This window comes from Eurosta solidaginis, chromosome 2 (genome assembly GCF_040869045.1).
Source record: "Eurosta solidaginis isolate ZX-2024a chromosome 2, ASM4086904v1, whole genome shotgun sequence".
Classification (NCBI taxonomy): domain Eukaryota; kingdom Metazoa; phylum Arthropoda; class Insecta; order Diptera; family Tephritidae; genus Eurosta; species Eurosta solidaginis.
The window spans coordinates 258,622,984-258,911,341 of NC_090320.1; the positions used below are offsets into that span (position 1 = coordinate 258,622,984).

At 36.3% G+C, this 288,358-nt stretch overlaps 4 protein-coding genes across 4 annotated transcripts; all 4 read left to right on the forward strand.

Annotated features, from left to right (window-relative positions):
- The first annotated feature begins 8,650 nt into the window (after positions 1–8,650).
- LOC137240841 (ATP-binding cassette subfamily G member 4) lies at positions 8,651–240,946 on the forward strand. The gene is made up of 8 exons (XM_067767710.1): positions 8,651–9,057; positions 59,497–59,720; positions 108,321–108,438; positions 128,609–128,798; positions 223,325–224,185; positions 224,255–224,423; positions 232,941–233,041; positions 237,151–240,946. Exons 1-8 carry the CDS (start codon positions 9,011–9,013, stop codon positions 237,649–237,651), a joined length of 2,211 nt encoding a protein of 736 aa, XP_067623811.1. The 5' UTR covers positions 8,651–9,010; the 3' UTR covers positions 237,652–240,946.
- On the forward strand, positions 139,209–143,271 carry LOC137240842 (collagenase-like). The gene is made up of 2 exons (XM_067767711.1): positions 139,209–142,077; positions 142,210–143,271. Exons 1-2 carry the CDS (start codon positions 141,809–141,811, stop codon positions 142,778–142,780), a joined length of 840 nt encoding a protein of 279 aa, XP_067623812.1. The 5' UTR covers positions 139,209–141,808; the 3' UTR covers positions 142,781–143,271.
- LOC137240845 (brachyurin-like) lies at positions 181,051–183,806 on the forward strand. Its single transcript, XM_067767714.1, has 2 exons — positions 181,051–182,893; positions 183,026–183,806. Exons 1-2 carry the CDS (start codon positions 182,625–182,627, stop codon positions 183,591–183,593), a joined length of 837 nt encoding a protein of 278 aa, XP_067623815.1. The 5' UTR covers positions 181,051–182,624; the 3' UTR covers positions 183,594–183,806.
- On the forward strand, positions 207,349–211,922 carry LOC137240844 (brachyurin-like). The gene is made up of 2 exons (XM_067767713.1): positions 207,349–210,730; positions 210,862–211,922. Exons 1-2 carry the CDS (start codon positions 210,462–210,464, stop codon positions 211,427–211,429), a joined length of 837 nt encoding a protein of 278 aa, XP_067623814.1. The 5' UTR covers positions 207,349–210,461; the 3' UTR covers positions 211,430–211,922.
- Positions 240,947–288,358: the final 47,412 nt, after the last annotated feature.

Here is a 288,358-nt window from a genome sequence, read left to right on the forward strand (position 1 = left end):
AAATAACACATTTATTAAACTTCAGTTAGCATTTCTATTATATTTTTACCTTCCTTCTAGCATTTACAATTACAACCGTGTACATATGTAAAGGCAAATAACCCTGTTTTTCACGCAATCGCATCCTAATATTGACCTGTATGCACTTTACACAGATACATATTGTTGCGAATGTTAGCAACACTAAGGGGTATTGTCCTCTCTAAGCCGATGCTAAGCAGTGAATTTATGCACATCAATAATTCAATCCCCAGCAAAAAAAGAAGTAATCCAAGTAGTAATTAAGGAGCAATATTTTGAATAACAAGATCACTCCATATTGCTCCGATGCTCATGGAAATTTTACTCCATTTTAACATTGCATGTCATTGGAGAGGAGCACTCCTTAAAATTGTTCATAGAGTACTCCATGGAGAATTGAAGACAGCACTCCTCGGAGCATTGAATGAAGTACTCCATGGAGCATTGTGGGGAGCGCTCTTCGGAGTGTTGCACGGAGTACTCCTTGGAACATTGAAGGGAGCACTCCTTGGATTATTGAATGAAGTACTCCATGGAGCATTGTTGGGGCGCTCCTCGGAGTATTGAACGGAGTACTCCTCGGATTATTGAAAGAATTACTCCATGGAGTATTGGAAACGGAGTATACTTAATAAAGACTCCTACGTTTTTTTACAGATAAGTCCAAAAATGGGGGTTTAATGTATTTTATTATTAAAAAAATATAAATTTTCATAAGATTACATATTCACGAAAAAGTATAAAACAATGGGGCGTTCCATGGCTGGAAGAACTTTTGAATCTCAGATTTTGTTTATACAAGTACAAGTAATAAGATTAATAATTTCTTTGACCAAGTCTAATAAATAAGTCTAATAAAAAAAAGTAATTTCATTGTTTTAAGAGATTCATTGTTTAAGAAATTAAACTTTCAATTTTTCATTGTATTTTGTACGATATGAAGCTGCCTTTGCTTTTTATTGAAGGCTTTGGCAAGCAATTTCTTTAAGTTTATTGACATCAGCCGAGATTGAATAAATTGTGTCCTCCATTGTGTTTAAAATGATAGTTACATCACTTTGAGCTAAAAATTTAAAAGGAGTTAGTTAATTACAGAAATGTATGATATATGAGCTATTTCACAATTTGCATCTGCAGCGAAGGCAGAATTTGCAAATGGCGGCTCCTCAAGCGGTTCACCCGTCAAAGTGTCACCTTCATTATGCCTATTAATTTCTTTCTTTACAAGGCGCTTAAAATGACGCTTTGAATATAAAGTATACATTATTTAACTTAACTTTTTTAATTTTCCTTAATTTTATATTAGTTTCTTTTGAGTTTTAATACTTTTAAGTGTTTTCTTTGTTTTAAGACAATAAGACGTAAGCGTACGCTGTTACTTTACCAAAAACCGAACACAATGACAACGCGAGCGCAATCAGCAGTTTGGCGGCACAACGGAATGACACGAAAAGTAACGAACATACAAACATTTTTTCTTGCTCCTAATGGAGCAACAAATGAGTGCTCCTTTTTACAATTACTCCAAGCATTTTCGCTGGGGATCATTATGTCTACACATATGTACGTACATGCAGCGAAGAAGCAACGCACAAACACATGCAGATATCTTATCTGAGATATGCAATTATAATTGTGGAAGTGTCGCTCACAAATACACGCGCATATGAGAGCTATACACATACATCTGTAGTTATAATTATAGAAGATAACCAACTAGTAGATTCTAGAACAGAACCGCCCAGAAATGTCAGTAAACCAAACAGTCTAAAAGGCAGCAACAGTAGAGACGCGAGAATCAGTTGGATTGAAGATGCTATCTAGCGAGTAATAGCAGTATTATTTTGAAAATCAGTTTCATTTCAGCAAGCTATTGGTGTTATTGTGAATTACTTTAATGAAGGACATTTTGCATTATTAAATATTGGATTTATTTGTTCAACAGTTTAGTGATTCGAATTTAGCAGAAGGTTGCAAATAAGAGGATTTGCAGTAAATTCGTTACAATATAACCACGTTCACTGTATAACAAAAGGATAAAGGCACTCCAAATCACGAAACTTTCCCGACGACCATGCTATTTCTTAACAGAAAAAGACAAAAGCTCCAATGAGCTGGTAGCTATGAGGGAGGAGGGATTCAAGGGGTTGAAAAGCTTCAAAGCTTCCGCAACCCACTTGTCAACCTCACCTACGCGAGGGGAATGCTGTTACAAATATGAATGTATCATACACATGTTTAGCAGACGAGGCTCTGGCGACTCCAAGTTCCTCATGATACTAGGGGGTGGGAGATATGGCCTAGAAGGTTTATTGAAGTCATACTAATCGTTCCCGAGATGGTCGGGCTAGTACCTTTTTGCCGCCTTGTTACCGGAACGTACCGGATCTGTATCCAGCAAAGGGCCGTTAACATCGACAACACTCCCAAAACCTTCGGGGAGTGTCTTTATCGTTAATACACCAACAACAACAACCGCATGGGAGGGAGGAGGAAGACTTGGTCTCCCTTGGTTCTTGAAATTGGTGTCAGTTATCGTAAAACAGGGATGACTGGCGTAAATTGCCATGCAAGATCTTAAGTAAGTAGAATAAGCTTTTAAGCGACAACTAATGATATTGATAACTCCAACTGATAAGCTGTGCCTTAAGTCCACACTCAGAGCAAAACAGGGAGCGATACTCAAACAGGAACAAAATGTACACTAGATCGAAAAAGAAACTGGAAGGAAACTGAAATTGAAGCAAAAACAATACTGGAACAAATCCGGAACCGCGACTTGACCGACATTATAACTCGAATGGAACTAGAACGGAACCGAAACTAAGCCGTAACTGAAATGTGGCAAAAAGAGAAATGAAACGAAACCAACGCAAGAAACGGAATGAAAGCCGGAAACTGGAATAAAACCGTAGCTGGAGCAAATCCAGAAAGAAATAAAATTCGGATTGAAGCCAAAATGTAAACGCTACCAACTGGTTTGAAACAATAAAGAAATCTAGTTAGGGCATACCCCTGGCTGATACAAAAAATTTAAGCTGGAATAAAAACAAAACGGGAGCAGAAACGGAAGGAAACTGAAATAGATAAAAACCAAAGGTACTTTATTTCTTTCTCAATTTTGGTCTCGTTGCAGTTTCAGCCTTATGTATATTCAGTTTTAAAACAGAATCGAAACGAAATATAAACCAAGTTTGGGAAGAAACAGAAAGTCAAAAGTGGAACGAAAACAAAATTGGAATGCAATCAGAAAGGAACTGAAACTATAGATCAAAACCGAAATCGAAATCAAGTTTGAGAAGAAATAGAAAACCGGGAGTTGAACGAAACCAACACTGGAGCGAAAGGGAAAAAATTATATATAGATCAAAAGAAAAATTCGAGCGTAACGAAAAATAAGCCAAATATAGATCCCAACTGAGGCTGGAACTAAACCAAAATCTTAGCTGGGACGAAAGTGAAATTTATATTGAAAGGAAACTGGAACAAATCTGAAACAGGCCCGGAACGAACTTGAAACTTTAAAAAGTTTTAGGTTGACCGAAAGCGGAGCACAAAATGGAAATTGAAACGAAATGAAAACGAAGCTGTATGGTAAATAGTTGAATATAGATCAAAGCACGATAGCGAAATATTAACTGAAAAGAGACCGTAACTGGAACAAATCTAAAAAAGTCTCTTTAAAAAACTAAAGGTCAACATCAAGTGGAGCTAAAAACCGAAACTGAAACGAAACAAAAACTGGAGCGGAACTGGAAAGGAACTGGATATTTATCAAAACCGAAATCTTAATTGGAACGAATCTGAAATACAAATTGAAATGAGGCCGAAAATCTAACAAATCTGGAGTGGAACCAAGAAGAAACTGAGACCAAACCGAAACCAAATCGAAAGAAATACAATCGGTTCAAAATGGAGATAAAAACATAACAGCGAAAATCGAACGAAGCCAGAACTGGAGAGTAATTGAAAAGAAATATAATATATGTATTGTAACGAATTTGCTTGTAAATCCTCTTATTTGCAATCTTCGAATCACTAAACTGTTGAATAAATAACTCCAATATTGAATGATGGAAAAATGGCCTTTATTAAGTACTTCACAATAACACTCAAACTGTGCAACGAATAGCTTAATAACCAAACTGATATCTTAAAGGAAACTGACTTTCAAAATAATAGTGCTATTGCTCGCTAGATATCGTCTTACTCGTAACTGCTTGACAATTCAAATCAAACTGAATTCCAGTTTACTCGCTTGTGCCGCTTTTATAGTTTACGCTGCATACATCTAGGCTCTTCTATTTCCAGAACTTACCAACTATTTCGAGTGTTTATAGTTCTCATATAGTTTCTACTTGTTTACAATTTTCTACTTTTCAGCGTCTCTCAGATGTATGTGAGTTTGTAGTTTACAGTCTCTCGCACACACATAGGCGTATAAGTAAATGCATCTGTGTGTGACATCTCTCGGCTGCCTTATATATGTGTATACATGATTTGATTATTGACGTGAACATCGCTTAGCATCGCCTTAGTGATGGTATAGCTTAGGGATGCTAATATCCGTGACACTGCCCTCCACCTAAGTCTGATCGTCCCGATCAGACAAATCTCTCGATCTAAACGCTGCTAGCATCGCCAAATGTACCACTCTTCTACTCCGCGGTTTCTCAATGCTTTGTATGCGGTAGATGGTATCACTGATCTTCTTCACAACCTTGTACGGGCCTTCCCAACTGCACCGAAATTTGGATGGAACACCTTTCCGCCGGTGAGGGTTGTATAACAGTACCAAATCTCCACCTTCCGAATTATTTTCCCTGTCGTACCTGTGTTCCATCTTACTACTCATTATTCTGGATCGTTCCCTCGCAATCTGTTTCTTGGCCAATGAAGAATTACTTCGCAGAGCTTGCGCTGGACGGATTTCCTTTGCATAATCAGTATCGTTCCGACGCTTCACAACAGTAGTGTGCCTTGGCTTGAAACCACCATTGCATTCTTTCTTGGTTTTAGTACGTCCGTTAGGGCTTTTCAATGCCAGTGTTTCTCTCGCAGGTACTTTTGATTTTGATTTATTTGGCCCATTCGATCTATCAACCTTTACCTTTGAATTTCGTGGCCTTCGTTGAGTATTCTCCACCAGTACCCGATTACTGCTGAACCCTTTTTCCAAACTAAAGTTAAGTGGCACATCTTGGTTCTCATAACGCATCACCCTTCTCTGCATATCGATCTTCATGTCATGGTCAACCAAGAAATCCACTCCCAATATAACTTCATCAACAATCTCCGCCACAACAAATTTGTGTAGGACCATGACCTTCCCAATCAATACTTCACATATCACTTCTCCCTGAACTTGGTTATACTCGCCAGTGACCGTACGCAACTTTGCTCCAGGTAACGGTTTTACTCTCCTGTTGACCAAGTCAGATCGGATCAAGGAATGAGATGCGCCCGTATCTACAGTCAGTATTCGTTCTTTGCCATCCACATTCCCTCTGACGGTAAGACTGCTCGATTTTCTACCAATTTGCGACACAGATATCACAGGGCATTCAATAGCTGGATCTAGCTCTCTACCTCTTACTCGCTCTTGCTCATCTCCTCCAGCTTTGCGTTTACGGCCACCCACATTGTTGGAACTATTGGAATTGCTACTGCAATGACGTGCAATGTGACCTGGGTTACCGCACTTGAAACATTTCATAACTCCGGCATTTTTCTGTTGTGATCCCTTCAGAGCTTCCAAAATTGTATCTACCCACTCCGGCCTTTCTACTTCCACACGATGAGCTTTGTATGCTGGTTTACTCAATAATGACGCCGTTTCCTGGGTCAATGCATGGGATACCGTTTCAGAAAATGTTTGCTTTGGGTTCGCGTATGTGGCTCGCTTCGTTTCGACGTCCCGTATGCCATTTATAAAGCTCTGAATCTTCACTCTTTCCGTGTATTCCACGGGTGCATCCGCATTTGCAAGATGAGCCAATCTTTCAATGTCCGAAGCAAACTCCTGCAAAGTCTCGTTAGCTTTTTGGTAGCGGTTTTGCAATTCTATTTGAAATATCTGTTTCCTGTGTTCGCTTCCGTATCGCCGTTCTACAGCAGCCATCAATGCGTCATAACTGTTCCGTTCGTACTCTGGAATAGTCTGTAAGATTTCCGCGGCAGGCCCTTTCAGTGCCACGAACAGAGCTGCAACTTTATCTTCAGCATTCCATTGGTTCACTGCTGCGGTCTTCTCAAACTGTAGCTTAAAGACCTGAAAAGGAACAGAACCGTCAAAGGATGGTGTCTTTACCTTTGGATTACTCGTTGAAACTGCTGGGCGATTTAGTTGCAACTGCTCGATACGTCCTCTCAAAGCATCCACCTCGGCCTCGATTTTATCCTGTCGACCACTGAAGCCTTCATGAAACTGGGTTAGTTTTTCTTCCATATGCGCTTCCAGTTTAGATGATATACGGACTTCCTGCTCTTCTAGTTGTGTGGAGATCTGAGATGATATCTGTGCTGAAATTTGTGAAATACGCGTTTCTTGTGCTTCAATTTTCGATGTTATTTCTGACGACATTTCTGCAATACGTGTCTTCTGTTCTTCCATCATGGATGTTATATCTGTCTTTTGCGATTCCAGTTGAGAAGCCACTGTCGATGTTTGAGCAGATATTGCAGCCAAAATCATGTTCAAGTCTGTGCTCGTAACTGTCTGCGATGTTTCGTTTTTCTCTTCAATTTTTGTTACTTCCTCGCCATCAAGATGAAAGTCATACTCTTCCACATCAATTCCTTCCGCTTCCATTGCCTCTCGTAGCCGTGCCTGAAGTTCAAGTTTAACGCCGCTTGTATTCAATCCACGGCTCTCCAACTCCTTCTTTAGTTGCTGGATCTTCAATTCACTGAACTTTGCCATGTCCTAGTTGTATTCCCAATCTTCGGAATTTATTCAACAATTCCTCTTCTGACACCAATTGTAACGAATTTGCTTGTAAATCCTCTTATTTGCAATCCTCTGCTAAGTTCGAATCACTAAACTGTTGAATAAATAACTCCAATATTGAATGATGGAAAAATGGCCTTTATTAAGTACTTCACAATAACACTCAAACTGTGCAACGAATAGCTTAATAACCAAACTGATATCTTAAAGGAAACTGACTTTCAAAATAATAGTGCTATTGCTCGCTAGATATCGTCTTACTCGTAACTGCTTGACAATTCAAATCAAACTGAATTCCAGTTTACTCGCTTGTGCCGCTTTTATAGTTTACGCTGCATACATCTAGGCTCTTCTATTTCCAGAACTTACCAACTATTTCGAGTGTTTATAGTTCTCATATAGTTTCTACTTGTTTACAATTTTCTACTTTTCAGCGTCTCTCAGATGTATGTGAGTTTGTAGTTTACAGTCTCTCGCACACACATAGGCGTATAAGTAAATGCATCTGTGTGTGACATCTCTCGGCTGCCTTATATATGTGTATACATGATTTGATTATTGACGTGAACATCGCTTAGCATCGCCTTAGTGATGGTATAGCTTAGGGATGCTAATATCCGTGACAGTATATTATAACCGAAGTTGGAACAAAAACGAAGTTTAAACTGGAACGAAGCTAAAATGTGAATTGAAACGGAACTGTAAAGTTCATAGATCAAAATTTAATTGGAACTAAACTAGAATTTACGCGGAACAGTAAAGAAATGGAATATAGATCAATACGGAAACTGGAATGAGACCGAAATCTAAGGGGAAACGAAACCGGAATTAAAACATATCCCAAATAGTTAACCAAAAGCGGAGGCAGACCGCAAGTTTTGAAAGGAAAACCTAACTTAAAGAGCAACCGAAACGAAACAGAAACAAACCTTAATTTAGAACGAAACCGAACCAGTCAGATAAATCAAGCTAGATTTCTGAATCGCGAAAAATATGCACAACTACCATTAATGTGAAAAAATTTACGATTTTGGTAATGCTTCCTGATATCTCTTGCTCGCGAAAGAAATTTTTATTTGGCAACCATGGCTACGGCGTTTGTTAGAGAAAAGTGCAATGTGCGAAAATGCGCTGACTTAACGATACCAAACGAAATGCATTTTCAGTCGGTCATCAGCAGTTTACCCAGTCGGTGTAGTGTGCGAAGCAATTAAATTTAGAGTGCAAATTTTTTTGAGCACATTATTCATTCTTAGACAAAAATGTGCAAATAATTCAGAGAAAAAACAAGTGAAACTAAATATTGAAATAAAAATGTGAAAAACTCGCTGCGTATAAAAAAAGTTTATAATATTAATAAAATACAATTACGAGGAGTGTATTTATGCATTTAATAGATATTTTTTCTCTTTTCCGTTGACAATCAACGCACGTACTTGCCACTTGTTGCATGACCGCATACGATTAGTTAAATAATTTTTATCTAACAAACTCGTTATTCCCCATAATCAACGTCCCCCGTCGATTTTCTGTAAACTTAATAAGTAAACAGGAACAAATACATACAAATATTTCAAAAAGACCTGCAAAAATTCGTCTAATAAATAATTGTGTATGTATTCGCGTGTGCAATTTTATCTAAATTAAAAGTGAATTTTCTTTCCTAGTCACAGCTCGTCTCTCTCCATACATAAAGAAATACACACACACACACACTAGCAAATATCGTGTGATATTATCGTAAAATATTTCTAAGGACCTTGCTCTACGTCATCTATTCGTGGTGGGGCGTGTTGCTGACATCTACAAACTTGCATTTACTAACTACATTTATTCAATGTTGTTCTTCGGCTGAGTTATTGACCTTTTCGAAACTCGAAAATTTTCAAGTTCCTCACCAACAACTCGCGCACTCTCTCTTTTGCATAGTTTTCGAAATTTGATGTTTTCGAGTGCACAAACTTTTCATAATACAATTTTTTCGTTTTTGTTGTTGAAGTACTGGTTTTTCGTGATACTTGAACGTGTTGATTGTTTGAAATGGAACGCAATGATTATGCTATGACTCTCATTGAGAAAAATAACCGGTAAGTTGAGGTCTTGTGAGTGTGCAGTAGGAAATGTTTGTTCGTTCAATGCAAAGGTGAGCACTTTATTTTAATTGCGTATTAAAAGGTGTTTTTTTCTCTCTTTTACTCCTACAAAAATTGCATTGATTGTAGGCTGGTATAATATGTAGATATGGCTACCCAGCAAAAACTGGCATAAGTGCAGTAATGATGGTTTCAATCCTTATAGAAATAACTTAGAGAAAAAGAAGTAAGGAAGGCTAAGTTCGGGTGTAACCAAACAGTACATACTCAGCTGCCAAATTACAGCTTGCAAAACTTTTAAATTACCTTCTTTTAAAAGTGGGCGGTGCCACGGCCATTGTCCAAAATTTTGCTAATTTTCTATTCTGCTTCATAAGGTCAACCCAACCAAGCTTCATCGCTTTATGAATTATCACACTTGTTCGTTTTGTCGAAATTTTCGATATCGAAAAAATGGGCGTGGTTATAGTCCGATTTCGTTCATTTTAAATAGCGATCTCAGATGAGTGCCCAGGAATTGACATACCAGACGGACGGACGGACATGGCTAAATGAATTTTTTTTTTCGCCCAGATCATTTCGATATATAGAAGTCTATATCTATCTCGATTAGTTTATGCCGTTACTGGGTACCGTTATGCGAACAAAGATAATATACTCTTTGAGCTGTGCTCAGCTGAGTATAAAAAACATATTACATCGTACAGCTTATAATAACGTCTTATTTTAGACCTTATTTATGCTACAAATAAGCCTTATCTCTAAGGTTAAACAAAAAATAAAAATAAATATGGCCGTAGCTTAGAGGTTACATGATAAATAGAATCTAGCTCTAGTCGAGAAATTATCGTAATATTCCAGAGGAAACTGGTCCTAATATAGCAAGTAGTATCTTCCTATCTATCCTAATAGTTCCTTATCTAAGCCTTATTCTATGTGGGCTATAGGCTTTATGCATAACGTTATCTTTCAGATAACCTTTAGGGGTTTGATGACATAAGTACAGAAAAATAAACAGTACTACGTACTGGTACAGAAAGTTCTGCAAATTTAAAACTCGCCCTAAGTTTATTTGCTTTGAAAAACTACACTTTAAATGAACGGTGGCTGAATTGCTGTTTCATGACATTTTTAAAAACATTGTAACGAATTTACTGCAATTCCCCTTATTTGCAATCTTCTTCTGGAATCACTAAACTGTTGAATAAATAACTCCACTATTCAGTAATGCAAAATGGCCTTTATTAAAATTCTTCAAAATAACACTACTATTGTTCGCCAGATAGTGTCTTAAATCAAACTGATTGTCGCACCTCTACTGTTGCGGCCTTTTATACTCTGTGATTTCTCGTTTGCATACATCTAGGCTCTTCCAGAATTTACTTAGTTACTGCTATATAATTATAACTACAGATGCACGTGTATAACTTCTCATATGCGCGTGTATTTGTGATAATGTGATGCGTGTATAATTTCATACTTTTGGGAGCATCTCAGATAAGATATCTGCATGTGTTTGTGCGTCTCTTCTCCGCTGCGTATATATACATATGTGTAGACATAATGATTGATCTATGGATGTGCATACAGGTCGCTGCTTAGCATCGGCTTAGAGATGATAGAGTCCCTTAGTGTTGCTAATATTCATCACAATATATTAACTTTAGAAATGGATCTTCAACAAGTATGTGAACTGAGTTTAGTAAAGATATATCGATTTTTGCTCAAGTTATCGTGTTAACGGCCATGCGGAAGGACAGGCGGACGACTGTGTATAAAAACTGGGCGTGGCTTCAACCGATTTCGCCCATTTTCACAGAAAACAGTTAACGTCATAATATCTATTCCCCTACCAAATTTCAAAAGGATTGGTAAATTTTTGTGCGACTTATGGCATTAAAAGTATCCTAGACAAATTAAATGAAAAAGGGCGGAGCCACGCCCATTTTGAAATTTTCTTTTATTTTTGTATTTTGTTGCTCCATTACTGGAGTTGAATGTTGACATAATTTACTTATATACTGTAAAGATATTAAATTTTTTGTTAAAATTTTACTTTAAAAAAATTTTTTTTTTTAAAAGAGGGCGTGGTCCTTCTCCGATTTTGCTAAGTTTTGTTAAACGTATATACAGTAATAGGAGTAACGTTCCTGCCAAATTTCATCATGATATCTTCAACGACTGCCAAATTACAGATTGCAAAAGTTTTAAATTACCTTCTTTTAAAAGTGGGCGGTACCACGCCCATTGTCCAAAATTTTACTAGTTTTACATTTTGTGTCATAAGATCAACCCATCTACCAAGTTTCATCGTTTTAGCTTTCTTTGGTAATGAAAGTGGGCGTGGTTATGGTCCGATTTCGTTCATTTTAAATAGCGATCTGAGATGAGTGCTCGGGAACATACATACCAAATTTCATCAATTTACCTCAAAATTTACTCAAGTTATCGTGTTAACGGACGGACATGGCTCAATCAAATTTTTTTTCGATCCTGATTATTTTGATATATGGAAGTCTACATCTATCACGATTCCTTTATACCTATACAACCAACCGTTATCCAATCAAACTTAATATACTCTGTGAGCTCTGCTCAACTGAGTATAACAATCAAAGGAACGAGCTAAGTGTGCCAGTAGCCTTTTGTTTCGAGCTTATAAAAAATAATATTCTAAATAAAAATAAAATAAAAAATTTTAAGCACTTTCTTTATATAAATGGACAAAAATCAGCGATAAATGTCTCCTTATATAAGGACATATTCTTGCTAAACATTGAATTTTATATTTTGACATAGGATTGGAAAGTTGGTAGGAAAGGTAATATTATTAGTCAATCAATTGCTCTCCACCTTTATATTTGTACTTCTCATAAATACTTTTGCAATTTCTATGTCAAAATTTAAAAATCAAAATTTAGCAAGAATATGTCTTTATATAAGGAAACATTTTTCGCTAATTTTTGTCCAATTGCTTACAATTTTTTACTTTATTTTTATTATCTCCTTTTCTTACATTTTCTCGGTATGTTAACCTATCCGTTAAGTTTTACACTTGTAGCTCAATGAGAACTTACATAAAACTCAATCCCAAAATTCCCTCCGGTCCGTTTGATTTTTCTAAATATCTCAGTCCGTGCGCTCCCTAGCGAAACTTTTTGTATTGTGTCATCGGCTGTGATCGGCCTCATGTTTGTGTAAATGAATGTAGCCCGTAATATTTATTTTAATTGAAAACAAATCTAAGTGCAGTAAAATGCATTCCTGGCCTTAAATTTTCTGACTTAAGTAAATTCCAAAGTGTATTAAGAACACGTAAACAACTTAAGTACATTAAATTAAACTTAAATGTGCTACCTGTTCAACTTGACTTACTCACCTCCTCACAAAGTGGATAATTTGTTGCTTTCACAGCTTTTGTAAATATATAAAGGCCTGAACACATTCGACTCTTGCGTCGTTTGGGCGCTGGTGTCACTTTGAAGGAACGCACGTTGAAGGTTTTCCTGCCACAATGAAAGCAAAAAGTATTGATTTTTCTTCATTCAAAATTGTAAAACACAAATTTTTTAGAAAATATTTTTTTTAGTGGACACGATCATTGTGAATTCATACAAGTGGTGAATGTTTGAAAAAAACGCTCACAATAGTAAACAGCCGGGATCACCTGTTAAATCGCTCTTCGATTACTTAAATCATTTGGTCAATAATGTTTCTGCTCAGTAGTGTTTTTGAAGACATACCAGTCGTCATATTTACATTATTTACATATATTAAAATGTTTGCTCAATTGGCTGCTCATATTTTCTCTATTATCTAGATTTTAGAAATGAATATTAACATGTAGTCTGATTTTCTGTAGACACATTTAATAGAAAAGATGGTTTGAAACACAAATGGGTAATTCATGGCGCTTCAATTTATTTACCACGAGCGAAAACAAACCTTTCTTCTATTATCTGGCCATTTGCCTTTTTTCTCTCAGCTGTTATTTGACAGGTAAGTATGACCATGATGAAATGAATATTCAGGTGTTCTCATCCCGTTGACGTTTTCCCTTATTCTGACAAATTCGGCATGCATAATTTAGAGGGTTGTCTATCATACAAAACTGCCTTTGAGTTCTACTACGATCGTAGTAGATTTTACTGTACATTTAGAAATATTATAACTATATAAGCCGTTACTATAATTGTCTAGCCAAAAAGATTAACGTAACTTTGTATTCCCTAACAGAATATAAGGGCGAATTAATGGTGACTTATAACCATAAAGCCATAACCAGATAAAACAGCTGATCGAACCTACCTTATGGAAATAAATGTAGTCGAGTTAGCGTTATGATATGGCACCATTAATCGATTACATTGATTTCCATAAGGTTGGTTCGATCAGCTGTTTTATCTGGTTATGGCTTTATGGTTATAAGTCACCATTAATTCGCCCTATAGACAAAATTTTGCAGACAACTAAGTTATTTGAAGAATTTGTACGGAAAATTAAACAATCCAAATTTATTACTTTTGAAATACACGTAAATAATGGCATTTAGAGCTGCCGAAAAAGTGAGGTTATGTTGTTGATATCACCTTTATTATTACATCATGGGTATGGTATAGATCGTTTTTCACACCTCTTTCTTTCCTAACATGTTTCGTATTTTTTCTGTCGAAGGCAAGCACATTTCATTTATTTTAGTCGAAAACTAACCCTGAAATGAACTGTTCTTTAAGAAAAAAAACGGAAATGCTTTGCCTGCGATGCAAACACATACATACATCAGTGTGTCTTCGCTTTCAACAATCTCTGCTGTTTTTCTATGTGAACAGCGAATTGTGGTACTCCTCCAATTGTATTTGAAACTTCTTCCCCAAATAGTGAAACAGCTAAGAATTTCCTCTTAAGCATTGCATAATAAGCCAGCTTTGTTATTCTAAGAGTTACTCTAAAAGTTCTCTGCTACAAAATCGACTTTGACTTTGTCGCCGGTCCCATGAAATACTAGTTCGTTTCAAATTACCATGGAAGACTAACACAGCTCATGCTCAAACTAGCACAGTTTGTAATTTGCGCGAAAGATTTGGCTCGGAAAATACTACCAGAGCTGCTTCATCTGATGTTGCCATAAAAGTATAAAGTTTGTACAAAATGTGTTGCAACTTATAAATTATAAGATTAACATTAAATAAAAGTTAACCTATGCATTTAACCATGCAAAATGATTCAGAGAGAATATCAAACTGTAAAATATCTGGTCAAATTACGAAGTATTGGGCTATTTAACGCAGGACGCGAACATTGGATACATATACATTTATACAGGTCATTGTAGTGCACGCATCAAATCCCCAGAGGGTCAATTTTTGCAAATCTCGCCGATGACCAACTTATGTATGAACAACATCCCAAGTAGTATTCTACGGTTTTCTAGAGTAGGTAGATTGATGAGAAGAAGCCTACTTCTGTAAGGTGGAAGATGAATGTTAGAATCCCAATTAAGACCGCGAAGTGCAAATATTAAAAATTGTTTCTGCACAGACTCAATCCGTGTTATATGAGTTTTGTCTCCAGGACACCAGACACACGAGCAATATTCAAGTACTGGTTGAACCAAGGAAGTGTACAGGTTCTTCCTGAGATAAGGATCTTTAAACTCTTTGGCTCAACGTTTAACAAAGCCAAGTATACCCGTTGCTTTATTTATAATGGATGAAATATGCATATTAAAACATAGTTTTGGGTCCAAAAGTACACCTAAATCACTAACTGCAGATAACACAGCCCCACAGAAAAAAAAAGGTGGGATGTACAACGGAGGAGACCGGTCAATGCTTATGGCTTTTTGATCGCTGAACACGAATCCGTTGTCAGAATTCAAAAGTTAGCTCTTGGTTTTTATTCTAACCTCAAAAAACTCCCATTTTTTCTAGTTTTTGATACGAAAAACGGGAGTTTCTTAAAAAAACAAGAACTAACTTTCATTCAATTTCAGCGACCAAAAATCCATAAGAATTGACCTTTCTCCTCCGTTGTACATCCCACTTTTTTTCTGTGGGGCTGTGTAATTGCTCCAGAGGTGTTGCGTTTAGAGTATATAGAGTCAAATATGGCTTGACTCTGTGAAAAGTAATAAGCTTACATTTAAGAATTCATGAGCTTAACAACAAATACCAGCAGGATAGCCTAGTGGTTAAAGGCAACTGCAGTTTCACCATGTGATTCACGGTTCGAATCCCGGTGAAACCTTTGACAACATTACAAAATTGCCTGATGATGATTACGTTGGCGGTTTTCGAAATGGTTCCATCGCAATATGCCAGTAAATTTTTCTCTCTTTTCAGTTTCTCTTAGAAAACATAATAATTGTAATTCAATTATTATAAGCCGGTATTAAGCTTATGAATTCTTAAATATAAGTATAAACTGAACACACGATTAAACAAACATACGTAATAAGCTTACATTTGGAACAGTTTGAAACGAGTAGGTTCGGTGTGCACCAGCTCCGAAATGAATCCAAGTCAACCTGAAGGAGGTTCCGACTAACCAAGTCCGAGGGCAAGTACGTATGGCAAAGTTTTACATCATCCGCATACATAAGAGCCAGGGAATGTTTAAGTACTAGTGGTAAGTCATTTATGAAAAGGGTAAAAAGGTCCGGTACGATAAGTGAGCGCATGATTTTTGTTTACCCAGAGTGCACTTTACTTTAGTCCATAGTGGCATTTATTAGCAATGGTGACTCTTCGCTGGATTTCAGAGCTGATGGTGTTATTTCACACGAGAACTCTCGGGGTTGCTGTGACGCTATCCCTCAAGTTTGAATAAAATCTGCAGAGTGGTGTCGGAGCCAAAAAGCGGCATACAAGCATATATACTTCTTTATTTAAATTTATATATAGGGGCTTCAATTTCAAAAGATCTCTGTTCTCAACCCTGAAGTATTGACGTAATTCGTAATCAAACTCACAACATAAAGTGCTATTTTGTTAATCAACAATTTGTACCTGCACATGTTTAGCAATAAAACGGTGCCACGTTTATTCATTTAATGTGTAGAAATACTGCCAACTGTACAATTTTTCTCCTATGCTGTTGCTTAAGATTGCTTGAAAAATGTAATTGCTTAGAAGTCGTAATATATGCAATCAATATATAAATACATTCACATACATGTGAACATTTTATTTATCCAACTTTGCAACTTTGCAATATTTACATCGCTCAGAACATTGCTTCGAACTTTTTGCATTGTAAATAAAACTGGAAAATTTGCATATATCATTATAAAGAGTTGAAACCAAATTTTATGCGAAATAAAATTGCGGAAGAAGAATTACTTCATAGAGCTTCTTAAGCAATCAATATGTTTGTGGTATATTGAAGTATTGCCAAATGCGAATACATATATGCAATGGCAATATCTTTGTATTATTGTTTATTACAAGTACATAACTGGGAGTTTTGCTGTACTATAGTTTAATATGTATATTATACGTGAGCAGTAACAATGGCAACATTTCGCTGTTGATGATACAGGAATTTTCGGGATTTCATGTATCTAACCAAAAAACTTTATATAATGCCTTCCTTTTCCAGCTAATTTATGAACATTATGAAGACTCATTGGTAAGTAAGAAATATAACGAAAGGAAACAAGTAAGGAAGGCTAAGTTCGGGTGTAACCGAACATTACATACTCAGCTGAGAGCTTTGGAGACAAAATAAGGGAAAATCACCATTTAGCAAAATGAACCCAGGGTAACCCTGGAATGTGTTTGTATGACATGTGTATAAAATGAAAGGTGTTAATGATTATTTAAAACGGAGTGGGCCTTAGTTCTATAGGTGGGCGCCTTTTCGAGATATCGCAATAAAGGTGGACCAGGGGATCTCTAGAATGTGTTTGCACGATATGGGTATCAAATTAAAAGTATTAATGAGGGTTTTAAAAGGGGGTAGCCCTTAGTTGTATATGTGAAGGCATTTTCGAGATATAGACCAAAATGTGGACCAGGGTGACCCAGAACATCTTCTGTCGGGTACCGCTAATTTATTTATATATGTCATACCACGAACAGTATTCCTGCCAAGATTACAAGGGCTTTTGATTTCGCCCTGCAGAACTTTTTAGTTTTCTTCCACTTAATATGGTAGGTGTCACACCCATTTTACAAAGTTTTTTCTAAAGTTATATTTTGCGTCAATAAACCAATCCAATTACCATGTTTCATCTCTTTTTTCATATTTGGTACAGAATTTTGGATTTTTTTCATTTCGATATCGAAAAAGTGGGCGTGGTCATAGTCGGATTTTGGCCATATTTTATTCCAAGATAAAGTGACTTCAGATAAGTACGTAAACTAAGTTTAGTTAAGATATATCGTTTTTTGCGCAAGTTATCGTGTTAAATGCCGAGCTGAAGGACAGACGGTAGACTGTGTATAAAAACTGGGCGTGGCTTCAACCGATTTCGCCCATTTTCACAGAAAACAGTTATCGTCATAGAATCGATGTCCCTACCAAATTTCACAAAGATTGGTAAATTTTTGTTCGACTTATGACATTAAAAGTATTCTAGACGAATTAAATGAAAAAGGGCCGAGTTACGCCCATTTTGAAATTTTCTTTTATCTTTGTATTTTGTTGCACCATATCATTACTGGAGTCGAATGTTGACATAATTTACGTTTATACTGTAAAGATATTAAATGTTTTGTTAAAATTTTACTTATAAAAAATTTATTTTTAAAGTGGGCGTGTTCGTCATCCGGTTTAGCAAATTTTTATTTAGCACACATATAGTAATAGGAGTAACGTGCCTACCTAATTGCATTATGATATCTTCAACGACTGCCAAATTACAGCTTGCAAAACTTTTAAATTACCTTCTTTTAAAAGTCGGCGGTGCCACGCCCATTGTCCAAAATTTTTCCAACTTTCTATTTTGCGTCATAAGGTCAACGAACCTACCAAGTTTCATGGCTTTATCAGTCTTTGGTAATGAATTATCGCACTTTTTCGGTTTTTCGAAATTTTCGATATCGAAAAAGTGGGCGTAGTTGTAGTCCGATTTCGTTCATTTTAAATAGCGATCTAAGATGAGCGCCCAGGAAACTACGTACCAAATTTCATCAAGATACCTCAGAATTGACTCAAGTTATCGTGTTTACAGACGGACAGACGGACGGACGGACATGGCTAAATGAATTTCTTTTTTCACCCAGATCATTTTGATATATAGAAGTCTATATCTATCTCTATGTGAGCTCTGCTCAGCTGAGTATAATAATTAAACAAAAATATTAAGTATGTATAATAATCTGGGTCTATTTGTATGGACGAAAGTTAACCGATATCGCGCTATCGATTTTTCGATAGGATTTGGGCTCAAGAAAAAAAGTTCCGCTACGCATACGCAAAAGAATAATTTTCGAGCCTGCGAAAAAAAATGGCGAAAGGGTCAATTTTTCGACGAAGACACTCCCCAAAAACCCAAAAAAAATATTTTTTTTCAAAAAACTGTTGTAAAAACGTTGGCAATAACAGTTTTTTGAAAAAAAAAAATTGTTTGGGTTTTGGGGAGTGTTTTGGTAGAGAAATTTACCCTTTCGCCATTTTTTTTCGCAGGCTCCAAAATTATTTTTTTGCGTATGCGTAGTGGAACTTTTTTTTTTTGAGCCCAAACCCTATCGAAAAATCGATGACGCGATATCGGTTAATAAATCGGCCCAGTCTAATGTATAATCAAATATTATTTCAATGCATGAGTTTAATATACCCTATCTCGGATGACGTAGCGTGTTATACGACCTCGCATCGAAAAGCACTTCCACTCAAAAAATAAATATGAATTGGTCAAAAGATTGCGATTTAAAAAAAGTGATATCAATGACGAATCATATAACACGATACGGGCACAAAATTTGGTTCAAAAAACTCCGTTCTTAGAAAACATTTTAAAAACCCACTTTTCCAAATCCAGATTAGTGTGTATTAGATTGATTTAACGTCATTTCGAATAATGGTTTGCAGACAAATCAATTTCGGCGTTACCCCATCTTCTGCGCCATTTTTATACCCAGCTGAGCAGAGCTCACAGAGTATATTAATTTTGTTCGCATAAAGGTGCCCCGTAACGGCATAAACTAATCGATATAGATATTACTTACTTACTTAATTGGCGCTTAACCATTTAAACGGTTATGGCAGTCCAACAAGGCGCGCCAGTCGCTCCTTCTCTCTGCCAACCGAAGCCAATTGGTCACAAGGGAGTTTAAATCGTTTTCCACCTGGTCCTCCCAACAGAGTGGGGCCCGCGCTATACCTCTGCTTCAATAGGCGGGTTCCGATAGGCACGCGTCATCTTCCATTCGCATAACATGGCCTAGCCAGCGCAGCCTCTGCATTTTAATTCGCTGGACTATGTTTATGTCTGCGTACTGTCTCAGTACTCGCCATCGCCAACGCGTAGAGGTCAATAAATCTTTCGAAGAACTTTTCTCTCGAACACTCCCAGAGCCGCTTCATCTGTTGTTGACATGGTAAAGTCACTATATAGCAGGACCGGTACGATACGTGCCTTGTAGATTATGATTTTCGTTTGCATTTATTAGCAAGAGTGATTATTCGCTGGATTTCAGAGCTGCTGTTGTTGCTAGTATTGATGCTGGTTCCCAAATCAACGAAGTCTTTTACTATTACTCGAGATAGATATAGACTTTTATATATCAAAATGATCTGGGCGAGAAAAGAAATTCATTCAGCTGTGTCCGTCCGTCTGTCCGTAAACACGATAACTTGAATAAATGTTGAGCTATCTTAATGAATTTTGGTATGTAAGTTCCTGGGTACTCATCTCAGATCGCTATTTAAAATGAACGAAATCGGACTATAACCCCACCCACTTTTCCGGTATCCAAAATTTCGAAAAACCGAAAATGTGCGATAATTCATTACCATAGACGGATAAACGATGAAACTTATTAGGCGGGGTGACGTTATGACGCAGAATAGAAAATTTGTAAAATTTTGGACAATGGGCGTGGCACCGCGCACTTTTAATTTAATTAATTTAAAAGTTTTGCAAGCTGTAATTTGGCAGCTGAGTATGTAATGTTCGGTTATACCCGAACTTAGCGTTCCTTACTTGTTTGTTCTGCGTTCGTTCAAATTTTTTTCTACACGTTCTATTTCAAATAAAAACGCATTGATAGCATCAAGTACAATTACCATTACTATTAAAAATACTCAGTAATTGAAAACACCAATCAACAAATATAAGTACATTTTATTGGAACTTGATATTCAACACCCTTATTTTCAATACTTTTGCAATTATTTGAAATTTTTGAATTTTTTGTAAGTAAGTAGCAGGAATAATTCACCATATTACAAACTTAGTTTATTTTTGTTAAATAGCAGCCATGTTATTTTTTTAAATAAATAAGTACTTCGCACGATGTACTTCCGCGGAGATTTTGGCCGACCTTTTCTCCCAATTTGCGTCGCGCCTTCGGTGTGTGTGCATAATAAGAGGAAAAATAAAACTGTTTCAGATAGGCTAAACATTGACACAGACTGAGACCGCTGAATAGCGTGACATCGCAACCGGCAACTTTTTATAGGTCAAAAATGTGAAAAAATTTGTAAAAATCTCTTTTCTTCGCATTTGGTTGCATTTCTGTAATAGAAAATGTTTTAAAACACTCTACGAAATATGTACGTGTAATTGACCAATTACCATTACCAAGTACAATATTCATTACTGCACTGCTTTGATTAATATTTAGTGTTATGCAATAAACTTCTGAGTCCAGGCATTTTTAAAAAAAGAGTCTGAAGTAAAGCTTTCATCAAATAAAATCTGAATGTGTTGATTTTGAAAAATTCGCTAAGTCGATTATGATTAGTAGGAATTCCGAAAGTCCCTAGTATATTCATAGTAATGCGGGATGTCCATCTCTAATACATACGTACGTATGCAGGTGTTTCTGAGTATGCGAATATTGACAGCGGGAAAATATAGTGGTCGCCTGGACACGTACCTAAGTACTCGTATTACACAGAAGTGCCTATAGCATCTATGTATTTTGAAAAAACAAAAAAAAATTCCATAGTATGTACAAGCATTAATATTAACACAGAGTAATTCGTTGAAAAAAATTTACGTGAACGAAAACTTAAAATTCTTAGATATTAATACATATGTGTGTATACATATGTACTACTAATTGTGTTGAAAAAAAAGTATCGAGAATTTACCAGTAAGTTTTTTGTCTTACTTTAAATAAAATTTGAACCCTCAGTTTGGCTTGTAGTAGTTTGTTCAACAATTGTTCTCTAACGTCGTTATCGACGACAAACCGAGACCACTTCGATAAGTTTCGATAACTGTTAATGACATGTCAATGCATTTTTGATTGCAAATCGATATTTTATACAAAAATCGATAATTTTTGATTACAAATCGACAAATTTTCGGTAAAAAATCAACAGCATTTCGATAGCAAATCGGTAAATTTTCGGCAACTAATCTATAGTTTTCGATGGCAAATCGCTCATGCAGGTCATTGCTTTTTGTGCGATGAAAGTAAAGCGAAAAGTGACAAAAAGTGGAATACATAATTTTTCTTACGAGCCGGACCGTGCGCATCTTGCGCAACCAATATAAAAGTCTCTTATTAAATATCAACAGAAATCAGCTGTTCTATCAATCAATTAAAACTTACAGCTTGCGCTGCCATCTGGCGTATGGTAGCAACTGCCGGTAAGGCAGTGCAGATATTCACAATAGTTCCATAGTACAAATAGATTTCTTCGTGTGCTCACAATTCGGTACACGAGCTTACCCAGAATAGGTTGGTATTGAAAATGAGCGAAATTGGATGATAACCACGCCCACTTTTTATATATATAACATTTTGGAAAACACAAAAAACCTGATTATTTAGTAAATAATACACCTAGAATGTTGAAATTTGGCGCGTGGACTGATATTGAGACTCTTGATGAAAATTTGAAAACAATTTTTAAAACGGGCGTGGCACCACGCACTTCTTATAAAATCAATTTTTCAAATATTATTAATCATAAATTAAAAATCGGTAAACCTATCGGAACAAAATTCTGCAAAGAGGTTGCCTTTACTCTTATTTAAAAGATTTTTAAAAGGGTCGTGGACGAATAAAATAAGCTATATCTTTTCAAAAAAGAGCTTTATATCAATGGTATTTCATTTCCCCAGTGGATTTATACAATTAAATAGGAAAAACTTCAAATTTTAAAAAACGCACGTGGCAACGCCCCTTTTATGACTAAGCAATTTTTTATGTTTCGGGAGCCATAACTCGAAGAAAAATAAGTTCTGAATAGAACCATATCGCTCATTTGCTGCAACGTCGTCATAACTCAAAAAACAAAATTTTCCAGGAGAGCCATTCAAAGATTTTAACTGCCATATATTGCGCATATAAAGGCATATTTTCATTTTTATAACACGTGCTAAATTTTTAACTGATCACGAAGATTTTTTTATACAACATAGATCTTGATATTGGGTACGTTTACATATTATTAACTCAAAAGTCATGTTTTTTGAGTTATGACGACGTTGCAGCAAATGAGAGATATGTACATGTATTATTGCGCAGCCTTGTAACACTATTAAGCACACAAAACAAACAACAACAGAATTTCAAGTGTATAGGTGGGTATGTAATGTTCGGCTTCACCCGAGCTTAGACTTCCTAATTTGTTTTTAACAAATTATGTTAATAAAATATAGCCAAACAAAAGCACTACGACCAAAACGGCCCAAAGCTCGCTAATAGCGTGAATCTCCATTTTTACAACCAAAAATTTACCCGTACATAAAAACAGCAAATAATATACATATAAGAACCGAACTCGTGCACATCTTGCGCAACCAATTAAAAAATCTCTTATCAAATATCAACAGAAATCAGCTGTTCTATCAATCAGTTAAAACTTACGGCTTGCGCTGCCATCTAACGTATGGTCGCAACTGCCGGAAATGCAGTGTAAATATTCACAATAGTGCCATAGTATAAATAGATTTCTTTGTGTGCTCACAATCGTTTATTTTTAGCAAATTATTTTAATAAAATATAGCCAAAACAAAAGCACTACGACCAAAACTGCCCAAAGCTCGCTAATAGCCCGAATCTCCATCTTTACAACCAAAACTTTATTTATAGATTTGGATTCCAAATAAGAGCGAAAAAGGGACCCATACATAAAACCACTAATTAGAAATAATATATATGATGATTATTCTAATTGTCACAATAGTTTTTTCATATGTAGTTACAACACGACACGTAATACCAATGTTAAAACTAATGGCTATTAGTCATGATAACACCGCAAATATATGTACGTATGTATATGCATTCAAAAACACGCCCTCCAAAAAAAAAGCGTGAATATCAAGTGCTCGTGAACGTGTAGACATTCAAAATTTGTATGTTATCGATAACAAAACGATACATTTTTGATAACGCATCAACAGATTTTCGATAAATAGTCAATAGCTATTCGATAATAACCCGATCACTTCTTAATTGAAAATCGAATTTTTAATAAGAAATGTATAATTTTTTGATAACAAATCGATAACTTTTTGATACAATATTTCATAACCCTGCAAAAATTGTTGGATTACGTGTTCCATTTTCTTCATGTTGGAGTACTCTAACAATACTCCTTTGCAATGCGTTTGCGGACCACCATCAGCCGATCATTGCTCGTTTTTAACGACCGTGATCACGACACGATGACGATCGAACAGAGTTGCCAAAAGTAAAATATTGCATACAAATAACTGATAATAAAATTTTACTATGGAAACTCTGATAAAATGCAACCGCGCACTGGTTTTATGCAGGGATGCACCTTAACGTTAAGCAAATCGTTTATCAAAAAATTTCCACCGTTTCCGTTGAAACACTTCGAAATATTATCGATAAAGAAATTATCAAGATAAATTGTATCTCGTTTTTAACCGAAACGAAAAGCTTTCGTTAACGTTAAAAACGTTAACAAAAACGTGATACTTTATGTTTGAATTGTGCTGGCAATGCTATAGCCATGGTGAAGCCGTAAGGTGGTAACAACGAGCGCACATACACACACAAACACTATGTAATTTGTTTGTGTAATTCGTTGGTGGTAATGTCAAAAATACTCTGAGACATGTTCGTACTGTCAAAATTCATGAGAAAAGTTGCAATCAGCTTGGCTAATGCTTTCACCTTTAATGACTCCGCCATCAATCAGCTTTGCCAGCATAGTTTGAAATTAATAATCAACATAAACGATTTGATTTCGTTTTGATATGGCAGAAAACGAAACGAAATCATTTCGTTAATTTGACGATCTTAACGTTAATAAACGAAACGAAATGACTTCGTTTCGTTTATTAACGTTGATTATCGTAACGAAATGATATCGTTTCGTTGGTTAAGCATGCCTGGTTTTATGTATACATACTATAGTATAGATAATATTAGTTTCTTTATTCACGCAAATGCTAAATAACATAAGAATATTCGTAGTAAAAAATATAAAAGTTGTATTGCCCCTCTTCATTTACTTTCATTTTAAATTAAATTCACTCCGATAATTCTTTCCGACACAATTCCTCTTTAGTACTTTGGCATATGATCCTCTGTGGGTGCTCCATGGAGTACTACAGTGAAAGTACTTTGGAAAGTACTCTCACGTATGTACTCTATGGAATACTCACAAACAAAGCGAGAGTGGGATCTCCTACTCCTCTCCTAGGACATCGCAATGTTAATTGGAGCACATTGTTTGTATGAATACAGATTAGTTTTGGAATACTCCTATACTCCCAAAGGAGTATTCCTTACATTATTTATGGAGTACTCGCGTTTTTTGAAGGGAACGCGTCAATAACTTTTCGATTCATGATCAATAACTTTTCCAAAAAAACCCATATATTTCGATAAAAAACAAACAACTAGTCGATAAAAAATGGATAACGCGCCTATAGCCCGTTAATAATAAATCGATAATTTATCGATAACAAAACGTAAACATTTCGGTAACAAATGGATAACACACCGGCCGGCATCGGTTCCGTTTCTGGCTTTGGTGTTGACTCCCAATCTTTCCTTTCCGTTTTTCTTTTCCTATCTTTTCTTTTTCTTTCTTTAAATTGCCTTTACATGCGCTCTCATTTGGTTCATATCACCTCTACCATGTACATTGTTCCCACATTATGCTACAGTGTAGCGACTACACTTTTACGCTTCCATTATGCACTCACCCTTATACCATGCCTCTTCCAAGGACTATCTCTACGCGTTCCTTCATCTAACGCTTGATTTCCTTTTTAAGTGGGCTATTTCCTAGGCGATTTTATCCAATGCCCAGCAAATTACGTCAGTCGTTTTTGCTACGCGATAACTAATATCTATTAGAATCACTTAAATTTATAAAGCCTTTTTCTACTTGTTTCCTCAACTTAGAGAAGACCGCTCCTTTGATTTCTTGTATGTTTTCGGCTGGGAACAGGAACGAGATATATAAAACGACGTTAAAAACCTTTCGTCGTAGACTTTTCATCTCATGACAACGCAAAAAACAAAGATTAAGTATGAGGAATTCTGTAAGAAGTGGTATAAGCCTTAAATAAGGTATACAATTTTTTGGGCCGAAATATCTGCAAACAATTTTTGTAACATGCAAACCGTTAACCACATTTTGCTGAAAAATTTCGAATACTGATTTAATTTGACTATCATTTGGCTCTACCCATTATCCACGGTTGCCCCACCCTGCACTTACTTTTGTTTCCATTTATTGTTTTTTATATTTCCATATTTTCTAGGGCTTCAGTTTGCATGGCGGCCACCGTGGTGTGATGTTAGCGTGCTCCGCCTATCACACCTTATGCCCTGGGTTCACACCCCGGGCAAAGCAACATCAAAATTTTAGAAATATGGTTTTTCAATTAGAACAAAATTTTTCTAAGCGGGTTCGCCCCTCGGCAGTGTTTAACAACCGCTCCGAGTGTATTTCTGCCATGAAAAGCTCTCAGTGAAAACTCATCTGCCTTGCAGATGTCGTTCGGAGTCGGCATAAAAACATATAGGTCCCGTCCGACCAATTTGTAGGGAAAATCAAGAGGAGCACGACGCAAATTGGAAGAGAAGCTCGGTCCTAGATCTCTTCGGAGGTTATCGCGCCTTACATTTTTTTTTATTCAGTTTTGCATGTCTCCTATAAGATGTTTATGAATTAGTATTTCTTGTTAGAAAGATAATAAAGACATATTCGTATGCACATATTTTAAGAATGGATTTGCTATTAAGAGCTTTTTTGCTCTGTAAAAAAAATTGCAAATGTAAATGTATGTGTGGGTCTTTTTTTAGGTAAACAACCTCGTATCGTTGCAAGGAATACATTAATACATATATACTTTTATTTACACGCTGTTCTCGATGTGAATAATCAAACCCTCGGGGAGTGTCTTTATCGCTGCAACAACAACATCGTAAACCACCACTTCAGCTTCCGGCGCAGTACAATTCTGACATTAGTCCATCTTTTCACATATGTATATGGAATTTTTATTTATATTTGTATCAGCGTGCTGAATATCACCGTGCTGCCACCTTGTATGGTTCCGCCATGGGTGTGTCACAAAATACGCAGTCAGTACCAAGTCGTTCTACTCCTGATATGCTTAGTAAAATTTTGCGAAATTTAGTACATGTGTATAATATTTGTCTGTTCAAATAAAGAAATTATAAATAAGTCCTCCCCAATTCAGACTTTTCAACGAGCGGAATTGGAATGAAATTGACGCCAGTATATGGACTGTTCTTTGGAAACTGTTAATTTTTTTTTAATTTAAAGAATACGTTGTAACGAATTTGCTGCAAATCCTCTTATTTGCAACTTTCTGCTAAGTTCGAGTCACTAAACTGTTGAATAAATAACTCCAATATTTAATAACGCAAAATGGCCTTTATTCAAGTTCTTTACAATAACACTACAACTGATTTTCAAAATAATACTGCTATTGCTCGACAGATAGCGTGCTTAATCGAAACTGATTCTCGCGCCTCTACCGTTGGTGCTTTTATACTCTGTGATTTCCTCGTTGCATCTTCTAGGCGCTTCCAGAATTTACTGCCATATAATTATAACTACAGATGCACGCGTATAGCTTCTCATATGCGCGTGTATTTGTGAGCGACACTTCCACAATTACAATAGCATACTTTTGGGAGCATCTCAGATAAGATATCTGCATGTGCTTGTGCATCTCTTCTCCGCTGCGTGTACGTACATATGTGTAGACATAATGATTTATTCGTTTATGTAGATACATAATGATTGATTATGGATTTGCATACAAGTCACTCTTAGCATCGGCTTAGAGATGACAGTACCCTTTAGTGTTGCTAATACTCGTAACAATATTTTCATTTTATTGTACTTTTGTGGCGTGGTCCTGCCGAAAGTGGACCTGACATTTTTGACTAGTAATGAAGAATGTAAGTACCTTGAAAAAAAATGGGAGAAAGTCGAGGGTTTCGACGGTGCGCCATCATTAGTGTCATTTTTCGTTCTGATCTGTTGTTTTCGTTTCCCTTATTTGTTAGTATCCAAATGAAATTTGACAAGGTATGACGGAAAATCGTTCTAACAAACATTAATTATACACCCGGTCGGAAAATCAACAAAGCAAAACGAATCAGTTAAATAAAAAAAGAACAATGGGTTTGTGTGTTTTGCATATACATATATTTTTAAAACTTTTCGGATCTATTTAGGCATAGTGCAAAAAAAACTAATTATCCCGCCTTACAATTTCTAGAGAACAGGACATACATTGGCGACAATATCGCTCCAATTCCACTCACTCAAAGTCAAAGACTTTTTTGTAAGAACCCTGAAGAAAATATGGAAGACAGTCACAGGATTCGACGTTGCGTCATTGTCAGTGTCATTTTTCGTTCTGCTCTGTTGTTTTCGTTTGCATTATTTGTTTGTCTCGTTCAATATGCATCAGTTATCCACCCTGTCGGAAAAGCAACAAAGCAAAACGAATCAATTTAACAATAAAAACGATGGGTTTGGTTATTTTGCATTTGCATATAAATAAAGTTTTCGGATCTACATACTTACTTATTTGCACTATAAACTAATTATTTCACATTATAGCTCAACGTTTCGCCAAATTGTACATAAGCTTAAAATATATTTGAAAAAATAACCTTCAATTTTTGTGCCGTCTCCTGCCATTTTCGTTTCAACCCAGTCTAATATTCATCGGAGTATAAAAATAATCCATGTATTGTATCGAAATCAGACTTTTAGTAATTAAGAAGCAATTTCACTTCCAGGACTTGACACAAGAAATTTGTTGTGTGTGGTACTCATCACAAAGCAAATACTACACGAGAGATGAGAGTAGATGGATAGTTAAAAATTAGTTAGATATTTAAAAAAAAAATTAAAATCATGTTTTTTGTAGCATGTTCATTTGTCACTCGAATTCTTTTAAACGCCCATGTATTTGTGTAACCTAAAATTTTTCCTATTGATATTAGACACAAATTACTATGACATGTTTCCGAATTTCACTTCTTCATCAGCTAGCTTTTCGGGAGCTGAGTATTGAACTCGAAATCTCCAACATTCATACTTTATATTAGTGTAAAGGCCACTCAAAGTTTTACATACGGCGATGGTTACCAGGACATGTTTCTGAATTTCACTTCTTCGTCAGCTAGCTTTTCGGGAGCTGGGTATTGAACTCGAAATTTTCAACATTCATACTTTATACTAGTGTAAAGGCCATTATCCTCTCAGCCATATAAAAGCTCCGCTACTCGCTTTGCAATTGGTCTCTAAGTGTTGCCTGTTTGTTGCTATTCCTTTATTAACCATTTAGGTAGGTACATACTTATTATATATGCTTTTTAATCCTATTTGTGTAGAATGTTTATAGGAGCGCTCCAAGAACGTGTAACATTGGGTTTATAGCATTGTTTTCATAAGCAGTATTTCCGCTGTTCAGCAACATGTCCTTCTAACCATCGCCGTTTGTTAAACCTTGCAATTTTTCTCTAAAATCAATAACAAAAACAATTGTATAAAGCAATATGATCATGCCTCGCTAATTAAATACAGTTACACTTTTACCCTGTATAAAATGGCGGTGTGGCAGTGTAACTCTGTGAAACTCTCAATTCGCTCTTGAGTTCCACATATACTCTGTTAATATGAGTCCACAAATCATCTACCCAGATTGCGCATTCACGAGTTCAAAATTGCTTCGTTCTGCGCATCTACGTCACAGTTGACTGCTTGAGTGAATGAAAGAAAGAGAGAAAAATCAAGAGCTAAAGGATAATGACGTAAGAATTGGCCATAAAAAAGAGCTGATCTAATGTTTACATGCGCAATCCGCAATCTTCTTGTGTACTTTGTGATATGAGTGAATATGGTGAGTTGAATTATTCTTTGTATGCACTATAAATGTTGACAATTTTCTGGGGTAGGAGTAACTCTATTAAGGCTTTACCATTTACTTAGGCAAAAATTTATTTCAGAAAAGAAAACGCTATAAGCTAAAAAAATTTTAAAAAGATATTGCAGAGAAAACAAAACAAATATTTGTGCAGATACAGCAAAACTTTCTCGCATAATAGGGTTAAGGAATGAACTTAGCTTTATTAATGCTTCAACAACATTTATTCATACAACTAACTCTTTTTTATAAGACAAATAAAATTTAGTTAAATACCCTGTAGGGAAAATTTTTCGTCAAAACTAGTTCATTCGGAACCACTACTGGATCGCTATATATCTCTTTTACATGCTTTTAACTGGCAAATTTAACATGGCGATATCCTAAGCGGTTCCCATTGTCCCCGCTCCATTACCTTTTCTTTTACATTTCGTAATAGTTGAAAAACTAACAGTTAAAATCTAAATACTTTTTTTCTTTGTAAAATTCGTAGGCTCTCCTAACCGGACAGCAATTCATACAAGGCAAATTCATAGTCTAGGCTCCTTAAACTGGTAGCAGTTTTTTGTTGGTGGCCTATTTCTCAAATATATTTTAAATACGACATATAAAACTCCAAACTATCCATTACATAACTAGATAAAGTCTACTAGAACTAGTACTTATATGGCACTTTAGCTGTAGTTCCGATTCACAAATATGTTTCACTAGCTACTGGCTTCCCTACAGGGTAGGTATGTTATTAAACTCTTCTCTTTTAATGTTTTATCATAAGAACATTGAGCTAAGCATATGATGACGCATACTTTAGGGTGGGCAAATAAAAATCGATGTACTTTTTTCATAAAAATTTAAGAGAAGCATACTTTAGGTCATCTTTCACCATCGCTGGATTAGTTAGAATTTAGCTAGAGGATAGATAGCATTGACATTTTTGTTTTGACCAGCACAAATTTTCAAAACCCAGTTAAATCGATAATTATGAATATTTTGTAGAAGAAATCAAATCAAAACAGCTGACCTTTGTTTACACCTTTTCCTTGCACTTAGCTCATAGTTAGAATCACGAAAACGAGAATTTCGATTTCTTATGTTTTCGGGCTCAAATAAAGACTTTTAGAGCTCAAATGAATATCATAGCACATATAATATATAACGATAGAGCTTCCCAAAGCCAAAATTATCATAACATTTTAGAAAACCGGAGGCTAAATAACCATCATATCCCACACCTAGATCAAAACAATGATCACCTAAAAAAATCGCAATGTTCAGAAAATGCGCAAAACTGAATGCCTCTCCAATATGCGCCTATTCAATTCTGAATTTTTACAGGGTATATTCTCGTTGATAAGTGTAGGTACTATTAAGTCGAGTATACAGTTCGGTAGGTATTGAATTGGGAAGTCCGGGGATTCTCATAGCTCGAAATTTCAGTTTATTTGTGTTCCATAGGCATTGTAGGAAAAGCAACAGCAGCTTCGATCATTTGCGTGCGTATTAGATTTTCTAATTCTTTATGTATGCTTAGAACTTTTGGTTTGATTAGATTCTACTACAGCAGCAACACGTCAGTATTCGTCTATAGACCTATTAATACTTTTAGATACTTTTATGAAATTCTAAAAATGGCGCAGCAATTACCTACACTAATTGGTTTAATTCATACATAAGCCTATTAAGGTAGGCTAGTAACAATTATAAATATTTTTATACTCATTCAGATGTCTTGGGAGTAGAACGTTTCATAAAGGCAGTCAGTATTTTTATTCTCAGCGTGCCTTGCACACAGAGTATATTAACTTTGATTGGATAACGGTTGGTTGTACAGATATAAAGGAATCGAGATAGATATAGACTTCCATATATCAAAATCATCAGTATCGAAAAAAAATTTGATTGAGCCTTGTCCGTCCGTCGAAAAAACTCTGGAAATTTTGCGATCGATTTTTAAGTAACTTCGCGGTGAGCTAGAGACTTGAAACTTGGGCCGTGAGTCAGAACCCGGTGACAATGCAATATTTGATCAAACAAAATCTGCTAGGTGGCGCACAGATCGAGATATTAGGAACATTTATTTTAATTTGGGAATCTTTCAATCCATTTTTAACTAAATTCCCGGCTACCTAGAGATTGTAACTTAGCGCATTGTTCTAGACCCGGTCACAATACTATTCATAGAAAACAAAGTTCCGCCAGGTGGCGTGCTAATTGAGATAACTACAAATCCCTGAAAAACGAGGGGTATCTTGCGATCGATTTTTGAGTAACTTGCCGGTGAGCTAGATTTGAGACTTGGGCCGTGGGTCAGAACCCGGTGACAAGGCAACATTTGATCAAAAAAAACTCGCTAGGTGGCACGCGGATCGAGATAGTAAGAAAACAAATTTTAATTTGGGAATCTTTCGATCCATTTTTAACTAACTTCCAGGTTACCTAGAGACTTGAAACTTGGCACTTAGTTAGAGGCCTGGTGACAATAAAACTTATAGAAAACAAAGTTCCGCTAGGTGGCGCGCTAGTCAAGATAACTGCAAATCCTTTAAAAACGAGGGGTATCTTGCGATCGATTTTCGAGTAACTTTCCGATGAGCTAGAGACATGAAACTTGGGCCGTAAGTTAGAAACCGGCGGCAATTCAATATTTTATCAAAAAAGTTCCGCTAGGTGGCGCATGGGTCGAGATATTGGGAAAACTAATTTTAAATTGGGAATCTTCCAATCGATTTTTAACTAACTTCCTGGATATCTCGAGACTTGAAACCTGAAATATAGTTTAAAACTTTGTGACAGTGCAATGTTTGGCAACAAATTTAAACTACGTAACGCACAAGTCGAACTATTTAGAAGATTAGGCCATACCTTCATGGCTAGCTTCCTGAGTGTTGCAGGCGTTGTAGAATTCCACCTCGTTGAAGGCTCAACTCAGTGCACGTCCTTGCATACTTTTAGGCGTACACGACTTTCACCACGACTTTCAGCTGTGCAAATTAAGTAGCTGACAAATGAGGAGGAGTTCTCTTGTTATGATGCACATTCACCAGCAATAAAAATTCACCACATCATCAATTGTGTTGAACTTACTTCCTCAACAATTGTGATCATATTCACAAACAACCATTGCTTCGCCAATTATGAGAATAATCGCCAACAAGAAGCATTCACCACATTCATCTTCTTTGCCCAACTCACCCGCTCCACCAATATTAAGAACATCAAACAGCTATAATAATTCACCGATTTATATGTAGCACACATACATCTTTCTTCAGTCATCTAAGCCGAATATAGATATAGACGTAGTACGTCCGAGCAACGACAAAGAACGGGTAGCTATTTTGAACAAATAAATAAAGATTAGAATTTTCACTTAGGAATTAGTTAAACTACTAATCAAAGTTGCAATTGCCTTTTTGTAGGCAGTACTAAAAAATTGAAAATAAAAAGGTGATAAAGAAATTTTAAGGACAACCTTTATATAAATGGAGCAAAAATAGAATTCAATTTTTCCTTTAATACAGACATAGTCTTGTTGAATTTTGACTAAAAAACTTTAACAATAGCTCTTGTAAAAGAATTTCAGATTGAAGCCGAAATATCGACAAATTAAAAACCAATGCAATTTTAAACATTGTGTTTTATTTTACCTACGGCCTTTAAGCTTATAAAATTAACGCAACATAAACATACATATAAGGTTATAAAAATTATAAAATTAAAAAAAAAAACCGAAATACCTATAAGGTGTACCAAACCATCAAACGCAAACATAATACATGGACCAACAAGTACATCAAACAATACCAGCAAAAAACACAGCAAATCATATGATAGAACATACTATTTCAACCTTATTGAAAAAGTGAAACCTACATTTTATCTTAAAAAAGAATAAAAGAAATTGAAAATTGTTTAAAGATTATATTTGTTTTTTTTTTATACATACTATCCCCAGCTTTATAAGATACATTTTTCTCGCACCAAACTTCAATTTCTCATGTAAACTCCCTTCAGTATTTTATTCCAAAACGCCCTACATCAGTTTAAATTCAATATATTTGAACGTGAATAAATCTGAAATGGAGCATTCAGCCGAGATAGAGTAATAATTTACTCAGCACTTATTTAAAAAAAACACCTTCCAGATTTTTATTAATCAATTAGAATATATATGAAATTCAGAATATCTGGATCAGTTACATTTATAAAAAGTTTCGGATTTTCTCGGGCCTCCGAATATATTCGCACCGCAAAGTTTTCCATCCACGACGCCCTGTGCTCCAGGAAAACCATACCACAAATATCCGTTAAATTTTGCACAATACATATTTTTTCCTACGGGGTAATTCGCACATTTACCTGGTGCTACTATATATGCGTCATATGTTACGAGTGTATATATTTGTTGTCCAACAATATTTTGAGGCACATCTCTAATTTCCATCTTTGTGCCCAACGGAAGTTTATTTTTGTAAAGTGATATTTGTTGCATACCATCAGCACTTGTAAAGGGTTCATCCAGTTCAATTGCAACTATATCATATATGTGGCTTCTGCTTTCTAAACAATTACTTGGATAAGATACATCACCCACTTTGCGAAATGGTTCGCATACACGTGTTGGATCACGTGCAACGGATATTAAATTTGTTTCTAAATCGTCCAGGCATACCGGAGCTGTGACCACTATTTGCATAGAGACTAATGAACCCACGCATAAATACGATATGTCAATATATAAATGTACCAAATAATCGCCACGTTGCGATCAAAAGACCGCTAAGTACGACAACCAAAATCGCGATATGATTGCGGAAATTCATTTTAGTTCCTGATGTTTTGCCCTGCTCGTTAAGTATAAAGTAACTAAAGCAAGAAAAGTTTTGTGGCGCTATTTATATACAGTGGTGAAGTTTAATTATTTTTTTTGAGTTTCCGGGTGCAAGTGCACGGTTAGAAATCTGAGCCTAAATTTTTAACCATTAATCGGTATAAACGCTTTTTGAAATATTTCGCTACTAAATTGGAAACCTCTCAATTTAATATTGTCTCTTTTAATTTTATTCAAATTCAATTTTAAACTTGTTTAAGCAATAAGTTTAAAATATTAAAATTGTTTTAAAACAAAGCCAAAAAAAGTTTCAAAAAATCTAAAAATACAAACTTGTAGTCACTTCTGGGTTTAAAACAAAACAGAAACTTCCAAAAATCTAAAAATAGAAACTGGAATATAAACGTCTGGTTTTAAAACTTATCCTTAGAGTTTAAATTTAGTGTTGAAAATTCAAAAATAACAAATTTTATAAGGTGTTATGAAATAATTTCTTACACAGCAGATAGAGAAACGCTGTAGGAAAAATGTCCAGTTCAAAACTTGTACGTTTCTAGTACATTCGGAACCTCTACTAGTTCGCCCTCTATATCTTTTACATGCTTCCAACTGGCGAATCCAACATGGGGATGTCCTACTTTGTTTGACTTGCTTTAACTTTTCAATAGTTCCGAACCAGATATTATATTTCCACTTTGCAACTAGTTGTTTTATTGGAACTATTTGGGTAGTTCCAAACTAGTATTACAATGACACCTTACTTGTTTTCTTGGTACTACTAGACGGTTATAATCTATATTTAAACAAAATTTGATTCATATGTCCAAAATGTTTCAAATTTAGGCTCAAACTTGTTACCGTGTGCTTGCCAAAATCTGAAACGACTTATTGATAAAAAGTGGCGGCCGTGGTGTGGTGTGAGCGTGCTTCGCATATCACACCGAAGGTCCTGAGTTCAAGTTCCGGCCAAAGCAACATCAAAAATTCAGATAAAGTTTTTCAATTGGAAACAAATATGTGTGGTCGCCCCTCGGCAGTGATTTGGCATACGAGTACACTCCAAGCGTATTTCTACTATGAAAAGTTTTTCAGTGAAAATGCATCTTCCTTGCATCAGCTTACGTTTGTAACACTGGTTTACAGCCAAAATGCATCAGAGACGACATTATGAAGTTCCTATGTAAAATCACTCCCTGATTCTGAAAATCAAGGTTATTTCTAATTCTATGATAACGTTTTTGAGATATTTACGAATTACCGTTATTTCAAAAAAATAAAAAATAGGGTCCAATAAATCATATATATCTCAAGAACGAATCGGGCAATTCCAAAACGGTTTCAAGCTTTTAAAACGTAATAAAATTTGCTAAAACTGTGCGTACAACACTTTTTGCTAGGTCCTGCAGATTCAAAGATAACGAACAATCAGTACGGATTTCTTCAATTTTTTTTGTAAAAATATAAAAAAATTTGTACTTTGCGAGGAAGATCTCGAAAAGTTTTCATTTTTTGCAGATTTTCTCTCTCTCTAAGCTCTGTTTTATTGCAAAAAAAACAAGCTTTCACTCAACAAAATTGATGGACTAACAAGCATTCAAGTAAATATTCCCATTTAATACTTAAGTACCCTACTGGTACATATTAATATTCGCTAACTCACTGATATACGAATACTAACTACCAGCAGGGTACTTAAGTATTAAATGGATATATTTACTTGAATGCTTATAACTTTTGTATTAGTCAACCGATTTTGTTGAATGAAAGCTTATTTTTTTTTTGTAATAAAACAGAGCTTGGAGAGGAAAAAACAAATCTGCAAAAAATAAAAAGTTTTCGAGATTCTTCCTCGCAAAATACAAATTTTTTATATTTTTACAAAAAAAATTTAAGAAATCCGTAATGATTGTTCGTTATCTTTGAATCCGCATGGTCTAGCAAAAAGTGTTGTATGCACAGTTTATAGAACATTTTATTTCGTTTTAAAAGCTTGAAACCGTTTTGGAATTGCTCAATTCTTTCTTGAGGTATATATGATTAAGTGGACCCAATTTTTTTTTATTGGAAAAACCCGTTATTCGTAAATATCTCAAAAACGTTACCATAGAATTAAAAATAACCTTGATTTTCGAAATCAGGGGGTGATTTTACATAGGAATTTCATAATAGCGTCTCTGGGGCATTTTGGCTGTAAACCAGTGTAATCATTAACACCTTTCATTTGATGCCCATATCAGAGAAACACATTCTAGAGTGAGCTCTGGTCCACCTTTATGGCGATATCCTGAAACGGCGTCCACCTATAGAACTATGGCCCACTCCCTTTTAAAATACTTTTTAATACCTTCCGGTTGATACCCATGTCATACAAACACATTCCAGGGTTACCCTAGGTTCATTTTTTTACCTGGTGATTTTCCCTTATTTTGCCTCCACAGCTCTCAGCTGAGTATGTAATGTTCGGTTACACCCGAACTTAGCCTTCCTTACTTGTTAGTTGTCCCCGGAACTGTATACCCAATTGAGACTTTCTTCGTCTGAGCTTGCAGCGTTATGGTTATCATCCTCTTTTTAACACGCTTATTAGGGCAGGTCGATTTAAAAATCGCTCATTGCTCTGTGAAAATCGTATTTTAGGGATCAAAATAAGAAACTTTGCCGAAGGAACCATACCTCTAAAATGAATTCTGATGTCCCCCAATTCGGGTCGAACTTTTGGTTAGGGGCAAATTTTGAAAAATCCCACTTTGACCCATTTAGAGTGCTCCAATCGAGTCCAAATGTATGACCGACCCCCACTAACTTTGGAGGCCCGACTCACCGATGCCAGTGACACACCCCCTGGAACCCCACTGGGTGTTCACCATACAAACATTTCAAAAAATCGCCGGTTTTGCACTTTACATGAAAAAATCAGCTAAATGGCTATGTTTTTTCTTTATTTTTATTTATTTATAATAATATTTATTATTTATTTATAATAATATCTATTTTTTCTCTTAAGAAATTTATTTAGTCAGAACATATGTAAATGAAAAAATTAATTTAAGTGAGTTATAGAAAATAAACTAAAAAAAATTATTGTTTGAAGTATTTTTTACTTTCAAGTCTGGGCAATTTCGCACGGCTCTCTAAAGTCGTCGCCATAACAGCCTCTATATTTTCCGGTATAACCCGTTTGGAAACGCTAGCTAGCAATTGAACATGTCATTCCGTTCCTTGTATGTGTGATGGAATTTTTGGATCATTAAACGGTGGATCATCTTGATTTAAATATTCTTTCCATGCATCGTACGGAATGCTTCGCGTGAATGGTGGTTCAAATACGATATTTATATCATTCAAATTGATCATTTCCGTATAAATTGTACAATTAAAGTTTATATCTGGTTTTTTATAAACTCTAAGTTCCATTGGCTCGTCAACATCGGTTCGATAGCGTAGAATTTTCTTGATGGCACAGTCGCGCTTTTCTTTGCTATCATCAAACAACATTGATAACAAGATATCTTCCGAATGCGCATAATATGAATTATCTTTAATTACTTGATTGACAGTTTTGCGTAAAAATCGTGACCAACCAATGAACTTAAAAAATAATGTACTGCCGTACACGACAGAGCTGTAATACTTGATATTGAAGTACATTGGCACATAACATTTAATTATAAATTCAACCAGAATTCTTAAATTTGCATCTGGATTTTTCGTTGTCACATATAATCGCAATAATCTAGCGGCCTGGTTTGATGTTAGCCAGATCCACCGGAACCACGCCGCTAGAAATTGCATGGGCCATGTCGTATAAGTACTTCGAATCGGTGGAAAATTCAATTTTTTCTGGGGCAGGGGGCATATTTTGCAACTCAATTTTCTGGAAGCAGTCCACCACCTCAAAATATATAATAATAAAATAATTAAAAATGTTTGACAATTATAATAAATGAGTGATAGCAATAACTTACCGGAAGAGTTTCACAAGTTTCGATTTGACGGCTCAGTTTTCCGGTTGCCGATCTTGGTCCAGTGCTGGTTGATTTATCCAAAGCTTCAAACAAATGCCAAAACGGAAGTTCTTTGAAGTGTAGAAGGCAAACGAACCAATGCAATGTTCGTATAATTCCACCGCGTGGGCCAGTGTTTGTTGGCTAACCGTCAGTGCATATTCCAATTAATGCATCCAGTGATATATTTTTGTCGTTGAAAAAACCGTTTAATTTGGTTGTTTTGTATTCAGCGGTTTCATGTTCCAGTCTTACGTAACCAATAAATTCAGAATTGGGTTCTCTCAAAATAACAAGATGAGGTTCTTTTACCATCCTAGTATGATACTTCTCATCAACTTTATCTATCGTTAAAGTATCATCTTTTCTGCCATCGAATGAAAACGCTAACAAATTGGTATCATCTAACCGTTTGCGAAGCACTTCTTGTCTGCATTTCTCTTTTTCTCTGCGAACTTTCGATTTATCCATGATGAGATGTTTCCCATGCTTATCTTTAATTTTAAAATCTTGCAAAAGAGCGGTTCCCAATGCTGATGCTACTCTGTCAGGCACACCAAATCTGTCACATACCAAGACAAAGTTAAAACAATCGTATCTCTCTGTGTATTGTGAACTTGTGCTTCTATCCATATCTTCTTGAACCGGTGGCGGTGCGTATGTTGAATCATCGGGATCTTGGTATGTTGGCATTAATGACATAGACGTTGCTCCTTGCTCTTCAGTTTCCATCATAAATGCACTGATTGTTAGTCTTCTCTGATTATTTTGATCGTGCGTGAACTCTTTGGGGCTTTCGGGAACCCAGCCGCATGCACCTGGAGCTGCCTTCAAATCGCATTTACATGTTCCAATGTAAAAAATTGTTTCCAGAGATTTTACATACTCTGTAAATTGTTGGGTGTTGTTTCTTCTTTTGATTTGCTCTTGATACTTGTCAAGCAATTTATTCAATTTATTTAATACACTTTTTCAGCATTATTTCCATACCAAGTTTTTCCCAAATTCCATCAACTTATCTTGTACTTGAATAGTGAATGACTTATGGGAAAACTTTTTTTGTTCTGTTTTAGAACGTTCGCTTAAGTAAAAATAATATCTCAAGATATCCAGATGGGTTGGTAAATTAAAATCAGTTAAATCAGTAGACAAACCAAAAACAGTAACATCATGCTTGGGTATATGACTCATTTGGTTTTCGATAGTTGTTGATGTAGTTGCTTCATCTTGCGGTGTAGAGGATGGTGGGTTCATTTTAAACTTTTTGATTTGGAATGGTCACTTCACTTATTATTTTTTTTTTTAATATTTTTTTATCTGAAATTAGCACTTCACACTTTGAGTTCTTCACAACGACTTAATGCATTCAATTTCAATTCTACCTGCTGTGTCTTGGGGTGGCTTAAAAAAACAACACAAGCAATTTTACGATCTGCAATTGTGTCACAGCGATACCTGCATTTTTTAAAACGGTTGAATAAAAAACCCACACAACTCTGTTTACGACATGCAAATGCATCACAGTGATGCCTTGGTTTTAAAAGGGTTGTAAAAACGCTAATTTCTAATAATTTTTTTTAATTTCTTTTCTATTACTAAGTTAAATACATTTTTTCATTTACATATGTTCTGACCGAATAAATTTCTAAAGAGAAAATAAACTCCAAAAAGAAAAAACATAGGAATTCCGCTGATTTTTTCATGTAAAGTGCAAAACCGGCGATTTTTTGAAATGTTTGTATGGTGAACCCCCAGGAGGCTCCAGGGGGTATGCCACTGGCATCGGTGGGTCGGGCCTCCAAAGTTAGTGGGGGTCGGTCATACATTTGGACTCGATTGGAGCACTCTAAATGGGTCAAAGTGGGATTTTTCAAAATTTGCCCCTACCCAAAAGTTCGACCCAAATTGGGGGACATCAGATTTCGTTTTAGAGGTATGGTTCCTTCGGCAAAGTTTCTTATTTTGATCCCTAGAATATGATTTTCACAGGTGTTGTGCTTAATAGCGAGAGGCACGAACCTCTGTGCTACGGTGCTATCAACATCAAATATCTAAGTGGATTGAAGGTACTAAAACGGAACCATATTTTTGCGTGTTTTTATTACCTTTATATTAAGTCCCTTTCATGTTTGTCCCCTCATTTCCATACGAACTTTTGACCCACGGAAAAGTTTTCTTTTAATTAATTTTATTAGTTTTAAAATGGAAATTTTGCGATCGACTTTTAACTAACTTCCCGGTGATCCAGAGACTTGAAACTTGGCCGTGAGTCAGAACCCGGTGACAATGCAATATTTTATCAAAAAAAAATTCGCTAGGTGGCGCTTGGATCGAGATATTAAGAAAATTTGTTTTGATTTGGGAATCTTTCAATCCATTTTTAACTAACTTTCCAGTTACCTAGAGACTTGTAGCTTAGCACATAGTACGAGTCCCGGTGACAATACAATTTACAGAAAACAAAATTCCGCTAGGTGGCGCGCTAAGTGAGATAACTACAAATCCTTGAAAAACGAGGGGAATCTTGCAATCGATTTTGAGTAACTTCGCGGTAATTGAGTAACTTCGTGAGTAATTTCGCTAGGTGGCGCATGGATCGAGATATTGAGAAAAGTAATTTTAATTTGGGAATCTTTCAATCCATTTTTAACTAACTTCCCGGTTACCTAGACTACGCCTACGCTGGATGGCGTGCTAATTGAAATAACTACAAGTCCCTGAAAAACGAGGGGAATTTTGCGATCGATTTTTGAGTAACTTCCCGGTGAGCTGGAGATATGAAACTTGAGCCGTAAGTCAGAACCCGGTGACAATGCAACATTTGATCAAAAGAATTCCACTAGGTGGCGCATGGATAAGATATTGGGAAAATTTATTTTAATTTGGTAATCATTCAATCCATTTTTAACTAACTTTCCAGTTACCTAGAGACTTGTAACTTAGCACATAGTTCGAGGCTCGGTGACATTACAATTTACAGAAAATAAAATTCCGCTAGGTGGCGCTAAATGAGATAACTACAAATCCTTGAAAAACGAGGGGAATCTTGCAATCGATTTTTGAGTAACTTCGCGGTAATTGAGTAACTTCGTGAGTAATTTCGCTAGGTGACGCATGGATCGAGATATTGAGAAAAGTAATTTTAATTTGGGAATCTTTCAATCCATTTTTAACTAACTTCCCGGTTACCTAGACTACGCCTACGCTGGATGGCGTGCTAATTGAAATAACTACAAGTCCCTGAAAAACGAGGGGAATTTTGCGATCGATTTTTGAGTAACTTCCCGGTGAGCTGGAGATATGAAACTTGAGCCGTAAGTCAGAACCCGGTGACAATGCAACATTTGATCAAAAGAATTCCACTAGGTGGCGCATGGATAAGATATTGGGAAAATTTATTTTAATTTGGTAATCTTTCAATCCATTTTAACTAACTTTCCAGTTACCTAGAGACTTGTAACTTAGCACATAGTTCGAGGCTCGGTGATATTACAATTTACAGAAAACAAAATTCCGCTAGGTGGCGCGCTAAGTGATATAACTACAAATCCTTGAAAACCGAGGGGAATCTTGCAATCGATTTTTGAGTAACTTCGCGGTGAGCTGGAGATATGAAACTTGAGCCGTAAGTCAGAACCCGGTGACAATGTAATATTTTATCACAAAAATTCCGCTAGGTGGCGCATGGATCGAGATATTGAGAAAAGTAATTTTAATTTGGGAGTCTTTCGATCCATTTTTAACTAACTTCCCGGTTACCTAGACTTGTAACTTAGCACATAGTTCGAGACCCGGCGACAATACAATTTATAGAAAACAAAGTTCCGCTAGGTGGCGTGCAAATTGAGTTAACTACAAATCTCTGAAAAACGAGGGGAATCTTGCGATCGATTTTTGAGTAACATGCCGGTGAGCTAGAGACTTGAAACCTGGGCCGTGGGTCAGAAGCCGGTGACAATGCAACATTTGATAAAAAAAAATCGCTAGAGACTTGAAACTTGGCTCTTAGTTAGAGGCCTGGTGACAATACAACTTATAGAAAACAAAGTTCCGCTAGGTGGCGCGCTAGTCAAGATAACTGCAAATCCTTTAAAAAGGGAGGGGGAGGGGGGAATATTGCCATCGATTTTCGAGTAACTTCCCAATGAGCTAGAGACATGAAACTTGGGCAGTAAGTCAGAACCCAGTGATAATGCAATATATTATCAAAAAAATTTCGAGATATAGAGAAAACTAATTTTAAATTGGGAATCTCGCAATCGATTTCTAACTAATTTCCTGGATATCTAGAGACTTGAAACTATGTTTTAAAACTCGGTGACAGTGCAATGTTTGATCAAAAAATTTGAGCTACGTAACGCGCAAGTCGAACTATTTAGAAGATTAGGTCATGCCTTCATGGCTAGCCTCCTGAGTGTTGCAGGAGTTGTAGAATTCCACCTCGTTGAAGGCCCAACTCAATGCACATCCATGCATACTTTTAGGCGTACGCGACTTTCACCACGATTCTTTTAGACTTTCAGGCGTATTCGAATTTCACCACCATTTTCAGCTGTGCAAATTAAGTAGCTGACAAACGAGGTGGAATTCTCTTGTTATGATGCGAGGTGGAATTCTGTTGTTTTCGCCAGTGTTGTCTGCGAAAATTCCATTAATTCTCTTAAATCTTGCTATTTTGAACAAATAAATAAGGATAAAAATTTTCATTTAGCAATTACTTCAATTACTAATCAAAGTTGCAATTGCCTTTTTGTAGGCAGTACTAAAATATTAAGGACTACCTTTATATAAATGGACCAAAAAATAGGACGCAATTTTTCCTTTAATACAGACATGGTCTTGTTGAATTTTGACTAAAAAACTTTAACAATAGCTTTGTAAAAGAATTTTGGGATTTCAAATTGTAAAGGTAGAGCGCGTGTTTAAATTTTAAATAATCAATTAGTTAATCCCAAGTACATGGTTTGCCTTAAATTGAAAGATTGCGCTCCACCCATATTGTTTTAAATGCCAAAATTCTTTTACAAGAACTATTGTTAAAGTTTTTTAGTCAAAATTCAACAAGACTATGTCGGTATTTAAGGAAAAATTGCCTCCTATTTTTGGTCCATTTATATAAAGGTAGTCCTTAAAATTTTTTTATCATTTTTTTTTTTCAGTTTTTTATTGCCTTTATATTAAGTCCCTTTCATGTTTGTCCCCTCATTTGCATAGGAATTTTAGGCCCACTGCAAAGTCTTCTTTTAATTAATTTAATTAATTTTAAAATGGAAGTTTTTCGATCGACTTTTAACTAACTTCTCGGTGATCCAGAGACATAGTTTGGGGGTCGATGGCACTACAAATCGTGGAGAACAAAATGCCGCCAGGTCACAGACGAATCCAGATAACGAAAATCCCTGAAAAGACGCAGGGATTCTTGCGATCGATTTTTGAGTAATTTCCCGGTGAGCTAGAGACTTGAAACTTGGGCCGTGAGTCGGAACCCGGTGGCAATGCAATATTTGATCAAAAAAATTCCGCTAGGTGGCACATGGATCGAGATATTAGGAAAATTAATTTTAACTTGGAAATCTTTCAATACATTTTTAACTAAGTTCACGGCTACCTAGATACTTGTAACTTAGCACATAGTTCGAGACCCGGTGACAATACAATTTATAGAAAACAAAATTCCGCTAGGTGGCGTGCTAAGTGAGATTACTACCAATACTTGAAAAACGAGGGGAATCTTGCAATCGTTTTTGAGTATCTTCCCGAGGAGCTGGAGATATGAAACTTGAGCCGTAAGTTAGAACCTGGTGAAAATGCAATATTTTTCAAAAAAATTCCGCTAGGTGGTGCATGGATCGAGATATTAGGAAAATTAATTTTAATTTGGGAATCTTTCAATCCATTTTTAACTAACTTCCTCGCTACCTAGATACTTGTAACTTAACACATAGTTCGAGACCCGGTGACAATATAATTTATAGAAAACAAAGTTCCGCTAGGTGGCGTGCTAATTGAAATAACTACAAATCCCTGAAAAACGAGGGGAATCTTGCGATCGATTTTTGAGTAACTTGCCGGTGAGCTAGAGACTTGAAACATGGGCCGTGGGTCAGAAGCCGGTGACAGTGCAGCATTTGATAAAAAAAAAATTCGCTAGAGACGCTTGGCACTTAGTTAGAGGCCTGGTGACAATACAAATTATAAATCAAATTATAATCAATTAGTTAATCCCAAGTACATGGTTTGCCTTAAATTTAAAGATTTCGCTCCACCTTTATTGTTTTAAATCCCAAAATTCTTTTACAAGAACTAATGTTAAAGTTTTTTAGTCAAAATGCAACAAGACTATGTATTTAAGGAAAAATTGCCTCCTATTTTTTGGTTCATTTATATGAAGGTAGTCCTTAAAATTTTTTTATCATTTTTTTTTTAGTTTTTTATTGCCTTTATATTAAGTCCCTCTCATGTTTGTCCCCTCATTTCCATACGAATTTTTGACCCACTGAAAAGTCTTTTTCGGTAACTTCCCGTTGAGCTAAACACTTGATACTTAGAACATAGTTCAGATCTCGGAGACATTACAATGCAAGTGAGAAAAAAATCCGTTAGGTGGCGCACGGATCGGGATATACAGAAAATTTATTTTAAAATGGAAATTTTGTGATCGACTTTTAGCTAACTTCTCGGTGATCCAGAGATTTGAAACTTAGCACATAGTTTGCGAGTCGATGGCACTACAATTCGTGGAAAACAAAATGCCGCCAGGTCGCAGACGAATCGAGATAAACGAAAATCCCTAAAAACACGCAGGGAATCTTGCGATCGGTTTTTGAGTAACTTCCCGGTGAGGTGGAGATATGTAACTTGCGCCATAAGTCAGAACCCGGTGAAAATGCAATATCTTATCAAAAAAAATCCGCTAGGTGGCGAGATATTGAGACAACTAATTTTAAATTGGGAATCTCGTATTCGATTTTTAACTAACTTCCTGGATATCTAGAGACTTGAAACATGAAATATAGTTTAAAACTCGGTGACAGTGCAATGTTTGATCAAAAAATTTGAGCTGTGCAACGCGCAAGTCGAACTATCTAGAAGATTAGGCCATACCTTCATGGCTAGCCTCCTGAGTGTTGCAGGCGTTGTAGGATTCCACCTCGTTGAAGGCCCAACTCAATGCACATCCATACATACTTTTAGGCGTACGCGACTTTTACCACGATTGTTTTAGACTTTCAGGCGTATTCGTAGCTGACAAACGAGGTGGAATTCTCTTGTTATGATGCGAGGTGGAATTCTGTTGTTTACGCCAGTGTTGTCAGCGAAAATTCCACTAATTCTCTTAAATCTTGCTATTTTGAAAAAATAAATAAAGATAAGAATTTTTACTAAGGAATTACTTAAATTACAGTACTAAAAAATTAAAAATTAAAAGATGATAAAAAAATTTATAGTTTTGAATCTCACAATTATTTTACAAGAGCTATTGTTAAAGTTTTTTAGTCAAAATTCAACAAGACTATGTCTGTATTTAAGGAAAACTTGCCTCCTATTTTAAAGAGTTATACATATTAAGGTTCCCATAAATAAAACTCAATGTCTGATGAACTCATTTTTGTGTCTGGAAGTAGAAAATCACAATAAGTAAATATTTAATATTTTTTATTCCATAAAAACCAAGGGAAAGATGATCTTTGTTTGGCAATGCGAATGTGCTTTTATTGTTGATAAGCAGCTCAAGGCTACTTTTGTGTTAAAATTTTACATATTTCAGTGGGAAAGCCTATATACAGATTTTTGTATACAATTTCAAAGTCTTTAAAATAGAACAAATATACTTAGGGCCGGTTTCACCAACTCGACTTAACTTAGTTAAGTCATATTTTTAAATTTTTCTGTTTCACCACCAATGCTTAGCTAAGTCACAAATTAGCCTACCTGGCTTATTCTCGACTTTGAACAGTGTTGCTGTAGTACAAATTTTGAGTCGAATTAAAAGGCAGTATTTACACTTATTTCATTATGCAAATATAGCAACCCGATCTTATAAGCAACTGACAACCGTAACTGACAATATTTCAAATTAACTGGGTGGCGTGTAATAAAACCGTAGCCAAAAATACTACAATGTATAAAACAGCTGATAGGGTTTTTGTATGTCAAATTAGTTTAGTAGCTAAGTTGGTGAAACCGAAAAAAAAACTTATCCTCAAATCTGGGCTAACTTAAGTAGCAAATAAGTTTTAGCCCTTAGTGTTCTAATTGCAACTACCAGTTTATGTAGCTCATTATAATTTAGTATATGTACTTTAAAAACAAATGTATATGGTTAACTTGGATCTCTATATTATTTATTGCACTAAACATGATAAGCTTCACACCCTACATTTAAATTTGGACTTTGCGCCCATAAGCAGTACAAGTATACAGAAAGCGATTACGAACAACTTATTACTTTAAATGTATATATTTTTGTTAAACGATTTGAATTTTTGTTTTGTATTATATCTTAGACAGACGCAACGTTAAACAAGAGTAACTAGCGAATTATGTGACAACTTGAAAGTGTCATAACAAGCCCTTAAGCCTTAAAATAATAGGAAAGGTTTCGTAGGCCACACTGTCGAAAATCCCTATTTCTTATTATTGTGTACATACCCACGAGAAAGTATGCTGGACTCCAGGTCGAAAAAATGGTTTTATTGTTTTAATTGTTTTTTAGTTTAAATGTTTTTTATTGTCTTCTCAAAAACACTGTCAGTTGGTAAAAAAAAGTTAACAAATAGTTTATACCGATTTCCGACAGACACTTAATGGGTAATGCAATAACAAAGGTTATGCCAAAAACGTAACCTCACTTTTTCGCAGCTCTATTTGCCAGTATTTACTTGTATTACAAAAATAATTAAATAATTTTTCAAAAAAATTTGTTTTCTGCAAATTGTTTCTATACTCTTTTGGGAAATACGAAGTTACGTTACTCTTTTTGTCTCAAATATTTTGGTAGCGGCTTATATAGTTACTATATTTCTAAACGTATGGTAATATCTTCTCCAATCGTAGTGGCATTCAAAGGCAGTTAAGTATGATAGACAACCCTCTAAAATATGAATGTCAATCTTGTCAGAATAAGGCAAAACGCCAACGGGATGTAAATATTAATTTCATCATCCTTAACGGTAGTGAGATAACGTACGTCTGTGAGACGTACGTCGTTTTAATTTCGCTCTCAGTCTCCCACAATCGTAAAGAGAGAACATTCTCATTCTCAGTTTTCTCAGCTACCATTACCAGCTTGTTAGTGGGGGGTGTTTTTCGCTAGTAACTTTTTTGTTTGCTGAAATATATACGATTGTTTTTTTAAAAATACGTCTAAGAGACGTATCGTTATCTTTTACGTGACATGACTAATTTTATATGTAATTTTTGCCGAAAATGGTAATTTTAGCTAATATTTTTTAAGTATAGTTTAAAACAGTTAATTTGTTCAATTGAAGTACAAAAAAAAAAGTTTTTTTTTAATTTTTTTGCTATAAACTGAGGTCCTTCGAAAAAGACTGATTTTTGTACGGACAAGTCCAAGAGAAGTCAAAATATTAAAAAAACAATATTTTTCTTTAAAAAAATTTAAAACAAGTGAATAAATATCAAATAAATTAAATAAAAAAAAAAAACAAACAAAAAATGTAAGTTTTTTTTATATCTTTAGGGTCCTTAAACTTGAACACGTCTCTCAGACGTACGTTAACTTTCTAGGGTAAAAAAATAACGTTATCTTTCTAGGGTTAACGGAATCACAATTTCGTTTAATAAAATAATTAACTTTTCCATTTCACACTTCATTAACGAAGATCTGTCAGCAGCCCCAAAAAATGTTATGCTTTTTACAGAAAATTGTTAGAATGGAAAGCAGCCTCTTCCTCTCTATTTTCCCTGAAGGGAAGTCAGTATATAGTGATAAAATTTCTGGTTCGGAGCTCGACCTACAGAATCCGAAACACCAAACAAAACCGATTAGATTTTCCATTCCATTAGGCATTCAATAAAGTAATAAATGTACAATTAATATTTTGAATGTTGTATGGAAGATTGAGTTCAATAAGAGCTTTAATGGAAAAAAATTAATTATTTCATTAAGCCTATGTCTGAAATTGATATTAAATATTTTACAAGATTCTAAAAAATACCTAAACTCCAGAAATCAAACCCATCTTTGTTACATCAAATGCTCGCTTTTTATGTACAAGGACCCCAGTTGCCGTCTGTCTATGATTTTATATTCATAAGCTCTTTTAATTCATGGTGGTACCAAACCGACGTCATAACTTTATCATACTAATCAATGATATGTCAATGAAATCTAATCACACATATGTTGTTTCTTGTCCTCAGTTCAAAGTTTGTAGATGTGCGCTATCGGTGGTTTTATTACATTGGAATATAATAAGTTAAAAATGTTCCTATCGCGTTTTAATTCAAATGTGGCAGTAAAGCCGTCTGAATTTGATTTTCCTCCTGGTTGTTGCTCAACACATTTGACAATTGATTTAAGTTATGTTAGCTTGGGTTGAAACTCACGTCGACTCAATGCGTACATAGTACTACCAGAAGTTTTCTCCGCGACCAAACTGAAAACTCCAACAAAACACATGATTTGTGTTATAACAAAACTCCGTTCCCTTGTCAAATACTAGAAGCTTGCGGCCAAAATCCGTTTTCAATAATTAAGATTTGCCTGTTTTTTATTGAAAATTCTTTCTTTTTTTTTCATATTATAATACGAGCTAGCATTATTTTCCAAAATATGAAAAATATTGGAAAAAAGCGCTCTTTTTTAACTTTGAAAATTAATTGGAAAACATAACTTAATATCTCATTTACACTTTTATATCTTATCGTAATAGGCAACTTATATTTGTAATCAAAATTTTTGCAACTTTTATTCCAAAGTTCGGTGGTGGTGTCCATAAGAAGTTCTGACATTAATTCGCATTTGCAAAGAGAATTTATGTCAATGTCGAAAAAAAATGTTTCTCACATTAGTTCTCTTTACAAAACGAAAGACGTTGATTCCAACATTCTGACATCAATTCTCTTTCGGCTTAGGAATTAATGCCATTGACATTAGTTCTCTTTCAAAAGCGATTTAATGTCAATTGATGATAGATGGCGTAACCTATATTTTGTGTTAATTCTGGTTCCCAAAAAGTATTTTACTATTTCGAATGGCGATTCCTTTCAGATAAACAACCTTCGATGAAAATACAAAAAAATATGACAATAGGCCCTTGATGGTTTAGCGTTCAATTTCCGGCAAAACAAGATCAGATATTTAGAAACAAATTTTTTAAATAGAAAAACCATTTTTAGTTAAGGGCAAGTATAAAAAAGTCCGCTGTTTTGTTGATCCTCCTGTATATACACAATTATCGATTTAACTGGAGATGGATCAACTTGTGTTGGTGAAAACGACAATGTCAGACATTGAGCAGGTACGGCGGTTTCAATGAATATCTACATAAGTGTAGAATAGAGGAGGATCCTTTCTGTCCGCACTGTCCCACCGAAATGGAAAACGCAGAACACGTCATGTTTCAATGCCCATCGTTTTTAATTTAATTTATTTGGAATTAAAGTCGACACAGACACAATGCGGTCGACTACTAAGATATATAAAACATAAAATTAATGTTATAATTAAAAATATTTAAATTCAACCATACATAGGAAAGAAAGTACAAAATATCAGGCCAGACGTGACAGTATTGAATTATGCAACTCGGAAAACGAACATTCAAAACTGATGCAGTTATACAAGTTGTTGTAGTGCGAACACCAACTTCGCAGTGGATTATTTTTGGCAAAATTTTGCCGGCAAAGTGGTAAATAAAAAGGCACAAAGTGCCTGGACGTTCTACCAGGAACAGCAAAATTTAGTCGACTAACAAGATCAGATGAGTCGATCTCGCCCATAATGAGCTTGTGAATGAACATTACCCCGAGTAAAGTTCTTCGATTTTCTAAAGTTGGCAGATTTATAAGGAGAAGCCTATTTCTATATGGTGGCAAATGCACACTAGAATCCCAGTTAAGACCACGTAGTGCAAACATAATAAATTGCTTCTGTACTGACTCAATACGCTTTATAAAGTTTTGATACCCTGGGCACCAGACACACGAACAATACTCTAAGATTGGTCGTACCAACGATGTGTAGAGGGTCTTAGTCAGATACGGATCATTAAACTCCTTAGCCCATCGCTTCACAAAACCGAGTATACCCGTTGCTTTGCTTACCATTGATGAGATATGCGTATTAAAAGTCAGTTTAGGATCAAAAAGAACGCCTAGATCACTTACGACAGATATACGCTCCAAAGGCGTGCTGTTTAACGTATACGATGTCAAACTTGGCTTCACTCGGTGAAATGTCATTAGTTTACACTTCGAGCAATTCAAAACTAGTAAATTTGCAGTACACCAACATTGAAATGAGTCCAAGTCTGCCTGAAGAAACTCCACACGGGAAGACTCCGAAGGCAAGTATGAGTAACAAAGTTTAACATCATCTGCATACATAAGAGTTCGGGAATGTATGAGAGTTTGTGGTAAGTCATTTATAAACAAGGTAAAAAGTAACGGACCCAAATGACTACCCTGAGGCACACCAGACGTTACATCAAACAACCTAGAAAAGCTGTTTTTAAGCAAAACTTGTTGAGTCCGATTCGCGAGATAGCTTTCGAGCCATGCAAGCAAATGCTTTGGAAATCCAAGTAAATCAAGTTTGTAAACTAAAAGCTCATGATTGACAGAGTCAAACGCTTTACTGAAGTCGGTATAGATCACATCCGTTTGCCTATTGTTTAAAAATCCATCCATTACAAAAGAAGTAAACTCTAGGAAGTTGGTAGTAGTTGATCTACGCGGCACAAACCCATGCTGGCAGGGCGATAATATGGAGCTACACATGTGTTGAAGTTGACATGTAATTATTCGCTCAAATGTTTTGGGAATAGCTGAAAGCTTAGCTATACCTCTATAGTTCTCGATACTAGACCTACTACCTTTTTTGTGTAAAGGTATAATAAATGATTTCTTCCAAATCAATGGAAAAGTGGCAGATTCCACAGATAATTGGAATAATTTATGTATCGGCTCAGATAAGTTAACTGCACAGTATTTGAGTACACAACTAGGAACGCCATCTGGACCCGGAGAAAAAATCGGTTTCAAACCGAGAAGGCTCTGAAGAACAGTATTCTTATCAATTACTGGATTAGGAATGCAATTAAAACTTTCCAAGTTGTAGGAGTGTTGACCGGGTTGAAAACGTTTAGATGAGTAGGTCGACCTGAAGAATTCTGCAAATAATTCCGCAATATCATTATCAGAACTAGCATTCTTGCAACCAAAAGAAAAAGTAGCTGGAAAACCAGATGTTTTCCTCTTGGAATTAACAAAACTGTAAAATCTTTTCGGATTGTTGAAAAATTGAAATTTACAACTGCTTAAGTACAATTTATAACATTGTTGGTTTAGACAATGAAAGTTGCAACGATCAACCGAATATTTAGAAAAATCGGCAGACGATCCTGATCTCTTGAAACGTTTATAAAGCCTAGATTTAACATTATTGAGTCTAATAAGTTGTCTTGTGAACCAAGGTGGTTTACTTGTTCCAGCACTAACACATCGAAGGGGGACACAGCTTTCAAAGAAGCCATCAAGAATACCGTAAAATAATGAAGTCGCTGAGTTGACGTCCTTACTCGAATAAAGATCTGACCAGTCATGAGTAGCAATCAATTCGTTGAGTTTTATGAAGTCCGCCTTATAAAAACATCTTGAGCGGGATCGAGATTTTAATTTTGTAAAGCACAGCTCCATAGGAGGCTGAATAATATCAATTTCTATTTCAAGCGTAGGATGTAAGGGATCTTCTGGAAAAGATAAAGGAGAAATACGATTGAGAGCAATACCCACTGATTCATCCACAAATACCAGGTCAAGAATCTTGTTTTTACAATTTAAAACATTGTTGATCTGTACGAGAGATGTATCTAAAATAGTCTTAACGAAATCATGCTGACAGGTGGGAGTCAAAGTGTTTGAGTCGCTCAAGCTAATCCAATTTACCGAGGGTAAGTTGAAATCACCAAGAACGACTAAGCGATCTTTGTCTCGCAACTGAGAGTACAAGTTTCGAATAGCTAAATTATGGCAATTGTAAACATAAATATCCGACCGGGGCGGAATATATGAGCAACAAATATATAAGTTAAAACATCGCATTGAAATCTTTACTGCTATAAACTCAATATCAAATGCGTTGTCCGACAACAGCAACTCGGATGAAAGACTTGAGTCCACAGCAATAAGAACACCGCCTGCTCTAGATATACGATCACGCCGGTAAACGACGTAGTTACTTGAAAAAAGCTCAGCGTTAAAATAGTCAGGTTTTAACCAGGTCTCGGTGAAAGCAACAACCTGCGCTGTAAAAGCGAAACTGTTAAGAAAAAAGGTATTTAATTTAGATCGTAAACCACGAACATTTTGGTAATGAACGACTACAGAGAGTGAGTCGGTGACTACATTTTTGCTGTACCCGCGGTGAAGGTAATAGAGTTTTTCACGGTGAAATACTCTCTGTACACAGAGTTTTTGGAGAGGAGCCTTCCATTAGGAATTTAGTTTCTCGAATGTGCAGTTAAAATCTAACTTAACAAAAAATATGGTGAAAACGGCCATAAGCGTGATATTCTTAATTATATGCGTTGGTATTTTAATTTAATTGGAATACCAAGTCTTATGCAAACTTGCAGGTTCGACAATACTGGTGCTGAGAATGTCAAATACATACCATCACTTTGAGGCCGTTTTCATCATCGTCAATCAGTTACTTATCTGCAAGTTATCAAAGTTATCGTCTTCTCAATGCTAACTGAAGCATCGACTGTCAATTAAGTGCGGGGCAAAAGTGGGAACAAAAGACAACTGTTTTTTTTTCTATTATCGTGTATTCACAATAGACTTTCGCGATTTGTACTACCAAAGATTCATATTTATCAACTTAAATTGGGGTGGGTCGCACCATGATAAAAGCGAAAATGTCAAATTAAGCTATGTGAAGTATTGCTATCCTCCAGATAAGTTCTAACTTAACTAGAGAAGACGAAACGGCCCTTAATGGAACAATTATCCAAGACAGCTTGAGTGTGAGTTAAGGAATCGATTTTTTCTTGAACTTTTCGATATCAAAATCGTGATCACTTAACTCAAATTCTAAAACCTTTTGATACAAAAAATACAATTTATTGCTACAATGTATCTTGCAATTCAATCTCTTATACGTAAGGCCTTGCACTATGCCTATATTATTACTGTTATTAAAATATTATGAAGCGATTTAAAACTTTGTTTAACTAAATCAACATGTTTCGCAATTTTGCAATGCTTTAACGCGTTCACATTACAAAAAAAAAGAAAAAACATATACATAAGCCTACAAACATAAAATAATTTCCATTGCATGAACTTTGTTCATACGGAAATGTCTCGGCGCTGACACAAATAAAAGCGATTACAATGGCAAATGTGTTACACTAAACAACTAAATACAGGGTGTGCTTTTTAAGTCAGGCTTAGTTATCATTTGCAAACATGTATGCGAGTCTGTATTGGAAATTGTGATCGAGAGATATAATCAATGTTTGTATCTAATTTTGAAAAGTTAGCAGAGGCACAGAATTTAATTACTAGTTTGAACAAGTGGGAAAGTTATAGTTCGGATCTGTATAGGTCTATTTATATAGGTGCTTCAAAATTCGTATTGATTTTTGACATTTTATTCCGTCTGAAGCACCCGACATTATTTTATACAAAAAATGTTTTCACAATTTGTATGGAGCAACCTCGGGGCTGCTTGAGTGCAGATCGTATGGCTATCGCAGTATAACGTCATCTAATGAGCTTCCAAAGAGATCTTGGGGCCACAATTGAGCCGGAGTGTTGGTGCTTGAGTGCAGAAAATGCATAACATAGAACATACTTTTTCACGTGTATACCGATGGTTTTAAGTCGGGTCTGCTGTTTACTGAGTCTATCCGGAAATAAGTAGATTCTACAGGAAATTGGAGCTGCGAACAAAGCAGCAGCAATTCTATCTACGGCATTAAAATTAAAATAAGATTCTTGTTTGAAACTTATCATCTGGACTAAGCGTACATTGGATCCAAATCCAGTAACTTGAATAATAAATTTTTCAATTAGTCGATTAGTATTTTAATCAAATTGTTATTTAAAAAAATCTAAAGTTACTTAAGTGATTTCAAAAGTGCTTAATAAAAACTTGGTCAGATGCTTGTTTGTAATTTTGGCAGTAAAAAAATTCAAAAATATATACATATAGGTATTTAACAAAAGATAGTTCAAAGAGTTTGCAAGAAATCTAATTCATCACTTTATTCAACTGAGACTAATCAAAAAGGTGATTTCTAAAGTAATTTTCATTTTGATAACTCAAAAAGCAGATACATTTAGGAAGCCTCGTTTTTGATTAATCAAGAAATAGAACAAATTGATTATTTTAAAGTATGATTAATTAAAATTTTTAGAAAACTATTAATTTCACAGCCCTACTTAATATTTAGAAAAACTGAAATAATCTCTTTTCAATGTTTGGTCCAGTATTGTAAATTATTCCATACCAAATAAAAGCAACCCTGAATATTTTTTTCGAATAACAAAAAACAAAACACAAAATGGGTTGCATCGTGGTCCACAACAAAAGAGAGCTAGAACTTGAGTAAATATAAAAGTTTGTATGTTTGTATAAAGCAAGGAATAGCGATAACAAAAACAGAAAATGATGAAAGAAAATCAAAAGAGCAAATATAGGAGGCAACACAAGCATGAATATTATAAATTAAATTAAAGTAAATTGCATTTAACATACATACCTATCATGCAAAAGCTAGAGTTGCCAACCCATAAAAAGGAGCAAATATTCTAGCAATGTTTGGTTAGACTTTTGACAATGTAGATTTAAATTTGTTATTTTTTTATTATTATTTACATTTAGTATTATAGTTTTTTTATGTTTATTGGCACTACATCCATAGAGCTTATAGCAACAGTCTACCCGCAGTACCATTTAGAACTTTGGTACCCATACGAAAATTTCATGCACATCAAACAACCCTTTTTGGTACAACAACTAGATACATTTGGGAGGGTTCATAACTGAGAGAACTGATTCTTTGAGTGTGCGCGTGCGATGACGAGAGTGAAGTCTTTGAGAGAGCGTGAGCAGCACACAGTGGGGTAGGAGCGGATAAATTGTCATCACAAACATTATAAATTGGGTTTTTGTGTATAACTATATATGCGGCTTCTCGGCGTAAACGAAAAAGTCACATACAGCTGTTTTGGCGACAACCAAGCTTAAAATTTTTAAAGTGTTCGTAAGCTTTAATGACTTTTCCTTTTCTAATATCATTGTTTGCGTTGCAAACTTTAAAATATACATTTTTTTTATGCCGAGAAAACTATGAGTTATTCGGTTATGCCGGAAAATGTGGGTATTTGGTTGCGAAATATTGTTATTATAAACTGAATGTTGAATAGAAAATTATATTAAATATATTAAAAGTATGTTATTAAGTTTTGGAAAATTGGGTTTCCCGGGAAGCCACAGCGATAATTCCAAACTAAAGGGCTAATTAATGATGACTTATAACCATAAAACCATAACCAGATAAAACAGCTGATCGAACCTACCTTTTGGAGCTCAATTTAATCGGCCTTAAAGCTTGGTGTGTTTTAGGCTGAAATGATTGACAACTAAAGCCGCATTACATGACCCATATATAAAAACTAGACTAGATAGATAGGTATCTATAGTTGGTTTGTTTTTGTGGGAAATTTTTTTTTTACTGAAATACGTTATTTATAATGAGGTCTGAAAAGTATGACAGATAAAAAAAATACCGTCTTAAAAATTAATTTAAACATCTTTTTTGGTTGATATGCCAAATTGGCATATCAAAATATAAAAAATTGTTATTTTAGTAATCAGCCTACCGTATTGGCATATGATGAGAATACAGATTGAATGCACACACATACACATTTACAAGTGCATATGCACGTAAATTGACTTCTCTTCTGATTACCCCTTATTGTTTCTTCTTGTTGTTTTTGTGGCGATACTAACCACTGCATTCTATCATCAGCCCAAGCTGAGTAAGTTAGCATTTGTTGCTGTGTTACTTTATATAGCATTTTTATTTTATTCAACAAAAATATACAGTCATGCATTGTTAATACATTAGGGTGCGCCAGACTTTTTTCATACCTATATATTTCTTGGCTTTTTTGAAGCTTATGGCTGAGGTGGACAATACATGTCTTCGTCAAGTTCTTCTGTAAACTATCTACATATGAAATCCTTAGATCTAAAATAAGAAATCCCAAAAACTGACTGATTCACCCATATTCGCTGATAGAGTTTTTAAGTTTTAACCTTTTTCTTTGGATTATGGAGGAAAAAATACTTAATGTTCAATTATTGTCGTACCAAGCGTACGTCTGTGCGCTTAAAACCTTCTTCCAATTTCGGTACCATAATCCACGGATAGGCCACTTTCACTGCTTCAGCATTGCACTTCCTTTTCCTCATGTTTATGAGAAATATGTTTCCACGGAGGGCAGTTAAGTTACAATATTGATGCTTTTTTCACGCACCCTAGAGCTGCTAAGCGTTTTTGCTACAAAATTTCGTCTGTGATTTCATCGACTTTTTGCTATAGAGCATTTGACGATCTTGGCTCCTTCATTTCTGGTTTAACATCGTATTTTTTCAATAAAAGCATTTTTCAACTTTTGCCATATCTTAAGAATTAAAATAAAAATTCCAAATTTAGATTGGTTCTGAGTGCTTACATACTTTGCAAGTGAGTGCTTTTTTCCAAAGCTTTTCACAATCAAGAACAGCATTCTAATAATAATAATTGGTAGTAGACAAAACTTGTTAGCGAACATTTTCTTGTATGGTGTGAATGTTTCTGAAATAATTAAATTAGTTATACCTACTAAGTCTAAAGTGCACCTGATATTTACATACTCAACATCTTCCGTGATTGTTCAAAACTCACGTACATACATGCGCTAATTTATTCTGAACCAAATCGCAGTTTGTCTACCTACTCTACGCTTGCGAAAAGAAGCTTGTGAATTTGGCTATTTTATTCGCAAAAAAATTAAGTGATGACCAAGGTAATATAAAATTCATAGCATCCGTCGGAGTTTAGACAACAGGAATTTCAATAATTTATAGATAAGAGGTTTAATAACGATGATAAAAACGGTACTAAATTTACTTTTATGTACAGTATGGTTCATTCTAAGTTACGTTTTAAAATAGCTAAGCCATGACGGAACTATACAAGGTGGCAGCACGGTGGCATAAGCTATGTTTTGTTTACATCTATAGACGTTTAAGCTTAAACTTTATATGGACTGCTAAGCGTCGAACTTTAAATACACATCTGAAATTGCTGCGCATAACATTTGTACTACTAAATTCCAATACGCATTATACTCAGATGTAACTGAAATATGTGTCTATGTTTCACCCTCTACAATATTTGTATGTATTCAATGCGTGTCCACTATTCATCGCAACTGATTCAGCTTTATATTATACATTATGGCCACCAGAGGTTTGAGTCTCCGATTTTAGGTACATCCTGTTCTGTAGCTAGTAATTTAACCACTGCCGCTAGATGGGTCTCCTAAGCACTATTTAAGCGAGGATAAGCGTTTTTTTACGCGCAAACGTAAACGTATACGCGTGTAAAAAAAAAAGACACCGCTATATACACAAATATAAATACAAATTCAATGTACTTTATTTTTGTAAATCTATGGACTGTCAAAATTGTACTGCGTCGGAAGTTGAAGTGTCAAATCATAATAAAAAGGTACCAATCCGCCATGAGTTAAACTTAGAAAAATTTTAAATGACACACGCTAATGTAGATATATTTTTCAAGCAATTACTTTTGTTATTCCATTCGCTTTCGTATAATGCTGAGTAACTGCTTGACTGCATGACTATATTGCCTTTGTCTATTGCTTTTTGTACCGGGTCCAACTGAGTTTTCGATTTAGTAGCGATCGCACCGCAAAAGTGGAAAAAACGTTTTGGAATATCTTTAGAATTACGGTACGGCGAAGACTCTTATGAAAATACTATCCGTCGTGTCTGTACAAATTTTAGTAAGCGCAGACAAGGGCGCTTTAGGGATGTGAAATTGCCGGCCAAAGAATAAAAAAAACACGAGTAAAAATATTTAGATATCAAAATTTGTGTTTTTATATTTTGGATAAATCAAAACGCGCAGTGGGGTAAAATCACGTGTAACGCAAATAGAAAACGAAATCGAGTGACCGTTTTGTGAATGTATAGAGGAAAAGATAAACGAAGCAAAATTTTAAGTGAAAATTGCACACAATTGAAAATACTTTTTTGTTTTTGTAAATTTTTTTATTTATTTTTTTTTTCTTCGTTATTTGTTGCCTTTAACAAAAGCGTAAACTCACTTACAACGTGAGTGATTGAACAAAAAATTAAAATAGTACAAATGAAAAGAAAAAGTTTACATCAACTTCAAATGATGCGTAAATAGAAGCTTTTCTAACACATCTTAAGAAAGATTAATAACTTGTATAGCAACTTGTAAGCATTCGAGAATTTATGTTTATGCATATGCGCGTGTGTGTGTTAATGAACGAAGTGAAGTTAAATGCTTTGACTTATACTTAAAATCTAGAAGCTGAACCATTAAGTAAAACCACTTTTAATGCACAATTTTAATGAAAAAAGAAAAGAACTTTTCCGTATTTAAAAATTCCAAACATTTCTCTATTCTTCGTTTGAGTAATACAAATACTTACTCTACATCCATCAACTTTGCATTGAACGACAGAACATAAAGATTGCTTAAAATCAAAATGGTTCAACAAGACAGTGTTACTAAAAATCTATTGCATGATAACAGGCATGGCGGTGCTAGTGGTGGTGTTGTTATTGTACCAGCAGGCGGTAGCGGTGCACATAGCAGCAGTGGCGGTAATGTGAGTGTCAGCGCTGCACCAGTAAGCATTCTTAAAACGCCACTTACTCCGGCCCAGCCCAAAACTCTGCAACATTTACCAAAACGTCCAGCGGTGGATTTGGCATTTCACGATCTCACATATCGCGTGAAGGAGGGCAGTAAAAACAGTAAGTAATTACTTGTCGATATATTTAAATTAAATTTTATTAATTTTACCACAGTACCTGGGCGACGGACTTATTAAAATTAAGTTATTTAAAATTAAGTCGAATCATGTGTAAGATTTTTTAGGAAGATTTTTAACTTTAATGTTCTCCTTTAAAGCTTTAATAGAATATGAGTAAGTAGAGTACTATTCCGTCTAACTACCACAACCCTAAATGGCAACCCTACTCAAAAATGTCCCTATTGTAATGCGGAGTGAAATACCTTTCGTTTTATACCCATATCGGCATATCTCATGCAATTTTTTTTTAAATTTCGAAAAGGTGGCAACCCTTAATGGCAATCCTACTCAAAAATGTGCCTATGTAATGCGGAGTGAAATACCTTTCGGTTGATACCCATATCGGCATATATCATTCAATTTTTTTTTTAATTTCGAAAAGGTGGCAACCCTTAATGGCAATCCTACTCAAAAATGTCCCTATTGTAATGCGGAGTGAAATACCTTTCGGTTGATACCCATATCGGCATATCTCATGCAATTTTTTTTTTAATTTCGAAAAGGTGGCAACCCTACTCAAAAATTTCCCTATTGCAATGTTGAGTGAAATACCTTCCGTTTGATACCCATATCGGCATATCTCATGCAATTTTTTTTTAATTTCTAATAGGTGGCAACTTTGTGAAACATTCTGAGTGGCAACGCCTAGGTAGAAAGTCTTAGAGGGTGAGGCATTATCTCTGTGCCAAATTTTATTTAAATCGGTTGAGCCGTTCCCGAGATCGTACGGCTATACAAACAAACAAGAATTGCTCGTTTAAAGTCATAAGATTAAATGAAAAATTCCACACCATTGAAAATAATAGTACATGGGGTGTGTAAGATAAGAGAGGACATTTGATAAAAAAAGTATGTGGCGTTGAATGTTCCTCACAACATAGGTATGCGATATAAAATACAAAAAATAAATATTTGGCGTGATTTATCTCCGAGGATATTAAGACCGAGCTTCTCTTCCAATTTTCGCGTAGCGCTCCTTCTTAATGTTGCTTACAAATCAGCAAGGTAGATGAGTATTTAAAGAATTATTGATGTTGCCTTGCCCAGGACTTGAACACATGACCTTCGGTGTGGTAGGCGGAACTCACTGATACCCGTCACCAAGGTGGAATTATCTTGGCAGTTTTCAAAACTTTTCAATCATTGAACTTCACCAGTATTTGTTTACTCACAACTATCCTTGTGACGGAGGTGTATATGAACAAGTGAACTTCGGTTTGGTAAACGGAACTCGATGCCATCTCCCACCATGGCGGAATTATCTCGGCAATTTTCAAACATCGAACCTCACGAGTACTTGGTGCTCACTACTTTATTTTTGTGAGAAGTACATCACAGTTGTAGAAAAGAGCAATCAGACTAAATAGCGTATATTATACTTGTTTCGTGTTTCTTTAAATATACATGTTGTAAATCGCCCTATACACGCATAGATGGGTATATTAGAGAGAGTTTTAAGTGTGAAACAGCTATAACGAAAGCCTCATATATGGTCCTATCGAAGGCGAAGCCGACGCACAGAAAATCAATCCTCAGCGAAGGATAAGACCTCAAGGCAACAAATATAGGCTGGTTGGTATCAAGGTACTTAAACAAAAGTAATGTATTTATACCAGTAGAGGTGATCACTCAGTAGCTTCGAAAGTTTTCTGCAGTGCAGTCGCCCAAATAATAGCAGCCGTCTACCCAATCCACCAATCATGAGCCCTCTATATTTCCCAGTTTTGGATTTGCGAAATATTCGACAAATTAATGTAACTTGTTGCGAAATCAGCCACCCCTCCGACACCTGCACGACAGCCAGAGTATAGTAGTTACACTTTAGAGTAAAAATTTACTCTGCTGAGCCTGCTTCGAAGTAGCAAGAGGGCTTATTTTGGCCTTAAGTGCAGCTTGGTTAACACTGTAGAGGAAAATTCCCCCTTTTCTCCACCATTTATCACGAATGTTGTACATGGTCTTGGGACTTCAGCTAAGAATATTGAATTATAATTACCAAGATAAAAGTGAAGCTTGTAACCATAGTATTACACAAAGAAACCAGCGCTTAGTCCCCATCTAATTTTTGCGTGCCGGTAAAGATTCTGTAACATGTGAAGCCAAGCTTAGTACTCCGATTACGGTCATTAAAGCCCGTTCTTTCAGTGCGAGTTAAAACCACAGCTAAGTTGACTAGAGTTTAATTCTGCCACTTTGGCCGCTTAAGCCGAGGTTAAGGTTAAACTCCAGTCAACTTTAACTGTAGTTGAAACTTGCACTGAAAAACCGGGCATAACAATCTCTAATACTCTCAAAAGGCAGCATTTATTTAATGTTATCTGCTTGTTACTTGTTTCTCAAAGAACGCGCGTCAGTGTCGAAATGCGTTGGAGAGTAAAGAAAAAATTCCAGTTTTGCCTTTCATCAACGGGAAAGCTCGAAACATAGCAAACATCATTTTCTCGAATAGCAATGGTGGCATAGAATCCAGTTTTGTTGAAAATACTCAACTCCGAACTGCATCTCTAGGGTTTTGCCTTCTCGTTGCCCTTGATGTTGCTGTTACCAGTTTCCCATATAGGGGTTATGTTTGCGAAGTTAGCTGCGCTTTGAAGCCACCTGTTGCAGCTGTTGGCGGCCTTAGATGAAGTTTTAGGGGAATTAAGTGAAATGAGCGGTACTTGGCTATCTGACTATGCATTAATTTACCTTGCGCCCCCACCGAGTCCTCCGACAGGAGCGTACACGCCCGCTCTATACCCAGAACTTCCGCTTGAAAGATATTAGCACAATTTAGTAGATGGAAACACAGCGATGCTTTAGGATGTTCATGCTGCAAATTCCCTGCAGCTAATCGCGAAATACACCTTATCATGGCACTAATGAGAAAACATAAGATTATAATAAAAGGAAAGAAATTTGTAGTGTAACGTTGTGCTTAAAGATTTTTAAAATAACAGTCTCATTACTAACTTACCTTTTCTCAATACTATTATACCCTTTCTCATATTAACTTTACGTTTGCTAAATAAAAAATTACCTGTTCTCATTATGTTTTATATTTTCTCAATATTATTAACGTTTTCTCATGGATGGGTTAAAAATATTTAGTTCCGAGCTAGCGCATAACTATTGCATTAGGAGACTGTACTGAGCTTTCAACTGACACTTTTAACTTTGGGATGTCCACCGAAACGACATTTGCCCCATTTGTAGACCTTTTGAATGCGTTCTTAACTGGTTCAGTCGAAGGTGGTTCTGATATACTCACTTCCTGTAATTGATTAATTTAAAGACATATCAAAGACTGCAGCGCTGTTGTATAAGAATGGCACCAAACTCTTTCGCTTTGCAGCCGATTACCCCTAGTTTGAAGGTAGTTCTTAAAGCTGTAGTGAGGAACTGTCGCGTTACTGCCTCCCATAACTGCAGTTTTCATGTTTCGCAGTTTCTATAGAGTTAGTAAAAAAAAAAACAAAAAAACAATGAGGCATTTTTAAAAACCACGTGAATTGTCTTATTGTTTCAGTATATAGCTAACAGTATGAACTCATTCAGTATATGTGAGGTCCTCATGAACCGGCCGGTTCAAACTATTATCTACAGCTTTTTAGCTTCACTCTCACGAAATTTTATGAAAATTCATTGACACACTTGGCGTGGTTTCATTCAATGTTTGCAATATGACATTTCCCTGAGCACCCATTAAATATGTCATAGAATTAATTAGATAGAATGCAATGATACGAGTAAATAATTCGCCTTTTCTATACAAATTAACCTGCGATTTGAGATAAGGTTCAAGCAGGCTATTGAATTTCCAAGGTATTAGCTTCATCATTTATTAATACTTTCAGTTAGTCGCAGCCATTTTGATCCATTACATTCCTAGAATAATGCTACTCGTAAATAATAAATAACACTGCACAACATCAATTTTTCAACAAAATTATCATGCTAGATACCTCGAAAGATAACTTTGCACAGATACATTTTTCTGAAGAAACTTATAGTCTTGCTCATTTAGTTTACGCTTGAATTGTACTTAAAATTTAAACTGGCTACAAACTGTCCTTCGGTCATGAGTGTGGAATCCGCAAATGTTTAGGGTATTGTTCTTAAGGAATATTGGGCCCAGTAAAATATGTAAGAGGTCATACTACCACTTGGAAACCCAATCATTTCTCATGCCACTACTTTTTAACATTTTTTCCGAAGACTTCACGAGGTGATGCATGTTGAAGCAACATGTTGCTAAAGATTTTGTCGGCATTTTCAATTCTGGAGCAAAAAAAAAAAAAACTAGAGAAAGACTTACGGTCAAGAGTTGAAGAGTTGGTAAAAGCTTTTTATAAGAAGAAATATAGCTGTTAAAATGGGATAGAAGTTACGAAAAGATTTTAATCCTAACAATCTATTGTATGGGATATATGGTATATATAGGACCGATCTTTACGTTTTTTTTTCAGACAATAATATATGCCATATACCGAAAGCATTTGATGAAATTTTACACTTCTAACTAATAATTTAAAGGAGGTTGAATGGGAGATATAGGCTTTAGTGGTCCGATCCGTTCGGTTCCGACAAACGTCTAATCCGACACCAAAATATACACGCTGACAAAATTTTATTATGATATTTCAAAAATTGAGAGGACTTATTTGCGTTCAAACAGATAGACGGAAAGGGAACTCAGTTCTTCATCCTATTCAATTCGGTATACTTATTGGTGGGTCTATCTCTTTTCTTTTAAGAACTTATAATTTTGAAATGCATGACAAACTTAATATACCACATAATTTTCATGAAAGTTATAAACAGACTTTCTCTAGGTGGCGCAAAAATGAAAATTAAAAACGACGTATAGTTATGTACCAAATACCAAAACTCTCAAGCGCAGCTGATCAGCCAGCCATAAAAGCCATTCTGAAGCTTCCGAATGCTGTTTACTAATTTCTGGTACATCTCTTAATAAAACTTGTCACTCAGCTATCCCCTTTACATAAGTTTTAAAGCTAACCCACTTCATCATTTTGGAAGTCCCGACTGCTGCATGAAATATTTAAAAAATAGTTTCATTTGAGCCATAATTTCATTTGAGCGTGCAATAAAACACTTAGCTACAAAGTAATACCGTAATACATTAAGTGTTTCTACTTTGAAAATATTTATACGCCCTACTTTGTCCATTATTTCTGTGCACTTTGTACCTTTTATAGCAAAACTTGCAGTAAAATTTTATTTTACCTATGTATTGTGTCTTTATCATGTATATATACATTTATACTATTCAAATAGACATGAACTAAATATAACACATTGATTTAGGGTGTATTCAACTCTTAGTTCAAATAATGTTCTTTCTTCTCTTTCAATTATGGAAATCTGGAATTATCTGTTTAGTATTAACATTTTTGACACTGCTTTATCACCTCTGTATACATATGTATATGCATTCTATAAACTTTTAATCGTGTTTGCATTATACACAGCACAAATATTATTGAAAAATACCTTCATTGAAAAATACCTTCCCTGCAACGGAACGCACAAGTTCCGAACTGGCCAGAAATATCGCATTGAGCCATCGTTGAATCGTTTGGAATTCAAGGGGTTGTGTAGCGCAATATATAGCTTCTCCAACCCAATTGTCAACCTCACCTTCGAGCGGCGAATCCCGTTTCACTAACAGACGAGGCTCTGGCGATCCCAAGCTCCTCATGGAACTTGGGGGTGGGGAGGGAGGGATGGCCTGAAGGTTCAATGTGGCCATATAAATCGTTCCCGAGATGGTCGGGCCAGCACCTTAATGGTGCTGTGTTACCGGAGCGTATCGGATCTGTATCCGACAAAGGACCATCACATCGATAACACTCCCCAAAGCCTTCGGGGAGTAACCTAATCGCTACAACAACAACAACAACATCGCATTGAGCGAAAGTAGTAGTTCTAACTATATCCCCTCCTAGTGCTTTCAACTGATTTTTTTTATCATCAATCACCCCCATTTGCATATATTTTGAATGCGTTCTTAACAGGTTCTCTCGTAGGTGATGCTGAAATAGTACCTGCCTTTAATTGGTTAATTAAATTACATACAGCTCACACTTAGAAGTTATTGGTACAAGTGCTGCTATCAACTGTTCCGTTTGGCTCCAATTACAACCAGAGTACAGAGGTAGTCATTAAACGAAACTATCGGGTTGCGTGACTATAAAATTTTGTCTGCAGGGTGTCATAATATATTTATTATTGTTGCAATAATGTACCAGGGAGTAGGTAGATTGGATTGGGACTTTGGGAACTGGACAAAATTTATTTTTGGCTCATATTCCTTGTTTTCATTTTAGAAGTGTAGTAATGAGCTCTGTAATAAATTTAGATAATCACAATTTTCGTTTGAGCTATTGATACCAATTCGGAGAACTAATTCTTTGTTATAAGAGGTTGAGACTTAACAAACTACCTATTTTTCTATCGAATTCGGTTTTATTTATTTTGAATCTCATGTGTATTTAATTGGCCAGACATACCCATATTGCTTTATACAATTGTTTTTGTTATTGATATTAGAGAAAAATTGCAAAATTTACAAATTCGTTGCTAATATCAATAATTTTGAATTTCTTTAAACGAAGTTGTAAGAAAGGCCTATCTTAACAAGCTTCATCTCCAAAGATTTTTTTGTATTTAACAATTGCCATGATCCAGTGAGTTTCCTAGCTCCATATCACGCTCAATTCTCACGAGAATGATTCATTGGGAGTCTTCAGAGGTAGATATCGCTAAACATCAGTTATGATAGACAGATGTCGCTATTTCATTTAACACATGCGACATGCGTTTAAAGGCCGAGCAGCGACATCTATCTTTGAAGTTAGTAAAGTAAAGGCAGTGTTCCCAAACTTAAGACAAGATATTAATTAACAAGATATCTGGCTCACAAATTAAATCAGACTTTTAACTGGATTTATCTGGCTCAAGTCGTTGTTGTTGCGTTTACATGGAAAATTATTTATCTAGTTCAGAATCTTTGCGACCAGATGATGCCTAGTATTCTTATTCATGAGAATCTTTTATTTCGTTGCATTTTTTTTGTATTACACAAGTGCTTGTAATTAGCAACCAGCTTCGGAACTTCGTGGGTGGCTCAATCTTTATCGAATAGCACAGAGCCATAAGTGCGCTTGTTACTCGCGACCGGCTTAAGAAAAATGTTAAAATGTTATCACAAAACAATGTTTTTTTTTTTAATTAGGATTCGCCCTTTATTAATCCCAAAATTTTACAATAACCAAGAGCCACATAAATGCAGCTTTTAGCATATGTGTTATTGTTTGTTGTGAAATGTTTCCCTTTGGACCATAATATTTTTTTTTTTTTTTAATTTATTGTACAAAAAGTGGCCAAGGCAAAAATTTTTAACAATTTTATTATGAATTAAATACATGTTTAAGTGTATATGTACTACCTATGATTCCCGAGATATTAAGAGCATTCCATTGACTTATCGAGCTCTGGCTCACGATCAAATCTCATTGGAACGATCTAGAACAACTTAATGAGAGCTGGTAGCACTAATACAAAACATCTGTTTCCTTGAAAATAAGAAGAAGAAACGTACACAAAAATTGAAGATACTGATAGAATTATTAACATTTAAATAGTTTCGCACTTACTCAAACTATTTATTTTCCTTTCATCTTCTTCAAGTTGTTTACTCTTTCCGTGTTTTTGCTTTTAAATATGGCGATATCTTTTATGTATACACATATGTACACATAATTATTTCAGTGCTACTATGGCTCAATTATATGGTTGGCTCATCTCATCAGCTGATTTAAATTTTTTTTTTCATTTCACTGGAGTAGGGATTGTCAAAAGATGGCACACAAAAGCTGCGAAGTTTTATGTTTCCATTCCATTATATTCGTCTAATGATTTTGACAATCTGAACAAAGGTATGTTGTTGCTGTGAAGATGAGCCAACCATATAGTTGAGCCATGAGTGCTACCAACTCAATAGTGGTTAGCTGCCAAAAAATCTACTACAGAAAACGAAACGAACGGAACTACTATACGGATCAAAAATTTAATCAGATATATATCAGGATCACAATGTTGCATTTGCATGTTAAATTTCTATCCGAATCTGGTTCACGCGTCATTGGAACGTAACAATTGATTTAAATAAAACCCTGCTAATATGGACTATACTTTTCTTAACGAACTTTGTAAATCTTCGGCAGAAAGAACTGGAAAGTGGTAGGCTTTCACGCGAACAACGAACTGTGCTAGACTTCGACGCGAAGAACAGAAAAGTGGAAGACTATCCATGGGACCGACGAAATAAATACTAGATTTATTTAAACTTATAATATTTTGTGCGACTGCGTGGGCTTGACTTCTTTTGTCTCAGTTGTCGCAACTATCTCTCAAAGCCTCTTAGTAATTTATTTCTTTATAGTATAAAGTATTTGTGAGCTCGAGCGAGAGTTTTAGTTACATAAGTTATCCTTGAATCTTTGATACTGTAATCGTATTCAGTGGGTACCGACATATTAAATCACGTACACTTTCGTATGCACTTTTTAGTTACAATAAACTTTATTTTTATTTTTCTTATAAAATTTTCAACTTGTCGCCGCTGACATACTTGCACTTTCGACTTTGCACTTGGTAATCTTTACAGAAAAAAGAGCAATAATAAATAAAATAATTACACTAACACCTTTTAACGGATAAGTGCAACAATTAAGTACTTTACTAAATAATCAATTGCAAGTCATTAAAAATTCTTAACATGCAATGCATAATATGTGAAAAGTGAAATATTTTCATTTCACAGAATTTCAGTATTGCTTAGCAAAATTGGACATTGATGTCTGTGATACATTGGTTTTGATGTAGAATTCCGTTGAACGCTGTTTGTCGGGCGAAGTATGCCGGTAGGGTATACAAAAATAATGTTCTTACTCATATGGATATATTTAAAGTAGATATAAAATAGGTAATCATTTGAATTGCAATTTTTTTCTTTCCACAATACTTAAGCAATAGTATTTAATAGAGCTTACAAGAACTTGGCTTCTCGCTAGATTTTCGAATCTCGAAATACTCGTAAATTTCGCAAGGTTCTCGACATTCAATTAAGTCGTTGTATTGATAGTAGTTATGTCCACTGTTGTTTGTTTTTTTTTACTCGTGGTTTTATATTGCCTTTCCAATGATACTTCACTCAAAACATATGTATTTATATAATTTTGTATATAATATTCTAATTTTTCACCGCCAAATCGAAAACTCGGCTTCTCGCAAGATTCTCGAATGTCGAAATACTCGTACAGCTTGCGAGCTTTTCGACATTCAACTAAGTCGCTGCATTCACTGTATTCCATGTATTCCGATGTTTTTCACTTGTGCTTTTGTGGAAACTTACGCTTGTGTTCCCAGAGAAATCTTAAGCTCTATATAAATCTGCCCGTGAAGAAATTAAATTGATTGCCGGAATGCTCGCGAGCTTTACGAGCATTTCGAGATTCGAGAATCTCGCGTGACACCGAGACTCGCGAGAAATTTTTTCTCGAACAAATTCAAAAATATATAAGCTCTAGTATTTAAAGTATATTGTTACGAATATTAGCAAAACTAAGGGAGGCTGCTATATCGAAGCCGATGCTAAACAGTGATATCATGCACATCCATAGATCAATCATTATGTATCTGCATAAACGAATCAATAATTGCGTCTACACATATGTACCATGTACGTATACGAGCAGCAGAGAATCAATGCACAAACACATGCATATATCTGAGATACTCCTGAAAGAATGCAATGAGGGAAGCTATAAAATCGTGCAATTGTAGTTACAGCTGAGAAATTTGAGAGCTGATGGCAACTAGTAGATTCTGGAAATGGAAGCACCTAGAAGATGCGAACGTTTAAATCAGAGAGCATAAAAGGCAGCAAATGTAGAGGCGCTGGAATTCAGTTTGATTTGAGCTATGAAGCAGTTATTGATTAAGCACGCAATCTGTAGGGCAATAGTAGAATTTCATTTGAGCTATCAATCAGTTTGGTTGTTAAGAAAGCTAGTTGCAAAGTATATGTGTTATTGTGAAGTACTTTAATAAAGGCCATTTTTCCATTATTCAATATTGGAGTTATTTATTCAACAGTTTAATGATTCGAACTTAGCAGAAGGGCAAATAAGAGGATTTGCAAGTAAATTCGTTACAATATTGATACGAAAAAATCTAACCATTTCGGGGAGTGTTCTCGATTTTGATGGTCGTTTGCCGGATGCAGATCCGGTACGTTTCGGTAACAAGCACAATTAAGGTACAAGCCCGACCATCTCGGGAACGATTTAGTATGACCATTTGAAAGATTCTAGGCCATTCCACCCCCCCCCCCCCCCCTCCACCAGATCCATAACGAAGTTGTGGTCGCCAGAGCCTTGGCTGCTAAAGAAACAGGATTCTCCATGGCTAGGAGAGGTTGACAATAGGGTTGGAGAATCTATAAATTGCGCTGGCAACCCTTTGAAAGCGTAGCGCTACACGACCCCTTGAACCAATTGGGTATTTCAGTCACCTCTTACGATAGGCATACCTGCCGCGGCTATATTCTATACCCCCTTAGCCGCTTCGAGGTTTGAGTCTGTGATTGGTTTTATTGGCAAGCGTTATTGCCAACGGGAAGCGGATTCCAGCACAGTCAGTCAGTCACAGCGATTCTTTCCACGCTGTCACTAACATTTAGTGTGAACATTCAGTCGCTGTTACAAAATCATTGATACGGCATTATTTGTCAGCTATTTATTCCACCATTACCTACATAATTTAAGACAGCACACCTAAAGAAGAGAAAGAGAAAAGGGAGAACTTTTGCAACTAAACCAAGCTACAATTTGAATCTTAACAAGACGTATTAAAGCACCACTTTGCATTAAAACAAGAACTTAACTACCATTTCAATTAACAGCCTAATTATGAATAAATTATAAATAAAATAAATACAAAATGATATCGCTATTGATTTAAGTTAAATAATGGCGTCATTAGTTTTTCTGCTCGAACGATATTATAATATATTTAATAACGGAATTTTAATATTAAAGTGGTAATACCAAAAGGTAAAACCAAAGCAATTAAATTCAATTTCAGTAAAACAATTTATTAATCTTACATTTAATCTCCAATTTTGCGCTATTATTTGACTCCAATAACTCTATAATTTAGTTTGATTTGAAATTCAAATTTTATAGTGTATCCGCCTTCGAGGGCCATTAATGCGCTATTGTAAGCTATTGCACTGTAAGCGTTCTGCGGTTACAATCAAACTATGCTCGCTTTGCCAATGATTCGTAGGAGACAATTACTGGTAGCTGTATTTTTTTACCATTTACAAACATATGCACCTATACTTAAAATTAGTACAGCTATATTTCAGTATGCATTGTACTCAGTTGCTATTGAACACTATTCTCCACTTCTGCGACCGAAAACTGTGTGTGTCCACGATTCATCACAACCGATTCAGTGTAGGCTATACACTATGAGCAGTGCACAGATTTTTAAAAAGAGAATGTTGGTAGACGAAAAATTAAAATAGTGGTAGAAGTTGGTAGATTTTTTTTTTTTTTTTCAAGAAAACAATAGCTACATTTTATATTTGTACAAAACAATTCATATTTTATTGTAGAACAAACAAAGCACATTTCACGGAAATAACACTTAAAAAAATGTAAACAAAACAAAAAAATTCAAGTAAATTTGTATATACATAGCTAATGGATATCCCTTCAAAAAACGCGAGTACTCCATAAATAGTGTAAGGAATACTCGTTTAGGAGTATAAGAGTGTTCCAAAACTAATTTGTATTCATACAAAAAATGTGCTCCAATTAACATTGCGAGGTCCTAGGAGAGGAGTAGGTGATCCCACTCTCGCTTTGTTTGTGAGTATTCCATAGAGTACATACGTGAGAGTACTTTCCAAAGTACTTTCACTGTAGTACTCCATGGAGCACCCACAGAGGATCATATGCCAAAGTACTAAAAAGGAATTGTGTCGGAAAGAATTATCGGAGTGAATTTAATTTAAAATGAAAATAAATGAAGAGGGGCAATACAACTTTTATATTTTATATTACGAATATTCTTAGGTTATTTAGCATTTGCGTGAATAAAGAAACTAATATTTCTCTATACTGTTGTATGTATACATAAAACCAGTGCGCGGTTGCATTTTATCAGAGTTGCCATAGTAAACTTTTATTATCAGTTATTTGTATGCAATATTTTACTTTTGGCAACTCTGTTCGATCGTCATCGTGTCGTGATCACGGTCGTTTAAAAACGAGCAATGATCGGCTGATGGTGGTCCGCAAACGCATTGCAAAGGAGTATTGTTAGAGTACTCCAACATGAAGAAAATGGAACACGTAATCCAACAATTTTTGCAGGGATATCATACTTGCTTTTTCCTGTATTTTGAGCTTGAAATACTGAGGAAAATTTACCGATACGTCTCATTACAACAACAATTTTCCAATGTACCAGAATTTTTCTGCCACAAAATAACCGTCTTTGGCATGTTATCGTTTACTTTAAACTTTTTTTATTTTCGTTCAAAATTATTCATAAAAAACGGATGAAAATATAGCAGGAAAATATTTGCGAACTCATTTACTACATTGCTTTCATAAACAAATTTATTTCTTGTTTGAATTTGTGCACACATTTTTCAAAATAAGAACCGAATTTCAACAAAAAAAAAAATTGTCAGAAAAAAACAAAAGAAAAATCGAGTTTCATATGGGTGTTATTAAATACAAGGAACAAAATCACTTTCTACAAAGTCAAATTTTTTATAAAATCTTATTAATTGGAGGCTGAAATAAAGTCCGTCCGATACAATACTCTTTTATTAATATTTGATTGGAAATGCTTGAAATTTTTAATCCATTACGCTTGGCGGTTTTTATGTCGTTCATTATAGAGAACTACCTTTCTGCGGCTGCACTACTGTGAGTAATATTGCTAAGGAGAACACTTATTCACTAAAATTTTCTTTTAGAAGACTCTTTCAGTCCCCAATTTTATCCATCCTTTCAGAATATCGTCGGCAAATATCTTTTTTATTATTTCCTTATCATATAACATTATTGATCGCCATTCGTTGTTAAGAATTTCCATGGAAGTCTTGCGAAATGGAAAAGCTTTAAGTTAGGGAACAATCATTGTCATTTGACTAGAATTAATATTTTTTTCATCAACATTTTCCAAAAGGTGTAACTTTTCGTCTTCGAAATTGAATCGCTTCTTAATTTCCTTACAAAGGCAAAAGTGGTAAAGTCCGTGCACTGACTATGAGCAAAAGAGATGCGTGTCTCCGCTATTAAGCACAACCCGTTTTCTAGCGAGTTATTTAACCACTGTCGCGAGTCTTCAATAATTGCTAGACGGATCTCCTAAACAATATCTATGTGATTATAAGCGCTTTTTTAACCCGCAAATGTAGATGTATATATATTAGAGCGGGTCAATTTTTTGTTTTTCATCAGGAGTATAGCAAATGCATTAAAATTATAAAAATTGTGTTTTTTTGCTTATTACTTGAAAATATAGTTTTTTTTTGAAAATTTGTTTCTACTAAAACGAATTTGTAAAAAGAAAAACTGTCTGAATGAAACTTTTTGGAAATGTTCTGAACTTATTTTAGCTGTAAAGAAAAAAAAAATGTCTATAAGAAATTTGTTAAAAACGCCAATATTGCAATTAAAAGTTCATTTTAGCCTAATTTCTCATAATTTAAGCCTGATATCTCTACTAATATCCAAAACCATTATAGATATTAATACAGATTCTGAAATGTACGTAAAATACCTTTAAAGTAAGCCAAATATGATATTTTTCCTATAATTATATCAGAAGCTATGAAGATTTGTTGGCCAAACCCTACATTCATATGGCAAAATATCTATTTTGCAAAAGTCGGGGACTCGAAATCGGACTTAGAGCTATGGTGTCTTCAGCAATTTTTCTTAGAATTATCTTTAGATTACGTTTTTGCTATACTCCTGATGAAAAAAATCCATCCATAAAATTTTACCCGCTCTATATATACATACTAGAAGACACGGCAGACGTTGTCCTGCCCTAAATTTGGCCTATCTGCATACATTTTAATAAGCTTTTTCCATCTGACTCTGCCCTCCCACCTCTTCACTTTTCCCCAATCCTTTTATTCACTCCTCTCTCCGTCTTTTTCGGTTCATCTATCTCCATCTTCGTCTCATTCTATCTCTTTCTCAATCTCCTTCTCTCTTTTCTCTTTTCTCAATTCCTTCTCATTCCTCTGCATCCTTATTGCCTGTTCCAGATGGTGGTATGTATTTTATTCCAGTCCCAGTCCCACTCCGAGTCTCGGTCCCAGTCCTAGTCCTAATCCCAGTCCCAGTCCGTCTCTGGATAATATATTACTCTGTACTAAAGCACTCATCAACAGCTTTCATTTGATATCCATATTGTATAAACACTGTCTAGGCATTCACTGGCCCACGTTTTGGCCTATATCTCGAGACCCTAGTCACCCCGGGGTATTAAAATTACACTCTATTTAAGCACTCATCAACAGCTTTCATTTGTTATGCATATTCTATAAACACATTCTAGGGGTACTCGGGTCCACGTTTCGGCCTATATCTCGAGACCCTGTACGTCGATCGCAACCAAACCTATGTAGTAACCACCGCATGAGGTTTACGCAACTTGTATGAAAGTTTGAACAAAATCAACCGACGCATCTCTTCAAACACCGGCGACCAACTAACACACATTTTAGCTTTTCTTTTTATATATATAGATTTTTATTTTTCACACTTCACTATAATATTAAAGAAATGCTGATTTTCGTTGCTTTTGAAATTCGCCTTAAAAATTGTACATGGAACAACTAAAGACTCTCCTGAATTAAAAAAAAATGTCATAGTACCTCTAAATCGCGGGCCCCCTCAGAAACGCCCCACCCTCTCGGCGGGCCTGATGATGTGCTATACTTGATATCATTCGCTATAATATTTTTTTTTGATAAGCACGATGTTTAATTAAACACCAACCAATTACACGGAAGTATATCCACACCCTTGAAAGTATGAGTGTCGGTGCGTATACATAACATTTTATTATTACGTATAAACATATAAAAAAAATTGCAATAAAATAATATTGCGACTATGAACTGAGATATAACCTATCCTATCAAGTTGGATCAAACTACACACGGGGTATAAAACAAATTCAATATCAGTTCAGTAGTTTAGGAGTCCATTTGCGCCAAACATAGTGACACGTGATTTTTATATATAAGGAAGATATAAAAAACACGTCTGGTATTTCTGACTAATGGCATACTTCTTAGTCCATGTATTGCAATTTTGGAGCACTCTGACAAATGTTCTTTCCAAAATATTTGAACTTTGAACCTAAGTTATTTGCCGTTGACCTGCTTTGGCCAGGTGATAAAGAGTCCGGCATAGGGGAAGCTTTGATACATAAAAAATTATCAACAAGTATTACAAACTATCTGTCACTCTGTCAAGTAACGGTTCATAGTTTAAGCTAAGAGTTTACAAATATGTATAAAGTTAGTATAATTTACATATATGTACTTACATCTCATTCCACATAATACCGCACTAAAAAATCAGTCTTTTCAAATGCAACCAAATTTCACAACTCTAGACATGAGAAATATGACCATGACTTGGACTTCGTTTAATAAATAACAAAAAAAAAAAAAAATACTTAACATCATATTAATGCTATACCGCCATACTTATATGTATACATATTTACATTCTTTAGTAAGCTTATATGTGACTGTAAGGTGTAAACCTCAATCGATGTTAATTGCCGCCAAAACATTGTTGATCACAATTCAACACAACAGTCTTAGAAAAAAAATATTTGTCGCGTTTTAGAGTTTATGCCACATAATTACAAATTTACAGCCAGTTTTTATCACTTACAAAATTATATACATATCATAATTTTTTTTTAATTTTCAAAGCAAAAATATGCGCACTAAGGTGGGCCAAAAATAATTGTATTTTTTTTATATTGGTACAGTGAAACTTTTGTGCTGGGCATCCAAAAAAAATTGCTTGTTACAGTTGTCTCAAAGCAACTTTACAATATTTTCACTATACCTAAAAAAAAATTTTTTTTTGCCGCACCCTAACGTATAGTGTTATTTCCTTTATTACTTTAAACTGATAAAACAAAAATAAATAAATATCTTCCTTGGTCCAGGTTCTAATGGTATAAATGGAGCTTTCAGGCTAATCTTTGAATTAAACAAAAGTTTATTTTCTTATACGCGTTTCGACGAAATTCAGCGCCTTCATCAGGAACATGGCTCAATTATATGGTTGGCTCATCTCATCAGCTGATTTAATTTTTTCATTTCACTAGTATAGGGATTGTCAAAAGGAGATGGCAAACGTAAAATGTAACCAACACATTGACAATAATTTACTGCCGTGGTGGTAAATTTGTTGTAAAAAAATAGTTTCACATCACTTTCAGTTATTTTTCATTAAATGCATCTAATTTAGTGCATCATTCTCCCACAACACACAATAATTGCAAAGTTTTATATTTTCTCTCCATTCCATTCGCCTAACACCAACACGCAGATTTTGAAAATCTGAACAATCGTATGTTGTTGCTGTTGAGATGAGCCAACTATATACTTGAACCATGATCAAGAAGTAGAGCTGGATTCGATTCGATTTTTAGGAGAATCGTTTTTTCTTTATATTTTAAATCGAGTCGAAAAAAGTTGAGTGCTGCTAAATTAATTACACAATTTTTACCATTTAAAAAAATACTCGCCAATTTCTTCCTTGTTTCGTCAAATGGGGCAAATCGGCAACATCAAGGGGATACCCTTAGTTCTTCATTAAGTTCTCCAATCGGAGGGGTATTCGATACTGAAATATCATACTTGGTGTTCCTTTGTCAAATTTATTTGTAGTAGAGAAACCGACTTCGGGTGCCAAGGAGCATAGACATTTTGTTTTTTAAGATATTCAAATTTTGTGCGCAGAAATTTTTTCAGTGGTTCTGCCTTCTCTGTATTGTTAGCTTAGAAATGAAAAGGAGAACAACTCATCATAGCTGACGTGTGGGTCGGAATCATGGACCATGTCGAAATTCAATGAGATGGCGCTTTGGAGTGTTCAGGAGAAAAGGCCTATGACCTCTAGGTTATGTTATGAGAATGCATGAATACGCCCCGGCACCGAAGATACTCCTATTGGCACCCTCATTTGCCACCAAAAGTCAAATTTACAAAAAAATAACAATAAATATATTTTCCGCCCATTCTATTCACTGTTACAGCAAAATGATCAAGGCTAAAAAATCGAACGATTCTAAAAAGAAAATCGATTCTTCATTCTTTAAAAAAGATCTATTGAATCGATTAAAAATTGAATGAATTTATCTTTTTTTATCACAAAACAAAGCAAGACACTATAAAAAATTTTAATTTCTTCTTTTCTTGTTGTGATAAATTTGAGGTTTAACTTTACTAAGCGAATCAGCTTGGCAAACAAATTTTCTGCAACTTATAAAAAAATAAAATTTTCTTTGAGAATATGCTAGTGATATATATACTAAGGATTAGAACTCTGGTACACTTTGTTGTATATAAACACTAAAGTCGTAATGAGGCACTTCTAAATTTACAAATAAACGATTCAAATGTTTAAAGGCTATTTTTTGGATGTCCTGAACAATATTTTCACTTTAACAAAAAGAAAAAAAGTTGTTTTTCCAACAAACAATAATCTTTTCTTGGCGATTTGAATAACCCAAAACTTAAGGACAAAGTATCAAGTAAGGCCCACTCTAATGTACTCAACTTGCCCAGCAATCACAAATGTATGAGCACCACTGACAAGCTCTAAAAAAGCACTCAACGCTTGATGTAGTATGCCACTTATCAGCAAAGCTATACGAAAATTGTAAGCATTTCGAAATTGGAACTTGAAAATTACCGCAGCAAATGAATAAAAACATACAACTTGGAAAAGCCAAAAAAACATGTACACACACACTGCCGACAACAAACAAAAATTGTATATAAACTAAGCGACCTTGACGTAGTCTATGTGCCAAAGTTGCAGATTTCCCAATAGAGCACGTAGAATGAATGAAATCTGTGTGTTGTGGCATAACAAATTGTAGGTTATATATTGGCAAGAGGGTAGTATTTTTGAACGTTACAGCAATAACAGCAACAGGTCTGAAAATGTGTAACAAATGCATAAGGCCACACATATGTATGTATGTATATCTTAAAATTACATGTGTGCGCAAGCGCATAGCTAAAATTTTAATCAAATGCACATTACCTTGCCTGTAATTATTATCTTGATTTTTAAAATGGTCAGCCTAGAACAGCGCATGCGTGCCTTGAAAATGAAAACGAATTTTGTGATTTTTTTGAGCGCGTGCTCTGAGAAAACAATGTATAACAAATTCGATGCCTATTTAGATTAACACATTGAACCCTAATGGTTTCAAATGAAGCAGAAAATCTGATGGAGCACTGATGATATTGAGTAAAAGCATTTTAATATTTAAAAAATTAATAACACTCCAATTCGATGACTCTTCCATAAATAATAAATAATTGCTCGATAAATAATAGATAAATTTTCAAAAATAAATCGATTACTATTCTAGAGCACACCGATACAAATGATAACAGCTCGATACTAAATCGATTAATTTTTGATAATATATCGATACATTTTCGATCATAAATCGATAATTTTTCGATAACAATCCGAGATTTCGTTGATAAAAAATCAATAGCGAACAATTCTGTTTCCCCATAACGCAAGCAAAAAAATTAAAAATTGGTAACTCCCCGATGAAAAAACGATAGCAAATCGATTACCTTTTAGTAACATATCGATACATTTTGGATAAATAATTAATAAATCTTCCATAATATTCCAAAATATTGGATAACAATCTGAGACTCCGTCGATAAAAATCAATAGCGCACCATTCTGTCTGTGTTTCTCCGTTCAGCAAGCAAAAAAAAAAACTGAGCAAAAATTATGCCTGCTTAAACAAATTAATCGTTATTTCTTCAAAAAAAAAATCTAGAACTTTTTGACAGTTCGATAAATTTGCCATAAATAATCTATAATCGTTCGATAAGTAATCGATAATTTTTCAAAAAAAAATCGATTTCTTTTCGATAACATGCCGATACAAATTGGTAACACCCCGATAAAATATCGATTACTTTTTGATAACATCGAATTTTCGATAAAAACTTTATAGGTTTTCGATAAGAAATCGATAAGTATTCGATAACAATCCGAGATTGTGTCGATAAAAAACCAATAGCGTACCAATTTGTATTTCCCCACCGCAAGCAAAAAAAATCTGAATACTAACGTAAAATATTATCCGCTCAAACAATGTAATCGTTATTAAATATTAAATTTTTCTGTTAGTTACGTTAGTTCTCCAATTAAAGTTATACAATTTTGAAATGGTACGAACAGGTTCTTTAACGCTTACAAAGTTATTAACATTGAATTTTTTTTTTAAATGCGCTAAAGTAGTTTACAGTAGTTTTTGAAGGCCTGTTGATAGCTGAAAAACATGCAAACGTACATACATATATACATATTTGTGAGCATTTATTTAATTGTGTTTTTCATTACGTTGATATTAAAAAATACATAAGTGCCTCAATTAAAATATGAAATTTTGTAGCATTTATTTTTAACAACTAAGTTACATATTTTACAGCAAACTTAACATTGAATTTTACCAAGCTCTTCAGCATGTTATCAGAGGTAATCTAGTATAGCATTGGAAGTTTCCTATATGTAGCTAAATATATTCACTCGAATTAAATATAGTTACCTTAAAGTGCAACTTTTGTGACACTCTTATATACAAAGAACCGAGAAATCAATCTGTTCAAAACCAAATCAGTATCTTCACTATAATCGAATGTGTTCCAGAGAGTAGGCAAAACGCAGAGTAACATCATGGAAACGATACATCACACTTAATGTAGTTCGTTAACTCTAACAGAGTAATAATAGAAACATTTCTTTTAGTGTTGTTGTTAACACTGAAATGTTAGAAACAAGAAACAAAATATAGTAAATAGTCTAATTATAAATTTGGTAAACGTTTCGATGGAGTTTATATCATCAAGGAGGCCTTTGCACGCACTAAAAGAAAGTATGTAGAATCAACGGAATTACGAGTCAATTCAACCGGAATTTCTTTCAATTTTTATCCATGGCAAATAGTTATTGATTCTGCGTCGCACAGCCAAATTAACAAATCATAAATCTGTTAACTTAACAGTTGTTTCTCTCATCCAAAAAATATCAACGAAAGTTGTTAAAATAGCAGGTTTCAGTAAACACTAGCATAACAGTATCTAAAGGCTGTTGATATTACAGATATGTATGTGGTACCATGGTCAAAATAAAAAAATGAGCGTGAGTTTGTCTTTAAAATTAGGTGATGTATTCGCTCGATTGAATTAAATAGAATGAAATAAATTTTACCGAATATCTGTTAATCCCATAAGAATTTTTGGTGCAGATTTCTCAACACCCCAAAAAAAAAAAAGATATCTCTGCGCTGCTAGCACAGGTGTATGAAAAGTTACATTCTTGTATTCTGGGACCGAATCGTGCTATACTATCCGAGATCGAAATTCATTTTTTAGTCACAATAGCTCTGAGATGGTGAACCAGATTAAATAAATATGTGATAATTAAATGATTGCTCGTACTCATTAGATCCATAATTTATTATCTCTTGTAAGAATAGTTTGACCGATTCATATTTATGGTTTGAGTGAAGTTTTTTCAATGCGTGGTCATAAAAAACCAATCCGGGCCTGATTTAAAAAAAAATCAATTATTAAAAAAACTTTCATAGAAATAAGAATCAAAAAATACATTTTTAAGGTTTTGGGCTCGAATTTGTACTTATATTATACTTATATATCTTATAAAAAATATTACAAAGTTTAATCAGCCAATTTCATTTCAATCATCATGCTTGCCAATAATTCGATTTCTGATAGATGTACTCTACATATGGTGTCAGGTTAACCTTCAACAAACAAAAAAAAAAAACGCAACTAAATTCTTTAAAAACTTTGTACATAGATAAACCACAGTTCAGGCAGGAAAAAGTCTGCGTACTAATTACCTTGTTGCAAATCCTAGCCAGGAAAACATTTTCTCAATTTTTCAAAGGACCGATATCTGCAAATCTCTCTTTTAGACTACCTGCTCATTGTGGTTTCTTCTAGGCAGGAGTATGAGCTATTACGGAAGCCGCGGCTTGAATAAGAACAATAAGACACAAGCGGCAAGAAATTATTTATTTTTAGCGAAAGCCATACGGTCATTCAATTTTTAACTTAACTATCACCCACCTCCCGTGACACAGGATCATTGAGGGAAATTGTATTGCAGACAAACTTGCTATGCATTGCATAACCAATCAGATACTATCTGACTAAGAACGCTGAGGTGTACCCTTTGCCATATGCTAGCTAATTCTTAAAGATTATATCTACCTTCAAGCCTGAGAAGGACAACTCCAAACTCGAAGCAAACTTCACCAAAGTGGGATCTTAAGAGATCCCGTAACGATTGAATGCTGAAGAGGGATTAAATTTTCACACTAGTAGGAGTACCAAGTGGACAATGGCTTATTGGTAGGAAAAAAGGCTACGACTGCCTTATTCCTAACTATCAATGTGAGTGTAGTAAGTATAACGTAGGTAAAACGAATCTTATCAGGTCGTCAAAATGGTTGGAAGACGTTAGGTAATGATGGCTTTTCGTGGTAGCACAACGAGCCTTATAACACTGGCTTATGTTTGCCTCTGCAGCAGCCACTTCAGACTAAAATATTATGGCGAATATTAGCATCACTATTCTGTTAGTAAATAATCACAACAAGAAGAACAGCAAGCAGCCACACTTGTGTACATGTACACATTAAAGCAAGCAACCACGCTTATATATGTACAAGCAACGAAGAATAGTTCACACACATAGCCAGCAGCTCGAAGTGAAGAGATATCTTACATACACACATGTAGTCATCAGCTAAGGACAGAAGTTGCCTGCAAAAATGGTGCGATTAATCCCTAAGGAGATTCGTCTCCGATTTATCTCTTTTGTCTACATTTGGACATAATTTATCCCCTATAGTTGGGATTAGACAGTTTGATATCTATATAGCCCACTTTTAAAAATATTAAAAAAACAGCAACGAAGTAAAATAAAAAGATTACATGTGATTCGAATCGAATTATTTAAGAAAAATGCGGAGCCCTATACCGAACATAAATTACTAGGACTTAACGACTACGCCAGAGTTAGGGTTAAATTAATGGAGAATATTTTTTATTACATTTAGAAAAGCTATTCCGCGCGCTAAATGGCTTGGCAAACACTTCGATTGTATTTCTGTCATGAAAAATGCGTCTGGGCCTTATCTGAGTCCTTATAGAACCGAAAAGGGACTAGTCTTCTTATGTTCCCATATGGGTACAAAGATTCCTTTCGGGTATAAATGGGTACAATTAGTCTCTCCATAGGACATGCTCAAACAAAAGGGAACAGATCAACTCTTAAACTGGCACTGGTCGTATACTCCTTTGCGACTCAACCTAGATTCATCATGGACTAATCGCATTTTGCAGGGTTGTTACTCACGCATACACACGCATGTAGCTAAACAACCAAGTATGCAATACAACTGTTACATGTTCGTGAAAAGTCTAGACATTGTTAAAAATATGCGAACGAGACAACAGAGAGTACAAAAGCAGCGCAAGCTGAGGAATAACTAATCAGTTTGGTAAACACGCTTTTAGGTGTGAAGTATAATTGTAAACTACTACTTCCAAAGTAGTCTAAATAAAGACCATTTTGCAATACTGAATATTGGAGTTATTTATTCGAAAGTTCAGCGATTCGAACGTTAGCAGAAGGTTTGAAATAAGCGGAATTTCCCAAAATTCGTTACAATATTAATATATTGAATTTCGTTAAAAAAAAGGTTTTGGTAGTAGGAAATGGATATAAAAGGAGATACAGACAACCTATAGCTGAATTGTTTGTACTATTTTAGAATTGTTTCACATATATATTTTTTTTTCTGATTAAGAGATATTTATTTTTTATTCTTACTTGATATAGATTAGTATCCGCAAAAATATTTATTACATAGTAATTAATAATTTCACTCAAAGGAGCCGACTAATAATTTTTGAAGCTTACCAGTTACTTGCTGATGTATATCTCCATGATTTTGATGAATTCTTTCAAAAAATTATTTGAAATTCTACACTCATCAACACTATATTTGTATAAGGAAAATGATACAAGTTTTTATCATCTTTTTATTTAATAAATTTGTAATTAATATAATGGCCATACTATACTGATATTATTTTATTATTTACAATCAATAATAATCAATTGTCACACATAAAATAACTCTATTAAATTTCTAGAAATATTCCATAACTTTAATAAAAATAGATTTGTTAAACTAAATAACAACTACATATATTGACACTTAATTTATGACATTTTTTTTTTTATATAAACAAGAAGCAGTACGGATGAAAATTATACAAAAGAAAATATTTATCTATGCACATAAAAAAAATATTTATAAACTGGAAACAATAAACACTTGTTGCTTAATTAACTAAGTGATATGTATTTGTATATGTACAGGAGTACATATGTATGTATGTACCAGTGCATTGGACGTCAGAATTTGCCCTCTATCTTCCCACCATCCAAACGACAATCAATCATTGACATGCTGCAAACTGGCAACGGCACTCGCCGCACTTAGTCATATCTCCTCTAAAGACAAAAGAGTAGCCAAATGCTTGTCTACATTGCTGTACAAATGTACCAACAATGTTTTAAATTTTTATTTATTCGCACACGCTAAAATCTTCCGCCAAATAAAGTGCAAAAAATATTTAAATATTAATATGCTGCCGGCGGTTAAAATTCGCACCCAAAACAAAAAGAAGCCGGTTTCGCGATTTACGCTTATTTATGTTCGTCATAAATGACAAACAAGCGAAATTAAAATTTGGTATGTCTGTTTTATGCTGAGTCTTGATTGAGACGAAATTATTTTTTTTTATTTTTAGTAGTATTTTTGCTTGTTTATGTGAATAGAGCAGTAATTTTTCCTTAATTTGCATGCCGTAATATATTTTTTCTGCTAACACGAGGGTACCCCTTAAATTTTTTTGATAAGTCAATGCACATAAACGAATATTGTTAAAAAAATTACCTCAAGTGTTTTCAAAATATTTCCCTGCTGTATTTAAAGAAATCAATTTTTGAAATATTGAATCCGCACTAGGTTAGATTAAGTTGAACTGGCCAGTCAATAAAGACCTCACATAGACCAAATGTGTACATAGTGTTTCCAGAATTTCTTTGACGACCAAACAAAAGAACCCCAATCAGGTGCCAGGACTTATAGAATAAATCCGTCCTCTTGGCAAATACTAGAAGTTTTCTAAGACCTAGCTTAATTACTGCCTCCAGATCTGGAAACTCTGCCGTCCTTTTTAGCTGCAGCATTGACCTGGCGAGCGCAGGACACGAACACAGAACGTGCTCAACCGATTCTTGCTGCAGCTCGCACTTCCTACACCTGCTGTTACTGACGAGGCCCAAATTACAAGCATGTGACACCAGAAGGCAGTTTATAGTTAGTATGCCCATCATGAGCCCAAAGTTTTCTCTGTTCAGAGATATGAGCCAATTTTTGAGTCTAATATAGTAGGTTTTGCACATGATTTTAGAAATTTTGCAGCCCCACGCTTTTTGCGAGTGTTACACCCTCCTTTGCCAAAACATCGGCCTTTTCATTGTCTTCATAAAGCCACAATAAATATGTAGGTTTTAAATGCCTTGCCGTCTAATCAAAATATTTGATGACTGAAATAAAAATTGTCCTCCGCTGAAACAAAATTGATATATTTTCGCTTTTAACCGCATCATAAGTTTTCTTTACGCTCATTCTCTTTAAAGGCGTACGGAGTCTTCGTGAGATAACTTTCTGCTTTTTTGCTCATCCTTTTTAACACAGTAATAAATTAATTTACTTTAATGTGCATTGTCTTCAATTTCCAGTCTTTCAGCTGGAATACCATGGTTCTTACCGAACTCAGCCCGCAGGGTTGTCAGAGTGAGTTTGTCCCCAGAGATTCAGGTATTTAAGACCAGAGCTCAGTTTATCAGCAAATTTTCGGGATCTATGAAGCATTTTCTTATCGGATAAAATTACATAAATTTGTGTATCTGACAAAACAAGGTATTTTTGATTTCACTTTGTCTCCTTATTTTAGATTAGGCAATACAGCACATATGCACATTTAGATTTTTATATTTATTCATTCATTCTTTTCTTACAATGTAACATTTCAACTTAAAATTAGCATCATTTAGATTAATATGTAAGAAAAAAAGGTAAAGCATTCTGTAAAATATAATATAATAGTGTGGAATGCTATACATAAATAGAATACAAAACTAGTGTGTGGGGTGAAAATGGCACTTAGATATGCGATTATAATATAAATATGAAATATTCAATATTTACCGATCCAAAGTCAAATTAAATACGAGGGTCCAGCAAAACTTTGATATCGTTATGTGATAGATCGAGTAGATACGATTTTACATTTTTTAAAAACTTGTGCAAATTTCTTATGAGACGTATATTGGCAGGCAGGGCATTGAAAAGCTTACAAGAGACGATTGTGAATAAGTTACTGTAATGAGTTGTACGATATGCAGGAATGACAACTAGGTCGTGGGTGTTTGCCCTCAGATTATAATTATCCGAAGCTAGGCTATGTAAATAACCGCATCGAATGAAAAATATTTTTAGTGTCTTATAGTAATACATGTGTTTTATCGGCAGAATTCCAAGTTTTGTAAAAAGCCCCATGGAGTGATGAAATCGGTTAACACTGCAGATTTTTCGGATAACGTATTTCTGACTAACTAGAAGGGGCTGAATTTTATTAAACGATGTCCCACCCCAACAGCTTATGCCATACTGAAGTGTGGAGTGGATTAGCGCATAATACAGAACCTTGAGGGTTGCATTTGTACAAATGTTTCTAAGATTATAAAAGTGTCGAATCGTACATCGCAAATAGGTTTTTAAACGCGAAATGTGTGAAGACCAGTTAAGACTTTGATCAAGAGGCACACCCAAATATAGAAACTCCTTAACTTTTTCAATTGTAAAGCAGGAATCGCTACAATGAGCATTGCAATTGAAAGAACTCATTGGACAAGATAAGCTATGTAGGGAAAAATACGTGCAATTAGTAGAATGGAAAACAATATCTCCGTCAGGCATATCTCTCGCATGTAGATTAAAAAACATCATCTGTGTTTTTTTACTTACAACAAGCTTATGCTTAGCAAACCACGCTCTTAGCAAATACACATCATGGTTGATACCTGCCACCAAATCTAAAAAGTTCGTTGAACCGTATGCAATCGCGAGGTCATCCGCGAAGGCATATACTTTTCCGTAGAAAGGTACTGAAAAAATTGAGTTCAAGTAAACTAAAAACAATATTGGGCCCAATACAGACCCTTGTGGCACTCCCATGTTAATTGAGACTGAATTACTTAAACAATCATTGACTCTTACCCTCTGAACTCTTCCTGTTAAGTAGGAACTAAACCAATTACGAATAAACCCACGAAAACCAGCGCAATGCAATTTATCTAGCAAGATTTTATGATCTACCATATCAAAAGCTTTGGTAATATCCACAAATAAGCCAGCGCAATTCTTTTTGTTATCTAAGTCGGCATTTATAAGGGAACAAAAGTTAAGTAAAGCCACTTCAGTAGACCTTCCTGATCTAAAACCGAACTGCATTGAGCTAAAAAATTTTGTATTTTCCAGGAACGAAAGAATCCTATTTTTAATCAGTTTCTCAAGCTTCCGAAAATAATTGGGAAATAGCTTCGAAATAGTCCTTTAACTATCAAAAAATGCTTACAAAAACAATACCAAAATTTTTCAGGGATATTCATAAAATTACCCGAAAAAATCTCCAAAATAATCTTGAAATTATCCCGGAATAAGCAAAATAGCAATAGCTCGGAAATAATTCCGAAACGTTCAGATAAAATTCTCAAACTGATATAAAAGCGGTCACAAAATAATATCTACAAAAAACTATCTTGTAATATTATCCTGGAATAGCGTCGAAAAGGTCCCAAATGTATCAAAATAAAAAAAAAACCATATTAAAATTATAAGAAACTCGAAATTTAACCCAATATTGTGCCGAAACCAACTTTAAGTAGTGCCTAAATAAGCCACAAAACAATCCTGAAATGCCCGGAGAGTATCCCCAAATCTATCCCGAAAATGTACCAGTTTATAACTCCAGCTATGTATATGATTAAGATGCTAAATATTATTGAACTGACTCAGATAGACTGAGAGTTATACTGATTTAAAAACATATTACCCAAATGATGGCAAATGTAAGGTACATTCAAAATTATAGCTATTAAAAAATGCGAATAAAAGATGAAGAAGAAGGCCCTCACTCCGCTGGAAGACGCAGATTATAAACAATTTAAAATTCTTTTGCCTTATCAATTGGCGCCAGTTAGCAAAGCGAAGAAGTGACTGGTGCGCCTTATTGGATGGTCATAACACTTTAAACGTTAAAGCGCCAAAGGGCGCTTAGTCTCAAACCAAAATTTTAATGCTATAAATACTTCTTTGGTCTTTCCTAAAACTGTGTGAACAACCCTCGTATTTCAAATCGCAGTGTCTTATGTTTGCTTTATTGTTTACTTATCTATTTACCATAACATTGTTGCCGAGTTAAATTTTAAGCTTATTACTTGGTACAAGAATTCAAAACATTGCGCTTCCGCCTCTTGAGCTTTATTTTTTGTAGTTTTTATTATAGGCTTCAAGTTATAAATACCATGTATTTTTTATTATTTTTGACAGTCATGACATGCGTGTTGTTTTGTGGTTGTTTTTTTTTTCACAGTCATCAGTTGCGTTTGTTTATAGACAGTCATCAATATAATTTGCGTTATTTTATTTTTCATATGTTTTTATGTTTTGGTATTAAAGTTTTTGGTTATAATTATACCTTTCATGAACATGAAATGGTACATTAGCTTTGGTCCGATGTTTGTAACGTTGAGAAATATAGAAGATAGACTCACCATTAAGTATACCGAATTTATCAGGGCGACAAACTGAGTTGATATAGTCATGTCCGTCTGTTCGTCCGTCCGTCTGTGTGTTTGAAGGCAGTCCCTCAAATTTTGAGATATCTCAATTAAATTTGGCACAAGGATGTATTTTTGTATTATATTAGACATTTGTCGGATCCGGTAGGATCGGACCACTATAACATATATCTCCCATACAACCGATCGTTCAGATAAGACGATTTTGGTCATTCCTGTCGCAATTTAGAAAGTATAAACTGGAAACTCGGTGATATATATTTTAATATATCACAGAAGATTTTCAGAAAAAATCACTTTGATCGGAGCTATATATAGTTATATCCCATACAACCGATCGTTCAGATGGAAAGATTTTTGGCCATTTCTCTCTTAATTTAGAAAGTATAAACGTGAAATTAGGTGATATATATCTTAATATATCATAGAAGATTTTCAGAAAAAATCACTTTGTTCGGAGCTATATATATATATATCCCATACAACCTATCGTTCAGATAGAAAGATTTTTAGCCATTTCTCCCTTAATTTCCAATATAAAAACGTTAAACTTGGTCATATTTATTCTAATATATCATAGAAGATTTCCTGAAAAAATCACTTTGATCGGAGCTATATGTATTGTAACGAATTTGCTGCAAATCCTCTTATTTGCAACCCTCTGCTAAGTTCGTATCGCTAAACTGTTGAATAAATAACTCCAATATTGAATAATTGAAAAATGACCTTTATTACAGTACTTCACAATAACACTTATACTTTGCAACGAATAGCAAGCTTAATAACCAAACTGATTGATAGCTCAAATGAAACTCTACTATTCAAAATAAGTCTGCTATAGCTCGCTAGATAGCGCTTAATCGAAATCTCTAAATCAAACTGAATTACTTCTTACTCGCCTGCCCCGCTTTTATAGTTTACGCTGCATACTTCTAGGCTCTTCGATTTCCAGAAGTTACTAGTTAGTTTCGGCTACAAAATCGCCAGCCACAACTACGTGCACAAATTATTGCTCTCTCTTGTGACAACTCAGATAAGATATATGCAGGTGCCTGCGCATCGCCGCTCCGCCGCTCGCACACGTACACATGTGTAGACGCAACTATTCATTCGTTTATGTAGATACATAATAGGGGGACTCATGTAACCGTATAAATGCCTTATAAAGTGTGTAAACGTATAAATTTATCTAGTTTACGCAGGAGCTGTCAAATTTTGTATGAGAAATCATTTACACAATTTGTATAAATTTACGCGCACATTTCATTGTGTAAACGCGGTAAACTCAAAGGAATGCAACCTTGCAGACATTACAGACGGCATTTTCATCAAAAATCTCCAACATCAGCAAGTAAAGGCGTTTTAGTTTTGATTTTTCACTTAATCTTGGTATTTTTTAATTTGTATAACAATCAAAAAAATTTTGTTGGAAATAATACAGCTGAAAAACAATCAAGTTTATCAAGAGTATTACTAGGTGCGTTCATATAACCGCGTGTGTAAATGGATATAATTTTACACCTTATAAGTTTATATGCTATCATGAGTCCCCCTAATGATTGAATCACCGATGTGAACGTCTGCAGTGTACAGTCTCTTGCGCATACATAGGCGTATAAGTAAATGCATATGTGTGTGACATCTTTGGGCTGCCTTATATATGTGTATACATGATTTGATTATTGACGTAAATACTGCTTATCGTGGCCTTGGCATCGCCTTAGTGATGGTATAACTTAGTGATGTAATATCCGTGACAGTATATAGTATATACCTATCCCATACAACCGATCGTTCAGATAAAAAGATTTTTGGCCATTTCTCCCTTAGTTTCCAATATAAAAACATGAAACTTGGTCATATATATTGTAATATATCATAGAAGATTTCCTGTAAAAATCATTTCGATCGGAGCTATACATAATATATATCCCATACAACTGATCGTTCAGATAAGGAGGTTTTTTGCCATTTTTATATTCAGTTGAGCAGAGCTCACAGAGTATATTAACTTTGATTGAATAACGGTTGTTTGTACAGGTATAAAAGAATCGAGATAGATATAGACTTCCATATATCAAAATCATCAGGATCGAAAAAAAATTTGACTGAGCCATGTCCGTCCGTTCGTCCGTCCGTCCGTCCGTTAGCACGATAACTTGAGTAAATTTTGAGGTATATTGATGAAATATGGTACGTAGGTTCCTGAGCACTCATCTCAGAGCGTTATTTAAAATGAACAATATCGGACTATAACCACGCCCACTTTTTTGATATCGAAAATTTCGAAAAACCGAAAAAGTGCGATAATTCATTACCAAATACGGATAAAGCGATGAAATTTGGTAGCTGAGTTGAACTTATGACGCAGAATAGAAAATTAGTAAAATTTTGGACAACGGGCGTGGCACCGCCCACTTTTAAAAGAAGGTAATTTAAAAATTGTACAAGCTGTAATTTGGCAGTCGTTGAAGATATCATGATGAAATTTGGCAGGAACGTTACTCCTATCACTATATGTATGTTTAATAAAAATTAGCAAAATCGGAGAACGACCACGCCCACTTTTAAAAAAAAATTTTTTTTTAAGTCAAATTTTAACAAAAAATTTAATATCTTTACAGTATATAAGTAAATTATGTCAACATTCATCTCCAGTAATGATATGGTGCAACAAAATGCAAAAATTAAAGAAAATTTCAAAATGGGCGTGGCTCAGCCCTTTTTCATTTAATTTGTCTAGGATACTTTTAATGCCATAAGTCGAACAAAAATTTACAAATCCTTGTAAAATTTGGTAGGGGCTTAGATTCTGGGACGATAACTTATTCCTGTGAAAAAGGGCGAAATCGGTTGAAGCCACGCCCAGTTTTTATACACAGTCGACCGTATGTCCTTCCGCATGGCCGTTAACACGATAACTTGAGCAAAAATCGATATATCTTTATCAAACTCAGTTCACGTACTTATCTGAATTCACTTTGTATTGGTATATAAAATGGCCGAAATCGGACTATGACCCAGCCCACTTTTTCGATATCGAAAATTACGAAAAACGAAAAAAAATGCCATAATTCTATACCAAATACGAAAAAAGGGATGAAACATGGTATTTGGATTAGTTTATTGACGCAAAATATAACTTTAGAAAAAAACTTTGTAAGATGGGTGTGACACCTACCATATTAAGTAGAATGAAATGAAAAAGTTCTGCAGGACGAAATAAAAACCCTTGAAATCTTGGCAGGAATACTGTTCGTGGTATTTATATATAAATAAATTAGCGGTATCCAACAGATGATGTTCTGTGTCACCCTGGTCCACATTTTAGTCGATATCTGGAAAACGCCTTCACATATACAACTACCACCACTCCCATTTAAAACCTTCATTAATACCTGTAATTTGATATCCATATCGTACAAACACATTTTACAGTCACGTCTGGTCCACCTTTATGGCGATATCTCGAAAAGGCGTCCACCTGTAGAACTAAACCCCACGCCCTTTTGAAATACTCATTAACACCATTCGTTTGATACCCATATTGTACAAACGCATTCTAGAGTCACCCCTGGTCCACCTTTATGGCGATATCTCGAAAAGGCGTCCACATATAGAACTAAGGCCCACTCCCTTTTAAAATGTTCATTAACCCCTTTCATTTGATACCCATATCGTACAAACAAATTCTAGAGTCAACCCTGATCCATCTTTTTGGCGATATCCCTAAATGGTGTCCACCTATAGAACTATGGCCCACTCCCTCATAAAATACTCTTTAATACCTTTCATTTGATACACATGTCATACAAACACATTCCAGGGTTACCCTCGGTTCATTTTCCTACATCGTTATTTTCCCTTATGTTGCCACCATAGCTCTCAACTGAGTATGTAATGTTCGGTTACACTCGAACTTAACCTTCCTTACTTGTTTTATATTTATCTTAAAATCGTTTAGGTATGTACATCTGTTCACTATATTGTTACGAATATTAGCAACACTAAGGGGTACTGCCATCTCTAACCGATGCTATGCAGCGCCTTGTATGCACATCCATAAATCCGTCATTATGTATCTACATAAACGAATGAATCATTATGTCTACACATGTGTACGTACACGCAGCGGAGAAGAGATGCACAAACACATGTAGATATCTTATCTGAGATGCTCCCAAAAGTATACAATTGAAATTGTGGAAGTGTTGCTCACAAATACGCGCGCATATGAGAAACTATACACGTGCATCTGTAGTTATAATTATATGGCAGTAACTAAGTAAATTCTGGAAGCGCCTAAAAGATGCAACGAGGAAATCACAGAGTATAAAAGCACCAACGGTAGAGGCGCGAGAGTTAGTTTTGATTAAGCACGCAATCTGTCCAGCAATAGTAGAGTTATTTATTGTGAAGTACTTTAATAAAGGCCATTTTGCATTATTAAATATTGGAGTTATTTATTCAACAGTTTAGTGATTCGAACTTAGCAGAAGGTTGCAAATAAGATTTGCAAGTAAATTCGTTACAATATATTTCTTATCTTATACAGCGCATTATTTGGAGATTACGAATGGGATAAGATTATTGTTCAGCCCCATTCATGAAAGGTATGAAGTCTTCGGCACAGCCGAAGACAGTCCCGTCCTTACTTGTTTTTTTTTTAATTCCATTTGAACTTGTTTACAACGCGCTGCATTCCATTAACGCCCATTCAATTATAAGCAGAGAAAAATGTAAATAACAATAAAACATGGCTATAATTTTGTGTTTCATTTTACTCGCATTTTTTCTGTCTGTCAAGCATGCTATTTTATTAAGAACCAACCACTTACACCCAAACATCCGCACACCCTCAAAAGACGGGTACTTGTGCGTATACGTAACATTTGATGGTATTAATGAGGTATATACATACATACATGCAAACTTACAAGTACAGCTAATATAATCGTGTTTCGCATTCACTGGGAAGTTCGAAAAACTTTTTGTTGATAAAATCGGTAATCGAAGTGATTTCGGAGTTTATAAGCCGCATACAAACATACATACTCTTCTTTGTATGTATATAGAAGAAGAAGATTAAATCTCCTTAATGCATAAACATTGGTAAAAACATCCAAACAAACTACAAAATATAACTTTTTTTGAGAATTTTAACCAAAAACTATTAACGGAAGAGTATTTTTCAAAAGATATATGCATTCTTAACCCATTTATATTGCATTAACTTGGCATAAATATGTATATCAAGCTGATATGAAATGAAAATGCATACATGCATCCATACAAACCTTTAACATTTGTTTAAACAATTTAGTTCATATATCAAAGAAATCAAATTTTTTTGATGCAGAACGATGGTAAATATTTCAAAGTTTTACTACAAAAGAAGAAAGATTACAATTGATTCATCTGTTTTTGGTTTATAGCTGTGCAAACAAAAATTTTATGATTTTTTCTACGGTTTGGCAATTCCATTCACGCCCATATTCAAATTATATTAAAAATGCCCATTTCACATATCTAAGCTTTCAAATGGAAAAAAACAAACGTGATGACATTTCAACGGTATTTAGCGATATTATTTTATGAGATTTAAAGATAGCTATATTATGCTTTTAGACTCATTCATTCATGTTGAGTTTATTTAAGATGTCCTATGCTTTGGATTTTTTTTTTTTTAATGCATACTAGAAACTGCTGCTACACCTAGGTATTCTTCTAAATAAACAGAACCAAAAATGGGAATGACTTTACACCACGGAAATATTTTCTTCGGACCTTTTTCTCAATGGTTTATTTGGTTTGCTTTGGAGGTTGTATTCTGGTTTCACCCTCTTCAGGATCTGAAATTTATCAGGCTTCTCCACAGATGATTGTTTAAAGACTCTCACAATAAAAATAAGTTTTAAAAAGACTTCGCTCAGGCCATAAATTTATATTGGCTTCCCAGTCATAAAGGGATACAAGGTAAGGAAAAGGCCGATGCATTGGCAAGGAGGGTGCAGCACTCGCTCAATCGACGGTAGACGTCCTAATCCATTTGGGAGAAATCAAAATAAGACAGAAGTTGCATATGATTCTTCAAGCAGGAAAGCCGTGGACAGAGACGCAGGACTGCAAAATTTTTAAGATCATGCGCAAATCCTTCGATATTAGACTCACAAAGTGGTTCATATATCTGAAGAGTGTGAAGAGAGTAGACTTAAGGCTCACGTTGAGCATATTAACTGGCCACTGCTTTCGTATGGTTATCCTGCGCTCGCCAGGTCAAGACTCCAGCTATTAGGGGCGGCAGAGTAGCTAGAATTCGATTCAGAAATTAAACTAGGTCCTAGATAACTGCCAGTACTTGGAAAGAGGGCGGGTTTATTATATAACATAAGTCCTGGCACTTGTTGGGGTTCTTCCGTTTGGTCTTCAAACAAATTGTGGTAACACAATGACACATTCAGTCTACGTGAGATCTTTTTTGACTGACCAGTTCAACTAAACCTAACCTCACTACGCCAAAATACAAATTCCCATTAAATGCCTCGAAAATAGATATTTCTTTAAAGATGGTATAATAATTATTGAAAATTACTATGTGTATTATTCTTTGTCAAAATAAAGAAGGTTCTAAAGTTAGCGTACGCTCTCTGGACAAATAGCTCATATGAAATTATTTAAAAAGCCTGCACTAACTTTAGTACTTACTTTACTATGGCTATGCCCCTATATTTTAATAATATTTTTCTGCAAGTTGAATTTTGAACCTTTCGATTTTCTTTCCATATTTCTATATACATATTTAAAAAATTCAATATTTTTTATAGCATTCTATATACCAACACCGAGGCCAAATTTTAAATAATAACCAAATATTGTAGTCAAACCTTCTCCCTTTAACTTCCGTCCGGCGACCCTATGTAAGGTGAATGCATGATTTTGTACTCACGCGTCATATAAAATATGCCCCACAAAAAATGGTGTGCGGTTATAAGAAATAAAAAATAGGGCAGCAGCGTCAATGTATAGATAAATTTTGTTTTTATGTCGATGAACCAATTTTATTCTGCTAACATGAAAGCTAAAATATAAATAAAAGAATTATTAGATGTACACATTTTTGTGTAAGAAATATGACTTCTCACTCGCAGATGTTTTCCACCGTAACTGTTATTGATAAGGGAGCATATGGTCTCAATCGCGGTTCAGAATCACACTTGCCAGCAATAGCAATTACAGCTCTTCCTCTAGCAGACCAATTAACTACTATATATAATGAATTCATAAGTAGAACTAGAATATTTTACTGACGCATCTACAGTTACTTATTCAGTTACTTGATCAGTCCGTAAGGCCCTATCATAAATTGAATATGTCAATAATATCTACCATCACTTAGTAGCAGAACATTTGCTACCGTCTTGGTTCATATCGCAGCTAATTTTTCTTGGGACGACATCTATGGTTGGATGGATGACTGGGCACTTTTACCGAACTTTTTTTAAACCCGAGCTCTTTTTTTAACCGGTTACTTTTAAGAGCCAAAAATTTGTTTATAACCGCGTATTTATTTAGAAATGTGTACCTTTTGAACCGAATACCCTTTAAAATCGAAAACTCTTCTAGAACCTGATACTTTTTTAGCCCGAATCTTTTTGAATTGCTTAGTTTTTCAGAACCAAGTATTCATTGGAATTTGGTACTTGGATTCTCGCAACCTTTTTTAATGCCGAGCTTTTTCCGGCGTACTCTGTACAATTGGATACAAGTACGTACTTTAAGCAGAAAGGAAGAAAATACTTACAGTAGTAGCCACTAGCTCCTAACTCTTAGTACAAAGAAGAGTTGCATACTCACAAACTAAATGTTTCAACTTAGCAATAACTTGCCATATAGACTTTAATCAAATAAAATAAGCTTTAAGTGAGTAGCTAATTTGTTGGTGGGTATCCACATTTAAATATATGTACCTATTTACAAATACTTCAAAGAAATGTAAATATTTTTTGATCACCTACAATTCACACCTAGCCATAATATATCTTATCTGATTTAGAAACGAAGGCCATAAAATGTGCGCTGAAAAAAATTTCCCGTTTAGCTGCACTTTTATTAATTACTTTCTTCCCATTCCATTCTTTGCGCCATTTCATTATCTCTAGTTTATTTAAAATTTAATTGGAGCACAGCAATCCTTCAGATAGATTCAATTGATATTTCGTTTTCAACAACACAGGGTGACCAACTTTCAGTTAAATCAATAATTGTGAGTTATTTGTAAATACATCGAAAAAAAAAAATAGTTTGTATGGGTATACACGAAAACCAACAAAACAACTGACTTTGTTTAACACTTTTTCTTTCTTGGACTTAACTGACACTCGTTTCTTTAGGGGCAAATTATGTATAACGCAACGAGTCTCGAGTGAACCAAAATTCGTAAATATTAACTTCAGTGAGTGAGAGTAAACCTGAGTTCCTTTGTGGTATTATATAAAGGTGAATTTGAATATGAATGACTTCGACGCAAAGTGTCACGTCGTCATACATAATATGGCGATTAGTTAGCATTGAGAAAACGAGAATCTCGCTAAATCGTAGCTTAGTGACTGATTGAAATGGGGAAAATAGTTCTTAGTAGCTGTTTTGAATTGAAATTTCTGGTCAGGGGGCATCTTACGACTACATTCAATATATAAATATTTTACTTTACTTTTCAAAAAGCTGTTTGACCCCTTACTAATGACCTTATTAGTTTGCTCCTACAAATTTTCTAGCATATTTAAATTTGACTCTTCTTCAATAAGTGTTATTAGAAGATATTTTCAATTGGTTTCTTGCTCGCTGATTTATTCGACTAAACGGGCTGCTGTGCAGAATTTCACTCTATCTTGACTAGTCCTTCGAAAACGCTTATATCAGCAAACCCCTGAAAAAAGTTTTCTAACATTGTTTTGATTGAACAATGCTCATGTTCATAGTCTGTTTTCGAAATGCCTTAACTCAAAACTTTATTAAATAACGCTACATTATATTCGGTTGAAGAAAGCGCCATCTTAGAATAAGTTTCAAAAATGCTGCTCTATCTCATCTCAAGATATATAGAATATTTGCTGAAAAATGCGGTTTTTAAACAATTTCTAAGAGAGAAGGCGTTCTACAGCCGAATTCAACAAAAGGGCGTTCTTCGAACAAACTCTGATATAGTGCATCTTTCAAGCTTTTGCAGAAAGAGGGTGTTTTTGAAGCGGTTGCGTAGATAGGATGATATTCCGTAGGAGTTATATCAGGCCAACGGTCATAACACAATTGTCCATTGGACGACTTCAAATGGTCAACGGTAGTTATTAAAATTTTAAGTGGTCCCAACATCATATTTAAAATGTTTGCAACTTCCACGATATGGATATTATGAACAACCTGTTTTCTGAAATGGTCATAAAGTCTCTCATATTTTCTCGTGTGTCCTTAAATTCACGTATACAGCGATCACATAGAGCGATTAATGCCCAAGGGTAAAGGCTCTGCGAAAAATTTTCGATTTAGGAATGTAATTTTTAGAGTTCGAACTTATAAATGGGTTCCGAAGAAATATTCTCTTCTTTATTTTGGTGCACGGAAGTGAAAAATCGGATTGAAAACTGGCTAGGAGAAAAATTCTGTACAATACAAAAAACTATTTCAAAAAAAAAAACGTTTTATTCATTTTGCAGAGCTTTTCTTGTGCTGGACTTAATTCAGTATGTTTGATAATTCGGGAAAAATTTTAACAAGTTGACAATAGGACAGACAAGGACCGCAGGGGGTTAGGGTGCTTAAAATATACCCGCGGTGGGTATGCCTGCCGAAAGAGACGCCTATAATACTAAATTGATTCAAGGGGTTGTGTAGCGCAACCCCTCTCAAGTGCAATATATAGCTTTTCCAACCCCATTGTGAACCTCACCTACCCGTGGCGAATCCTATTTCATTAACAGCCGCGGCTCTGGCGGCCCCGAACTCTTGATGGGTCTAGGGTGTAGGAGACCTGTATGGCCTAGAAGGTGTCATGTGAGCATACCATATCGTTCCCGAGATGGTCGGGCTAGAAACTTTATAGTGCTTGTTACCGGAACGTACCGGATCTGCATCCAGCAAAGGACCATCAACAGCGGTAACACTCCCCAAGGCCATCGGGGCGTGTTTTTATCGCTACAACAACAACAACAACAGGACGGAAAAACGACAGCTGTTTCGATTATGCCTCTTAAATCTCTTCAAATTAAATCAAATTAATTCAATATGGTTAAGCCTTTTCCCAGAAATGGTCATAAGGTAAACCGGAAAGTTCTTAAATTGCCATTAAGTCAAATTAAAAAATATTTTTGTACTACCGACTGTTTTCTTTATTTATTGTAAATTTGTTTTTTTGGTTTCGGGTTTACAGTCCAATGAATCAGAAAAACGCCTTTTTTATTTTATCGCCAACGTTTCGACCTTTTATTTTGGTCTTCTTCAGGGCCTAATGACAAAAAATATAAAACTTAGTATATAAGGCCTTGCATTGCAAAAGAGGGTTAATAATTATTACTTACATATACACACAAAAGTACATATATAACACAATTATTGAAATCACAGATTCTTACTCAAAATTACTGCGTTCTTCCTTGTCCAGTTGTTTTGTATAGATGTTTTGTTTTCTGCATTGTGCAAAAATGGTCATATATAAAATTTTAAATTATAGGACTTATTTCTAAATTTGAATAAATTTTAATATTACAAGCCAAATCAACAGCAAGAAAATCCAATTTAGAAAACTTCCTACTACAAAAAGAAAAAAGTTGCATACAGTTTTTTAAGAACAATCCTGAAATAATATGCACTAGATCGGATAAAGGAAATAAATCTGTGTTTATGTACAAAAAAGACCTATTAAAACTTGGAGAGGAGATGCTCAGCGACACTGACACATACAACGCCATAACTGACCCAACAAACAAAATACAAATCAAAAACAATCTGTTTATAAAAACCCTATTCAATAGAGGTAAAATAGACTCCCTAACTAAACGGAAACTTACAACGTACAACGCAAACCCACCAAGGATATACTTCGCACCAAAACACCACAAAAACGAAATTCCAATGCCACTTAGACCGATCTCCGCCGACTATGATGGACCAACAACAGCACTGTCGAAATATGCAACAGCGATTCTAGCCAAAATACCAAAATCGCAGTTCCACATATGCAATTCATTTGAATTTAAAGCATTCATCGCCCAACAAACACACGAACTGGGCCAAATACAAGTATCATTTGATGTAAAAAGCCTATTTACAAATGCGTCAGTTGATTCTATTTTAAGAATCTTAAACGAGAGGTGGAGGGAAATTGAATCCATCACAAATCTTTCGCAAAGTGAATTTATCGAAATGATTACTCTTTGCACAAAAAACAGCTATTTCCAATTTAACGAAAAGTTCTATGCACAGAATTTCGGTTGCCTAATGGGATCACCCATCAGCTGTATTCTAGTAGAAATTCTAATGGACAACGTTTTAGAACGAGCCATTCAGAGAGTAAAAGAAGAACTAGAATTCAACATTAGCATAATTAAGAAATACGTAGACGACCTATACCTACTACTACCTGAACACATCCTTCCATCGGTCTTAAAAATATTCAATGCCATAGAACCAGGAATCGAGTTCACATTTGAAAAAGAACAACAAAATATGCTACCATTCTTGGATATGGTGATTTTCAGAAACGCACAGAACGGAACCTTTAACACGGACTGGTACCGTAAACCAGTCTCATCAGGTCGTATTTTGAATTATAGGTCAATACATCCATTAACCCAAAAAATCAGCACCGCAAAAGGGTTAATAAACAGAGTTCTTAACTTAAGTGATGAAAAATACCACAACAAGAACAAATTAATTATAATAGGCATCCTCAAAGCGAACGATTATCCGCCAAAATTGGTGTCAAGATTAATAAATCATTATAAAATATCCATCAACAACAAAAACACCGACCCAATATTAACGAGCACCAACGCTCAACAACAATTAGCAGAAATTAAAACTATGACAATTTCATATTTCCCGTATATTACAAAATGTATTACAAACAAATTCAAAGAGTTCACTGCCAACGTCCGTTTTGCGTACAAAAATAAAAACAATGTTGGGAAAATGTACAACAAGATTAAAGACAAAATACCAACAAATAAAGAAAAGAACGTTGTATACAAAATAGATTGTATTGACTGCCAGCGAAGAAAAAGTTACATAGGCACTACATCTCAACATTTATACAAACGCCTAAATCAACATAGAAAAACTGTTGAGAAGAAAGAAACAGAAAAAAGTGCACTCGCCCTCCACGCTATTACTTTTGGACATAGATTTGACTTCGAAGGAACTAAAGTATTGGCTAGAGAGAAAAGTTGGGGAAAAAGAATCCTATTAGAAGAAATATTTATTAAAGCTGATAAAAACTGTGTTAATAAAAGAAGCGTAGAAGCTAAAAACATCAGCGACATCTATACGTGTATTTTCTAACAATGTCAACAATCATCAGCTGCTCTACATAGTCCATCAAGCACGAACCGGCTGACAAAATATCAACAAACGTCAAATACGCATATATATATAGTTTGTTGTTTGAATTTTACATTGTGTTCATTTTATTACTTATTTCTTTTAAATTTTATTCAAATTTATAAATAAGTCCTATAATTTAAAATTTTATATATGACCATTTCTGCACAATGCAGAAAACAAAACATCTATACAAAACAACTGGACATGGAAGAACGCAGTAATTTTGAGTAAGAATCTGTGATTTCAATAATTGTGTTATATATGTACTTTTGTGTGTATATGTAAGTAATAATTATTAACCCTCTTTTGCAATGCAAGGCCTTATATACTAAGTTTTATATTTTTTTGTCATTAGGCCCTGAAGAAGACCAAAATAAAAGGTCGAAACGTTGGCGATAAAATAAAAAAGGCGTTTTTCTGATTCATTGGACTGTAAACCCGAAACCAAAAAAACAAATTAAAAAATGTCGCAACCCAAATAAGCAAATGAACATTTGAAGTGGTCGTAAAGCTATTTGAACTTGTGGCCATTTAAAGTGGCCTTAAAGTCAATTGACGTTATGGCCGTTGACCATATGTCACCCCGCATCTACAGTCGATGTGGTGATACCTCTATTTACAAACGAGATTTTTTTTTAAATCCATAAAATTTTGCAATAAAAATGCATAACACGCAACAACCCAAAACTCATTACAAACATAAACGCCACGCATACATGCAAACGCCCACACAAATGTGTTTATTTTATTGCACATGCGTAAAATTTCTAATTAGCAATATCGTAAAACAAATCACCTGCATCTAAGTATATGTAGATATTTGTTAGTATTTATTTTTAGTCAATCAACCCTTTAATTGCTTGGTCAATTGGGTGAATAGAGAAAATCGCATGTCTTGCTATCATAAAACCATAAAGTTCGTTAGTAGCGCTCGTAAATCTTCGTTTGTAAAAAACAAAAATCAACAAGTAAGGAAGGCTAAGTTCGAGCGTAACCGAACATTGCATACTAAGCTGAGAGCATTGGAGACAAAATAAGGAAAATCATCATTTAGGAAAATGAACCTAGTGTAACCCTGGAATGTGTTTGTATGACATGGGTATCAAATGGAAGGTATTAAAGGAATTCGTCTGTACGATATGAGAACGAAATGAAAGGTGTTAAAAAAATATAAATGTAAGGTGCGATAACCTCCGAAGAGATCTAAGGCCGAGCTTCTCTTCCAACTTGCGTCGTGCTCCTCTTGATTTTCCCTACAAATTGGCCGGACGGGACCTACATGTTTTACGCCGACTCCGAACGGCATCTGCAAGGCAGATGAGTAATCACTGAGAGCTTTTCATGGCAGAAATACACCGGAGCGCTTGCCAAACACTGCCGAGGGGCGACACCGCTTAGAAAAATTTTCTTCTAATTTAAAAACCTTATTTCTAAAATTTTGATGTTGCTTTGCCCGGGGTTCGAACCCAGGGCATACGGTGTGGTAGGCGGAGCACGCTATCATTACACCACGGTGGCCGCCAATGAAGTTCTTTAGGTGGACGCCTTTTCCAGATATCGCCATAAAGGTGGATCAGGGGTGAATGTAGAATGTGTTTGTACGTTACTGGTATCAAATTAATGGAATTAATGAGGGTTTTAAAACGGAGTGGCCCTTAGTTGTTTATGTGAAGGCGTTTTCGAGATATCGATCAAAATGTGGACCCGGGTGACCCAGAACATCATATGTCCGGTACCGCTAATTTATTTTTATATGTAATACCACGAACAGTATTCCTGCCAAGATTCCAAGGGCTTTTGATTTCGCCCTGCAGAACTTTTTCATTTTCTTCTACTTAATATGGTAGGTGTCACACCAATTTTACAAAGTTTTTTATAAAGTTATATTTTGCGTCAATAAGCCAATCGAATTAGCATTATGAAGTGAGTTCAGATAAGTACGTGAACTAAGTTTTGTAAAGATATATAGATTTTTGCTCAAGTTATCGTGTTAACGGCCCAGCGGAAGGACAGATTGTCGACTGTGTAAAATCTAAGCCCCTACCAAATTTCAAAGGATTTGTAAATTTTTGTTCGACTTATGGCATTAAAAGTATCGTAGACAAATTAAATGAAAAAGGGCGGAGTCACGCCCATTTTGAAATTTTCTTTTATTTTTGTATTTTGTTGCACGATATCATTACTGGAGTTGAATGTTGACATAATTTACTTATATACTGTAAAGATATTAAATTTTTTGTTAAAATTTGACTTTAAAAAAAATTTTTTTTTAAGTGGGCGTGGTCGTTCTCCGATTTTGCTATTTTATTAAGCATACATATAGTAATAGGAGTAACGTTCCTGCCAAATTTCATCATGATATGTTCAACGACTGCCAAATTAAAGCTTGCAAACCTTTTAAATTACCTTCTTTCAAAAGTGGGCGGTGCTACCCCCATTGTCCAAAATTTTACTAATTTTCTATTCTGCGTCATAAGTTCAACTCACCTACCAAGTTTTATCGCTTTATCCCTCTTTTGTTATGAATTAATGCACTTTTTCGGTTTTTCGAAATTCTCGATATCGAAAAAGTGGGCGTGCTTATAGTCCGATATCGTTCATTTTAAATAGCTATCTGAGATGAGTGCCCAGGAACCACAACCCAGGAACCTCAAATTTTTTTTCTATACTGATGATTTTGATATATGGAAGTCTATATCTATCTCGATTCCTTTATACCTGTACAACCAACCGTTAGCCAATCAAAGTTAATATACTCTGTGAGCTCTGCTCAACTGAGTATAAAAATATTATTATTAGTACTTCAGCTCTTATAAATTGTATTATGTGCTTAACGTCACGTCATATATGATGACAGCCAGCAACACTTTTTAACCGAACTCAAGGTTTAGCAGCGCAAAATCAACGCTTTAAGCCACACCAGAAATATGATAAGCAATATATTTCCGGAAATTCGTTATAAATGCAATACTTTTTATTTAATTTCCAAATAAGTTTCTTGAAAATGTGATTGAACTTTGTGTGAGTGAATTTCTTTGTGTGACATTTTCGTCATTCAATTGCATTTTAGCGCGTTCTTGTCGTTGACTAGACTACTTAGTGAGCACGTACGGTGCACTGTCTTAGAGATGTAAGTGTTGTTGTCCAACATAAATTGGCAATTATACCCTGCACAAAATGCGACTAGTCTGGGATGAATCCGGGATGAGTCGCAAAGGAGTATGCGACTATAGCTAGTTCTGATCTCTTTATATGGGTTAGTGTGTTCCCTTTTGTTTGAGCATGTTCTATGGAGAGACCAATTGTACCTGATTATGCCTGAACCCCTGCAGATACTGTCGGATAGATCCTTTTTGTAATGTTCGCCACTTCCTCCTTGTACCCCTTTGGGTAACGGTCGACACGCCACCTTTTTACCCCTACGGGTACTGTCGAACAGATCTTGTCTGTACTGTTCGACACTTGCCCTTTGTGCCCATATGGGAAGTGCCCGACAGGAACTTTTTGTATCTGTCTAAGCTTTGGTGATTCGGCGGGCGAATAGATTTTTTGCTATTATATTATTTAAGTGGACTGTGTATTATTTTAGAGAGGGAGGTTGATATGCACCTGTTACACCTTGTATTTATTCATTGGGGGCGAGCACTGGGGGGCTCCAAGGTATTGGCTGCGGGTTGAGCCACCTTGTTTTGCTTTGAAAACCCCCCTTTGGGATAAAAAACTTCAACTATGTCTTTAGAATATTTCGCTAACCAGTTGAGAATTACAAGCACACCCAATGGCTAATGAAACAAACTAATGAAAAATGTTCATAGTTTAAGTCACTTAAACAGTATCCATACGGGTAGTGTCTGATATATTCACCCTTATTGTCATTGTCGTCGTCGACATCGTCGTCGTTTTTCAGTCGACGTCGCATTGTATCGACGTCGTCGTCACTTCGAAGCCAAATCGGTATTGGCTAAGCTTGGTGAGACGACGACAACAATTTATCGATAAAACGAAAGGAAAATATACCATCTTTGCCATTTCTGGATCAGCTGTTCGATTTTTTTACTACTTCTGTATCTTTTTTCGCGATTTGAGGTTTGTTTAAATATTTCGTTTCAAGATTTTACAAAAATGTTTTTTTATGACAGCAGCGCGAGCTCTAGTGACGAAAATAATAAAGATGAGCTTACTCAATAGAAAAAAAATTAGAAATAACTCCGATTTTTTCTAGCCCCGTTACAAGAACCTCGAATTGTTCATTTTGAATTGGGTACTGTCGGACAAGTCCTCTTTCTACCCGTACGGAATTTCTTACAGATTTTATAATTTTTAAGCTCTAATTTCAAACTGACTGATGCCACATACCCCAAAAAGGGACTATAGGGGATCAACCATACACCAATGTGGGACAAAAAGATCAATCGCAGACCGCTCTCTTTAGGGATTTATCACACGATTTCTTGCAAGGATATAACTGATTTAATATATTTTAATAATTTAAAAAATTTATATTGGAACGATTTTCCACTATCCCTTGTCAAATTTAGTTTGAAGCCAAACCGGTTTCGACGTTGCGCTAATATTTATCGTTCCAACATACATCAATTAACCACCATGTCGGAAGATCAACACAACAAAACGAATAAATTTTAAAAATATTAAAGCGTTCCCCAAATAACCATTCATGACTAGTCAAGAGCTTAAGTCAATTGTTTTTCCATTTATCTCAATTTGGCCGGCATCAGGAGCATGGCATCAGACATTGTTTGGTAATGTAGGAGAAGCAAATCATAGTTGGGCACAATGCACTAAACTTGTTTGTGATAATGAAAAAATGAAAAAAAAGCGGACAATTTCGTTTTTCTAATGTACCATAGAATGTCTTGAATTTAAATAGAACTCAGCTGAGTTAAACCGTTGGTGAAATTAATCAAACTCCCACCGTTGCGGACCTACACACTAGTTACCTTGGTAGCACGCTTCTGTGCTCCATTGACCATCTGGCATTAAATTAGGTTAGACTCGATGACTGTTTCCTCGTCAAGAGACAGCTCGCTTATACAATTAATGATGCATTGTGTTCGAAATATTTAAGGAATCGCTGCATTGCAAATGTAGACTTGCGTATAAGGCAGACATCGATATTAGATATTACCTACGGAGATTCGATTACGTCGCCCTCGCAAAGGCGGAACAGCTAAGCCTTAGGGGACTGCATGAATCCACCACGTCACCCTCCATACAGCTAACGCAGCTGGGCTGTCCAATTTCTAGGCATAGACGCATTTAAGCAAAACCTAACAGCTCCTCCGGCCGCTTGGAATCAGAAAAATGTCGGGCTGTTCAAACATGGAGGCGAAGAGTTGGTATAAGATAAAGAAGTCAAAAAAGGGGGGCTTTGCAGTAAATGTGGACAGACGAAGTTCTTGCCGAAGAAGGTGTCGAGAGAAGATGAGATAGCTCTTGGTGTATGGTAGAGAAAACTTATCCGGAAGATTCATGTTATGCGGATGAACTAATACGCTCCGGCAGTTTGTAAACCTAGGAAAGGGAGGACCTTCACTGAGTTGGGAGAGACAGTTGGGGGAAGCTTTGACCTCGCTTGGTTCTTCCAATTGGCGACAGTTATCGCAAAATAGGGTTAGCTGACCTCACTGACTCAACGTACTTCATTTCTATATAAAATTTCAAGAAGTGCTGTATGTTGAATTTTGGCAGGATTTATAGATCGCGTCCGGACACATTTTTTACTTACATTTTACTCCTACTATTCTAATTCCGTACGAAAAAAGTACAAAACCTGTGAGTAAAATATGAACAAATATGTCTTTAGAGACGAACAATGAATCCGCATCAGCTTTTCATACGTTTGCAATGACAACCAAATATATTAGGTAGTAATACTATTTAGTTTTCAACTCGACCCAAATAAACCTTTGAGAAAAAAAATGTTGTAGGAAGTAAAATACTGCGATTGAAATAAAATCTGAACACTGCGTCAGCAATGAAACATGCTGTCAAAAGCGTGACGTCACGACGAGAAATTTTATTTCCCAGCCAACTATGATTTCTTTGCTCTCTCATTTTTTAATGCGGGATCTGTTTATTGGTTCATGAGTTGATTCATAGTCCATAAATAACAAATAGAGCTTAATTCATCTAAGTTAAGTTTCTTTAGAGCTCCCACTGAAACGGAATATGTTTTCGTCTTTGTCACAAAATGTTCAATATCAGCAATATTTTATTTTCAGTTCACCGCTTTGCCATTTTGTTTTTAACGCTTTCCCTTTATGTACTTTATTCGCAAACTTTAAGTGAATTTATGCATATCTGTCGATCTGTCGCTGTGTGCTTTTTATTATTATTGCATTGTTATTTCAGGTGCATATGCACTTAAGTATTTGTGTCACGTGTATGGGCCGTTGACCCTTTTGACCAATGGCTTCACTGCTTTCAACTCAGTTCAGTTCAATTGATTGGGACTTTTTATTTTGATTGAACTGACAGATATACGGCTGATCAATTTATGCGGCAGTTACTCACGAACGTACGTACCAAAAACGTGTCAGCTGACACGACCTGTCTTATGAGTGTGCAATGTAAACGAAAACTCACCGACGTGCAACGCCCGTACGTACGTAGCCCGGAACGTAGAAATCAAAACAATTTTGATTTTTTCCGTAAGAACGTGTCAGCTGATCGCTCTCTCATTAGACAGAGTTGCCTAGTAAACTTTTGTGCGCTAGTTTTTGACCGTTTGCAGCTTTATGCAAAAACACCTAATTAAAGTTTGAAAAATTGTGAAAATAATTCGAAATAATTATGTAAAAGTGCAGATTATAAATATGTAATATATTTATATTTATTTAATATTAATTCCAGCCTTTTACAACATCAAAAATTAAATTGGAAAAAGTTGATGTTTCCATAAGCATGCATGCAAAATGGTTAATGGCAACAGTGCTTATCTGTAAACAATACACACACAAATATGTTATGTACATGTACACAGACGCACACATTGATTCCTACGGGCTTGAGGGTTCGGTCAAACGTGTTTCGTATGACAAACGTCCGTACGTTCGGCACACGTCGGTGGGTAATTGCCGCTTTAAGCTTTAAGATGGGGTAAGCTGTGCTGCGGGATTGTCTGTTTGTATAGGAAGATAAGTGATTTCTTACTTTTAGGCAGGCATGCTTAACCAACGAACCGATATCATTTCGTTACGATAATCAACGTTAATAAACGAAACAAAGTCATTTCGTTTCGTTTATTAACGTTAAGAACGTCAAATCAAACGAAATGACTTTGTTTCGTTTATTAACGTTGATTATCGTAACGAAATGATATCGGTTCGTTGGTTAAGCATGCCTGCTTTTAAGTCAAGGAGAAAAGAAATCATTTTTATATAAGAAAATAATAACGCTGTTTAAGGAGGACTTTCTCTCACAAGGTTTTTCGTTTCATACCTCGAAAACTAACTTAAATATCTTTTTATTTCTATATATGACATAAGTATTTAAGCTAGCAAAATGTCAAAACTTACAAAAAAATGTTGTTTGTTTAATTCCAGATGCCAAAATTATACTCAAAGGCGTCAGCGGACGTTTACGCTCTGGCGAGCTTACAGCAATTATGGGACCCTCAGGTGCTGGCAAAAGTACTTTGCTCAATATATTATCCGGATACAAGTAAGTAATAGGAAATTTAAATAGTATGAGATAATAAAATTTATTAGGCAGTAGTTCAATATTGACAATGACCCCGCTCGTAATTTTTGGTTAAATTTTTTCGATACAGTGGCTTAAATTCTTGCCTTCTTCCAATCCAAATACTCTTATTATTCCAAGCTAGTTCAAACATCTACTTACTCAGAAGAAACAAGAAACAAGTAGACAATACAGAATTAAATTCGTCTCTCGAGGAACAAAAATCACTCTCTACAAGTCACTCATCATACCTGTCCTGATGTATAGCTCGAAATCATCATGAACGGTGTTGAGAGAAAATGGGATATCTCTTGGAGTATTCTTGAGAAAATTTGTCCGGAAGATTTATGGTCCTGTCCATAATGCCAACGGCGAGTATCAAAGGAGTATAAATATGAGCTTTACACAGTTATGGCGGAAGTCAGCGAATAAAAACCCAAAGATTTCGCTGGCTAGGATACAATTCGGCAGATGGAGAGACCTTCACTGAGTTGGGAGAGGCAGGTGGACGAAGGCTTGACCTCCATTGGGCTCCCAATTGTCGTCAGTTATAGCGAAACAGGGATATCTGGCGTGACTTTTTACGAAACGGTCAAAATCTCTTAGGCCGTTAGACGCCAATTAATAATGATGATGATTGTAGGAAGGACGCCGGTACATTTACAACCATGGGTAGGATGTCTCAAGAAAGAAGTACAATGCAGTTTACCAGAACACTCACCGTAGCAGGTTTTGTAATGTTGTGGAGATGCAGAAGCTTAAGAGTTTTTGTTGTTGTTGTTGTAAGAGTTTTTGCTTTGGTGTTCATGTACATATATACCGGTCCATATAGGATTAAGTTTTTATACTAACTCATTGAAATGCCACCACTTCTTCCATCTTTTCACATTTTTCCCGAAGGTGCCAAACATTTATTTAGCATTTTTATTCTTCGCCACCAAAAATTACAGAAGGAGTTATCGTGCTAAGTCAAAGTCTACATGTGAAATATTAAGCTTTTATTGGATATTTTTCTTCGTTGGAAATCAAAGTTGTAGCACATCGGAATTTGCACAAAATGCCCAAACATTAGGGTGGGTCGATTTGTATGGACGAAAATTAACCGATATCGCGCCATCGATCTTTCGATAGGATTTGGGCTCAGGAAAAAAAGGCCCACTACGCATACCCAAAAATAAATAATTATCAAGCCTGCGAAATTTCATTTTTTTTTACTTTTTTCGACTTTGATTTTTAAGGTTTTTTCATGACCTACTAAAAAATTTTCATATGTATACCCTGTCCGACCCAAAAATGTCCCCTAAAAACGTTGGCGTTAACAGTTTGGGTCGGACAGCGTATAATGAAAATTTTACAATCAAATAAACATTTTTTTAGTAGGTCATGAAAAACCCTTAAAAATGAAAGTCGAAAAGTCAATAAAATGAAATTTCGCAAGCTCGAAATTTTTTTTTTTTGGGTATGAGTAGTGGAACTTTTTCTTCCTGAGCCCAAATCCTATCGAAAGATCGATGGCGCGATATTGGTTAATAAATCGAACCAGTCTACCAAACAGCCCTCGTGACCTTTTAATCCTATAAATAAAAAGTTCGATGCAGGGCTATAAGTATGTTTAGTAGGTAAATAAATACATATGTATATATGTATGTACCAATCATACTGCTAGATCATTTCGAAGAACCGAAGTAAACGTGATCTAATAATAAAATACAGCAATGTTTCTTCTTCAAATTTTTGTAGCGATAAGCACTCTCCGATGGCGGCCACCGTGGTGTGATGGTAGCGTGCTCCGCCTACCGCACCGTATGCCCTGGGTTCACACCCCGAGCAAAGCAACATCAAAATTTTAAAAATAAGGTTTTTCAATTAGAAGAAAATTTTTCTAAGCGGGGTCGCCCCTCGGCAGTGTTTGGCAAGCACTCCGGGTGTATTTCTGCCATGAAAAGCTCCCAGTGAAAACTCGTCTGCCTTGCAGATGCCGTTCGGAGTCGGCATAAAACATGTAGGTCCCGTCCGGCCAATTTGTAGGGAAAATCAAGAGGAGCACGACGCAAATTGAAAGAGAAGCTCGGCCTTAGATCTCTTCGGAGGTTATCGCGCCTTACATTTATCTTTTATTTAAGCACTCTCCGAATGTTTAGAAAAGTATTATCGCTGATGATTGTCCCTTGCCAAATGTTGATCGGGTATGTTCCGTAAAGCAGCACCATTAAGGGACTAACCCAAACATCAAGGAAAGAATTTGTTATGCCCACGTCAAATCTTCGATTTCTGTGGCTCATAGTACCTTTTATGATAGGCATGCCTAATGCGTGCATACTTCAAGCTTCTTCACCGCTGAAACTGCTATATTAGGTGGGATAACCTTTAGTCTGGCATCTATTTGAGAATTGGTTATTTAAGTTACTTTATGCCTGAGCTTATGCAGTCTTATAGACTCCCTGTTAACTGTTAACTATTTCAATATATACTCGGGGTATCATTTAGTTACTGCACTGCTACACTAAGTTTGTTCTGGTTCCTTTATTTCGATGGCACTTAGGGGGAAAGAATACCAATTTATAGCTATAACGAAGTGATCAGGATGACAAGGTGAGTTGACTTAGCCACGTCGATTACTAATCAACTGCTAATGTATCTCTTCCCCCTCTATATAATGTATACCTAGTATTAGTGTTCAGCTACATTCTTGAAAAAGTTATGAGCACATCCGAAGTAGTCTCGTCTTTACATATTTTATGTGCTTTCAGAACCCAACTTTATCGTTCTGGCAATGTTCTATACATCTCTCTAAGTATACAGTAAACTTTTCCTGATTTCTCAAATCAATTAGCGCCCTGATAAATCAAGCGTATTATTCTCATGCACAACGAATTGGATAAAATAGAGTAGAGTCGTATCTAATTAGCTAAATGGTGTGAAAAAAAGTAATGCTTCATAAGTTTTCTATCTATAATTACAAAAAAGGTTCAAGTTCCATAACGAAAATACGGCGTCATATTTATATGGAACAAAAGAAACAAAAACAGCACAAATGAATTTCTGTTGAGTGATAACTAATGAAAGCAAGTCGTTACTCCGCCACCTGCCAATGGCAATAAAGTCAAGTAAATTAGCCTTGGGCGCTGGTAATAAGCGTCCGTATGTAATACTCTTAACCAGGGACGGAAAATAATAATTATGTTTTTTTTTCGGAGTCGAAAAAGTCCTGGTCAAAAAATTGTCCTAGGTGAAAATGTTTGAGTTGCCAGGTATCCCTATAGCAATATCATGTCGAATCATGCATCCTTTTTATTTTTCGAACTTTTTCCATAAAAGTCCACATATAAAAGTATAATCTGTATTTTTATTTTTTTAGTTCGATAGAACCAGTTAAACTTGGGCTTTTAAAGCAAAAGTCCGGAAATAAAAGTTAAATCCGGACTTTTATTTTTTAAGGCCAAAATAAAAGTCCGGCTTGATAACAAAGAAACGGCTTAACCAAATTAAAAAAAAATTTTTGTTTCCGATAAGCCGTTTCTTTGTTATCAAGTGGGACTTTTATTTTGGCCTTAAAAGATGAAAGTCCGGATTTAACTTTTATTTCCGGACTTTTATTTTTAAAAGTTCGAGTTTAACTAATTCTATCGGACTCAAAAAATAAAAAATCCGAAAATAATTTTTATCTTGATCCATATATATCAAAAGTCAAAAATTAATAGTTTTGCAAGGAATTATATTATAAAAGGAATGTAATACCATCCTCTTTCGGCCGCCTTTTCGAAAACACCTTAGCAGTGAAAACTCTTCTGCCGCTCGGAGTCCGCGTAAAACATGTGCGACCGCCAATTTGTAGAAAAAATAAAAAAGAAGCGCAACGCATATTGGAAGAGAAGCGCGGCCTAAAATCTATTTATTTATTTAAGTTTTCAAATTGTTTACACTATGCACAGCATTACTACGAATGAACGCTAGTTCAGTATAGTAGCAGCAAAAAGTGTGAGCCGTAAATGAACTGCACTTCATAAAAGGGCAATACAATTTGCACGATCTTTAAAAGAAGCATACAGAAATCTACCTAGAACTTAGTTTGTGTAACTTATTTAGAAGTTTCAATAACACCTTAATATTTTTTTTTTTTTGTTTTTTTTTTTTAAGGCGCGATAACCTCTGAAGAGATCTAAGGCCGAGCTTCTCTTCCAATTTGCGTCGGGCTCCTCTTGATTTTCCCTACAAATTGACCGGACGGGACCTACATGTTTTATGCCGACTCCGAACGGCATCTGCAAGGCAGATGAGTTTTCACTGAGAGCTTTTCATAGCAGAAATACACCCGGAGCGCTTGCCAAACACTGCCGAGGGGCGACCCCGCTTAGAAAAATTTTCTTCTAATTGAAAAACCTTATTTCTAAAATTTTGATGTTACTTTGCCCGGGAGTTGAACCCAGGGCATATGGTGTGATAGGCGGAGCACGCTACCATCACACCACGGTGGCCGCTAATATTAGTTCAACATTTTACTTCAACTGCTTTTGCTGATAAAAAGCGTCAAGTTTATTTCTGCGGCGCTTACATCAAGCCTAAATTAGTTGGTTTACTGATAAATCATTGAAGGCTAATTACAAAATAATAAATTCCAAAACATAAAGAGTTATATGTATGTAGGTACTATGTACATATTTTTTATAAGTATAAATGCTGCTTTACATGCTGATACCAATAACGCCTGATAAGCAAAAAAGAATTCTTTTATTTTGAATAGAAAAATTGTATTTACATAGCTACATAGTAAACTCGCATTATTTGCTTTTGCTTCAACCAATACAAGCCTAATCTATATGCCGTTAAACAAAATATAAAAAAATTTCGACTTTAGACTTTGTATTCGTCATATATGCTATGTTTTTGTTTTTTAGTTGTTCTATTTCATTGTTAATCCAGTGGAAAGTTTTTTCTTACGTTGTAAAACTTGAAAAACAAATAATATGCGTCATTCATTTAAAATCAATGCTATTATAATAATAAGATGTAAATATGGTATAACGTGGTTGACAAATATGAGGATGCACATTTTTTAACTCACAGCGTTGGTCAAATATTATTCCTCCCTTAAATTTTATTTTTAACTTTGATTAGATAACGGTTGGTTGTACAGGTATAAAGGAGTCGGGATAGATATAGACTTCCATATATAAAATCATCATCATGTCCGTCCGTCCGCCCGTTAACACGATAACTTGAGCAAATTTTGATGTATCTTGATGAAATTTGGTACGTAGGTTCCTGGGCACTCATCTCAGATCGCTATTTAAAATGAACGATATCGGACTATAACCACGCCCACTTTTTCGATATCGAAAATTTCGAAAAATCGAAAAAGTGCGATAATTCATTACCAAATACGGATAAAGCGATGAAACTTGGTAGGTGAGTTGAGCTTATGACGCAGAATAGAAAACTAGTAAAATTTTGGACAATCGGCGTGGCACCGCCCACTTTTAAAAGAAGGTAATTTAAAAGTTTTGCAAGCTGTAATTTGGCAGTTGTTGAAGATATCATGATGAAATTCGGCAGGAACGTAACTCTTATTACTATATGTATGCTTAATAAAAATTAGCAAAATCGGAGAATGACCACGCCCACTTAAAAAAAAATGTTTTTTAAAGTCTAATTTTAACAAAAAATTTAATATCTTTACAGTATATAAGTAAATTATGTCAACATTCAACTCCAGTAATGATATGGTGCAACAAAATACAAAAATAAAAGATTTCAAAATGGGCGTGGCTCCGCCGTTTTTTATTTAATTTGTCTAGGATACTTTTAATGTCATAAGTCGAACAAAAATTTACCAATCCTTGTAAAATTTAGTAGGGTCTTCGATTCAAGGACGATAACTGTTTTCTGTGAAAAAGGGCAAAATCGGTTAAAGACACTCCCAGTTTTTATACACGGTCGACCTGTCCTTTCGCACGGCCGCTAACACAATAACTTGAGCAAAAATCTATATATCTTTACTAAACTCAGTTCACGTACTTATCTGAACTCAGTTTGTATTGGTATAATAAATGGCCGAAATCCGACTATGACCACGAAATTACGAAAAATGAAAAAAATTACATAATTCTATACCAAATACGAAAAAAGGATAGACATGATTTTGGATTGGTTTGTTGACGCAAAATATAAATTTAGAAAAACACTTTGTAAAATGGGTATGACACCTACCATATTAAGTAGAAGAAAATGAAAAAGTTCTGCAGGGCGAAATCAAAAGCCCTTGGAATCTTGGCAGGAATACTGTTCGTAATATTACATATATAAATAAATTAGCGGTACCCGACAGGTCACCTTGGTCGATATCTCGAAAACGCCTTAACATATAAAACCCTCATTAATACCATTAATTTGATATCTCGAAAAGGCATCCACCTATAGAACTAAGGCCCACTCCCTTTTAAAGTACTCATTATCACCTTTCGTTTGATACCCATATTGTACAAACGCATTTTAGAGTCAACCCTGGTCCACCTTTATAACGATATCTCGAAAAGGCGTCCACCTATAGAACTAAGGCTCACTCCCTTTTAAAATACTCATTAATACCTTTCATTTTATACCCATATCGCACAAAAAAATTGTAGTCACCCCTTGTCCACCTTTCTGGCGATATCTCGAAAAGGGGTCCACCTATAGAACTAAGGGCCGCTCCCTTTTAAATAATCATTAACACCTTTCATTTGATACCCATATCATACAAACGCATTCTAGAGTTACCCCTGGTCCACCTTTATGGCGATATCTGGAAAAGCGTCCACCTATAGAACTAAGGATCACTCCCTTTTAAAATACTCATTACCACCATTCATTTGATACCCATATCGAACAAACAAATTCTAGAGTCAGCCCTGGTCCACCTTTATGGCGATATCCCTAAATGGCGTCCACCTATAGAACTATGGCCCATTCCCTCTTAAAATACTTTTTAATTCCTTCCATTTGATACCCCTTTTTTTATTGGACGTTGGAGTAGCGCACTACCCTCAAGTGGCCCAATGAAACCAGGCTGATCCTGTTCATGTTTCCGCACCCCGTGGGAGCGCCGTTAGGCATAACGTCACGCGCTCCCTTTCAGTATGCATCAATTTCGTCATTACCATAAAGGCCATCTTGCTCACAGCAATCCAACAATCTATTTGTCCGCACATTCGTGGAACTAAATTCCTAATGGAAGACTCGTCTCCAAAAACTCTGTTTACAGACAGTCTTTTGATACCCATGTCATACAAACACATTCCAGGGTTACCCTAGGTTCATTTGCCTACATGGTGATTTTCCCTTATTTTGTCTCCATAGCTCTCAGCTGAGTATGTAATGTTCGGTTACATCCGAACTTAGCCTTCCTTACTTGTTATGATAGAAAATAAATTAATTAACCCGGCACCGAAATCCCGAAACCAGTTTAAAATTCACTTAATTTATGCATGACGTCAAAAGGTGACTTACTGTTATTATAAGACAATAATAGAATTGCAAAATCGTTATATTTGAATATTTGTTTATGCTAAGCAGTTGTTAGTACTGCAAAACAAAATATTTTTCAAAGTTTTTGATGACTTGTTTGTTTTTAAAACTAAAATAAATTGCGAGACCTTTCTATTCTATTTCATTGATTTCATTAGAGAGATCACTTTTAACAATTTACGGAATCGGCATTTTCCATTATCTTGCCAACATTTAGAATGATCGTTCTCTCTAAATGAAATATCATCATCTCGAAGTAATCTACCAGGAATCATTGTATGCATGTATCGTATAGCAAATATGTAGATATTCCAATATGAAATTGCTTTACTTTTATTCAATAGCAAATATGCAATAATAATATTTCTAATTTCTCAACTCAAGGCCTTTATAAAGAGCTTTAAAAGCCTGTTGATGTAAACACACAACTCCAAAAAACCACAGAAAAAGAAGTCAGGAATAATTGAATTGGGTTGTCTAGTCGAACAGTGCAAATCACCAAAACGAGAGATGAAGCGTTAGGAAAATTCATCCTTCGGGATATTTCACGTTCTTAAGAAGGAAACCACTTCATGACAAATGTCATACTGACGTCATTTGCAAAAGTTGTAACAACTTCCAACAGGGTGATTATTTTTGATCCACCTTGGAATATATAATTCCTATACAGACACTCGCTCGTTCAACTAAGAAGAGGAGAAGGAGAATAGCGGGAGATACAAAAAGAGTTAATGAGACATGCAGAGAGAAGCATGGAAAGGAGAAAAGAGAAAGCTAAAGAAAAGAACTGTAAAAATCAGACAGAGAAGTAATAAGAGTAGAATTATAAGGAAATAGTGATGAATATAGCGAAGGAGAAGATAAGTGTGAGGCCATGAGTGTGTGGATATGCAAGGGTACGCCAAAAATACAACAAAGCGAACTTTATCTGAAACAATTAATTTAGGGCTATTTAAGAAGAGCTTCGTCAGTTTCTTATTAATAACGCATACCAAGGAGTTGTTTTTTTATTAAGGGCTTATTATCAGTCGCAAATTCTTTTCATCTAGTAATCGATTTGTTATCGGCTTGCCAAGTCATCGGCGATAAAAACCCATAACACGCCGATAGCAACTCGACAACCTTTCTACAACAAGTCCATAATTTTTTGACTCGACAGCTTTTCGATAAATAATCAAAAACTTTTCGGTAGTAATCGATAATTCTTGAACAGCAAATCCACAAATTTCCGAAAAAATATCAATAACTTTTCGCTAACATTGAAACCACCGCGATAACAAATTGATAAAATGTCATCCAGTTTGGTTCCGGCTTCGGCTTTGGCTTCTAATCTCTCCTTTCCTCTCTCCTATTTTAATTTTTTCCCTTTTTCGCCTTCTGTTCCTTTTCCTTCATTCGTTAATATGTCAAATAATGTGACGATCAGCGAACGAGAGACGATTAATTGAAGACGGGAAAAACGATCTTAAGTGTAGAAACTGGCAAAAGAAGCGTGGTTTGGTGCTTGCAGGTACCCAATTTTTTTCCTCCTTATTTGAGCTGCGACGTGATCGAGTCGATGTTGGGCCCTCGAATTGTGCGCACATCTAAAACAATGGAGGCGTGCCATCAATCACGGTCGATATGGTTGCGTGTTTTTCAAAAGGGTCGGGCAGCCATGCAGCTTGATGTATCTCTTTATGTTTAAATCTGGAGCTGGATATGAATATATTCCAGGTGCCGTCAAAGTCGATCATCGTCAATCTATTTGGTGAGGTTCCGTCATGAAGGCTGAACATTCCGACCCTATAGTTTAAGTCGCTTTTCAGACACTCGTAGAATGTGTCTCACTTTAGCATGGATATTGCGATTTGCTTGAACTTTGGCACAGGGTTACTGCCGTGACCAGTTCTTTATTTTTTTAGGGGCGATTTGCTTGAAATGATGAAAAGTAGGGGATGTTGAGGTTGAGGGAGAGGAATAAAGCTGGAGTCAAAGAGAGAAGAATCGAGAAAGTCAAAGGGGATAGATACGGAGGAGAGATAGGGATCAAACAGAAGAGAAGGGGAGACAGAGATTCACAAACAATTTATAATTGTACAAGTGTTGGTGTCATATAGTTTTTATTGGCTTATAGAAATAAGTAATAAATTAAAATCGGCCTGCTTCCATAATCGAGGAAATTGAGATGAGATATGGAGAGAGAGTGAGAGTCGAACTGGGAGTGGTAGTGGAAGTGGGATGTGAGAATAGGAAAGGGATGTGAGAGTAGGAAAGGGAGTGGAAGTATAAGTAGGAGTGGTAGTTGGAGTGTTAATGGGTTCGGGAGAGGGGGAGAGATAAAATCAATAAGGGATGGTCAAGAATAATAAACAAAATGGAACATAACTCTCACTTTTGAAATGTATGCAAACCAATTTTCGGGCAGAAAAAAGACTGCTGGATATTATACTGCAAAAGTGTAAAAAAAATTCAGAGAAAATTGACTTATTTTTGAAAATTTAAGTTTTTTCAAGTTAACATCAAATTTAAAACCTTATTTTATCTTTTTGAGTGGATTTTAAATGAGTTTTTGTTTAGTTAATAAGGAAATTATATTCGCAGAAATTTACTGACATCAAAATTCCTAAAAGGCAATAAACCGACTGTAAGTGAACCTTACCGCCTTTTTTCTATGGGTGGCAGTATGGTATCAATATTTAAGAAGTAAATATCAAAAAAAAAAAATTTAAGAAAACATTTGAGGGAATTGATTGTGCTTTCAGACGTTATACATATGTAGATTTTAAATGAAAATTTGTTTTCTTGGGGAAAATTAAGTTTCGAATGCAGCCGAAAACCGCGATTTTGGTACGTTAATGTAATAATATCCTGAGAACAAGAAGAGCAATTCTATATTAGCAAACAGAAGATCTCTCGGAAAATTAGAACATTTATGGGTCTGGCTTTTTTTATTTAATCGTTCTGTCTTTATTTTCGGATCGGCCCTTTGGCGAAAAATACCAAGATTACGTTTTAAATAATTGCTGTTTTATTATGTAACTTGAGTAAATTATTGAATATAATAATTTCCAATTAAATCATTTCACTTGAACCATTCAAATTATCAAACTATTAATCAAAATTATGAAATCATTTCAGTTATATCCTTTCAATTTTTCAATATTAATTTAATACGAATGATTTGATTACTATTGGACTTTTATGTTTTCTATAAAATAAAATACATTTAACACACTTTTTATTTGTATACGCTTATATATAACTTGTTTATTTTTTTTTGTTTAATTTAATAAGCCCCCGTTTTCCTTCTCTTTGCCACTCACTTACGAACAGGCGAAAGCAAACAGGAAATTTGAAAAAAAAATTGAAAGCAGTTCGTAATAAATTAAAAGATTCACGCGCCAACTGCCTGCTCTGATTTTGTTGTTTTCTTTTCATGTTCTTCAACTGTTAACCTTTGTCTGATTAATTCACGTATCTTGCTGATAATACAAAGTACACCTTTAATAAACTTTCGTTGCAAGGCGTAAATCAGGCTTGTTGTTTAATATTGACAAACAAGTGAAAAATACATGTTTTTGAAAAAAGTGTTATGTTTCTTAATTTACGAATCTGTCGTTTACTGAACTAAGAGTTTAAGCATTCAATTATTTCAAAAACTTCCTTTCCCAGTTGAACGTAAATATCTATTTGCTTGTATAAAATTGAAATCATAAAACATACTATTTACTGTTTAATTTTCGTTTCCAATTTTACTTCATGCAACATTTTGGCTTAATTTACTTACGCATATTTATTGACACTCCAAACGCCCTATCTGATCATACCTCTACTCATTCACATCTACATTACCAATATGTCATTCAAGATCTATGCTCCTATGACAAATAAACTTGCTTTTGTAAATAAAAAATTTGTAATATTTACAGTAAATGTTTCATGTGCAGAAAAATTAGTACAAATAAATAAAAACAAGTAAGAATGTCTGAGTTCGGGTGAAATTGAACATTACATACCCGGATGTGCACTTGAAATGCTTGTTTACTTTATGTGGTTAATAGTGTTATAAGGCTGCGCAATAATACATATATGGTTCTATTCCAAACTCATTTTTGTCCAAAAAAGCAAAACAGATACACTAATGAACTTGAGCGCGTAAAAATGCAGTAGCTATGAACAAGTAAGGAAGGCTAAGTTCGGGCGTAACCGAACATTACATAGTGGAGAGCTATGGAGACAAAATAAGGGAAAATCACCATGTAGGAAAATGAACCTAGGGTAACCCTGGAATATGTTCGTATGAAACTTGTATCAAATGTAAGGTATTAAAGAGTATTTTAAGAGGGTGTGGGTCATAGTTCCATAGGTGGACGCCTTTTCGCCATAAAGGTGGACCAGGATGAGTCTATAATGTGTTTGTACGATATGGGTATCAAATTAAAGGTATTAATGAGGGGTTTAAAAGGGAGTGGTGGTAGTTGTATATGTGAAGGCGTTTTCGAGATATCGAACAAAATGTGGACCAGGGTGACCTAGAACATTATCTGTCGGGTACCGCTAATTTATTTATATATGCAATACCACGAACAGTATTCCTGCCATGATTTTAAGGGCTTTTGATTTCGCCCTGCAGAACTTTTTCATTTTCTTCTACACCTACCATATGTGTCACATCCTTTTTACAAAGTTTTTTTCTAAAGTTATATTTTGCGTCAATAAACCAATCCAATTACCATGTTTCATCCCTTTTTTCGTATTTGGTATAGAATTATGGCATTTTTTCGTTTTTCATAATTTTCTATATTGAAAAAGTGGGCGTGGTCATAGTCGGATTTCGGCCATTTTTTATACCAATACAAAGTGAGTTCAGATAAGTACGTGAACTGAGTTAGTAAAGATATACCGATTTTTGCTCAAGTTATCGTGTTAACGGCCGAGCGGAAGGACAGACAGTCAACTGTGTATAAAAACTGGGCGTGGCTTCAACCGATTTCGCCCTTTTTCACAGGAAACAGTTATTGTCTTAGAATCTAAGCCCCTACCAAATTTCACAAGGATTGGTAAATTTTTGTTCGACTTATGGCATTAAAAGTATCCTAGACAAATTAAACGAAAAAGGGCGGAACCACGCCCATTTTGAAATTTTCTTTTATTTTTGTATTTTGTTGCACCATATCATGGAGTTGAATGTTGACATAATTTACTTATACACTGTAAAGATATTAACTTCTTTTTTTTTTAAATTTGACTTTAAAAACATTTCTCCGATTTTTTTTGAATTTTTATTAAGAACACATATAGAAATAGGAGTAACGTTCCTGCCAAATTTCATCATGATAACTTCAACGACTGCCAAATTACAGCTTGCAAAACTTCTAAACTACCTTCTTTTAAAAGTGGGCGGTGCCACGCCCATTGTCCAAAACTTTACCAATTTTCTATTCTGCGTCATAAGTTCAACTCACCTACCAAGTTTCATCGCTTTATCCGTCTTTGGTAATGAATTATCGCATTTTTCTGATTTTTCGAAAAAAAAAAAAAGCAGAAGCAGAAAGGCGTGAGTGCGAGGAGCTTGAGCTGCTAGCCACCAGGAATAACGCCCGAAAATTCGACCAAAAAATACGGCGACAGACGGAAGGTTTTAAGACCGGGGCAAACTCCTGTAGGAATGAAAACGGCGACCTTGTAACTGATGTCCAGAGAGTGCTTAGATTATGGAGGGAACACTTCTCTGCTCTCCTAAATGGAGGCAGCAATTCACCGCGCAGAGATGAAGAACCCGATCCCGCAATCGATGATGATGGAATATATGTCCCCCCGCCCGATTATGACGAAGTTAGAATAGCAATAACCAAATTGAAAAACAACAAGGCCGTGGGCGCTGATGGATTGCCTGCGGAGCTATTCAAGTTCGGCGGCGAGGAGTTGGTAAGGCGTATGCAGCAGCTTCTTAGCAAAATATGGGCGGACGAAAGCATGCCCGACGGTTGGAATCTAAGTGTTCTTTGCCCAGTCCACAAGAAGGGGGGATACTGCAAAATGCACCAACTATCGTGGAATCAGCCTTCTTAATATCGCATATAAGGTCCTTTCAAGTGTATTGTGCGAAAGATTGAAGCCCACCGTGAACCGGCTGATTGGGCCTTATCAGTGCGGCTTCAGACCTGGTAAATCTACCATCGACCAGATTTTCACAATGCGCCAAATCTTGGAAAAAACCCGTGAAAAGAGAATCGACACACATCACCTCTTCGTCGACTTTAAAGCCGCCTTCGACAGCACGAAAAGGATCTGCCTATATGCCGCTATGTCTGAATTTGGTTTCCCTGCAAAACTTATACGGCTGTGCAAAATGACGTTGAGCAACACCATCAGCTCAGTCAGAATTGGGAAGGACCTCTCCGAGCCGTTCGAAACTAAACGAGGTTTCAGACAGGGTGACCCCCTATCGTGCGATTTCTTTAATTTGATGCTGGAGAAAATTATACTAGCTGCAGAACTTAACCACACTGGAACAATATACTATAAAAGCGTGCAATTACTGGCATATGCTGATGACACTGATATCATCGGCCTAAACACCCGCGCTGTTAGTTCTGCTTACTCCAAGCTGGAAAAAGAAGCGGTAAAGATGGGTTTGATGGTGAATGAGGACAAAACGAAGTACCTGCTGTCATCGAGCAAAGAGTCAGCGCATATGCGCCTTGGCAACCACGCTACTGTTGGCAGCCATAATTTCGAAATAGTAAAAGACTTCGTTTATTTGGGAACCAGCATCAACATTAGCAACAACATCAGCACTGAAATCCAGCGAAGAATCAATCTTGCCAATAAATGCTACTTTGGACTAGGTAGGCAATTGAAAAGTAAAGTCCTCTCTCGGCGAACGAAAATCATACTCTACAAGTCACTTATCGTACCCGTCCTGCTATATGGGGCAGAAGCATGGACCATGACAACAGCAGATGAAGCGGCTTTGGGAGTGTTCGAGAGAAAATTTCTTCGAAAGATTTATGGACCTCTACGCGTTGGCGATGGCGAGCAGCGAAGAAGATTTAATGATGAGCTGTACGAGCTATACGCAGACATCAACATAGTCCAGCGAATTAAAACGCAGCGGCTGCGCTGGCTAGGCCATGTTATGCGAATGAAAGATGATGCTCCGGCCAAGAAAGTGTTTCTATCGGAACCCGTCTATGGAAGCAGAGGTAGAGGGCGGCCCCCACTCCGTTGGAAGGACCAGGTGGAAAACGATTTAAACTCCCTTGGTGTGACCAATTGGCGCCGGTTGGCGGAGCGAAGGAGCGACTGGCGCGCCTTGTTGGACGGCCATAACCGTTTAGACGGTTAAGCGCCAATTAAGTAAGTAAGTAAGATCTGAGATGAATACCCAGGAACCTACATACCAAATTTCATCAATATACCTCAATATTTACTCAAGTTATCGTGTTAACGGACGGACGGACGGACATGGCTTAATCAATTTTTTTTCGATACTGATGATTTTGATATATGGAAGTCTATATCTATCTCGATTCCTTTATACCTGTACAACCAAACCGTTATCCAATCAAAGTTAATATCCTCTGTGAGCTCTGCTCAACTGAGTATAAAAAAATGTGAATGCTAAATTTCGTTCGGATGGGAAGATCGACTAATACTATGTTCAAACAGAAAAATAAATTGAGGCAATTTCGATTTAAATTGAGTGGTATTCATATAACTCAATTTATCTTACATTTGATAGCTGGTTGGCTCATCTCTATAGCAACAACATACCTTTGTTTAGACTGTCAAAATGTGCGTGTTGGTATTAGGCGAATGGAATGGAATGAAACATAAAACTTTGACATTTTTGGGTGTTGTAAGAAAATGTGTTCAATGTTTTGGTTGTCATTCTTTTGACAATCCCTACTCAAGTGAAATGAAGAAATGATGAGTGAGCCATGCGTAACTGATGTTTAAATCTACTCAATAAATACAATTTACAAGGTTGCATTTGCAGTTTGACACAAATACGCAATTTTTTTTAAATTGGCAATTTATTATTACAATTTATTATATGATAAATTGCGTAATAAATTGCCCAAATGGTATAAATTGCCAATTTGTTGTGTGTTTTTACCTAGTATTATAGCATTAAATGTAGTTTGGAAAGGGTAACAAAAAAATAATTAAAATAAAAATTTTAGGTTAAACTGTTTTATTGAAAACAATACTTACATGAAGTAATAATAATACTAAAAGCTAGAAAATAATTAGGTAGGTCCTAGGTACTAGTCATCACACTCCTCATCAATCTATGGCGCTGATCAGACAATTAAATAAAAGCGTTGGGCGCGTGAAATTTCTAAAAATGTGAGGCGTAGCATAACCTGATTAAGGTTCAGTTAGTCTTATATATGACTATCAATAGAAATTTGATGCGTTCAACGCTTTTATTTAATTGTCTGACAAACGCGCTGGATTGATAAAGAGTGTGATGACTTGTAACTAGGACCTACCTAATTAATTTATGGCTTTTAGTATTATTATTACTCAATGTATGTATTGTTTTCAATAAAACCGTTTAACTTAAAAAAATCTTTTTAATTATTTTATTTTCAAGTTTTTAGTCTTTATTTAATGGCCTATTATTTCTCATTCTATTTAGTTCATTTAGTGACTCATTATTACAAGGACTCTTTCCTGACAATTTGTTACAATCTAAGTCCTCAATACATCACCCTTCCATAGACTTTACTCGACTCTGCGCCACGTATGCTTGTCCCTCCTCGAACTCCAAAATATTTTGATGTCACTTCTACCCGACTGTACGTAATATTTTTTCCAAATATGAGCCAAATCGGGCATCAAAGGTCGCTTTCTATTCATGTATGTGTTCCATGCGCCACCTATCGGAGTTTCTTATTATTGCATTATCATCGGGTTCTGAAATATATTCCAAGTTCCAAGCTTATAGCTTATCGGGAAGTTACTTAAATTTCTATTACAAAATTCGTGCCAGCCAGCCAGCCAGTCAAGCCAAGCTAAACAAAACCGTTTAAAAAAGGGGCTAGGCACACCCATTTCCAAAATTTGTATACGTTTTTTTCTTAGCTCAACCATTCCACTACTGAGGTAGAATATCAGTCATATGTAGTTGAATACCATAGAATTATTGCAAACTTTGTTAAGGTTAGGCCTTTAGGAAAAGTGCGCGAAATTTTTAACCGATTTAGATTTTCTATACTCACTCTATATAATTTGGCGAGGATAGTGTCTCAAAGTTGTACCCCCCCCCCCCCCCCCCCTAAAGTATCCTTTTTTTAGCAGCAAAACCATTTGAAATCATATTACTAAAATAATAAACTAAGAAGTTAAAGCACTTTCAATATTTATTGCAACTGTTATTTTACCTGATTCGTATTATACTTAGACCTGAAACTCATGATATTTTTGGAGGAAAAATTGCAGGGTTTGCATTGAAAAGTTAATAACGATATGCCAAATATCATGAATAGGGGAAGTCAAAGTCATTAAGTGAGTAAACCTGTTGTTTCGTATTTATAATAATAACACTATGCGACAAAATCAACTTTTTTCTGGGTATTGGACAAAACCCACTTTTTTGTAGTAGAAATTCTACATTTCGAAATTAAATTTTTTTTGTTAACGCGTTCAGCAAATTGAGAAAGTAAAAATGTATCGTGGTCCGCTCTTTTCCCTTATTTGAAGGGCTGAATTCTTTTTTTGGGAAATTTAATAAACAGCTGTTATACGAGGTGAAAAGTCAGAAGCCAGAGTCTGACTGTAGTCAGAAGTAAGTCCTTAAAGTAAAAAAGATGGATTCACCAAAAAGTACACCGAAATGATCAGGATGAATAACTGAGTTGATCAAGCCATGCCCGTCTGTCTGTCCGTCCTTCCCCCGTCTATCCGTCTATCTGTCTATCTGAACGCAAACTAGTTCCACAACTTTTGAGATATCTTGATAAAATGTTGTGGACTGGTATATTTGGGTGTCCGATTAATCATTTATCGGAACCGAATTGATCGGATAACTATAACATATAACTTCCATACAACCGATTTTTCAAAAGAGAGACTTTTGTAATTTATGCCTCATATTAACTGATAGGAGATTGTAATTTCACTGGATGTTTACTTAAAAAGCTAAAGTTGTCTAAACAAGTTTTTAAGATCGGTCGTATATATCATATATATAAGAGGTTACATGTTATTTCTTCTTCATTTTAACCACTACAGACTTCGAATTTTTTCAGATCTTCGCAAAAACGACATACCTAAATTATTGCCTCAAAACCCCTTTAAGATCGGTCATATATGTGTTATAAATTTGATACAACCGATTGTTCAGATAAGAGGTTTGACATAATTTTTTCCCCATTTTGAAAGCCAGAAGCTTGAAATTTCATAGGATTTTTACATATCAGATATACATTGTCGTCTGAAAAAATCACTAAGAACGGTGGTATATATAATATATATCCCATACAACCTATTCTTCAGATTTTATAAATTTTTGAAATTTCAACTCTTTCAGCTCCATTCATGAAAGGTATGAGGGCTTCGACACAGCCGAAGATAATCCCGTCCTGACTTATTTAATTTAAATTATTGTTTCAGATAAACATACATTTGGGCTTTTCTGAATGCATTTCTGTTTTTCTGTAATAAATAAATAAATAAATATAAGGCGCAATAACCACCGAAGAGATTTTAGGCCGAGCTTCTCCATCAAATTGCGTTGTGTTGCAACATTCTGGCGGGACGGGACCTACTTGTTTTATGCCGACTCCGAATGGCATCTGCAATGCAGACGAGTTTTCACTGAGAAGATTTTCATTGCAGAAATACACTACGAGTACTTGCCAAACACTGCCGAGGGGCGATGCCGCTTAGAAAAATTGTCGTCTCATTGAAAAAACTTGTTTCTAAAATTTTGATTTTGCTCTCCAGGGGCGTGAACCCCGGATCGTCGGTGTGGTAGTTCTGAATTACATTTACAAACTTTTCAAATATTTTTGAAAAAGTTATAGCTAGCAATAAAGATAAACAAATTTTAAGCAAGGATAACATAAAAGCAGAGTTGAGCTCGCTAAGCAGAATGCTCTTTTCTAAAATAGATATCAGGTTTTCTCAAACGGTTTGCTCGTTTTATTTCACTTGAGCTTTTCTGAAACAAATATTTTCAAAGTTTCAATAGAGCTTCCCTAAAGTAAATTTGCTTTTATCAAAATACTTTTATCCACTTCGGATCTTTTTTCAAATATACTAGTGATCTTCGAAAAACATTTTATCATTTGTGAAATAGTTAGGCCCGGTTTTTCAGTAGTTGGTTAAGCTAAGCTTAAACTAAGTTTGCTTAAACTCTAGTCGAATTTAAACTCCAGTTAAACTACTGAGCAGTTTTTCAGTCACAGTTTAAGGTCGCCTTTGAGGTATGCTGTTTTGTGCGGCAACATTGGTTTTTTTATTATCTAGATAATTCGTAGATACGGCAACAGCGGAATTTTGTTTACCCAACAAACATGGAAAAAAATTATCCAGCGAAATATATATCTAGTTCCGAAAGTGATATCCAACATCATTATTTAATTATTCTTAAACCAGATAGTTTTTGAGTTGATATCCAACTTCATTCTCCAATCACTATCCAACCTTTGAGAAATTTTGTAAAATTAAAAGTTTTCGAGTTGATCTCCAACGTTATTAATATTTTCCAATAATTATCCTAATTTCGACAGATTTTGATAAATGTACAGTTCTCAAATGAATATTCAACACATTTCTCCAGTTGATATCCTATATTGTATATCGAGTTGAGGTGGAGTTGAAAAAAATCTCCAAGGTGGTACCATCAAAACCAAATAAACACCTGGTTGATAGCAGTAATGAAACGTAATTAATCAAAAGTAAGCAAGCACTCCGAGTGTATGTCTGCCATGAAAAGCTCTAAGTGAAAACTCAAGCTCCTTGCAGTTGCCGTTCAGAGTCGGCATAAAATAAGTAGGACCCGTCCCCGCACGACGCAAATTGGAAGAGAAGCTCGGCCTAAAATCTATTCAGAGGTTATCACGCCTCACATGTATTTATTTTATTATAAATTATATATATTTCATTTTATTTTCGTGAAAATACTGTAGTATGGAATCTTACGTTTGAGTCCAGTTAGAGAACCACAAGTTGTTAATGAAATTTTTAAAGTTATGGAATAGCATTTTTTGCTTTATAAAAAATTCCCTCTTTTTCTGAGTACGTTATGGTTCTTGAGTTAAGCCACTGTTTCGAAACAACTCTTGAGATTTTAGAAGTATGCCTAGTTATCAACATGAGCTCTAATGGTGATCAAGCCCAAATGCTTATTGGGTATATTCGACGCCATTTCGTACGACCGCAAATAACCGATAGGTTAACTAGAGTTTAACCCTGCCAGATCGGTCGCTTAAGCTTAGCTTAAACTTCAGTTCATGTAGATTGAAAAACTGCAGAATAAGTTCAGGCGTAGTTTAACTGGCAAACTGAGTTGAACTTGTACTGAAAACCGGGCCTTAAAGTCTTTTAAAATATACACTTTCGAAGAAGCTGTGGTATATAAATATTAATAATTCCAGCCTTATCATTCCTTTCTCTCTCTCTCTCTCTCTCTCCGCTCTTCTTTCAGAACAACGAATATTGAAGGTGTCGTCACGATGAATGGACGTGAACGTAATCTGAGCATATTTCGTAAATTATCCGCCTACATAATGCAGGATAATCAATTGCATGGCAATTTAACCGTCCAAGAAGCAATGACTGTCGCTACAAATTTGAAATTGAGCAGAAAATTTACAAAAGCGGAAAAGAACTCAGTGGTAAGTAAAAAAGCGAAAACTGTGTATAGATATTTGTTTTCGTATGGATATGAGAAAATATAAATATAAGATTTCTTATAGTTAGGTAACTGAAAAACTTCTTCGCCCACATATTATTTGTAACATTAGATTTCATTTAGAGCTTTAACGGAATTTTAAATCTATGCTCAAATTCAGTCTGAGTTAGGTTTTTATTGGCCGGGCAGTTAAGACTTACCAGAACTTTCCATTGAAGTTGTTTATTTTCGTTTTTTACTTAACTGAGCAACCTATTTTATGCAACTTTTGGCTATTCTTGCAATTTACTTGATATTAAACAAAACTGCATGTATGTATACATACTAGAGATATGCGCCGCTGATTTTCGCCGTTTTTCGCACGCCGCCGGCAAATGTCAAAAATATCAGGCACTGCGGCGGTGGCGCTCGGCGCGTTACTATACTTTCTACTAATTTAAAATTGTCTAGGGCGATTGTTGTTCATTTCGAAAATTGGTCCAATATGGTCGAAAGGGGTATCAACGGGACATCAACGGCTGCGCATCACTCCCAGTCATAAGAATCTAATTGCGATTTTTTCCTCTTTCTAACCGTTCGAAAATTATTTAAAAAAGAGGCGCTTTCAATACCAGCTTAACACGGATTTTACGTCACCGAATTCACCAAGTTTATTTAAACAAAACACTTAAAGAAAAATTATTTAACAATCTTAAATGCTCTCTTTGCATATTTTTTTCAGAAAATTAATAAAGAATAATGAATGCAAATAAAATGTCCCAAGTCGAATATGTTTTCAAATTGTCCTCAAGTTGGTAAAAAAGCAAGTTACCCATAAGGGTTTCGTTTTTTTTTTTTTTTTATTCTATATACCGATTTTCTAGAAGCCAGTGATGCAAAATTCTTTAGTAGGCTCCAGGGCTTTAAATACTCTTTTGGAAGTATTCTCACCTCATAGGGAGGTAGGTGAAATGGCTGCAACCCTGGTCGCCAAAGTAGCTATTTAAAGCCGTTTTGATGCCATGTAACTCGTCTAAAACCTACGGAATATTACGGTCCTTGTATTACAACCAGCCAGAGTTGTTGATAAAATTAGGAATATTCGGGATTGCTACCACAGATAAACCTCTGAAGTCTTCTAGAAACGGGGTTCCAAGGAACATTAGTCGGGCTCTAGCTAGAGCGGGGCATTTACACATAAAGTGTTCTACTGTCTCCCTGGCATTTGGATCTTTGCAGCTTCTGTAGTAGTCGTTATATGGAATGCCCATCTTTTCCGTATGCATAACTACTGCCCAATGACCGGTGCAGACTGCTATCAGTTTGCGTGTGTTGGCCCTGGATTTGTTCAGAAGACTTCTCGTCCTCCTTCTATCATAGTTTAGCCAAATGGATTTTGATATTGCACAGGTGGTGATGTTATTCCACTTTGTTTGTGCTTTCTTCAAGTAGAAGCTTTGGATACTCCCCTTGGCTACTGCTAAGGGTATGCATATTTCGACACTGGTTATTTCCTCGATCATCTCCGATGAGCCCCTGCGTGCCAGCTCGTCGGCCTTCTCTATGACCCGGGACCCAGATAACGCATAGTTCTAGATTGGTGGATAACTGGGATATTAGTCGCTTACAAGCCCACACTAATTTTAAGTTAATGTGTGGCGAGGAAAGCGCTTTTATCGCTGCTTGGCCATCCGACAGGATGAAAACTTTACCAGCTACATTCAAGCCCTCCAGTGATTTGCAGGCTTGCCAAATCGCGAGGATTTCTGCTTGAAACACGCTGCAGTGCGATGGGAGTCCGAATGATGCAGATAAATCCGGCTCCCACTCCCGATTCCATCTTGAAGCCGTCAGTGTAGATTTGAATGTCGCCGACCCTTATGCCCGGGTTTCTCTTCCACTCGCTCCTTCTTGGAATGGCGGTATTACAACCATACTCAAACTTCAGTTTGCTAGGGTAGTAATCTGTCTCGGTACTACATGTACCATCCGGAGGTTTCTTTAAGATACTAATATGCCCTTGCTGAGTATCCTTCCAACACCCAGACTCCCTGAGTCTCAGTGCGTTTTGTGACGATGTAAAAAGTATATGCAAGTCGATCGGAAGCAGGTGCAAAATGGGGTCTAAAGCAGCAGTGGGGCAAGTGCGTCCGGCCCCTATGGCACCAACACACGCAGTGCGCTGGACTTTTTGCAGGCTGGTGAAATTGTAGCTCTTACTTAGAGCTTTCCACCAGACTATGGAACCATAGGTAAGCACCGGTCGCACCACCGCCTCGTACATCCAAAGTACCATGCTTGGCTTGAGTCCCCGTTTCTTACCAAACATTGATTTTCAGGCATAGAAGGCGATGCAGGCCTTCCGTACCCTCATACTTAAATTGATATGCATATGTACATATGAGAAGGGTTTGAAAAATCACTTTGCCTTATGTTCAAACATCTGTTGTTTATTTGCGAAACTATAAAATAACGTCTGAAATGTTAATTTTGATTCTCACACTTTATCGTTCAACACCCAAGTCTTCCGGTTTGACATTTCCCAAAGTTTGCGTCCCTATCCCCAACTAGTCCCTTGGAGTGAATCACTTTGATTACAGCCATTAAATATTACCTACACGTATTTAACATGTTAGGCTTTGTCCTTTGCAAGAACACTCAAAGTGGTGAAGTAAAAGCTTTCCCAAGACAGTCGAACAATTGGCCGAGTGTGCTACTACCTTAACGTAGTGGACAGTCGAACTAATCTGAAAACTGAAGCAACGCGGTCATCCATAATGAGTTCTTATACCATAAGACCGGACAACAATAGTTGAGCTGAGCACCTTAACATCTGTCAACACAACTGTCGGTCGACTTTCATTCTAAAATATCGTTCTGGTTTAACGAGGACTATTGAAATCAATGTTTCGAACACAAACGTCTGCAAAGTTTGATCTACATTTTAAAAATTTTAACCAGGGTCCTTGTAAAATTTAAATTATGTAGATGCGCCTAGGATCATACGATTTTCAACAATGAGTTACGCAATGATATCCGCTTAGACTGCTTATAATTTCGAGGGCGGCATACTTGGCCGAATAGTTACTGCCTAAAGTTTCAAGGTGCTTCTTTAGTGTAGCTCGGCAGCGTAGCGCGACAAAAACATCCGTCAGAAAGTCTTCGGAGCTACACCTAGAGCTTCTAGGAAAGTGACGTGGACGAAGGTATGAGGTCGAAGTCGCAGACCTATAGCGTTTGTGCTGGTATATGGTGTGGGGGCCAGAAGGCGTTGGAGGGTTTGATACTGTTCACACATCGGGAATTGTAGCTCTTAAAAGCAGTCGGAAAAACAGGAAGCGCCCTTTGGCGCGATCAGCAATAGGCCAGCGTTGATGCTAATCGTTAAAACGTTGCCACGAGAGTCATGTCTACATTCAGAGATAAGCGCCGTTCTAAAATCCAGCACGACCGAACTCAATTCAAGCTTTTCATGTTCTTACTTTTTTGTTCTTGAAAAAAGAACGACCAGTTCTTAAAACAACAACCTTGCGCTTGAGTTGACTTGAAATATGAACAAATATTCTATTAATCAGAACAACGTTCTTATATTAAGTACAATTTTCTTTAATTAAGTTAAAGAAGAGAGAAACGGTAAAATTCGCGCGCGTGCACTATAATGTTAAACGCAACATTTGGGACACTCTATCAAGCACTCGTAGTGGCCCAGCGGTTCTGATGTTGCGGTTGCGATCGAGTGGCGCCTGTTCGATCACCTTCAAACTCTGAAATTTTGTAAAACAATTTTTTATCTTCTATTCTATCTATTAGCTATTATTTTTCGTTCCATTCGATTTTCCGAAGCACAGGTAATTCTCAAACATGTTATGAAATATTTTATCATCAAATAAGAAGAATTTCTCAGTAAGGCCCGGTTTTTCAGTAGTTGGTTAAGCTAAGCTTAAACTAAGTTTGCTTAAACTCTAGTCAAATTTAAACTCCGTTTAACTGAGTAGTTTTTCATTCATAGTTTAAGGCCGCCTTTGGGGTAGGCTTTTGTGTACGGCAACATTGGTTTTTTATTATCTAGATAATTTGTAGTTCGACAGCTGGATTTTGCTTACCCAACAAACATTTAAAAGATATTTCTCCAGCGAAATATATATCTAGTTCTGGAGGTGATATCCAACATCATTGTCTAATTATTCTTAAACCATATAGTTCTCAAGTTGATATACAGCTTCATTCTCCAATCATTATCCAACCTTTGAGAAATTTTGTAAAATTTATAGTTCTCGAGTTCATCTCTACCGTTGTTAGCGTTTTCAAATTATTAGCCAACCTTGGAGAGATTTTGATTAATGTAGGTGGAGGTGAAGTTGAAATCTCCAGGGCTTTTTCGCTTTATAAAAAATTCCCTCTTCTGCTAAGTTCACTATGATTCTCAAGTTGAGCCATTGTTTCGTAACAACTCTTGATATTTTAGAGGTATGCTAGTTATCAACGTGAGCTCTAATGGCACTCAAGCCCAAATGCTGGCTTGGTATATTCGATTCCATTTCGAACGAACGCAAATCACCGATAGGATAACTAGAGTTTATCCCTGCCAGATCTAATCGGCCCATCTCAGCTCAGCTTAAACTTCAATTAAAATAGACTGAAAAATTGTAGAATAAGTTTAAGCGTAGTGTAACTGCCAAAGTGAGTTGAACTTGTACTGGAAAACCGGGCCTATGAGATATTTTTGTTTTTATAAACGATATCTCTGCAACTATAAAGTATTCAAAAATCTTGACACATCATTGACACGCGTCGATTGAAGAACATTCTCTACTTCAGGCGGATTTCAGTTGCTTTGCTACTTGATGCAATGTGAAACATATGCCGTTTAATCTTCTAAAAGCAAAGTAGTGTTTTTCTCGTGTGGTGAGCTTCCTGAAAATTTAAAAACTATTTTCTGTGGACTACGCGGAAATAAAGCTTAATTTATAAAAAAAAAACTAGGAGACCAACAGACGTTGTTCTACCCTAACTTTGGTATATCTGCATGGTTTTTAAGAATTATTTTACCTCTTATTCTCCCTCTCACTCTCTTTCCTTTTCCTTATCCTTTTATTCACTCCTATCTCTGCGTCTCTTTCTTTTTCTCCGTCTTTTTCATCCCTTTTTTCTTTCTAGTTCCCTGTCCTTCTTCTTCCCCCAATCCATCTATCCCTATCCTTCTATCTTCATATAGCTCTATATATTTCTCAGTCTCTTTCTCCTCCCATAGTTTTTATTCTTCTCCTACCCTTATTCCCTGTCCCAGTCCGAGTAATAGTCCCAGTGCCAGCCTCAGTCCCAATCCAAGTTCTAGTGTTAGTTTCAGTCCCAGTCCCAGAGGTTTGTAGGTATAAAAAGTTTTATCGCAAAAAAATTAAGATGTCATACTCTTGGGTATGAAAAATAGGTAATATCTGAGTCTGAGATCTTCTCAATATGGTCATGAGAATCGGTCGGTCCGCTTCGAAATAGTTCAACCACAAACACTGTGACACGATAATTTTATATATAAGATTAGAAGAGTATGTTTTCTGCACATTTTTATAAATATGTACATATGAAATTGTACCTTTTGTAACTGTAAAATGATCAAAAGGTGGAAGGCGTGATAAACCGAACGATTGGAAAAAAATATACTTTTCATTGCCAAAAAAGATCGATTGAATCGATTATAAATCGAATCGAAATCCAGCGCTACCCTACGCGGCATTAAAGCAGGCATGCTTAACGAACGAAACGATATCATTTCGTTACGATAATCAACGCTAATAAACGGAAAGAAGTCACTTCGTTTCGTTTATTAACGTTAAGATCGTCAAATTAACGTTAATTTGACGTTCTTAACGTTAATAAACGAAACGAAGTGAGTTCGTTTCGTTTATTAGCGTTGATTATCGTAACGAAATGATATCGTTTCGTTCGTTAAGCATGCCTGCATTAAAGCATGCCGGTACTAGGAGGAGGTGACAGCCGGAAACCAGCTGGTTTGTATTTTTCTATAATTATTTGACACTTCAACGTCCGGTGCAGCACGATTTTGACATTAGTCCAACGATAACAAAACAAACTATATGGAATTTATATTTATGTCTGCACGTATGTCACTGTGATGCCTAGTGATAGAACGATACGAGTACTGAGTGAATAGTATCGATACTTTTCCAAAAAATACTCGAGTATTTCGTACTCGATGCTTCTTTCCAAGAACTGAATAAAGTATCGATACTTTTCCCCGATACTTTGCCAAACGCCGATGGCCTACATCGTTAAGATCAGCAAAGTTCAGTCCATTAGCATCATTACATTAACTTGAGCATAAACTGAGATCGTCAACGATGCGATAAAAGCTCTGCACTTAGCTTAACCCTTTCGATCCGACTTTTGCAGAATGTATATGGAAACATAATTTTTGAATATTTAAAGTCGAAATAGGCCAGTAAATATGTGGCAGCATGATGATAGCGGTATTCTTTGTCTACAATGATATTTAAGGGTGGGACTGATGGGTCCCAATAGGGTTTTATAATGGGACATATATGTCCCATACGTATTTATTACGCATGTATGCATAAAATTATTTTAGACAATAAAATAATTATTTATGCAGCTTTTTATTGAATTCAGTATAAAAAAGTAAAATATTTCATTTTGTACGTAAGTTCATACATAAAAAAAAAAATAAATGTAAGGCGCGATAACCTCCGAAGAGATCTAAGGCCGAGCTTCTCTTCCAATTTGCGTCGTGCTCCTCTTGATTTTTCCCTACAAATTGGCCGGAAGGGACCTGCATGTTTTATGCCGACTCCGAACGGCATCTGCAAGGCAGATGAGTTTTCACTGAGAGCTTTTCATGGCAGAAATACAATCGGAGCGCTTGCCAGACACTGCCGAGGGGCGACCCCGCTTAGAAAAATTTTCTTCTAATTGAAAAATCTTATTTCTAAAATTTTGATGTTGCTTTGCCCGGGAGTTGAACCCAGGGCATACGGCGTGATAGGCGGAGCACGCTACCATCACACCACGGTGGCCGCCAATAGTTCATACATAGCATTCCAAAATTATATGCACAGAGCACAAAATAATTTATAAATGAGCAGAAACAAAACAGTTTTTACGAAAAGCCAAATTACAAGCTTTGCAAATAATTTACGTTCTTTTCTAAATTTTCCTGTGAGCACATGTGGCACATCGACGCCTCGTAGTTCCTTGGATCGGCAAATGATCGCCAACGTTTTTCATATTCCTCAAGCTGCTTGATCGCCTTTACTGCCGACGAGATATTTTGTAGTCGGTAGTCTCTCTACCTTTTGCAACAAACGACTCAGCAAGTTGTACTATAAAGTCCAGAAAACGAAGTTTTTTTCGATGCACCTCCGAGTGAGTAATACACGCATTTCCAGCACACATCATTAGAATGCGATAAAAGACTTTCTTCCACCATTTGGTTGACCTACGATCAATATAAATGCCATTACAAAAATGCATCCAATCACTATATCAACTTCAGCAGCATATGTACAAGCTATTCTTTGCCGCTTAGCCTTTGATTTAAGCATTATATTTATCCTCTCGTTTGTGCACTGTGCAATATATTGTGACACAATTTTTGGAAAGATTTTACTAAATATATCATATGGTGTTGCAAGACATAAAATGCTCTCTGCGGTTTTGCAATTACGACTATTGGTGACCAATTTTCTTGGTAGGAAAGAGTCACTACGAGAGCCCCAAATAATATATTCTGGACTTGAGACATTTGCTGTCTCTTGCTGATCGTTCAGGCTAAAATCCTTATCCGAGTAGCCTTTTTCTGAGTCACTTGAGTCAACTTCAGTGTCACTGTTACCTTCTGAGCGATCGTAAAGGCTATCGCTTCCACTACTAAAATCAGTACCTGACAGATTCTCGTTCTGTTGGTCTTCCAGGATATCTGCGAATTCATTTTCACTTAGTTTTGTGGCCATTTACAGTTCCTAAAAGAAATTAACATTAAACATATATAGGGTCGAAAACTATCTACTGGGACATTAATGTCCCATCAAAAAATACTGCAGGGACATAAGCGTCCCAAAGTAAATAAATATCCAAAATCTTTGCAAATAAACAATTAAATAGATATTTTGTAACTTACCATATTTTGTAACTTACCATAATCAAAACAATTATTTTAAGCACAAGAACGCAATTAGCACTAGTTTCTTTGAGCACTGTCGACAAATTAATGAGAAAAAACAAAAAAAAAAATGCCTAAGAACGTGCATGTTTGTAAGAATAAAATGTAGATAACCCCATAAACTAATACGTGGGACTTCTTTGCACCACTTTAAGTAACTTATAAGAGATTTGGGACTTTTCGTGGGACAATAGTGTCCCTGGAGGGTCGAAAGGGTTAAACTTAGACTTTATGATAATGGTGGAATGGGAGACGATTTCTGCATGTGGTGGTAAAAGAAAAGTATGTGTTTATTGTCTAAAATCACTAACTCCAAAAAAAATATGAAATGCTGCTCACTACATAAAATGTCAATACATTTTAGCTTGTCATGCAATAGAGCTTTTCCATTATACTGTGAAATTTTGGTGGATGGAATTAGCGGCTTTTACAGATTCTTCGACAAAAATGGTAGAAAGTTTTGCAAGCTGTAAATCAAAAGCCTTGATATCACTTTGCAATTTGGCGGAAATATTGTCCTTGATATTTATACATATTTTATTGCATGTATTCAAGGTTTTACAATTAGTGCAATAAGATATCAGAATCTTTTATGGCACAACAAACAATTACTATATCTGAATTTAAAATATATATAATAATACAAGGATATATTTAAACAGATTGCTATAGATAATTTTAGGAAAAAATACAAAATAGATTTGATGGATTTTAAAAAAAGTTTCGTATAATATTGAATTTCAAGTGATTTTAGTACATATTTTACTTTGTTTGCCTTCTGAAATGTGACTTTTTCTTTAAGCAACAATGCACAATCGATTATTTCTTACCAAAACCAAAGTTGCCGTGTGAATTTGTTCCTAAAACTCTCCAGAAAATCATTGTACAAATTTCTTTAGACCTGGGTACTGCAAAAGACCGACGAAATTTTTCTTAAGCACTTCTTGACTGTCATTTTATATGGGGGGTTTTTTTGGTTTTCTTAGAACTTCATATGCATCTTAAACAAATTCGCCGCAATGATTAACATTTTCGTTTTCTTGAACAAAAATTGGAAATTCCTATTCCGCAATATTAGTTCTCTATCTAGGGCAAACGAATTGGAGGAATTTTTCCGCGGTAATAGAAAAAAATAAGCGAAAACAAAACTATGAGTAAATAAAATAAATATGTGCAATTGAGTATACGATAAAAATGTCTACGAAGTTTTGTGCGAACAAGTGCTAATATTGTTTTTAAGTTTTTGTATTTAGACTGCTAAAAGTAATGGTAATATTTTGCTTATTTATATTATAGCTAATTATCGTACTATGGAGTTATTTGCATAATTTTGTCACAAAAGTATGTATGTATTTCGGCAAGGCACGGCACAGTATTTGCTGAATATAAGTGCCATTACAAATGCATGAGATGCAGTAGTAATAAGCGGAAAGTGCTTATATAAAAAGCAGCTTTTTTAAGCTTTTTTTGCGGCTGTTTTCGTCATCTTCGGTTAACTATCTGACAAAAATTGTAAGTGGATCTGTCAGAAAAACTACAAGTTAGCGTTGACTGGAGGTGGTGAAAAAGTCCCTTAGTACAAAAATTGCACGCGCTCAATAACAACAAAGCCAACAAAATATGTATCCATTTTAGAATACAAAAACTTAAAAACAATATTAGCACTTGTTCGCATAAAACTTCGTAGATATTTTTATCGTATACTCAATTGCACATATTTATTTTATTTACTCATAGTTTGGTTTTCGCTGATTTTCGCTGATTTTGACTAATATTTCGGAATAGGAATTTCGAATTTTTGTTCAAGAAAATGAAAATTTTAATCGTTGCGGCGAATTTGTTTAAGATGCATATGCAGTTCTTAAGAAAACCAAAAAAAAACCCCATATAAAACGACAGTCAAGAAGTGCTTGAGAAAAATTTCGTCGGTCTTTTGCAGTACCCAAGTCTAAAGACATTTGTACAATGATTTCCTGAAGAGTTTTAAAAACAAATTCACACGGCAACTCTGGTTTTGCTAAGAAATAATCGATTGTGCATTGTTGCTTAGAGAAAAAGTCATATTTCAGAAGGCAAACAAAGTAAAATATTTACTAAAATCAATTGAAATTCAATATTATATGAAACTTTTTTCAAAATCCATCAAATCTATTTTGTATTTTTTCCTCAAATTATCTATAGCAATCTGTTTAAATATATTCTTGTATTATTATATATATTTTAATTTCAGATATAGTAATTATTTGTTGTGCCAAAAAAGATTCTGATATCTTATTGCACTAATTGTAAAACCTTGAATACATGCAATAAAATATGTATAAATATCAAGGACAATATTTCCGCCAAATTGCAAAGTGATATCAAGGCTTTTGATTTACAGCTTGCAAAACTTTCTACCATTTTTGTCGAAGAATCTGTAAAAGCCGCTAATTCCATCCACCAAAATTTCACAGTATAATGGAAAAGCTCTATTGCATGACAAGCTAAAATGTATTGACATTTTATGTAGTGAGCAGCTTTTCATAATTTTTTTGGAGTTAGTGATTCTAGACAATAAACACATACTTTTCTTTTACCACCACATGCAGAAATCTCTCCCATTCCACCATTATCATAAAGTCTAAGTTTAAGCTAAGTGCAGAGCTTTTATCGCATCGTTGACGAAATCAGTTTATGCTCAAGTTAATGTAATGATGTTAATGGACTGAACTTTGCTGATCTTAACGATGTAGGCCATCGGCACTTGGCAAAGTATCGGGTAAAAGTATCGATACTTTATTCAGTTCTTGGAAAGATGCATCGAGAACGAAATACTCGAGTATTTTTTGGAAGAGTATTGATACTATTCACTCAGTACTCGTATCGTTCTATCACTAGGCATCACAGTGATATACGTACAAACATAAATATAAATTCCATGTAGTTTGTTTTTGTTAATCGTTGAACTAATGTCAAAATCGTGGTGCACCGGACGTTGAAGTGTCAAATCATATTAGAAAAATACAAATCAGCTGGTTTCCGGCTGTCACCTCCTCCTTACCGGCATGCTTTAATGCCGCGTAGGGTAGCGCGGGATTTCGACTCGATTTATAATCGATCCTTTTGGCAATGAAAAATATATTTTTTTCGAATCATTCGATTTATCACGCCTTCCAAGTTTTGATCATCTTACAGTTACAAAAGGTACAGTTTCATATATATATATATTTATAAAAATGTGCAGAAAACATAATCTTCTAATCTTATATATAAAATTATCGTGTCACAGTGTTTGTGGTTGAACTCCTTCGAAACGGCTCGACCGATTCTCATGACCATATTGAGAAGATCTAAGGCTCAGATACTACCTATTTTTCATACCCAAGGGTATGACACCTTAATTTTTTTTGCGACAAAACTTTTTATACCTACAAACCTCTGGGACTGGGACTCGGACTGGGGCTGAGGCTGGCACTTGGACTATTACTCGGACTAGGACAGGGAATAAGGGTAAGAGAAGAATAAAAACTATGGAAGGAGAAAGAGACTGAGAAATATATAGAGCTATATGAAGATAGAAAGATAGGGATAGATGGAGTGGGGAAGAAGAAGGGCAGGGAACTAGAAAGAAAAAAGGGATGAAAAAGACGGAGAGGAAGAAAGAGACGCAGAGAGAGGAGGGAATAAAAGGATAAGGAAAAGGAAAGAGAGTGGGAGGGAAAGTAAGAGGTATAAAAATTCTTAAAAACCTTGCAGATATACCAAATTTAGGGTAGAACAACGTCTGTGGGTCTCCTAGTTTTTTTTTTTTTTTATAAATTAAGCTTTATTGGCGCATAGTCCACAGAAAATAGTTTTTAAATTTTCAGGAAGCTCACCATACGTGAAAAACACTACTTTGCATTTTAGAAGATTAAGATGACAAAAACGGTCGTAAAAAGATACCAGTTAACGAGAGTATCAGTATAAGCAAAGACTGTGCTTAAAAGCTGGTTTTTATATAAGCCCTTTCCGCTTATTAGTACTGCATCTCATGCATTTGTAATGGGACTTATATCCAGCAAATACTGTACTGTGCCTTGCCAAAATACATACATCATTTTGTGACAAAAATATGCAAATAACTCCATAGTACGCCAATTAACTATACTATAAATAAGCAAAAAATTACCATTACTTTTAGCAGTCTAAATTTGATTGAACGACAGCAATATGAAATCGATCATAGCTTTGCCCTCCTACTATGCTTCGCCTCGGCGTTTCAAATTCGAGAAATTAGAAATACACAAGGCAATCTCTTAGGATCTGTGGAATCAAATGTAGTCTACGTGAAAATATAATTAAAATAAAATTTCTAATAATATACATACCTAAAAAAATTAAGATGTATTTTCAATTTTACTAGCATAACGTCCGTTGCCTCGCTACGTTTAAGTCTAATGTAAAAATTATTCTGAAATAAAGTATAGTTATATACGCCTGTGTCTATATCCCTAAATCTGTTTCTGCATTTTTTGTGTAGCTTAACTCTTACTCTTACTCTCACCGTTCTATTCTTTCAACTCTTGCTTTGACTCTCAATATACCTTTCTTCCTTGACCGATTGAAACTTTGGAGTTATGATGAAAGGTTAAAATCTATCCGAAGTATCTGCAATCGATAGAAAATAAAAAATTTCGCTTTTTGCGCAGCCAAATTCACATATACTGTGGATTGTCGAAATATATGCATTTATGACAAAATATTGCAAACTATCCCATAGTACGCCATTGAACTATACTATAAATAAACCAAAACAGACAATACTTTAGTCAGTCTGAATTTTCTTGAACAGCAACAACATGAAATCGTTGATAGCTTTGTCGCTCCTACTATGCATCGCCTCGGCATTCGAAATTCGGGGACCTAGAAATATACAACGTGAACCATTGAGGTCTATGGAGCAAAAAGCAGTTGTAAGTCCACGTATAGTAAATGGTCAAACGGCTGCTGCTAATGAATTTTCTTATCAAGCTGGTTTGATGGTAAATAATGGTGAAATTTTGTTCTTTTGTGGTGGTTCTCTAATAAGCAATGAATGGGTGCTAACGGCTGCTCATTGTACTTTATCGTAAGTTTTGAATTATAGGTACTGTATGTTTTAGGGTGTGATACAATTGACGAAAAGAAAAATTAATAAGTTAATCACCCAATAACGTACTGTCGATATGCAATCAGATCTAGTCCATCCTTTCAATTTCAGTGCTGTGAAGGTGACCATATACTTAGGAAGCACCACTTACTTAAATTCCACTGTAAGCCTGGAGGTAGACAAATGTGACATTATAATTCATCCCTTATTCGATATGAGAACTCTTAGCAATGATATATCTTTGCTAAAAATTCCAGCTGTAACATATTCAGATGCTATTAAACCAGTGACCCTACCAAACTGTGCTTTACACCATCCCCTTTGCGTTGATCAAAATGTAGTGGCTTCGGGATGGGGTCGTCGTACCTCTGATGCGGATGTATCATATTCACCTGTTTTAAAGTTTGCCAATTTTAAAGTGATCTCGAATGACGTATGTGCTGGGGTATACTGGAATATGGTCCGTATCGATTCCGGAAAAATGTGTACTGTCTCTGTCAATCGTAAGGGAGTTTGTGCTGGTGATTCTGGTGGCCCATTGGTGTTGGCATCTTCAAATCTTCAAATTGGTATCATATCTTTTTATTCAAACAATGGATGTGAAGCTGATGAACCAGCTGGATATACTCGTGTCACTTCCTATTTGTATTGGATTCGAAGAAAGACGGGGCTTAGACTTTAAATGTTAGAAATTGCTTGTATTCCTAAAAAATATTGACCTGAAATTATTAATTGTGTATAAGTATAAATTATAAAAAATAATTAATCTGACAGGGTTGAGTTAACACGGCACCCTGGCATTTATATCTGGCTTCTCGGCATAACCGAAAAAGCCACGTTTTTCTCGAAATTGAATTACTTAGTGTGCGATAGATTCTAAAATAACTTGGCCTCAACATAATGCGGACGACGATTAGAACGTTTTATATTTTAATGGTATCATTAATACTTTATATGTAAAGTATGTGTGGAAACGTATTTGTTCATACGATGAACCAATGCAAGCCTGGATTACTAAAGAACTAACATCTTTGTATAACAAAAAGTCATGTTACTTCAAATTATATTAGAAGCCTGGGGATTACGTTCGTTATGCTAAACTGCGTCATAAGTATTTTGAACTTAATAAAAAGTGCCATAACGCTTACTTCTGTAAAATGAGGAAGAAAATTATTTACAACGCGTTTTGTGGTTTGTAAATTCTAAACGTAGGATAAAGGGTTTTCCTTACGCTATGGAATTTAAAGATAACATTTCTTACTATTCCATTGAAACTGCCTCGCCTGGGAATATCTTTATAAACTGCATCCAAGTAACTCAATCTCTGCTCCACATTTATGATCTGAAGATGTTTTATTGCAACTAAAGACCTTAAAATAATAATTTGCATACGGCCCTGATTTAATTCCAAAAAAGTGTGCCAAATATACATATCTACCAACTTCTTACAGATCTGTTTAACCTCTTCTTGAAGCAGTCGCCAATCCACTCAAACTTTTTTTTCGCCAAATGGGAATGATTTATCCCACTAGAAATCTCTTCTCAAAACAATAACATTTTTCTAAAAATAAAAGAAAAACCTTTCTAATTAGTACAAAATTTAAAAACGAGCACCATGCAAATTGAAAGACAAGCTCGGACCAAAACGTCTCAGGAGGTTATCGTCGTGGCTTGCACTTATTTATTGTAAAAATTCATCCCATTAATTGAACAAAAATTCCTATTGCAAAAAATCCCCCCAATGTTTATCTTCTGATAAAGTTTTTTTTTTTTTAGTTTTTATGTCATATTTAGCACATTTGTAGCCACGAACGCTAGTGTTTAAACGTATTTTGCTTACGCGTGGCGAATAAAAATCTGGCTTAGAAGTACAATGACAAAGTCAATAGTAGGGGCATTCCATGGAAAATCATTAATTTTCGCCGATTTTCGAACTGCTTTCCTTATTAACTTTCAATGCTAATATATTTTAAATGTGTACTTAAGTGGAAGAATTTTAAATTAGTATTAGCTTGAAAAAAATCAAATTAAAAAACGACGTACGAGGTCGAACATCGGAGCGGAAGTAAGATGAGGCATGTGGACGCCCTAAGTCGCGAATCCTGCCTGATGCTGGAAGATTCGTTGCAAAACAGACTGAGGCAAGCGCAGGTGATGGATCCGTGGATCAAGGCGGTTGTGAAGGTGCTTGGGAAGGGCGATTATGAGAATTTTTACCTGAAACATGGGGTGTTACACAAAGATCCCATTAAGGAACTGATTGTTGTGCCCTCCACTATGGAAGAAGAGATAATCAAGGTCGCTCATAATCAAGGTCATTTCTCTCCGAAAAGAACTCATGAAGCTGAAGAAAAAACCTTCTATATCTCACAGTTGTCCAGCAAATCATCGCGAGTAGTCAAGAGTTGTGTTCAGTGGCATTCCATGGAAAATCATTAATTTTCGCCGATTTTCGAACTGCTTTCCTTATTAATTTTCAATGCTAATATATTTTAAATGTGTACTTAAGTGGAAGAATTTTAAATTAGTATTAGCTTGAAAAAAATCAAATTAAAAAAAATTGGTATGGAAAATTTAATTGAAAATTCAAATTCTTCTCAAAAACTCGTTAGCAACCCTTTTATTATACCTTCATATTAATTATGATGAATTTTCACTGAGAAATTTTTTATTGCTGAAATATACTCGAAATAACTACCGGGGGGCGACTCCGCTTAGAAAAACTTGTCTAATTGAGAAAAATTTTTCTGAATTTTTGAAGTTGCTTTACCCGGCGCTTGAACCCAGGATTTTTAGAGGAGGTGGAGCACGCTACGATATATAAATAAATAAATAACTTTAAGGTGCGATAACCTCCGAAGAGAATTTGTGACGAGCTCCTTTTTAGTTTTTCCTACTTGTTTAATGCCCACTCCGAACGGCATCTGGAAGGTAGGCGATTTTGTCAGAAAACAGTATGTCCCATATGTAAAAGCATCTAGTAAATTTTGCACTTCTGTCTGAAAAATTCAGGAAGATATTACAAAAAACCTCTCTTCTGAAAAATTGGTTATATGGAGCATATATGCTATAGTGGTCCGATCCGCTTGGTCCCGACAAATGTCTGATCGGAAATAAATACATACCCGCTCACTAAATTTCATCGAGATATCTCAAAAATTGAGGAACAATCATCCTGATCATTTCGATATACTTATTTGTTGTGTTTCCATCTCTTCTCCTTTCTGGACTTACAATTTTGAGTTTCGTCACAAACAAGATATACCATTTTAGGAAAGCTAGAATAATAAAGAAAACATGTTTAAGTTAACTCGACCGGGACTTTTGGTGTGAAAGGCGGATAACAGTACCACCACACCACTGCGACTTACTGCTCACATCTACCCTTACTCATTACAACGTTTACAAAAAAGTTTGGTATTTCTCCGAAAAGTTTTAACACTGCACTAAAATTTTTTGTTTGTATATACATGTATATGTTATGAAAATAATTGTCTGCCAAGTTCAAACCTGATATAAATATTTATAATAAAAGTCCTTTGAAAGTAATGTTAAGATCAGATCTTAAAAACTTTACGCAGAATTGAAAAAATTTCAATTTTATAAGTTTTATTTTAATTAAAGACAAATTTGTACAAGATCCCATTGTCTAATTTTCAGCTGTACTTAAATAAATATTTTCCCGAGTTCTAGTGACTGTTATTAATTGTTGAAATTATGCCTACATTGCAAGTTTCATGAGTTCAGATATTATAAATCTTATATTTGAATCTACACTGTCTCCACTTTCTTTCACGTTTTTATAACATTCATGAAAATGAATTCGTATATTTAGTTTGTCATAAATCTCAAAATTGTAAAACGTGATAGACCCATCACGATGATGTCCGTCCGTCCGCCTGTTTACCTGTTTGATCGTAAACTAGTCCCTCAATTTTTGAGATATCTCGATGAAATTTAGTGAGCTGGTATATTTGGGTGACCAATTAATCATATGTCGGAACTGACGAGATGGGACCACTATAGAATATATCTCCCCTAACAATCGATTTTTCAAATAATAGGGTTTTTGTAATTTATATTTCTTTTTAACTGCTAGAAGACTGAAGCTTCACAGGATGTTTACATACATATATGCCATACATTGTTTTTTTTTTTTTGTTTTAGTAATGTGTTAGATCGGTCATATATATAATATATATCTCATACAACTGTCTGTTCAGATATTCTTCTTCATTTTAACCAAATTCAAATTTTCCCATATGCTCACAAATACAGAATATGTTATTGCCTGAAAAAAATCATTAATATCGATCATATATATGTGGGATTAGGTACTTAAGTACAAATTTGTCAACCAGATTGGCAACCTCAAAAGTGGTATGTTAAAGGCAACCCTTTAACACAACCGTACAACTTGACGAAAGAAAGCACATGATGGCCGCCCTAGTTTTTAACTGTCCGATTTGAGAGAGATATAGTCCGTTGTCAGCCGTTGCCGCGTATCCAAGCAAATTATTAATAGAAGTAAAATGTGTTTAATTGTTAACTGTGGTAATAACCTAAAATGATAAATTTAAAACCAAATGCGAAACAACTAAATAAAATTGTAATCATCTGGAAACTAAATAAAAATAAAAGCGAACTTAAATCGTGAAAACGTTTAATTAATTGACATGAAATCCCACAAATGGTGCCAGAATCGAGATGAGAACAATATTCAAATGCCTTTAAATAAGCAGACATTTTTCTAAATTATTTTGATCCGGTGCGCGAAACTGAAACGCAAATTTGAAATATAAAAGTTAACAATTTAAAACAAAAAAGACGCAGTGATTCTGGCAAACGGCTGACAGGCTGTACCATAGCGCATAGAGCACCAAATAACCCGTTGGCTGTCACCACGCCACCAAAGTTACTGCAAACGGGATATCAAATAAGCCGTTAATCGGCAATCTGACCATAGCACAGCCAATAAGCTGTACCAAGCCAATCAAGGCTAAGAACCGACGCAACTATTCGTGACTGCACAGCGGGCAGTGCAGCGAGACCAGCGATAAGCAAACAGAGGTGACTGGCAGCAGCAAGCAGAGGTGACGTGACTGACAACGAAGCAGGCAAAAGCAGTGGTAGCAGCAGCAAATCCAAGAGCAGAGGTGCGTTATTTTTAGGTACATGTGTTTTGTGTACAGTAAGGTATGCAATTTTAATACAAACATGGACTTTTATATATATTTTAAATGTTTAAATTGAATGTTTTATGTTGATAATACCACATCAAACCCGAGTATCGGAAATTTTTTGAAATTGGAAAATCATTCGAATATTTTAATGTAGTTGCTCAAAAAATTGAAACAACTGTCTTATTCTATTAAGGTAGAGACAGGGTAAAATATATCTGTAAAAGGTAAGCGGAAACGGTCTACAATGGAACGTAACGAGATTTTAGAACTTAACGTTGTAGGGCTAAGGCAAAGGTTGTCTGAGCTAGGTCTAGCCACCACTGGTAGAAAAGTCACTTTGGAAGACCGACTCCTAGAGCATTTCGGTCTTAACGTTGATAGTGAGAATGACGGCGCGGGCAGTGATGATGATGCAGGTTCCATTTACGACAACGCTCGTTCGTCCCCATCAAGAGCAATACCAAGCAGTTTTCCCACTCGTTGTACCTTTACCTTAAGTGATATAGAAGATTCGGTAACCTTTTTTAGTGGTTCGGGGTCGCCGCAGATAGAAGAGTGGTTGGAGGATTTTGAGCAAAACGCTTGTGCTGTGCAGTTGAACGATCTCCAGAAATATATATACGCAAAGCAACTCCTGAAAGGAGCCGCAAAACTGTTTATACGTAGTCAGCGTGGTATCAGTAGTTGGAGTTCGTTGGTGCAAGCACTAAAGTCCGAGTATGGTATTAAAGTATCGTCGATAGAAGTTCATATGGCTTTAATGAATAGACGTAAGTGTAGCAACGAAGACTATAGAGAATATGTGTACTCTTTGATGGAGATAGGCAAGCCAATGGGGCTTGACGAGATGAGCCTCATCGAATATTTTACAGAAGGTATCCCCGACTCTAAACAAAACAAAATGAATTTGTATTTGGCGAAGTCTATTAGCCAATTGAAAGAACAAATTCTGGTATAAGAAAGGGTCCGATCAAGTCGCCAACAAGCAACCACATCGAACCCGAATAGACCGAGTATAGGGGAGAGGGTCCTACCAACCAGGGCGCTCGTTAAGATGTAAGGAAGAAGTGTTTTAAGTGCGGTAGTAGTTCTAATCTAGACAAGGAGTGTTGGGAACCGTTCAAATGTTTTAGGTGTGGCAAGCCCGGCAAGATCGGTGCCGACTGTCCGACCGCTCCAGCCGCAATTAAAATGGAAAGCCACAACGTGAATACCTTGGGCGCTGAAGGTTGTTGTAAGTCAAGTAGGGCTGCTAGATGTGTTTTTGTTGACTTGACCTGCGATCAGGTTACCTTTTCGGCGTTGATCGACACTGGGTGTGATCTCTGCCTCATGCGATACGACACCTTGCTAAGATTGGATGAAGATATTGAGCTGGATAAAGATGGGCGCCGCCTGATCGGTGTTGGACAGGGCGGTTTGACCACGTTGGGTAGCTTCACTAAGTCGATTAGCATTGATGGGTTCTTGTTGGAGGTGATGTTCCATGTGACCAGAGAGCGAGACATGGTATACGCAGCAGTGATCGGCAATGACATACTGAAGCAGGTAACCTTAGTTGTCAGTGAGGACCTGGTAGAGTTCAAGCCGAAGATGCAGGAGAGTGGTACATGTGGCGCTGTGAGCGAACAATTGTTGGAAGGTACTGAGTTGTGGGACGAGTTTGGTGACTTGTGCGCAGCAGTAGCGACCCAAAGGGATGAACGTGATATATATTTGTCACATCTCAGTTGGGAAACGGCGAGCGCGGTGAAGCGATTGGTGAACGATTATACGCCGACGAAGATGCAGCGATCTCCAGTAGAGATGAAGATCTTGGTGACGGACGATGTGCCCATTTATTCAGGGCAAAGGCGAATGTCGCACGCGGACAGACGTATCGTTGATGAGCAGGTGGCATCATGGTTGAGGGAAGGAATCGTCCAGCGAAGTAAGTCGGAGTATGCCTCACCGATCGTATTGGTGTCGAAAAAGGATGGGGATAAACGGCTTTGCTGTGACTACAGGCGGTTGAACGAGATTATCGTGCGGGACAACTTCCCAATGCCATTGACCGACGACGTAGTTGAACGGTTGCATGCGGCAAACGTCTTCACCACCCTTGATCTGGTAAATGGATTCTTCCACGTACCAGTCGAACCCAACTCAAGGAAATATACGTCCTTCGTCACTAACGAAGACCAGTACGAATTTTTATATGTCCCTTTCGGAATATCAAATTCGCCAGCTGTGTTCTCCCGTTTCATTTTTGCAGTTTTCCGCGATATGATCCAAGATGGGACCGTTATCGCTTACATGGACGACCTTATAATTCCCGCTAAGGACTTAGACAAGGGAGTCCAAAAATTGAAGGTAGTCTTGACCAGGGCTGAGCAGTACAACCTTCGGTTCAAATGGGAGAAATGCCAGTTTCTTCAGACCACTGTCGAGTTTTTGGGATACGTCATATATAGGGGAACCATCAGACCACCAGGAGCCAAAACAAGGGCTGTCGAAAAGTTTCTAATGCCACGCGATCGTAAAACTGTGCAACGCTTCTTGGGTCTTACCTCGTATTTTAGACGTTTCGTAGAGGGATACGCAGTGGCCGCCAAACCACTGTCAGATCTTTTACGGTGCGATACGAAATTCGAAATTAAAGAAGACCAGCTCTTAGCGTTCGAGCAGCAGAAGGCAGCACTGGTGAAGGCCCCAGTATTGCGGCTGTACAACCCCAAAGCTGTGACGTAAGTGCACACGGATGCGTCTATGTATGGGTATGGGGCGGTCCTTCTCCAAAAGGATGTTGACGATCAACAATTTCATCCCATACAGTATATGAGTCGGAAAACAACGGAAACCGAAGAAAAGTACCACTCATCTGAGTTGGAAGTGCTGGCCATAGTTGGCGCACTTAAGAAATGGCGAGTGTATCTGTTGGGATTGAAATTCAAGATCATAACCGTTGTAACGCCTTCGCAATGCCGATGAGTAGACGAGATATCCCATTAAGAGTATCTCGTTGGGCGCTCTTCTTGCAGGACTTCACGTACGAGGTCGAACATCGGAGCGGAAGTAAGATGAGGCATGTGGACGCCCTAAACCGCGAATCCTGCCTGATGCTGGAAGATTCGTTCCAACACAGACTGAGGCAAGCGCAGGTGATGGATCTGTGGATCAAGGCGGTTGTGAAGGTGCTTGAGAAGGGCGATTATGAGAATTTTTACCTGAAACATGGGGTGTTACGCAAAGATGCCATTAAGGAACTGATTGTTGTGCCCTCCACTATGGAAGAAGAGATAATCAAGGTCGCTCATAATCAAGGTCATTTCTCTCCGAAAAAAACTCATGAAGCTGAAGAAAAAACCTTCTATATCCCACAGTTGTCCAGCAAATCATCGTGAGTAGTCAAGAGTTGTGTTCAGTGCATTGTTGCTGAGTCGAAATCAGGGAAAAAGGAAGGTTCTTAGAAGATGGACCCCTGGGGACATATCACATTGACCAGCTCGGGCCGATGGAACTGACCTCGAAGCGTTACACTCACATTTTTGTTGTGGTGGACGCTTTCTCTAAGTTTATGTGGTTATACGCGTCTAGGAAAACGGCAGTTGACGGAGTCATAAATCAGCTGCAATGGCAAGCGGTAACCTTCGGAAACCCGAAGCGTGTCATATCGGATCGGGGCGCAGCGTTCACTTCGAATGCCTTTAAGGAGTATAGTGAGCATGCAAAAATACAGCATCTCCTGGTGGCCATGGGCGTCCCTCGCGGAAATGGCCAGGTAGAGCATATTCACAAAATGATCGTTTTCATGTTGTCGAAGTTGTGCGCTGGTGACCCCAGTCAATGGTACAAGCATCTTGATGTTGTTCAGCAAACCATTAACAGTACGCCACCTCTTAGTACAAAGGTTTCGCCGTTTAAGTTAATAACCGGGGTTGAGATGCGTTTAAATGTGATCCTTGAGCTGCAGGAATACTTGGATGAGGCGGCGATCAGTGATCTGGACACCGAGCGCGAGCAGACTCGGAAAGAAGCTCAAGATAATATTGCCAAAATTCAGCAGGAAAATCGTAGGTCCTTTGACAAAAATCGGAAAGAAGCAGTCAAGTAATGTAAGTTGAGGGGAACATTTTTAGGCCCATACAAGATTACCAAAGTTCTGACACGCGACAGATATGAAGTCCGTAATGTAGGGGACCATGAGGGCCCGGGAAACACAATCACGGTAGCCGAGTACATGAAGAAATGGGAGTCTGCAGCCGAGTCGCGGCATGCGTCATCATTCGAGCCGAATGATGAGTCAGGAGGGCCGAATGTGGGATTAGGTACTTAAGTACGAATTAGTCAACCAGACTGGCAACCTCAAAATTGGTATGTTAAAGGCAACCCTTTAACCAAATGCGAAACAACTAACTAAATGAAATTGTAATCATCTGGAAACTAAATAAAAATAAAAGCGAACTTAAATCGTGAAAACGTTTAATTAATTGGCATAAAATCCCAAATATATAAAACTGATTGTTCAGATAAAAAGTTTAACAAAATTACTTCCTCATTTTAAAATCTTGATGCTGAATCTTCTCTGAATGTTTACAATAAGGCATTCATTGTTGTATGAAAAAATTGTTAAGATCGTTTGTATGAATAATAATACATCCCATATAACTCATTGTTCAGATTTTATGAATTTTTTAAAATTCAACACATTATTGTTCAGCTCCATTCATTAAAGTTATGGCACAGCCGAAGACAGTCCCGTTCTTACTTTTTTTCTGAATAATACGGAAAAGTAAAAGTAAGACCACGCCATCAGTTTGAACTTTTTATCTTTATTTAAAACAAGCAAAAAGTTTCGCAAGAAACACGTATATTTTCCCATGTTTCACAAAGCAAAAACATTTCCCAGTCGTTTGAACACCGGCAAGATACCCAGTAAAACAAGCATTTTTTCATGGTCTTTTTACCATGCCACTTATAAATTCTTTCGGGAGTCTTCTCAAGGTATTTAGTCTACAATGTTGGGGATATTGAGAAAAAGTTTACCCGTAAATGCGAAAAAGTGTACCCTAAATTCCGTAGTGTGTGACTGGATCCTCTTGCTGTGAGATTTAAGTGTGGAAAGTGTGGCCGGAGGCCATTTCCAATAACAGGCCAGTATAGAAAGGGCATATAACGTGTATAGACGGGGATCGCCCCTGTTATATCGGATATAAGAATTCTCATGCCTAGCGGCAGACCTGCAGGGCTGCAGGGTTCTGTATATCCTATTTTGATTATTAGCTCACAGAGTATATTAATTTTGTTAGCATAACGGTACCCCGTAACGGCATAAACTAATCGAGATAGATATATTCTTCTATATATCGAAATGATCTGGGCGAAAAAATAAATTCATTTAGCAATGTCCGTCCGTCTGTCTGTAAAGACGATAACTTGAGTAAATTTTTGAGGTACTCATCACAGATCGCTATTTAAAATGAACGAAATCGGACTGTAACCACACCCACTTTTTCGATATCGAAAATTTCAAAAAACCGAAAAGACGGATAAAGCGATGAAACTTAGTAGGTGGGTTGACCTTATGACGCAGACTAGAAAGTTAATGAAATTTTGGACAATGGGCCTGGCACCGCCCACTTTTAAAAGAAGGTAATTTAAAAGTTTTGCAAGCTGTAATTTGCCAGTCGTTGAAGATATAAAGATGAAATTTGGTAGAAACGTTACTCCTATTACTATATGTGTTCTAAACAAAAATGAGCAAAATCGGATGACGAACAAGCCCACTTAAAAAAAATTTTTTTGGGTTAAATTTTATCAAAAAACTGAATACCTTTACAGTATATAAGTAAATTATGTCAACATTCAACTCCAGTAATGATATGGTGCAACAAAATACAAAAAAAAAAAGAAAATTTCAAAATGGGCGTGGCTGCGCCGAGAACGAAAAACCTTCAATCAAACACAAATAGTGCTTAAAATGAGCACACAAGGTTCACACATCAATACCAAACTGGTCATAAAATGCTAACGATGTTCTTGGAAACACTGTTCTTAAAACAAGGCCATCGGTCACGAGTTAAGAAAAAACGTACTTAACAGACTTTTGTCAACGAATGTTCTTAATTTAGAACTTGTTTTGTTTTGTTTCTCTGAGTGTATTAATAGACCCTTAATAGCAACCGTAAGTCGCCTTTGGCCATGACTAGCAAGGAGCCACAAATGATTTAAAGAAGTCGTTTTGACGACGAATATTAGGAGTTAGCCCAGAACATATTCTTCGGTGAAACTAAGCTTTGCGCGAGACATACAGACAAAAGTATGGCCATTTTAAAATTTGTATTTTTTTTCGGCAGACACAGCAGTACCAGTGCCCAAGACTAGATTTAAGGACCCCAGCGGGTTAGGGAGCTTAGAATATACCCGCGGCAGGTATGCCTGTCGTAAAAGGCGACTAAAATACACATTGATTCTAGGGGTTGTGTAGCGCAACCCTTTCAAGGGGTTGCCAACGCAATATATAGCTTCTCCAACCCAAATGTCAACTTCTCCTACCCGTGGCGAATCCTGTTTCTTTAGCAGCCGATTCTCTGGCGACCCCAAGAAAGTTGCGTGTGGACATACCAAATGTTCCTTGATGGTAGGGTTAGCACTTTAATGGTGCTTGTTACCGGAACGTACTGGATCTGCATTCGGCAAAGGACCATCAACATCGATAACACTCCCCAAGGCCTTATCACTAGAAGAGTAACAACAAATAGGGTTAGGTTCGAAGCCTCCCTGGAGTAAGTGAATGAAGGACAGTCTCTCCGCAAGGAGCTACTTCGGATATTTCCGAAACGACCAAAACGTTGATTTCCTTAAATAAATATAAGCAAAACCTTTTCTAAATATTATTTTTTAAATAGAAAAATCAAGTCTTTAGCATATGTACTAAGATATACGATAGTACACACATATAAGACGTACCACAAGCATGCGCTTAAACACGTATGTACATTAGACTGGGTCGATTTATTAACCGATATCGCGCCATCGATTTTACAATATGATTTGGGTTCAGGAAAAAAAGTTCCACTACGCATACCCAAAAAAATAATTTTCGAGCCTGCGAAATTTCATTTTTTTGACTGTTTTTCGACTTTCATTTTTAAGGTTTTTTTCATGACCTACCAAAAATGTTTCATTTGATTGTAAAATTTTCATGTGTACCCTGTCCGATCTAAAAATGTTCGCTAAAAACGGTGTCGATAAATTTTGTTTTATTTTTTTTTTTTTTTAACAGTTATCGACAACGTTTTTAGCGTACATTTTTGGGTCGGACAGGATATACGTATGAAAATTTTTTTCACAGGCTCGAAAAATTTTTTTTTTTTTGGTATGCGTAGTGGAACCTTTTTTCCTGAGCCCAAATCCTATCGAAAAATTGATGGCGCGATATCGGTTAACTTTCGTCCATACAAATCGACGCACCCTAATGTACATATCTAGATACTTATGCTAAATAATGAATAGCATTTTATTTCGAATCGTTATGTTTATCGCATATTTACCTGCATTTATAGTTGTTAGCTGGTCAAAACCAGTTTCTTCGCACTTAAGGTAAAAAAAGCTCAAATATGTAGCCACACATGCATACATATACTCGAGAACGTTGGTGCCGTCATTTGACGACGCACATGCGCCATTCTTTAGTTAAGCACGCGTTGTACACTTTTATAAATATTTGTATAGAAAGAAATTAGCTTGATTTGTATAAATTAGAATTGCCATTTTCGTAGATTTTGAACAAATTTGGTGACATATTTTTACGTCTATAACGCTTATGGGGATTTTTGTCATTAACTTAAGGTTTAAGTAAAAATGCAAAAATGTCTTGACCTTGTAAAATATATGTTCTTCAACAATTTATAATAGTGGAGAGAAGAAAGCAAGGCCCGAATAAGGCTAAGTTTATGATCGAGCGTAATCGCATCGCGCGATGCGACGAGAAGCGCTCCATCGCTTATTACATTTTCGCTAGCGTTATCGAAGGCGATTGAGTGTTTATAGTAGAGAGAAATCGCCAGCTATGAAAAGCTCAACAATATAACTCAGCATCTTTTTATTCACGTTGTGGCAGTGTAGAGAAAGCAATATGCGTACATTATCTCGTAAAATTTTATTATTAGAAAATAGCATTTGTTACGAAAAAAATATTTATTTATTTTTTATATACATAAGAAAAAAAATATCAAGTGCATCCAACCAACAAGGAAAGAAAATATTGTGGTGAATTCCATAATTTACATATACGCCTTTTTGCATGTACGATTTTTTATTTATATTGCGATTGTGGTAATCTGCATGACGCAAATTCCACAAGCACTGCTTGTCACGTAACTTTTCAATAAAAACATCCAGATTGGTTCGCTAATTTCGCTCAACTGAATCAAAATATTTTTGGTTGCAAATTTTCGTCGCTTTTGTCGCTTGTAATCGCTCAATTCGCTTTACGCTAAATCGCTTTGTCATAAACATCTCCATATGCAGTAATATAATTTATCGCTAACAGCGATTCTCGTCGCATCGCGCGATTAGATTACGCTCGATCATAAACCTAGCCTAAGACGAAAAGCAATACAAATCTTCCCAGTACATACCAGAGAGGCTTCAAACCATAGATTCTGGAATCCAAATAGAATTCGAAGAACGTAAGAGAAATGAAATTTAGGAAGCATCTCTTGCGTCTTAACCTGCGATTGTATTTCAGATATTAAATTAAAACAAGTAAGGAAGGTTAAGTTCGGGTGTAACCGAACATTACGTACTCAGTTGAGAGCTATAGTGACAACATAATGGCAAATAACCATGTACGAAAATGAACCGAGGGTAACCCTGGAATGTGTTTGTATGACATGTGAATCAAATGAAAGGCAATAAAGAGTATTTTATGAGGGAGTGGGCCTTCGTTCTATAGGTGGTCGCCTTTTCGAGATATCGCCATAAAGGTGGACCAGAGGTGACTCTAGACTTTGTTTGTACGATATGGGTATCAACTGAAAGGTGTTAATGAGTATTTTTAAAAGGGAGTGGGCCTTCGTTCTATAGGTGGTCGCCTTTTCGAGATATCGCCATAAAGGTGGACCAGGGGTAACTATAGAATATGTTTGTACGATATGGGTATCAAATGAAAGGTGCTAATGAGTATTTTAAAAGGGCGTGGAGCTTAGTTCTATAGGTGGACGCCTTTTCGAGATATCGCCATAAAGGTGGACCAGGGGTGACTCTAGAATGTGTTTGTACGATATGGGTATCAATTTAAAGGTATTAATTAGAGTTTTAAAAGGGAGTGGTGGTAGTTGTATATGTGAAGGCGTTTTCCAGATATCGACCAAAATGTGGACCAGGGTGACCCAGACCATCATCTGTCGGGTACCGCTAATTTATTTATATATGTAATACCACGAACAGTATTCCTGCCATGATTCCAATGGCTTTTGATTTCACCTTGCAGAACTTTTTCATTTTCTTCTACTTAATATGGTAGGTGTCACACCAATTTTACAAAGTTTTTTCCTAAAGTTATATTTTGCGTCAATAAACCAATCCAATTACCATTTTTCATCCCTGTTTTCGTATTTGGTATAGAATTATGGCATTTTTTTCATTTTTCGTAATTTTCGATATCGAAAAAGTGGGCGTGGTCAAGTTGGATTTCGGCCATTCTTTATACCAATACAAAGTGAGTTCAGGTAATTACGTGAACTGAGTTTAGTAAATATATATCGATTTTTGCTCAAGCGGAAGGACAGACTGTCGACTGCGTATAAAACCTGGGCGTGGCTTCAACCGATTTCGCCCCTTTTCACAGAAAACAGTTATCGTCCTAGAATCTAAGCCCCTACCAAATTTCAAAAGTATTGGTAAATTTTTGTTCGACTTATGGCATTAAAAGTATCCTAGACAAATCAAATTAAAAAGGGCAAAGCCACGCCCATTTTGAAATTTTCTTTTATTTTTGTATTTTGTTGTACCATATCATTACTGGAGTTGAATGTTGACATAACTTACGTATATACTGTAAAGATATTAAAATTTCACTTTAAAAAAAATTTTTTTTTAAAGTGGGCGTGGTCGTTCTCCGATTTTGCTAATTTTTATGAAGCATACATATAGTAATAGGTGTAATGTTCCTGTCAAATTTCATCATGATATCTTCAACGACTGCCAAATTACAGCTTGCAAAACTTCTAAATTACCGTCTTTTAAAAGTGGGCGGTGTCACTCCCATTGTCCAAAATTTTACTTGTTTTCTATTCTTCGTCATAAGTTCAACCCACCTACCAAGTTTCATCGCTTTATCCGTCTTTGGTAATGGATTATCGCACTTTTTCGATTTTTCGAAATTTTCGATATCGAAAAAGTGGCCGTAGTTATAGTCCGATATCGTTCATTTTAAAGAGCGATCTGAGATGAGTGCCCAAGAACCTACATACCAAATTTCGTCAAGATACCTCACAATTTACTCGAATTATCGTGTTAACGGACAGACGGACGGACGGACATGGCTCAATCAAATTTTTTTTCGATACTGATGATTTTGATATATGGAAGTCTATATCTATCTCGATTCCTTTATACCTGTACAACAAACCATTATCCAATCAAAGTTAATATACTCTGTGAGCTCTGCTCAACTGAGTAAAAAAAAATTGCCAGGATTCGCCTGGTTTCGTTGGGCTACCTGAGGGCAGTATGCTGCCATAACGTCAGGTTATTATTATTATTTTATCTGTAAATGCTAACCGTTCCAGAAAATATCGATTTGCACTGTAATTCAACCATCCATTTTTTTTATACTCAGAGTGCTTTGCACACAGAGTATATTATCTTTGATTGGGTAACGGTTGGTTGTACAGGTATAAAGGAATCGAGATAGATATAGACTTCCATATATCAAAATCATCAGTATCGAAAAAAAATTCGATTGAGACATGTCCGTCCGTCCGTCTGTCCGTTAACACGATAACTTGAGTAAATATTGAGATATCTTCACCAAATTTGGTACACGAGCTTATCTTGACCCAGAATAGATTGGTGTTGAAAATGAGCGAAATCGGATGATAACCACGCCCACTTTTTATATATATAACATTTTGGAAAACACAAAAAACCTGATTATTTAGTAAATAATACACCTAGAATGTTGAAATTTGACGTGTGGACTGATATTGAGACTCGATAAAAATGTAAAAAAAATTTTTTAAATGGACGTGGCACCGCCAATTTGTGATAAAATCAATTTTACAAATATTATTAATCATAAATCAAAAATCGTTAAACCTATCGTAACAAAATTCGGCAGAGAGGTTGCCTTTACTATAAGGAATGCTTTGAAAAAAAATTTACGAAACCGGTTAAGGACCACGCCCACTTTTATATAAAAGATTTTTAAAAGGGTCGTGGACGAATAAAATAAGCTATATATTTGCAAAAAAGGGTTTTATATCAATGGTATTTCATTTCCTAAGTGCACTTATAACAAAAAATAGGAAATACTTCAAATTTAAAAAAATGGGCGTGGCATCGCCCCCTTTATGACTAAGCAATTTTCAATGTTTCGGGAGCCATAACTCGAAGAAAAATTAACGGATCGTAATAAAACTGGGTACACAAATTTTCACTATAGTAGAAAATATTTCTAGTAAAAATGGACGGTATCGGTTAAAGCCCACGCCCACTTTTATATAAAAGACTTTTAAAAGGGTCGTAGACGAAAATAATAAGCTATAACTTAGCAAAAAATAGTTTTGAATCAATGATATTTTACTTATCAAGTTTTATTGTAAGATGAAATGGGGAGACATTTTTTTTTTTTTTGAACGGGCGGTGCCACGTGTTATGAAAAGTAATTTATCTGAAATGAAATGTGCAATTGAAGCTCACGCTGAGTATATAGTGTTCGGTTACACCCGAACTTAGACACCTTTACTTGTTTCTTTACAATATTAACTTTGGCAACCCAAGCAGTGCTATTATAAAACAAAAACGTTATATTTATATTATATTTTGAAAAATAATTTAAAAACTTGAAGGCTGGTTTTCTCTCAAATAGCTCTAAATGATTTTTTCGTTTATGCCGGGAGGCCACAGATATACACAAAAAAAAATTTGGTTTCAAAACCGCCCTTTGTGATGTTGTTCTACATAAAAATCAAAACAGTGTGAATTTTATCCCCAAGTGTTGTTGAAAAAACAATTTTTTAAACAGAATTTAGATTATCTTATATATGAAATTCTCGTGACACAGTGTTTGTGGTTGAACTCCTTCGAAACGGCCGGTACTAATAAAATTTTGTATGGAGTGGTTTTGAGAATCGGATGTTATCTATTTTTCATACCCCAAAATGGTAAGGGGGGTCCACCCCTTAATTTTTTTTTTCTATACACAACTTTTTTTATGCAACCCCATTCAAAAATACATACAACCCTCTGGGACTGGGATTGGAAGTGGGAATAAGGGATGGCGAAGAATTAAAGGAACTAGATTTATGAAAAACGAGGGAAGGAGAAAGAGCCCGGCTGTGCCGAAGACTTCATACATTTTATGAATGGAGCTGTAATGAATGAAGTAATAATCTTATATCATTCGTTATATCCGAACAATCAGTTGTATAAGATGTGTAATATATAGAGAAGAGATGTACGAAATCGACAATTTCGATAAATATTGTAACGAATTTACTGTAAATCCTCTTATTTGCAACCTTCTGCTAAGTTCGAATCACTAAACTGTTGAATAAATAACTCCAATATTTAATAATGCAAAATGGCCTTTATTAAAGTACTCTCAAAAATAACACTGCTACTGCAAGACAGATGGAATGCTTAAATCAAACTGATTCTCGCGCCTCTACTGTTGTCGCCTTTTATACTGTCTGGTTTCCTCGTTGCATACTTCTAGGCTTTTCCATTCCAGAACTTACTAGTTAGTTATCAACTACAAAATCACCAGCCATAACTACGTTTATACTTCTCATATGCGCGTGAGTAATACTTGCACAAATTATTGCCCTCTCTTGTGAGCACCTAAGATAAGATATATGCATATGTTTTTGCGTTGCTTTTCCGCTGCGTGTACGTACATATGTGTAGATATAATTATTGATGTGCATCAAGTCAATGCTTAGAGATGACAGTACCCCTTAGTGTTGCTAATATTCGTAACAATATAAAATAAAAAAAAAAATAGCTAATCTACGTTTATTATACGTAAGCATTTGATTAAATTTGAAGCTTGTAGCTGTTTAAGTGGTGCAGAAATTACGAAAAGCTTCTGATTTGAAAAATTAGTTGTATTGAATATTTACTGTATATACGACCGGTCTCTACGAGTTTTTCAGAAAGCAGTATGTCCCATATATAAAAGCATCTAGTAAATTTTGAGTTTCTGTCTTACAAATACAGGAAGATATTACAAAAAAAACCTCTTTTCTGAAAAATCGGTTATATGGAGGATATATGCCATAGTGGTCCGATCCGCTTGGTCCCGACAAATGTCTGATCGGAAACAAATACATACCACCTCACCAAATTTCATCAAGGTATCTCAAAAACTGAGGAACAAGTTTCCGTTAAATCAGGAAGACGGGCATGGTTAAATCAACTTATATCGTCATCCTGATCATTTCGGTAAACTTATTAGTGGTGTGTCCATCTCTTCTCCTTTATGGACTTACAATTTTGAGATTCGTGACAAACAAAATATACAATTTCATGAAAGCTAGAATGATAAAGAAAAAATGTTTAAGTTAACTCGGTCGGGACTTGAACTTAGGACATTTGGTGTGGAAGGCGGATAACACTACCACCATACCACTGCGACTTGCTGCTCACATCCACCTTTACTCATTAACGAATACAAATAAATTTTGATATTTCTCCGAAAAGAGTTAACACTGCACTAGATTTGTGTGTGTGTATATATATGTATATGTTATGAAAATAATTGTCTGCTAAGTTCAAACCTGATACAAATATTTATAAAAAATCCCTTTGAAAGTAATTTTAAGATCAGATATTAAAAACTTTACGCAGAATTGAAAAAATTTAAATTTTATAAGTTTTATTATACTCAGTTGAGCAGAGCTCACTCATCGCAGATCGCTATTTAAAATGAACGATATCGGACTATAACCACGCCCACTTTTGCCATATCGAAAATTTCGAAAAATCGAAAAAGTGCGATAATTCATTACCAAGACGGATAAAGCGATGAAACTTGGTAGGTGGGTTGAACTTATGACGCAGAATAGAAAACAAGTAAAATTTTGGACAACGGGCGTGGCACCGCCCACTTTTAAAAGATGGTAATTTAGAAGTTTAGCACGCTGTAATTTGGCAGTCGTTGAAGATATCATGATGAAATTTGGCAGGAACGTTACTCCTATTACTATATGTATGTTTAATAAAAATTAGAAAAATCGGAGAACGACCACGCCCATTTTTAAAAAAAAATTTTTTTAAGTGAAATTTTAACAAAAAATTTAATAACTTTACAGTATATAAGTAAATTATGTCAACATTCAACTCCAGTAATGATATGGTGCAACAAAATACAAAAATCAAAGAAAATTTCAAAATGGGCATAGCTCCGCCCTTTTTCATTTCATTTGTCTAGGATACTTTTAATGCCATAAGTCGAACAAAGATTTACCAATCCTTATGAAATTTGATAGGGGCTTATATTCTAGGACGATAACTGTTTTCAGTGAAAAGGGGCGAAATCGGTTGAGGCCACGCCCAGTTTTTATACACAGTCGACCATCTGTCCTTCCGCTCGGCCGTTAACACGATAACTTGGCCAAAAACCGATATATCTTTACTAAACTTAGTCCACGTTCTTATCTGAACTCACTTTATCTTGGTATAAAAAATGGCCGAAATCCGACTATGACCTCGCCCACTTTTTCGATAAAGAAAATTACGAAAAATTAAAAAATGCCATATTTCTATACCAAATATGAAAAAAGGGATGGAACATGGTAACTGGATTGGTTTATTGACGCAAAATATAACTTTAGAAAAAAACTTTGTAAAAGGGGTGCGGCATCTACCATATTAAGTAGAAGAAAATGAAAAAGTTCTGCAGGGCGAAATTAAAGGCCCTTGGAATCATGGCAGGAATACTGTTCGTGGTATTACATACATAAGTTATCGGTACCCGGCAGATGATGTTCTGGGTCACCCTGGTCCACATTTTGGTCGATATCTCGAAAACGCCTTCACATGTACAACTACCACCACCCCTTTTAAAATTCTCATTAATACCTTTAATTTGATACCCATATTGTACAAACGCATTCTAGAGTCAACCCTGGTCCACCTTTATAACGATATCCCGAAAAGGCTTCCACCTATAGAACTAAGGCCCACTCCCTCTTAAAATACTTTTTAATACGTTCCATTTGATACCAATGTCATACAAACACATTCCAGGGTTACCCTAGGTTCATTTTCCTACATGGTTATTTTCCCTTATTTTGTCTCCATAGCTCTCAAATGAGTATGTAATGTTCGGTTAAACCCGAACTTAGCCTTCCTTACTTCTTTTTAATTAAAGACAAATTTGTACAAGATACCATTGTATAATTTTCAGCTGTGCCTAAATAAATATTTTCCGAGTTCTAGTGACTGTTATTAATTGTTAATATTATGTCTACATTGCAAGTTTCATGAGTTAAGATATTATAAATATTATATTTGAATCTACACTGTCTCCACTTTGTTTCACGCTTTTATAACTTTCATGCAAATGAATTGGTATATTTATTTTGTCACGAAACTGCACATTGTAAGGCTTTAAAAAAGACATGTTAGATCCATCAATAAGTATACTGAAATGATCCGGGTGATATCCGTCCGCCCGTCTGTTTGTCTGTTTGAACGCGAACTAACTCCCAATTTTTGAGATATCTCGATTAAAATTGGTGAGCTGGTATATTTGGGTGACCAATTAAGCATTTGTCGGAACTGACCAAATCGGACCACTATAGCATATATGGGGAATATTTATTTATTTATTTATTTAATAGTCTACAAATTGAGCAATTTAAACAGACTAAATAGCAAATAGCAGTACATTTAAAAATAGTATGTCTCATACAAAACGAATGTGCAGAGTAAAACATTAAGTAAACGATTTTAAGAGTTATAGTTACATATTTGATATTAAGAGGTGACATGTATAAATATATGCGTGATAATTTAAATAAAAACTTAACTTTACAAGAGGGTATGAGTTTTGTATGCGTATTCCCAGTAAGGGGCTGGCGAAGGTGCTCAGAAGGGAGCTGACGCGAATTGCTCAGAGAGGAGCTGATTGCCCAATAGGGAGTTAACGAGAGGTGCTCAGAAGGGAGCTGACGCGAACCGCTCAGAAAGAGCTTCTATATTATATATACATACGTAAAATGGAGTACAGTAAGTTATAGTTAGTTATTTTAAATATGTATATATATATACTAATTTAACTCAAATAAAATACACCTCTTTATTTTGAAAAGCGAGTCCGACGTATCAAAATTACTATAATGCTTGTTAAAATCCAGGCACAAACAACGAAGAGCTTCGTGAATTTCGAAATTCGACCTACATGTGCTCAAAAAAAGCGGATGGAAACGCCTTGATAGCCTCATGGGAACATTAAATTTGATCTCGCTAAGTAAAAACGGGCTATTCACCGTTTCTCTCAATAATTTCACCATAAACAACACACCAAGCATTTCCCTGCGACTCTCGAGAGAAGGTAGGTTTATAAGCTTTATCCGACTGTTGTAAAAGGGAAGATTTCTTGTTGGATTCCAAGCCAAATGACTCAAAGCAAAAAGTAGAAATTGTTTTTGAACCTATTCAAGCTTGTCACGATAGATTTGATACCGCGGGTTCCAAACGATTGATGCATACTCCAATATAGGTCTCACCAAAGCAGTAAAGAGAAATTTTGTAACGTAGGGGTCATAAAATTCTTTAGACCATCGTTTAACAAAAGCAAGAACTCCTTTCATTCAGGTCACGCAAGTTTCAATATTAAATTTAAAGTCAAGTTTTGGGTCCAATGTAACACCCAGGTCACTAAATCTAGTGACTTGCTCCAGCCGGTAGTCACCAACCGTGTAATTGTGCACTTGAAATGATTTTCTACCAAAACTCATGAATTTACACATTTATTTAGGTTGAGGCTCACATCATTAATATTGCACCACTTGAATAAACTATCGAGATCTTCTTGAAGAAGCAATCTGTCTTTCGGAGTGAATATAGGTTTAAAAAGCTTTATATCGTCAGCATACATCAAAATCTTGGAAAGAGTTAACGCGCTTGGAAGATCATTAATAAATAGCAAAAATAGCAAAGGACCAAGTTGACTACCTTGCGGTACGCCAGAATTAACCCTAATTAATTGAGATTCGCTGTTTTTAAATAACACCTTTTGTTTCCTTTCTTTTAAGTAAGAGGAAATCCAACTCAGAATTTGAGGTGGAAACCCTAAACCATTAAGTTTATAGGTGAGAATAGTGTGGGAAACCTTATCGAAAGCTTTGCTGAAATCCGTGTAAATTACATCGGTATGTAGGTTATTTCTAAAATTTCTGGAGACATGAGTAGTAAACTCCAACAGGTTCGACTCAGTTGACTTGCCTTTGCAGAAGCCATGCTGAGCTGGGTTAATGATAGGAGAAACTGAATGAGCTAGTTGTTTAGTTATAATAGATTTGAAAAGTTTAGGTATTTCGCAAAGTTTTGCAATGCCTCTATAGTTTGCAACACATGATTTACTGCCACTTTTGTACAGTGGTATAATAAAAGACTCTTTCCAGAAACAGGGAAATACACCTTGCTTTAGAGAAGCATTGAAAATATTCGTTAAGGGCCGATACAAATATTCCGTGCAACTTTTTAGAACACCAGAAGGAATGCTGTCGGGACCACTAGCATAAGAAGTTTTTAGGTTTTCTAGGTGTAAAAACACGTCGTTACAGGATATGGAAGGGGCTCGTACACCGCAAAGCAGTGGCGAGCTAAAAAGAACATTCGGTTGGACGGGAACGCAATTTATGCATAGTTTGATTTAAAGAAATCGGCAAAAATATCGGCAACTGTGGCATCGCCACTTGAAACCAAGTCTTTAAATTTCATGACGGGTGCGAATCCAGTAGTCTTGCGTTTAGTGTTAACAAAATTGAAGAACGACTTGTGATTAGAGGAAAGTTGCCGCTTAATCTTATTAATGTAGACTTTGTAACACTCTTTTTTCAAAGAATTATATTTATGACGTAGAATAGGATATCTGCTATAGTCATTTGGAATTCCAGATTTTTTATATCTCTTAAACCAACGCGTTTTCTGATTTTTTAAGCAGTTTAGGTCCTTAGTGCACCAACCAGTATTTACTGAAACTCTAACGCTAATAGTTTGGGGGATGCAAGCACGGAATATGAGGTGTAAAGCACTAGTAAAATGATGGACGCTCTCGATAACATCTCCACTATAATCGGGCCAAACTATAACGGAAAGCTCATTTCTTAACTTCCTGAAGTCAGTTTTCCTGAATAAAAACCTAGCAGCAGACGAATTATTATAGGTGTTACGTTGTTTTGGAAGGCTAAAGGTTTCAGCAATTGACTCCAATGCAGGGTGATATACATCTTCAAGCAGTATCAACGGGTCAGTCCGGACTAAAGAGCATTTACCAAACGTATTCAGAATGCCGTCAACCTGAAAAAGGCCACTATCTGCAAGGTTGTTTAAGAACTCGTTAAAGATTTATCGAGAAGAACAGGGAACCAAGCAACCATCAATCATATTCCACGTTACACACGGTAAACTAAAATCACCAAGAACTAAAATCAAGTCAGAAGGAGTAGCCAAAGAAGTGTATAACTGTAGCTCAGATTGCTGAGGAACGTAGGTAATAGTAATGTATAAATGCATAGATAAGAGTTTGATATGAACGCAAAGAAATTCGATTTCGTCAGCTTCAGGAATCAGAATTTCTTCAACAGATAGGCTAGCATCTACGGCGATTAAGACACCACCACCGACTTTACTTTAACGATCTTTTCTAAAAATTGTATATCTATTACGTAGAATTTCAGAGTTGATCACATGAGGTTTTAGCCAGGTTACGGTAAATGCCAGTAACTTAGAAGTAAGGTCATCGATGCTAAGAAAAAGATCTATTAGTTTAGTGTTCAAGCCCCTCACTTTCTGGTAATAGAAGTTGATGCCAAGGTCTACAACTAGTTTTTTGAGGCAGGAATAGGTCGTGGAGTGCGAGCGACATTTCGAGAAATAGACGTAAATTCGTGTACTAACGCTCCATCTGGCCAGAAAGACTTATCCAAAAGCATCTCAAAACAATATGCAGAAACATCTATCTTGTAAGAAGAGATGCATCTATCACGGTCAAGTGTAAATTTTCTTATATGCAGTTCATTCGGCTTTATTTTTGACGATATAAAATAATTTATATCGGCTGCAGTTGTATCACTTGAGAAGCGAGATACAAAGATAGCTTTTCTTGGAGGAACAACTATAAGTTGTCTTCCAACCATTATTTCCGCATTATTAGGGCTTGGTAAATTTTGAGTTGTTGGAGCCATCAAAGTTGTCATATCTTCTGAAAAGCTGGGTCGTAAACCGCCGATTTCCAAAAGTTATGGACGAAATGGGAGCAGATGAGGTCGACGGCGTCATCGTTAACGCCGTCGTAGGTGTAGATAGTGGAGGAAACCCCTGATTAACATCTAATTTAGACCTTGTGGTAGCCCCTGAAGTTTTTTGTTGAGTGCCTGGCGAATTGAAGATGCTCAATTCGTTGCCAAGGCTAGAGGAAGATACAGGAATAGGTAAAGCAGAAGATATTGAGTTCGAGGAAGAAACAGGAATAGGTACACTAGAAGCAGAAGAGGTTGAATTCGAGCCCAGGGCATCATCCGCGAACTTCCGAGTTTTGGTAGTTTGCTTCCCCTTTCTTGCCGGTGATGTCTCTAAACATTTAAAAGATTTAATAAATTCCGCTTCGTAAGTCTGAAATTTTTGGTTGATGGTCTCAAGCTCCTTACCGATTTCAAGAAAACCGTTTCTTGCTGTTTTTAAGAGCCAGAAAAGATCCACCTCAGTAGACCGACACTTTGGATAGAACCAGCGAATCCCTTTACCCTCATTCAAAGCGTCAGCCACCCTTCCACTCAAACCAGCACATTTCAAGTGCCCGAGACTATAACATAACCAACATGCTACAAAACGCTCAGAGTCGCTCTCCACATTACAATTTTCAAATACACAAGAAGTTGCCATTGTAGTCGTCTTAACAATTTTAGCAAATAAAATGTAAATATATGTATATATAATATGATAACTTTTGAAAAGGGTTAAATACCAGGGGCGCAAAATAATAATTTTTTTTTTTCGGAGTCGGAAAAAGTTCTGGTCAAAAAATTGTTCTAGGTGAAAATGTTTGAGTTTCCAGGTATCCCTATAGCAATATCATGTCGAATCATGCATCCTTTTAATTTTTCGAACTTTTTCCATAAAAGTCCACATATAAAAGTAAAATCTGTATTTTTATTTTTTGAGTCCGATAGAACTAGTTACACTCGGACTTTTAAAAATAAAAGTCCGGAAATAAAAGTTAAATCAAGACTTTTATTTTTTAAGGCCGAAATAAAAGTTTCGCTTGATAACAAAGAAACGGCTTATGCGAATTAAAAAAAAAAAAATTATTTCGGATAAGCCGTTTCTTTGATATCAAGCGGGACTTTTATTTCGGCCTTAAAAAATAAAAGTCTTGATTTAACTTTTATTTCGGGACTGTTATTTAAAAGTCCGAGTTTAACTAGTTCTATCGGACTCAAAAAATAAAAATCCGAAAATAATTTGTATATTGATCCAAATATATTTAAAGTCCAAAATTAATAGTTTTGCAAGGAATTATATTATAAAAGGAATAACAGTTTCGGCCCCTGTTAAAAACAAAAGTAAGAAGTTTGAGAACCACTGATATATCAAAGAAAAATAGCAATTTATAGGCACTGGATTATCAGCTTTAAGACAGCAATAGCACAATGAGGACTGGATCGCACTGAATGCACACAAACAGCTGTTCCTAGAACAAAAAATAAAGAAAAGAAAATACACAAAAATTAATGCAGCAAATTAATGTGGATATATGAACGTATGTATGTGTATTCTTGTGGAATACAAATGCAAAGAACAAAAAATTTATAAAATTAAAGCACCAAATTAGCAAAATAACTTCCCAAAGGCTGGATTTTACTTCACCACAATGCACAGAATTATGTAATGAACTATACTTAACAAAATATCTGGTATAACGGCACTTACATGATTTAAATAAGAATATGGACTTAGACAGCGAGAAAAGCGATCGCACACAGCAAAAGCAAACAAGACATAAACCCGATTTTTCAAATAGTAGGGTTTTTGTCATTTATTTCAATATTTAACTGTTATAAGACTGAAGCTTCACAGGATGTTTACATATAAGGCATACATGGTCTTTTTTTAAATGCGTTAGATCCGTCATATATATAATATATGTCTCATACAACTGACTGTTCAGACAGGAGGTTTAACAAAATGTCTTCTTAATTTTAACCGCTAAAAGCTTCAAATTTTCTCAGAAGCTCACAAATACAGAATATTGTAACGAATTTAAGGCAATTCCTCTTATTTGCAACCTTCTGCTAATGTTCGTATCGCTAAACTGTTGAATAAAACACTCCAGTATTCTGCATTACAAAATGGTCTTTATTACATTGCTTTGGAAGTACTTCACAATTAAACTTCACTTCGCAACTTCTAGCGTGTTTAAAACAAAACTGATTGCTGCTTACTCAGCTTTCGCTCCTTTTATACTTTCTGCTGTCTCGTTCGCATACTTCTAGGCGTTTCTTCTTCTAGAATTTACTACTTAAGCGCCAAATACACGACACGAACATTTCCGCGAACATTCCCGTTTTGTCATGTTTCTGCGACCTTTTCTGTCGTGTATGGTGGTGTTTGCCAGTTCGCGCAAATGTTCGCCAAAAATCAAAATATTTTAATTTTTGGCGAACATTTGCGCGAACTGTTCGTGCGTGTATGGCGAAATAGCTCATAATCGTAGTAATTTCTGAACGGAACAGACGTGCGCGGAAAAGTAAAATGGACAATAAAAAATTTCTGAGTGAATTTATTGAAATGTATAAATCTTTGCCATCATTGTGGCAAGTAAAACGCAAAGATTATTGTAATATAATTAAAAAGAATAATGATAATGAGCAATATTGCTGCAGCACAATTGTTGTCCGTATTCATCGCTGTCTGAAAGAGAACTAATGTTCGGCCAAAAGTTCGTATGGTGTATGGCCAAAGCTGCAAACAAGATTGCTGAATGTTCGCGGAAATGTTCGTGTCGTGTATTTGGCGCTTTAGTTACCAGCTATAAACTTACTAGCTATAAACTACAGATGCACGTTTATAGCCTCTCGCATAGCCATATGCGTGTGTATATATGAGAACTACTTTGCTGCTGGTTGCATACTTTTGTGAGTATCTCTCCGCTGCTTCGTATCGGCTTAGAGATGATAGTATCCCTTAGTGTTGCTAATATTCGTCACAATATGTGACCCGACCTATGAAAAGGTGGCTTATGACTCAAAAAAAATAATGGAAAAAAAGCGACTAAGAAACTGAAGAAATCTACTGCTTATCTTTAACAGCTGTTTCTTTTTTGAGTCATAAGCCACCTTTTCATAGGCCGGGTCACATATGTTATTGCCTGAAAAATCATTAATATCGATCATATATATATTATATATACAATGAAACCGATAGTTCAGATCAAAATTTAACAAAATTCCTTCCTCATTTTAACATCTAAAATCTTGATGTTGAATCTTCTCTGGATGTTTACAATAAGGCATACATTGTTGTATGAAAAAATTGTTAAGATCATTTGTATATATAATAATATATCCCATACAACTCATTGCTCAGATTTAATGAACTTTTTAAAATTCAACACATTATTATTCAGCTCCATTCATTAAAGTTATGGCACAGCCGAAGACAGTCCCGTTCTTACTTGTTTTCTTAATAATATAGAAAAGTAAAAGTAATACCACGCCATCAGTTTGAACTTTTTATTTTTATTTTGAACAAGCAAAAAGTTTCGCAAGAAACACGTGTATTTTCACATGTTTCAGAAAGCAAAAAATTGTCCCACTCGTTTGAACACCGGCAAGATACCCAGTAAGACAAACATTTTCTCATGGTCTTTTTACCTTGCCACTTATAGAGTATTTCGAGAGACTTTTCTCAAGGCATAAAGTTTACAATGTTGGATATATTAAGAAAAAGTATACCCTAACGTTTGCACTGTGCGGCACAATGCGAAAAGGGTACCCTAAATTCCGTAGTGTGTGGCTGGATGTTCTTGCTGTGAGATTTTAGTTTGGAAAGTGTGGCTGGAGGCCACTTCCAATAACAGGCCAGTGTAGAAGGGGCATATAATGTGTATAGACGGGGATCGCCCCTGCTATAACGGATATCAGAATTCCCATGCCTAGCGGCAGACGAGCGGGGCTACAGGGTTCTGCATATCCTATTTTAATTATTTCTATACCCAGTTGAGATGGTAGCTTCTGATGGCAGTAACTTATCGAGATAGATCAGTGATAAGCACACATAAACATTTACAAAATGAGGATGTGGTAAAATCAAGCAACAACTTAATTTCTGACTTAGACGCTGGTTAGGTTAGGTTCAACTGGCCGGTCAATAAAGACCCCTCATAGACTGAAAGTGTCAAAAGTGTTACCAGAATTTGTTTGACTACCAAACGGTAAACCGCTTGTGCTAAGAAATAACTGATAACTCTGTCGTCTCTGGTAGCTGCAGCCTTGACCTCTCGAGCGCATGACACGAACACAGAACGTGCTCATTTGTTTCTTCCTGCAGTTCGCCCTTCCTACATCTGCTTTTACTGACGCGGTAACTTTGTGAGTCTAAGGTCTTAGGATTTGTGCATGATATTAGATATATTTACGCCCATCTTTCAGTCCACACTTTTCCTGCTTGCTTAAATGATGAACGTTGAACAAATTATTTTTCAAGCAAGCGAAATTTGCTTGCGTGTAAACAAGCTTTTTAATGTCTGTGTGAGGCTGTATGTGATAAAGCTCAATAAAGCTCTCACACGTGTTTAATGGGTTGCTCATTTTCGAAATAGATACATACATAACAAAATGATCATGGTAAAAAAATTCACTAAGCCACGTCCATCTAACTTCAAACACAACAGCTTGAGTTAATTTTAAGATATCTCAATATTTATTTGTCAATTCCCATCGCTAATTAAAATGAACGAAAAGGAACGGTAACCAGGCCCACTTTTTATACCAATAGCGCGATTATACAGTAAATAATGCAGCTTCAACAAATCAATTTTGCAATATTATTACTCTTTAATCAAAAATGGATGATAACTTACATCACAAAACTTGGCAAACTTGTTAACCTCTTCATAGGGTATCTAAAAAAAGAACAAAAAAGCGATCGCTTTTTCCCGGCATTTGTAATGCATCTTTTAGTAGACAAGGCTAGACGTCGTGCCAACAGATGGGCACATAAACACAAACACGACGTGCCAACTATTACCATCACCCCCACAGAGGTTGAAGAAGTCATTAAAAAGGCCAAGTCCTCTGAATAAATAGACCAAGACTGTATAGCTATACCGGTGCTTAAACACCTAAGCGATAACGGAGGAAGCTATCTAACGCACGTTTCCAACATTTCGTTGAAGACCTTTATCATTCCCGAACAATTTACGTTTATGTTATATATTGTTGAGATAAGTGACTCATTGTCATAGCTATTTCAAGCAGACCACAAAAAACGTGAAACTTTGCATCCTCACACAAACTACCTACCTATTTTTATACCTTTCATGAAAATGAAATGGTATATTAACTTTGTCACGAATCTCAAAATTGTAAGCCCTTAAAGGAAAATAGAAAGACCCACCAATAAGTATACCGAAACGATCAGGATGAAGAGCTGAGTTGATTTAGCCATGTCCGTCTGCCTGTTTTTACGCAAACTAGTCCCTCAATTTTTTTGATATCTTGATAAAATTTGGTGAGCGGGTATATTTAGGTGCCCGATTAGAAATTTATCGGAACCGGCCGCATCGGACCTCTATGGCATATATCCCCCATACAACCGATTTGTCAGAAAAGAGAATTTTTGTCATATCTTCCCCAATTTATCAGATTGAAGCTTTAAACTTCACCATATGCTTTCGTATATCGAACTGTTGTCTGAAAAATGAGATCAGTCGTATATATAGCACATATCCCCCACAACCGCTTGTTTAGGGAGGTGGCTCCTTTACCTGGCTGCGGCGGCGATGGCGATGTGATGGACACGGCGGTGATCGAGATTTTTTTTTTTTTTTTTTATATTTAAGTTACTTCATTGCGCGTACCGGATGAAGGTCGAATCAGATTCGAATTATTTGGCCAGCTCGAAAGCTGAAACGCCAACGCCAATCCTTCGTTGTACTTTGATAATTATAGTTGCAGTTTACTTTGTTTAAGGAAACTAGCGATGGTATTGTATATTTTGTCACCATAGTTCTTCTGTCGCTTCCCAAGGCAGTCGGTTCTATGTACCGGAGCGACTCGGGATTTTTCCCGACCTAGGAGTGTAATTTCAGTGTAACCCCATTTAATTTGTTGCGTCCCTCCCACAAATTGTCATCCTCCCAGCTGCTCCTTGCAGCGGGACTGCTCCATATTCTCTTGCTCCGGGAAGGTATCGAATCCAATCCGGGTCCGTCTCCTGACCCCGGTCATGAGAAATGGTTTTGCTGTATCTGCCGGAAAATAATCTTTTTAGGACGGTCATACTCTGTTCAGTGTGTCTCGTGTAAGGGATGGTTGCATCGGACAGGTTGTTCTGGGCTTGATCCCAAAACCCGACGTTCACGTAACTTTTATAAACCTTTTGTGGCTCCTTGCTGTTCACGCCCAAGGGCGTCCCGTAGTCTACGCCCTAGCGCCCCTCTCACTACCTTCCAGCAGCCCCGCTGCTCAGTATGCCACATCAAGTACCCGCTGCTGCTCGCGCCTCACGGCGCCAACAACTCAAACAGCTGCTACCACTCATAACTAATATCTCCGTAGTAGAGTCGGTAGCAATGCTGAGCATCAGCCCCTGCCCCCGTCTTCTCCCCCCTCTTTTCCGGCAGCAATCGTGTAGGTCAGGGAAACAGACTCTTAGTCCCTACCTCCCTTTGCACCGTCTGCCAGCACAGAATATATATGTTTGCGACATCCGCCCAATGCAGCTCCTGCCATGGACGGTGCCACTTTCCTAGATGTTCTGGTCTCCGCGACGGCAACCCCCCGACGGGTTTCATTGCGCCATGTTGCCAGGTCGCAAACCCAAATCAACCGGGTACCCCAATGCTTTTCCCCTGGCCACAACAGCAATTGCGTCCTAGACTTCCTCAACCCAGGTGCGTAGTCACCCGTCACTTACTCCCAGAGTGGCGACGTCTATCCCTATGCACTTCAGAATTCTGCAGTTAAACTGTAATGGACTAACTGGGAAGATCACGGAGATAGTCGATTTCATGAAGCGGCACAACATCTGCATTGCTGCGATTCAAGAGACTAAACTCACAGCAAGATCTGCACTGCAAACCTGTTCTGGGTATAATGTCCACAGAAAAGATCGCATGAGCGGAAATAGAGGCGACCGCGCGTTTATCATACACCACTCTGTGCAATATCATATATTTGATCCTGGAATCGACCGCAGGGACAATGTCTTAGAACGTCAAGGCCTATCTGTCCGGTCAGGCGATGCAAATCTAGAAATCATCAACATCTACATCCCTCCTGCCACCTGTTGCCCCAGTGGATACCGCCCTAATATCAGCGCCTTACTCACTGGCAACAATCACATTATCTTAGGCGATTCAATGCCCATCACGATCTATGGCATTCAAACTTGCGGGCGGACAGTAGGGGTGAGATTTTGGCGGATCAAATAGAAGAAACGGCGTTCTGCACAATAAACGGAGACGCCCCCACACGTATGGTAGGAAGCTGTCATAGTTCGCCGGATATCTCAATCGTGAGCGCAGAACTCGTAAACTGCGTCAACTGGCAGCCGATGGTAACATTGGCATCCGACCACCTACCTATACTTATTTCGCTCCACCGTACCGTCGACTTCATCGTCACAGAAAAACGCACTTTCATAAACTTTAAAAAAGGAAAGTGGGACGAATACAAATCTTTTACAGACAACCACTTTGTTGCCCTCCCTATCCCGACTGATGCCCGCCGAGGGCAGCGTGCCTTCCGCAAGGTCATTGAATCCGCCTCGGCACGTTTCATTCCCGCCTGGAGAATTCCCGAAATTCGGCCCACTTCCCGCTGGAGGCCGCAAATTTAGCGAGAGAACGTGACCTTATCAGACAGCTCGATCCCGGCGACCCCCAAATAAGGGATATAAATCAACGCATCAGATTGCTTGTGGATGAACACAAGCGGGCGAAATGGGAGGAGCACCTAAGAGGTTGTAACCTCTCTGCCGGTGTGGGTAAACTTGGTCCACCGTAAATTCCCTATCGAATCCGTCTAAGCACAATGACAAAGTTTCCATCGCCTTTGGCGATAAAGTGCTGTCGGATGCGGAAAAATGCGCGAGCGCTTTCTGCCGACAATATATAATGCATTCTACGGTCGACAAAGATAGACGGAGGGCCAACAGACACGCACACAAACATAAATTCAGCGCGTCACCAATTACCATCACCGCCAAAGAGGTTGAGGATGCCATTGGTCACGCTAAACCATCCAAAGCAGTGGGCCCAGACGGCATAGCCATGGCGGTGCTTAAAATCCTAGGGAAAGAGGGTTTCAAATATTTAGCACATGTCTTCAACCGGTCTCTTTCCACCTTTGTCATACCCAAAAAATGGAAAATGTCCAAGGTGGTCCCGCTACTAAGGCCTGGGAAACCAGCTAACATAGGAGAGTCATATCGTCCGATATCTCTCCTATCGCCAGTAGCAAGACGCTTGAAGCCATTTTGCTTCCCTACTTCTAAGCAAATTTGCAGCTAGCCTGTGATCAGCATGGCTTCAGAAAACTCCATAGCACCTTCACCCACCGCGCTAAATGCGATCAACACCCAGATAAATTGGGGTTTAAATCAATACCCCCACCATAGAACAGTACTCGTAGCGCTAGACCTATCAAAAGCTTTTGATACGGTCAACCATGGCTCGTTACTGCAAGACCTGGAAGAGTATACCCTTCCCCAATGTCTTAAAAGGTGGACCTCAAATTATCTGGGTGGTCGGCAGGCATCTGTGCAATTTAGAAACGAAACATCAAAACCAAGAAGAATTAAACAGGGCGGTGTCCTATCCCCACTTTTGTTTAATTTCTGCATATCTAAGCTACCTTCACCACCAGAAGGAGTCACTATCGTTTCCTACGCCGATGACTGCACAATAATGGCCACAGGCCCAGGCCCACAGATCGATGAGCTCTGCAACGGAATAAACGGCTACCTCCCTGATCTCTGCAGTTTTTCGCCTCGCGAAACCTGGCATTATCACCGACTAAATCTTCCGCGACCTTATTTACAACATGGACGTCCCAAATGTCGACAATTTTGAACATCCACGTCGATGGTACTACTTTACCCACTGTCCTACACCCAAAATCTTGGGTGTGACGTTTGATCAGGATCTACATTTTGGTGAGCACGCAGCCGTTCCGAAAATCCAGAGCCGTAAAAAATCCTCAAATCCCTTGCTGGCAGTACTTGGGGAAAAGATAAAGAAACGCTCATTACTACATACAAAGCAATTGGCCAGCCGATTACGTGCTACGCCTCAACCATATGGTCGCCAAGCCTAAAAATTACCCACTGGAAGAAGCTACAGGCCTGCCAAAATACTGCTCTCAGAATCGCCACGGGCTGTCTTCTTATATCCACAGAACACCATCTACATTATGAGGCGAGAATACTCCCCATCAGGGAGAGAAATGAGATGCTGACCAAACAGTTCCTATTGAATACCCGGAAACCTGGGCATCCCAATAGACATCTGATTGATGAGCCAACACCGCCTAGGGGCTTAAGGAGTCATCTCCCTGAGCATTTTGAGGTAATACGGCACCTGAGAACCCAGCCGTATGAAGCAAAAAAAGACAAGCAGGTCCTTGGTGAACTCCACATACAGGCGTCGGACCTTTATGTAGGGAATTGCCCGGTGAATCCAGTACTCAAAGAAAAGTACCCAGAACTTGCGGAAGAGGAACGCATACTCCCCAGGGAAACGCGTGTCACACTTGCTCAACTTCATTCTGGATACTGTAACAGGTTAAACTCTTACCTATCCAGAATCAGCTCCGACATACAAAATGTATGCCCCGCTTGTAATGTGTCCCCACATGACACCAACCATCTCTTTAATTATAATGTGGAACCAACACCTCTAACACCCCTTTCATTATGGTCCACCCCTGTTGAAACAGCAAGTTTCCTTGGACTTCCGTTAGAGGATATTGATGACAATTTGTGATCGGTCGCAGCTGTTAGGTGGGGCGAAGCACTGCTACAACAACATAGTTCTTCTGTATATCGATTAATGTGGAATGATTTTGTAATAATGGGTTTTTGTTTCTAATGTTTGCGTATTTGTTGCAATGGAATAAAATGTGATTAGTATTTTCAATTGTGTTGCAAGCTTCACAATTATTGTCATCATATATGTTGATTTTGTTTAGTGTGTCTTTTAAAATGTGTGATTAGTTAAAATTCTGTTGATTACTTTTATTTCAATTGGTTCGATTTTTGTCTTTTACTTGTGGAACCATGATTTTTTAATTATTTCTGGATACATTTGTCCGTAATCTTTACCTTTATTTATTATTTTTTCCTTTGTATTCTGTCTCCTATTCTTTCCTTATTTTGTTTTCAATTTCCTTTATCGCATCCTTAATGGTCCAGGGTATTCTAATTCTTTCTCCATTCTGGTTTACACTTTTTGCAGCTTCATCTGCTTTCTCATTTGGTTTAATGTTTTTGTGAGCGGGAAAGTGATGTGTTTCTATTTTATCTAACATTGATGCGTTAATTATTTCAATGATTTCTTTCACTATGTGGTTGTTACTTTCTTAATTACACTCAGCGTGCTTTGCACACAGAGTATATTAACTTTGACTGGATAATGGTAGGTTGTACAGGTACAAAGGAATCGAGATAAATATAGACTTCCATATATCAAAATCATCAGTATCGAAAAAAAAATATTTGTTTGAGCCATGTCCGTCCGTCTGTCCGTCGGTAAACACGATAACTTGAGTAAATTTTGAGGTATCTTCATGAAATTTGGTATATAGGTTTCCGGGCACTCATCTCAGATCGCTATTTAAAATGAACAATATCGGACTATAACCACGCCCACTTTTTCGATATCGAAAATTTCGAAAAACTGAAAAAATGCGACAATTCATTGCCAAAGACGGATAGAGCGATAAAGCTTGGTAGGTGGGTTGACTGTATGACGCAGAATAGAAAATTAGTAAAATTTTGGACAATGGGCGTGGCACCGCCCACTTTTAAAAGAAGGTAATTTAAAAGTTTTGCAAGCTGTAATTTGGCAGTCGTTGAAGATATCATGATGACATTTGACAGGAACGTTACTACTATTACTATATATGTTTTGAATAAAAATTAGCAAAATCGGATGAAGAACGCGCCGACTTTTTAAAAAAAAGTTTTTTTTAAGTCAAATTTTAACAAAAAATTTAATATATTTACTGTATATGAGTAAATTATGTCAACATTCAACTCCAGTAACGATATGGTGCAACAAAATACAAAAATAAAATAAAATTTCAAAATGGGCGTGGCTCCGCCCTTTTTCATTTAGTTTGTCTAGAATACTTTTAATGCCATAAGTCGAACAAAAACAAAAATTTACCAATCCTTCTCAACTTTGGTAGGGGCTTAGATTCTATGACGGTAACAGTTTTCTGTGAAAATGGTCGAAATCGGTTGAAGCCACGGCCGGTTTTTATACGCAGTCGACCATCTGTCCTTCCGCTCGGCCGTTAGCACGATAACTTGGCCAAAAACCGATATATCTTTACTAAACTTAGTCCACGTTCTTATCTGAACTCACTTTATCTTGGTATAAAAAATGGCCGAAATCCGACTATGACCACGCCCACTTTTTCGATAAAGAAAATTACGAAAAATTAAAAAATGCCATATTTCTATACCAAATATGAAAAAAGGGATGGAACATGGTAACTGGATTGGTTTATTGACGCAAAATATAACTTTAGAAAAAAACTTTGTAAAAGGGGTGCGGCATCTACCATATTAAGTAGAAGAAAATGAAAAAGTTCTGCAGGGCGAAATCAAAAGCCCTTGAAATCTTGGCAGGAATACTGTTCGTGTTATTACATATATAAATAAATTAGCGGTACCCGACAGATGATGTTCTGGGTCACCCTGGTCCACATTTTGGTCGATATCTCGAAAACGCTTTCACATATGTAACTAAGGGCCACTCCTTTTTAAAACCCTTATTAATACTTTTAATTTGATACCCATATCGTACAAACACATTACAGAGTCACCCCTGGTCCACTTTTATGGCGTTATCTCGAAAAGGCGTCCACCTATAGAACTATGGCCCACTCCCTTTTAAAATACTCTTTACTACCTTCCATTTGATACCCATGTCATACAAACACATTCCAGGGTTACCCTAGGTTCATTTTCCTACATGGTGATTTTCCCTTATTTTGTCTTCAAAGCTCTCAGCTGAGTATGTAATGTTCGGTTACAGCCGAACTTAGCCTTCCTTACTTGTTTTTTATTGCAAAACTGCTGCTTAGGCTGTCTGTAATTATTGCTTTTTTCTTAATATTGTGTATTATGGCAAATTCAACTGCCTGTTGTATTGCTACTAATTCAGCTGTCATCGATGCCACTTTTTTATTGCTATAGTATTATTTAATAGTGTTAGATTTTTCATGAACAAAAGGAGCTCCTGTTATATTACCTTTGACTGATCCATCAGTAAATATTATTTCAAATTGTTGTGATTCTAGTCGTTGTATTTTTTCCTTATAGATTGTATTTATAATACTCTTGTCGCGCTCTTTATTTTTTGACGAATTTTTAAAAAAGTTGTCGTCTGTATATATTTTCTTTGATGACTTTGTTTTAGGATTGACTGTTGCAATGTTGTAAAAAATTAGTTTGTATTTGTGGTATATTTTGTAATAGCTAGTATTTTTATTTAATTTAACTGTGATTATCATATTTTTCATTGGTAGGTTGTATGCTATACATTTTATAATTTCTTTAACTGTTGCCATTTCAAGACTGTAAATCGTTGGCATCTCCCCCGCCAAATGGTATATAATATATGTTGGAGTAGATCTTATTAGACCCAGACAACGTCTTAAATTAGTATTACTACATGTGGATAGTTTCTGTAAAGCCGATTTTGGGATATTAGCAAAAGTGGAAGCCGCGTAATCCATTTTATGATCGAGATTTGATGGTGGCTGGACAATTTCTCCTGAGAACTTGTCAATGGTTGAGGTACGTCCACAGAGTTAAATACCTTTGGATTGCGGTGCTTTTTCAGATTGATTTTACTAGATAGTGGTTTTGAGTTTTGGTTTTAGAGTTTTGAACATGCCGTGACTGCCTAATTACAATCATTTGGCGGAAAATAGAGGGTTTTCTTAAATTCAAGCGGGCTTACAATTTTATTCGTCACACACGGGATGATTCAAATTTCGAATGAATTAAAAATCTCAACGATATATACATATGCACATACATATACATACATATGGCGGCCACCGTGGTGTGATGGTAGCGTGCTCCGCCTATCACACCGTATGCCCTGGGTTCAACTCCCGGGCAAAGCAACATCAAAATTTTAGAAATAAGATTTTTCAATTAGAAGAAAATTTTTCTAAGCGGGGTCGCCCCTCGGCAGTGTCTAGCAAGCTCGGCCTTAGATCTCTTCGGAGGTTATCGCGCCTTACATTTATTTTTATTTTTTTATTTACATACAAACCGATCTGTCAACTCATGGATGGGGTTGCCAGAGCGGCGAAGTGTGAAGTGTTATACGCCTTGCCCTAATTTATAAAGAACAATTCATGAGTCTTAAATATAATAGATATAATGGATCAAAATATTAATGTATAAAAAGATTCAATGTACATATTTACATATATCTAGTGTATTTAGGAAGGACTTATAAGAAGAAGGGATATAAATTCAATATAAAAAATTCAATTCAAATTCAATTTAACAGTTGGTGTTATATAAAAGAAAATATATATTTATAAAAAAAGAGGAGTTGGTTATGGACGACTGCGACAGTCGCTCAACCATCGTCCCCGCCCTAGGCGCGTTCAGCGGCTAGAGCATCCTGGAATTCTTGAAGTGTACGTAACGCATATCGTACTAAAAGGTATGACACATTTCCCCTGAAGGTGGCAGCCTGCAGCCCTTGAGCAGTGCACCGAACGGGGCGTCGAATGGTAGGTAGTAGATGCTGGGGGTGGTGCGTCGGTAGCTGGGCGAGAACGGGGTCGCACGGTGGGGGCAGAGGGTACCTGAGGTGGTACTGCTTGGTGACTAGGCTGGGGTGCCTGGGTATGGGGTGGGGTGCTCGGGCTTGCGTCCCGTCGATGCAGCAGGGAGTGGTGTCTTAAGCCGCAGGTTCGGCAGCTATCATGCGAGATCCATTCGTCTGTGGCGTGCGATAGCGCCAAATAATTTAAACATAACTTATGCGCCCTCGCGAGTATCCACCTTTGTGGCTTTGAATACACTGCTATTGCGAAGGGCGTGGTTTGCGTGTACATATGCGGCATCGTCTATAGTTGGTTTGCAGCGGCGGGCTGCGCGCGATAACTTCTGACCGCAAGGACTGTCAGGGTGCCGCTTCCAGAGCGCGATCCATCACAATCTGAAATAACAGTTGTACAAATATTTTAGGGAAGGGAACTGCTAAATGAAGGGGATCTCAGATTGCTTGAGTCTACGAAATATGATATGGTTGCGACGGGAATGCGGTAGGAGTGGAAGAGGTAGTTCAGTTGTAACTTGGTGGGTCTTCCGTGCTTGCCCTATCTAGGGTTTCGTTATGTGGGAGGAAACATAATTTTACAAGTGGGCGTTTTAGGGCGCCGGCTTGAGTGCGAACGTCGACCACGCTTATAGGACTGTCTGTCCATGGGTATAATTTTTCAATGCGTCCTAGACGCCACTCTGTCGGGGGAAGTGAGTCGTCGTGAATACAAACGCATTCACCGACTTTGGGCTCAGTTTGTGGATTTTTCCACTTTTGTCTTTTCTGGAGATCTTCTAAGTAATCTTCTTTCCATCTTTTGCTAAACTGGTGATGGATGCTTTTTACCCTTTCCAAATTAGGGACAATGATCCACATCAGGGATGGCCAGGAGAGTACAGCCTCTGAGGAAGTGGCGGGGGTGAGAACAGTGAATTTAGAGGGGTCTTGGGGAGAGGTGAAATCGGGCGAGAGTTTAAGACGGCTTTTATCTTCACTAAGAGAATGGTGAATTCCTCAAAAATGATTTAATGAGTTCCTGCAACAAGCAAAAACGGCCACGTAGCCTTTTAGTAGGGTGTGAGACCTTAGCAAAGGCGCTTTTGTGTGAAAAGCCTCCGCAAAGTTCACACCGGTGATAGGAAAAGAAGGAGCATAAGTTCATCGTTCAGGGGGCAACGCTGCCATGATTTGCGAGCGCATCTGCTGCTTATGGAGGGTACAGGTCTTACATTGGTGTATACATTTCTTTATAAGGGGTTTTAGCCGGGGGATACAGACTTCCTGCCTTAGGCATTGTTCCAAGAGACATGCCTCGACGTGGATAAATAGCTCATGCAGGAAGTTAATATAGACAGTCGCGAATCGCGATTTTTCAGGGATTATGATAGGGTGTCGTTCTTTGTAGGTCAAGGTCGAATGGGCGAATCTCACATTCACCCGAAGCAGACCATCTTTATGTAGATATGGACGGGAATATCAGTATAAGCACAGACTGTGCTTAAAAGCCGGTATTTATAAAAGCACTTTCCTCTTATTACTACTGCATTTGTATTGGTACTTATATCCAGCAAATACTGTGCTGTGCTTTGCCGAAATACATACATACTTTTGCGACAAAATTACTTTTAGCAGTCTAAATTTTCTTGAACAGCAGTAACATGGAATCGATCGTAGCTCTGTCGCTTCTACTATGCATAGCCTCGGCATTCGAAATTCGGGGACTTAGAAATACACAACGTGAACCATTGGTGTCTACGGTGCAAAAGGCAGTTGTAAGTCCACGTATAGTAAATGGTGGAACGGCTGCCGCTAATCAAATTCCTTATCAAGCTGGATTGCATGTAAATAATGGTGAAATTTTGTTCTTTTGTGGTGGTTCTCTAATAAGCAATGAATGGGTGCTGACGGTTGCTCATTGTACTTTACCGTAAGTTATGAATTATATGTACTGTATGTTTTAGGGTGTGAGACAATTGACGAAAAGAAAAATTAATAAGTTAATCACCCAATAACGTACTGTCGATATGCAATCACATCTAGTCCATCCTTTCAATTTCAGTGCTGTGAAGGTGACCATATACTTAGGAAGCACCACTTACTTAGATTCCACTGTAAGCCTGGAGGTAGACAAATGTGACATTATAGTTCATCCCGAATTCGATGGGATAACTCTTAGAAATGATATAGCTTTGATCAAAATTCCAGCTGTAACATATTCAGATGCTATTAAGCCGGTGACCCTACCAAACTGTGCTTTACCCCATCCACCTTACGTTGATGAAAATGTAGTGGCTTCTGGATGGGGCCTTACCTCTGATGCGGATGTATCATATTCACCTGTTTTAAAGTTTGCCACTTTTAAAGTGATCTCGAACGACGTATGTGCTGAAGTATACTGGTATATGAACGGTATCGATAGCGGCAAAATGTGTACTGTCTCTGCCAATCGTGAGGGAGTTTGTGCTGGTGATTCTGGTGGCCCATTGGTGGTGGCAAACACAGATCTTCAAATTGGTATTATATCTTTTTTTTCAAACAATGGATGTGAAGCTGGTGAACCATCTGGATATACTCGTGTCACTTCCTATTTGTATTGGATTCGAACAAAGACGGGGCTTAGACTTTAAATATTAGAAAGTGCTTGTATTCCTAAAAAATATTGACCTCAAAATTATAAATTATGTATAAGTATAAATTATAAAAAGTAATTCATCAATTCAAATTATATAAGAAGACTGGTTTTCATTCGAATTACGTTCGTTATGCTAAACTGCGTCATAATTATTTTGAAATTAATAAAAAGTGCTATAAAGCTTACTTCTGTAAAATGAGAAAGAAAATTATTTGCGTTGGCGTTTTATGGTTTGTAAATTCTAAATGTAGGATAAAAGGGGTTTCCTTACGCTATGAAGTTTTAAGATAACATTTCTTACTATTCCGTTGAGACTGACTCGCCTGGGAACATCCTTATAAACTGCATCCAAGTAACTCAATCTCTGCTCCACATTTATGACCTGATTCCCATTTGGGGAAAAAATTGTTTGAGTCGATTCGCCACTGCTGCAAGAAGAGGTTAAACAGATCAGTAAGAGGTTGGTAGATACATATATTCTGCACACTTTATTGGAATTAAATCCAGACCGTATGCAAAAGATTGTTTTAAGGTCTTCAGTTATGTTGTATTGCAACTAAAGACCTTAAAATAATCTTTTGCTGTATTGCAACTAAAGACCTTAAAATAATCTTTTGCATACGGCGCGGATTTAATTCCACAAAAGTGGCGGAGGTATAGCATGCTACGTTATATAAATAAATAAATAATTGTAAGGCGCGATAACCTCCGAAGAGATTTCTTGCAGAGCTTCTCTTCCAATTTGCGTCGTGCTCCTTTTTAGTTTTTCCTACTTGTTTAATACGGACTGCGAACGGCATCTGAAGATGAGTTTTCACTGAAAAGCTTTTCATGGCAGAAATAAACTCGGTGTGCTTGCCAAACATTGCCGAGAGGCGACCCCGCTTAGAAAAATTTTCTTCCAATTGAAAAAACTGGTTTCAAAAATTTTGATGCTGATTTGCCCGGGGCGGAACCCAGGATCATCGGTGTGGTGGGCGGAGCACGCTACCATCGATTTTCACGCACATATACAAATATTTCAAGAGCAGGTTTCTATTTTTATTTGCACATGTACCATACAATCCTAATGCACTAAAAACTTTGTCTGAAGAAGTTATAGTTTTTCTTGAGTTAAGACTTAAAAATAAAAAAAATGTATACATTTGTCCCGTACCAACCGTGGAATGCTCAAGTAGCAATTGTTGTGAAGAGCGGGTTTAGTATTGTAACGAATTTAAGTGGTATTCCTCATATTTCAAATCTTTTACTAACGTTCGAATCACTAAACTGTTGAATAAATAACTCCACTATTCAATAATGCAAAATGGCCTTTATTCAAGTACTTCACAATACTACTACTTCTCGATAGATAGCGTGCTTAAATCAAACTCATTCTGATTACTCAGCTGGTGCTCTTGTATACTCTGTGCTGTGTCGCTCGCATACATCTAGGCGTTTCTGTTTCTAGAATCTACTACTTATTTATCAGCTATAAACTTATCAGCTATAACTACAGATGCACGTCTATAGCCTCCCATATGCGCGTGTATATGTGAGTGATACTTGCACAAATTATTGCCTACTTTTGGGAGTATCTCAGATATATGCATGTGTTTGTGCGTTGCTCTCCGCTGCTTGTATGGACATATGTGTAGACATAATGATTAATTTGGTTATGTACATAAAAGTCACTGCTCAGTATCGGCTTAGAGATGATAGTACCCCTTAGTGTTGCTAGTATTCGTCACAGTATTATCAACATCGCTAGGTTCTATAACGCTGCCTCTATTTAAGAAGACGTAGATGACTTCCCTATAAAATCTGAGCACTCACTGAACATTTCTTACCCGATCGCCCTTTTCGTTCTGCCAGAAATTTGACCCGGGTTTGAAACCTTCCGTCTGTCGCCGAATTTTCGGTGATATTTTAAATTTTTTCCTATACTCTGTGCCGTATTTTTCGATCGGGTGACTGCCATGTAGCTTTATAGATTTTTAAATGTTTAAACTTAGAGCTGGATATGCAAATATTTCGAGAAATAGGAAGTCGATGAATCCCACTCCACTTATGATTATCTGAAATCGCTGTGTAAATGTATTTTTATGAAAAATATACATTTTTTTCATTGCCTAATACATGGAAAGAAGTGGTACAGACCACATATTTGTATGCGTGTTCTATATGTGTACTTTTCATTTTTATACAGAAATTAGGAGACCGATTTTATTAGTCTTGTCTAGGGCAATTGTCTTTAAAAAAGTAAAGACCGTTATAGATAATAATCTTCAACAGTTTTTGAAGACGATTCAAAGATTTTCGAGTGGCCTGGTAGGCGTAACCACGACTTTTTTCAATATAGTCAAATACAGTTTTTAAGTCAACCTTATGAAGTATATAAAATTTTAGCAGTGTATCACAGAATTATATTTGGAAATAGTATTTATTTTTTACAAGATTATTAGTCGCGGTCAGAAAAAGTAGTGTGTTGAATTTCATTATAATACATTTCTTTAAATGACAGTTATTGCAAAAAAACATGTTATGATGAATCCAAGGACAAATAGGCTGACGAATAGACCGATGAATGGATGAGCAATGCTAACATAAACTTTTTTTCGGTTGAGACTACCGACTTTTCCTGTTGACTTAAGTAGGATGTAAAACAAATCACTAGGCGCTACCGATTAAGTCGATGGTGGCTACCGAAAAAATCAGTTTTTTTTCGATAGCTCGGACTCAGGTGATAGTTTTGCTGTAGATGAACCAATTTAGATGACAAACCACTGCCCACCAAAAACTCGCAAACAAAATTTGCTAGGATTAGCCTGGTTCCATTGGGCCACTTGAGGGCAGTATGCTGCCATTACGTCCAGTTATTATTATTATTTTGACTGTAAATGCTAACCTTTCCAGAAAAGAGATAGGCATAGATAGAACGGGAGAGGGAGAAGGACAGGGAGCTTGAGATCAAAGGAGGGATGGAAAAGACGGTGAGGGAGAAAGAGACGCAGAGAGGGGAGTTTATAAAAGGATAATAAAAAAGGGAGAGATTGGGAGGGAGACTAAGGGGTAAAAGCTTCTTAAAAGTCATGCAAATAAATCAAAGTTACGCCTGCCGGGTTCTGAACTATCGACGACGTTCGGTATGAAAGGCTCATCATGATATCACCACACAACAGCGGCTTGCTGTACACATATGACAAATCAATAAGTTGAATCTAAATAATAACAAGTAAGGACGGGACCGTTTTCGGCTGTGCCGAAGACTTCATACCTTTCATGAATGGAGCTGTAATGAATGAAGTAATGATCTTATCTCATTCGTTATATCCGAACAATCAGTTGTATTAGATGTGTACTATATAGAGACGAGATGTACGTGAGCGACTTTTTCTATAAATATAAAATAAAAAAATAGCTAATCTACGTTTTTTGTACATACACAGAAAGAAATGGTGCTAGTAAAATCAACAAATCGGTTCTGTTGTTCTTGACTTAACGGAGATTCGGTGAAATTGATCGAATCATGGTTAACTCGACCGAGTTCTTTGTCAAGCGAACAAATTAGTTTAGTCATTTCAACAGAAGAGAAATTGTCGCTCTTAAGTTAACAAAATTCTGCAAAATTGACAGATTCCTAATCAATCTAACTGATTTTTTTGTTAGCACAACTGATCTCACTGGTCATTTCAACAGCGATCAACAGTCAACATATGAGCAAATTTCAAAGCGAATTTTACGCTCACTGCGCTCTCTACTTTGTACTTATGTATGCTGTGTACTATATTTATGCACATATTTACGTATTTATATGGCGGCCGTCGTTGTGTATTGGTAGCGTGCTCCGTCTACCATACCGTATGCCCTGGGTTCACACCCCGGGCAAAGCAACAAAAAAATTTTAGAAATAAGGTTTTTAAATTAGAAGAAAATTTTCTAATCGGGGTCGCACCTCGGCACTGTTCGGCAAGCACTCCGAGTGTATTTCTGCCATGAAAAGATCTCAGTGAAAACTCATCTGCCTTGCAAATGCGAACTAAGCTGTCGCAACAACTTTTATTGTTCATTTGACTACTAAAACGGTCAATTACGAATCAACGATTTGTGCGCAGTTGATTCAACATCTTGTTGCGATGGATAAAATTGACAGAAATTTCGTTTTAATTGACCCGTATTTCGGTTAATTTTACCAGTCTTTTTCTCTCAGTGTACGATAGCTATGACCAGGAATCACTTATCCGTACACTATATGACGTATGCGTAAGCATTTGATTACATTTTAAGCTTGTAGCTGTAGTGGGGCAGAAATTACGAAAAGCTTCCCATTTGAACAATCAGTTGTATTGAATATATACTATATATACGACCGGTCTCTACGATCTTTTCAGAAAACAATATGTCCCATATATAACAGCATCTAGTAAATTCTGAGCTTCTGTTTGACAAATTCAGAAAGATATTAAAAAAACCTCTTTTCTGAAAAATCGGTTATATGAGGATGTATGCTATAGTGGTCCGATCCGCTTCGTCCCGGAAGATATCTCAAAAATTAAGGAACAAGTTTGCGTTCAAACAGACAGGCGGACATGACTAAATCGACTTAGATCGTCATCCTGATCACTTCGATATACTTGTTGGTGGTGTGTCCATCTCTTCTCCTTTTTGGACTTACAATTTTGAGTTTCGCGTCAAACAGAATATACCATTTCATGAAAGCTAGAATAATAAAGAAAAAATGTTTAAGTTAACTCGACCGGGACTTGAATTTAGGACATTTGCTGTGAAAGGCGGAAACACTACCACCACACCACTGCGACTTGCTGTTCACATCTACCCTTACTCATTACAACGAATACAAAAAGTTTTGATATTTCTCCGAAAAGTGTTAACACTGCACTCAATTTTTTTTGTGTGTATATACTTGTATATGTTATGAAAATAATGGTCTGCTGAGTTCAAACGTGATATACATAAATATTTATAAAAAAAAAACCTTTGAAAGTCATTTTAAGATCAGATCTTAAAAACTTTACGCAGAATTGAAAAAATTTCAATTTTTTATGTTTTATTTTTAATTAAAGACAAATTTGTACAAGACACATGTCTAATTTTCAGCTGTGCTTAAATTAATATTTTCCCGAGTTCTAGTGACTATTATTAATTGTTGAAATAATGTCTACATTGCAAGTTTCATGAGTTAAGATATTATAAATATTATATTTGAATCTACACTGCCTCCACTTTGTTTCCCGTTTTAATAACTTTCATGTGAATGAATTGGTATATTTAGTTTGTCACGAATCTCAAAATTGTAAGGCTTTAAAAAAGACATGTTAGACCCATCAATAAGTATACTGAAATGATCCGGATGATATCCGTTCGTCCGTCTGTTTGTCTGTTTGAACGCGAACTTACCCTAAATTTTTGAGATATATCGATGAAAATTTGGGGAGCTGGTATATTTGGGTGAGCATTTGTCGGAACGGACCAGATCCGACCACTATAGCATATATGGGGAATATACAACCGATTTTTCAAATAGTAGGGTTTTTGTCATTTATTTCTCTCTTTAACTGCTAGAAGACTGAAGTTTCACAGGATGTTTACATATAAGGCATACATGGTCATTTTTTAAATGTGTTAGATCCGTCATATATATAATATATGTCTCATACAACTGACTGTTCAGACAGGAGGTTTAACAGAATGTCTTCTTCATTTTAACCGCTAAAAGCTTCAAATTTTCTGAGATGCTCACAAATACAGAATATGTTATTGCCTGAAAAAATAATTAATATCGATCCTATATATATTATATATACAATGAATCCGATAGTTCAGATAAAAAGTTTAACAAAATTCCTTCCTCATTTTAACATCTAAAATCTTGATGTTGTATCTTCTCTGGATGTTTACAATAAGGCACACATTGTTGTATGAAAAAATCGGTAAGATCGTTTGTATGTATAATAATTTATCCCATATATCTCATTGTTCAGATTTTATGAATTTTTTAAAATTCAACACATTATTGTTCAGCTCCATTCATTAAAGTTATGGCACAACCGAAGACATTCCCGTTCTTACTTGTTTTCTTAATAATATAGAAAAGTAAAAGTAAGACCACGCCATCAGTTTGAACTTTTTATTTTTATCTTAAACAAGCAAAATGTGTCACAAAGCAAAAACATTTCCCAGTCGTTTGAACACCGGCGAGATACCCAGTAAGACAAGCATTTTCTCATGGTCTTTTTACCATGCCACCGAGACTTTTCTCAAGGCATATTCTTTACAATGTTGGGGATATTGAGAAAAAGTATACCCTAAAATCTGCACCGTGTGGCACAATGCGAAAAAGTGTAATCTAAATTCCATAGTGTTTGGCTGGATGCCCTTGTTGTGAGATCTTTAGTTTGGAAAGTTTGGATGGAGGCCACTTCCAATAACAGTCCAGTGTATGTAGAAGGGACATGTAATGTGTTTAGACGGGGATCGCCGTCCCAGCGGGTTAGGCGGTCAGAATATACCCGCGGTAGGTATGTCTGTCGTAAGAGGCGACTAAAATACCAGCGGCTGTGTAGCGCAACCCTTTCAGGTTTCCAGCGCAATATATAGCTTCTCCAAACCCAATTGGCAACCTCACCTCTCCGCGGCGAATCCCGTTTCACTAACAGACGAGGCTCTGGCGACCCCAGGCTCCTCATGGAACTTGGGGTGGGGAGGGAGGGATGCCCTGAAGGTTTAATGTGGCGATTATAAATCGTTCACGAGATGGTCGGGCTAGCACCTTAATGGTGCTGTATTACCGGTGCGTACCGGATCTTTATCCGGCAAAAGACCATCACATCGATAACACTCCCCAAAGCCTTCAGGGAGAAACACTATCTCGACAACAACAACAACGTCCCTGCTATATCGGATATGAGAATCCTCGTGCCTAGCCGCAGACCTGTAGGGCTACAGGCATATGCTATTTTTTTTATTTTTATACTCAGTTGAGTTGGTAGCTTCTGATGATGACAGTAACTTATCGAGATAGATCAGTGATGAGCACACATAACCATTTACAAAAACCGTAACTGAACAAATTTGAATTCTTAATACCGAAATGTTTTGGGATTTGAAATAACGGCTTTAGCTTTAAGACTCATTAGGTAATTTCTAAACGAGAAGAACAAAAATATCTCTAGGCGATTAATCCAGTGATGAAAGCAGCAGCAACAACTTAATTTCTGGCTTTGACGCTGGTTATATTAGTTTCAATTGGTAGGTCAATAAAGACCTTCATAGACTGAAACTGTCCAAAGTGTTAACAGAATTTGTTTGACGACCAAACGGAAGACCCCCAATTAGGCAACAGAACCCTTTGGCAAATACTAAAAGTTTCTAGGACCCAGCTTAATTGCTGCTTCGAGATCTGGCAACTCTGTCGCCTCTGGTAGCTGCAGCTTTGAGCTCTCGAGGGCATCACACGAACACAGAACGTACTCCATTGTTTCTTCCTGCAGTTCGCCCTTCCTACATCTGCTTTTACTTACGCGGCCTAACTTATATACTTATTATGCCAATCTTGAGACTTAAGTCTTGTCTCCTTAGAAATATGAGCAACTTTGTGAGTCTAAGGTCGTAGGATTTCTACATGACATTAGATATATTCCCATCAATCAGTCCACGCTTTTTCTGCTTGCTTAGATGCTGGACGTCGAACAAATTATTTTTCTAGCAAGCGAAATTTGCTTGCGTGTAAACAAACTTTTTTAATGTCTGTGTGAGGCTGTATTTGATAAAGCTGAATAAAGCTCTCACACGCGTTTAATGGTTTGCTCATTTTCGAAATAGATACATACATAACAAAATGATCATGGTAAAAAAAAATTCACTTAGCCACGTCCATCCAACTTCTAACACAACAGCTTGAGTTAATTTTGAAATATCTCAATATTTATTTGTGAATTGCCTTCGCTAATTAAAGTGAGCGAAATGCAACGCTTACCAGGCTCACTTTTTATACCAATAGCGTGATTATACAGTAATTAATGCAGCTTCAACAAATCTATTTTTGCATTATTATTACTCCTTAATCAAAAATGGATGATAACTTACATCACAAAACTTGGCAAACTTGTTAACCTTTTCATAGGGTATCTAAAAAAAAGAACAAAATCGATAATGCGGCAAGCGAGCGTTTTTTTCCGGCAATTTGTAATGCATCTTAACCGAAAAAGTGCGATAATTCATTACCAAAGATGGATAAAGCGGTGAAACTTGGTGGGTGGGTTGACCTTGACGCGGAATAGAAAATTAGTAAAATTTTGGACAATGGGCAAGACACTGCCCACTTTTAAAAGAAGGTAATTTGAAAGCGGCCACCGTGGTGTGATGGTAGCGTGCTCCGCCTATCACACCGTATGCCCTGGGTTCAATGCCCGGGCAAAGCAACATCAAAATTTTAGAAATAAGGTTTTTCAATTAGATGAAAATTTTTCTAAGCGGGGTCGCCCCTCGGCAGTGTTTGGCAAGCGCTCCGGGTGTATTTCTGCCATGAAAAGCTCTCAGTGAAAACTCATCTGCCTTGCAGATGCCGTTCGGAGTCGGCATAAAACATGAAGGTCCCGTCCGGCCAATTTGTAGGGAAAATCAAGAGGAGCACGACGCAAATTGGAAGAGAAGCTCGGCCTTAGATCTCTTCGGAGGTTATCGCGCCTTACATTTATTTTTTTTTTTTAATTTGAAAGTGTTGGAAGCTGTAATTTGGCAACTGAATATGTAATGTTAGGTTACACCGGAACTTAGCCTTCTTTACTTGTTTAATACAATTTTTTATCTTCTATTTTCTATTAGCTATTATTTTTCGTTCAAATAGATAATTTGTATATATCTCTAGTTCCGGAGGTGATGTCCAACATCACTATCTAATTGTTTTAAACCAGAGAGTTCTCAAGTTGATATGCAACTTCATTCTCCAATCACTAACCAACTTTGAGTAATTTTGTAAAATTTATAGTTCTCCAGTTGATCTCCAACGTCATTAGCATTTTCAAATTATTATCCACCCTTTGCGAGATTTTGAGTAATGTACAGTCCTCAAATGAATATTGAACACATTTCTCCAGTTGATATACTACATTCGATATTGAGTTGAGGTAAAGTGCAAAAAAATGTCCAAGGTGGTAACATCAAAGCCAACAGCTATTTATTGTGAGAAATAAACCCCTGATTGATATCACTGTTAAAGCGTAATTTGTCAAAAATAAATTTATATATATTTTATTTTATTTGTAAAAACAAGGATTGGAATCTTACACTTGAGTCCAGGCAAAGAACCACAAGTTGGGCACTATCGTGTTTTCAACTTAGGTAATAGCATTTTTCGCTTTATAAAAACCCTCCTTCTGCTGAGTTTGCTATGATTTTCAAGTTCAACCACTGTTTCGTAAGAACTCTTGAGAATGCTAGTTATCAACATGAGCTCTAATGGTACTCAAGCCCAAATCCTTGTTGGGTATATTCGACGCCATTTCGAATGAACGCAAATCACCGATAGGTTAACTATAGTTTAACCCTACCAGAACGGCCGCTTAAGCTCAGCTTAAACTTCAGTTCAAGTAGCCTGCAGAATAAGTTTAATCGTAGTTTAACTGCCAAACTGAGTTGAACTTGTACTTAAACCCGTGCTTAAGAGAAATATATGAAAAAGTGCATATTACTCGTTTTTTCTTAAACTTTTGGATTTTAATGATAATTTTATTTGTTATTAATGTGGGAATGGACAGTCAGGAAACTATACAAGAGAGTAACAGTATAACAACATTGAGACCACGAAGAGATCGGTGTCCATCCTGAATTAGTTAATTTGAATTTATATAAATTAAACTCTTAGATATCATTTATCAGACTATCAGTTCAACTCAATTCAAAATACAAAATATTTAACTTTAATGCATTTTAACTTTGAATTTATACTGAAATATTGTTATAAAAATATGATTTGTACTTATTGTCAGTAAATGAAAAGTTATTATACGAAAATATATTGAACAGTCAATTTCACTACATTAATTAATGAAAATAATTGGGTACCTATTAATAAAATTACCTTCCCACTCCCACGAATGATCAAGCACAAACCGTTCTTGAATTGAGAACGAAAACTGCTAAATGGACCTCGATTGCGTCTCGAAGCGTGAGAACGGAAAATCTTAAATCGAGCAAAAATAGTGCTTGAAATGAGCACGGAATATTCATATGTACATTAATACCAAACTGGTCATAAAATATGAACGCTGTTCTTGGAAAAACTGTTTTTGAAACAAGTCCATCGGTCACGAATTTAGATAAAACGTACATAACAGACTTTTTTCAACGAATGTTCCTAATTTTGAACTTGTTTCGTTCGTTTTAGTACCATTTTTTCTGAGTGCAGTGGCTTCGGGGGTCTTACTTGTAATACATCCACATCGAATTCACCAGTTTTACAGTTTGCCAATTTTAAATGAATCTCGAGCAAAGTATGTGCTGAAGATTATGGTACATCTATTTTCGATACCGGGAAAATTTGTACTACCACTGTTAATCGTATTGGAGTTTGTGGTGGTGATTCTGCTGGCCCATTAGTGTTGGCTTCTTCAAAGCTTTAAATTGGTATGTTATCTATTTTTAAACTGACACACCAGCTGTGTTGGAAACTATGAACACTTACGGCAGACGATCCACAAAATTTTATTTAACATTTTTCCTTTCTTTTTAGTTTTGCGCCTGATTTTTTTTAACTGCACATACAAACATAAAACATGTTCAAAAAAAATTATTTTCAAAAATATTGTTTATTTTATAAATATTTGAAAAAATGTTCACCGCTTTGACAACAGCGGTGACAAAAAACGGTGATGAACGAGTTTCTACCGCTATATTACGTTACGGTGAATTTCACCGTATTCTTAGTTTACACATAATTACTTTTGCACTGCAACATTTTTAACAACATACTCTACCGCTATGTAACGGCCGCTATATAGCGGCACCGCTTTCGAGGAAACCAAGCCTTTACAATTAATTCAAGATTCGAGAATCTCACGAGCCTTACGAGTAATTCCAGATTCGAAAATCTCGCGAGAAGTCTCTTCTCGAACACGTTCAAGAAATCGTAGGCTCTATTTCTTATTATGATACGATATATTTACTATCACTAATTTCCAAAATATTGAAAAAAAAATGCTTTTTTTAAACTTTGGAAATTAAATCGAAAAAATATTTTAAAATCGTTTCATAATATGAATAGAAAACATGGAATTAAAAATCGCGCAATTTTTCATTGACACTAGTTACATTGACACTATTACACATCACCGTCATTTCACTTCAAATTATATAAGAAGCCTGGTTTACATTCGGATTACGTTCGTTATGCTAAAGTGCGTCATAAGTATTTTGAACTTAATAAAAAGTACTATAAAGCTTACGGATGAGAAAGATAATTATTTGCGTTGGCGTTTTATGGTTTGTAAATTCTAAATGTAGGATAAAAGGGGTTTCCTTACGCTATGAAGCTTTAAGATAACATTTCTTACTATTCCGTTGAGACTGACTCGCCTGGGAACATCCTTATAAACTGCATCCAAGTAACTCAATCTCTGCTCCACATTTATGACCTGATTCCCATTTGGGGAAAAAATTGTTTGAGTCGATTCGCCACTGCTGCAAGAAGAGGTTAAACAGATCAGTAAGAGGTTGGTAGATACATATATTCTGCACACTTTATTGGAATTAAATCCAGACCGTATGCAAAAGATTGTTTTAAGGTCTTCAGTTATGTTGTATTGCAACTAAAGACCTTAAAATAATCTTTTGCTGTATTGCAACTAAAGACCTTAAACTAATCTTTTGCATACGGCCCGGATTTAATTCCACAAAAGTGGCGGAGGTATAGCATGCTACGTTATATAAATAAATAAATAATTGTAAGGCGCGATAACCTCCGAAGAGATTTCTTGCAGAGCTTCTCTTCCAATTTGCGTCGTGCTCCTTTTTAGTTTTTCCTACTTGTTTAATACGGACTGCGAACGGCATCTGAAGATGAGTTTTCACTGAAAAGCTTTTCATGGCAGAAATAAACTCGGTGTGCTTGCCAAACATTGCCGAGAGGCGACCCCGCTTAGAAAAATTTTCTTCCAATTGAAAAAACTGGTTTCAAAAATTTTGATGCTGATTTGCCCGGGGCGGAACCCAGGATCATCGGTGTGGTGGGCGGAGCACGCTACCATCGATTTTCACGCACATATACAAATATTTCAAGAGCAGGTTTCTATTTTTATTTGCACATGTACCATACAATCCTAATGCACTAAAAACTTTGTCTGAAGAAGTTATAGTTTTTCTTGAGTTAAGACTTAAAAATAAAAAAAATGTATACATTTGTCCCGTACCAACCGTGGAATGCTCAAGTAGCAATTGTTGTGAAGAGCGGGTTTAGTATTGTAACGAATTTAAGTGGTATTCCTCATATTTCAAATCTTTTACTAACGTTCGAATCACTAAACTGTTGAATAAATAACTCCACTATTCAATAATGCAAAATGGCCTTTATTCAAGTACTTCACAATACTACTACTTCTCGATAGATAGCGTGCTTAAATCAAACTCATTCTGATTACTCAGCTGGTGCTCTTGTATACTCTGTGCTGTGTCGCTCGCATACATCTAGGCGTTTCTGTTTCTAGAATCTACTACTTATTTATCAGCTATAAACTTATCAGCTATAACTACAGATGCACGTCTATAGCCTCCCATATGCGCGTGTATATGTGAGTGATACTTGCACAAATTATTGCCTACTTTTGGGAGTATCTCAGATATATGCATGTGTTTGTGCGTTGCTCTCCGCTGCTTGTATGGACATATGTGTAGACATAATGATTAATTTGGTTATGTACATAAAAGTCACTGCTCAGTATCGGCTTAGAGATGATAGTACCCCTTAGTGTTGCTAGTATTCGTCACAGTATTATCAACATCGCTAGGTTCTATAACGCTGCCTCTATTTAAGAAGACGTAGATGACTTCCCTATAAAATCTGAGCACTCACTGAACATTTCTTACCCGATCGCCCTTTTCGTTCTGCCAGAAATTTGACCCGGGTTTGAAACCTTCCGTCTGTCGCCGAATTTTCGGTGATATTTTAAATTTTTTCCTATACTCTGTGCCGTATTTTTCGATCGGGTGACTGCCATGTAGCTTTATAGATTTTTAAATGTTTAAACTTAGAGCTGGATATGCAAATATTTCGAGAAATAGGAAGTCGATGAATCCCACTCCACTTATGATTATCTGAAATCGCTGTGTAAATGTATTTTTATGAAAAATATACATTTTTTTCATTGCCTAATACATGGAAAGAAGTGGTACAGACCACATATTTGTATGCGTGTTCTATATGTGTACTTTTCATTTTTATACAGAAATTAGGAGACCGATTTTATTAGTCTTGTCTAGGGCAATTGTCTTTAAAAAAGTAAAGACCGTTATAGATAATAATCTTCAACAGTTTTTGAAGACGATTCAAAGATTTTCGAGTGGCCTGGTAGGCGTAACCACGACTTTTTTCAATATAGTCAAATACAGTTTTTAAGTCAACCTTATGAAGTATATAAAATTTTAGCAGTGTATCACAGAATTATATTTGGAAATAGTATTTATTTTTTACAAGATTATTAGTCGCGGTCAGAAAAAGTAGTGTGTTGAATTTCATTATAATACATTTCTTTAAATGACAGTTATTGCAAAAAAACATGTTATGATGAATCCAAGGACAAATAGGCTGACGAATAGACCGATGAATGGATGAGCAATGCTAACATAAACTTTTTTTCGGTTGAGACTACCGACTTTTCCTGTTGACTTAAGTAGGATGTAAAACAAATCACTAGGCGCTACCGATTAAGTCGATGGTGGCTACCGAAAAAATCAGTTTTTTTTCGATAGCTCGGACTCAGGTGATAGTTTTGCTGTAGATGAACCAATTTAGATGACAAACCACTGCCCACCAAAAACTCGCAAACAAAATTTGCTAGGATTAGCCTGGTTCCATTGGGCCACTTGAGGGCAGTATGCTGCCATTACGTCCAGTTATTATTATTATTTTGACTGTAAATGCTAACCTTTCCAGAAAAGAGATAGGCATAGATAGAACGGGAGAGGGAGAAGGACAGGGAGCTTGAGATCAAAGGAGGGATGGAAAAGACGGTGAGGGAGAAAGAGACGCAGAGAGGGGAGTTTATAAAAGGATAATAAAAAAGGGAGAGATTGGGAGGGAGACTAAGGGGTAAAAGCTTCTTAAAAGTCATGCAAATAAACCAAAGTTACGCCTGCCGGGTTCTGAACTATCGACGACGTTCGGTATGAAAGGCTCATCATGATATCACCACACAACAGCGGCTTGCTGTACACATATGACAAATCAATAAGTTGAATCTAAATAATAACAAGTAAGGACGGGACCGTTTTCGGCTGTGCCGAAGACTTCATACCTTTCATGAATGGAGCTGTAATGAATGAAGTAATGATCTTATCTCATTCGTTATATCCGAACAATCAGTTGTATTAGATGTGTACTATATAGAGACGAGATGTACGTGAGCGACTTTTTCTATAAATATAAAATAAAAAAATAGCTAATCTACGTTTTTTGTACATACACAGAAAGAAATGGTGCTAGTAAAATCAACAAATCGGTTCTGTTGTTCTTGACTTAACGGAGATTCGGTGAAATTGATCGAATCATGGTTAACTCGACCGAGTTCTTTGTCAAGCGAACAAATTAGTTTAGTCATTTCAACAGAAGAGAAATTGTCGCTCTTAAGTTAACAAAATTCTGCAAAATTGACAGATTCCTAATCAATCTAACTGATTTTTTTGTTAGCACAACTGATCTCACTGGTCATTTCAACAGCGATCAACAGTCAACATATGAGCAAATTTCAAAGCGAATTTTACGCTCACTGCGCTCTCTACTTTGTACTTATGTATGCTGTGTACTATATTTATGCACATATTTACGTATTTATATGGCGGCCGTCGTTGTGTATTGGTAGCGTGCTCCGTCTACCATACCGTATGCCCTGGGTTCACACCCCGGGCAAAGCAACAAAAAAATTTTAGAAATAAGGTTTTTAAATTAGAAGAAAATTTTCTAATCGGGGTCGCACCTCGGCACTGTTCGGCAAGCACTCCGAGTGTATTTCTGCCATGAAAAGATCTCAGTGAAAACTCATCTGCCTTGCAAATGCGAACTAAGCTGTCGCAACAACTTTTATTGTTCATTTGACTACTAAAACGGTCAATTACGAATCAACGATTTGTGCGCAGTTGATTCAACGACTGCCAAATTACAGCTTGGAAAAGTTTTAAATTACCTTTCTTTAAAAGTGGGCGGTGCCACGCCCATTGTCCAAAATTTTACTAATTTTCTATTCTGCGTCATAAGTTCAATCGTCTCGAAGCGTGAAAACGGAAAATCTTAAACCAAGCAAAAATAGTGCTTGAAATGAGCACAGAATATTCATACATCAATACCAAACTGGTCATAAAATACTGTAACGAATTTGCTGCAAATCCTCTTATTTGCAATCCTCTGCTAAGTTCGAATCACTAAACTGTTGAATAAATAACTCCAATGTTGAATGATGGAAAAATGGCCTTTATTAAAGTACTTCACAATAACACTTATACTTTGCTACTCGCTGGCTTAATAACCAAACTGATTAATAACTCAAATGAAACTCTACTATTGGCCGCCAGATCGCGTGCTTAAGCAAACTGATTGATAGCTCAACTCAAACTGAATTCCTTCTTACTCGCCTGCACCGCTTTTATAGTTTATGCTGCATACTTCTAGGCTCTTCGATTTCCAGAAGTTACTAGTTGTTTCGGCTACAAAATCGCCAGCCACAACTACGTGCACAAATTATTGCCCTCTCTTGTGACCACTGAGATAAGATATATGCATGTGTTTGTGCATTGCCACTCCGCTGCTCGTAAACGTACATATGTGTAGACGCAATTATTTATTCGTTTATGTAAACACATACAGATTGAATTATTGATGTGAATGTTTGTAGTTTACAGTCTCTCGCGCGCACATAGCCGTATAAGTAAATGCGCCTGTGTGTGACATCTCTCTGGGCTGCCTTATATATGTGTATACTTGATTTGATTATTAACGTAAATACTGCTTGGCATGGCCTTAGCATCGCCTTAGTGATGGGATAACTTAGGGGTGGTAATATCCGTGACACTGCCCTCCACCTAAGTCTGATCGTCCCGATCAGACAAATCTCTCGATCTAAACGTTGCCAGCCTTTCCAAATGGACCACTTTCATTTTGGTTCGTGGTTTACCGATGGTTTGTATGCGGTACACTACATCGTTGATCCGTTTTACAACTTTGTATGGGCCTTCCCAATTACACTGCAATTTCGGGGACAAACCTTTTTTACGTTTTGGGTTGTATAACAGCACCAAATCTCCTTCCTGAAAACCTTCTGAATTAATTGCTTTATCGTATCTGGCTTTCATCTTGTCACTCATAATCTTTGTTCGTTGCCTTATCAGATCATGTATTTCTCTTAGCTCTTCTTCCAAATCACTAGTGGATTTCCTGACATTTCTCTCCGCATTGGCATCTATCCCAAACTTCAAATCAGCTGGCAGTCTAAGGTCATTGCCCAAAATTACTTTTGCAGGGGTTTGGCCCGTTGTCTCATGCACTGCTGATCGGTAAGCCATCAAGAATAATGGTATGCGGGTATCCCATTCTTTATGGTACTTGTCTACTACTTTCCTTAAGTGCTCCTCCAATGTTCTATTGAATCGTTCTACCATACCATCGGATTGAGGATGCAATGCAGTTGTCCGTGTTTTTCGAATGCCCAATGACTTACACATTTCCTGGAACACAGCTGATTCGAAATTCCTGCCTTGGTCAGAATGCAACTCCATTGGTACACCATACCTTGCAACCCATTCGTTTTTAACCACTTCTGCTACTATTTCTGCTTCTTGGTTTGGGATTGGGTATACCTCTGGCCATTTACTGAAATAATCCATAACCACCAGTACGTATTTGTTTCCGCGGTTACTAGTAGGAAATGGACCTGCGACATCCATGGCGATCCTTTCAAATGGCGCACCTGAGTTATATTGCTTCATCTGGCCATGACTTCGTGTTCTGGGCCCTTTCGCTCTGCTGCAAACCTCGCAGTTCGCAATCCACTCAGTGACCGACTGACGGCAACCAACCCAATAGAATCTCTGTTTAATCTTCTCGAGCGTCTTCGTGATTCCAAGATGACCTCCGCTTGGACCATTATGCAGCTCGCTGAGCACGTCAGGAATCCTCTTTCTGGGAACAACTATCAGTTTATTCTTGTATTTACCATCCTCACTCTCCCATACTCGATGAAGGCAACCGGATATCAATTCTAAACTGTTCCACTGTGCCCAATTGTCCTTCCGGATTACGGAACTGCAGAAGCCATTTCAACGCTGCGTGATCTGTCCTGACACGGAATCGCTGGCCGTAGAGGTATTTGTGAAAATGTTTAATGCAGTCTACCAATGCCAACAGCTCTCTCCGCGTAACACAGTAGTTCCTCTCTGGTTTTCCAATCGAACGGCTGTAATATGCAACTACCTTCTCCTGTCCATCGACCAGTTGTGATAAAACGCCTCCTATAGCATATCCACTCGCATCTGTATCCAGAATAAATGTTGCTCCTGGAATCGGATATGCTAACATTGGGGCAGTGCACAAACGCTCCTTCAATGTTTGGAAAGCCACTTCTTGCTCCTTCTTCCATTCAAAAGCTTTGCTTTTTCTTGTAAGCTCATGGAGGCTATGGGCTACGCTGGAAAAATGTGGTACAAATCGGCGGTAATATGTGCACAGCACAAGAAAACTTCTCAATTCATGTAGGTTCTGTGGTCTTGGCCAATCCTTTACAGCCTCTATTTTTTCGTTCGCAGTGCAGATGCCCTCTGTCGTTACCTTGTGACCCAAATAATTGACTTCCTTTTTAAACAGCGCACACTTTTTGGGACTTAACTTCAGACCAGCGCCAGCTATTCTCTGGAAAACTTCCGCCAAGTTCTTAAGATGTTCATCAAAACTCTTGCCCAATACGATGATGTCGTCCAGGTACACCAAGCATGTTTTCCAATGTAGTCCTTTCAGTACCTGGTCCATGAGTCTCTCAAAAGTAGCTGGTGCATTACAAAGTCCAAAAGGCATCACTATAAATTGCCAAAGACCATCACCGACACTGAAGGCTGTTTTCTCTTTATCTTCCTCCTTCACCTCAACTTGCTAGTAACCGCTTTTCAAGTCCAGTGTGGAAAACCATTTCGTACCAGATAGCGAGTCCAGAGTGTCGTCAATTCTTGGCAACGGGTAGCTATCCTTTTTCGTAACGTCATTCAACTTCCGGTAGTCCACGCAAAACCTCATTTTTCCATCCTTCTTCTTCACAAGTACTACCGGTGAGCTCCATGGACTAGCTGATGGTTCGATGACGCCGCTGTCACTCATTTCTTGTATGATTTGACTCACAACTTCCCGCTTCGCTAGTGGAACACTACGTGGAGCTTGACGGATCGGCCTCGCATCTCCAGTGTCAATTTGATGTTTCACAACATTGGTGCGGCCTGGTTTGGAACCATCCTGGTCAAATATGTTCGCGTATTTTATGAGCAGTTGTTTTGCCTTACTCTGATAGGCTTCCTCTAGCCCATGCGTCCATGCCGTGATATCATTTGAAAGATCAGTATTACTAGATGAAACGTGTTCCTGGAGCTGTTCACAGTTAATAACTACTTCGGCCTCTTGGCATCTTCCCAAAATAGCTCCTTTGGTCAAATTGAATGGTGACTTGAACTCATTTAGTACTCTTACCGGAATACGTCCATCTTGTTTTGTCATAGCCAGGGTTTTTCCTACAAGTATGTTCAGTGCTGATTTATTTGCTGCTTCGACAACCCACAATTTGTTTGTCCCACAATCTCCATCAACCTTTGCCCAGATGACTGCTTCTGATTTTGGTGGTATTTGCTGACTCTCTTCCACCAGCACTCGTTTACTACTGTAGCCTCTCTCGTAGCCGAAATTAAGTGGCACATCCATGTTCTTATATCGCATCGTCTTGCTTTGCATATCGATTTTGATGCCTTGGTTGATTAAGAAGTCCACTCCAATTATGATTTCATCAACAATATCTGCCACTATAAAATTGTGTAGTACCGTGACGTTCCCAATTGCTACTTCACATTCTACTTCTCCAATTACCTGGGTGTCTTCTCCAGTGGCTGTACGCAATATTGCTCCATGCAATGGTCTTATCTTCTTGTTGACTAAATCCGCTCGAATGATGGAATGAGATGCACCCGTATCTACAGTCAGTAAACGTTCCTTTCCATCCACATTTCCTCCGACAGTAAGACTGCTCGACCTTCTTCCAATTTGTGAGATAGAGATTATGGGGCATTCAATTGAGGGAGTCAGCTGTCGCCCCTTGCTGCTGACTCGCTTTAGTTTAACGATTGATTTGTCTTGGAGATTTGCTCATCTCCTTCTGCTCTGCGTTTACGACCACCCACATTGTTGGAACTGTTAGGGTTGGTGTTGCAATAACGCGCAATATGCCCTGGCTTTCCACACTTAAAGCATTTGACTGCATCATTATTCTTCTGCTGCGTACCCTTCAATGCTTCCAAAATTGCGTCTACCCAGTCTGGCTTTTCCACTTCCACGCGATGAGCTTTGTACGCTGGCTTACTCAAAAGTGAGGCTGTTTCCTGAGTCAGTGCATGCGATACCGTTTCAGCAAACGTTAGTTTTGGATTCGCATATGTAGCCCGCTTCGTTTCCACATCTCGTATGCCATTTATGAAGCTCTGGATTTTTACCCTTTCAGTGTATTCCACGGGTGCGTCCGCATTTGCAAGATGAGCCAATCTTTCAATATCTGAAGCAAACTCCTGCAATGTCTCATTTGCTTTTTGGTAGCGGTTTTGCAACTCAATTTGGAATATCTGTTTCCTATGCTCGCTTCCATAACGTCGTTCTACAGCAGCCATCAATAGCATTCATAACTGTTCCGTTCGTACTGTGGAATCGTCTGTAAGATTTCCGCTGCAGGCCCTTTCAATGCCACGAACAGTGCAGCAAATTTATCTTCCGCATTCCAGTTGTTCACTGCTGCGGTCTTCTCAAACTGTAGCTTAAAGACCTGGAAAGGAACAGAACCGTCAAAGGATGGTGTTTTTACCTTTGGATTACTCGCTGAAACTGCTGGACGATTTAATTGTAACTGCTCCATACGACCCTTCAAATCATCGACTTCTGCCTGAAATTGAGCGATTTTTGCATCCTGCGCTTCCACCTTTGATGTTACCCTTGCTTCCTGTGCTTCTAACTGTGAAGACATTTCTGCCACCTGCAATGATAAGCGCTCCTCTTGTTCTTCCATCTTTGATGTTATACGGGTTTCTTGCGATTCCAGTTGTGAAGAAATTTGTGTCGACATTTCTGAAATACGTGTTTCTTGTGCTTCAAACTTCGATGTTATTCGTGTCTCTTGGGATTCCATCTGTGATGACATATACGTTTTCTGTTCTTCTAGTTGAGATGCCAGTTGAGATGTTATATCTGTCTTTTGCGATTCCAGTTGAGAAGCCACTGTCGATGTTTGAGCAGATATTGCAGCCAAAATCATGTTCAAGTCTGTGCTGGTAACCGTCTGCGATGTTTCGTTTTTCTCTTCAATTTATGTTGTCTCCTCGCCATCAAGGTGAAAGACATACTCTTCCACATCTATTCCTTCTGCTTCCATTGCCTCTCGTAGCCGTGCCTGAAGTTCTAGTTTAACGCCGCTTGTATTCAATCCACGGCTCTCCAACTCCTTCTTCAGTTGCTGGATCTTTAATTCACTGAACTTTGCCATATCCTCGTTGTCTTCTGGAATTTATTCAACTATTCCTCTTCTGACACCAATTGTAACGAATTTGCTGCAAATCCTCTTATTTGCAATCCTCTGCTAAGTTCGAATCACTAAACTGTTGAATAAATAACTCCAATATTGAATGATGGAAAAATGGCCTTTATTAAAGTACTTCACAATAACACTTATACTTTGCTACTCGCTGGCTTAATAACCAAACTGATTAATAACTCAAATGAAACTCTACTATTGGCCGCCAGATCGCGTGCTTAAGCAAACTGATTGATAGCTCAACTCAAACTGAATTCCTTCTTACTCGCCTGCACCGCTTTTATAGTTTATGCTGCATACTTCTAGGCTCTTCGATTTCCAGAAGATACTAGTTGTTTCGGCTACAAAATCGCCAACCACAACTACGTGCACAAATTATTGCCCTCTCTTGTGACCACTGAGATAAGATATATGCATGTGTTTGTGCATTGCCACTCCGCTGCTCGTATACGTACATATGTGTAGACGCAATTATTTATTCGTTTATGTAAACACATACAGATTGAATTATTGATGTGAATGTTTGTAGTTTACCGTCTCTCGCGCGCACATAGCCGTATAAGTAAATGCACCTGTGTGTGACATCTCTCTGGGCTGCCTTATATATGTGTATACTTGATTTGATTATTAACGTAAATACTGCTTGGCATGGCCTTAGCATCGCCTTAGTGATGGGATAACTTAGGGGTGGTAATATCCGTGACAATACGAACGGTGTGCTTGGAAAAACTGTTTTTGAAACAAGCCCATCTATTACTTCTAATACATCCACATCGAATTCACCAGTTTTACAGTTTGCCAATTTTAAAGGGATCTCGAGCAAAGTATGTGCTGAAGATTATGGTTCATCTATTTTCGATACCGGGAAAATTTGTACTACCACTGTTAATCGTATTGGATTTTGTGGTGGTGATTCTGCTGGCCCATTGGTGTTGGCTTCTTCAAAGCTTTAAATTGGTATGTTATCTATTTTTAAGCTGACACACCAGCTGTGTTAGAAACTTTTTAGTTTTTTGTCTTATTTTTTTAACTGCACATACAAACATAAAACATGTTCAAAAAATTTTAATTCAAAAATATTGTTTATTTTATAAATATTTGCCAAAATGTTCACCGCTTTAACAATAGCGGTGACAAAAAACGGTGATGAACGAGTTTCTACCGCTATATTACGTTACGGTGAATTTCACCGTCTTCTTAGTTTACACATAATTACTTTTGTACTGCAACATTTTTAACAACATATCTACGCTATGTAACGGCCGCTATATAGCGGCAGCGCTTTCGAAGAAACCAAGCCTTTACAAGTAATTCAAGATTAGAGAATCTCGCGAGCCTTACGAGTAATTCGAGATTCGAGAATCTCGCGAGAAGGCGGGACTCGCGGGAAGTCTCTTCTCGAACATGTTCGAGAAATCGTAAGCTCTATTTCTTATTATGATACGATATATTTACTAGCACTAATTTCCAAAATATTGAAAAAAAAAAATGCTTTTTTTAAACTTTGGACATTAAATCGAAAAAATATTTTAAAATCGTTCCATAATATGAATAGAAAACATGAAATTAAAAATCGCGCAATTTTTCATTGACACTAGTTACATTGACACTATTACGCGTCACCGTCATTTCACTTCAAATTATATAAGAAGCCTGGTTTACATTCGGATTACGTTCGTTATGCTATACACTCTATCAGCAAAACACCCGTTTTTCAGGAGAGCAAAAAACCCGTTTTGGCAGCTTCATTGAAATTTCCTTATAACATAAAGAATGCTAATAGGTAATGAAAAGTCCTGTTGTGTATCGAAGTAGTTTTTTGTTCCAAGCTCAGATTTATTTAGTTAAAAAAGTCATGCAGAGGTTTTGCCTTGTACTTAGACAAAATTTTATTGCTGATGTAGAAATTTTCAAAATTAGAATTAATACGATTTGAGCTAAGTTTTAACATCAATGCCAATGTCAAAATAAAAAGTGAGTCAGGATTAATTTTACCATCTAAAACTCATTTTATGCTGATGGAGGCTATTGAATATAAGCCGACGATGTGTTTTCTAGTATCATAAATGTCTCCTTTGGCGCCCCTTAGGGCATTCATCTTGGCCCGATTATATTTTTGTTTTTATAAACGATATCTCTGCAACTATAAAGTATTCAAAAATCTTGATACATCAATGATATGCGGCGATTTAAGAAGATTCTTTACTTCAGGCGAATTTTAGTTGCTTTGCTACTTGATGCAATGTGAACCACAGTCCCAGTCAAAGTCCCAGTGTTAGTTCCAGTCCCAGTTCCAGAGGTTTGTAGGTATAAAAAGTTTTGTCAAACAAAAATTAAGATGTGGTACCATTGGGTACATTGGTTATATCCGAGTCTTAGATCTTCTCAATATTTTCGTTTCGAAGTAGTTCAACCACACACACTGTGATATGATAATTTTATATATAAGATTACAAAATAGGTTGTTTTCTGCACATTTTTATAAATATATAATATATTATTAAATTGTACCTTTTGCAACTGTAAGATGATCAAAACTTGGTAGGCGTGATAAATCGAACGATTCTAAAAAAATAGACCCTTCATTCCCAAAAAAGATCGATTGAATCGATTACAAATCGAATCGAAATCCAGCGCTACCTATACCCTACGCGGCCTTAAAGCATACCGGAACAAAAAACAGGTGATGATTTGACACTTCAACGTCCGGCGCATCACGATTTTGACATTAGTCCATCGATCAACAGAAACAAACTACATGGAATTTATATTTATGTTTGTACGTATGTCACTGTGGTAGAACGATACGAGTACTGAGTGTGTCGTATCGATACTTTTCCAAAAAATACTCGAGTATTTCGCACTCGATGCTTCTTTCCAAGTACTGAGTAAAGTATCGATACTTTTCCACGATACTTTGTCAAGTGCCGATGGTCTACATCGTTAAGATCAACAAAGTTCAGTTCATTAACACCATTATATTAACTTGAGCATAAACTGAGATCGTCGACGATGCGATAAAGGTTCTGCACTTAGCTTAAACCGACTTTATGATAATGGTGGAATGGGAGACGATTTCTGCATGTGGTGGTAAAAGAAAAGTATGTGTTTATTGTCTAGAATCACCAACTGCAAAAAAATTATGAAAAGATGCTCACTCCATGAAATCTCAATACATTTTAACTTTTCATGCAATAGAGCTTTTTCATTATACTGTGAAATTTTGGTGGATGGAGTTAGCAGCTTTTACAGCATCGTCGACGAAAATGGCCGAAAGTTTTGCAAGCCGTGAATCAAAAGTCGTTGATATCATTTTGAAATTTGGCGGAAATATGGTCTTTTATATTTATACAAATTTTATTTCATTTATTCAAGGTTTTAAAATTAGCACAATAAGATATCAGAATATTTTATGGCACAAAAAACAATTACTACATCTGAAATCTATATCTATTATATATATATAATTTTTTAAAATGGGTGTGGCCCCGCCTCTCTTATGACTAAGCAATTTTCTATGTTTCGGGAGCCATAACTCGAAGAAAAATTAACATATCGTAATGAAATTGTGTACACATATTTTCCTTATGGCAGAAAATATTTCTAGTTAAAGTGGACGGGATCGGTTAAAGACCACGGCAACTTGGATTTAAAACAAGTTTAAAAGGGTCGTAGACTAGAATAATAAGCTATAAATTAGCAAAAAATAGTTTTGAATCAATGAAATTTCACTTATTAAGTTTTATTGTAAGAGGAAATGGGGACACATTTTTTTTAAACGGGCGGTGCCACGTGTTATGTAGAAAAGTAATTTATCTGAAATGAAATGTACAATTGAAGCTCACGCTGAGTATATAATGTTCGGTTACACCCGAACTTAGACACCGTTACTTGTTCTTACTGCATTTTGGTCCCCGATATTGTGCTTCAGGCCCTTTTCCGCTATTGTGAGGTTTACGAACTTGTAATGAGGCTGGTGAGTTGTTTGGTTTTTGTTAAACTCTCGTCGTCCTGCCGGTATGTCCAACTTCGCAAATACGGAATCCCAACATTATACCAGAGTCTAACTTCGCGAATCACATGGTCGAAAATGAATGTTCCCCAGCAAACATCAATAAAACAGTTAGGGTTCTTCACATACAAGCAAAAGGCCGACGTCTCAACGTACTCTAAAACTTGGAAATCTAAATAAACAAACAGATAAACACAATTTCTGACACAATATTCGAGCCTTTAAAACTTGTTTACAAGAAAGAAAGTAATCACGCGGGTACAATAGACAAACACACAACAACAAATAAACACAAAACAATTAACGCACCAAAACAACAAACCCACAATGAAGGTCAAACAATTAAAATTACGGATTTTTACTGCCTCAGTCAGCCACACAAATCGGTCAGTAAAAACAACCCTCGGTTCTGAATTAACACACAGCACATACACATAACTAAATATACAAAATCATCAATTTTTGACAATACCTGCTCATGTACCTACGAACTATAAATACAGGACGAACGACAACAACAGATCAGAACGAAAATCGACACTGATGATGGCACATCGCCGAAACCGGTTTGTCTCAAAACCAAATTTGACAAGGGATGACGGAAAATCGTTCCAATATACATCTTCAGAAAATCATTGCACAAATTTCCTTAGACCTGCGTACTGCAAAAGACGGATGAAATTTTTCTTAAACACATCTTGACTGTCATTTTATATGGGTTTTTTGTTTTCTTGAGAACTGCATATTAATCTTAAACAAATTCGCCGCAATAATAAACTTTCAAATATCTTGAATTCGAAATCCCTATTCCCCAATAGTAATTCTCTCTCTCTAGGGGAAACGAATTGGAGGAATTTTTCCGCCGTAATAGAAAAAGATCAGCGAAACAAAACTCTGAGCAAATAAAATAAATATGTACAATTGTGTACACGATAAAAATATCTACGAAGTTTTGTGTGAGCAGTGCTAATATTGTTTTTAAGTTTTTGTATTCTAAAATGGATACATATTTTATTGGTTTTGTTGTTATTGAGCACGTGCAATTTTGCGTACTAAGGGATTTTTTCACCGCCGTTAACGCTAACTTGTACTTTTGTGACAGATCCACTTACAATTTTTGTCAGCTGCAAATAACTCCATAGTACGCCAATTAACTATACTATAAATAAGCAAAAAATTACCATTATTTTTAGCAGTCTAAATTTGCTTGAACGGTAGCAATATGAAACCGATCAAAGCTTTGTCGCTCCTACTATGCTTCGCCTCGGCGTTTCAAATTCGAGAAATTCGAAATACACAAGGTAATCTCTTGGGGTATGTGGAATCAAGTATAGTTCCAAAATTTTCAAATAAAATACATAAGACTAATTAAAATTTATTTTTAATTTTACTAGCATAACGTCCGTTGCCTCGCTACGTTTAAGTCTAATATTAAAATTATTCCGAAATAAAGTATAGCTATATATATGCCTGTGTCTATATCCCTAAACGTGTTTCTGCATTCTTTGTGTAGCCTAACTCTTGCTCTTACTCTCACCGTTCTATTCTTTCAACTCTTGCTTTGACTCTCAATATTCCTTTCTTCCTTGACCGATTGAAACTTTGGAGTTAAGATGAAAGGTTAAAATCTATCAGAAGTATCTGCAATCGATAGAAAATAAAAACCTAACTTTTTGCGCAGCCAAATTCTCATATACTGTGGATTAACGTAATATATGCATTTATGACAAAATATTGCAAACTATCCCATAGTACGCCATTGAACTATACTATAAATAAACCAAAACAGCCAATACTTTAGTCAGTCTGAATTTGCTTGAACAGCACCAACATGAAATCGTTGATAGCTTTATCGCTCCTACTATACATCGCCTCGGCATTCGAAATTCGGGGACCTAGAAATACACACCGTGAACCATTGGGGTCTATGGAGCAAAAGGCAGTTGTAAGTCCACGTATAGTAAATGGTCGAACGGCTCCTGTTAATGATTTTCCTTATCAAGCTGGTTTGCTTGTAAATGATGGTGAAACTTTGTTCTTTTGTGGTGGTTCTCTATTAAGCAATGAATGGGTGCTGACGGCTGCTCATTGTACTTTAAGGTAAGTTTTGAATTATATGTACTGTATGTTTAGGGTGTGAGACAATTGACGAAAAGAAAAATTAATAAGTTAATCACCCAATAACGTACTTTCGATATGCAATTAGATCTAGTCTATCCTTTCAATTTCAGTGCTCTGAAGGTGACCGTACACTTAGGCAGCATCACTTACTTAGATTCCACTGTAAGCATGGAAGTAGACAAATGTAACATTATAGTTCATCCCTCATTCGATATGAGGACTATTAGAAATGATATATCTTTGATCAGAATTCCAGCTGTAACAATTTCAGATGCTATTAAACCGGTGACACTACCAAACTGTGATTTACACCCTTCCCTTTACGTTGATCAAAATGTAGTGGCTTTGGGATGGGGTCGTACCTCTGATGCGGATGTATCGAATTCACCTATTTTAAAGTATGCAAATTTTAAAGTGATATCGAATGACGTATGTGCTCAAGTATACTGGTATTTGGACCGTATCAATTCCGGAAAAATGTGTACTGTCTCTGTCAATCGTGGGGGAGTTTGTGATGGTGATTCTGGTGGCCCATTGGTGGTGGCAAACACAGATCTTCAAATTGGTATTATATCTTTTTTTTCAAATAAAGGATGTGAAGCTGATGAACCAGCTGCACATACTCGTGTCACTTCCTACCTGTATTGGATTCGAAGACACACGGGGCTTAGTATATAAATATTAGAAGTGCTTGTATTCGTAAAAAATATTGACCTCAAAATTATTCATTATAAGTATAAATTATAAAAAAATAATACATCTGACAGGGTTGAGTTATCACCGCACCCTTGCATTTATATCTGGCTTCTCGGCATAGCCGAAAAAGTTACGTTTTTCTCGAAATTGATTTACATAGTGCGCGACAGATTCTAAAATAACTTGGCCTCAACATAATGCGGTCATCAATTAGAACGTTTTATATTTTAATGGTATCATTCATACTTTATATGTAAAGTATGTGTCCAAACGTATTTGTTCATATGATGAACCAACGCAAGCCTAGATTAGTAAAGAACTAAAATATTTGTATAACAAAAAGTCATGTTACTTCAAATTATATAAAAAGACTGGTTTACATTCGGATTACACTCATTATGCTAAACTGCGTCATAAGTATTTTGGAATTAATAAAAAGTACTATAAACCATACTACTTAAAATGAGAAAGAAAATTATTTGCGTTGGCATTTTATGGTTTGTAAATTCTAAACGTAGGATAAAGGGTTTTGCTTACGCTATGAAGTTTAAAGATAACATTTCTTACTATTCCGTTGAGACTGCCTCGCATGGGAATATCCTTATAAACTGCATCCAAGTAACTCAATCTCTGCTCCACATTTATGGCCTGATTCCCATTTGGGTGGAAAAAAATTGTTTGAGTCGATTCGCCACTGCTACAAGAAGAGGTTAAACAGATCAGTAAGAAGTTGATAGATACATATATTGTGGAATTAAATCAGGGATGCAAACGATTATTTTAAGGTCTTCAATTATGTTGTATTGCAACTAAGGGACTTAAAAAAATCTTGTGCATACGGCCCTGATTTAATTCCGAAAAAGTGTGCAGAATATATCTACCAACTTCTTACAAATCCGTTTAACCTCTTCTTGCAGCAGTGGCGAATTCACTAAATTTTTTTCCGCAAATGGGAATGATTTTTCCCACTAGGAATTTCTTTTCAAAACAATAAAATTTTTCTAAAAATAAAAGAAAAACCTTTACAATTTGTAGAACAAAGAAGCACCACGCAAATTGAAAGACAAGGTCGGAACAAAACCTCTCCGGAGGTTATCGCGTCTTGCACTTATTTATTGTAAAAATTCATCTTATAAATTGATCAAAAATGTCTTTTCCTAATGCAAAAAATGCCCTGCTTCCCACTCTGCTGATCTTCTGAGATTTTTTTTTTTTAGTTTTTATTTCATATTTGGCACATTGGTAGCCACGAACGCTAGTGTTTAAACGTATTTTGCTTACGCGTGGCGAATAAAAATCTGACTTAGAAGTACAATGACAAAGTCAATAGTAGGGGCATTCCATGGAAAATCGTTAATTTTCGCCGATTTTCGAACTGCTTTCCTTATTAATTTTCAATGCTAATATATTTTAAATGTGTGCTTAAGTAGAAGAATTAAAATATAGTATTAGCTTGAAAAAAATCAAATTAAAAAAAATTGGTATAGAAAATTAAATTGAAAATTCAAATTCTTCTCAAAAACTCCTTAGCAACCTTTTTATTATACCTTCATATCAATTATGATGAATTTTCACTGAGAAATTTTTTACTGCTGAAATATACTCAAAATCACTATCGAGGGGCCACTCGGCTTAGAAAAACTTTTCTAATTGCGAAAACTTTTTTCTGAATTTTTGAAGTTGCTTTGCCCGGAGCTTGAATTCAGGATTTTTAGAGGAGGTGGAGCACGCTACGATATGTAAATAAATAAATAACTTTCAGCTTCTCTTCCAATTTACGCCGTGCTCCTTTTTTGTTTCTCCTACTTGTTTAATGCCGACTCCGAACTGCATCTGCAAGGTAGACGGTTTTTTTTCAGAAAACAGTGTGTCCCACCTATAAAAGCATCTAGGTAATTTTGAGTTTCTGTCTGACAAATTCAGGAAGATATTACAAAAACCTCTTTTCTGAAAAATCATTTATATGGAGGATATATGCTATAGCGTTCCTTTCCTCTTCGTTCCGACAAATGTATGTTTGGAAAGAAATACATACTCGCTCAACAAGTTTCATCAAGATATCTCAAAAATTGAGGAACAAGTTTGCGTTCAGACATACAGACGGACATGGCAAAATCGATTTCGATCGTCATCCTGATAATTTTAGTAAACTTGTTGGTGGTGTGTCCATCTCTTCTCCTTTCTGGACTTACAATTTTAGGTTTCGTGACAAACAAAATATACCATTTCATGGAAGCTAGAATAATAAAGGAAACATGTTCAAGTTAACTCGGTCGGGACTTGAACTTAGGACATTTGGCGGGAAAGGCGGATAACATTACCACCACACCACTGCGACTTGCTGCCCCCATCTACTCTTACTCACTACAACGAATACAAAAAGTTTTGATATTTCTCCGAAAAGTGTTAACACTGAACTAAATTTGTGTGTATATACCATGTATGTATATGTAATGAAAATAATTGTCTGCTAAATTCAAACCTGACATAAATATTTATAACAAAAAATTAGATCTTAAAAACTTGACGCAGAATTAAAACGATTTCAATTTTATAAGTTTTATTTTTAGTTAAAAGCAAATTTGTACAAGATACCATTGTTTAATTTTCAGCTGTGTTTAAATAAATATTTTCCCGAGTTCTAGTGAATGTTATTAATTGTTAATATTATGTCTACATTGCAAGTTTCATGAGATAAGATATTATAAATCTTATATTTGAATCTACACTGTCTCCACTTTCTTTCACCTTTTTATTACCTTTATATTAAGTCCCTTTCATGTTTGTCCCCTCATTTCCATACAATTTTTGACCCACGGAAAAGTTTTTTTCGGTAACTTCCCGTTGAGCTACACACTTGATACTCAGAACATAGTTCATATCTGGGAGATATTATAATGGCGCACGGATCGAGATATACAGAACATTAATTTTAAAATGGAAATTTTGCGATCGACTTTTAACTAACTTCTCGGTGATCCAGAGACTTGAAACTTAGCACATAGTTTGCGAGTCGGTGGCAATACAATTCCTGGAGAACAAAATGTGGCAGAAGAATCGAGTTAAATGAAAATCCCTGAAAAAAACGAATTTTGCGATAGTTTTTTGAGTAATTTTCCGGTGAGCTAGAGACTTTAAGCTTAAGCAGCGAGTCAGAACCCGGTGACTATGCAACATTTGATCAAAAAAGTTCCGCTAGGTGGCGCATGGATCGAGATATTAGGAAAATTAATTTTAATTTGGGAATATTTCAATCCATTTGTAACTAACTTCCCGGTTACCTAGAGACTTGTAACTTAGCATATAGTTCGAGACCCTGTGACAATACAATTTACAGAAAACAAAATTCCGCTAGGTGGCGCGCTAAGTGAAATAACTACAAATCCTTGAAAAACGAGGGGTATGTTGCAATAGATTTTTGAGTAACTTCCCTGTAAGCTGGAGATATGAAACTTGAGCCGTAAGTCAGATCCCGGTGACGATGCAATATTTTATCAAAAAATTCCGCTACGTGGCGCGATCTTGCGATCGATTTTCGAGTAACTTCCCGATGAGCTAAAGACATGAAACTTGGGCCGTATGTCAGAACCCGGTGACAATGCAATATTTTATAAAGAAAAATCAAAAATAGGTGGCGCATGGATCCAGAAGTTGAGAAAACGGTTTTAAATTGGGAATCTTGCGATTGATTTTTAACTAACTTCCTGGATATCTAGAGACTTGAAAACTGAAATATAGTTTAATACGCGGTGACAGTGCAATGTTTGATCAAAAAATTTGAGCTACGTAACGCACAAGTCGAGCTATTTAGAAGATTAGGCCATACCTTCATGGCTAGCCTCATGAGTGTTGCAGGCATTGTTGAATTCCACCTCGTTGAAGGCCCAACTCAATGCACGTCCTTGCATACCTTTAACCGTACGCGATGTTCACCACGATTCATTTAGACTTAAAGCGTATGCAAATTTCACAATGATTTTCAGCTGTACAAATTAAGTAGCTGACAAACGAGGTGGAATTCTCTTGTTATGATGCGAGGTGGAATTCTGTTGTTTCGCCAGTGTTGTCAGCGAAAGTTCCACTAAATCTCTTGTAAAAGAATTTTGGGATTTAAAATTGTAGTTTTTTAGTCAGAATTCAACAAGACTATGTCTGTATTAAAGGAAAAATTGCCTTCTATTTTTTGGTCCATTTATATAAAGGTAGTCCCTAAAATTTTTTTATCATCTTTTTTATAACTTTCATGAAAATGAATTGGTATATTTAGTTTGTCACGAATTTTAAAATTGTAAGTCTTTAGAAAAGACGTGATAGACCCATCAATCAATAAGTATACTGAAATGATCCGGATGATATCCGTCCGTCCGTCTGTTTGTCTGTTTGAACGCGAACTGACCTTCAATTTTTGAAATATATCGATGAAAATTTGTGAGCTGGTATATTTGGGTGACCAATTAAGCATTTGTCGGAACGGACCAGATCCGACCACTATAGCATATATGGGGATGTTTTGTCATTTATTTCTCTTTTTAACTGCTAGAAGACTGAAGCTTCACAGGATGTTTACATACATGCCATACATTGTTTTTTTTTTTTTAATGTGTTAGATCGGTCATCTATATAATATATGTCTCATATAACTGACTGTTCAGACAGGAGGTTTAGCAAAATTTCTTCTTCATTTTAACCGCTAAAAGCTTTAAATTTTCCCAGATGCTCACAAATACAGAATATGTTATTGCCTGAAAAAATTATTAATATCGATCATATATATATTATATATAAAATGAATCCGATAGTTCAAAAAAAAAGTTTAACAAAATGCCTTCCGCATTTTCACATCTAAAATCTTGATGTTGAATGTTGAATCTTCTCTGGATGTTTACAATGAGGCATACATTGTTTATGAAAACATCGTTAAGATCGTTTGTATGTATAATAATATATCCCATACAACTCATTGTTCAGATTTTATGAATTTTTTAAAATTCAACACATTATTGTTCAGCTCCATTCATTAAAGTTATGGCACAGCCGAAGGCAGCCCCGTTCTTACTTGTTTTCTTAATAATATAGAAAAGTAAAAGTAAGACCACGTCATCACTTTGAACTTTTTATCTTTATTTAAAACAAGCAAAAAGTTTCGCAAGAAACACGTATATTTTCCCATGTTTCACAAAGCAAAAACATTTCCCAGTCGTTTGAACACCGGCAAGATACCCAGTAAAACAAGCATTTTTTCATGGTATTTTTACCATGCCACTTATAAATTCTTTCGGGAGTCTTCTCAAGGTATTTAGTCTACAATGTTGGGGATATTGAGAAAAAGTTTACCCGTAAATGCGAAAAAGTGTACCCTAAATTCCGTAGTGTGTGACTGGATCCTCTTGCTGTGAGATTTAAGTGTGGAAAGTGTGGCCGGAGGCCATTTCCAATAACAGGCCAGTATAGAAAGGGCATATAACGTGTATAGACGGGGATCGCCCCTGTTATATCGGATATAAGAATTCTCATGCCTAGCGGCAGACCTGCAGGGCTGCAGGGTTCTGCATATCCTATTTTGATTATTAGCTCACAGAGTATATTAATTTTGTTAGCATAACGGTACCCCGTAACGGCATAAACTAATCGAGATAGATATATTCTTCTATATATCAAAATGATCTGGGCGAAAAAATAAATTCATTTAGCAATGTCCGTCCGTCTGTCTGTAAAGACGATAACTTGAGTAAATTTTTGAGGTACTCATCACAGATCGCTATTTAAAATGAACGAAATCGGACTGTAACCACACCCACTTTTTCGATATCGAAAATTTCAAAAAACCGAAAAGACGGATAAAGAGATGAAACTTAGTAGGTGGGTTGACCCTATGACGCAGACTAGAAAGTTAATAAAATTTTGGACAATGGGCCTGGCACCGCCCACTTTTAAAAGAAGGTAATTTAAAAGTTTTGCAGGCTGTAATTTGCCAGTCGTTGAAGATATAAAGATGAAATTTGGTAGAAACGTTACTCCTATTACTATATGTGTTCTAAACAAAAATGAGCAAAATCGGATGACGAACAAGCCCACTTAAAAAAAATTTTTTTGGGTTAAATTTTATCAAAAAACTGAATACCTTTACAGTATATAAGTAAATTATGTCAACATTCAACTCCAGTAATGATATGGTGCAACAAAATACAAAAAAAAAGAAAATTTCAAAATGGGCGTGGCTGCGCCGAGAACGAAAAACCTTAAATCAAACACAAATAGTGCTTGAAATGAGCACATAAGGTTCACACATCAATACCAAACTGGTCATAAAATGCTAACGATGTTCTTGGAAAAACTGTTCTTAAAACAAGGCCATCGGTCACGAGTTAAGAAAAAACGTACTTAACAGACTTTTGTCAACGAATGTTCTTAATTTTGAACTTGTTTTGTTTTGTTTCTCTGAGTGTATTAATAGACCCTTAATAGCAACCGTAAGTCGCCTTTGGCCATGACTAGCAAGGAGCCACAAATGATTTAAAGAAGTCGTTTTGATGACGAATATTAGGAGTTAGCCCAGAACATATTCTTCGGTGAAACTAAGCTTTGCGCGAGACATACAGACAAAAGTATGGCCATTTTAAAATTTGTATTTTTTTTCGGCAGACGCAGCAGTACCAGTGCCCAAGATTAGATTTAAGGACCCCAGCAGGTTAGGGACCTTAGAATATACCCGCGGCAGGTATGCCTGTCGTAAAAGGCGACTAAAATACACATTGATTCTAGGGGTTGTGTAGCGCAACCCTTTCAAGGGGTTGCCAACGCAATATATAGCTTCTCAAACCCAAATGTCAACTTCTCCTACCCGTGGCGAATCCTGTTTCTTTAACAGCCGATTCTCTGGCGACCCCAAGAAAGTTGCGTGTGGACATACCAAATGTTCCCTTGATGGTAGGGTTAGCACCTTAATGGTGCTTGTTACCGGAACGTATCGGATCTGCATTCGGCAAAGGACCATCAACATCGATAACACTCCCCAAGGCCTTATCGCTAGAAGAGTAACAACAAATAGGGTTAGGTTCGAAGCCTCCCTGGAGTAAGTGAATGAAGGACAGTCTCTCCGCAAGGAGCTACTTCGGATATTTCCGAAACGACCAAAACGTTGATTTCCTTAAATAAATATAAGCAAAACCTTCTCTAAATATTATTTTTTAAATAGAAAAATCAAGTCTTTAACATATGTACTAAGATATACGATAGTACACACATATAAGACATACCACAAGCATGCGCTTAAACACGTATGTACATTAGACTGGGTCGATTTATTAACCGATATCGCGCCATATCGGCTCAGGAAAAAAGGTTCCACTACGCATACCCAAAAAAATAATTTTCGAGCCTGCGAAATTTCATTTTTTTGACTGTTTTTCGACTTTCATTTTTAAGGTTTTTTTTTCATGACCTACCAAAAATGTTTCATTTGATTGTAAAATTTTCATGTATACCCTGTCCGATCTAAAAATGTTCGCTAAAAACGGTGTCGATAAATTTTTTTTTATTTTTTTTTTTTTCAAAAAACAGTTATCGACAACGTTTTTAGTGTACATTTTTGGGTCGGACAGGATATACGTATGAAAATTTTTTTCACAGGCTCGAAAAAAAATTTTTTTTTGGTATGCGTAGTGGAACCTTTTTTCCTGAGCCCAAATCCTATCGAAAAATTGATGGCGCGATATCGGTTAACTTTCGTCCATACAAATCGACGCACCCTAATGTACATATCTAGATACTTATGCTAAATAATGAATAGCATTTTATTTCGAATCGTTATGTTTATCGCATATTTACCTGCATTTATAGTTGTTAGCTGGTCAAAACCAGTTTCTTCGCACTTAAGGTAAAAAAAAGCACAAATATGTAGCCACACTTGCATACATATACTCGAGAACGTTGGTGTCGTCATTTGACGACGCACACGCGCCATTCTTTGTTAAGCACGCGTTGTACACTTTTATAAATATTTGTATAGAAAGAAATTAGCTTGGTTTGTATAAATTAGAATTGCCATTTTCGAAGATTTTGAACAAATTTGGTGACATATTTTTACGTCTATAAAGCTTATGGGGATTTTTGTCATTAACTTAAGGTTTAAGTAAAAATGCAAAAATGTCTTGACCTTGTAAAATATATGTTCTTCAACAATTTATAATAGTGGAGAGAAGAAAGCAAGGCCCGAATAAGGCTAAGTTTATGATCGAGCGTAATCGCATCGCGCGATGCGACGAGAAGCGCTCCATCGCTTATTACATTTTCGCTAGCGTTATCGCAGGCGATTGAGTGTTTATAGTAGAGAGAAATCGCCAGCTATGGAAAGCTCAACAATATAACTCAGCATCTTTTTATTCACGTTGTGGCAGTGTAGAGAAAGCAATATGCGTACATTATCTCGTAAAATTTTATTATTAGAAAATAGCATTTGTTACGAAAAAAATATTTATTTATTTTTTATATACATAAGAAAAAAAATATCAAGTGCATCCAACCAACAAGGAAAGAAAATATTGTGGTGAATTCCATAATTTACATATACGCCTTTTTGCATGTACGATTTTTTATTTATATTGCGATTGTGGTAATCTGCATGACGCAAATTCCACAAGCTCTGCTTGTCACGTAACTTTGTAGCTTGTAATCGCTCAATTCGCTTTACGCTAAATCGCTTTGTCATAAACATCTCCATATGCAGTAATATAATTTATCGCTAACAGCGATTCTCGTCGCATCGCGCGATTAGATTACGCTCGATCATAAACCTAGCCTAAGACGAAGAGCAATACAAATCTTCCCAGTACATACCAGAGAGGCTTCAAACCATAGATTCAGGAATCCAAATAGAATTCGAAGAACGTAAGAGAAATGAAATTTAGGAAGCATCTCTTGCGTCTTATACTATTTTCACACAGACGGCTTATTGAATAATAAAGGCAATTTTCTACATTAAGACGCTTATTGAGCTCAATCTTCCCTACAAAATTCGAATCTATAATTATTTCATTAGTAGCTAATCGAATGCCTAATGAAGTCAAAAGCACAATGCAACTCTGTTGGCCGCGTTCCGCTTCTTAGTTTTTGGTGTGTTCAGTGCTTAAAAATGTCATTTGTCAAAGTAAATGTCATTGTCCGCATGGCGGAACGATACAAGGTGGCCGCATCGAACAGCTGATTATAACCTTTTTTATTTGATTTGATACATCAACTACCGGCGCAGTACGATTTTGACATTTGTCCATCGAATTTACAAGTACATGGAATTTTTTTTGTTTGTAGGTATGTCACCATGCTGCCACCTTGTATCGTTCCGCCATGATTGTCTGTCATATAGCATTGTCATTTTATTCGCTTGACATTTCATCCTTCATACTAATCGAGCAGTTATTTCTGTGTGAAAGCAAAAAATTTACGATTTCATTAGAAGGTGAAATGAGATCATTAAGTTTCTGTGTGAAAACAGTATTCACCTTCGATTGTATTTCAGATATCAAATTAAAACAAGTAAGGAAGGTTAAGTTCGGGTGTAACCGAACATTACATACTCAGTTGAGAGCTATGGTGACAACAAAGGGGCAAATAACCATGTACGAAAATGAACCGAGGGTAACCCTGGAATGTGTTTGTATGACATGTGTATCAAATGAAAGGCATTAAAGAGTATTTTATGAGGGAGTGGGCCATAGTTCTATAGGTGGCCGCCATTTAGGGATATCGCCTTAAAGGTGGATCAGCGTTGACTCTAGAATTTGTTTGTACGATATCGGTATCAAATGAAAGGTGTTAATGATTATTTTAAAAGGGAGTGATCCTTAGTTCCATAGGTGGACGCCGTTTCGAGATATCGCCATAAAGGTGGACCAAGGGTGACTCTAGACTTTGCTTGTACGATATGGGTATCAAATGAAAGGTTTTAATGAGTCTTTTTAAAAGGGAGTGGGCCTTCGTTCTATAGATGGTCACCTTTTCGAGATATCGCCATAAAGGTGGACCAGGGGTAACTATAGAATATGTTTGTACGATACGGGTATCAAATGAAAGGTGTTAATGAGTATTTTAAAAGGGCGTGGGGCTTAGTTCTATAGGTGGACGCCTTTTTGAGATGTCGCCATAAAGGTGGACCAGGGGTGACTAGAATGTGTTTGTACGATATGGGTATCAAATTAAAGGTATTAATGAGGGTTTTAAAAGGGAGTGGTGGTAGTTGTATATGTAAAGGCGTTTTCCAGATATCGACCAAAATGTGGACCAGGGTCACCCAGAACATCATCTGTTGGATAGCGCTAATTTATTTATATATGTAATACCTGCCAAGATTTCAAGGGTTTTTTATTGCGCCCTGCAGAACTTTTTCATTTTCTTCTACTTAATATGGTAGGTGTCACACCCATTTTACAAAGTTTTTTTCTAAAGTTATATTGTGCGTCAATAAACCAATCCAATTACCATGTTTCATCTCTTTTTTCGTATTTGGTAAAGAATTATGGCATTTTTTTCATTTTTCGTAATTTTCGTAATCGAAAAAGTATTCGCGGTCATAGTCAGATTTCGGCCATTTTTTATACCAATTCAAAGTGAGTTCGGATAAGTACGTGAACTGAGTTTAGTAAATATATATCGATTTTTGCTCAAGTTATCGTGTTAAGGGCCCAGCAGAAGGACAGACGGTTGACTGTGTATAAAAACTGGGCGTGGCTTCAACCGATTACGCCGTTTTTCACAGAAATAAGTTAACGTCCTAGAATCTAAGCCCCTACCAAATTTCGCAAGGATTGGTAAATTTTTGTTAGACTTATGGCATTAAAAGTATCCTAGACTAAGTAAATGAAAAAGGGCGGAGCCATGCCCATTTTGAAATTTTCTTTTATTTTTGTATTTTGTTGCACCATATCATTACCATGTCATACAAACACATTCCAGGGCTACCCTAGGCTCATTTTCCTACATGATGATTTTCCCTTATTTTGTCTCTAAAGCGATCAACATGTAATGTTCGGTTACACCCGAATTTAGACTTCCTTACTTGTTTTTTTTTTTTTTTACTTACTTTCAATTTTACGGAATTTCGTTTTCGAAATTGCAACTTTTTTTTAACTCTTCAAAAAATTCATTCTTGAACAATCAAGTATAAAAAAATCTTTGATAATTGCGTTATTTAATAAAATCCGTGTAACTTTTGAAAACTAATTTTTTAACAAAGAAATTATTTTTCATTTTATTATAATTGTTTATTTTTAATTAATGCCATGTATGTACATTATGTAAATTGAATTTTTTTCAAATCATAATTTTTTTTTGAAATTTAATATTTTATTTTAAAAATTTTCAATACTGTTGTTTTCGTAAAATTCATTTCATTTTATAAATTTATTTTTTTAAAATAAAAGTTTTGAAAAATCTGTTTATTTTCGCCATTGTTTTTAAAGTTAAACTATTTATTTCTTCATGTTTTAAATTAAATTTTTTCAAAATCCAATTTTTTTTATTATTATTATTATTTTTTTTTTTTTTTTGTTTTTTTTTTTTCAAATTGTATGTATACTACCTAAAGGTATTTTTGCTTTAGTTTTTGGAACTTTTTTTAATTAGCTTAACATTTTTTTTGTATTCTTTAACAGTTAAATATTTGTTTTATTTTAACAAAATTCATTTTCAAAATTTATTTCAAAAGTTATTTTTTATGTAGAATAATGAACCGACAATAAGATGGTAAGATCTCCAACTCAACGAATAATTCATAAATAATATTATTCTAAAATTAAGAAAAGCAGCATAACTTTTTCGATTTAACTATCTCTTATCTTTGAATATTAAAACACTTAACCAATCACACTTCTCCTTTCCCAACAGATCGATGACATTCTACTCACACTCAGTTTGAGCGAACACCGCAATACACTGACTCGCAATCTGTCCGGCGGCCAAAAGAAGCGGCTGTCCATTGCACTCGAACTAGTCAGCAATCCACCGATTATGTTCTTTGATGAACCCACGTCGGGTTTGGATAGTTCAACTTGCTTCCAATGTATACATTTGCTCAAAATGTTAGCTGCTGGTGGACGCACCATTATTTGTACCATCCATCAGCCATCGGCACGTCTCTTTGAAATGTTTGATCAACTCTATACGCTAGCCGATGGTCAATGTGTCTATCAAGGTAGCACCAGACAATTGGTGCCTTTTCTATCCACACTCGGTTTAGAATGTCCCAGCTATCATAATCCAGCTAGTTATGTTATTGAGGTGGCTTGCGGTGAACATGGTGATCATATACGTAAGCTGGCTGATGCCATTGATAATGGTAAAAAGGATATACGCACAATGGCCGATTACGAAGGATTAAAAATGCGTAATGATTTAGTCAAAGTACATAATTTACAAGCGATATTAGATAAAAATGCATCAGCGAACAGCACGACAACTAACGGTAAATACGAGGAAAATCTAACGTTAAATAATGGAATTTTAAACGGCAATTTGGTGAATGACATTGTAAAAAGTTCGAATACATCATCAGCTGGTGGTACAGTGCCAGTTTTGACCACCACCAATGAGAAGGGTGATGCCATGATTGATGTTGAAAAAGCGGATAATTGTACAACGGCATTATTAACAGAGGAAATTACTTCACCTGAACGTTATCCTACATCCCAGTTTCATCAGTTTTGGGTGGTGCTGCGTCGTACATTGCTTTTCAGTTATCGTGATTGGGTGAGTTTGTGAAATCCATTGTATACTTTTAGGCGTTTACTAAAACTTTTTTTCACTCTTTTTTCTTAGACACTGATGTATTTGCGTTTATTTGCTCATTTGGTGGTAAGCTTCCTTATTGGCGCACTTTATTATGATATCGGCAATGATGGTGCTAAAGTTTTGAGTAATCTCGGCTTCCTGTTCTTCAATATGTTGTTTTTGATGTACACCTCGATGACCATAACGATTTTGTCATGTAAGTAAAATCTAATATATAAAATTCTTCTGTCACGGTTTTAGAGGCTGAACTCCTCCGAAACTGCTGAACCTATTCTCTTAAAATTTTGTGAGCATATTGGGTAGGTCTGAGAATCGGCCAACGTCTACCTTTTTTTCGCTACGTATCTAGGGTCTTGAGACCAAAACGTGGACCCGGGTACCCTAGAATGTGTTTATACAATATGGATATCAAATGAAAGCTGATGCTGAGTGCTTTAGTACAGCGTAGTTTTTATACAAAAAAAAATACAAGAATTGATAATACCCACATACCTATTTACATACGTCCTATTCGATTTGCCTGAAATTTCGTATATAAATTTCCCTATATTAGTATTTACGATGCTTTTTTCCGGGAAGTATACCAGAGACGGCCTGGGACTGGGATTAGGACTGGGACTGAGACAGAGACTCGGAGTGGGACTGGGACTGAGACTCGGAATGGGACTTGAACAAAATACATACCACCCTCTGGGATTGGCAATAAGAGATGAAGAAGAAGGAGAAAAACTTGAGAGAAGAGAAAAGAGAGAAGGAGACTGAGAAAGATATAGAATGAGATGAAGATGGAGATGAAGCGAAAAAGACGGAGGTAGGAGCGAATAAAAGGATTAGGAAAAAGTGTAGATGGGTAGGGCAGAGTTAAACGGAAAAAGCTTATTTAAATGTATGCAGATAGGCCAAATTTAGGGCAGAACAACGTCTGGCGGGTCTGCTAGTCTATATATATAAAAGAAAGTGGTGTTAGTTACACTATTTATAACTCAAGAACGGATGAACCGATTAGGCTGGAAATGGATGGAGAGGTAGCTTAGAACCAGAAGACGGACATAGGATACTTTTTATCCCGTTCTGGCTAGGGTCTTGAAATCAAAACGTAGACCTGGGTAATCCTGGGATGTGTTTGTACAATATGGCTATCAAATGGAAGCTGTTTATGAGTAATTTGATATAGGCCAAAACGTGGGCAGGGTAATTTTCAGACCTATTTGCGACTAGGGTCTCGAGATATAGGCCAAAACGTGGATCAGGGTAACACTAGGATGTGTTTTTACATTATGGCTGGGTGACTAGGGTCTCGAGATATAGGCCAAAACATGGACCCGGATACCCGTAGAATGTGTCTGTATTATGGATATCAAATGAAAGCTGTTGGGGAGAGCTTTAAAGTAATTTTCATTTTGATATTCGAGTTAGTCGCATCAACCTGGCAAAACTTATAAATATGCATGCGAGGCCGAAATAAAGACATGGATTAATAATACCCACATACCTATTTACATACGTCCTATTCGATTTGCTGAAACTTCGTATATAAATTTGCCTATATTAGTATTTACGATCCTTTTTTCCGGGAAGTAGACCAGAGACGGGCTGGGACTAGGACTGGGACTAAGCCTCGGAGTGGGGCTGGGACTCGGAATGGGACTGGAACAAAATACATACCAGCCTCTGGGACTGGCAATGAGGAATGAAGAAGAATGAGAAGAACTTGAGAGAAGAGAAAAATAGGGAAGGGGAAGGAGACTGAGAAAGAGATAGAGTGAGACGAAGATAGAAATAAATGAAGCGAAAAAGACGGAGGGAGGAGTGAACAAAAGGATTAAGAAAAAGTGAAGATGGGAGGACGGTAGAGTTAGACGCAAAAATCGTATTAAAATGTAGGCAGATATACCGAATTTAGGGCAGAACAATGTCTGCTGGGTCTGCTAGTTGGATATATTTACATATATGAGTCTGTTTAAGCAGAGTGGAATCTTTCATTCGAACAACTTAAAAACGGCGCACAGTCTCGCTGCGATACCTTATTTGTCAACCTCAACGGCATTCCAGGATGGAGTATACAGACGGGCCCAGCCGTATTAAGTTAAATTTTATTGGCTTCTATTTGAAAACAAAAACCACTTCATTTGTATGATGATAATCTTTTAGTTAAAATATTATATTTTCTGCTTAAGAAGATTAAGGACTCGTTCAAAAGTTCAACATTTCCATTTTTACGCACGGAACCAATATAGCCTGTCTAAAAAAATCAGGAATCTTATGTCGACCACGTTCATATGCCGAACACAGTGGGCGTGTTGTAATGCAATACCATCACTATATAGGAACAAGTAAGGAAGGCTAAGTTCGGGTGTAACCGAACATTACATACTCAGTTGAGAGCTATGGAGACAAAATAAGGAAAATCACCATGTAGGAAAATGAACCTAGGGTAACCCTGGAATGTGGTTGTATGACATGTGTATCAAATGGAAGGTAGTAAAGAGTATTTTAAGAGAGAGTAGGCCATAGTTCTATGGATGGACGCCATTTAGGGATATCGCCATAAAGGTGGACCAGGGCTGACTCTAGAATTTGTTTGTACGATATGGGTATCAAATGAAAGGTGTTACTGAGCATTTTAAGAGGGAGCGGGCCTTAGGTCTATCGGTGGACGCCTTTTCGAGATATCGCCATTAAGGTGGGCCAGGGGTGACTCTAGAATGTGTTTGTACGATATGGGTATCAAACGAAAGGTGTTACTGAGCATTTTAAGAGGGAGTGGGCATTAGGTCTATAGGTGGACGCCTTTTCGAGATATCGCCATTAGGGTGGGCCAGGGGTGACTCTAGAATGTTTGTACGATATAGGTATCAAACGAAAGGTGTTACTGAGCATTTTAAGAGGGAGTGGGCATTAGGTCTATAGGTAGACGCCTTTTCGAGATATCGCCATTAGGGTGGGCAGAGGTGACTCTAGAATGTGTTTGTACGATATGGGTATCAAATGAAAGGTGGTAATGAGTGTTTTAAAAGGGAGTAATCCTTAGTTCTATAGGTGGACGCCTTTTCGAGATATCGCCATAAAGGTGGACCAAGGGTGACTCTAGAATGTTTGTACGATATGGGTATCAAACGAAAGGTGTTACTGAGCATTTTAAGAGGGAGTGGGCATTAGGTCTATAGGTGGACGTCTTTTCGAGATATCGCCATTAGGGTGGGCCAGGGTGACTCTAGAATGTGTTTGTACGATATGGGTATCAAATGAAAGGTGGTAATGAGTATTTTAAAAGGGAGTAATCCTTAGTTCTATAGGTGGACGCCTTTTCGAAATATCGCCATAAAGGTGGACCAAGGGTGACTCTAGAATGTTTGTACGATATGGGTATCAAACGAAAGTTGTTACTGAGCATTTTAAGAGGGAGTGGTCATTAGGTCTATAGGTGGACGGCTTTTCGAGATATCGCCATTAGGGTGGGCCAGGGTGACTCTAGAATGTGTTTGTACGATATGGGTATCAAATGAAAGGGGGTAATGAGTGTTTTAAAAGGGAGTAATCCTTAGTTCTATAGGTGGACGCCTTTTCGAAATATCGCCATAAAGGTGGACCAAGGGTGACTCTAGAATGTTTGTACGATATGGGTATCAAACGAAAGGCGTTACTGAGCATTTTAAGAGGGAGTGGGCATTAGGTCTATAGGTGGACACCTTTTGGAGATATCGCCATTAGGGTGGGACAGGGGTGACTCTAGAATGTTTGTACGATATGGGTATCAAACGAAAGGTGTTACTGAGCATTTTAGGAGGGAGTGGGCATTAGGTCTATAGGTAGACGCCTTTTCGAGATATCGCCATTAGGGTGGGCAGAGGTGACTCTAGAATGTGTTTGTACGATATGGGTATCAAATGAAAGGTGGTAATGAGTGTTTTAAAAGGGAGTAATCCTTAGTTCTATAGGTGGACGCCTTTTCGAAATATCGCCATAAAGGTGGACCAAGGGTGACTCTAGAATGTTTGTACGATATGGGTATCAAACGAAAGGCGTTACTGAGCATTTTAAGAGGGAGTGGGCATTAGGTCTATAGGTGGACACCTTTTGGAGATATCGCCATTAGGGTGGGCAGAGGTGACTCTAGAATGTGTTTGTACGATATGGGTATCAAACGAAAGGTGTTACTGAGCATTTTAAGAGGGAGTGGGCATTAGGTCTATAGGTAGACGCCTTTTCGAGATATCGCCATTAGGGTGGGCAGAGGTGACTCTAGAATGTGTTTGTACGATATGGGTATCAAATGAAAGGTGGTAATGAGTGTTTTAAAAGGGAGTAATCCTTAGTTCTATAGGTGGACGCCTTTTCGAAATATCGCCATAAAGGTGGACCAAGGGTGACTCTAGAATGTTTGTACGATATGGGTATCAAACGAAAGGCGTTACTGAGCATTTTAAGAGGGAGTGGGCATTAGGTCTATAGGTGGACACCTTTTGGAGATATCGCCATTAGGGTGGGACAGGGGTGACTCTAGAATGTTTGTACGATATGGGTATCAAACGAAAGGTGTTACTGAGCATTTTAGGAGGGAGTGGGCATTAGGTCTATAGGTGGACGCCTTTTCGAGATATCGCCATTAGGGTGGGCCAGGGTGATTCTAGAATATGTTTGTACAATATGGGTATCAAATGAAAGGTGGTAATGAGTATTTTAAAAGGGAGTAATCCTTAGTTCTATAGGTGGACGCCTTTTCGAGATATCGCCATAAAGGTGGACCAAGGGTGACTCTAGAATGTTTGTACGATATGGGTATCAAACGAAAGTTGTTACTGAGCATTTTAAGAGGGAGTGGTCATTAGGTCTATAGGTGGACGGCTTTTCGAGATATCGCCATTAGGGTGGGCCAGGGTGACTCTAGAATGTGTTTGTACGATATGGGTATCAAATGAAAGGGGGTAATGAGTATTTTAAAAGGGAGTAATCCTTAGTTCTATAGGTGGACGCCTTTTCGAGATATCGCCATTAGGGTGGGCCAGGGGTGACTCTAGAATGTTTGTACGATATGGTTATCAAACGAAAGGTGTTACTGAGCATTTTAAGAGGGAGTGGGCATTAGGTCTTTAAGTGGACGCCTTTTTGAGATATCGCCATTAGGGTGGGCCAGGGGTGACTCAAGAATGTTTGTACGATATTGGTAAATAACGAAAGGTGTTACTGAGCATTTTTAGAGGGAGTGGGCATTAGGTCTATAGGTGGACGCCTTTTCGAAATATCGCCATTACGGTGGGCCAGGAGTGACTGTAGAATGTGTTTGTACGATATGGATATCAAATTAAAGGTATTAATGAGGGTTTTAAAAGCGAGTGGCCCTTAGATGTATATGTGAAGGCGTTTTCGCGATATCGACCAAAATGTGGACCAGGTGATCCAGAAAATCATCTGTCGGGTACTGCTAATTTATTTATATATGCGATACCACTAACAGTATTCCTGCCAAGATTCCAAACGCTGTTGATTTCGCCTTGTAGAACTTTTTCATTTTCTTCTACTTAATATGGCAGGTGTCACACCCATTTTACAAAGTTTTTTCCAAAGTTATATTTTGCGTCAATAAACCAATCCAATTACCATGTTTCATCCCTTTTTTCGTATTTGGTATAGAATTATGGCATTTTTTTCATTTTTCGTAATTTTCAATATCGATAAAGTGGGCGTGGTTATGGTCGGATTTCGGCCATTTTTTATACCAAGATAAAGTGAGTTCAAGTAAGTACGTGGACTAAGTTTAGTAAAGATATATCAGTTTTTGCTCATGTTATTGTGTTAACGGCCGAGCGGAAGGCCAGACGGTGGACTGTGTATAAAAACTGGTCGTGGCTTCCACCGATTTCGCCCATTTTCACAGAAAACAGTTACCGTCATAGAATCTATGCCCCTACCAAATTTAAGAAGGATTCGTAAATTTTTGTTCAACTTATGGCATTAAAAGTATTCTAGACAAACTAAATGAAAATGGGCGGAGCCACGCCCATTTTGAAATTTTCTTTTATTTTTGTATTTTTTTGCATCATATCATTACTGGAGTTGAATTTTGACTTAATTTACTTATATACAGTAAAGATATTAAATTTTTTGTTAAAATTTGAATTTAAAAAAATTTTTTTTTAAAAAGTGGGCGTTGTCTTCATCCAATTTTGCTAATTTTTATTTAGCACGTATATAGTAATAGTAGTAACGTTCTTGCCAAATTTCATCGTGATATCTTCAACGACTGCCAAATTACAGCTTGCAAAACTCTAAAATTACCTTCTTGTAAAAGTGGGCGGTGCCACGCCCATTGTCCAAAATCTTACCAACTTTCTATTCTGCGTCATAACTGCAACCCATCTACAAAGTTTCATCGCTTTATCCGCCTTTGGCAATGAATTATCGCATTTTTTCGGTTTTTCGAAATTTTCGATATCGAAAAAATGGGCGTGGTTATAGTCCGATATCGTTCATTTTAAATAGCGATCTGAGATGAGTGCCCAGGAATCTACGTAGGAAATTTCATCAAGATACCTCAAAATTTACTCAAGTTATCGTGTTAACGGACAGACGGACGGACGGACATGGCTCAATCAAATTTTTTTTCGATACTGATGATTTTGATATATGGAAGTCTATATCTATCTCGATTCCTTTATACCTGTACAACCAACCGTTATCCAATCAAAGTTAATATACTCTATGAGCTCTGCTCAACTGAGTATAAAAATATCGGAGGCGTATCATTAGCGCCTAACATTCGAGCGATCAGAAATTTTTTCTCGTGGCAGTCATGCTAGCAGCTGAAGATGCGGGCAATGGAGCTCATTGGATTTATATCCATCTTGAGACTGCCCATAACTTGAGACTGCCATTAACTTCTCCTTAATCTACGATTGCAACAACAACAACTCCTTATATGGATATTCATCTTTTCAGAGCTCTCGAGTCAACCACGATAAGTAACAGTCAGGCTGGTCAGTGCAAGGAGAGCCTGAAAACAATTTAATTTGCGAACTTTAACCATCAGGTCAAGGCTTCACCTATTAGGGGCGAAAGAGTTGCAAGATGTCGGGGCAGCTATTATACTGGGCCCTAGAAAACTTCTAGAATTTGCAAATAGGACATAGTTATTCTATAAGATAAGTCCTGGCACCTGATTGGGGTTCCCCGTTTGGTCGTTAAACAAATTCTGGCAACACTATGGATATATTCTGTCTATGTGAGGTCTTTATTGAGCGGTCAGTTCAGCCGAACCTACCATTCATGGGATTTGTTTAAGGTTACAACATCAACACCTCGTAATTTAAATGGCAGACTGATCTCTCAGATGAGGCGGCTCGGCGGCTCTTTAATCAGCTCATGCAACATGAATGGGATCTGAGCACAGTACCGCATCTACCAGCTGCAATTTCAAAAGATGTGTTAACTTAACTTCTTAAATCCTAATTAGGAGCTTTTTATGAACAGCTCCAACAGATTCTGAAGGCTACGTTGCCTGAATTGGGCTTTCTAGCTTGAATGAGTATCTAAACAATAAGGGTATTCACAATGTAATAAAATTCTACTTAGTAAATATGGGAAATATATACTACTTTTTATACTCAGCGTGGTTTGCACACAGAGTATATTAACTTTTATTGGATAACGGTTGGTTGTACAGGTATAAAGGAATCGAGATAGATATAGACTTCAAAATCATCAGTGTCGAAAAAAATTTGATTGAGCCATATACGTCCGTCCGTCTGTCCGTTAATACGATAACTTGTGTAAATATTGAGATATCTTCACCAAATTTGGTACACGAGCTTACCTGGACCCATAATAGATTGGTATTGAAAATGAGCGAAATCGGATGATAACCACGCCCACTTTTTATATATATAACATATTGGGAACCACAAAAAACTGATTAATTAGTGAATAATACAATTAGAATGCTGAAATTTGAAATGTGTACTGCTATTGAGACTCTTGAAAAAATTTGAAAAAAATTTTAAAATGGGCGTGGCACCACCCACTTGTGATAAAATCAATTTTACACATATTCATAATCAAAAATTGTTAAACCTATCGTAACAAAATTCGGCAGAGAGGTTGCCTTTACTATAAGGAATGCTTTGAAGAAAAATTAACGAAATCGGTTAAAGATCACGCCCACTTTTATATAAAAGATATTTAAAATGGTCGTGGCCGGATAAAATAAGCTATATCTTTGCAAAAAAGAGCTTTATATCAATGGTATTTCGTTTCCCAAGTGGATTTATAACGATAAATAGGAAAAACTTTAAATTTAAAAAAATGGCCGTGGCACCGCCCCTTTTATGACTAAGCAATTTTCCATGTTTCGGGAGCCATAACGGATTGTAATAAAATTAGGCACATATATTTTTCCTATAGCAGTAAATATTTTAGAAAAAATGGACGAAATCGGTTAAAAACCACGGCAACTTAGATATAAAACAAGTTTAAAAGGGTGGTAGACTAGAACAAGAAGCTATAACTTAGCAGCAAATAAATTTTATTGTAAGAGGAAAATTTTTTTAACGGGCGGTGTCACGTGTTATGTGGAAAAGTAATTTATATGTAATGAAATGTGCAATTGAAGCTCACGCTGAGTATATAATGTTCGGTTACACCCGAACTTAGACACCTTTACTTGTTTATATTAGAATCTGTGTTTGTATATTTATTTAATTATTTTCTATTCTTTCAGTCCCTCTGGAAATGCCTGTGCTGCTGAAAGAGAACTTTAATCGTTGGTATTCACTTAAGTCGTACTATCTGGCTATTTCTGTTGCTGATCTACCCTTCCAAGTAAGTTTGGTTATTTTAAATTAAGGTTTTGGCGTTCCCTCAAATATTTAAAGCAATGAATAATCGGTTGATGACTGACTGATTTTACTACAAAAAGCCATTTTTATTTACTTAAGGGTATAATCACTAGAAAACTCTTACGGCTATACCAAATAACGTTGGGCAACGCCCCATTATTAGAAACAGCTTTTCCAAGCCGATCGAGTCAGGCGCATAAATTTTCAGGCCGAATCAAGGGGGAAATATTTAACTGAATAAATAGACAATAGTTCACTGATCTCAATAAACGATGACGCTTCTGTCTGAGTATTAGGAAACTATCGCAGTTCCCATGAAATCTTCTCGTCATTGCAGGACCAATCGGCTACGTTGAATGACAACCGATGCTTATTCTTTCATAGGGTCACCAATATATAGCTCTCGATTTGAGTGGGCAGCCAGCCATGTCAATTCCCTTATGTCAGCTGCAATAACAAGGCTTACTAAAACGAGTTTCCCGAGTTTACTGCTAAGCTCTCTTTCCCAATATATTTCCGAGGTTGAAAGATCATCCATACTGCTTCAGTTTGCTTTATTTAGTTAGGATATCCCAATTCGGGCAGTTGATCGCGAAAATCGGATACCGGTATACCGACAGAACGGTTCTGATAACGAAAATACCTAAGGCGCTACAACTGCTCTGCTTGTAAAATGCAATCATGTATTAACCTGATAGTCCGAATCTACACCATTTTCAGTAATGAGAAAACGTCATTTGGAAATGAGAATAATTACTTTAAAAGGGGAAAGCGCCATTTGGAAATGCGAATAGTTACTTGCAAATGAGAAAGCGTAATTTGAAAATAAGTCAGTAGTAAATTAGAAAGCGTCAAATGCCAATGCGAAAGCATAATATGGAATTGAGAATAAATAAAACAAAAAAAAAAAAATAAAAACAAAAATAAGAATAAGAATAGTCAATTTAAAATGCGAAAGCGTCATTTGTAATTGAGAATAGTGAGTTCTAATTGAGAATAATGAATTGTAAATGCGAAAGCGTAATTTGGAAATGAGATTAGTCAATTGTAAATGCGAAAGCGCCACATGGAAATGAGAACAGTTAATTGTAAATGAGAAAGTGTCATTTGAAAATTTGAAAGCGTTAATTGTAATTGGGAATAGTCACTGGTAAATGAGAATAGTCAATAGTAAATGCGAAAGCGTAATATGTAAATGTAAATGAGAATAGTCATTTGTAATTGATAATACGTAGTCAATTATAAATAAGAAAGTATCACTTAATGCAAAATCGCCATATGGAAGTGAGAATAGTCAATTGTAAATGCGAAAGCGTTATATAAAAATGAGATAAGTAAGTAAATTTTGAATGAGAAAGTATTAAATGAAAATTCGAAAGACTTATTTGTTATTAAGAATAAATTTCTCAATTTTATGTAAAAGTATAATGTAATGGTTCCCTCTCATTACCCATTTCCCACCACTGTACAAGAATTGGACTTCTCGCCCCAGCGCAATGTATAGCTTCTCTAACCCAATTGTTAACCTCACCTACCCGTGGCGAATACTGTTTAATTAACAGTCGAGACTCTGGCGACCCCGAACTCCTAATGGATCTAGGGGGTGGGAGGGCGGTAATGGCCTAGATGGTTGCATGTGGTCATACCAAATAGTTCCCGAGATGGTCGGGCTAGTACCTTTATAGCGCTTGTTACCAGAAGGTACCGGATCTGCATCCTGCAAAGAACCATCCACATCCTTATCGCTACAACAACAAAAACAACAACTTGGACTTCTCTTCAAAAAATACATAAGGAGTCCGAAGTCCGAGGGACACAATGGGTATAAATAACAAAGACTTATTAATACCTAGCGTTATTGTAGTGAAGTAAATAGTGGTTAAATACCATCCAAAAAGCTTAAATAACTTAACTCTGTTACAAATGACGCCTTCGCATTTTCATTTGATGCTTTCTCATTTACAAGTGACTATTCTCATTTCCATATGACGCTTTCGCATTTACAATTGCCTATTCACATTCACAGCTTTCTCATTTACAAGTGACTATTCTTATTTCCATATGACGCTTTCGCATTTACAATTGATTAATCTCATTTGCAAATTGTGCTTTCACATTTACAATTCACTATTCTCATTTACAACTGACTATTCTTATTTACAAGTGACTATTCGCATTTCCATGTGACGCCGTCGCATTTACAATTGACTATTCCCATTTCCATATAACGCCTTCGCATTTATATCTGACGCTTTCTCATTTACAACTGGAAATGGTGTAGAAAAATATTACAGTGCCTACGAATAGAAACTGCAGAGATTGTAAAAACTATCAATGAGGACAAAGATTCCAAATATAAAGACTCGACGACATTAAAATGATGATTATCAATAAAATAAACATAAGTATATTCCACTGAGTGTCGTAGTATCCGATATCCTTTTTTCTTTTTGCTGGTAGCAAAGACACTACCGCATGCACTTTCGATAAGCTTTTGTTGTTGTAGCGATAAGAAGGATACTCCCCGAAGGTTATCGATGTTGATGGACCGTTGCCGGATGGAGATCCGGTATGTTCCGGTAACAAGCACCATTATGCACTAGCCGACCATCTCGGAAACGGTCTGGTATGACCACATGAAACCTTCTAGGCCATCACGTCCTCTCACCCCCTAGATCCATAAGGAACTTGGGGTGGCCACAGCCTCGGCTGTTAAAGAAACAGGATTCGCCACGGGTAGGTGAGGTTGGCACTTGGGTTAGAGAAGCTATATATTGCGCTGGCAACCCCTTGAAAGGGTTGCGCTACACAACCCCTTAAATCAATTTGGTATTTTAGTCGCCTTTTACGACAGGCATACCTGTCGCGGGTATATTCTAAGCCCTCTAACCCGCTGGGGTTTTTTCCACCTGCACCGATGCAGTAAACTATACATATAACCTAAATCACCGTGACGATAGAACGGTTATAGTGGCATCGAACTTGTTGAAAGCTCGCCAAACGGAAGCCAACTTCCTATGAGGCTTAAAATATATACTGAAAATCATGTCATTGGTTAGAAAACGTCCCTTAAAGTGGGTTTAAATAGGCTCATACGCCACATAGGTGCAATTTCTACATATATGCAAGATTCATTGCCATACAGGAGAGCTACTAAGAAACCGACCCAACTTGACAAAAAGCTGGTGTAAATTCCATTCAAAATCCAATAATAGTATGATGCCTATGATGAAATACACAAATAAAATGCCAAAATCTAGGGTTAAGCTTTCGATTAAACTCTTACCTTTACGGCAACCTTTCGTTTAACCGAACTACATAGCCGCAACGAGATTCTCGAATCATAAGCCATCATCGTTCGTTACGAGTCTAAATATTGGTCACCCTTTATAACAGATAGCCTAGACTATGTTTTTCAAGTGGACGAAGCTGCTCCTGATCAGAAGGTATACTTAGCGGAATTCATTATGGACACAAAGGAGGAAAGTGGCTCCATTCTGTCACAAGGGCTGAGTGAAGAACGATCGGGTCTCCCTTCTAATTTTCAAATTCCACCAGGTGGCAAAATCTAGAAGTAACTCGTATATGTGGCTAAGCCATAAATAAGCAAATGATTTGAAGGTCTGTCAGAATACAGGAGGATGCTTAGGAGATGCACCTTTCAAGCCAATAAGGCAATATACGAAATTCACAAAGTATCTTTCTGCCTCAACTGTTGGCCGGTGAATGCCGTAATGCGAGCTCATCCGCGACCTAGTATAAAGGGAGATTCCGAACTTTCAAGAGAGTTACATTCGAGTCGCTTTAGAAATCGCTATTGATAATGAGCTCCTAATTACCTATCTGAATCTAGATATTATTAATGACATGCCATAGGAAGCCAACTCAGCTGACTTCTTTCTCACTGGGTCACCTCTTTTGAAATCGCATGATTTCTAGGAATATCGTTAAGCCTTTTATCTAGGCGGGAGATATGACTGTGACTACAACAACAGCTTAAAAATAAATTTCCAATATTGTAAAAAATACTTATACCCAGCGTAAATCAATTTAAATACCTTACTAATTCTTCTTTCTCTACATTTCTTTCAGGCATTATTCTGCATCGTCTACGTTAGTCTCGTATACTATTTCACATCTCAACCCTGGGAACTCTTCCGTTATTTAATGTTCTTGACAGCTTGTCTAATGATTGCTTTTGTTGCACAATCGGTGGGTTTGGTTGTTGGTGCCGCTATGAATGTACAAAATGGGGTTTTCTTGGCGCCCGTCATGTCAGTGCCCTTCCTACTCTTCTCGGGTTTCTTCGTTTCATTTGATGCGATACCTGTTTATTTGCGATGGATCACTTATCTATCGTATATACGTTATGGTTTCGAGGGTACTGCATTGGCCACTTATGGTTACAATCGTGAGAAATTAAAGTGCTTCCAAACTTATTGCCATTTCAAATCGCCACTCACAACGTTGGAGGAATTAGATATGGTTGATGCTAATTTCACGTTGGATGTTGTAGCATTGATTGTTATTTTTGTTGTGTTGCGTGTTTCGGCGTATCTATTTTTACGCTGGAAATTGAGAACAGCACGGTAAGAAGGTGTTTAAGATGTGCTCAAGGGAATTTTCAAAAGTGTATGTAGAGAGCGTGCGGAGAGGATGAAGCAGAAAAAAGAGCGCGCAGAGTAATATGCTTTAGGTTTCTATCTTTAATCTACGATATTTTTGTATGATTATGTGAGCTTGGATTTATTATTTTTAAGTATTGGAAATGCATGACAAGGGTATAATTCAAATAAATAAAACTTTTCCAGAACGTTTTTTAAAATATTTTTTAGGTCCTGTCTTTTTTATGTACTATTTTTCAACGTGTTTATTAAATTTAAACCAAAATTTAAAATTGTTTCAATTTTTTTTTTTATTTTTTTTTATAATTTTGAATCAATTATGTTCCAAAAACTGTTTTAAATTTTTCTTACGATAGTAAAATGTTTTTAACTATTCTTATATTTCAAGTTTTTCATAAATCGGTTTTCTGTTTCAGGATATCTTGTTTTTTTTTTTTTTTTTTTTTTTTGTGATAGCAAAAGTTGAAAAAAATTATTTTCCAGCACCATTTTTTATTATTTTATTATTATTTTGTTTTATTCATGTTATAATTTCCACCGTGGTGTGATGGTAGCGTCAACATCAAAATTTTAGAAATAAGATTTTTCAATTAGAAGAAAATTTTTCTAAGCGGGGTCGTCCCTCGGCAGTGTCTGGCAAGCGCTCCGATTGTATTTCTGCCATGAAAAGCTCTCAGTGAAAACTCATCTGCCTTGCAGATGCCGTTCGGAGTCGGCATAAAACATGTAGGTCCCGTCCGGCCAATTTGTAGGGACAAATCAAGAGGAGCACGACGCAAATTGGAAGAGAAGCTCGGCCTTAGATCTCTTCGGAGGTTATCGCGCCTTACATTTATTTTTATTTAATTTCCAATAAAAAACTAGAATTTAAATGACTTTTCAAAATTAAAAATTTTGTTGGAAACATTTTTTCTTATTTTTTTATTTTATTTTCATGTTTTTCATTTTAAGAAGTTTCCTTTTAAAATTTTTTTCCCCGTATTTAGGTTTTTTCTATTTTTTTTCACGTCACACTTTTCACGGCTAAATTAAAAATTTTTTACTTATTTTATATTATATTATTATTAGATATTTTATTTTTTTATTTACTTTTGTTTCAGAATTTTTTTTTTTTTATTTTCAAATTTTTATCAAAAATTTCAAATATTTTCTCAACTATTTTTCTTTTCTAATTTTTTCGTTTTTGGATTTTTTTAAATATTTTTTTGCGTTAAACTTTCCAAAAAAAATTTTATAAAAAGATTTTTCCAATTAAATTTTTTTAAATATTGTTTCAAGAAACTTTTTAAAAAAATTTTTTTTATATTTTTCTATTTATTTCGTTTGAAGAAACTTCCTTCGGTAACTTTAGCCGTTTTACGGAAAATAAAATTTTTTTTTTTAAGTTTTCTCTTATTTCAAAAAAATTTTTTTAAAGATTTCAAATTTTTTTCAAAATTTTGTTTCTTTATTACCTTTAAGTGATAATAAATATGTAATAATGAAGTTCTGTTATATTTATATATACAATTCTAAGATCGTAAATTAGGTTTTAAAAATAAATAAATTTTGTGTGGTATATTTGGTTTAAACAAAATATTGAAATTGACCAAAAAATGTATTTATTTAAAGTCATGAGCACAAACAAAGACACGTTAAATGAGATATATATTCGCCAAAACGCCATTTTTATTTGATTTTTTATTTAAAAAATTTTAAAGCAAAATAATGAACAATTATTTGTATGTATAAATAATATTATATACATATATGTGTGTACAATATCATTAGAATAAGCAATGAATACTTTGTATATATTAATTAGACAAATTTAAAAAAAATTGGTACTGAAAAACAAATTTATTTTAAAAATTAAATTGCCACCAACACTATATATGTATGTAAATTAAGAAAAAACACAAAGTCTAAAAAAGGTAATTTTTTATAAAAACAACAATTTCTAAAAATACAATAATATAGAATTATCAAAAGCTGATTTTTTAAAGCTGAAAAAATATTTAAGTAAAATAAAAACACTTTTCCATGGATCTGCTTTAAAAAAAATGTTTCAGAACGAACAATTTTTGTGTATGTTAAACTTGTTTTTTTAATGTGTATCAACAAAAACTGCAAACATTTGCTATATATGGGGTATTCCATCCCATTTCGACCAATTTTGAACGCGATCCCTTTAGAATTGGCTGAAAGTTTTTCTTCTTTTTCTAGCTTACGAAAGACGTTTTTCAGAATTTTTTCAAATTTTCTCATCCAACTCAAAAAAAAGATGAATTTAAAAAAAAACACCGTTTTTGTTTTCAAAATGCTATAACTTTTTCAAAAATTGACCGGTTGGGATCTTTTTTTTCTTTTAAATTTGTTTTTAAATGTACTTTTCGGAAAAAAAAAAAAAAAAATTTAAGTTTTTTTTTCAATTAAATAAAAAAAAATAATAATCGGCCCACTCTGGGATTAGTGGGGATGATTGCAGTATTGATTGAAGTTTTTTATGAGAAAAAAAATGGGGAAATTCGAAAAATCTCGAAAAACTGAAAAATTACAACAAAAAAAAACTTTAAAAATGTTTTTGTGTTTTTTCCGAAAAGTACATTTAAAAAAAAATTTAAAAAAAAAGATCCCAAACGGTCAATTTTTGAAAAGGTTATAGCATTTTGAAAACAAAAACGGTGTTTTTTTTTATATTCATAACTTTTTTTGAGTTGGATGAAAAAATTGAAAAAAATTGTGAAAAACGTCTTTCGTAAGCTAGAAAAAGAAGAAAAACTTTCAGCCAATTCTAAAGGGGCCGCGTTCAAAATTGGTCGAAATGGGATGGAATACCCCATATGTACTAGAAACTCGAAAACAGATTTATTACTTATATCAAGATGAGACATTAAATGTTTACTCCAACAACAAAACAAACAATTTTTTATTTTTTTTACCGAACATTATTCGATAAGTGTGTACTATGTGGTGATTAATGCAGTTTAAATAAAACAAAAATCTACTGACAGAAATTTTTTGCCAAAATTTTTGCTGCCAGTGTTTATTTACAAAGTATTCCACTGCATAATTTTTTTATAAATGGTGTTTTACTTTTTATAGACATGTATTTAATCTATATGTTAAGTGTATTTATAGCATTTTTGAAACAAACAAGAAAAACAAAAACAAAAGCTTTATAAGCAATTTATAATATGTGGAATTTTAATGTAGTACGAGTATTGTTTATCAAAATAAATAAAAATAAATATCTACTCTGTGGAAACAAAAATTTAATAAAATGGTTTTACTTATAAATAATTTGGGTTAAGGAAGTTGATTTGAGGTAACGTTTTAAGGACTGAAGGATTTTAATGTGTGGAGCCTTAAAAAGGCGGGCACTCAGCTGATTTATGTCCTTTTGAGTGTAAAGGCTGGCAGCAGAGTCAAGCAGGATCTGCGAGGGACGGCGTAAGACAGTAGAATAATGAAGACTCTGGACATCATTCGCAGTGGTCAGAGAAAGTATAATATGCCATCGAGCTCTGTAGTTTTCTGCTAAGAGAGCTTCCGCAGCAATTCGCATCAAAGCAAGGCCAACAGAGGATGCAATCGACTTAGATCGAGATAAACAAGATAAAGACATATGATCCCTTCCATCGACATGGCATCAAAATCATTATTGGCGACGTTAATGCGCTGGGCTGCCCGTAATGCGAAAGCGATTCTGGGGAGCCGACAGGTTTGCCGCGATGGCGGTAATTACGGTACATTAGGTTTGTGTCAAAAAAACCTCAAACAAAAAACAATTCCCGCATGGCCTAAGAATGTGTATTTGCTTGTACAATTGGAAAACTCTGTTTCTACGATATAACACCTCCCAAGAGCTTAAGCCGATTTGTTCGCCTCGGTTCAAAATATGGGAACTTGCAATGCCAGGTTCCAGTATCCTTGAGAGACATTAAATTAGAAAATTGCGTTGCTTTTCTTACTGTTGTAACCGCAAAACCGGTCCGCGAAAGTATAGTGGAATACTACATATATGGATAGTACTTTGCAGGATTTCAATCATGTACAGTACGATACTAGCTCGACTGAAGCAAGAGAGCTTTCCTCAAAGCTTCGGTTTGGTGACTTTTATTCGGCTCTGACGACGGCCTTAACATACTGGCGTGAAAAAAGAAAAGTGAGGCCGAGGAGTTTCAAAAGCTGGCTTGCAATGTCCGAAAATGCATGTCTCTGAGCTTAGGTCTCTTTTGACTTAACTATTCTACGAAAGAATTAACTCGAAATCGATGAATTGGTCTGGAGGCATGATTCTACCTTTTAATGCACCTTCAGACCACGTAATTCCACCATCGGCCAATTGTGCACAGCACATCATATTATAGATACCATTTTATGTATTTGAATATATTCCCTGAAAGATGAAAGGTCCTTCCTGCTACGCTAATAGTGTGTATTGTGTAAAATGTATGGGGAAAGACTTCAACCCTCTTGGTGATCCAAAAATATAGTCAAGATTGCCTGGGGAGTTATGCGCTAATTAATTATGGTGAAGATTATAGCTCAAATTGAACTCTTCTTCTTGTAGCGATAAAGACATTCCCCGCAGACTTTGGAGAATGTTATCGATGTTACTTGACCATTGCCGGATAAAAATCCGGTACGTTCTGGTAATAACACCATTCAGGTAATAGCGCGACCATGTTGAGAGCGATTCAATATGACCACGTTGAACCCTATTGGTCATTTGAAAAAAGTTACAGGAATTTCGTTGATGACTAGGCACTGGGCACCATAGGAGCGGTGGCAGGATCTTCCGTATGGAGAGCAATTTGTGTGTATGGTGGCGTCTTCTTCTGCGTGAAGTACATATCCACAAACTAATGGGCAGCTTGGCTTGAATATTCTCAAACGCCCGATTATTGTTGACTGGTCGAACCAGCTTACCAAACCTTAACAAAAATAGCCATATTTTAATCAAATTGGACCTTAATCGTAAACTTTGTCACCAACCGAATATTAAAGTCGTCTAAAAGTATTGTTACGAATATTAGCAAAAACTAAGGGATGCTACTATCTCTAAGCCGATGCTAAGCAGTGACGTGAATTCACATCAATAATTCAATCATTATGTATCTACATATACGAAACAATAATTGTGTCTACACATATGTACCATGTACGTATAGGGGCAGCGGAGAATCAATGCACAAACACATGCATATATCTGAGATACTCCTGAAAGTATGCAATGAGAGAAGCTGTAAAATCGTGCAATTGTAGTTACAGCTGAGAAGTTTGAGAGCTGATGGCAACTAGTAGATTCTGGAAGCGCCTAGAAGATGCGAACCTTGAAATCAGGGAGTATAAAAGGCAGCAAATGTAGAGGCGCTGGAATTCAATTTGAGTTGAGCTATCAAGCAGTTATTGATTAAGCACGCAATCTGGCGGGCAATAGTAGAGTTTCATTTGAACTATCAATCACTTTGGTTGTTAAGCAAGCTAGTTGCAAAGTATAAGTGTTATTGTGAAGTACTTTAATAAAGGCCATTTTTCCATTATTCAATATTGGAGTTATTTATTCAACAGTTTAGTGATTCGAACTTAGCAGAGGATTGCAAATAAGAGGATTTGCAAGTAAATTCGTTACAATTGGTGTCAGAAGAGGAATTGTTGAATAAATTCCAGAGGACAACAAGAGCATGGCAAAGTTCGGTGAATTGAAGATCCAGCAACTAAAGAAGGAGTTGGAGAGCCGTGGATTGAATACAAGCGGCGTTAAACTCGAACTTCGGGCACGGCTACGGGAGCAATGGAAGCAGAAGGAATTGATGTGAACGAGTATGTCTTTTATCCTGATGGGGACGAGACAACAACAAAAATTGAAGAGAAAAATGAAACACCGCAGACAATGGCGAACACAGACCTGAACATGATATTGGCTGCAATATCGGCACAAATGTCCGAAATGTCGTCGCAAATGCCATCTCAGCTCGAATCGCAGGAGAACCGTATAACAGCGAAGATTGAAGCAGAATTAGATGATCAGAAAACATACATGGCGTCACAAATTGCAGAACAATTAAAAGAGCAAGAGGCACGCATAACATTACAACTCGAAACCCAGGAAGAGCGTATCTCAACGAAGCTGGAGGCACAGCAAACAAAAGTCTCATCGCAGCTGGAGGCTTTTAGTGAACGACAAGATAAAATGGAGGCCGAGATGGATGCTTTGAATGATCGTATACAGGAGTTGCAACTAAATCGCCCAGCTGTTTCAGCGAGTAATCCAAAGGTAAAAACGGTTTGACGGTTCTGTTCCTTTCCACGTCTTCAAGCTACAGTTTGAGAAAACCGCAGCAGTGAACAACTGGAATGCGGAAGATAAAGTTGCTGCACTGTTCGTGGCATTGAAAGGGCCTGCAGCGGAAATTTTACAGACTATTCCAGAGTACGAACGGAACAGTTATGACGCATTGATGGCTGCTGTAGAACGAAGGTACGGAAGCAAGCATAGAAAACAGATATTCCAAATTGAGTTGCAAAACCGTCACCAAAGAGCGAATGAGACTTTGCAGGAGTTTGCCTCGGATGTTAAAAGGTTGGCACATTTGGCAAATGCGGACGTACCCGTGGAGTACACCGAGAGGGTAAAAATCCAGAGTTTTATGAATGGCATACGGGACGTAGAATCGAAGCGAGCGACATATGCAAACCCAAAACCCACATTCGCAGAAACGGTATCCCATGCACTGACTCAAGAAACAGCATTGCTTCTGTGTAAGCCAGATTTCAAAGCACGCCGTGTGGAGGTAGAAAGGCCAGAGTGGGTAGACGCAATATTGGAGGCGCTGAAAGGATCGCAAAAACGGAGTGAAAAAGTTATCAAATGTTTCAAATGCGGGAAGCCCGGTCACATTACACGTCATTGCGATCTTGATCCTAATAGTTCCAACATTTTGGGTGGCCGTAAACGCAAAGCTGGAGGAGATGAGCAAGAGCGAGTAAGAGGTAGAGATCGAGAGCTAGACCCAGCTATTGAATGCCCTGTGATATCTGTGTTGCAAATTGGTAGAAAATCGAGTAGTCTTACCGTCAGAGGGAATGTGGATGGTAAAGAACGTGTACTGACTGTAGATACGGGCGCATCTCATTCCTTGATCCGATCTGACTTGGTCAACAGGAGAATAAAACGGTTACCTGGAGCAAGGTTGCGTACGGTCACTGGCGAGTATAACCAAGTTCAGGGAGAAGTGATATGTGAAGTCTTGATTGGAAAGGTCACGGTTCTACACAAATTCGTTGTGGCGAAGATCGTTGAAGAAGTCATATTGGGAGTGGACTTCTTGGTTGACCATGACATCAAGATCGATATGCAGAGAAGGGTGATGCGTTATGAGAACCAGGATATACCACTTAGCTTCAAGTTGGAGAAAGGGTTCAGTAGTAATCGAGTAATGGTGGAGAAGACTCGACAAAGGCCACGTAAGTCAAAAGGAAAGGTTGATGGATCGAAAGGGCCAAATAAAGAGAAATTAAAAGTAAAAATAAAAAAATAAATGTAAGGCGCGATAACCTCCGAAGAGATCTAAGGCCGAGCTTCTCTTCCAATTTGCGTCGTGCTCCTCTTGATTTTCCCTACAAATTGGCCGGACGGGACCTACATGTTTTATGCCGACTCCGAACGGCATCTGCAAAGCAGATGAGTTTTCACTGAGAGCTTTTCATGGCAGAAATACACCCGGAGTGCTTGCCAAACACTGCCGAGGGGCGACCCCGCTTAGAAAAATTTTCTTCTAATTGAAAAATCTTATTTCTAAAATTTTGATGTTGCTCTGCCCGGGAGTTGAACCCAGGGCATACGGTGTGATAGGCGGAGCACGCTACCATCACACCACGGTGGCCGCAAAATTAAAAGTACCTGCGAGAAAAAGACCGGCATTGACAAACCCTAATGGAATTTTTCAGAAAGAATGCAAGGGTGGTTTCAAGCCAGCGCGCACTACTGTTGTGAAACGTCCAGACGATAATGATGATGCAAAGTCAATCCGTCAAGTGCAAGCTCTGCGAAGAAGTTCATTGGCCAAACAACAGAGTGCGAGGGAAAGATCAAGAATAATGAGTAGTAAGATGAAATGCAGGTACAATGAGGACAAAAATTCGCAAGGTTTCTTGGAAGGAGATTTGGTACTGTTATACAACACTCACCGGCGGAAAGGTGTTCCATCCAAGATTCGGTGCAGTTGGGAAGGCCCGAACAGAGTTGTGAAGACGATCAGTGATGTCATCTACCGCATAGAAGCAATTGGGAAATCATGAAATAGAAGAGTGGTACATTTGGCGATGCTAGCAGCGTTTATATCGAGAGATTTGTCTGATCGGGATGATCAGACTTAGGTGGCGGGCAGTGTTACGAATATTAGCAAAAACTAAGGGGTGCTGCTCAATAATTCAATAATTATGTATCTACATAAACGAAACAATAATTGCGTCTACACATATGTACCATGTACGTATACGAGCAGCGGAGAGTCAATGCACAAACATATGCATATATCTGAGATACTCCTGAAAGTATGCAATGAGAGCAGCTAAAAATTGTGCAATTGTAGTTACAGCTGAGAAGTTTGAGAGTTGATGGCAACTAGTAGATTCTGGAAACGCCTAGAAGATGCGAACGTTGAAATCAGAGAGTATAAAAGGCAGCAAATGTAGAGGCGCTGGAATTCAGTTTGAGTTAAGCTATCAAGCAGTTATTGATTAAGCACGCAATCTGGCGGACAATAGTAGAGTTTCATTTGAACTATCAATCAGTTTGGTTGTTAAGCAAGCTAGTTGCAAAGTATAATTGTTATTGTGAAATACTTTAATAAAGGCCATTTTTCCATTATTCAATATTGGAGTTATTTATTCAACAGTTTAGTGATTCGAACTTAGCAGAAGGGCAAATAAGAAGATTTGCAAGTAAATTCGTTACAGTATGTAATATATTTCAGTTAGAAATTGTTTGCTAAGGCCCAGGCTTCAGTACAAATTCAACTCAGTTTGTCAATTAAACTACGCTCAAACTTATACTAGGTTCAAACACACACCAAATTGGCAATTTATACTATTTGGGCAATTTATTACGCAATTTGTCATATAATAAATTGTAATAATAAATTGCCAATTTAAAAAAAATTGCGTAATAAATTGTTTCAAACTGCAAATGCAACATTGTAAAGTGTGTTTATTGAGTATACTTAAACGTCAGTTATGCTATGTTCAAACAGAAAAATAAATTGAGGCAATATCAATTCAAATTGAGTGGTGTTCATACAACTAAATTTATCAGAATGTCAAAATGTGCGTGTTGGAATTAGGTGAATGGAATGGAATGAAAACATAAAACTTTAAAATTTGTATGTGTTGTAAGATAATGTGTTCAATGTTTTGGTTTCATTTTGAGTTTGCCATCCTCTTTTGACAATTCCTACTCCAGTGAAATGAAAGAAATAATATCAGCTGATGAGATGAGCCAACCATATAGTTGAGCCATGCGCAGCTGACGTTTAAATCTACTCAATAAACACACTTTACAAGGTTGTATTTACAGTTTGAAACAATTTATTACGCAACTTTTTTTAAATTGGCAATTTTTATTACAATTTATTATATGATAAATTGCGTAATAAATTGCCCAAATGGTATAAATTGCCAATATGGCGTGTGTTTGTACCTAGTATTACGCATGGCTGAACTATATGGTTGGCTCATCTAATCAGCTGATTTTATGTCTTTCATTTCACTGGAGTACGGATTTCAAAAGAAGATGGCAAAATCAAAATGAAACCAAAACATTGAACACATTTTCTTACAACACACAAAAATTTCAAAGTTTTATGTTTTCATTCCATTTCATTCGCCTAATAATGTGCGTGTTCATTTTGACAGTCTGAACAAAGGTATGTTCTTGCTGTAGAGATGAGCCAACCAGCTATCAAATTACTATTGTGTAAGCTAAATCGAGTTGTATGAACAGCACTCAATTCAAATCGAAATTTCCTCAATTTATTTTTCTGTTTGAACATAGTATTATTCTGCAATGCGAAATGGCGTCGAATATACCCAACAAGCATTTGGGCTTGAGTACCATTAGAGCTCATGTTGATAACTAGCATACCTCTAAAATATCAAGAGTTGTTACGAAACAGTGAAATTAGGCTTCATTACTGCTATCAATCAGGTGTTTATTTCTTACAATAAATAGCTGTTGGCTTTGGTGGTACCACCTTGGAAATTTTTTTCAACTTCACCTCAACTCGATATCCAAGTTAGGATATCAACTGGAGAAACGTGTTGAATATTCATTTGAGAACTGCACATTTCTCAAAATCTCTCAAAGATTGGATAGTGATTGGAAAATGAAGTTGTATATCAACTTGAGAAATATCTGTTATAATAGCCGTGTTTTTTTTTTACACGCGTATACGTTTACGTTTGGCCGTAAAAAAAACGCTTTTCCTCGCTTAGATAATGCTTAGAAGACCCATCTAGCGGCAGTGGTTAAATAACTAGCTACAAAACAGGGTGTACCTAAAATCGGAGACACAAAACTCTGGTGGCCATAGTATATAACATATAGCTGAATTGGTTGCGATGAATAGTGGACACACACCATTTGTAGACGTGAAACATAGACACATATTTCAGTTACGTCTGGGTATAATGCGTATTGGAATTTAGTAGTACTAATTTTATGCGCAGCAATTTCAGAGGAGTATTTAATGACTGCTAAGCGTCAAAGTCCATATAAAGTTTAAGCGTAAACGTCTATAGATGTAAAAAAAAAGACAGCTAATAATGTTGGATATTACCTCCGGAACTAGATATATATTTCGCTGGAGAAATATCTTTTAAATGTTTGTTGGGTAAGCAAAATCCAGCTGTTGTCGTATCTACAAATTATTTGACTAGAGTTTAAGCAAACTTAGTTTAAACTTAGCTTAACTAACTTTGAAAAACTGGGCCTAAATCTAGCAGTCTGAGCGCCGTATAGTGTGTGATTCCCTAAATGTTCAATGCTTTTAAGAGCCCGCGACATTGGGCTAGTTAGATAAGGTTGAATTGGTATTGTCCATTTATTTATTTTTTAATACGCATGTTGCTTGATATCCGTTCGTAAGAGCAATCTTGAATGTTTTTTGAATCATATTCAACATACATACTCTCCAACTAAAAGTTTTCCGTTCACCGATAAAAATTATAACAGATCATTCAATGATCGTTAGAGTTTGGCAAATTTTCTTGCTGAAGCTAGGCCAACATTCTTGAGTTACATTATATTAGTTTTCCTACAATTGAATGCCGAAATTTCTACACAATAGAGTGCTTAACTCTTTCTTTTCTTCTTTAAAGTAATATCTTCAATTACTTGACAGCATATATAGAATATAGAATATCTTAGGTAGAGAGTTTCAATGTCCTTCTTCTCCTTCATCTGCGCTTTCTATTTGCTTCTTGGGAAATTCATAGATTCATTTCATTTTAAATGCCCTCACAAAAATAAATATCTCATGTGTGTCATTTTACAGCACACTCTATTTTCCCTTAACTATCAATTACCTTTATATAATTTGACATATGCACACGTAAAATTGATGTTCGAACAAATTTAAAAATATCACGCATCAGAGTGCAAATGAACTCGTGCCAACACAAGCTGGGAATTGATAACTTGTTATTTTGCAGTTCGCATGTCATTAGTGATTCATATATATAAATGCAACTTAATTGCAAACTTTGTACTTACGCTAATAATAACAAGAACAATAATAGAGGGGGTCAAATAAGGGCTGACATGCTGTACATTGTATTCAGTATCTGCTAAAGGTCATGCAATGAGTCTCTATTTTCTATATAAAAAAGAAATTTTACTTACAAATTTACTCATCTCAAATTACTCATGTACACTGAAGTACAAAGTTGGCTATACGTTTTTATTACGTGGGGTAATTTCTTGATTGGGATGCTTTTTTATGTAGACAATAACTTGAGTCGATCTTACCACTAATCTCATAAATATTTCCAGCCTTCATCATTTATTAGGGCTGATTACATTCAACATGGCGTCTACAGACCACAACCACAATATAGCAAAGCTTGATGACAACCGTAGCCAAGCATTGGCTTCTTGATTACTTTGAAAGCGGCAGCCATCAATATAAATTACAGCAAACAGTAGCGAAAAATTTATAAAAAAAATATTGGTTATGTTTAAAAAACACCAAAAATAACGATTTTAGCTTTTATTATCTGTTATTTACTTCTATTTTAGTTTTTATTGACAAAATAAAAAGGACGCCACTCACTGTCGCTTCCCAAAAACAGAATTAGGTTTAATCTGGCTACAACGGCTTTCGTGATTGATTGTCACGCTGCTCTGCCGCGCCAAAAATAACGACACTCATAAGAACATGTGTAAAAATAATATGACAGATGCGGCGGCTACACCGCCGTCGTGATTGTAATCAGTCCTATTGGCAATTCACCACAGCCATTTCTGTTTCGCGATAAAATAATCGATACACATCACCTCTTCGACGATTTTAAATCCGCCTTCAACAGCACGAAAAAGATCTGCCTATATGCCGCTATGTCGGAATTTGGTTTCCCCGCAAAACTTATACGGCTATGCAAAATGACGCTGAACAACACCATCAGCTCAGTCAGAATTGGCAAGCACGTCTCCGAGCCGTCCGACACTAAATCAGGTTTCAGACAGGGTGACTCCCTATTGAGCGATTTCTTTAATTTGATGCTGGAGAAAATTATACTAGCTGCAGAACATAACCGCTCTGGAAGAATATTCTATAAAAGCGTGCAATTACTGGCATATGCAGATGACATTGATATCATTGGCCTGAACACCCGCGCTGTTAGTTCTGCTTACGTCAAACTGAAAAAAGAAGCGGTAAGGATGGGTTTGATGGTGAATGAGGACAAAACGAAGCACCTGTAGTGGAATTCACTAACTTAGTTTTAACGACTCGAAATAAGTGACATTTAAATTTAGTTTTATTAGTAGAAAGGTGGCAGCACAGCTTAACTAAACCTAAAAAATGCGAAAAGCACAAAAGGAATGCCAAAAATAAATAAATTTCGTATACTAACTGCTTTTAAAAGTCTTTATTCTGAAGTTTTTACCTATTTTAACAAAAGGTAAGTAAATGCGGTATTAATTCCTTTTTTCTCTGTTGATATCGCAATAATTCTTGTACCCCGTAATTGACCATCAAGTTGAGAAATAATATCATGAGCCAAGTCCGGGGTTAGTCGGTACACCTTTCGAAACTCCGTTGCATTCAAGTGGAATGGGTTATCTATTTATCAAAGGAGGTGTCTGCCCACTGGCGATGGACTTTGTAATTCTTCATCTTGTGATGAAACGTACGCCAAGTACTCAAATGCCTTTTCATTTATAAATAAAGCAGCTTTTCGTGAAAGTATTTAATTAAGGTTTCGATTTTCTTTTTTAACCAAAATTGCCAGAAATATTAATTTCGTGATTTTTAACGCAGCCAATTTACTTGCCGTTTATTTAACAACACAGCTGATCGTCGGTAAACAAATATCGATACAAAATAGCTACTGAATAACTAAATCGTTATAGTTATCGATTCGCAAATAAAGCGATGGCAAATGTGTTTAAAAAAGTTAGTGAGTTCCACTACTGCTGTCATCGAGCAAAGAGTGAGCGCATATGCACCTTGGCAACACCCTACTGTTGGCAGCCATTACTTCGAAATAGTAAAACACTTCGTTAATTTGGGAACCAGCATTAACACTAACAACAACGTTAGCTCTGAAATCCAGCGAAGAATCACACTTGCCCATAAATGCTACTTTGGACTAGGTAGGCAATTGAAAAGTAAAGTACTCTCTCGGCAGACGAGAAATCATGTTCTACAAGTCACTTATCATACCCGTCCTGCAATATGGTGCAGAAACGTGGACCATGACAACATCACATAAAGCGGCTCTGGGAGTGTTCGAGAGAAAAGTTCATCGAAATATTTATGAACCTCTACGCGGTGCGATGGCGAGTACCGAAGAAGATATAGTAATGGGCTATTTGAGCGTTGCGCAGACATCAACACAGTCTAGCAAATTAAAACGCAGCGGCTACGATGGCTTGACCATGTTATGCGAATGAAAGACGACGCGCCGGCTATGAAAGTGTTTCTATCGGAACCTACCTGAAACGGAACCAGGTGAAAAATAATTTACTTCTTTGGTGTGAACAATAAACAGTTAAGCGCCAATTAAGTAAGATAACTGACACCAATTGGAAGCGCAACGGAGATCAAGTCTTCCTCCTACTGTAGAGATTCCCCTTTTTTCTGCTGCTAAACAACGCCGAACGAAATTGTACCCCTGTTTTTCAACCCACACTTCTTCACTAATTCTTTGGGAAATAAAAATCACACCGCAGCCCTTGGTTTCTTTCACAATTTTATTTGGCTCACTCCTTACGGGATATGTAGTATGAAACCTTCATGGACTATTGTGCTATATATGAATGTAGTATAAATTGTACTCTAACTTAACAGCCCAACTTTTGTCACCTACGAAATAGTGCAAAAGTGGTGGCAGGGGCCAAAAATAACTCGTATGTAGGAGTAACAGCTACACCGCTATGTTGACAAAGGTATTACAATCTCTATTTATTCATGCCTACCAGGTAAGGCAGAAATACAAAAAATGGTTGGTCGGATTGCTCAGGCTATCACAAAGAAGATATCCATATTCTGTGATGAACGTAAGTAGGAAGGAAATATCCACCTTCCTCACATCTTCCAGGCTGTCAAAAAATCGTGGTCCCACAAATCTGCGTCGTCTTTTTGGCTGTCCTGCACATCGGCACAGAAAATGGTGAATCGACTTCCCGTTCTATGAACCCTTGTTGCTCCTACTTGCCTGTATGGATTTGTTGTCATGTGCGATATGAGCTGTGATAACACTCTTAGCACCTCTTAAAACGCCTCGGAAAATTCCCTACCCCTCAATTTTGCTGTGTCTTGGGACTCCGCAAAGGAGGACACGGAGGCGCTTATGCGCGCCAGCGAGGCTCGACACTTTCTAGCGATATCAGATTTTATCACTTTGGATTCTAATGCCTTAGACGATGGTGGTGGTGAACTGGATTTAATCAAAACACTCGCAGAGAGTCAGTCGATTTGGTTCAAGCAGTATTAGTGTGCGTTCGCTAGAATGACGAATCGGATTAATGACATATGTGAACTAGCGACAAATAGTACTAGTAAGTTACAGTCTTTTTATAAGTTTTTATACTCAGTTGAGCAGAGCTCACAGAGTATATTAAGTTTGATTGGATAACGGTTGGTTGTACATATATAAAGGAATCGAGATAGATATAGACTTCCATATATCAAAATAATCAGGATCGAAAAAAAATTTGATTGAGCCATGTCCGTCCGTCCGTCCGTTAACACGATACCTTGAGTAAATTTTGAGGTATCTTGATGAAATTTGGTATGTAGGTTCCTGAGCACTCATCTCAGATCGCTATTTAAAATGAACGATATCGGACTATAACCACGCCCACTTTTTCGATATCGAAAATTTCGAAAAACCGAAAAAGTGCGATAATTCATTACAAAAGACCGATAAAGCGACGAAACTTGGTAGATGAGTTGAACTTATGACGGAAAATAGAAAATTTGTAAAATTTTGGACAATGGGCGTGGCACCGCCCACTTTTAAAAGAAGGTAATTTAAAACTTTTGCAAGCTGTAATTTGGCAGTCGTTGAAGATATCATGATGAAATTTGGCAGGAACGTTACTCTTATTACCATATGTACGTTTGTTAAAAATTAGCAAAATCGGAGAAGGACCACGCCCACTTTTAAAAAAATTTTTTTTTAAAGTAAAATTTTAACAAAAAATTTAATATCTTTACAGTATATAAGTAAATTATGTCAAGATTCAACTCCAGTAATGATATAGTGCAACAAAATACAAAAATAAAAGAAAATTTAAAAATGGGCGTGGCTCCGCCCTTTTTCATTTAATTTGTCTAGGATACTTTTAACGCCATAAGTCGAACAAAAATTAACCAATCCTTTTGAAATTTGGTAGGGGCATAGATTTTATGGCGTTAACTGTTTTCTGTGAAAATGGGCGAAATCGGTTGATGTCACGCCCAGTTTTTATACACAGTCGTCCGTCTGTCCTTCCGCATGGCCGTTAATACGATAATTTGAGCAAAAATCGATATATCTTTACTAAACTCAGTTCACGTACTTATCTGAACTCACTTTATCTTGGTATGAAAAATGAACGAAATCCGACTATGACCACGCCCACTTTTTCGATATCGAAAATTACGAAAAATGAAAAAAATGCCATAATTCTATACCAAATACGAAAAAAGGGATGAAATATGGTAAGGTAATTGGATTGTTTTATTGACGCGAAATATAACTTTAGAAAAAACTTTATAAAATGGTTGTGACACCTACCATATTAAGTAGAAGAAAATGAAAAAGTTCTGCAGGACGAAATAAAAAACCCTTAAAATCTTGGCAGGTATTACATATATAAATAAAGTAGCGGTATCCAACATATGATGTTCTGGGTCACCCTGGTCCACATTTTGGTCGATATCTGGAAAACGCCTTCACATATACAACTACCACCACTCCCTTTTAAAACTCTCATTAATACCTTTAATTTGATACCCATATCGTACAAACTCATTCTAGAGTCACCCCTGGTCCACCTTTATGGCGATATTTCGAAAAGGCGAACACCTATAGAACGAAGGCCCACTCCCTTTTAAAAATACTCATTAACACCTTTCATTTGATACCCATATCGTACAAACAAAGTCTAGAGTCACCCCTGGTCCAGAAAGGCCCACTCCCTCTTAAAATATTCATTAACTCCTTTCGTTTGATACCCATATTGCACAAACGAATTCTAGAGTCACCCCTGGCCCACCTTTATGGCGATATCTCGAAACGGCGTCCACCTATGGAACTAAGGATTACTCCCTTTTAAAATACTCATTAACACCTTTCATTTGATACCCATATCGTACAAACGCATTCTAGAGTCACACCTGGTCCATCTTTATGGCGATATCTCGAAAAGGCGTCCACCTATAGAACTAAGGCCCACTCCCTCTTAAAATACTCATTAACTCCTTTCGTTTGATACCCATATTGCACAAACGAATTCTAGAGTCACCCCTGGCCCACCTTTATGACGATATCTCGAAAAGGGGTCCACCTATAGAACTAAGCCCCACGCCCTTTTAAAATAATCATTAACACCTTTAATTTGATACCCATATCATACAAACAAATTCTAAAGTCACCCCTGGTCCACCTTTATGGCGATATCTCGAAAAGGCGAACACCTATAAAACGAAGGCCCACTCCCTTTTAAAAATACTCATTAACACCTTTGATTTGATACCCATATCGTACAAACAAAGTCTAGAGTCACCCCTGGTCCACCTTTATTGCGATACCTCGAAAATGCGTCCACCTATAGAACTAAGGCCCACTCCCTCTTAAAATACTCATTAACTCCTTTCGTTTGATACCCATATTGCACAAACGAATTCTAGAGTCACCCCTGGCCCACCTTTATGGTGATATCTCGAAACGGCGTCCACCTATAGAACTAAGGCCCACTCCCTTTTAAAATACTCATTAACACCTTTCGTTTGATGCCCATATTGTGCAAACAAATTCTAGGGTCACCCCTGGTCCACCTTTATGGCGATATCTCGAAACGGCGTCCACCTATGGAACTAAGGATTACTCCCTTTTAAAATGCTCACTAACACCTTTCATTTGATACCCATATCGTACAAACGCATTCTAGAGTCACCCCTGGTCCATCTTTACGGCGATATCTCGAAAAGGCGTCCATCTATAGAACTTAGGTCCACGCCCTTTCAAAATACTCATTAATACCTTTCATTTGATACCCATATCGTACAAACGCATTCTAGAGTCAACCCTGATCCACCTTTATGGCTATATCCCTAAATGGCGTCCACCTATAGAACTATGGCCCACTCCCTCATAAAATACTCTTTAATGCCTTTCATTTGGTACACATGTCATACAAACACATTCCAGGGTTTCCCTCGGTTCATTTTCCTACATGGTTATTTTCCCTTATGTTGTCACCATAGCTCTCAACTGAGTATGTAATGTTCGGTTACACCCGAACTTAACCTTCCTTACTTGTTTTATTTAGTTTCACTTTTGTTGTCTGTAATGGAAACTTGCAAGTTAAATTTGATACACTTCCCGGTGTCCGATTGAGCTGAAATTTTGCACACATGTATAACTCCGATGACAATGCAATATTACTTTGTTAGAATTCGATAAATTGATCGATAACACAGTTATCGGTAAAGATTTGTATTTACTTTGGCATAACAGCCTAAGTCCCATACAAACCCGCCGGTACCTATCCGTGGATTGTGATATTTGGACGTGGTGAATCACGCGTCTCACGCGGGGTGAATCTCAACGCTTGCGAAAAGCGGAGACACAACCCTCTGTTGTATTTCTGTGTATAACCAACATAGCTGAATTTTTAAGGCTGTTTAACTCTGTAATCTTTTCTGTAATTTATTTTGCTTTTGGAAAAATTACCTATTTGAAAAAAGCTGGCTGAAAAATATTGGCATAACAGTTTAAGTTAAATCAAGAATGGAAAATCTTGGAAAATTTGAGCAGATGTGGCAATTTCGCGCGTCCTTTGAACGAAATATTGACAATCTGCTGATCATCGCTAGGAAATTAGCGACATTCCATCAACTAAGCAGCACTTTAGCAATACTACTGTTATTATTTGGCCGCTCAAACACACATATATTAATTGTGCATTATGGTTTATTAACAATTGTTTTGTTTTTATCGGCCTATTGATAAATCATTCAAGGTTCGAATCGAGCTCAAGGCCAGAACAATAATTTTTTTCTAATGATAATTATTGTAATTTTTTAATTTTTCTAAATTTGAAAAATTGAATTTTGTTTTTGGAATAGTAAGTAGAAAACTTTTCAGACAACCTGCCATAGCTGCGCAGATAGATCCATTTCGAAGGGTGCTAAGCCTTCATCATCAGTACGCTTTAGGCATGCTGCGCTAACCAAATTTGCCAGTCAAACAAACCACCGCTGTATAGCTAAATGGTTAGCGCAGCATGCCTAAAGCGTACTGATGATGAAGGCTTAGCACCCTTCGAAATGGATCTATCTGCGCAGCTATGGCAGGTTGTCTGAAAAGTTTTCTACTTACTATTCCAAAAACAAAATTCAATTTTTCAAATTTAGAAAAATTAAAAAATTACAATAATTATCATTAGAAAAAAATTATTGTTCTGGCCTTGAGCTCGATTCGAACCTTGAATGATTGTGCATTAAATCTAAAATATACAAATACACCATAATAATTTACACGGCCAAAGCCATAATAATTTACACGGGTCATCAATTCTTTCTCTGATTCAAAATCTGAACTACCAGCGCTACCGTCAACAGCTCAGTGTCATCATTGCCAGTAGCGCCAATAACACCAAACTCGTGCCTGACACACAAAAGTCGTTTCACTCAATAGCACAAGTAAAATGTACTACGCACTCACTACTAAGTAGCGTCAAAAATTCGCTTGGAGTCATTTCGTCAATGAGCTACTATTGAGCTGGCACCGCATTGGCGCTGGCGCCATGCAATTTACATCACTAAAATTGCGCGAATGCCCAGGCTCATGACTTCAATACTTATATTTACTATGCTTTAAACTTTGAATACACCGCTGAAGTTGCTGCGCATAAAATGTGTACTAATAAATTCCAATCCGCATTATACCAAAAATTTTTGAATATAAAGATATTGCATGCGCGAACTTCGGTGGATAACAAAATTCTAGTAGGTCACTTTCACCACACCAAAAACTTTAACACAATTTTTAACATAATTTAAGCACAGAAATACACTGGTTGGAGTTTTATTGAGTAAAAGTTAAAATTCTGAACACATTAGCTGAATAAAAACTGTACAAATAATTATTAAATAACAAATACAGACAGTGGTAGTTTAACAAATTCTGCTGTGGTAAGTGGTCAATGTGACCTACTAGAATTTTGTGAAGCTTGCCTCACACGATTTTTCGTCTATGCAACGTCTCAATATTATATCGTTTCTGATTATACGCAGATGTAACTGAAATATGTGTTTTTGTTTCACCTCCTTTACTTATATTTAAAGCTTTTCTAAGAAAAAGCTTCTATTACTTGTTAATAAAACGAACTAAAAAGTAAAAAATAAAATTAAAGAAAAAAAAACTTTTTTAAAAATAAGCTTTTATTATTTTGGTTAATAAAATTAACTAAAAAGTAAACAATAAATTGACTCTAAAGAAATATAACACTTTATAAGTTCATTGTAAGCTTAAACGATAATTAGGCTTTTTCGTCTGCGACAAAAAAATTCTATATTGTACATAATTATATATTTTTAACATTAAAACTTTACACCTAAATTATTAAATCTTACAGTTTATATCACAGTCCTAATTGTTATAATAAAAGCGTGTTACATTGCGATAGCAAGAAAATGAGATCCTAAATGTTCTTAATTATACCATCAAAATTTAACACGTTTTTTATTAGAACAATTAGGACTGTGATATAAACTGTAAGATTTAATAATTTAGGTGTAAAGTTTTAATGTTAAAAATATATAATTATGTAAAATATATAATTTTTTTATTGATGATGATTTTGGGCCAGAGTATAGTTTTTATTAATTTTTCCAAAAGGAGCTTTTCGGCCGATAAATAAAAAGACAAAAACTTTTGTTTTTTCTTATTCTCCTACGCGTTTCGATGTTTTTTATAACATCTTCATCAGGGAGTCTGGTTTATTCTAATAAAACATAAAACGAAAAAACAAACATTAAAAAGTTATTAATAACTAACATCAAGCAATAACATATTTTCCAACAGTTCACTTAAATTTAACATAATACAATAACATTTGAACTGCAATTTAGTCTTTAGACGTAACATTTAACATAAAACGTTTACCTTTAACATAAAATGTTTCCTTTTTATACTCAGTTGAGCAGAGCTCACAGAGTATATTAAGTTTGATTGGATAACGGTTGGTTGTACATATATAAAGGAATCGAGATAGATATAGACTTCCATATATCAAAATAATCAGGATCGAAAAAAAATTTGATTGAGCCATGTCCGTCCGTCCGTCCGTCCGTCCGTTAACACGATAACTTGAGTAAATTTTGAGGTAACCTGATGAAATTTGGTACGTAGGTTCCTGAGCACTCATCTCAGATCGCTATTTAAAATGAACGATATCGGACTATAACCACGCCCACTTTTTCGATATCGAAAATTTCGTAAAACCGAAAAAGTGCGATAAATCATTACCAAAGACAGATAAAGCGACGAAACTTGGTAGATGAGTTGAATTTATGACGCAGAATAGAAAATTAGTAAAATTTTGGACAATGGGCGTGGCACCGCCCACTTTTAAAAGAAGGTAATTTATAATTTTTGCAAGCTGTAATTTGTCAGTCTTTGAAGATATCATGATGAAATTTGGCAGGGACGTTACTCCTATTACTATATGTACGCCTAATAAAAATTAGCAAAATCGGAGAAGGACCACGCCCACTTTTAAAAAAAAAAATTTTTTAAAGTAAAATTTTAACAAAAAATGTAATATCTTTACAGTATATAAGTAAATTATGTCAACATTCAACTCCAGTAATGACATGGTGTACCAAAATACAAAAATAAAAAAAAATTTCAAAATGGGCGTGGCTCCGCCCCTTTTCATTTAATTTGTCTAGGATACTTTTAACGCCATAAGTCGAACAAAAATTAACCAATCCTTTTGAAATTTGGTAGGGTCATAGATTTTATGATGTTAACTGTTTTCTGTGAAAACGGGCGAAATCGGTTGATGCCACGCCCAGTTTTTATACACAGTCGTCCGTCTGTCCTTCCGCATGGCCGTTAACACGATAACTTGAGTAAATTTTGAGGTAACTTGATGAAATTTGGTACGTAGGTTCCTGAGTACTCATCTCAGATTGCTGTTTAAAATGAACGATATCGGACTATAACCACGCCCACTTTTTCGATATCGAAAATTTCGTAAAACCGAAAAAGTGCGATAAATCATTACCAAAGACAGATAAAGCGACGAAACTTGGTAGTAGGTGAGTTGAATTTATGACGTAGAATAGAAAATTAGTAAAATTTTGGACAATGGGCGTGGCACCGCCCACTTTTAAAAGAAGGTAATTTAAAACTTTTACAAGCTGTAATTTGTCAGTCGTTGAAGATATCATGATGAAATTTTGCAGGGACGTTACTCCTATTACTATATGTACGCCTAATAAAAATTAGCAAAATCGGAGAAGGACCACGCCCACTTTAAAAAAAAATTTTTATACTCAGTTGAGCAGAGCTCACAGAGTATATTAAGTTTGATTGGATAACGGTTGGTTGTACATATATAAAGGAATCGAGATAGATATAGACTTCCATATATCAAAATAATCAGGATCGAAAAAAAATTTGATTGAGCCATGTCCGTCCGTCCGTCCATCCGTCCGTCCGTCCATCCGTCCGTCCGTCCGTCCGTTAACACGATAACTTGAGTAAATTTTGAGGTATCTTGATGAAATTTGGTATGTAGGTTCCTGAGCACTCATCTCAGATCGCTATTTAAAATAAACGATATCGGACTATAACCACGCCCACTTTTTCGATATCGAAAATTTCGAAAAACCGAAAAAATGCGATAATTCATTGCCAAAGGCGGTTAAAGCGATGAAACTTGGCAGATGGGTTGATGTTATGACGCAGAATAGAAAACTAGTAAGATTTTGGACAATGGTCGTGGCACCGCCCACTTTTACAAGAAGGTAATTTAAAAGTTTTGCAAGCTGTAATTTGGCAGTCGTTGAAGATATCATGATGAAATTTGGCAGGAACGTTACTACTATTACTATATATGTGCTAAATAAAAATTAGCAAAATTGGATGAAGAACACGCCCACTTTTTAAAAAAAAATTTTTTTAAATTCAAATTTTAACAAAAAAGTTAATATCTTTACTGTGTATAAGTAAATTAAGTCAAAATTCAACTCCAGTAATGATATGATGCAACAAAATCCAAAAATAAAAGAAAATTTCAAAATGGGCGTGGCTCCGCCCATTTTCATTTAGTTTGTCTAGAATACTTTTAATGCCATAAGTCGAACAAAAATTTATCAATCCTTCTCAAATTTGGTAGGAGCATAGATCCTGTGACGGTAACTGTTCTCTGTGAAAATGGGCGAAATCGGTGAAAGCCACGCCCAGTTTTTATACACAGTCCACCGTCTGTCCTTCCGCTCGGCCGTTAACACAATAACTTGAGCAAAAACCAATATATCTTTACTAAACTTAGCCCACGTACTTATCTGAACTCACTTTATCTTGGTATAAAAAATGGCCGAAATCCGACCATAACCACGCCCACTTTATCGATATCGAAAATTACGAAAAATGAAAAAAATGCCATAATTCTATACCAACTACGAGAAAAGGGATGAAACATGGTAAGTGGATTGGTTTATTGACGCAAAATATAACTTTGGAAAAAACTTTGTAAAATGGGTGTGACACCTACCATATTAAGTAGAAGAAAATGAAAAAGTTCTACAAGGCGAAATCAACAGCCCTTGGGATCTTGGCAGGAATACTGTTAGTGGTATTGCATATATAAATAAATTAGCAGTACCCGACAGATGATTTTCTGGATCACCTGGTCCACATTTTGGTCGATATCGCGAGAACGCCTTCACATATACATCTAAGGGCCACTCGCTTTTAAAACCCTCATTAATACTTTTAATTTGATATCCATATCGTACAAACACATTCTACAATCACCCTGGCCCACCCTAATGGCAATATCTCGAAAAGGCGTCCACCTATAGACCTAATGCCCACTCCCTCTTAAAATGCTCAGTAACACCTTTCGTTTGATACCCATATCGTACAAACATTCTAGAGTCACCCCTGGCCCACCCTAATGGCGATGTCTCGAAAAGGCGACCACCTATATACCTAATGTCCACTCCCTCTTAAAATGCTCAGTAACACCTTTCGTTTGATACCCATATCGTACAAACATTCTAGAGTCACCCCTGGCCCACCCTAATGGCGATATCTCGAAAAGGCGTCCACCTATAGACCTAATGCCCACTCCCTCTTAAAATGCTCAGTAACACCTTTCGTTTGATACCCATATCGTACAAACATTCTAGAGTCACCCCTGGCCCACCCTAATGGCGATATCTCGAAAAGGCGTCCACCTACAGACCTAATGCCCACTCCCTCTTAAAATGCTCAGTAACACCTTTCGTTTGATATCCATATCGTACAAACATTCTAGAGTCACCCTTGGTCCACCTTTATGGCGATATCTCGAAAAGGCGTCCACCTATAGAACTAAGGATTACTCCCTTTTAAAATACTCATTACCACCTTTCATTTGATACCCATATCGTACAAAAACATTCTAGAGTCACCCCTGGCCCACCCTAATGGCGATATCTCGAAAAGGCGTCCACCTATAGACCTAATGCCCACTCCATCTTAAAATGCTCAGTAACACCTTTCGTTTGATACCCATATCGTACAAACATTCTAGAGTCACCCCTGGCCCACCCTAATGGCGATATCTCGAAAAGGCGTCCACCTATAGACCTAATGCCCACTCCCTCTTAAAATGATCAGTAACACCTTCCATTTGATACCCATATCGTACAAACACATTCTAGAGTCAGCCCTGGTCCACCTTTATGGCGATATCCCTAAATGGCGTCCATCCATAGAACTATGGCCTACTCTCTCTTAAAATACTCTTTAATACCTTCCATTTGATACACATGTCATACAACCACATTCCAGGGTTACCCTAGGTTCATTTTCCTACATGGTGATTTTCCTTATTTTGTCTCCATAGCTCTCAACTGAGTATGTAATGTTCGGTTACACCCGAACTTAGCCTTCCTTACTTGTTACATATAACATTTATTAACAAAAACGTTCATTCAACAACATACATATATATACAAACTAGCACAATTAAAATTTTCGACTGTGTCCATTGCCTCGTCCATTGCATTTGATGGCAGTTGTGTATGCGCCGTTTATATTATTTACGTCTTCTTTGAAGTTTACCGTCTTCTCTATTTTTTGTTGTATGCGTAACCCTTCGAGTGTTAGTCGCGTCCTCTCTCTCCTCTCTATATCTAAAATCTTAACATTATCGAAGTCCGCTGTATGGCATTTGTTGGTTAGGTGCTCAGCAATAGCAGTAGTCGTTTTCATATTTTTCGCATCTGATTTGTCGCAGACGAAAAAGCCTAATTATCGTTTAAGCTTACAATGAACTTATAAAGTGTTATATTTCTTTAGAGTCAATTTATTGTTTACTTTTTAGTTAATTTTATTAACCAAAATAATAAAAGCTTATTTTTAAAAAAGTTTTTTTTTTCTTTAATTTTATTTAGAAATAGTTTGACAGTTGGATAATTATCGTTTGAGTGAAAATGATTCTCAGTCACTGACCGTAAGACGTAATAGGGGCTCATTTTCTGCAATGTAAGTTATAGCCTTATAACATTCCCACACTAAAGTCCGAGTAGTGGTCATACGCGAGTTATTGGAATTGAAACAGCTTCTCATTTTTAAAAGGTGGACTCTGAATAGGCACCCCAGGTTTTGCAATCAACATTCTCTCATTCAACCATTCACGCCACGGTCAGAAGATTTCCAAATATTTCAGAATGTCAAAACTTTGATGCATCGGCCGGCCATATTTAGGCAAAACTTATGGTGTCATTATCTTAGAAATCCTTTGCTTGGAACTGCAAAAAAATTCTAAGTTTGCTCCCAAGACACTTCGCTTGTTATACTCCTGGCCCATGTTATAATCCCACCTATTATACTTTCTCTGAGAACAGAATTTTTTTATCTTGTCCTGCCTTGGATTAGGTATTAGGAAACAAACATCAGAGACAAGGAATCTCATCTCATCCCTACCACTAAATCTCTCTAAACTTTAGATGCTGCAAACCTCGAGGAGCGCTTAAGCGCAGTATACCGAAGTCTCGTACTTGGTCCTTTCTCTTTCTACCGCGAGCTCATGGATAACGAAAGTTTGTGGCTCGCGTTCCCCAGAGTACACGAGAGTAGACGCGGTACAATCACCGTCACTCTTTTGTTTCTTGGAATTCGCTGTAAGTCTTAACTTGCAATTAACTATTCCATCGAATATTCAGATTCTCGGGAATGTAATAATTTAGTAATTCCATGGCGAAATTAAAACCGTTCAACATTTTATCTCCTGTACGAGCTTTTTCAAATGCTTCGAATCCAAATTAGTGGCCTACTTCGACCACTGACCTTTAAGTATTCAATAACTTCATCAGTCTAATAGTAAGGTCAGGCTAGGTTAGGTTACACTGGCTGGTTTGTGAGGATATCACATAGACTGAATGAGTCCATAATGCTACCCAAAATTTGATTAACAACCAAACTGAAAAACCCCATCAGAAACCATGACCTATCTAAGGTTAGATTCGGTTGACCTGGTCGGTCAATAAAGACCTCACATAGACTGAATGTGCCCATATTGTTATATGTATGAATATGTTCGACGATGAAACGGAAGAACCCCAATCAGGTGGTAGGACTTATGTTATGGAATAAAACTCCTCTTAGCAAATACTAGAAGTTGTCTAGTTGAGCGCACTTGCTCCACCTTTCCACCGCTGTCGTAGCTCTAACAGACCCATCGAAGCGGTCAATAATTATTGACGCTATACTACTATGACCGTATGATCTGCACTCAAGCTGACTTTGTGCAGTTTATCTCGTTGCAGTTGTTAACGCTATGTTCTTCACCACAAGGTCTACAGGTGGAATGAGCAGAATGGCAAACAGTGCAGCTGCTGGGGTTGTTTTCAGGTCTCTTATTAAGCTAAGCATTACCTAATTTTGAGATACATTCTTTTTTGAGCGGCCATCCACCAAACAAGACGGCCATAGTAAAGGATGGGCTTTACAACAATCACTGTAAATATCCAATAACTTACTGTCAAGAATCATTCCGATATATTTGGTACATAGTTTATCAACCGGGTATTTTTCTTTAAGAACCGGATTCGCCGGGCAATTCCTGACATAGAGGTCCGACGCCTGTTTGTGGATATCACTGAGGACTTGTGGCCGGCTCATGTCCGTGGGCCTGTAGGCTCACACAGCCCCCACTGCGAAGTAATCTTCCTAAAATCAAGCATGCAATCGATTATCTGCTTTGAGCTGGATGTATGTACATCAATTTACTTATGAACAGTGTATATTTAGAGACATTAAAGAAAGCGCCGGCATTGTCTAGAATGACTCCTAGCGAGTACTTCTTATATTCCAATTCATTCTCTATATTTATAAGCACCCTATGCAATGCCCTCTCTAGAGACATGCCTTTGGTGATCGCATGTGCCAAGAGAAGGAAAATTTATATTTTCCATCATCCCTTTTCAAATTTGGTTTAGAGACAAACCGGTTTCGATGCTGTGCCATCATCAGTATCGATTTTCTTTCTCATATGTTGTTGTCGTTTGTCTTGTATTTATAGTTCGTAGGTGCATGAGCAGGTATTGTCAAAATCTATGCTTGTGTATATTTATGTGCGCACCAAAGCAGCAAACCCACAAAGAATTACTGACTTTTACCTGCATCAGTCAGCCACAAAAATCGATCAGTAAAAACCACCCTCGGCTCTGAATGAACACATAACTATATACAAGCATCAATTTTGACAACACCTGCTCATGTACCTACGAACTATAAATACAAGACAAACGACAACAACAGATCAGAACAAAAATCGACACTGATGATGACACAACGCCGAAACAAATTTGACAAGGGATGACGGAAAATCATTCCAATATACATAATTTATCCACCCTGTCGGACAAAACAAAATAAGTCAGAAGTAAGATTCTAAATTTTGATTGAACGTAAAACATGCGATGCTATTGTGAGTTGAGAATAAATTTGTTTGTATAAAAATTAAATTTTAAGAGCCTAAATGTCTGCTATCCCAACTAAGAAATTTGATAGGTAACGAGTATGATTAGAGGCACGTGGCTTTAAACAAGTATCTTTATATGGTAAGCGTAATAGAAATCTATCTATATAAATAGCACGTAATTTGTTAAACAAGATCAACTTAGTTTAATTCAAAGCGAATAATAAAATTATCTTTATAACTAATGAATTATCTATCTTATTTGCAAATAATTAAGTGGTGTTACAATGTAACAGCTTCTGTTGATTGATGTATATCCTACTTATGAGATCAGACAAATTAGTGGTGTGCTGCTTTATTTCAGCACAGTTTGTTTCAGCATTATAGATGTAGATAACACTAGTCGATAAAATACAGTTAAGTCCAGGAATCAGAAATTAGTCGATGCTTTTCTAAAGGTCGTCGGATCTCTGAATCGGATTATCGAATCAGATTTTGTAATTTGGTTCCGGTTTTTTGATATATTTTCACATCAAGTTACGAAAAACTCAAACTTTTGCTGCGAGATTGAGTCTACATTTGCTGCCATTCACTTTAGGAGGCTGCTCTCTCGAACGCAAATGTTTCTAAGTTACATCCAAAAGGTGGACGGTATCTGGACCGATTCTAGCACGGACACTATAAACTACAATTTATATACACACTTTGCAGGAAGCGAGGATATTTCTGCTACCAAAATCAGTGAAAATGATCGATGAGAGGAAGCTAGACTGGGCGTTAGTAACATTTGGGCTCTATAAGTCATAAGGAGTGGACTACAACTACAACAACTGCCGAATTTATTAAAACATGGTTAAGAGTTATATTTGTAAGCAGCCTAAGACTAAGTTACATACCCACATTATAAAGGCAAGTTGATACAGTTTTTATACCAAAGGTGTGGAAAGCCTCTAACTCAAACTCGAACAATTTCAGGCCTATAAGCCATCTACTTTTCTTGTTAAAACTTTATAAAGATTGGTCGCCCCGCGGTACTATTTGGAAAGCAGTCCGAGTATATATCTGCCATGAAAAACTCTCAGTAACTTACTTGCAGATGCCGTGCGGATTCGGCATAAAACATGTAGGTCCCGTACCGCCAATTCGTAGGAATAATTAAAAGGAGCACGACGCCAATTGCGCCTTATATTTTTTATTTTTTTTTTTTTAGATGGAAATACGCTCCATAAGCTGGTAAATAGAGGCACCCCGCTACTTTGGATGGTGACCCTTAACTGACTTCTTCAACTCATCGGGGTGGAGGGCTATAAGGTTATTGCCTACGCTATTGATATTTGCATTATTAGGCGGTAAAAAATTCTCCCAAATTCTCTGCAATCTAATAAGAACTCGGGTTCAACCAAAAAAAAAAAAACAACTGAATTGGTCCTCTATAAAACACAGAGTCTTACAACTCCTGTGATTGGCGGAGAAAGTTTGATTTTCAGTTATGAAGTCATGTATTTGGAAGGCTTTCTGGAAAGGAAGCTATTCAGGAATGACAATATAACAGGTAAAGAAGCAACAATTAACGTTCTTCCACTATAAAAGTGCAATTGGTGCCCCGTGGGGTTTTTCTACCACCGCAGTATATTGGATCTATACTGCCATTGTATGACTGGTTACACTGTATGGTATTCTGCCATTCTGGCCGGCGCTTACAGAGGAGACGAACCTCAAACGCTTACAAAAGTTCCAGATAATAATTTGGAGCTCTACATTAGTGGCACTCTTGTTCTCCAATCCAACGGCGGCATTCCACACAATCCTACAACTACCATCGCTGAACTTGGTAGCGAAGCGAATATGCGTTATCGCCACCCTTCGAATTAGAGAAACTGGAGGTTGGAAAAGAGCAGGAAGAGGATATGCAACGATCCTGAGCAACAAAGCAGCATTTTTTATACCAGTATTCACTGATAATTACACTCTCGGCAACAATTTTACTAGGATTTACACAAGGGGCAATCCTACAGGACAAGAATGGGTAAAAGGCAACATGCCGTTCAGGGTGCCATCAAAATATGTACCGAATGGATCTAAGCTTGATAGGAAGGTGGGTGGTAGGAGACCGATACTAGAGATATCCTTTCTACTTTCCGAATATTGTAGCGCATATCAAGCGCAACTATTAGCAATACGTGGTGCTGTTAATAATTTGCACCAATGACTAAAGACGGGACTTGGAAAACCGTGATTATGACCTTAGAATTATGTGTAGACAACACAAATTCGCTGACTGAATGCCACAGATCTCTCCATGAGATGGTCACGGCACTAGGATGGGATTCGAATATTAAACTTACTGCCACATCTGCATATGTATTGAGGAGGATGAAGGCAGACTGCATGTTACGTACCACTGTTCGAAGTAGAAAGGGGATGACTGCTCTCGGTCATACTTTTGGAATGATAGAGCGGGTGTCCCAAGTACAAAGTAAGGGCAATAGTTAAATTTATTGGCTCGTCAAGGTAATTTGATCCACAGTACCTGGCACAGTAAAGGTAAGTTACTGTGAACTCCACCACGAATGTGGGTTGCAACTTCTCTGTTCGATATTTCCTGATGATTTCCTTTAATATATTGTGCGAGATACATATATAGCACACTTTCAGGCAAGCTTTCCTATATAAGGTTTGTAGTTTTAACCCAAATTATTGGTTTTATGAGTTTCTTATTCCGAATATGCATGGGTTTCCAAAAAAGAAGAAGGAAAATGGTTGCCTGTTGAAGCCTCATTTCTGAGTCTAAAATCAGCCTACCTCTGTATTCAAAAATTTTATACGGCTTATTACAACCGTGTATACAACAAAATCCCTTTATAAAACAACATCAGTTTGCAAAGCGCCGATGTTAAGTGTAGCAACGTAAATTCTAGAAATCGAAATAAAACCCACTCATTCACACCATGAGTCATCAATAACTCAATATCGACTCGCGCACTTCTTCATAACTAAAAGTATGTACACATCCCTATGTACATTGACATAAACTTATGTACTCAATAGAGCGTCCGCAAGCTCTTTAAAATTCCACACACGACCTGGGGGGCAATTCCCTATCTATGAAAAACTGAAAAATGTACACTCATTGAAAACTCATTTGCACACACAATTTACACTTTAATTTTTCATGCGATTCTGTAAATTATTGTGCACATTGTTTTGCTGAATGAGCGCTGAAATTAAAAGTCTTATGTCAGTGAGAAAATATTCGTCAAACGCCATGAAAACAAAAAAGTCATTCTGCAACAGTGCGTATGAGTTTTGAATGCCACAATTGTGATAATGAGGTGATAATGAATATTTTAAAAGGGAGTGGGCCTTAGTTCTATAGGTGGACGCCTTTTCGAGATATCGCCATAAAGGTGGACCAGAGATGACTCTGTAATGTGTTTGTACGATATGGGTATCAAATTAAAGGTATTAATGAGGATTTTAAAAGGGAGTGGTGGTAGTTGTATATGTGAAGGCTTTTTCGAGATATTGACCAAAATGTGGATGAGGGTGACCCAGAAAATCATCTGTCGGGTACCGCTAGTTTATTTAAATATGTAATACCACCAACAGTATTCCTGCCAAGATTCCAAGGGCTTTTGATTTCGCCCTGCAGAACTTTTTCATTTTCTTATATTTAATATGGTGTCACACCCATTTTACAAAGTTTTTTTTCTAAAGTTATATTTTGCGCCAATAAACCAATCCAATTACTATGTTTCATCCTGTTTTTCGTATTTGGTATAGAATTATGGCATTTTTTTAATTTTTCGTAATTTTCGATATCGAAAAAGTGGGCGTGGTCATAATCGGATTTCGGCCATTTTTATGCCAATACAACATGAGGTAACGTTCCTGCCAAATTTCATCATGATATCTTCAACGACTGCCAAATTACAGCTTGCAAAACTTCTAAATTGCCTTCTTTTCAAAGTGGGCGGTGCCACGCCCATTGTCCAAAATTTTACTAATTTTCTATTCTGCGTCATAAATTCAACTCACCAAATAGCGATCTGAGATGAGTGCCCAGGAACCTTCATACCAAATTTCATCAAGATACCTCAATATTTACTCAAGTTATCGTGCTAACGGACGGACGGATATGGCTCAATCAAATTTTTTTTCGATACTGATGATTTTGATATATGGAAGGCTATATCTATCTCGATTCCTTTATACCTGTACAACCAACCGTTATCCAATCAAAATTAATATACTCTGTGTGCAAAGCACGCTGAGTATAAAAACCAACAACGAAAATGTTTAAGCAACAGAAATAACTAAAGCCGCTTGCACGCAATGCTAACCGTATCAATTGCTACATATTTACATACGTATATACGTGTCTGTATGTAATTTAATTTCTTGCTGAATCGTTTTGATAGCATGCAATTTATGTTAACAAGAAACCAATATATTGGCGTAGGTCAGAAATTGTTTACTTGAATGTCTAAAGAGAAAATAAATGAAATGTGAAAAGTAAAAGAAAACGAAAGATGATATAAGCAAGAAGACTTTGGCCACTGTCATGAACGCAGTGCACATACAAATGATATACGTAATACCCTGCAGGGAAATTTATCACAAGTGACTAAAATGTATGGGTTGAAAACAAGGAATATTAAAGGAAAATTTATCTAATCAGATTGCAATTAGACCTGAATAGTCCATAAGTAGAAAAATGTGTGATCATAACAAGCCGTATGGTGAAACATTTTACCACATATATCAGATGTACAAAGTTTAAATACCTTTACAGTTTTTTGAATTAACAAAGAATAGTGGTCTTAAAATGTTATGCCGGGTTCAGTGGACAAAATGTTTTTGATATGACCGGAACAAGGTCCTCACGGACCGGACAGTTCAACCTACCGGAAGAATCAATTATTTTAAAGTCTGTAATTAGTAGGTATACAATTTTTTTCGAAAAGACATGTAACATTAAAATACTTAGGAGAAGCTTTTTAAAAATGAAGTCTTCATGTAGCAGTGAATTTCCAGCCGATCATGCATCGAATTTCAGAGTTTGTGCAATCCCTTTTATATTTTTCTCGAAGCTTCATAAAGTTTCAACTTTTTAAGAATTTGCTAAACATTTGCGCCCCTTGAACAAATGAACTACTTAAGAATCAATATTGGCAATTTAAAGTGATCGTATGAAATATATATTTATTTGAATAAGAGTGCATACCCCTTTAATGACGCTGTTACCATTAAAGATGCTGTGGCTAACCTGCCATGAAGGGAGTTGCACCCTTGCTGCCAAAGGAGATATTGGTCAGTATAAAATCTTAACATTACGCCCGAATTATTTCAATGAACTGGCGGCCTTTGAATAAGGGGTGAAAACGATGAACGGTGTACCGTCCGGTGAGCCAAAACTGTCAGTAGTGGTAAAACGGCGGAACCCGTTAGCTATGAATCAAAATAGCACACGAATCGGTAATGTGTGCACAGACGTCAAAATAAACAATTGATCGGGGAATGTTTCCCGTTTTGTGGTAGCTGGTGCCAATTAACAACATCAAGTGTTCTTTCGCCTCCTCTCGCAAATCAGTGAAGATACTCTCTTTCGTTTGCTCTCAAAAACGGGCATTGGTAAGAATGCTTTCCTTTTTCATCATTACATTTCCTTCGATATAAACCGATGGCAACCAGTTAGGTTAGGTTAGATTGAACTGGCCGATCCATGAGTATCCGATGGTAACAAGAACACGGCAATAAATCTCCTGGAGAATTTGTTGTGGAAGATTCCCAAAGATATTCCAACTTCTCCCGATATTGTCTATGAATACGAACCATGCGTCAGGACAAGTCTGATGACAAAGTAATAGAGCATTCCTTTGGTTTGTAGAAAAGAAACTTTAATTTAAAATTTTTAGTCATTCCAAATATGCACTTGTTTGAGAAGATTATTTTCTATTTAATTTTGAGGCTGATTTTATTCTAGCTGCCAATGTTGATTCCCAGATTCTTTGTTTAGATAACATTCACCACTTTTTCGAGATATTTCCTAGGCCAGAAAAAGCAGAACTTGCGGTACTCATTGAACATACAAATCCCAGATGGGCACAAAAATGTACTTGCATGATAACTAATCCAATATAGATAAGCAGGACATAAAACAAGATGGGTCTAATAGGTATACTATGAGAACGAGTGGGACTCCCCACAAACGACACAGCGGCACGGATGAGGATGGGATAGATATCACTGGCTTGCTCTGGTCAATTTTCGACAATGTTTCTTAATCGCAGGCTTCCTTTATGACAGAGCAGACCTTAACTCTGCAGAAGTCTGATGCGCTTAAAAAACGCTGAGACTTAGTTTTATGAACCTTTTGGAAAAAGTCGAAGACTGAAAAAATGTCTACTTTGGAAATATTGTTAAGCTTTTGTGGGCGGTGTCTTCTTTTTTCACATGGATCTTATTTTACTGACCTTTCGTCGCGCCCTTAACCCAAGTGCACACTCAAATACGCATACATTCTCACTATTTATCGTACATCGCTGTACAAGGATGTAAACTTGCCATGCAAGAATGATTCTTTGGCTTATCTACTATTTATTTCACCACTGCTATCTTACATGTTTGCTCTCGCCCCATCATTATACCCAGCTGTACTTGTACACAGGGTATTATATCTTTGATAGATATAGACTTCCATATATCAAAATCATCAGTATCGAAAAAAAATTTTATTGAGCCATGTCCGTCCATCCGTCTGTCCGTTAATACGATAAGTTGAGTAAATATTGAGATATATTCACCAGAATAGTATTAAAAATGAGCGAAATCAGGTGATAACTACGCCCACTTTTTATATTTATAACATTTTCGAAAACACAAAAAACATAATTATTTAGTAAATAATACACCTAGAATATTGAAATTTGACATATGGACTGATATTGAGACTCTTGGTAAAAATTTTGAATTTTTGTTTTAAATGGGCGTAGCACCGCCCACTTGTGTTAAAATCAATTTTACGAATATTCGTAATCAAAAATCGTTAAACCTATCGTAACAAAATTCAGCAGAGAGGTTGCCTTTACTATAAGGAATGCTTTGAAGAAAAATTAACGAAATCGGTTAAGGACCACGCCCACCTTTATATAAATGACTTTAAAAAGGGTCGTAGGTAAAAAAAATAAGTTAAATCTTAGCGAAAAAATGTTTTGCACCAATCGTATTTGTGCCATTATAACAAGAAATCAAATCTTGAAAAATGGGCGTGGCACTGCCCTTTTCTTACAATGCATTTCCCAACGTTTCTGGAGCCATAACTCGACCAAAAATTTGGTGTTTAACCGGAAATATTTTCAGGAAAAATGTACTAAATCGGTTAAATCGCCTTCTTTTATATAAAAGATTTTGTAAAAGTGCGTAGATGCAGGTAATAAGCTATTTCTAGTAAAAGTTGTAAAATTTCGTTAATAACCCTGCCCTTTTTATAATCAGCTGAGCAGAGCTCACAGAGTTTATTAACTTTGTTCGCATAACGGTAATCCGTAACGGCATAACCTAATCGATATAGATATAGACTTCTATATATCAAAATGATATGGGTGAAAAGAAAGAAATTCATTTAGCCATGTCCGTCCGTCCCTCTTTAAACACGATAACTTGAGTAAATTTTGAGGTATCTTGATAAAATTTGGTATGTAGGTTCCTGGGCGCTCATCTTAGATCGCTATTTAAAATGAACGAAATCGGACTACAACCACGCCCACTTTTTCGACATCGAAAATTTCGAAAAACCGAAAAAGTGCGATAATTCATTACCAAAGATGGATAAAGCGATGAAGCTTGGTAGGTGCGTTGACATTATGATGCAAAATAGAAAATTAGAAAAATTTTGGACAATGGGCGTGGCACCGCTCACTTTTAAAAGAAGGTAATTTAAAAGTTTTGCAAGCTGTAATTTGGCAGTCGTTGAAGATATCATGATGAAATTTGGTAGGCACGTTACTCCTATTTGTATATGTGTCCTAAATAAAAATTAGCGAATCGCGTTCGTCACACGCCCACTTTACAAAAAAAAATTTCTTTTAAGTCAAATTTTAACAAAAAATTTAATATCGATACAATATAAAAGTAAATTATGTCAACATTCGACTCCAGTAATGATATGGTGCAACAAAATACAAAGATAAAAGAAAATTTCAAAATGGGCATAACTCCGCCCTTTTCATTTAATTCGTCTAGAATACTTTTAATGCCATAAGTCGAACAAAAATTTAGCAATCCTTATGAAATTTGGTAGGGACATAGATTTTATGACGGTTACTGTTTTCTGTGAAAATGAGCGCAATCGGTTGAAGCCACGCCCAGTTTTTATACACAGTCGACCGTCTGTCCTTCCGCTCGGCCGTTAACACGATAACTTGAGCAAAAATCGATTTATCATTACTAAACTTAGTTCACGCACTTATCTGAAGTCACTTTATCTTGGTATAAAATAAGGCCGAAATCCGACTATGACCACGCCCACTTTTGCGATATCGAAAATTACGAAAAATGAAAAAATTGCCATAATTCTATACCAAATACGAAAAAAAGGATGAAACATGGTAATTGGATTGGTTTATTGACGCAAAATATAACTTTAGAAAAAACTTTGTAAAATGGGTGTGACACCTACCATATTAAGTAGAAGAAAATGAAAAAGTTCTGCAGGGCGAAATCAAAAGCCCTTGGAATCTTGGCAGGAATGACATATATAAATAAATTAGCGGTACCCGACAGAAGATGTTCTGGGTCACCCTGGTCCACATTTTGGTCGATATCTCGAAAACGCCTACACATATACAACTAAGGGCGACTCCCTTTTAAAACCCTCATTAATACTTTTAACTTGATACCCATATCGTACAAACACATTCTAGTGTCACCCCTGGCCCACCCTTATTGCGATATCTCGAAAAGGCGTCCACCTATAGAACTAAGGCCCACTACGTTTTAAATAATCATTAACACCTTTCATTTGATACACGTGTCATACAAACACATTCCAGGGTTACCCTAGGTTCATTTTGCTAAATAGTGATTTTCCCTTATTTTGTCTCCAAAGCTCTCAGCTGAGTATGTAATGTTCGGTTACACCCGAACTTAGCCTTCCTTACTTGTTTTGTAATAACGCTTTTTAGTAGAATGGCACTTGTGTGTTTATGTTTATTATTCTGTTCAGTGGCGGATTTACGGGGGTCTGGTTCAAACCTCTCCCCCCGTGGAGATGTTGATAGAAATTATTAACGTTAAAATGACGGTGTTACGATGTGTTAAAACTTAAATAAATTAACATATGCACTTTTATTAAGAATATCAGCACTGACCGATTTTGGCTACTAACTAATTTTCATGTCGTAAAAAAGGTACGAAAAATACTTTAAATTTGATTCAGCTTGTAAAATGGGCATCTCAAGCTTGATAATGCTGTAGATGTGAAGTATTTTTCGTACCTTTTTTACGATGATATTGAGACTCTTGATAAAAATTTTAAAACATTTTTTAAAATGGGCGTGGCACCGCCCACTTGTGATAAAATCAATTTTAAAGAGATTTTACGGAGATTTTTAAAGGGTCGTGGGCGAATAAAATAAGCCATATCTTTGCAAAGAAAGAGCTTTAAATCAATGGTATTTCATTTCCCAAGTGGATTTATAACAATAAATAGGAAAAACTTTAAATTTAAAAAAATGGGTCTGGCATCGCCCCTTTTTTAACTAAGCAATTTCCTATTAAGTTAAAGAAAAATTAATTCAGAATAGAACCATATGTGTATATGTGTTATTGCGCAGCCTTGTTACTAGAGATATACGCCGCCGCCGCCGCCGATTTTGGTCGTTTTTCGCACGCCGCCGCCGAATATCAAAAATATCGGCGCGGCGGCGGCGGCGTCCAGCGCGTTACTATATTTTCTCGTTTACGACTGTTTAGGACATTTATTGTTCATGCCGAAAATTGGTCGGATATGGTCGAAAGTGGTATCAACAGATGCGCATCACTGCCAGTTATAAGAAACTAATTGCGAAATTTAAATTTTTCTAACTGTTAAAAGTCAGTTAAAAAACCAGGCGTTTTCGATGTCAGCTTAACACGGACTTTTCATCGCCCAATTTACCATGTTATTAAAACAAAACACTACAAGAAAAGTTATATAATAAGTTTATATGCTCACTTTGCACATTTCTTTTTTTCAAAAAATTAATAATGAACAATGAATTCAAATAAAATGACCCACGGCGAACATGTTTTCAAATTGTCCTCAAGTTGTTAAAAAAAAGCAAAATACCCAAAAAAGTGCAGATTTTATATTGCGATTGGCTGAAAGAATAAGCGAAATCAGCGTCTGAAATGTAAATTTTGATTTTCACACTTCATCCTTCAACACCCAAGTCTCCCGGTCTGACAATTCCTAAAGTTTGGCGGTCCTATCCAAAACTAGTCCCTTGGAGTGAATGACATTGATTATAGCCTATCAACCAAGTTTAAATATCACCTACACTTTACGGCTCCTTTTTTAAATGTGAATACGTAGGCACGTATATTTACCAGGTGAGGCTTTGTCCTTCGCAAGAACACTCAAAGTGGTGAAGCAAAAGCTTTCCCAAGACAGTCGAACTAATGACGGTGTGTGCTACTGCCCTAACGTAGTGGACAGTCTAACTAGTCTGAAAAGTGAAGCTACGCGGTCAGCCATAATGAGCTCTTATATCATAAGGTCGGAAAATAGCAGTTAACGTCTTTCAACTTAAAATCGGTTGCCTTTCATTCTAAAATAACGTTTTTATTTAACGAAGACTATTGAAATCAATATTGTGAACACAAACGTCTGCAAAATTTGGTCTACATTTTAAAAATTTTATCCAGGGTCCTTGTAAAATTTTAAATATGTAGATGCGCTGAGGATTATACGATTTTCACCCATTCCGCAATGACATCCACATAGACGAGGGTGGCATCTTTGGCCGAATAGTCACTCCCTAACGTTTCAAGGTGCTTCTCTGGTGTAGCTCGGAAGCATAACTCGACAAAAGCATCCGTTGGAAAGTCTTCGGAGCTACGCCTAGAGCTTCTAGGAAAGTGACGTCGACTAAGGTATGAGTTCGAAGTCGCAGTCCTATAGCTTCTGTGCTGATATATGGTGTGAGGGTCAGGAGGCGTGGTAGCGACTGGTGGTCGGGATTGCTGCTGTTCGCACATCGGGAATTGTAGCTCTTAAAAACAGCCGAAAAACTGGAGGCGCCCTGTGCCACGAGAGTTATGAGTATTAATAGACTATTAATAGCAACCGTAAGTCGCCTTTGTGCGTGATCGCCAAGGAGCCACAAATCATTTAAAGAAATGGTGTCAGCGACGATTGTTAGGAGTTAACCCTAGGTGAAACTACGCTTTGCACGAGATATACAGAAAAAAGTGTGACCATTTTATGTATATCTATTTCTTTTCAACAGACGCAGCAATTCCAAAGACCGGTGTTAGGATCGAAGCCTCTCTGGAGTAAGTGAACGAGGGACAATCTCTCCGCAAGGGGCTACTGCTGAAAATTTTTGAACGGTCTACGAGATCTTGAGGAAAAAATCTGGGATCTTTCCGAAATGGCCAACACGTTGATTTCCTTAAATACATACAAACAAAACCTTTCCTAAATATTATTTTTTTAAATAGAAAAATCAAGCTTTTTAAAGTAAGAACACCGCCGCCGCCTCTAAACCTCTAAACCTCTACTTGTAACACTATTAAGCACGCAAAACAAAGAACAACAGCATTTCAAGTTTACAACTGGGTACTAATGTTCGGTTTCACCCGAACGTAGACTTCCTTACTTGTTTTGCCATGTAATATTGCAAATGCGTTTTTTCTATTTTTTCGGCCACAGTTGAGAAAAATGTATTGCTGGTATGAGCGTTGTTTATGTTTTGCGTATTTTAGTTGCTTTTCGTCGGTCAATGCAACAAGTCGTTAGAACATTTTTCGTTCGTTCGTTTCATTCTGTGGAAAGTTAATAGCAGTGTGGCAAGTTGCATGTTGCAAACTCAGCAAATTCTTTGTGTTTATTTTTGTAGAAGAACATTTATTTTGTTTTATGCAGAATTTCATACATTATATGTACGTACAATGTACAAAAGAGTGAAAATATTGTAATTTTATTGAGTTCAAATTAAGAACGTGCAGTGATAAAAATTCTATCAGAACGCAATACTTGCATATGTTTGTATGTATGTATGTACTTCAAACGAGTTTTAAATGCATTAAACTCATAAAATAAGTCGGTTATTTATTTGTTTTTCAGTTCACTAATACTTAATGACGATGTTGTTGTTAAGTATCTACACTTAAAAATGCACGGGTTGAGACGTACGCGTTGTAAGTAAGGACGTACATACAAATATATCTTCACATAAAATATATGTATTTACATTAAGATGCTAATGTGGATGAAGTGAGTTCATTCAACTGCAACGAGTTGGCATCGCTGTGTTAAAAGTAATTTCTTTTCTCAAAAAAAAAACATTAATATGTGTATGTGATTCACTTTATATGAACGAATAAAAGTTTTTTAATGTGCTTGTACTGAGAAAGTAAAATTGTTTGTGTCATCTACAGCGTTATTTACTGTCATTCTATTAACAGATCAAGTTACTTTATTTATTCATATAAAATTTAATTATCCATGTAGATGTTTTAACAAAGGTTTATTTAATTAATCTGACATGATTTGAAATATTATTTTGAGAAACGTTTATAACCGGATTACTTTAACTGAAATTCAAAAACATGGTAAATTGTTTTTAACCAATGTGTACTCGTACACAGGGGTATTATAACATTAAATTCATATACAAAATACCTTAAATCAAAATTATTTGCATCGAAAAAGATTTTGATTGAGCTATGTCCGTCCGACCGTCCGCCGTTAACACAATCAGCCCATTTCTAAATGTCCCTCGGAATTTTGTTCTCGCGGACTTTTCTATTCCCGCGGAAAGTTTCCTCCAATTCTTTTCTCCTAGGGAGGACAATAATTGGGAAATAGGAATTTCGAATTTTCGAAGTCAGCTGTTTTGTCAATTGAATTTCCGTTGCGCATTTCTTATTTTGTTTAAATAATTGAAAAGTTTAATTATTGTTGTGAATTTGTTTGAAATTAAGAAATAAAGTACAAACAGCTACATCAACAGAAGAGAATAAGAAGCAAAGCAATTTTCTGGCGGCCAAGTCGAGTTGAATTCGTCTTTCGTCATATGCCAAAATCTATTTAAGCCTTCCTAAAAAATCCTTGCGCAATGTCTGCATGGCTGCATCAAATATACCAAGAGCTCTTCCATTCCTTATAATATACTTTTCGACTTAAAATAAAGAATATAGTGGTATAATGTACATATTTTAGCATAAATTTGTACAAATAAATGTTCTTGCTGAAAGGAAACAATTTACTTTAACTATTTTGATGCATTCGGTTTAATTTAACAAATGAAAAAACTCCTAAGAAATGGCAGAGAAATATCTCCCTCTCTCTCTCTCTCTCTATTTCATAATACCTACTTTTCTCCCATTACCGGTTTCCGCTTTTTCGAACATTGTTCAGAATAAGAGGAGAGGGAGAAGGGCAAAACTCGCAAGGAATTTTTGTTTAGAATTAGAGCTTACGATTTCTTCTCGAACACAAGCGAGATTTTCAAGACCCGAGAAATCGAGAACTCGACTTCTCGCGAGATTCTCGTGTCTCGAAGTACTCGTAAATCTCGCAAGCTTCTCGACATAAACTTAATTGCTGTATGGACAGTATTTATACACTTGTTTTTTTTTTTTTTACTTGTGATTATTTTTTTTGTTTTGATTATATTGCTTTTGAATGACATTTAACTCAAAACATATTTATTATACATATAATTTTGTTCACAATATTTTATTTTTTTAACGAGACATAGAGAATACGGCTTCTCGCGAGATTTTCGAATCTCGAAATACTCGTAATACTCGCGAGCTGCTCGACTTTCAATTCTCGCGAGATTCTCGAATCTCGAAATACTCGTAATACTCGCGAGCTTATCGACTTTCAATTCAGTCGTTGCATTGGCAGTATTCTATACATTTCGGTGTTTTTTAGTTTTGGTTTTGTGGAAATTTGCACTTGTGCTCCAAAAGAAATCGTAAGCTCTATATAAAACAGCCAATAAATCGATTAAATTGAATGTCGAGAAGCTCGCGTGTATTAGGAGTATTTCGAGATTCGAGAATCTCGCGAGAATTGAAAGTCGAGAAGCTCGCGAGTATTACGAGTATTTCGAGATTCGAGAATCTCGCGAGAAGGCGAGACTCGCGAGAAATCTCTCCTCGAACAAGTTCAAGAAATCGTAAGCTCTATTTAGAATTGGGCTAAATAACTTAAGTAAAAATTTCGATATCTTTACAAACTTTTCTTTACTGGCTTATCCTGTCACCAAAAAGAGCTATTACCACGCCCACTTTTTCGATATATTCGAAAATTTTGAGAATACGTGATAGATAAAGATCAATAAAGTGATGAGCCTTAATATGTGATTTGACTTTGTAACAAGAAATATAAGTTTGAAAATAATTTGGAAAATGGGCTTGGCCTACAATTAGAAGAAGAAAATTGTAATGTCTTCTAACCCATAAATCCTAATCCGTTGAAGATATCATGCTAAAATTCGGCACGGAGGTTGCCCTTTGTATTATGCATTAAGAAAATAAACAAAATCGGTTGGCGACCACGCCCAATTCTAAAAAATTGATGTCGAAATTTCGAAGACATATAAGTAACTGGAAGTGGATATGATGGTTGATTTTATGTCTTAAAATAAAAATTTATTGAAAATATCAGTGAGACAACATGTAGAAGACGGAAATTTAAAAGATATCAAGCCGTAAATTATAGGCTTTTGAAGATATCATATTGAAACTTGAAGGTTGTCCTAACTTTCTTATATATACACTGTGCAAATAACGGGAATCGGTTTTGTGACCTGCCTCACTTTAAAAAAGTTGATATCAAAGTTTCGAAAAATTGATAGAACTTGATGAAGCCAAGTAGAAATTTGATTTAAAAAATTTTAAATGGACATGGTACTGCTCACATTGCGAACATTAAATTTTAAAAGTATTATCCTTGCTATTTTGAATATTAACAAAATTATGAATATTAACAAAATCGGTTTAGCGATCTTTTAAATTCCGAAAAATGAAAAAAATGCGAAAGCTCATTATCAAAGACTGACAAAGTTGTGTTGAGGCTTCACAAAAAACTGTAATTTGTTAAAATTTTTGAAAATAGGCGTGGCGCCGCCCACATTTAGAAAAACACTTTTGGGTTACTTAAAATATCATTTCAGGACAACTTTTGCATCATTAGGAGATTATTTCGAGAGCAATTTGTGATAATTGCAGGATTACTTCGGTATTATTTTAGGTATAATTTCGGAACAACATCTGGATGATTTCGAAGCTATTTCAAGTAATTTCAGGACGGTATCAGTATCCTTTCGAAATCACTTCGGAAATATTTTCGAAATTTTTTTGTGACTACTTCCGAACCGATTTGGAACGATTTTAGGAGCACGTGAGGATTATTTTATATATCATTTTGGGATAACTTCAGGATCATTTCGAAACTATGTCGAAACCATTTGAGGACTATCAGAGGACATTTTTGGATTATCTTTGGTACCTTATCGGAAAAACTGATATTGTTTTTGTTGCTTTTTCGGCCTTTGAATTGAAATAACTTTAGTAATCTTAAACGATAATCGACTAGGTGTAGTCAATAATTCCTGAAGATGATTTCAAATTGAAATCGAAATATCGACCTAAATATATCGCTAAATATATACAACACGTGTGTGTACTTTATTTAATGTGTGGCCTAGAGCTCGTTTAAGATTATTAAAATTATCGGAAAAACTTTTGGATCATTTCGAGACTATTTCGCACTCATTTCAACACAGTTACAGGATTATTTCAAATGACGCTGTAACAGTCCTTAAACATTTTCGAAAAAGAAAAAAATAAATGTTCACAAAACACTCTCGAAGTAATCCCAAAATGATCTAAGAATATACGCTACAGTTCCATCGCCTTCAAAAACTTGATCAAAGTCCATCAATTCTCTACGCAAGGACAAAAGTAGCGCTTGACTCCATATTAATTGAGAAGCTTTTGCAATAAGCATGTTATTAGGCGCTAATCGCCACAGTACCGTAAGCAAAGGGCATGCCAGAACTGCTATATGAGGTAAAGTAGCAAACCATACTTGTTCTGCTTGTACTAGAGAAACTAAAATGAACAAAATAAGGACCTGCAAAAATCTTGGGTCGTCAGTAAAAATGTTTCGACTGCTCCCCTTCGGAAAGCTGTGAGAACCTCCATTCGATTTTAAATTTGCCAATCTTGAGACTGAATACGTTAATGTTCCTTCACTCAATCGAATTTATATTTGATTTAAGTTCACGAGCTCTACTTGCCCTAAGCACAGGAAATGCCATTGGCAGCCCTTCAACCATGCGTTTTAATATTGACTGAGTGCTTTTGTTTAACATAAAGTTAGGCAAAAATTTTCGCTCATATATTTTCAAACTTTCACAAATTATGCATGCAAGTAACATACATTGCACTTACATACATATGTATGCATGTATATACACATATACTAGTATTTTAAGTACAACGTTTCACAAAATGTGTCATTCGTTCGCAATAACAATTAAATGAACTTCAAAGGTTGAAGGCTTTTTGATATGCAAATAAATCTTCGCTGATGTGACCTCCTTGCAAGTTGTGATTTTCCATTGCCTTTGCGATTGATATGAGTTTATGAATTTTTTTTTGCATTTCTGTACTTCAAAGACCAGGGAAAGAAATGCAAGCATATGTTTACATTAGATGCGATATATTTATGTATATGCACAGTTATACAAATGGGAGCTTCCATGAGAAAGAGAACATCAGACCAAAAATTTGTTTTTTATTAAAACCAACAAACCCTTGCATAAAACGCTGTTAAATATATTAACGCATCCGAAAATAAAAATTTTAACATTAACGCCCCGATTCCGAGCGTTACCGGTGAAATAGTACCCAGAACATTATGTAACCGAATATCGTTACCAGTTCTTTAATCCGCGATTCTGGCCCAAGTGGTAACGCTGTCATCACCGAAAAACTCACCAGTGTTTGTGGAGAAATTTGAAAGGTAGTTTTCTTCGCTTTCACGGTTACCACTTTGGTCCATTTAGACCAAAAATGGTTCCTTCCAACCCAATCTGGTCCGCTGGTGCCTTTTCTTCAATTTTGGTCCTTTTTAGGCAGTAGCCACGATTGGTACTCTTCTTTCTTTTTCACTCAGGCAAAAATTCACTATATTGCCCAAAAATTCGCCACACTTTCGTTTACCCCCCATATAATTTTGAATTTACTTCAATGGAACTCTCACCATAAAAATTGCTCAGTCAATAAAATGTACCAGAAAAATAACATTTCACCTAGGATATAATTTATGCCAGGCATTAAAAAGAAAAGTGTTGCCAAACTTATTGTCGTTAATGGTTGATGAAATAACCGACTAATCAAAAAAAAACCCTCGTTTTATAATAATATTAATAACGGCTAGATATTTCTATCGGTTATACAACACTATGTAAAATATATGAAAGTAAAAAATTGTTTCTCGCCTAGCATAGCTTATAGCGAGCAATCTGCCGTGAGCCTAACACTTTCAAAACTTATTCAAAGAAATTCTATACATTACTTCTCGTTTGGCCCTTTGATATTTAAATCTTTCTCACCCAACTCAATGAGTTCAAGGAATTCCAGGACTATTGTGGTGTTAAGCCACGTAAGGTAATTGAAAATTAAGTACCTTGGCACAAGAAATATTTTAACTCGAAGACAGAAGGAAGCAAATGCAAAAGAGATTGGATTTCGGAAGAAAGGTCTTGTATAAAATTATTCCCGCAGGTGCTAGCAGAACCCCTGAGGCCTGGGATCGAAACTCAAACTTACTGAATCTAGGCTCTGATACGAAGTTCAAACGTTAAGGGAAAAAGTAAGCATCTATAAAAATAGCACTAACAAAATTGCCTAGTCTCATTTATGATTTACTGAGTTTTCCACATACATAGTTCGGCAACACCAGAACGCAAATTTTTAACCGTTGCTTACTAAAACCTAACAGCACTATACATTTTATTTCATTGCAATCAACAACATAATGCTAGAACCAAGAGCTTTGGCGGCCACCGTGGTGTGATGGTAGCGTGCTCCGCCTATCACACCGTATGTCCTGGGTTCAACTCCCGGGCAAAGCAACATCAAAATTTTAAAAATAAGATGTTTCAATTAGAAGACAATTTTTCTAAGCGGGGTCGCCCCTCGGCAGTGTCTGGCAAGCGCTCCGATTGTATTTCTGCCATGAAAAGCTCTCAGTGAAAACTCATCTGCCTTGCAGATGCCGTTCGGAATCGGCATAAAACATGTAGGTCCCGTCCGGCCAATTTGTAGGGAAAAATCAAGAGGAGCACGACGCAAATTGGAAGAGAAGCTCGGCCTTAGATCTCTTCGGAGGTTATCGCGCCTTACATTTATTTTTTTTTTTTTTTAAAAGAGCTTTGTGACCAAAACTAAGTTCACAACGTTTGGTTGGTGGAAGACATAGACTTATCCTATGTCAAAATATAGTACCATTTTTGGTTGCATGCACATATATTTGTTTGTTCACCTTGAATTAAAGGAAAGTCTTCACTATGCTTAGTAAAATTTTATATAGAAACATCCTAAAATTTTGTATTTTATACTAATAAAATAAAACAAAAATTTGGTCCTTTATTTGCGATGAATTTTGGTCCCAAATGAAAACATGTTGTGGCAACCGTGTTCGCTTTACCAAAAGTGTCTCACTTGTAGATACGAGGTTAACGAATAAATGGGACGATGTGTATATGCATATTATGCATGATAAGTTTTTACATAGGCATATTTTAATTTATTCTGTGAAAGTACATAATGCAAACAAATATGTATAGCAAGAGGCAACACTTTTTTACTATTATCTTTACTTATTTGCGCTACCAATTCTTTATTTTTCAGTTTTGCCTTTTTCTAAACAACAGCTGTTGTGTGGTTATTTCGATGTAACCACCTACTTTTGTGGGTAAAATATTATCCGGCTACATCCGCGGGTAGAATACCAAAAGGGTGTAAAAGTTTCCACATGATTTCGTTACCGTGGTGAAGAATGTTGTTACCACACTAGAATCGGGGCGTAAATAAACTTTTAATGACTTTTTCACTTTTTAAAGTAAAGTATTGGGCCCGCATTTTTTGTAAGGATGAATAAGGTAGTTTTGAAATAGCTGTCAAATTTTTTTGCGGTTCTCAAATCAAGTGAATGATAATTGTAGTAAATACACGAGCTCGTCTGTATTAAATAAAATTTTGTTTTATGTCACATTGGGTAAGTTATTACTATTTTTTGTACAATAAATACAACAGTATCGGCCTTGACCCACCCGTGACAAAAAAAAACAAAATTTCTTTTTTTCCTTAATTAGTGATGAACCGTTTTGTTCGTGTTTATTGCCTAAAACTAGAATTATATTGCGAATGTATACCACAATTGGAAGGGCTAATGGTCCTTACAGTGAAAAAAATTTTTCTTATAGTTAGGTTAACAGAAATTTTGATCAGAACTATGTGTAAAACAGAGGGTTATCAACAACTCTGGCTGCTTGTAATACATTGACCGTAACATTCCGTAGGTTTTTAGACAAGTTACATGGCATCAAAACGGCTTTAAATAGCTACTTGGGCAACCAGGGTCGCAGCCATTTCACCTACCTACCTACCTATGGGTAAAACAACATCGGCGGAAAGAATGAGAAAGTATAAACAAAAACTAAAGAATCACCTGACGATTTTAACGTTTTATGCCACGACAAGTATACTGTGTATGCATGCCTAAAAAAGATTATCGTGTCACTAAAAAATTAAATTCACAGACTAAAAACAATTAAAGTGTTCTCTGATGGTGCAGAGTCGCAATCACAAAAACAAGTATACCCTATCGAACCTTTGTTATATGCCTACAGATTTTAATGTGCAGGTAGAGTGGTATTTTTTCGCTACTTCCCATGGAAAAGGGGCAGTGGATGGAGTTGGCGCCGTTGTGAAGAGGTCGGCATGGAGTCAAGTACAGCAACGTAAGGCTGATATCAATAATGATGTAGATTTCATGTTGACTGCTAGAAAGGTTGTAAAAAATATTGATACTATGCATCTGAAGAAGAGGTTGAAGCTAACAGAATCATGCTTGACCGAAGATGAAACGATTTATTCGCTATTAACAAGTTTCAGTCACACCATTTCTTCAAAAGATGTAGTCAAGAGGATCTTTATGTGGGCCTTACATTCAAGTCAAAACTTACTAGTCTTAAAGTATTTAAACTTAACGTAAATAAAAGTTATTTCAACGCTTATGAAAGTTCATGGAACGAGTCCGACTCTGAACCTTTGGCATCTTTAATTTATGGTAAATCATCGAACGCGTCCGATTCTGAACCTTTGGCATCTATAATTTATGGTAAATCATCGAACGAGTCCGACTCTGAACCTTTGGCATCTTTAATTTATGGTAAATCATCGAACGAGTCCGATTCTGAACCTTTGGCATCTATAAATTATGGTAAATAAGCTTTCAAAGTACTTTCAGTTCGAACGTGTCCCACCCGTGACGCAGCCTGTCCCACCCTAACCACTACAATTTGAATTATTATTATAAAAGTATAAACTGAAAGTAAGCTATTTTTATGTTATTATATTCCACATATGTCAGTGCAAATGGAAATACTTAAATAAAATTAATTACTTTTATAAATTCGCAGAGTTTAACTAATACTTTATGTGACTAGAGAATAGCTTCTTTTTCTGTCCCACCCGTGACAATTTTTAAAATTTTAATTTTTTCCAAATATGTTGTAATTTTACGGTTCTTTTTTTTAATGGTGCATTAACAATTGACTATATTTTCCAAAATCTATATTTAAACTAGGAATAACTTGCAAAATTTATTAAAATCCTTTAACAAACATGCAATTATGCGTACAAGTGTCCCACCCGTGACGATGGAATACCCCAAATGCATTTGTAAATACATACACATATTTTACGCCAAAACCAATTCACGCCACCAATTTAATTATCATTGACATTAAGTCACCATAATCCAATTATATTCACGCCGACACTGCAAAGTTTATATTTTGTTGCTATTTTTACATTTGTCGCAGACAAAGCGATTTTGAAAAAAAAAAGGAATCAAAGCACAACTAACGAAAAATATGTTCGTGAAAATTATAAGCGATTGTTGCATGCAACTGCTCTTAAGTGAAAATTGCAATAACAATCAAGACCCACACACAAACAAACGGCAAAAGCAACCGGCGAAAATCGGTGCTAGAAAGCCACAGTTTTTTTTAACAAATACAAAGAAATAACTACTAAAAGCGAAAAAGAATGAGAGTGGAACGAGTTTCTTGCTTCTGCAAAATGTCACTCAATTTTTATACTAATCCATGTACCTCTGTTATCAACAACGTTCATAGAAAAACTTAATATGCATGTATGTGTTAGTGTACACAGTTTATAAAAGCCGGCATGATGTTGAATTTCTTTTGTTTATCGCTTAATGTGCTGAGGGAGATCGCTCACAATTTACTTGGAACTTGAGTGATTTTTTTTAACTCAAATAGCTATAGTACAGTGCATTGGAAAAGTGGGACATTAATTAAAAAATAAATTTTATATATAAAAAATTTAAAAAATTAAGCCACTTTTTCATTACTTTGAACAAATATCTAACTCAACAAATTTTTACTTAAAAAAAATAATTTAGTTTGATTCTTGTAGAATTGTTTACGTTCTTAACTAAAATAAAGCAAACAAGTAAGGAAGGATAAGTTCGGGTGTAACCGAACCTTACGTACTCAGCTGCCAAATTACAGCTTGCAAAACTTTTAAATTACCTTCTTTAAAAGTGGGTGGTGCCACGCCCATTGTCCAAAATTTTAAAAATTTTTTATTCTGCGTCGTAACGTCAACCCACCAACCAAGTTTCATCGCTTTATCCGTCTTTGGTAATGAATTGTCGCACTTTTTCGGTTTTTCGATATCGAAAAAGTGGGCGTGGTTATAGTCCGATTTAGTTCATTTTAAATAGTGATCTGAGTTGAGTGCTAATGAACTGACATACCAAATTTCATTAAGATACCTCAAAATTTACTCAAGTTATCGTGTTTACGGACAGACGAACGGACATGGCTAAATGAATTTTTTTTTTTCGCCCAGATCATTTTCATATATAGAAGACTATATCTATCTCGATTAGTTTATGCCGCTAAGGGGTACCGTTATGCGAACAAAATTAATATACATAGTCTGTGAGCTCTGCTGCTCTTCCTGAACATGTAAGAACGGAATTATCATCGGCTGTGACGAA

What these genes read in the sequence shown, in the direction of transcription:
- LOC137240841 (XM_067767710.1), top strand. Translation starts at nt 9,011, where the DNA reads ATGGAACGCAATGATTATGCTATGACTCTCATTGAGAAAAATAACCG. An exon ending in TTTTCAGTTATCGTGATTGG is followed by an intron (nt 224,186 to 224,254) that starts GTGAGTTTGTGA and finishes CTTTTTTCTTAG; the next exon opens with ACACTGATGTATTTGCGTTT. An exon ending in TTGCTGATCTACCCTTCCAA is followed by an intron (nt 233,042 to 237,150) that starts GTAAGTTTGGTT and finishes CATTTCTTTCAG; the next exon opens with GCATTATTCTGCATCGTCTA.
- LOC137240842 (XM_067767711.1), top strand. Translation starts at nt 141,809, where the DNA reads ATGAAATCGTTGATAGCTTTGTCGCTCCTACTATGCATCGCCTCGGCA. An exon ending in GCTGCTCATTGTACTTTATC is followed by an intron (nt 142,078 to 142,209) that starts GTAAGTTTTGAA and finishes TTTCAATTTCAG; the next exon opens with TGCTGTGAAGGTGACCATAT.
- LOC137240845 (XM_067767714.1), top strand. Translation starts at nt 182,625, where the DNA reads ATGGAATCGATCGTAGCTCTGTCGCTTCTACTATGCATAGCCTCGGCA. An exon ending in GTTGCTCATTGTACTTTACC is followed by an intron (nt 182,894 to 183,025) that starts GTAAGTTATGAA and finishes TTTCAATTTCAG; the next exon opens with TGCTGTGAAGGTGACCATAT.
- LOC137240844 (XM_067767713.1), top strand. Translation starts at nt 210,462, where the DNA reads ATGAAATCGTTGATAGCTTTATCGCTCCTACTATACATCGCCTCGGCA. An exon ending in GCTGCTCATTGTACTTTAAG is followed by an intron (nt 210,731 to 210,861) that starts GTAAGTTTTGAA and finishes TTTCAATTTCAG; the next exon opens with TGCTCTGAAGGTGACCGTAC.